The sequence below is a fragment of the Crassostrea angulata genome, chromosome 3 (genome assembly GCF_025612915.1).
Source record: "Crassostrea angulata isolate pt1a10 chromosome 3, ASM2561291v2, whole genome shotgun sequence".
NCBI classification, from domain to species: Eukaryota; Metazoa; Mollusca; class Bivalvia; order Ostreida; family Ostreidae; genus Magallana; species Magallana angulata.
In genome coordinates, this window is record NC_069113.1 from 29,429,650 (window position 1) to 29,654,741 (window position 225,092).

Below are 225,092 nucleotides of genomic sequence, written 5' to 3' on the forward strand. Positions count from 1 at the left end.
TTGTGTAGACATCTTTAGAATTAAATAATTAACATTTTATTGCCCTTGGGGGTTAATTTACACTATTATGAACTCCGTGTACAAGTCAACTTTAAACTTTTGGTTCGGAGGAAATTTCGACGAAGTTACCAATCAAAAAGTGAGTATTTCCCCCACTTCATCCTCTTGGTTAGTCCTTGGGTTGTACCTAAATAACGGTTTGTAGAATTTATGCTTGTTAGGAAAAAGTGCTTTTACTTCTATTAAAGAAAAATTATGTGCACACTTTTTTTTCCACACGACCAGTCGGGCTAGTACACAGACATTTTAACCCGACCGGACCTATCGTTTACTAGACAAAGTCGGTTGGACGTGCCTTAGTGTTAAACCCTGTATTATCACATGTTGAGCATTGCAGTTCTCAAAAAGATCCTAAACAAATGTTTAAATATAGAATATAAACAAACATCAAACTCTGAATCCCTTGTGAGGCCCAAGAATCGTCCAGAGGCCAAAGTCTTGGCAATCTTAAAGAAACACATGGCTGATTAGCTTCTGAGAAGAAGATTTTTTATGATTTACTCTATATATTCCTATGTAAAAATTTAACCCCCCCCCCTTGTGACTCCATCCTTCCCCTGGGGGTCATTATTATCACAACTTTGACTCTACAATACCTGAGTATTCATCCACACAAGTTTCAAATTTCCTGGCTTATTAGTTTTTGAGAAAAAAAATTTCAAAGATTTTCTCTATATTCTTATGTAAAATTTTAACCTCCCCCTATTGTGGCCTCACCCCACCATGAGGGGTCATGATTTTCACAACTTTCAATCTTCACTACCTGAGGATGCTTCCACACCAGTTACAGCTTTTCTGGCGGATTAGTTTCTGAGCAGAATATTTTAAAAGATTTTCTCTATATATTCCGATGTAAAATTTTAACCCCCCGTTGACCCAACTCCTGGGGTCATGATTTTCACAACTTTGAATCTAAACTACCCGAGGATGCACATTCTTGAGAAGAAGATTTTTGAATATTTTTAAAAGATGTTTAATAATTCCTAATTATTTCCCCTTTGAAAAGGGCATGCCCTAATTTTCACAACCTTGAATCCCCTTTGCCTAAAGGTGCTTTGTGCCAAGTTTGGTTAAAATTGGCCCAGTAGTTTTTAAGAAGATATTGAAAATGTGAAAAGTTTATCGACAGATAGACAGGCGGAGACAGACAGACAACAGACAAAATGTGATCAGAAAAGCTCACTTGAGCTTTCAGCTCAATTGAGCTAATAAAAAAGACATCAGTCCTGGCTATTTTGCTGAAAATATCCACCTGCTATTTTAGCAATAATGAATATTAAAAGTATTGTGAAAATTGAAGCAACTACCAGTAACTCAGTACATGTGCATCAAGTGATAATTTTTTTTACATAAATCTAAACCAATAGAACAGATGTGATAGAATTCAAATCCTTAACAATAAAGAACGAGATTCTCTGTGAGCAAACTCATACAAAGAAAACAAGAGGCCAGTAGGCCTTAACGGTCACCTGAATAGCATATAACCCATACACAAACTTGTCGAGGAGTCTCATATATATATATATATATATATATATATATATATATATATATATATATATATATATATATATATATATATATATATATATATCTGCAATTAAATAATTAGGTTTCATTCTGGAGTAGAAAAATTATAAATTTGTAGTGTCGACCACCCCCCTGCCTGAAATCTTTCAAAAAGAACAATGAAACCTATAATTTTGGCAAAAACCTTAAAGATCTGGTCTATAAAATCATGAATTCAGTTTTCCTGTCAGGTGTGTGGGAGTAAAGAAGATAATTTTTAACATGATATGCATTTACACCTATACATCCATTTTGGCTCTGCCCTAGAGTCAAACCCATACTCCAGGGGACATGAAATTTAAAATTTTAGTAGAGGACTTCCTGGTAAACATAATTATGAAGCCAATTTTTCATACAGATGTGTGAGAATAAAGAAGAAGATTTTAAAACAATATATGCATTAATACTATATTGCCATATTGCCCCCCCCCCCCATTGTCCTGAACCCCTGACCCAGGGGCCATGAATTTCACAATTTAGGTAGAGGAGTTAGTGGACATCATAACCATGTATTCAGTTTTTTGCCCACATGTTTGGGAGAAAAGAGGATTTTTAAATATTTAATACATTTTTACTATATGGCCACATTGGCCCCACCCTAGAGCCTGAACCATGAGTCATAAATTTCACAATTTTGGTTGAGGGCTTCATGGACATCATAACCATGCAACAAGTTTTTTCCTCACATGTGTGGGAGTAGAGAAGAAGATTTTTGACAATTTGGCTTTTTTTTTTGCATACTTGGCCCCACTTGTGGTGCCCCGGGGGTGGTAGAGTCACGAATTTCACAATTAAGATTCCTCTTACCATAGAGATGCCTAACACCAAAAATGGTAACAATTAGCCTTGTAGTTTTTAAGAAGAAGTTAAAAATATAAAATTGTTAATGCACGACGGACGATGCACGACGACAGATGAAAACGGATAGCAATTTTTTATAATAGAAAATGATGGATGCTATCTATCTAACTGTCCATGTTCTATCGATAACAACTGCACTTTTTAAAAAATTGTTAATGCTAACATGAGTACACAAACCATTTTCTATTCTTTAAATTCCATTTTATTTCAACTTAACTGTAAATGCATGAAGACATTTGCATTTCCATTTATACAAGACATGACACAGACTGGAATGAAACATTGCCCAAATTATCTTGGGTCAAAGTCATGACACACCTTTACTTCATAAACAATCTTTGTGTGAAATAAGGTGTAAATAAATGGTAATGTTTTTACATTAAAAGATATCAATCAGACACCAATTTTTTTACTTTTCCTGTCAGTGACCTTGATCTTGCCCAAATGACCATGGGTCAAGGTCACGATACAACCTCAGGTCATAAGCAATATTTGCGTGAAGTAAGAACGTTAAATGTTTGTCCATGAGGAAGATAAGGACTGGAAACGAATTTTGAACTTTTTCTGTCAGTGACCTTGACCTTGCCCAAATGACCTAAGGTCATGACACACCCTCAGGTCATAAGCAATTCCTGTGTGAAGTAAGAACTTCTAATGTTTCTCCATAAGAAAGATATGGACTGGACACAAATTTTGCACAGACAGATGGACAGACAAGGTGATTCCTATATTATACCCCCCAAACTTCGTTTGCGGGGGTTATAATTATCACATATGCTTTAACTTTTTAGTCTCTTTTAAAATTTTATGTAAAAAATATTTTGATATTTTCTTTTAATATGGCAAAAGAGATCATCTCTTTAAATGTTAAGGTAGATCTAATGGGTAGGTTGTTGACCTCGAAGCCTCCTTTAACAACATTAGGACACAATGAACACATATTTTGATTAAATAAAATGTACCGATCAAGATTAACAGAATTTCTTTAAATAAGTAAATAGAACCTGACCAATCAGACTCAGCAGATATCAATTAAATATACAGAGGTAACCAGTTAAGATGAATACACTGGAAATATGAACTTAAATGATTCATGAGTTAACTTTTTTGTTTTATATATTAATTTTGTTTTCATTGATTAAGAGATCAGGAGATCACCAAACAACACAGACCAATATCAAATCACACAGAAAAATGTGTTCAAGATCAAAGAAACATAATCAATGTACTGGTAAGTTTGATTTTAAAATTTTACTTACCCTTTTATCGAGGGATCCTTGAAAACCTTCCACTGTTTCTGATCTCTAAAAATACAATAAATAAATGAAAACAAAATGTAATCGTACATTACAAAGTTCACCTCTACCAAGTCGCAAACTGAATTTAAAGGCTTAAATTGCCCCCTTTTTTTCTTTCTAAAAGGAAGGATAAGCATAAAGTCTAGTGCATAATATGCCTTTTTTAAAGCCAAAATTTGATCAAAAGTGGGGAGTGTGTATTAGGCAAAGGAACAAAATTTTAACCTATTTTTGTCAGAGTGTGTTCCTGGATACCGCGGGAATATGACCACTGATATCACATGTTATGCAATTTGAATAGGTATGCAGTTGTCAAAAATACCCAATTCTTAATTTAATTTCCATGTATTAGAGCGTTTATTCCCTGTTCCTTGCATCAAAAAAGTTCTCATCAGTGAATTTGCAAATACTGGTGTCAAATAATATTTTCATACCGCGAAATATTGAACCCGGGTTCAATATATTATGCAATATAATGAACCCGGGTTCAAAATATCGCTGCGATTTATTGAACCCCCCCATAAAATATTGAACCCCGGGTTCAAAATATTATGGCCGCCATATTTTGAAACCCTCTTGAATTTTCATTGCTCTTGGAGAAGGGGTTCAAAATATTATGGCCGCGATATATTGAACCCCCTTCCTTTTTCCAATTTCCTTTGGAGAGGGGGTTCAAAATATTATGGCTGCGATATTTTGAACCCCCCTCCTTTTTTTATTGCTATTGGAGAGGGGGTTCAAAATATTATGGCTGCGATATATTGAACCCCCTTCCTTTTTCCAATTCCCATTGGAGAGGGGGTTCAAAATATTATGGCTGCAATATATTGAACCCCCTACTGTTTCCAATTCCCATTGGAAAGGGGGTTCAAAATATTATGGCTGCGATATTTTGAATCCCCTACCATTTCCAATTCCCATTGGAGAGGGGGTTCAAAATATTATGGCTGCAATATATTGAACCCCCTTCTGTTTCCAATTTCCTTTGGAGAGGGGGTTCAAAATATTATGGCTGCGATATTTTGAACCCCCTACCTATTTCCAATTCCCATTGGAGAGGGGGTTCAAAATATTATGGCTGCGATATATTGAACCCCCCTCCTTTTTTTATTGCTATTGGAGAGGGGGTTCAAAATATTATGGCTGGGATATATTGAACCCCTTACTGTTTCCAATTTCCTTTGGAGAGGGGGTTCAAAATTTTATGGCCGCAATATTTTGAATCCCCCTCTATTTTTTTTTGCTATTGGAGAGGGGGTTCAAAATATTATTGTTTCCAATTCCCATTGGAGAGGGGGTTCAAAATATTATGGCTGCGATATTTTGAACCCCCTACCTATTTCCAATTCCCATTGGAGAGGGAGTTCAAAATATTATGGCTGCGATATATTGAACCCCCTACTGTTTCCAATTTCCTTTGGAGAGGGGGTTCAAAATATTATGGCTGCGATATTTTGAATCCCCCTCTATTTTTTCTTTTGCTATTGGAGAAGGGGTTCAAAATATTATTGTTTCCAATTCCCATTGGAGAGGGGGTTCAAAATATTATGGCTGCGATATTTTGAACCCCCCCTCTATTTTTCATTGCTATTGGAGAGGGGGTTCAAAATATTATGGCCGCGATATTTTAAACCGCCTACCTTTTTCCAATTCCCATTGGAGAGGGGGTTCAAAATATTATGGCCGTGATATTTTGAATCCCCCTTTATTTTTTTTTTGCTATTGGAAAGGGGGTTCAAAATATTATTGTTTCCAATTCCCATTGGAGAGGGGGTTCAAAATATTATGGCTGCGATATATTGAACCCCTTACTATTTCCAATTCCCATTGAAGAGGGGGTTCAAAATATTATGGCTGCGATATTTTGAACCCCATACCTATTTCCAATTCCCATTGGAGAGGGGGTTCATAATATTATGGCTGCGATATATTGAAAACCCTTCTTATCACTGGCTATTGGAGATCTAGGGGTTTCAAAATTTAATGGCTGTGAAATTTAATTATAAATAATAATGCCCCCCCCCTTCTTTTATTGCTTTTGCCCCCCCCCCCCCCCAAATCTTTACTTCATGCATATACAGAATTCAATTTTTTTTGGGGGGGGGGGGGTATAATTGTGCTTTTATTGTCAGTCTGTAATAAAAAATATTATGAATGAAAATCATATTGTTTTTGGTGATTCTTTTTGTTACCAAGAAAATAGGGTATCCTTGGAGGTTACTCTAAATGGTAGTCCTCAGGTGGGAGAAAAGGGGGCTTACACCTGTGTACTGCGTATACACACTGGTGGTAGCTAGGTAAACATTAATTGGCTCCCTTCATAGCTGACATCAGCCTGTATGGTATCCCTGTTATGTAATACAATTTGGGAATTGCAAATGGACTGGCCCAATCTAAAGGTTGCGTACCTTAATAATAATAATATTTTGAACCCCCTTTCTAATGGGAATTGGAAAAAGGTAGGAGGTTCAATATATAGCAGCCATAATATTTTGAACCCCCTCTCCAATGGGAATAAGAAATAGGTAGGTGGATCAATATATCGCAGCCATAATATTTTAAACCCCCTTTCCAATTGGAATTGGAAAAAGGTAGGGGATTCAATATATCGCAGCCATAATATTTTGAACCCCCTCTCCAATACCAATGAAAAAAGAGGGGGGTTCAAAATATCGCAGCCATAATATTTTGAACCCCCTCTCCAATGGGAATTGGAAAAAGGTAGGGGGTTCAATATATCGCAGCCATAATATTTTGAACCCCCTCTCCAATACCAATGAAAAATAGAGGGGGGTTCAAAATATCGCAGCCATAATATTTTGAACTCCCTCTCCAATGGGAATTGGAAAAAGGTAGGGGGTTTAAAATATCGCAGCCATAATATTTTGAACCCCCTCTCCAATAGCAATGAAAAATAGAGGGGGGGTTCAAAATATTGCAGCCATAATATTTTGAACCCCCTCTCCAATGGGAATTGGAAAAAGGAAGGGGGTTCAATATATTGCAGCCATAATATTTTGAACCCCCTCTCCAATGGGAATTGGAAAAAGGTAGGGGGTTCAAAATATTGCAGCCATAATATTTTGAACCCCCTCTCCAATAGCAATGAAAAATAGAGGGGGGGTTCAAAATATCGCAGCCATAATATTTTGAACCCCCTTTCCAATGGGAATTGGAAAAAGGTAGGGGGTTCAATATATCGCAGCCATAATATTTTGAACCCCCTCTCCAATACCAATGAAAAATAGAGGGGGGTTCAAAATATCGCGGCCATAATATTTTGAACCCCCTCTTCTATAGCGATGAAAAATAGAGGGGGGTTCAAAATATCGCAGCCATAATATTTTGAACCCCCTATCCAATGGGAATTGGAAAAGGTAGGGGGTTCAAAATATCGCAGCCATAATATTTTGAACCCCCTCTCCAATACCAATGAAAAATAGAGGGGGGTTTAAAATATCGCGGCCATAAAATATTGAACCTGGGTTCAATATTTTATGGGGGGGTTCAATATATCGCAGCGATATTTTGAACCCGGGTTCAATATATCGCGGGGTTCAAAATATTATATGACACCGGTATGTAATCAGCCACCTGTTGACTACTAGTAATCACGTGATCAATGTCTGTTTCTGGTGAAGCATGCACTTGACTTTTGCAAGATTTCACACTTTAATCCAGTGCAGGAAGACTTATCAATTAAGATGTTTTGATTGAAAACATTTTGATTTTTTTCTTGTGTCTCGTTCTGTGGTGAATTCGTCACAGTTGTTATTTCAAGGTTTTATGTTAGCATATTTATGTTTGGCAGTCATTGCCACTTGAGCTTGCATGAGTAGTGAATGGGTGAAGGTATATGAATGAGTTTTGCATAGTCACATGAAGATTTTCTTTACATGCAAGTGTGTTTTGCATGACCACATGTTTATTTGTTTATATTATTTAATTTCAGACTTTATTAGAGTTGACCTATAGAAAATTAGAAATCATAGTTAATATGCATAGGCATTTAATATCTTTAATTTTTGCAATTTATATTTGCCTTTCCATAAAGATGCTTTGTGCCAAATTTGGTTGAAATTGGCCAGGCAGTTTTAGAGAAGAAGTTCAAAATGTAAAAAGTTTACAGACAGACGGATGGACGATGGATAAAATGTGATCAGAATAGCTCACTTGAGCTTTCAGCTCAGGTGAGCTAAAATCCATGTAACTTATCACAACATTTACACATTAATGCACTAATTCATACATACAGCATTACGTTCTATCAGCAATGCGCACTGATGAACATCAAATAAAGAAATAAATATGACCTGTGACACTATATCTATCTATCTATCTATCTATCTATCTTTATCGTATATTACTGTTAGTATATTTCTTTCAAATACTCCATGTAATGTTGTGTATGAATTGTACAACCATTCGTGAGGATGATTGTTTTTATGTAGAGGTTTTTGTTTATACAACCATCCTTAAAATATAGAACCACTGAGAACTAGCATGCAGCTACAAAGGATCATATTGAAAATGCCTGACGTTTGCAGAAAAGCTATATTGGAGACTAAATTGCATATCTAGAGTGCAAAATACCTCTTTGATTTACATTATTGATGCATGCACATCAGTGCATATCAAAGAATTTTGATTGAAAATCTCCTCTTTTTGGGTGCATAGGAACCGCAGTTTTTTCCAGCATTTTACATCCAACTATGGGGAATGCGTTCACTAGTATAAATTAGTTCGTACTAAACAAGAGACTTTATGGTACTTTCTGGTGTCAGAAATAGTGAGTGCAAAAACCAAAGGGTTGCTACTTGATTATACATATACTTAGTTACTTACTTTTCTAAAATCTGCAGCAGATCATCCTCTATAGAATGTGGAAGGTTGAAGTTGTCTACTGAACTGAAGAGTTCAAAAATGCGGTCAACTGAAAGCGTGTCTGAATGTTTGAGAAGACCTTTCCAAAGTTTAAATAAAAAATGATTTGCAATGTCTTTATGTTCTCTAATGATTTCTGCAGCAAATTTGAAGTCATCTTTTCTAATGGCAGCATCAACAACATCTGGAAGACGATATGCTAAGTTTTTTGGCAGCAAGTACACATCTTTCGTAAAATTTTTTGTGTATTCCTTCATCAATTCCATGCAGGATTTGTATCCACTTGTCATACACAAAGGTGGGATTACCTTGGCAAATGTGATATTGTCAGTATTCATTATATCAGTTTTGATTTCCCTTACTGAATTTATAATTTTTTGTTCATCAATCTCTTCAGGTCTCAAACCAGTAAAAGAGTTTATGTAATCAAGAACTAAGGATACTTTTACAGCTCTTGAACACTCTTTTTGCAATCGAAAGTTCAACCATCTCTCAGCAAGTTCAGGACGTTTTGTATTAAAAGCCCAATTACTGACAAGGCTGTCAAATTGCAGGAGTTGAGGAGTTTTGTTTTCGCTTTCAATTTCTAAAAACATGCCCACAAGTTTTTCATATCCTCTCTCATCAAGCTCTTTATTCCACTGAATAGTGAAGTTTTTCTTGTTTGTTTGTGAAAAAGTCATCAGTCCATTATTAATGAACATTTGATGAACTTTACTGAGGTATCTCTCCGAATTCTTTGTTAGCATGTGAAGCTTTAATAAGCTGATGCTCCATGGCCTGAGGTGAAGGCCTAGTCGATTCATGCCTATAGATACTGTTGGTTTAATGAAGGCCTAGTTGTATTATGCCTAAGCAGTGATAGAATGTCTTGGGATAATCATTCCAACCTTCTTGACTTTTGCCTACAAAGTGCAATACATGTCATTACATATTAATAATATATACATTAAGAATGCAACCTGTGCTGCAAACATGGTTCTAAGCTTTTTGAGTTCACAACAAAGTATACTGGTACCTGTTTGCAGTATCATTATGTGGTTTGATTCGACAAAAATCATAAACACTTTGAATACCCCTCCACCTAAAATTTATCACATATTGATTCTTTTTACAGTTTATGACAGAGATATTCAGGATGATAAAAACTTGGATTTTAATTGAATAAGGTTAAAAATATTACAAGTAAGACAGAAAAAATAAGATATACAGTGAAGTCTCCAATTTCGGGTCATGTTAGACTGTTTCTTTGATATTTTACAAAGCTATTCTATTTCAAGAAACAATATTTACAGAGGCATTTCAACAAGGCATGACTCCCCCACATTTGAATCATTTTCTCCACTTTCGGGTCATGTGACTTCAAATTGTAAGTAATGTCGAGTAATCATCTCAGAACACAATTTTTATTAATTTGACAGCATAGAAATTTTATCACTAATGAGATTTAAGTTACATGTAATGTCACATTCAGATACTGAGAAAGAATGATTTATACTTTTTATTCTGGAATTTGATTGCCATAGGAGTTTCTGCAGAGAGAGAAAGAGAGAGAGAGAGAGAGAGAGAGAGATCATATTTCATATAAATAAACGTGCCCTAATTTTAATTTTATGTGTTGCATTTAATACATATTTTTTCTAAACCATTTTTTTTCTACAACATTTACCGTGAAAAAGTTTACATTTAGTAATAACTTTATCTTTTAAAAATCTTTCATTCAAATTTTTTCCCAAGAAAATAGCTAATATTTTTTTTGTAATTTATATATGAACAGTATATTTTTATAACCTACGATGTATGTACATGCAGATGCTTTATTATTGAATGCAAACAATACTGAAAACCGAATCCGATTAAACTCACTGATACTTACGCACAATCTTAAAATTAATTTGTGATTCTCTTTTTAGAGTGAAGATATTTTATTGATACATAGTTTTTAACTACAAGTATGATGACACATTAGAGTTTAGAGAAGGCTGCAATTCAAACTGATTTGATAAATAAAAATTGTTATTTCTGAATACTGGATATACAGAAAGCGTAACTTATCATAATACATGTATACGTATGTATAAAATACAAAACATCGCGAAATGATTGAAAACAAAAATGCATTAATTTTGTTTTATAATCCCTAAAATTTCTTTTCAATTTTTTTCTGGAATAACAGCTCAAGAAGTATTATTTAGTGTCAAAATGCATTGAAATCTCGTATAATTAAAAATGTATCATGTTTAATTTAAAACGGGTCCTTTAACTCAGCATTGTATTGGTTGAAGTATATGACTTGTGTAATGTGCCCAATAGAATTATCAATATATCATTTTAAATAATTAGGTAGTCCAAAATATATTTGTGTTATTTTATTACTTTTATCATATTGAAAATTTTGAATTTACTGGGTCGGTGTAAATTTACAAGTTGTCTTATTGATGTTTACATCCAATTTTCGGACCTTTTTCACTCTATGTCATCGCACATTTCAATTGAAATTCCTCTAAAATTGATCATATTTTCACATGCTACATACACCTATACATAACAGAGTAATAGAAACAATTTTATGCATGTGCAGTGCTGCGTTGTCAAGGACTTATGCTAAAGCTATAGTCTAAAGTTTATGCCTCTAGTTACGCCGGTTTATGCAATGCAAAATACGCCGGACTAAGTTTCGGTGTAAGTCCTCGGTCTAACCTTAAGTTAGGCCCAACTTTTAGGCCTCTTTATGAAACGAGCCCCTTGACTGGCTTGAGAGAGAAAAATAGTATGAATGATTGAATGTTTCAATCCTTAATCGCTTTCAGCATAAACATATTCAGAGTTTAATGGCATGTAAATTCACATTTAAATATTAGCTTGATGACCTTTTGTAAATGTCATACCATAAATCCTTTCTTTCATTCTGCTGTGTCTCGTTTACTTTAATTTTTTAGTTTAGAGCATGCTTTCAATTCGGTCGAGTTCGAGGTTTCGAAGCCTTACAACACGATCCCGATTAAAAACAATCACATGACAGTCATATTACGATTACCAAATCATGTCAGTCATGTTCCAATATATTGTAGGATTAGTGCTTTTTCATTTTGTATATTCTGATAATGTTGTTCCAGAACAAATACATCTATCATATGGAAGTAAGTATAAAGCATTTAATATTCATTAAACTAACGTTATATTGTACTAAGTTCTTTTTTTTTTACCTGAAAAGTAAACCGTTCTCTTGCAGGAGATTCAACTCAAATGTTTGTTACATGGAGTACTATGAATGTAACTCAAAACGCGACTTGTCTATATGGAACAAGTAGTCTTTCTCAACAAGCCAAAGGATATACAACAAAGTTTGTTGACGGTGGAACAGAACAACATACTCAGTACATCCATAGAGTGGTGCTATCTCAACTACAACCCGGAAAAAAACACAGTAAGTCCATATCATTATCATTGTAAAGATGTCATGAACTATTGGTACATTAACACAACATTAATACACCATGTCTCTATCGATGTCTCTATCGCTACCAAGTCATTTTATATCGCCTATATAGACAGCACAGCTCACCGGGCCCTGCATGCAGCCCGTTGAATGAATTAAGCAAGCTAGCTATTAAGAACGGAATCAAGTCAAGTCGTACCCAACCCGACTCGCACCCAAACCAACTCGTACCCAAATATTTGAGTACGACTTCACTAGTCAACTCGTACCCATGGGGAAAAATATATTTATACTAAGAAAATAAAATACAATAGTTTTCATTCATATGTTATGTTTTTTATTTATGTTTTATTTAACTTTAAATTAACTTTGCCTGTTGCCTAATCCATTTGATTACTCAAAAAATATGATTTAATTATAAAACAATATCTAATATAGTGATTTAGGCCTACTTACCGTTTTCTTGCAGGAAACACACCTCTCTTGAACCATGTTGATCTTCCAAAAGTGATGAAAATATGTGGTCTTCTTAATTATGAGCAGAATGTTTATTTTGTGCTGACAAACTCATTGGTTGATCGTTTGAACGGAATCACATTAAGCAATTAATTTTATTTTTAATTGTCAGATGATAGTTAACCTGCTCATAATCATTCTTTGATCCGTCCGCATTCAAGAACAGAACTATAGTATACTAGATTTTTATCCTAACCCCTGGGCCTCTTGTTTCTTGTTTTAATTGTTTCCAATTTTCTATAATTTACTGACTTATCTAAGAGTCAAGTTTCGAGTTATAAGCAAGATAAAAAGCTTTGTGCGCAATACTATGTTTGTACTATAAGAGCTGAGGTCATGCTTTAATTAGTTTATTAGCTCACCTGAGCTGAAAGCTCAAGTGAGCTATTCTGATCACATTTTGTCTGTCGTCCGTCTGTCTGTCTGTCTGTCTGTCCGTAAACTTTTCACATTTTCAACATCTTCTCAAGAACTACTGGGCCAATTTCAACCAAACTTGGCACAAATCATCCTTAGGCAAAGGGGATTCAAAGTTGTGAAAATTAAGGGCCACACTCGTTTTCAAGGGGAGATAATTAGAAATTAATGAAAAATTTCGAGAAATTTTCAAAAATCTTCTTCTCAAGAACCAGAAAATCAGGAAAGCTGAAACTTGTGTGGAAGCATCCTCAGGTAGTGTAGATTCAAAGTTGTGAAATTCATGACCCCCGGGGGTAGGGTGGGGCCACAATGGGGGGTCGAAGTTTTACATAGGAATATATAGAGTAAATCTTTTAAAATCTTCTTCTCAGAAACTAATCAGCCAGGAAAGCTGAAACTCGTGTGGAAGCATCCTCAGGTAGTGTAGATTCAAAGTTGTGAAACTCATGACCCCCCAGGGGTAGGGCGGGGCACAATGGGGGGTCGAAGTTTTACATAGGAATATATAGAGTAAATCTTTAAAAATCTTCTTCTCAGAAAATAATCAGCCAGGAAAGCTGAAACTTACGTGGAAGCATCCTCAGGTAGTGTAGATTCAAAGTTGTGAAATTCATGATCCCTGGATGTAGGGTGGGGCCACAATGTGGGGTCGAAGTTTTACATAGGAATATATAGAGTAAATCTTTAAAAATCTTCTTCTCAGAAACTAATCAGCCCGTAAAGTTGAAACTTGTGTGGAAGCATCCTGAGGTAGTGCAGATTCAAAGTTGTGAAAATCATGACCCCCAGGGGTAGGGTGGGGCCACATGGGGGGTCGAAGTTTTACATAGGAATATATAGAGTAAATCTTTGAAAATCTTCTTCTCAGAAATTAATCAGCCAGGAAAGCTGAAAATTGTGTGGAAGCATCCTCAGGCAGTGTAGATTCAAAGTTGTGAAATTCATGATCCCTTGGGGTAGGGTGGGGCACAATGGGGGGTCGAAGTTGTACATAGGAATATATAGAGTAAATCTTTAAAAATCTTCTTCTCAGAAACAAAACAGCCAGGAAAGCTGAAACTTGTGTGGAAGCATCCTCAGGTAGTGTAGATTCAAAGTTGTGAAAATCATGACCCCCAGGGGTAGGGTGAGGCCACATTGGGGGGGATGTTAAAGTTTTACAAAGGAATATATAGAGTAAATCTTTGAAAATCCTCTTCTCAAAAACTAATCAGCCAGGAAAGCTGAAACTTGTGTGGAAGTATCCTCAGGTAGTGTAGATTCAAAGTTGTGAAAATCATGACCCCCGGGGGTAGGGTGGGGCCACAATGGGGTGGTCGAAGTTTTACATATAAATATATAGAGTAAATTTTTAAAAATCTTCTTCTCAGAAACTAATCAGCCAGGAAAGCTGAAACTTATGTGGAAGCATCCTCAGGTAGTGCAGATTCAAAGTTGTGAAAATCATGATCCCTGGGGGTAGGGTGGGGCACAATGGAGGGTCGAAGTTTTACATAGGAATATATAGAGTAAATCTTTAAAATTCTTCTTCTCAGAAAATAATCAGCCAGGAAAGCTGAAACTTGTGTGGAAGCATCCTCAGGCAGTGTAGATTCAAAGTTGTGAAAATCATGATCCCTGGGGGTAAGGTGAGGCCACATTGTGGGGGGGGGGGGTGTTAAAGTTTTACATAGAAATATAGAGTAAATCTTTAAAAATCTTCTTCTCAGAAACTAATCAGCCAGGAAAGCTGAAACTTGTGTGGAAGCACCCTCAGGTAGTGTAGATTCAAAGTTGTGAAAATCATGACCCCCAGGGGTAGGGTGGGGCCACAATGGGGTGGTCGAAGTTTTACATAGGAATATATAGAGTAAATCTTTAAAAATCTTCTTCTCAGAAACTAATCAGCCAGGAAAGCTGAAACTTATGTGGAAGCATCCTCAGGTAGTGCAGATTCAAAGTTGTGAAAATCATGATCCCTTGGGGTAGGGTGAGGCCACATGGGGGGGGGTGTTAAAGTTTTACAAAGGAATATATAGAGTAAATATTTCAAAATCTTCTTCTCAGAAACTAATCAGCCAGATGATTCTTTATAATTGTTAAGACTTGGGCTCCAGGACAATTCTTCGGCCTCACAAGAAGGTTAAGAGTTTGATGTAGCTTAATATCCCATATATAAACAATTGTAAAGGATCTTTTTGAGGACTGCAATACTCAACATGTGATATGACTATAAAATCATCCTGTTAGAAAAGGGACTTATGATTATAAACATAAGAATATCCAGGGGGGAAAATGGATTTTATTTTTACAGGATCTACATGTATTATTGTACATTGTCCAGATTGTTTGTATTCTGACTTCATTAAGCTGATTTTATCATACCCATTGTTCCTCAGGTGAGAGATGTGGCCCATGGGCCTCTTGTATTTTTTGAATGCTGAATAGGAAATACCAAGTTTAAAAAATCTGAAGTTGAATGTAATAAATTCATGGAAACAAAAACATGACTCAAACCAAGGTCTCTATCTTCCTTATAATTCTACGATTGATGCTGAAATTTTGATTAATCATTAGAAATGTCTTGCTAAAAGGATGATATGCAGTAACTACTTTCTGGTGCCCCTTCTTATATGAGTTATATATATAAAATCTACACCAATTTTGATAGTTTTTTAAACACAAGTAAATAAAAACGAAGTCTTTCAAACAGTTGACATAGTTCTGACACATTATTATTATGAGAATAAAAGCATTATCGTTGTTTTTAAAAAAAATTTGCACAAAAAGCATCTTTGTTTGTAACCATTTGTTTTTTTCTAATGAGGATAAAAATAATGGATGGGCCCAAGTACAGTAGAGCAATATGCCTGTCAATACATTGATTAGTATTATCATGTGACAACATTGTTCAGTTTTATAGTTTATTCATCAGTTGAGTTAGTAAGGTTATGAAACGTCATACAAAATGAATTCACACCAGGTAAACTACAATCATTTATAATGGAAAACCATTATATTTTTGAATGTTTTTAATTCAAGATGCAATATGCAATATGCCTGTCAATACATTGATTAGAATTATCATGTGACAACATTGTTCAGTTTTATAGTTTATTCATCAGTTGAGTTAGTAAGGTTATGAAACGTCATACAAAATGAATTCACACCAGGTAAACTACAATCATTTGTAATGGAAAACCATTATATTTTTGAATGTTTTTAATTCAAGAATTGAGCGCATTGAGGTACAATTTTCTTCTTTCACATATGGGAATTTAAAAAAAAAAAATAAAATAACTAGTAAGTAACTGAGGGAGAAGATGTACCTATATGCTCTCATATATTTTGATCTCTTTATAAGGTGGTTGGGGGGATGTACTAAAAAAAAAATAACCAGAGGTTATTATCGTGAACTCCTACCAAAAAAGTTAGTTAAATATCTTGCATAAGATCTCATTTTCAGTAAAAATGGTATTTCATAAAGGTACAATGTCAAAGATTAAAGGCCCTGTCACACCAAGCTGCGTCCCCACGGCGTGTTCACAGCATTGTAAAATTCATAGAATCGCCGTAGGATCGCAAGGAAAATTCAGAAAAAATGTACACTTTTATTTGAAAATTTTACAAGTGGAAATGTCATGGCGTTCTGACGGTGACCGAGGCGTTCTTACAGAGCTCCCACGGCGTGTAACTGCAATTCCACGGAGTTCTACTCGGCGATTAATGCGCTCTTGCTGAGTCTGTAATACTGTAATAAAGAAATTATTTTGATTGCTGTCTTTTTTTTTTTAATTCTAGTGTATCAATGTGGAAATGGGAAGACCTTCAGCAAAATCTTCACCTTCAAAGCTCTTCCAAGTGGCTCTGATTTTGGTGTGCGTGTTGCTCTCTTTGGAGACATGGGAAGTGTCAATGCACAGTCTTTACCCAGACTTCTGAAGGATGTCCAGAATGACATGTATGATGCCATATTTCATGTGGGTAAGGAACTTTGTGTCAAAAGACAGACACACTTAAGGGTATTTTGATGAATAGACAGTGTACATATATAGTAAAATTATATTTGAATAGAGATACTTATTTCTTATATCCTACCATGTAAAGTTAATTAGTGGTTCTTGAAGTTTAACTAACATTGAAAACTTTAGGAACGTACTGGTATTAGTTATAGAGAAAGCATTTATAACAAGTCTCTCAGAACATAATTTTGTTGATAAATTTTAAATATCATAATGGTACAATGGTTTTGTAATCAAATATACCTTAACAAAACCTTTGAAATGTCCGGTATTTAAAATATTAAATACCTTTGAAATGTCCGGTATTTAAAATATTAGAATTAAAAAAAAAAATTTTTTGCACTTTTTATCTCTTATAATATTTGAATTTATAAGACTCACACACCCTTGTTTTAAGAATGGCGGACCCAATTCACTTCTACAATAGTAATTTTTATGAAAAGGACTATGTGCGGTATTAAGCATTTTTTGCAAAATGTCTGCACGAAGAAATATTTGTTACCATTACAGCGATTCAAAGTCATAAATTGTGGGTCACATCAGGCCCGTAAAGCCTAACGAGGAAAGCATGTGAGAACGGTGTAAAACATTTCATCAGGTTAATGAGAATTCATTCGGAACATTTGACTCTTAACGGAAAATAACAAGATGTTTAATCACAATGATTGCCATAATTTTGTCCAAGCAATTAAGCTAGAAAATATACGCTGTTATACAGCTAGATGTTGGGTCTGAAATCTAATTAAAAGCATTTATTCATTAAATACAACGTTTAGAATTTTAAAAAAAGGAAATCATAAACAGTGATATACTGCGGAAACTTCATTTTTATTTGGTTATGCGTATCTTCTAGTAGTTTTGATTTTTTTTGTTGGTTTTATGTACAGAAAATATTCTTCTACGTGGTTAGTATGATCAAAGAAAAAAAATAATAATCATTTGATTGCATAGCATCCCCCATCATGTTGTTAATTTTGAATTCTATTCTCATTGGGTGCAAATAAAAAATTAACAACGTATTAACACCACCAAGCAAATTTACAACATTGCACCCCTAAAAAAATCTATGATTAGGTAATTAAATTTTAAATTTAAAGCGGTTTGCACAAAAATATTTTACCCTAATCGCAAAATATCGCTTCATCAGCTTTACCCTATTTTGGAGGAAATCTTCGGCTCGCGTTATCTCTATAAATCTGAGCAATTTAAGACAGAGTGGACATTGAAAACTAACACCGCCCAACATATTCGGTGCAATAGTTTTTAGAATCAACCATGGAAAAGGTGAAAACTTGTGCGAAAAAATTTGAAGCGTGCTTTCCTTTTACCTTATTAGACTAGGGTAAAGTGCGTTACTCTAGTCCGTTTCTACACAGTGTATATATTGGGTCATAAGCAATTTTTCATTGAGTTTTAGTAATTGTGACGTAATATTGAGAATTTGATGTTTGTAACAATTACTCCCTTTAGGTGCACGAAATTTCTGCACAAATCGAATTAGGTCTGTCTTCCTTAAGTGCCTGTTTCATTTTTATTGAAATCATTTTACAAAATTCATTTAAAACTATTCCCATTACTGAGGAATGAAATAGATTCATCAAAAACATGAATTTTTACTGGGAATAAAGAGAGTTTAAAACTTGTTGTGAGTTTGTTTGATATTTTTATAAAAATGGTGTCAAAAAGTTGCCATTATTTACGCAATATAGGTTATATTAATGTTACTTGATATATAAGAGTAGACCTAATATATATATACATATATATACATATATATATACACACATGTAATTATAGCTTATGTATGCCACTTTATACATGTAATTAAATTTTAATTCAATTTTAATTTTTTTGTTTTTCTTTCTTTTAGGAGATTTTGCATATGATATGGATTCGGTAAATTAGTTTTTCTGTTTAGTAATTTAAACTGTACGTTCTTTTACTTACCTAAAAAATAAAATTTAATTATTGATAAAAAATGATTATATAATTTTGATTTACATAACCAAATTTATAAATCAAAGTAAAACAGAAAATATCTTCTTGTTTAAAACTACAATGTTTTTTCACTTACTGTTCTTTTTAACGGTTCTTATTTGAAAAAAAGATATTTAATGTGTTATGTATCCATTAAATCACTGTGCTTCTTTCATTGTAGGATAATGGTAAAAATGGTGATAAATTCATGAAAGCAATAGAACCAATAGCAGCAACTGTTCCATACATGACATGCCCTGGCAACCATGAAAACAAATAGTCAGTACCTGAACATGTGCAACCCATATTATTGCTAGCGCTCTCGAGCGCTAGCAACTACGTTAGTCTTTTTCCTATGGAATACGCATGCTCAACTCCATAGTAGGGGATTCTGGGAATACTGTACTACTGTAGATAAACTGTACCATTTGAATTTCGTTTTATATCATCATCACATGAAGTTTTGTGTTTTATTGAAAATGTCAAAAAAGTAACAATAGCTTAGGTCTTATAATGCAAATTTATTTTAAATATTATAATAAATGGCTAGCTTTATCTTAAATTCATTTAAGCTCGGAAAACAACCTCGGATATGTTTTCCGAGCTTGCCGGAAAGGCCCGAGAAGGTACGATTGCTACACAACAGTACCAATGCATGGTTCTTGAAAATTTTCATCTCGAAATTGAAACATAATGATTAAGACACAGTCAATGAGCTATGCCATTGCCGATGTGAAGCCCACTCTAGATTCACAATTCTAAATTGAGACCCCACTCCAGCACAATTCCAGTACACCACTGTGCCTTCTTATTGTTAATTAATTGATTCAGGAATTTAAACCAATGTTTTAGAAATCTGCTTCTGTGTTTTAGGATGGCTACAGCGCTAGCTCACCAATCTTTTTAAAAGATAAGCTTGTATCCATATTAACTTAATTAATTTTAGAATGGTAAAATGAGACACATGCAGACTTTTTTCTGATCACATTTTGTCTAGCATTCAATATGCCTGTCCTTCCATCTATCTGTAAAGTTTTTACATTTTCAAATTATGCTTCAAATTTCAACCAAAGGACTATATTTGGTATGCTTAAATATCTGCCTACAATGTTAACCAATTTTTAGCTCACCTGAGCTGAAAGCTCAAGTGAGCTATTCTGATCACATTTTGTCTGTCGTCCGTCTGTCTGTCTGTCCGTCTGTCTGTAAACTTTTCACATTTTCAACATCTTCTCTAGAACCACTGGGCCAATTTCAACCAAACTTGGCACAAAGCATTCTTAGCCTAAGGGAATTCAAAGTTGTGAAAATTAAGGACCACGCCCTTTTGCAAAGGGAGATAATTAGGAATTTATGAAAATTTTCGAGAAATTTTCAAAAATCTTTTTCTCATGAACCATAAGACCAGGAAAGCTGAAACTTGTGTGGAAGCATCCTCAGGTAGTGTAGATACAAAATTGTGAAATTCATGACCCCCGGGGGTAGGGTGGGGCCACAATGGGAGGGGTCGAAGTTTAACATATGAATATTTAGAGTATATCTTTAAAAATCTTCTTCTCAGAAACTAATTGGCCAGGAAAGCTGACGCTTGTGTGGAAGCATCCTCAGGTAATGTAGATTAAAAGTTGTGAAAATCATGACCCCCGGGGGTAGGGTGGGGCCACAATGAGGGGTCGAAGTTTAACATGTGAATATATAGAGTAAATCTTTAAAAATCTTCTTCTCAGAAACTAATCAGCCAGGAAAGCTAACACTTGTATGGAAGCATCCTCAGGTAGTGTAGATTCAGAATTGTGAAAATCATAGCCCCTGGGGGTAGGGTGGGGCCACAATGGGGTGTCAAAGTTTAACATAGGAATATATAGAGTAAATCTTTAAAAATCTTCTTCTCAGAAACTAATCAGCCGGCAAAGCTGAAACTTGTGTGGAAGCATCCTCAGGTGGTGTAAATTCAAAGTTGTGAAAATCATGACCCCTGGGGGTAGGGTAGGGCCACAATGGGGGGTCGAAGTTTTACATAGGAATATATAGAGTAAATCTTTAAAAATCTTCTTCTCAGAAACTAATCAGCCAGGAAAGCTGAAACTTGTGTGAAAGCATCCTAAGGTAGTGTAGATACAAAGTATGTATTATGTATAATTTATAAAATTTTACATTATCCAGATACCGGTAGTTTGTATTATGACTCCATTAAGCTGATTTTATCATACCTCATGTTTCTCAGGTGAGCGATGTTGCCCATGGGCCTCTTGTTTAAAAAGTGTTGTATAAAAATCAAATTACTCATTCACTGTTTATCTATAATGTCACCTGAATGATCCAATTTTTGCAATTTTGCAAAACAATGAAAATATTGTCATTTTTTTCTTTATATTTTGCATTCGGAAGTACAGAGCGCAGGTCTGCTCAAGTACGATTTTAACATATGTTTTTAGTCCTATAATTATACACATCATACTAAAAAATGGTACTTGAGCAAGCCTGCGCTCGATATTTCTGGCATTTTTGGCAGAAACTCGATTCTACTATTAAATAAATAATTCAAATCCAGTCTAACTTGTTGAAAAATTGTTTTCCGCCAAATATCGTACATGCTAAATATAATATCAGTACCTTAAACATGTTCAATTTTTAATTAAAGTATGACAGGTTATATTAGAAAAATTCTCAAAAATTTAATTGATATATTAGAATTACTGTACTTCTGAGCAAGGTGGAGACTAACCTTTTTCTTACTTTTCAGCAACTTTTCAAACTATAAGAACAGATTTACCATGCCAGGGGATGAAGATGGTAAACTAATGTACTACAGGTAACTGACTTACAGGAATCAAATCACACAGACAACACATGCATGCATTGTTCCAGTCTCCCTGTATAGGATCACCACAATATCCTTCTGAATGCTCTGCAGTATTACATAATATCTAATAGTTCATTTGAAAAAAACCCAGATAACTAAAGCATTCATATACATGTAAGGCTGATGGATTAAAATGGATTGGCTACTTATATTTATTGTTATTATGTACTTGTTTTATGTGTGTATATATAAATTATTTACATACTGGTAAATATCTTTTAGCTTTAACATGGGACCTGTGCATGTCATTTCCATCAGCACAGAATATTTTTTTTACATCAACTATGGAATCCTGCAGCCCATTCACATGTATGAATGGTTGGAGAAAGATCTACAGGTTTGATTTTTTATATCATGTATTAGTTATTATTATTAATATTACATAAATAATATTGTTTAATTTAGTTATAAGCAAGCATGTCTACCTTTATTTATGTATACAGTCAAACCAACTCCATGTGACCAGAGTAAAAAACTTCGACATTTATTAATATAAAGCTAAATCATGTAAAGGTTTTGTGCCTGAAACATCTCACTTAACAAACATGTATCCATTTGTTGATAATTAGCGGTACATGTATGTTGCTTGTTGACATAAATTTTAGAAAATAACTTGCACACATTATGTTAAGCAGAAATATGCCACCTTGTGCTTGTCCATGTAGACAAGTTAGAATCTTGCTTCTGATTTCCATGATGTTCATTGTTGCCTACATTGCCACACCACAGACAATGAAGCCCATAAGTGTACTCTATATCAAAATTTAAGAGAACTACCTTTTACCTTTACTACTGTGGAATCATTAAAATTCGTCAGGGCCAATTTTCGTGGATTGCTTAAATTTTACAGGTTTGTGGGGATATAGTTTTCTTATACCTACAAAGGGAAATATGACTCTATAACCCATTATTTGTTTTGGCATGCCATATATTGTAGGATATATTTTTGTATCAATCGGACGTCAACTTCCTTTTAAATAATGACTTTGTTTATTTTTAGCCAACATTTTCAAACAAAATTTTGTCAAAGATTTCTCAGCAGCTATTTATCGCAGATGCTTGAAATTTTTACAGTGTTTGTTAAGGCATGCCATATCGTGGGATGTATTTTTGTACCAATCGGACGTCAACTTCCTGTTAAATGAGTACTTTGTTTATTTTAGCCAAAATTTTCAAACAAAATTTCCTCAAAGATTTCTCAGCAGCTATTTATCGCAGCTGCTTGAAATTTTAACACACTATTTGTTTAGGCATGCCATATTGTGGGATATATTTCTGTACCAATAGGATGCCAGCTTTCTGTTAAATGTTGACTTTGCTTATTTTGCATATTCACATTAGAGCGGGGGTATCACTAGTGAACATTGGCTCACAGATATCTTGTTGGTTGACACATGTTGATTGTGAAATGTGAATAAAATAGAAAGTTGAAACAAATTTACAAGTTAATCAACATGCATATAGTAGACTATAGTTGTTTTAAAATATCATTGTTTTCATTGAAAAGGAGGCAAGTAAACCAGAGAACCGTGCTAAGCAGCCATGGATTATTGCCATGGGACACCGGCCGATGTACTGCTCCAATAACGACCATGATGACTGTACCCATCATGAATCCTTGGTATGCTTCTCATTAATGTACTAAATTTATTGTCACTAATTTATTCATCAGCAAAAATAAGTTATAAATATTTTGAATGTAGATCAGAACAATTCATCTGAAATGTGATTCTTCACTCATTACAGAATATTATATATACTATCGAAAGAAAAAATAATTTTCAAAAGCGTGTTTTAACTCTAGCAAGGTCAGTCACTGCTTTAGATAGTCTGTATTGATTCACAGTGCAGCTATATAATGAGTCGCAATTAAAAATTGAACCTTGCTTTACTGATGGCTTCAAATGCCAAAACATAATATGAACACAACAGCCGATGTTAAGATGGTTACAAAATTTTGGAGTAGTCAAATTATAACGCTAATAAAAAAGTATGAGTAATGCCATCTTTTCAAAACTTTGCATTCAAATAGATATACATTAATTGTCTTACGTAAAAGTAAAAAATGTAGGGGTCACATCTCAAAAAAATGAGATGTGGCTTGAAATAAGGTAATTTTAGGCAAATACTGGAGTTAGTTGAAAATAAAACTGTAAAGGAAAAATGAAAATTCACACTTACTATCAATCCATTGAAAGTTATGTATATGACGAATTTTAATGAAATTTGCAATTAATAAGAGAATATATTCGCCTTGGTGATAACTGTGATAAAATTCAGAGCAAATTTCTAGTGTGTATCCACAGCTCTCTTTTGACCATTTTGTATACCAGTACATTTATTTTGTATACCAGTACTATAGCATTGAATGACTTATTTTTTACGTCGTCGTGTCAGTAACTGCTGTCAGGTGAGCAGACAAATTGAATAACGCGCGTTAGCGCGTTATGATAATTTGTCTGCTCACCTGACGACAGTTATTGACACGACGACAGCAAAAATAAATCATTTAATGCTTATATTTACATTCCCTTACTGAAGAAATCAATTGTTTACTTAAATAAATCGATATAAAGTGCAGATCACGGAGGGAGTGAATAAGTAACAGCAAGAACAGCTGTTTTGAAAAACCGGTTTAAACTGGTTTTCACATAGACTGTTGAGATAAGATCGACGAGCATGAAAATATAATCCATGATAAATAACTCTTGAAATGTTGCTTTTAACAATAAAGTCAACTTTTTTGTTGAATAATTATAAAACATGGTGTTTTGACAACATTCATGAAATACATTTTTTAACTGATAACATAGAAATCACTGTTTGAGAACTACTTATGTAAATTACTTGTAAATTCATACGCAGTGAATAGGTGTTGCATTTAGAGGCATTTAAACATCACGGAATTTAATGGCAAAACACAGTAGAATGTAAATATATTTATTTGTATACCAGTACATTTATTTTGTATACCAGTACATTTATTTTGGGTCACTGCAGGTTCGTATAGGAATTCCTTTCATACATATCCTTGGCATGGAAAAAGTCATGTACAAGTATGGGGTGGATCTGATGTTCTGGGCCCACGAACACTCGTATGAACGCCTGTGGCCAGTGTATGATAGGAAGGTAAGAACAATATTGGGCTATACTTTTCTGCTGAATCGGTCACATGGAATATGTCATGTCAGAAAGTTTTTAAATCAGACACTACTGATTTATCCATTGTATATAATTTTAATTGTTAATAGCAAACATGACTTGGTTTGGTAATTCTGTAACTGAGCACACCTGCTATAACTCAGCAAAATGAAAAATATAGAGGATGTATATCACTTTCTTATCAAAGAATCTAATTTAATAATTTTTGAAAAACTGTTTATCAAAGTATAATAAGAAGAAAAATCCCTCTTCTTTTAATTTTTCAAGACAACTTGCAAATTTTGTATATATTACTCATTCAAATAACAATAAAGTAAATTCTCATGCATGTATTTAATCTCATCATATAGTGCCATAGTTGCTCATGGGTCCAACGTGCCCAGTATATGAAAATGTGATTTTTAGTTCACGAGATCAAGTTACTGCTATAATAATATATATGTATCACATGATATTGTAATATGATACAATAATTGTATTATATATAATATTATCATAGTGATACAATACCATAATATTAAAATATGGTATTGTATGATAAAATATATTATTGCATCACGTAAATGGTATCATGTGATAGTGTAAAATATAATATTGTATCATATGATATGATATTGTTCAATATGATATTGTATTATATAATATGTAATTTTGTTACATGATATTGTATCATATGATATTGTATCACATTATTTTGTATGATATGATACAATATTATACAAAACAATAAGATATGATACAATATCATAATTTATAATATGGTTTTATATTATATCATATGACACTCTATAATATTATGTTATGATATTGTATTATGTGATTAAATACAATAATTTATAACATGATACAATACCATATTATATTTTATGATACAATAATATATTTTGATACAATATCATATTGTTTCATTATATATTACAGTGTTATATTGTATTATATGATATATCATATGACACAATATTGCATAGTATCAAAGGATGCAACATCAAATTTTTTATTAATCTATTGATTAAAATTGTATAAAACATTATCAATTCAATGTTTGATTATCAAACAATATTTTAATATATGATATATGATATTGTGTCAAACCACTTACAGTTTCCATGAATATCTAAGATCATTAATTATAATTTTCATATAATATGATAACGGTAGTCTCATAAAGGTATTCTGTGATTACCGATGTTTTTTTATTGTAAACAATATATACATGTGACTGTGATAAATACATGTAATGTACTTACTTTTATTTCCTAGGTGTATAATGGAAGTCTTACTGCTCCATACACAAACCCAAAGGCACCTGTCCACGTCATCACAGGATCAGCGGTAAGAAATCATTAACTGAATAAATCTTAAAACAGACAGATTGACAGACAAGACAGACCAGCAGACAGACAGACTAAACGGACAGACAAGACAGACCAGCAGACAGACAGACTAAACGGACAGACGGACAGACAAGACAGACCAGCAGACAGACAGACTAAACGGACAGACGGACAGATAAGACAGACCAAAAGACAGACAGACTAAACAGAGATTGACAGACAAGACAGACCAGCAGAAGGGCAGACAAAACTGGCAGAATGACAAACATTTCGTTCTGAATCAGTATATTGTTTTTATATATATTTCTACCCTAAACAGACAGACAGACAAGATAGACAGAGATGGACAGACCAACAGATGGACAGACTAAATTGACAGACAAGACATACCAACAGACAGACAGACTAAACAGACAGATTGACAGACCAGCAGACAGACAGACTAAATGGACAGACGGACAGACAAGACAGACCAGCAGACAGACAGACTAAACGGACAGACAGAGAGATAAGACAGACCAAAAGACAGACAGACTAAACAGAGATTGACAGACTAGACCGACCAGCAGAAGGGCAGACAAAACTGGCAGAATGACAAACATTTCGTTCTGAATCAGTATATTGTTTTTATATATATTTCTACCCACAAGCTACTTATAGAAAATTACAGAGTATATTCAATAAGAATATTTTTTTTAGTAGTATAATGTATACATGTACTAGTATAATGTTTTTACAAACCCTGCTTTTGCAGAAGTCCATTGCCTCTTAATTTTCTCTCTTCTGCCTACTACTTTCATTTCAAAATCTACTATTTTTTTTAAAAAAATCTCTATTTACTTCCAGTGTTTACTTTGGTTTCAAGATGTAGATATCCTAGTCAAAGGATTATATTCAATAAGTTCCAAAATCTGCTCCCCTCCCTTATTAATTTTTTTTAAAATCATCAAATCATACTAATATTTAATAGTGTATGAAACAAAATATGCAAGTTACAAACATCAAGAAGTTTTACAGCATCATTCATTAATCGTACCTCAATGATGTCACATAAATTAAATTGCATAAAGTGTTAAAAAATGGTGTTAAAGCAATCATGCACTCGATGTTTCTTGATAGGAATTAAGTACCAAATTTTTTGTAGAAACGTACTTTTGGGGATATTTGATCATCATCAGAATATTATATCTCTATTATGACATTGGTCAGACAATTCATCTTGTTAAACTAGAACTACGTATGTTTTAATCTTTCTTAATGCAGATTTGTTAGGCTCTATTCATATCTTTGAATTTTGGGGCATAAAAACACTGTCTCTTGCACAAAGTCCTTTATTACCAGGGGTAATTATTTTTAAATAATTAATTTATTCTGTGCATAGATTTCATAATGACTGGGTACAAAATCTTTAAACTTTGCATTATACGTACATGTAAAAAGGGCACGCTTTCATTCAAAGTAACATAAGCTACCCTTTATGTATATGACAATTTATATGACATAATAATTGACTTAGTTATTCATTGAGGCTGACCAAAGTTAACTCTACATTAATGTCACCTTCAAAAAACCAAACATTAATGAAGGAGGAAATTAAAATAAAGAAAACATTAGTACAAATACAGTTAGTATTCAAGTTACCGATACTTTTTGCAACACATGGTTCCTTGTGAGAGATAACTTCCAGCAATGGTGTGGGAAAAAACTTCAATTTCAAGTTGGTGCAAGTCTTAGTTTTAGTTTTAAAAAGCACTATTTACCTAAAGACACATTTGTGAGGAACTACAAAGGGTTTTTAGGTCACCTGAGTGACTCAGGTGACCTATTGCAATTGGTCTTTGTCCTTCGTCGCGTGTTGTTCGTTCAAGTTTGTTTAAATCATATGGTCCCCTGGGGGTAGGGTGAGGCCACAGTGGGGGGATGGATTTTTACGTGAGAATGTATAGAGAAAATCTTTAAAAATCTTCTTCTTAAAAACTGTAAGGCCAGGAAAGCTTAAACTTGTGTGGAAGCATCCTCGGATAGTGTAGATTCAAGTTTGTTTAAATCATGGTTCCCAGGGGTAAGATGGGGCCACAATGGGGGGGGGGGTGAATTTTTACATCATGGTCTCGGGGGGTAGGGTGGGGCCACAATGGGGGATGGATTTTACATAGGAATACTTAGAGAAAATCTTTAAAAATATTCTGGGAAAGTTTTTCGTCCAAAAAGCAGTAATTTGTGTGAAAGCATTAGTTGTGCAGATTAAAATTTGATTAAACCATGATTCCCTAGAAAAAAGTGATGGTATAAAGTGGGGGGAGGGGATTATTATGGAATAGAAAAAAAATCTTCTTACAGCTACAACAACAATAGAGGCTTAATATTTACCATAAAAATATGTGGATAGAAATTGGCGGATTTTATTTAAAAAATTGAGCAAGATCTACTGTACTTTGTTGTCAAGATATTTTGATTTTGATACTGTTATGCTAATTTGATAAAAGTTAAGGCAATTGTTGCTCAGGTGAGCGATGTGGCCCTTGAGCCTCTTGTTGAAAGATTTCAGGTAGGAAGGTGGTCGTCATTACAATATTATTTTTTTTTTTACTCAAGAATGAAACTCAATTAAATGCATATATTTGAGACTCCTCGACAAGTTTGTGTATGGGCTATGGTACTCAGGTGACTGTTAAGGCCTATTGTTTGTTTATTTCAATGTATAGGGCTGCAGCGAAAAGCATGATCCTTTCAAGAATAATACAGCAGCTTGGTCAGCCTTCAGGAGCATTGACTATGGGTACACCCGCATGAATGTGATAAATGCCACTCATCTTTACGTAGAGCAGGTTTCTGATGACAAGGTGAGTTTGTATCAAAAAATATTCTGATGAAATGCATTGTCTATTTTTTGGCATGATTAGATCAAAGAGTAAAAAGGTGATGAGAAGATAAAAAGATGAGTAGATAAAGAGGATTAATATAAGAGATAGATATTACATCTCCGATTTTTTCTTCTCATGAATAAATCATGACCTACTGGTGTTCGTTGTTTAAAAATATTTATCTAGAAAATGCCAACACTAGTATGTATTTAAGGAAGAAGTAATCGTTCTCTGAGTATTATGAGTTGATCACAATGGTTAGGGTGTGATCATTTTCACTGAAGCCCAAACTTGATTAATGATAGATTTGATCGCCCTGACCGTAATAATTACCTCAAAATATTCGGAAATAATTATAAAGTAATATTTATGAAATCGAGGAGTTGAATTATTTGGCCCACAGTCACTAAGCTTATGCAAGACTGACATTTTATTTTGAAACACGAAATGAACATGTATATATAATGACAACATCATTGTTGCAGAAAAAAAGGTATAAAAAGATTCTTCATCCTATTTTAACTAACTTAAGCCATTGACTTAAATGAGCCTTATTCTTTGGCGCTTATGGGTACTAGGCACATGATCAAATCCAGGAAAGCTCAAATGTACACATACCAATTATTCAAGAAAGGCAGACATTTTTAACTGCGTTTTCCAACGGAAAAATCCAGTTATTGAAATGGTGAAAATGGCGGGCGGGCGACTTCCAAAAGAGTACCCTTATTGTACAAGCAATTCCTCCTACAGTTTTCAAGATAGGAAGTTGTTGTTTTGCAGATCAATGGCACATATATCAGAGGTGTGCATATTGCAAGGATTTTGATTTCTGATAATTAATAAAAATAATTACCAGCTGTCGAACTTGGTCATTTTTTGGCAAAATATTTGCATATAGGGTACCCCTATTGTACGGGTAACTCCTACAGTTTTCAAGATAGAAAGTTGTTGTTTTGCAGATCAACGGTACATTTATCAGAGGTGTGCATATTGCTAGGATTTTGATTTCTTATAAATCATTAAAATAAATACCAGCTGTCGAACTTCATTTTCTCGCAGAATATTGCATTTAGGGTACTCCAATTTTCTGGATGCGATAGATAATGTTTATCAATTCAGGGTTGACATGGATTATGGATACAGTTCACATTTAAAAAAATGCTGGTTTGCTGTCAGATTGGAAGCTTTTCACTTGTTTACAATACACATTTTACAATGTATCATGCAGTGCAAAGCCACCATGTGATATTGTCCCTATAATGGTTATATAGAAAATGGAAATAAGATTTGATGTAGTTTATTAGGGACAAAGACATTGAAAAATAAATAATTTGTATGTTTAAAGAAATTTAAATGTGTTGTTGTACATGGCATACCAAAGCTAGTTTGCGGATGCAATCCTTATGATTATGGAATTGTTTTTCATTTGAGCAACTAGGTGTCCCATGGTCCATTTGTAATTTTTTGACTTTTGTATTCATTACTTATGTAAGCAGGGGATTTTGTTTTTTTAGTTGATTCAAACACTTCTCTATCATTATGTTTCAGGACGGCAAGATCATTGACAGTTTGATGCTGATCAAAAACAAACATGGACCTTATGTTTAAAGTCGCAACAAGGACAAGATGTCATCAAATTCAGAAATTTTTTTTATTGACTAACATATTCTTGAGCTGGACAAACTTGCAAATTGGTATAATTACAAATTATTGAAAATTATTATGTAATTTAAGTTATTTAGAAAATGATGATAACATTTTCTATCACACACTTTTATTGGCTCATCTGCATATTGACCCCATCTGTAGAAAATATAAAACTTCAATTTTTTTCATCTGATTTATGTACTTAAGTGAGAAATCAAATTGATATATAAAACATTATACATGTAATATTGTTTTTTTGTTGGTGAGATATTTATCATGCAGAAAATAAATTTTATTGCAGATTGTGGTTTCTGATAATTGATGCATAAAATTTAATATTTGCTTATGATATATTCTTTATGACAAAAAAGAAATGAACCACCAAGTACATTGATACTGATTTTGACTTCACATGATGTTAGAAAAATTATAGAATTTTAAATCATATTTTGAAAGAAACGTATTAACAGATTTGATATCATTAATTTTTAAAAATTATTCTTGTGTTCTTGAATTGTGATATTGATTGTTGTAAGACATGACTTATGTTATAGATAAGTAACAAATATACATGCAGGTTTATTGAGAAGCAGATGACAGAATCAAACCAGAAAGGTTTTATATATTATAAATTTTTAGTTATTATCTGGTAGCTGAAAAAGGGATTTTGGTAGCATGGAGATTTTGGTGGAAAATGAGGGCCAGCAAAATGTAATTGGATCACAGAGCTTTAATTATTTCATGTTGACAATGCTATGTATTACATGCATGTATCATTTTCTGGCGAGTTAATCGCATTGAAACATTGTACTGTACATACAGAAGGCGTCCTACAGACCCTCCTTCTTGTTTGAACACAGTGACTACAATTGCCCATTGTCTTTGTATCATATGTCTACTGCTGACTATTGCTTCCTTCTGGGGATACATTCCACCATTTGTTTTATTCATTAGACAATTGTCTATCAAAAATTTGAATTATGATATTAAATTGAATTATCTACTTACTGGTATTTTGTTTGCTTGTCCTTTTAAAAGGATCTCAGAATTTATTGATGGAGTTGGGGGGGGGGGGGGGGGGGGGGGTGGGTAAGTTGGTTCTGTCATGCCTTGGTGTATGGTGAATATTGGTAACATCCACTTTTTTATTCCATTAAGATGAAAATGCAACTGTTTTAAATGAAGCTGAAAGGGTAGTATGTATATCTTACTTTTTCAATACCCCTCTTGTACTTTTAGTACCTTCGGTTCAGGTGAGCTTTTCTGACCTGCTGTCCACTGTTTATCCGTCTGTCTACTGTTAAACCTTTTCTCTAAACCACTGGATCAAATTTAATCAAACTGGTACAAAGCATCCATTTGGAAAAGATATTTTGAATTGTAAAAAATAGAAGTGGAAACTCTTTTATAAATGTGAGATCATAAAAAAAAACCCAGTGAAAATGATGAAAAATCTTTTCAAGAACTACAATGCTATAATTTGTGAGATAATCATGTAAGCATTCTCAGATTGCTGTGCAAGCAATAACCCTCGGACCAACACTGCGACTCTAGGACGGATTGAAAAAGTTTATAAATCTCTTCTTTTATAAAGAACTACAATGCTATGACGTCGCATTCGCTACTGGTGTCATTTAACGTTAAAGTTAATTATTGCATGCTATTCTCATTATTTAGATTTGTCCTTGCTATTGGTTTATAATACTTCTAAATATCTTGTTTATTTTCTCATATAAACATTATGGATTTACCCCTACAGACCTACTCCTGTTTTAATATAGTAACACCGGTAGCGTGCGCGACGCCTATAACGTGTTGTATTAATATGCATGCATTCTCAGATATTGGAGATTGTCCATTATTAATTATTATAGAAACTGTGACCCACGGATAAATACTGCAACCCAAAGATGGGTTCAAAGTTAACCATGAAAATATATAGAAAAAATGTATAAAAACTCTTTTTCTGAAGAAACACTGTTTCATTTTGTGATATTACGTAAGCATCCCTATATCCATATCAAGATTACAGTACAGTGACATTTCCTCACATTTTGTAAAATCTATAACTTTGATATTACTATAGGCCTATGATCATTAAATTCTGTTAGTTGTTGATTTTTTGCAACACAACAATAACTTTATTCAGAAACAGTTTTCTTATGTATCTTGGCGTATAGAATTTTTTTTAGTTTTACAATACTTTTTAAAGATATGTAATTAAAGATATTCAAGAACTTTTGTTAAGATAGGTCAATGTAGCTCTATGTTTCCTCGGCTGTTAACTTTGCTATTAAAAGGGGAAAATATTTCTTACTATAATATTTTAACATTTCATTAAATGTTCTGATATTTTCAATTTGGATAAATCTGGTGAAAAAACTAAATGAATTGAAAAAATATTATAAATTAAGATTTTAATTTGTGATTTTATTGAAAGCAACTTAAAAAAAGTAACAGTCGGAGTTGAAGGCAGGGTGAAGCTGTGTGATTTTGCTAATGCAATTGACAATGGAGTGACGCGACTCCCATGAAATTCACGGTCCGAACACACGGCCAATAACCCTAGCTTATCAACGATTGAACTAGGTTGAGCTCACTTGTTTCATATATTTTTCCAATAGTAAGCAGGTTGTCACTCTTTTCGAATCAGTTGTCGCACTTTCCTTATGATAAGCACAGTTATGGATAAGAGCACATTTCATTGATCCTTTAACACACACAAAAATAATTGATACAATTTACTTGTATTTCGCTCACCAAATATCGATCTTTTCCCATACAATAAGCACAGTAACTACTGATATCCCCCACCCCCCCCCCCCCCTTTCATAAAATGCACACATGTTATTCTTCCACCATAGGCATACACATGTAGTTTAGGATCCTTAATTACTGTTTATATATATATATATATATATATATATATATATATATATATATATATATATATATAAAGAAAAGCGTGATTAGTGATTTTTTATATTGTTACCAATTATTTTCCCCATTGCATTCTAGACACTTTCTTATCAGTTTGTCACAATCTGTATGACCCAGATAGTATAGTTTAGGAGTTATCTAAATTGTAGCATGAAGTTCTTTGTTTTGTTAATTCTTACAGGTTTGTTTTATTTCATATATTTTTGTCATCAGATCAACTTTAATTAAAAACAATAAATAATATGACTTACATCTTTTTAAACTAAGTATACGAAAAACATTGTCTTTAAAACTAATTGTCGGAAAAATATTTAGAACAAAGAGGAAAAGAAAAAGAGACCACCATTCCATGAACGTTGAAAAAAAACGTATTATTTGTTTGATATACACTAGTAGATTGATATCGTGTATATGGGGTTTGATTTGTTGACAGTGTGCGCAGTAGAGAGTGCTCCCCAGTCCCGGGGTAGTTGCCTCAGCCTCTGCGGTCCGTACGGGGTGGACTGCCCTAGCGGCTACGAGTGTCGAGGCAATGGTTGTGGGCACGAGTGCTACAGGCCCGCCAACTACGTCGTCCCCGAAGGTAGGTCGGTCGACCACAGGTGCATATTGTGACCCATGACAAAGACAAACAACTGTATTATAGTTTTACTTCTTTAAGATTGTCTACTGATTTTATGCCTCTTGTCATTAATTTTCTGAGACTTGTCCTTAATTAATCATAAACTGAATTGCATTTTAAAACGAAACTTTAAAGCAAGTATGCAAAAGTATTACGTGGGAGGAAAAAAACAATCTATTGATTGTAAATGACCTGGTTAATTTTGATACATAGTTCGTGATACCAGTTCTGTAGAATACAAAATATGATTATAATATTTATATGTATAATACTGATTCAGGTCAATACCAAATGTTATTTACTGAAATCTCTCCCTCTCTCTCTCTCTCTCTCTCTCTCTCTCTCTCTCTCTCTCTCTCTCTCTCTCTTTAGTTAATTGATTAATTGTTGATGACCATATATCCAGGCTGTACCCCAGTGCGCTGTCGTATGCATTGTCCTCTTGGTTTCAAAGTGGACGAGTCCGGATGTGACATATGTGAGTGTGACTACTCCGCCCTGTCACCCAGTGGACCAAATTAGGTACATATCATATCAATCATTTATTTGTATTTGTTAACTCAACTTACAAATGCTAATAAGCGATACCATAATATCAATTATTAAAACCAGACTTTGGCTTTGTACTTTTTCTCGAAAATTAACATATTAATTCTTTACACGGATAAATATTTGATAGTGATAAGGTAAAGTCAACAAAAATGTCGTCATCAGGATAGAAATGTTTTATAATAGTTTACATATTTATTGAAACATTTTCATATTTTATTACAGTGTTTTGTTTCATGATGGTCTCCAGGGAAGTTTGTCCATCTGACAGAATGAGCTTGGCATTTAAATCAAATACAGATAATTTTAAGTTTTCTGCGTCTATTTCCTCCACGCCCGGTTGATCTATTTAGACATTATTTATAGCTGTAACTAATTTTGAGTAAATTATCAATAATTAATGTGTTGGATTTTAACTAATTACTTTGCAGTAACATGACGAGACTGCTGGAGAATACAGTACCTGGCTACTTGCAATAACGGTTTCAATTTTTTAGTCTTTCGACACCTGAGCGGTCCGATATAGGAAAAAATTCTTTTGTTTGTTAATTAATGACTGTAAAACCTGTCGGAAGTCGTAATCCACAACGCAGTTTGGTAAGCGGTGATCGGGGGCTCCTGAGACAGTAACTCAGCACCTCTGTCTGAAGCCACGAGTGATGTATAGAGACAGGCAGTTAACTAAATACTGAAGAGGCAATAAAGTCAACAATAAAGCCATCAAACGGAAAGTCGAACAAGTTTGTATACATCCGGTTCCGGTAGACAATAGATAAGCCCAAATGCTATCAGACACTGGACATTTTTGATGCGTGAACGTGTGGGTATTGTGTACAAGACTAGACAGAGAGGGGAAGACATGTTTCCTGTAAAAATGAAACTTCTGCCACAGAACCTACTCTCTTTAAAGAAGTGGACAGGCGTGCATATCCTTCGTTAATAAAGACATGTAAGTCTGCTTCTAGAAACCACACAACCAACTCTTTCCACGAATCACACCGGTAATTGACAAATTAAAATGAATTTGCACTTTCTTATATACTTCTGAGTTATTTGCCCTTGACTTACTAGACTATATATAAGTACACTCGTTTTACCGGTAACGAATATTTGCCAGTATCGAATAATTTTTAAAAAAAATTATTGGTGAAAAACAAAGTAAAGGTTTTAAAAAAATCTAAGCTAGGTACCTATAATACAGAAATAAATATTCTATCAGTGTGTGGAATTGTTTGACATTTGCACGATTATTTACCGTATTATTTACAAATTAAAAAGATATGAACTGCTGGAAGTGCAAGGCAGAAAAAACGAAAGTGTGAAAACACTTAAACCTTACTATAAAAATAAGTTTGTTATTGAACCCTTTTTAGTAGATAATAAGTAAATGTAATCCATTTAATGAAATTATGTATCATATTGATCAAATGATAATTGAGCTTTGAATGAAATTACGACTTCAGATAGAACCACGTGTAGTTTTCCTAGTGTCGGTTCATTGCGACAGAAGTATTATTTGGCTGGATATATTGCTAGATATACGGGCAAAACAAAGGCTAATGGCAACTTCTTATCATTAATTACTATTATAAAGTGTTTTCCTGAAAATTCAATTTCATAAAGTAACGCAAAATGAAAACTGTTCAAGTCCAGTTTCAATCTGACGGGAAAACGGTACCATAAAAATAACGATCATATTATTTGTTAAATAACATATTTCCACAATTCTTTTTCCTTTTTCATTAATAAGTATATTGACATTTACCTCTAGTGCATTTTTGAAATTAATCCGCCCCAAAATATTCGGTCAGAAGTGATAGAGGGCGCTTGATTCGATACTGGAAAACGTATTCTAAACTAGGAAAATGGAAGGGGTGTTGAAATTACTATCTCCGTAATTCATGCTTTATATTTTCGGAAGTTTGATACTACAGTTAAGAAGGACAAAGAAACGTGATTTAAACAAAAAATAAAAACATTTGGAATTCCGATAATAATAGCCGCATGCACGACGAAACCGCATACTGGTTTATTACCGGTAAAACGACTGTATATTTCACAAAGCATAAGTTGGTTATTACATGTATATATATTAGAAAACGGAACACATTCGCTGTCAACCACACGTTCGTTTTGTCTTTGAATAAAATTAAAGAGTGTTAATAATATGATGTGCATTCACTCAGCAACGAGAATGCTCATTGAACATGTGATAGTATGTGAGATTTGAACCTATTTCTGCACATGTGAACACGAACTGAAGTATCCCTGTTTACGGAGTTTGTCCTTATTACAAATTGCTCATTGTTTCTAGGTCCTCAGCATCAGACATTCATTCATAAACTAATATTTTGACGCAATCTTTGGGTGACCTCTCCAATGTATACGCTGTATAGATATAATGTATCTATTTTCCTGGTTATAAGTGCGCTCACATTACACACAACAGGATATAGGGATCTCCTCACTTCCTGATCGTAAACTTGCCCTTCTGAATTGAAACAAAAAATTGTACCTTGACATGGACACATGCACATTGAGATTGTCCCGATGATGTGAAGGGCGTGGAGATTATCATGAACGCTCGGGGCTCGTCCGCCAAGTACCAGGTCCTTGAATCCTCCAGTCTAAAATGCTGCATCGTAGGAGACACCAAGTCGGGCAAGACGGCTCTGGCATACCGCTTGCAAGCCCAAGAATTTAGGGGAGACTACTCGGCTACCTCTTTTGATAATTATTCCGGTAAGATAATTACATGTAGTTTTAATCATAAAGTGACCTGATTCCCTCCATATATTGCCTACCATACCAGTCGCTATTGCTTATCCAGCAAAAAAAAAATGAATGTTTGTTTCCGCATTGTACGGGTGTTATTAGACATAATGCGCCATTACTAGCAACTAGTGAACAAACACAACAGGAAAAATAAGCACTTTGCGAGTAAATGGTTATCTCGTGGCTTCTATATGTTTGGATACGTCAATACTCCTTTCTTGTACAAATCCACTGTCACAAACGAGTTTCTTTATCTTATCTTATCGAGATAAGTCTGATTAAATCCGGCCTTTTTGTTGATTTCAATATTTTATATTTAAAAAAAAAACATTAATGCGTTATGATAACATTTTAGACAAAAAATTATCAAAATGTAACTATTTCATGGTATATTCAGACAGATGGTGTAATACAAAGGCTTGGGACACAGTACTAATCAATGGTATACACAGCGATTGAACCGAATGACCCCCAACCCCATTCATTGTATGCACATGTAAATACTAATTGATTACACATGGATTTATCCGTGTTAGTGAAAAAAACTCGGTTTGGTTTTGCATTAAAAATTTAGAATTAAGAAGAGTATTGATATCTCTAGCTTTCAGAATAGCTATTTATCCCAAAGGACTCATCAAATGTTTGAATTATTTTATTGTTTTCAGAACGGTTGAAATTGTATAATGATTTATAAAGATGCTTTATGTCCTGTAACGTACATTACCCTTCTTGTAGGAGAAATATTCGTAAAGGGAATAGTTGCAAAAGCCATTCAATCAATCAAAGTCCACCATAACGCCTTAAATGTTGATAACAGATACTAAGCCTCGCTATCTGCATTCATTTTATTCTAATGCGTCGTCTAATGTGCATGCCTCTCCAACAGAGAAGCTGATTTTCGCCAGAAACAGCAGTAGCGCTTCCTTTGGGCAGTTTGATAAGGAAAAAAAATCAGTATCAAAATTTGTAGATTTTCATGGTTAGATGGTGTACTCAAGCAGATCAAATTAAACTTGTATTCAGATGCATTGTATGTTTAACATTGGCATTCAAAGTGCACCTTGTTTCAATGAAATTTAAAGCACTTAAATCATTGACTTAGTATGTCTTTTTTCTATTTTGGAAACTACTGTTGTTATATAATCCTGAATATGTAAATAAACCGTCCTAAAGAAAACAAGAGGTAAGTCACCCAGGGGTGGAGGGGGACAACCGGAAACATCGACATTCTACTGAATAATTAGATGCCCATGGGCCACATCGCTCGCTTGTCTGACAAAAAATATCTTGCTTCGATCCTATTTGTTGACAAGCTTAAATGAATTTGTACCATCAACAATACGTTTTAATACATCCATTGTTTTTACCACTTATGAAACTAGAGGTACTGTGAGCAAGCTCACAATTGATACCCCCCGCTAAAAAAAAAATCATAACGCGTGTATTTTTGCTATTATAGAAAATATTGGATGAATCTATTTCACTGTCCATTTTCTATAAATAACAACTCCTTTATTTTTGAAAACTGTTAATTTTTAGCTTCTAAAATTTCAATTAATACAAGACATGACACAGACAGAATTCAGCTTTTTTGAAACAATGACCTTGAACTATCTCAATTGACCTTGGGTCAAGGTCATGACACACCCTTTAATCATAAGCAATCTTTGTGTGAAGTAAGAACTTCCAATGTTTCCCCATAAGAAAGATATGGACCGGACACGGATTTTGCACTTTTTCTGCCAGTGACCTTGACCTTGCCCAAATGACCTTGGGTCAAGGTCATGACACTCCCTTAGGTCATAAGCAATCTTTGTGTGAAGTAAGAACTTCCAATGTTTCTCCATAAGAAAGATATGGACCGGACACAAATTTTGCACTTTCTCTGCCAGTGACCTTGACCTTGCCCAAATGACCTTGGGTCAAGGTCATGACACACCCTTAGGTCATAAGCAATCTTTGTGTGAAGTAAGAACTTCCAATGTTTCTCCATAAGAAAGATATGGACTGGACACGATTGCATAGACAGACGGACAGACGGACAGACAGACGGACGGACGGACAAGGTGATTCCTATATACCCCCCCTAACTTTGTTTGCGGGGGGTATAATGATAACTTTATATCTCGAATAAGTGAACGAAAAGTACTAGTAGTTTTTAGCATTCCAGCTGAAATACACAATATATCGGTATTATTTAAGGTGGTATGTGACATCTGTTGATAATAATGTGGATTAAAGTACATTATAATTGGAATACTTCCACCGGTTTAGAATTTTTAAATTTTACAATATTTCACAAACACAAAAAATAGCTTTTGAAAATATTTGGAGAGGTACAAAATGTAAAACCTTATAGGGATTCGAACTCATGACTTACAGGTTCATAGTAAAGCCTCTCACCCACTGTGCTACGCTGTTAGGTGGCGAAATTGGGAAAGAAACTAGTTATATGTATTGTTTATTTAGATAACAATAAAAACTTCAAAAGTAATTTTTGCGCATATCAATATAAAAATATAATGAAAAAAGCCTTACGGACTCCTTTTTAAGACTGGAGTCCTTGTGTGACCAAGAGATATATTCATGCCTTATTACATTAACACTATTTGCATTTTTCATTAAACTTCAGTGATAATTTATGAAATGTACAAGTTGAAGAAAATAGTGGTTTCCAATAATTTTTCTAATCCTGGCTTTAAATCACTACCACACACACCCACACACAGACGCTAAGAGTAATACTAGATGTATAGGTGTGTATTATACGTTGCAGGCTTTGGAATAAACGCCGTCGGAACACTGCTAAATAATGCGATTGAAGACACTTATAGGTATCTCACTCGTTTAGGTTCAATGCTGACATCGCCAAAGAAAGATTATTATTCCATAACTGTACATTCAATTTCAAAAATCAATTTCTATATCAAATGAGTAATTATTTACTATCCAGCTGAATGATATCTATAAAGGAAAATGATAAACATCATTAATATTTTTTAATCCAATATCCTGTACACTCGACTTAACTTTCAATACAGGAAAACAGTTAATTTGTAGTATCGGTAGATCAAGTTTGACCAAAGAAACCGAAGTAATTTACTCTGATCATAATCATCGTAAAGCCATACACATATTAAGAGAGAAACTCTGGAAACATTTTTGTATCAATTTCACATTTGAAGCATCTCTCTTAAATTGATATCATTGATCAACAATTTTATTACATATATGAGAGTGTGATTAAGACATAAGACAAACTTAATTAAATTTATAAACTAGATATTCCCAATACGGTACATTTCTATATTTTTGCAACAAAACAAAGACATGTGACTTATATTAGTTTCTTTTCTATCGTTACAAAATTTACATTAATTATACAACTATCAATTTTGATTTTAATTTGTGTTTAAGATTCGTTTACAGATAGTATTTTATAAAGGTTTTATACTGTTGTCTTTCACAAAACTTTCGATTTCGAAGAATCAAAATTATTGTCATGTACATACTGTAAACCACCTTTTATTCGCGTGCGAGCAATTTTCGCGAGGTTAGTGAGAGCCTTGTCGTCGCGAATACTTCTCACCGCGAACCAATTCTTTGTCTATAGTTTTCTAACAATACAGGTCTGGATAAGGCTTGGTCGCGAACATTACTCGACGCGAATCAGTTTATATGCAGTTGATCGCGAAATAAAGTCGCCGCGAATAAAAATTGGTTTACAGTATATTGTATCTCAGAAATGGGAAGATTTGTAAAGGCAATGTAACCATTGTTCTGGGGGAGTCAGACTTTCAAAAGGACCCATATATATTCTGGTTCCTTGGTGAAAAGATTGCTTGAAAATTCTTAGCTTGCTTTAATACATTTATCAGTTTCATGTATATAATTACAATCTTCAGGATAATATTGTTGTTCTTTACTTGGTCAGTCAGGCAACCCTTCATAAAACATCTCAAATTCTTTAAACTCGGAACTAATGACACACGCGGAAGAAGCCATGATGATTTCTTAATACAAATATTAAATTATAGAATTATTTATTGATTATTAAGGCCTCCCTATAGATTGACAAAATTATTACTACATTGATTTAAAACCAAAGGTGACCTCTGGTCTCCTTATGGATATTCCAATTAAGGTGACACCTCCCTATAGCGGCTGACTCTGCAGAAGAAAAAAGAAAGTAGATTCACATTCTTATCTTCCCTGGTAAAATAGTTCCAGAAGTGCTCATTGATACACATATTTTGGAGAACTATTTTCGGGTGAGCCCAGGTTCTAGTTGAGCGCACGATTTATACTTCTCCATCTTTAATCGTAATGTTGCAGAAAATTATGTAAATATAAGCAATATAAGGTATCATTCCGTGAATAATACGAGGTGATAATAATGGTCGGTCGGTGCGTGATCAAATCTATCATAAAGCTCTTAGTTGATTCTTTATTCCTTAAATATAAAAAGTACGATTTATATAGCCATGTTTCTGTAATTGATTGGATTATGATGCAGAATGATTAACCATCGACGTCATGGAGCCAAAAAAAGTCCAAATAAAGCAAATATCAGCTCTACTTCTCTTAATTCATTAAAAGGTCAACGTCTGTTATCTGACTTAAAATAAAGTATAACTTGATTAACTTCATATTCTTCCATACAACGTTAACTTAAATGTACACAAAGCATTACAGGGAGGGAGGGAAAAGCCCGATCCTCTTTTCACGCAATGTATAGAAGAAAGCATGAGAAGAGCGTGAATTTCAAGGTGTTTTGATTTCAGAATTTATTACATTGTCTTTATCGCTGTCTATGGAACCTAATGCACAACACCGAATCATTAATCCCTGCACGTAGATGGATTCCTTTTGCTTTATGTCCTTTTCACAGCTGATCACGCGTTATTCCGTAATGTCCTGGTCATCTATCGATTCTCTCAACCAATAGTGCTCCAAATAAGCTGTTAAGAAAAATTATTACTTTTGGAAACTAGTGTTGACAAACGACAATTTTACGACGGAACTCTGATAGAACTGTGTGTGGTACGATAGAAGGTGTTAAATTGATTCCAACCTCGCTCGCCACCAGTTCATTATTCTGACACTACTGCTTTCTGCTTTGCTCTTCCTTCTCAACTCCGTTATGCAACATACAAGTCTGAATTTTTCACCAACCTCCCTCCCCCTTCTCTCCGATTATTTTTTAATCTGTTACGAAAGTCTTATTAATAAGTGCTTATCCATGCGTGTTTAAAGTTTACCGTATAAATTTCTTCACTTTACATTTCCGAGGGGTGGGGAGTCAAACTCCAGTCTTTCGAACCCCATCTAGATCCGCGCATGGACGTATTTTATAAACGAGCGGTTGGAATTGCTGTATTATCCGAGCATTTCAATCTGACGCCTGTTTTTATCTTATGTTTTAGTCACTTCTCTTGTTGACGGTACACCATATCATCTGAGTTTATTTGACACAGCTGGAAACGTAAGTCAATAAGAACAAAACATAAATCAGTTATATGGTTCCACGGTGATAATACACTTAGTCGCCCTGCTAATTGATGTTTTGTTTCCGACTTTATGACAGCATGAGATGGTACAGCTACGCTCTCTGTCTTACGACAAGTCTGATGTTGTCTTAGTTTGCTTTTCTGTGGCGGATCCAGCGATGTTTGTGAATGTGGAGAAGTTCTGGGTCAATGAGATCCGCTCCTATCTTCCTCGTACACCGTTTCTTCTGGTTGGTACACATTTGGATGTAAAGGACCAACGGACAAGTGTAAGTCGATTAATTATCAACAACAACAAAGAGTTCTCATTAAATCCTTTCGAAAGCTGTTCTACTTCATCGCCAAAAAAATTTCAAAGATAAATTAGAAAAAAATGAGTCATTTTTATATTATACTCCTAATGGTGTAAGGTGACGCGTTGCAAAATAGTGTAGAGTCATGTATTGGATTTTCATGTTTTCACTCCAAGTTTTTCTCATTAAGTGTATTTTATTTGCTATCATTCATAATTTTTGAAATCTTTAAGTATAAAGTAAATTGTTGTAAACTGTTGGTTTGTTTTCAGATAGCAGAAGAAAGTGTAGTTGTGGCAGATATTGTGATTCCTAGCACAAGAGTGTCGGACATGGCGTCACGGATTGGCGCCACGGGCTATGTGGAGTGCTCGTCCAAAACGGGCGACGGGATAGAAGAACTAGTCAAAGAACTCGTGGTCGCTGCTCACTTCCGGCCAAAAGAAAATAAGTCTAGTGAATGCTGCTTTATAGTGTGAATACATTATTGCGACGTTAATCATTTACTGATGGCCAATTGTAAATAAAACTAATTTATGTGACAAACTTTCCTACTCTGTTTCCCTCATATGAGGATTATTTCAGAACATACAACTATACATACATGCAACACATAATTTTAAGTCAAAGCATAAATATTTACATATATACACAAAAGAAAAAAAAATTCCAAAAAAGCAAAACAAAAGAAAAGACAAAACAATAAAAAAGACAAAAAAGGGGCATACCGGGGGGGGGGGGGGGCACGAACAAACACAGGTTATGCCGCTAACACTTGCTTAGGTTGAGCTTTGAGGGTACGATTATAGCGTGTAGCAATGTCTCGGATGTATCTGAAGTTAAATATATATACGGAGTGCACGTAGAATGAAGTTATAAACCAAAGACATATATACATCTTTGATCCTCGCTTGCCTTAAGTCATTGGCAGTGTTGGATGCCACATGATAAGCCGAGTAACAGATATAAGCAAAAACCTGCGATGAATACACAGTTCGGCAGAAGAGCTTTGAGAGGTTTTGATTAGCGATAATGTGACCGTCAGTCCCTGAACGTAAAGTAATGAGTCCATTTAGAAATTTGCACTTCAAATTAGGCGACGCGATGAATGTTATAAAACATCTCGTCAAGATATTCACCACAGTGATGATTAGGTATAGATTAGTCTTCTGTTCAACTGTACATATTTATGTGTCGTTCTTCAATGGCTTCTACAGATGATTTGATCATATTGGATTTAAAAGACCTTTCTATGAAATATTAATTCTAAACCAGATACAACTAACATATTCTAGCCCATATTATTCTTTCTTTTAATCAATTTTTTATGACATTAACGAAAATATGTCAAAAAGTCAAACAGCTTATCGTCGCCTTTTACTTGGGAAAATTGAAATTCGGAAATTCTTGGAACCTTGTACAATTTTTCAATATTATTACCCGGTATCTTTTATGTCGGTTGAAATATTTTCAATATTTTGTTTCTAAATGCCAGCTGCTTATTTTAACCCAACAAGAAAGAGGGAACTTTTCAATGAGAAAATATTTTAAATTAAAAAAAATTCTATCCATTGAACATTTCAATGTAGGTATTTTTGAAAATCAGTTATAAGTAAGTGAAATATACTGCAAAAACATAGAATAGACATATCATTTTGTAAATTTAGAGTTTACTGGGTGAGCGTAAATACAAAATTCAAAACATTACACATATAAGTCAATACATATTACATTAAATCCCTCTTATTCACCCTGGATTGGAGTTGAACACTAGACCCTTACACGGAAGTCACTCTCCTGGCTGTGGTCTTGGTGCGTACCTTTCGGACATCTAGGGGAGCCAAAATCTTGCCGTTGATGACAAGCGGAAACTGTAGACAGGTGGTTACGGTCTTTGAGAGAGAAGTGAAATGTGAATATACTTCGTTGATTGGGAAGGATCATTGCTATACACATTGTATTCGAAATAAACATTCTAAAGCACTGCTTTTGCAGTAACTATCTAAGTAATAAATACTTGCCCAAATAGTTACAGTAAATACGTGACAAGGAAACTGTACTCTGGTGTATGTGTTTTTATTTTCATTTTTTTAGTATACTTTACACTGTACATTAACTTATGATAGTGTGCTGAATAAAATACATAAATTAATTAGTATGGATAAGATAACATTGTAGGTGAATATTAAGAACTGACTTCTCTTAAATTGCTTGCTGCTTTAGACATTCTACGAACTATGCAGACGTCAAATGTAAAGGGACAACTCGCTATATTAAAAATGTACATGTAAGTTTGGAGGTTTGTGTTTGTTAGCTGAAGAAATACCCGAGAGTTTCCTTACTTCTCAATAGAATAGCACCGTTCGAAACATTTATTAAGCACAAGAATATGCAATAAGTGTTATTCATTACCCCAAAATATCACCAATATAGTCATCAGTTAAAGAAACATTCATGAAGAAGTAACAGTTTAATAACAAGTTTAGAAATATGAGATAATGTAATCTTGAACATTTATTGACACAAAAAATGAAAAATCAGTGAGAAAACGATTTTATAGTGTAGACCCAGATGATGATGAAGAGAGAGATAAATCTTTGTGATCAGCATTTGTGTTAACAAAAGCTCTATCGCGTGCTCTGCTCATCAAATTGAGGGGTCTAATTATCTACATTGTCATTTATCTATAATAGAGCAACATTAAGTTTCTGACAATCAGAAAGTAGAAAAAGTGTCGTGAGAGGGTCGGAACAGTCGGCGGCACTGTGATAGAAATCTTATTGATGTAGCATAGAAGGGCAATTTTCTGAAGTTTGCACGAGATAGCGATTCATGTTTGTCTCCTTTGTATCAGGCATTTTAATTCTTGTTAAAATTGATTGGATCTATCGTGTCAATCATTGGAACTATAATTAAACAACCGCATTTACTATCATTTTATATTTTTTATCGGAAAAAATGGCTTTCCTCACTACCTTAAGAGACACTATATGATAACAAAGGCCACTCAAAACTTATCGTGTTTTGATGACGTGGAATTAATTTATAATTTGATATTACAGCGGCGGGGAAAGTTGTGAACCAATTTTCACCCGCCCGCAAAAATCCACCAAGTGATAATATTTAGAGGAATGTATTGAGGAAATACGATGGCAAAAAAAAGAGAAGTAAAGTGAATCAATAGAGTAAAAGCACGACAATTCCTAGCCTCACCGATACATATACCAGTAGTTATTCATAACAGTAAGTTAGTTAATAAGTTAGTTAGTAAATTGGTTAGTTAATTAGTTAATTAGTAAGTAATCGTTTCTTTACATATTTTTCTCATTTTTGGGGAATGCACGATGCATGCTTTGTGTATAACTGTAAATAAGGTTATTTTAAAACTTAATTTAAAAAAAAAAAACTAAAATGGAATTAATATTATTAAATATGAATATGATAAATGTGATCTGATGATTGGTGTTCAATTTGTAAATTTTGAAAGAGTTGTATCCCAAAAAGCAACCAATCAGAATCATCCAATAAAACCTCCACACACAAAAAACCCCAAAACAAAACAAAATAAAAACAGATACCAAGTGCACAAGAGTAAGAAGTAAAGTTGATAATGAGAGAAAATGATGTTATCCTTATGTAATGTTCTGGAGGGTAGAAAAACATCAGTGTTTTGTATTTGATTCGGAATGCAGTTTCATGTCCGGTTCGGAATGTAGTCAAGAAGAAACCCATTTATTGCCATCTTAATAAAATGCTTTTTTTATGGTTTGTGCGAGTATGATGGTAGCAAACAATGCAGAAAAATAGCGCATTAGCGAGTTATGTAAATTGGTTCTGCAATAGTTGCTACCTCGATACATATATGTCATATATCATATTGACGTCAGTCTGCAGTCACTGCTTCCTATCAAGTTTGGATCGATCTTGAAAATATCCAGTGACCAACGGAAGATCAGACAATGTACACATTATACATGTATATATGCATGTACACGTGGCTAATAAATTCTGTTACTAGATGAACTTTACTTTGTTGAATAATGCGCTTAAACACAGTTTTTCAAAGTTCAGTGATCACATTTATTCATACGCGGTCAAACTGGTTGAAACTGCAGCCAGGCAAATGTTGCAGCAACTTTTTTTTAAAGTGGAGAGACAAGACTATACATATACACACACATTTTTGGGAGTTGATTTTAATCAACTCTCCTATGCAGTTACTCTGGCAAACCGAAAGTGAAACAGTGTTTGGACCTAAGCACAAATCATCACCGCTGACAAGACTTAGTTCTTGAAAATAATAGAAAAATTCGATGTAATGTATGCTGAAGCATTGTTTTTCAAGAAAACTTATCTATAAACACTTTGAAAATAGCCAGATTTTATATAATACGAACAATTTAGACATTTTTGTAGTCTCATGTGTTCCTACGCCAGAGTTTAATATAGTCTCTTTCAACCAAACGCTCGGCTATCTCCGTAAATCTCCGACAAGCAGAGAGGCTTGTGGAAGATTAACGGAGACAGCCGAGCGTCTGGTTGATCGAGACTAGAGTTCGATATCAATAGTGCTTGGATCCATACAAGTTTTAGAATTGTTTCGATTACTAATACATAGCTTGAAATCTATCTTTAAATATTACACAACATGATTCATATGGGGACTTCTCGAAATTCCTGTCGGAAAAGTCTAAAAATTCATATTTAAAAAAGTGCATAATTCAAATACAGACTATAGAAACTAATTGCCATGCAAGATAAGTTGATTTTAAAATAAATGATAATTGATAAAATCAACTCCCGTCAGTACTCCAGTTCTTTGTTAATATACGCATTGCAAAACCCCACACCCCCTAAATCCATGGGGAGGGTTGGGGAAGGGAGTCCTCATTAGTTCTGATAGTTTATTCAGAATTAACAATATTCACGATTTCATATTTATAGACTCGTACTATCTCAAAAAAGAGAAGGGAACAGAACGCTTGAATACTTTAGGCGAATAATGCCAAATAGGTGGAAGGTCAGCCCCCCCCCCCCCCCTCCTCCCCCCTGCTTCTTGCCTGAAGTACATGAAGTTAGATCTGGCGTCGGGGTTTTTTGTATGAAGACGATCGAATTTATTAATAGGGAGAAAATATTTCTTTCCTTTCTATTCATTTTGCAGGCAACTGATGCGGTAACAGACACGAACGCCATATATTTCGAAATTTTTTAAAAACCATTTTAAAAATACATTCAAATTAGTAAAGCTATTCGTATATTATCATTTTTTAACCAACAAATTATTTTATTATTAATTATTACAAAATAAAGAAAACCTTGGAAAGGGTGGAAAATTTTGACAATTTTTTGAATAAACATTCAGAGGTCACTAGCATTAGAAGTGGGTCATTGACCTAGTTATTTGAAAGTGAAAAATAGCATTACAATAGTAGGGTTACAATGTACAAGTAGTTTTTCGTTCCTATCAGTGGAATTGTTTCGCCTCTGAGTAAACGTAATCTTTAAATCAAAACCAATTAATATCCCAAGAACAATAAAAACCATTACAACCCCCCCCCCCCCAAAAAAAAAAAAGAAAAGAAAAAAAAGAAAACATCGTGGATCTAAGATAAAATAATTCCAAAATATTAGAATTGAGAACAATTGCATTTATGATTAAGCCTGGGTTGGGTGACAATTTTTGCTTAAATGTCTAGGAAAATAACTTGATTTGAAGGGATACAACAATTAATAATATTTTTAAGGTATAGTGGGTCTTCTTTCCACGTTTTTGTGGATTGAAATCGGTTTGTTTTCCATTTGACCTTATTTAGACTATGAGAAAAATATAGAGCACAGACCCACTCTATAAAAGAAAAGACATCGAAGTTCTAAAAAATGATACTAGGTGGAGGTTTTGATATGCATACCCAGTTTGAATCAATACATTTCAAGTATTGAAAATATTTAAAGGTTACAAATCGATGATAATTATGTTAGACTTTGTTTTTCAATGGTTTGTTAAAAAATATCAGATCTGTTGATATTTCAATTTTTCAGTATCTCATCCGTTTGTGTATAGGCATTTCACACGCCTTATCCACCCATCCTTTTTAACCATGAAATCAACAATCTTTGTTTTTATTGATGTGCAAAAGGAAAAATTTCATTAATGCATATAGCACGTATATTTCTATATATGCAGTTACAATTTGTTTGCTTGTAATTTAAAAGTCAAATCTTTACATTCAATTCACTGTGTTCATTTTTGATATTTCTAAAATAAGGTCAAATCAAGATTGAGAAAGCAGATCTGTCTAAATTTGATTGATGCAGGTTTCAAAAGGCTGGTTAAAAAAGTGTAGTGTAGTGAACAGACACACAATCCTAGTATTTCAACATATTGGAATGATTTTGGACGAAAGAACTTGGAAGTTCTGCAGTAGGATACAAAAATTTTTAATAAAATACCCTGAAAATATTACTTGGCGCCTTCCCCACCTGCATGTTGTTGAAGTGTTTGGGCTTTTCCAATGATATCTGAACTCCCATGTTACTAGAGGTAGTTTCTCAAAATCACTGTCTTCCGTGCAATACTTTTGGTTATCAAAATTGATTTTAATTAAACGTAACAAGTCTTTGAATACACGATGACCTACTTTCACTGCTTCAAAAATTACGACCCCGCGCTACACCGATCACAGCCTCCTTATGTGCGATTCTACACGGTGAAGAAGAACGCATTTTACTTTTCAAAAACCAGAACCATCTAAAAGAACACGTCATTACTAAATGAATTTGAACTTAACATTGACAAAAAAAATTTCAGATATTAACCCCATGGATTCGAAAACATTGATTACATAATTAACAGCGTTGATTTTTTTTTTCAAAACTGATATTAAATAAAGAGCCGTATACTGACTTCTTTCAGACACCTTTTTTCTATTTTAATGCTTCTCCGTTCAGTTTCATTCGTTGACATTTAGTAAGAGAATAAAGAAGTGTTTGATTTGTAACACTGTGAGAAGTCAAAAACTCCAATTCTATATATAAACGCATTAATTGATCAAAAACATGTAAAATTAAATGTTGTTCAAATCTGTACTGCATTTAAGTTATTTAATATGATAACGCTGTGGTTTTCTACTGAGTATTAAAGTATAAGTCCCCGGATGTTTCGTGTAATTCTGATGCAGATAAATGAAGCAATGTTTCACCGTTTTATCATGTCATCAATGTGCAGCAAGACCCGTTTGTTGTATAAAGAAAATTGATTTTTCATCACAGTTCACCAGAGACACAAGTCAATTTCCGGCACCATCAACTAATTTAATTCTAACAGTAATTATTCGCTGTATTGCCGAGTTACATCAACGATTTTGGCAAGCCAAAATGCCAGGTTTTAGCAGACAGACATATTGTATGTCAACAGAAAATGTTTGTGAATACATTGCCCAGATACCGGGCCATGTAAAAAAGCACGTGATCTTTCTGAACCGACATTAGTAAAAGACAATTTAATCCGAATTCATACTCTTCCAGAATAGACCTTTTTATATTTCGAAGATTAGATGCTGCACTGTTACTAGGTCCCATAGTTCGTCAAAGATTTGTTACAGATATCGAGAGATGTCAATTCTTAAAGTTCATTTCAGTGCAGTAATATGTACTGCCATTATTTAAAGGACCACACAGCTATCTTTTCAACTTTCAGAGAAAGCAAATGCCAAACGCTTTGATATATTTAATAATTCTTTTGAACACCTCTCTCCACGAAGTACTTCCCACTGTTTCTAGAAGCAATGGGCTTTTTCTCTCAATGTCCAGGCCTGTATAGAAACTAATTAGACTGTTCGATACCTGTGGCGACTTTGTGATGAGTGGCAGCATGAAGCATGCCTCTCTACCTACAGAATGCTAGTGTCGACTCAATTACAACACCACACATGGCAAAATGATAAAACTTTCTTCTTAATTGAATTAATGTAAAGCTACGAAAATCGACATTCATTTCTTTATTTGATTACTTGTACTGAATATGTACATGTATATGCATCTAAATTAATAGTTTTTGTTAGTGTTTGATAGATCATTGTTTCTTCCAAAATATCGATAAATCGTTGTGACTTTTGTGTTGTTCAACCGTGATAAAATTCTGAGCAGACTGCATTTAAACTGAAGTTTTATTAATGTTCTTGTTTTTATTATTCTAAATCCAAAATCATGCACGAAAGCAGGACTGGCTTTCACAAAACTATCGTAAGATCTATCATAAGACATATTTTAAGACTGTCATCAGATCTGACTAATATATAAGTTTTTTTATCTCAGAAGGAGAGAAAATTTTGCGTTGTTACATAACTAATATGAAACCATTAACACATTATAACAGTTAAGCACACAGAAAAAGATTAGAAGATATTCATATACATGTTCTTTAGACTTTTCAAATCAGCTGCTTTAATTAGGTGATAAAATTGTCCTTTACAAAGTTTATTTGAAAAAATAAATATTAAGTAAACGACACAATTCATTAACTAAAAACAAACTTCTTAAACAATAATTTTATTCCAGTGATAAACACCTCTGAGAAAGAATACTAAAAAGATTCGTTATTATGAATTGTAAAACTAATTTTTACATGTAGCTTTTTTATTGCGAAAACATTTACATAACGTAAAGTTTCCTTCAGGGCCATTCTTATCCTCGTGCACTTCCCAAAATCGATACGATTAATGCTTTAACTTGAAATCCTCAAGAAAATGTCATCATAGATTCTTTTAAAATTGATGCATTTCATGAATAATAATTAATTCATATTGTTGAGTGATCACATCAGAAGAAATCCAGTGTATTCACAGAAAAAGTGTCATTTTATCTCATTTTACGTATCCATGCCCATGCCCCAAATGACTTTTAGAATGTTTTTGTTACATCAAGGTTGCTCACTGTTAAACAATTTTTAAAAATCAAACTGATGGATTAATCTGCAAGCCAGATACCTAGAAAACCATAAATAAAGAATTGCATTGGAAATAAATTGATTTTATGGTTTAATCAGGGATTCGTATATCTCCAAGGCCACAGACTGCAGCAATAAGTTGCCGAGTCGGACTAATTCAGTGATTAAACCTTGACTGCTATTAAGCATCAACGTCGGGATCTAAAATCACCATTGTCAAGATGAAGCCTACCATGGCCCCCTTGGAAATGGATGTTTCTACACCTTCTGAAAGAATTTTATGCAATAAACCAAATAACAAAAGAAAACAAAATAATAGTTTATTTCATGAACATGAAGAAATCTCGTATTACCTGAGACTACGCTACAAAAATTAATCAGATATTCGGAATAAAAAGTGATTAATCAAAAAATCATTGCTTTCTGTTAATAAACACAACAGACCAAACATACTTTGGGGAGAATTGCACTCAGGGCAACATATGTCGAACTCTATTCTGGGTACATAATTTGTCCAGACTGATAATACAGTAGAGTTCAGACACATTCTACTGTGAAATCTACAGTAACATGTCAAAATCACTGCATATAATTCTGTCAAAATTTAAAGATTCCTGTGATCATCAGTACATGTATAAGTTACTTTTATATCAATAAACTGCCCCACAACAATATTGATTTAAAAATTCGACTAATTTGTAAGCGCAAAGTATACTCCGTAATCAAAAAAGAAAAAATCGCAATTTCAATTTTTTTTTGGTGTTTTAGAAGAATTTTGCTGATCATTAAGAATATATCATTAACTAAAATGATATGTCAGTGTATAGATAATATTTGACAAAAGCGATTGTTTCATCACCTCAACCTGCTGTGGTCGATAGGACATCGAGTCGCATGACAACAATCCACGCTTCGTTCTTATTATCACAAGCAGAGGAAGACACACTCCTCATCTGCCGGGGCCAAATGAAGTTACATTGTAAAGTTATTAGATTATTGTCGAAGAATGCCTGGCCTTATTTGCTATTTTAGCTCCGAAACAAGTTTCCGGTTCTAATTTTACATAGAAAATTAATGATGATATGCTTAAAATAAAGATGACTTCGAACGGTCAAACAAAACCGGGAAAGAACCATGTAAGCATACTAGCATAAAGATAGTTTCATTATACATTACTTAAAAATCATTAGATAAAATATATAATATTATACATGTATATTTCTTTTTTACTCGAAATTTCATTCACGGTTTATGAAATTATGGAATAGATACAAATATTAATAATATTTCATTTCAATCACTTTAGAATCACGTATTAATCCAAAGCCAAATAAGTAGACAAAAGATCATTGAATTTTTGATTCCTAACATGTTGCAATAGAATGAGGAAAGTCTGATGTCAGTTCAATAATTTAGCAGGCTCCTGCGGTCTATGACACTTGGAGGCCGCCCTCTATGACCCTGTTAAGGTAGTCTTGTACGTCGTACCACTCCTCCTCAGGCATTCCTAGTTTTAGTAATGGCCGCTCGTCTCCTTCCGTTACAGCGAGCAAAGCGCTCCGGAGGTTTGCTTCTTTATTTCCTAAACCAACGATTTGACCCAATTCCTCAATGTTTGGAGATACTGCAATGTATACGAGAAATCACATTGAAATGAAATTAGTAAATAAAATGTATGTATGTAAAATAGGTCAAGTTAACCTTTTATATCGGTTTCAGTGGTTTTGCTGTACATACCGACTAAGGCATGCGCAACGATCTCGGCCGATGCTCCATTAAACAGCTTAGGTAGGATCCAATTTTGATTCCGCAGCAAAAAATCTTCAAGTTCTTCTACAGATGGCCTATTTCCTTTTATAAGAAAAAAAAAACCACTTTTAATTTTTTTCTGCATGTTAAAAGAATCCAGTGGGTTTGGCAATACATAAATACAAATTAACTTATGGCCTAAGAGAATCAGTGACAAGAATAGATGAAGTGAGACGCATTTCTCATTATACGTAATGAAGACAAATGCAAAGCCTCTGTTTATTTTAGGTTGTCCAGGAAAGAACCATCTATTTTCATTAGTTAAAGTGTACATATCAAATAAAAACAGACAAAACAAGCTCTTACTGGCGTTACACATCTGAGGATCCTCATCGAACCCGTCCGGACAATCCGGATGACGATCACATATATTTCCTAGAGCTATGCAAGATTTCTGGGGGGACCGACACAGGAACGGGGTTTCGGGAGGACACGGGTTTGCTGGAAAAGCAAGAAAAAATGCAGATTTATTAGCATTCCACATTTTTCTTTTATTTACTTCTGAATAAAATGTTAGGGTTATAATTAAATTAAAGAAAATCTGGATAGAAATTGTCATTTATAGATTTTTATAACTCTTTATCAATGTTTCCAGTACTCTGAAGACAGTTTTAAAGTTTCAAAACTACATTTTATATGGTCATTACCGTTGTTTACGGATTTGATTTTACAATAGTATCCCACTACAATCACATTTGTGTACAAGATATTGTTTTATATTAATTCAGGGATTTGTGATGATTACTTGAACTTTCTTTGATTGTTTAAAAACATGTTTTTGTAATTATTTTTGGATTAAATTTTCAAATGTAGACTAAAATTGTGAAAGAAATTTTGACCATTTGACTACTTCCTCAATACCATGTAATTCAAAACTGATCATTTAAAAAAAATGAAACAGAAGCAAATTGATCCTCACTGCTTTCTATCGCACAAATAAAAGTATTATTAATGTTTGGGTTTTTTAGTAAAATTTACAAGATGCAAAATTGAAAAAAATGTTTTACTGAACATTTTTTTTTTTGATAAGATGAAAATAGCTCTGATTACACGTAGTAATTTTCAGGAGAAGAGAAGAGAGAAAAAAGTAAATTTCGTTTAAAATGATATCTTCATGTTTAAGTTTTGTTAAATTAACCATGCGTTAAAACCATACAGACACTTACAGGAATCTACTCTTTTGGATAAAAGGTAAGGTTTCCTAAGTCTGGAGAAATCCACACTCATGCCATAGGTCACAGAAGCACACACTAAACACACCAGGATACAAGGGAGCTCTTGTCGCCAGCCTGTTTTCATCTGAAACATAATCACAATTCTATAGTCCCGTCCTTTGCACGTCCTGCTTGTCTTAAACCAAGGAAAAAATGTCGATTTCCATTGCGTTTCAAATGCTAATATTTTACCATTTTTATAAATATTTTACATGAAAAAAAGACCTGCGTATTCCTGGAATCGGTATGTGGCATTGAATGCTCATCAATAAAACATATCGAATACCACATGAATAGAAAGTGCAAACATTAAATACTCAAAGCTGTATTGGTGATAAGTGACAAAAACAGAGCGCTACTCTACAGCTCTAAAGAAAACGTGTAAAGGGGATCGTGCATGTTGTCCCACCCCTTCACACACGTAGCAAAGCCCTGAACAACACATTACTACATGTACTGAAGGTGCGGGTCACACACAAATCAGCTGATGTGTGTCCATACATATCAACATCGATACTGATAAGAGAGAAAAAAGACACATCACGACTTCATCTTACAAATATTCTAAACAGAAAAATGGATCATTGAATAAAAAAAAAAGGATCAACGTAGAACCATTTTAACAGGAGCTTGGACTTTTGGGTAATTGTGTCAAAATGCATTACGACGTAGGCCTGTGTATTTCATTTCTAGCCACTCAGCCATAGCTCTTTGAAATCAACAAGATTTGTCTGGCATTTGGGCTTAGACTACGCAATCTGTGTATATTTCACTGTTCGTCATTTTAACTTGTTTTGACGCAAGAAAAAGATTGTTACATCCTACCGAAAGTCCAAGGTCTTGTTAAAATGGTTCTTATATATGAAAAACAAGTTAAAATAGTTATTAGATCTATAAGTGCTGTAAATAAATGATAACAAGTACAGTACATTTCACTTTTTGCAATCTTTTTCTAGTCTCGCCATAAATTCTTGAAGCAGTTTTTTCAATATCATAAAAATTGAACTGAAGAACAGAATGATGAATTAAAGAGAGCCCCCAATAGGGATATTACTTACTAGCATTGTACAGAACTTTTGCGGATTAGAATATCGATTTTCTGTCAAAATAACAATGCTTTTAAAGTAGTTATTGATAAACTTTATAAACAATACAAAACAATGCAGAGAGAGAGAGAGAGAGAGAGAGAGAGAGAGAGAGAGAGAGAACCACAAATGTACTGACTAACCTATGATAAAAACGCGTCGGTGAATCATTTCATTTATAAATTTTTAATTTAGATGCTTTTATTTTTGTCATTATAACAATAATCTCAAAATTTACTGTGTTCCATTACAAAGTCTACTTATATAAACTCAGAACCAAATGTGTATTCATGTAATACTAGAATTTTGCTTATTTAATAAAAAAAAAAATATTTTTGCTTAAAATCACATATTCAGAAAGTGTAGCACTATAAATGAATACCTAGTTTCCGCACTCAGTCTGTACTAGCAGAGTGCGATCAATAAGTGCGATGCATGGATTTGACGAAATAAGAGATTTAAACTATAATCGCACAAAAATTTCTCCGAAATGGAATAATTCATTTGATATTTGTATAGAAGATACTATGTTAATTGTGAGTGGAGAGGTATAAAATTGCTTTTCAGTGTTAGATTTCGTTTAATCGATTGAATTTTTGATCAACTTGATAAATTAACAATTGTCTCATTGTGTGTGCAATTTCATGGACTTCTTCATTATACAGTTTTCCTGTTTTCTAACACAATGTTGCTTTTAAAAGGCTTTAGATAACATATTCTGTACTTATAATTGTCTGGAAACCACAAACACACATAGTCTTATGAGATTACTTGATACTCTAGATTTATGATAATATGATTTAAAGCAAGAGTTCTATATCAAAGTGTTAACCCCCCGAACTAAACGAATGATGGGAAGCTAGCCTCTGGCAATAAAACCGTCATTGTGAGTCTGCGCAAATGACGTTGATGTCGAGATCCCTCATCAATAAGCAGGCTCTTATTAGGATTCCAGCAGTCACCACATTAATCACTCGTACGTGACCATACACTAACAGGGACAGACACTTTCACAGAATATCCGCCGTCATTTTTGGCCATTCATTAGTAGCAACTTGATTATAAAATGAAACTTAGGATATGAATGGTTTGACGTCAAGCGCCAGCAAATTGGACTGCAAAATAATCAACAGCTGGGTTTTTTTTGTCTAAATAAATACTTATCATTAAAACTGAAGATAGTTCAAATTTAAAAGAGAGAGTAAGATGGCGAGGGACAGTCAGACGGAGGGAGATTCCCTTAATATATGTTCTTATGAGTGTATAATAAGAAGCTTATGTGTTATATGAAATCAATAGAACACAAATGAAAAAAGTAAATCTCCGTAAAAACTAATTATATGACATCGTTACAAGAGAGACAGAACATCCTTCATTGTATGCGTGCTCTCACCAATCTGTATCCTTGGATTTTTTAAACCTTAGTTAAGACCACGTAAACAAAATCTTGCTTGACATAACACTTACAAATGAATCCGTTAGTTCATTATTAAAATGTTAAAAAAAAAAGAAGTTTTGTAAGTGTAAGTTACAAGGCGTGACAAAAGATGGAATCCACGTTACTCACACTGACAGACTAAGGTTATACTGAAAATGAAAGTCCTTTATTATTTACAATAAATTTTGTTATGGGCCAGCTGTGGAAAAATGGAATGATTTACAAAACCCTCAACATTACTCTTTGAATGTTATCTGTTTGATTATGACTGATTGTAGTGTATAATGTGATAAATTGATACAATCCGTGACTTTTTTGTAAAAACTTTACATCATCAATAATGAAAAATCAATCACATTCCAAGGATTCCCAGCGGTAATAAAAGCGCAGACCCTCCCCATCCACACACACATATAATTATATATAACCCACAAAACGAGGCATAAAACAAGGCGTACCAAGTTCAAATTTACTCCTGTTCTCCCTTTAATATACAATATTTAGTAATATACAATAATTGATAGATTAGTAGATCTATACAAATGGCTTATCTGTTTTACTTTTTAAAACATAAATTCTGCAAAGGGAGAAAAATGATTACTTAAAAATGATTGTACAGTCTTATATATTTTTTGTCAAATATAATATATAACTTGTCTGCATCATTTGTTTGATTGTTGTTTTATATTGATCTTATTGATATATTTCTTTAAGGATTCCAATATCATTTCTTAACTCGAAACATGGAATCAAAACGTATCGACATGATATCATATTCTAATAAATAATAAAATCAAACATCCCTTTACATATCAGATAATTGCAGTTAATGTTTTGAAACGTAAACGTGAAATAAATTGATTTCAATATTCTAAAATTTCAAACTTCAAATTTCCATAAAAACTTGTAACATTGAAACGCATTTTCACATTGTAATTAAAGACCCCACCGAGAGATACAGAGAACTCATGTTTTCAACTTAACCTGCGCTAGCGACGACTCAATACACACCGGAAGTTAGCTTGGTACATACACTGCATATTGTTACCTGTATTTTAATTAACCCTTTGCTCATGTGACGTAATTCCTATCGAAATAAACAATAAAATAAAGTATACTTTAGTGTAATTGTTTATTTCCAAAATTCTTTCCTAACAATATTAATGTAGCGTAATGGATTTGAGCGTTAGCTACGGATCATTAAATCGTTGGTTCGAATTCTGCTAGACCTTTCACCTTTTCAAAATTTTATAAACACATTTTTGGTCAAATATTGTAAAATTTTAAAATTCTAAAACGGTCAACGTATTCTGATTATAATATACTATTATGCTCATCAATATCGACAGGTAATATTAGTTCTTGCAAGGCAATGTCATTTTATATAGCAAAGTAATGTATGTAAAACAAAAAATTAATTCCTGTCTTTACATGGGAAGTTGAAGGGAGATTAAAATAAAGATATGAACAAATGTCATCAAAACAGTAAAATGCTTTATTACGATGTCCATAGGTGATATTTTGCCTGTAATATACAGAAAATTTACATTACTCGATAACGCGAATGGTGCATATCTTTCCTACAATGCTCACTGCATAACCGTACGATCTACCAAAGACAGCACAGTGGCTACTCACTTTTACAAATTACGCAGTTCTTTCTTAATTAAAATGCGTTACATTTGGTACCAAATCAAAGCTTAAAAAAATGAAAGTTCGTGCAGTCAATGTATTTGTTCAATAACAATTTGTAAACGTACATTATAAGTGTATTTCGCCATTTTATCATCGAGACACTTGACGCACTTTGAAAATGAAAAACCTGTTTAAACAACACATTTCTGGACTTTGTTGTTAATGATCACTTGTAAACACTTATGAATATGATCTACCGTCCATGGGGACGGGAAGAATGCAACCAAAGACACAGTCAGCAAACTTGAGAAAACGTAAGACTAAACGAACTGAAAAAAGATAAGCCTTGCTGTAAAAAAAGGTACAATGTTATTGAAAAAAAAATGTTTCTTCCATAATATGATGCAATATCTTTTGTTGTCTAAAAATAAACCAACTCTAAAATTAGAAACAAATGAATCACTATATCATGAATGGTGAGAAAGGTACATTATACGCGTACATCTATTAAGCAGTATTAACAAAAGCTAAGCTTAATAGTATGATTTGTTTTCCTGCATTTCATGTCCTACAAATTTAATACAATATCATGAATGGTTTTTGACGTGTAAATTGTAGAACTACGTGAACTTAGGAAAAAAGTTTTCAATATTTCCACAAACCCTGCACAATTTTTGGTGCAAATGTCTAGTTCAAAGAGAGTGACGTGGAGTAAGGGGTTCTTTAACATGAATTTTACAAAGTATGAAACTAATTTTAAATGAAATTTATTCTCTGGTTTCATGCGGGCCAATTAAATGGAATAAGATAGGTACGAACCTTGTCGATTGCTTCATGTTACTCGGAATAATTTATTAAGTATTGTTTAAATTTTTAGATCTAGTGCAAGATATGTATTTGCCTCTTGGCATTGCTTTTATTAACAGAGAATTGAGTTTTTAAATACAATTGCAATCTTGATGTTCTATATGCCATCATAAGATATGTTATATTCAACAAATGTTTAACAGTTACATTTTATAGTTAAATGTCAGATCAGCAGCCAATACTGACCTTTCCGAGTCTTGATAAGAACCGCCATCATAGTATTGATAACAACTAAATATGACCACGCTAGAATCGGGTTTTTTTTTAATGGAAAGAACAGGCATTATAATTCAAAATATTTGTGGATGATGTCGAGTGCGTGTAAGCTAAGGTGAAGATCGCTGATTTCTAAAAGTACAAACTTTTCGATTATGTATGGTCCATTAAAATTTTAGTTTTTTATGTAAAACTGGCCTGTATGCAGAGTCAAAGTTAAGAAAGCGCTCTTGTCAAGTTTTTCATAAAAAATAATTTGGATTCATTTGTACTATCACTCTCATATTATTTCACACGTACAATTCACAATATTAATGAAGGCCTTCCATTAACTTTGCCTCGCCGTCGACGTCATCGGAAAACGCTGGCGTTATTAATGGTACAGTTAAACGTTGAAAAAGTCGCAACATAAACCACCACTGTGGCTACCATGACCCGGGGTTCATTTTTCAACGTTGAAAATTAAGAACAAAAGTCGTAAAATCTATACTCGATCGGGGTCAGTTTTCAACAGCTTGAAAAGATTTCTCTAAACACTGATGACCTCGACACGTTAAACATTGGCCCTGTTGAAAATTGACTCCAACTACATGTATTTGAACTGTCTTTAAACTGAACTGGAACATGCTTTACACGGTTTAAATGTTGAAAGTTTCAGTTTTAAAACTTTCATTCTGTCTGATATATATGCGGACGTTGCTGATTTATTTTAGATGGGTTTGTCCGATTACAATCAATTGATATTAAGACTGAAAACTCTGTACAAGTGCCATTAATTATACTACGTAAATAAAGCCAAAAAGATGATCCTGAATCGGAGGTCGAGTCGGGCTAGTAATTTTTTTTTTTATTTGCAATTTTTTGTAATTACATTTTTCACATTCATACATACACAAACACACCATAGATCATAAGTAATTATACTATAAAGTTGATACAATCAGAAAAAAACTATATGACTTCTGCTCTAGATCTTGTACATATTAAATATTACAGAAAAGATTTTTCCCTTCAGACCATATTGTAATGTGTTTGTAAAACGGCTGGCAATTTTTTGGTCATAGAATTGATTTTTCAGTTCCTCTTGGGACTGATATTAAAGGTCACAAAGGACAGATTATTTATTAGTCTTTACTGTCATTTTTTTTGTAGCTTAAAGAAAATGGGTGATTCGTTTTCAAGTGTTTTAGAACAGAATACAAATTAATGCCTCTATTTAAAATTTCAAAAACTGATATCAACCTCCACTTTTCCCTTTATCGGGATATAATGAGTGTCCCTTAATTGACGTTAACTTGTCATAATCTTTGATAAATGTGTCCAACAAATACTGACCGTTATTAGACAAATTGACATAGCTTAATTCCACGGGCACCTGACGTTGTATTTTTCTCATAATAAAAATAATATATACCTACTGTATTAATTATTATTAATAATGATTAATACTGTTATACTAGGTAGAAGTCATACCCTGAAAAATATTAAATGAACAGTTGTCATATTTTTATCTGACGAGTTGTCAACAGTTATTATTCAATTTATTCTACTTAACAATACTTTCTCGTAAGCTTGCCAAATAAACTTTTTTTAAGCACCAGCTTACTTTCTGCATATATATGCAGTCCTTTAAAATTTATTACAATTGATCTCTGTTCTCTTCAAGTTATCATTTTTTAACTACACGTAGATTAGAAACACATGCACATGACGTAATATATTTTTCTCACTATAAAAAACACATGCCCTTTTACATTTATAATATAGGTGCGTGTGACAGGAAGGTCCAACACCTCTTCTGACCCAACTGCACGATCCCCTACTTCATTTTCATATACGCTTTGTTTTATATTTAAAAAATGCAATTTACCATTTCATTGAAATAATCAATTAAAACTTCTGTTAAGTTTTTGTGATCAAAACTATTTAGAAACGATAGAAGCAAAATTACGTTATTGTCATCCTGTACAAAAATTTGGTTGCTGACTTGCTATACATTCCATTAAGCAGAATGGTTTATGCCTAGGAAAAAATACATTGCGTTACATCCTGTTTATCCTAACAGCAAAACAAAACACTGAAAAAGAGTATGTATGAAAATCCACATGTATTACATGTCTCAAATATCTAAAATTTCAGAATTACTAATATTACAAATGTAAGGGGAAATGAATTTAAAAACAAAAAATTGATTGCTATTTTTTCTCCTAAAAAAAACTTACATGAAGAGAATACTGTTAGCGTATTGTCATGTTGTAAATTTGTTATTGACTGGGTTGGGTTTATTACTGGGTTGGTATAAATTGAGATATCCACAGTTTTAACAAACTCAGTGTGTTCAAGAACAAAAAATTTGTATTTACACCTATTACGAAAACTTATAAAGAAAAATGTCAAAATTTCAATTTACATGGTACATGTTAGTGTAAAACCAGAATTAAACAATACGACTTATTGCAAATTTTTATATATTATTTATATCTTTATATTTGTACACCTATCCAGAAAATATCTAAATAAAAACCTGTTTCACTGAATTGAAAAGTTTATCATGTAACCACGTATACCAATATTCTTATTTAAAAACATAATATTTGAAATATAGATTTCACCCAAAACAGCAATCATAGGCGAACATTTCGGTATGAATGAGATAATGAATATATATCTGAAGGGTCAATATGTAAATTCGAAAAATAATCTTTGAAATGTTTCATTTTTTCGTCCGATCATTAAAATATGTAAACATGTAAATCTAAAGAACAAATATGAATAAAATTGTAAATTTGGGTAAAAAAAATCCAAGTTATTAATATAAATTCGTTAACTTGTGCTTATGTGGTGTTGAAATTTGAACCGGATTCATGATCAAAATTCCTCGACGCTTGTCAATTTTCAACACCTTTGGTCTCAATACTCAACGTTGAAAAAATACCCCTGGGTCAATTTCAACCCGGGTCAAAATTCTTTTTTACACCGACGGCGCGTGCTCCAGTTATTGGCGACAAAAGCAACACCGGCAATTCCAACGTTGACGATTTAATGGATAGCCCAATCATCAATATTTGTTCGTTACGCATTTTTCATTGGGCATTATATGAACAGTGCCTTTTGGGAGGGTAACATTTTAAATTGACACCCCCGAGAAAACCATTGTCAACCGACGCAAAGTGGATGTTGACGATTGGTTTTTGAGGCACTATTTATTTTATCTTATTTATCATTTTTGAAGCACTATTTATTTTATTGTACCGAATGTCTTCATTTTAAAATATTTACATTTGCAGATATGCTTCCTTATATGAACCTATAATATTTCAGTTGCAAATATCTGTCACTATAGAATAGCAAAAACGTTTTTTTGAACTTTTTCATGACGTCACAATGATCATAGCACGCGCTAATCGCTTGTCGGGAGAACATAAAATCTCGGTTACAATTCTGAACAATTTGTCTTTTTCAAACATTAATATAAGTAATAAACAGCAATGTTAAAAAGTTGACCGGGATATGAACTTGGTTAGTACGTGATCAAATCTTCTTAGAAGCCATTCGGGCTTCACAGGATTTGATCACGTGACCAGCTATACTGGTACTGTACCAGTTATCGGCGACAATCCGAGAATTCAGTCGTCTGTTTTCAATAAAGAAAAGTAAGTTTGCTTGAAAACTTTCTTGAATACTAAACGTTGACCCATGCGTGCACGGGCTGACATTGCATATGATATGGCTCCCATATACCCATAATGTAGCAAAAAATTGCAGAATCGCTCCGAAACGATTTTGGAGAAAATTAGTGAAGCTACATTGAAAATAACAGTCAAATTATTCATAACAAACCGTTTTGAGACTGTAAATACTTTTTATCTATAAATTTAATTCATATTGATGAAGAATTCAACACTTTTTCACCAACGTTTTTTACCATGTTTACTCGCTTCAAATTTACACTCCAAATTGACATTCGGAGCTCTCGGGATTTTTCATATTAAATGCACTGAGTCAGAGTTATCTCCCGTATTTCCTTTGATGAACAGAATATATATCAATTTTTCAAAGAAAATTACACGTATTTATATTATCGTTTCTGAGATAATCCATGCAAATGTGATATTGTGGAAACATAAACTAAAGAGCCTCCCGTGATTTAGCCTGAATGTAATGCACATGCGCAAGATTGTAAAATCCAAAAAATCCAGATGATTTCCGGATCTTTTAAAGAAATTTTCGTTGATTATTAATTAGCGAAGATTGATTAAGGAAAAATAAAAACAAATTGGTAATCTTCAAGTACCAATGATGTTTAAAAATTTATAAAACAAAAGACAGTACTCTTCCGATTTCTCGGTATTAAAGCCCAAAAATTCAAGTCTATTTTTTAATATAGTAGTATAGATGTTTTATACATGGGCTTAAACGATCATTGTTTATCGCTGATTTACATCTTTGCGCTTTCAGCTGTGGGGGAAGTGACGTAATAAGTTGAAAACAGAATATTACCTCTTTGTGATACGTTGTATAATGCAGAGTAATTCACTAATTTCCGAGAGGTTCGTAGCGCAGTTGAACGCCTAATTGCACAATTATGTATTGAATAGCCTACGATTTTGTGTATTACAGTATGATAATTATAAATAAAAGAATTTGAACAATGTTGTTTCCTGCCAGAAAAAGTGGGATGCTGAACCCTCCCTGATGCTATGTTCCTAATGGTTAGGTCTAACTTTGCCAAAAAAAAGGGGGGGGGGGGCTAAGCCCCTCTAGCCCCCCCCCCCCCCCCCCGTTTCGACGCCTATGTCTAGACTACAGCTGACAGGATTGAAATCGACATGCCCTGTTTATCGATTGGTCGTAACCTACAGCGATCTAAGAAAAATCACGACCTGCACGAAATAATCATGATGGTGTCAGACTCAAAGTTTCACAGGAGACGATTTGGCTGTTTCTTTTAGCTTACGCACTTACAATGTATGTACATTAACAGTCATTTGGTCAATTTTACTTAATTTTTATAATCAATTTATTGATTAGTTAAAAGAAATATGTAAATACAAACAATAGAATGCTTTCTTTGATGATTCTTGCGGGTTATAAAAGTACTAGTATATAACGATGATTGCATTCATTGTGTTACCCGTTGCAAGGTGTGATGCCAGCACTGAGGGTAATAGAACGGACTGGTAACTGCGTCTAAACCACTTTGATTTCAGTATTTAACATGAAAGTACAATAAATGAATCAAAGTACTGATAGTTCTGAAAAGCGCTAACCTAGCTTGTTTCTAAAGGAAATTAACTATGTTTCGTCATCACTGCTCCTGCAACGATGTATGCAAGCCCCCCCCCCCCCCCCCCCCCACTACAGGAGAGAACATAAATAGGCATTATGCCTGCTGTTCAATCCATTTCAATGTATCTATACACTTGAATAAAATACTTCTTAATTTAAACCCCCACATTAGATTCACAATAGACCGTACATTAGAATCACAACAGCCCGTGCAATAACATGCGTAAACCCCTGAAACTGATTCCTCTGCTCATAGGGGGCAGTTATTTGATGCACCGGAAGTAGAAGTCTAACGACAATAAAGCACTGAGCTATGCTTACCGCTTTTCAAAAAAAATTAAAGTTGTATATACACTTTTTTTGCTAACGTCATAATGGCTTGCGCCAAGAAAACAGTATTAATCCAAATTATGATTTCGTACAATTTACTGCCTTTAAGATGACAATTCGTCTTAATTTCTGTTCTTGATAACTTGACATTGAATTATAAATCATTAAATGTCCTACTTCTATAAACTTTGAAGCAGTAGAATTCAGTCCTATTCATTCCTAGAGTGCGATATTCTATAGTCACAAGCAAGCGTTATGACGGAGACACATTTCCTACCATGTAAATATTGTCACAATAATACAAAATTGTTTGCGAAGTCTATAAAAGAATTCTTGAATTTAATAAAAATTTGCCTTTCAAAGTATGTAAAGAAACCTAGAATAATAATTCACAGATTAAAGTAATTAACATGACACATGTACAATTGAATTCAAGCATCCCTGTAATTAATGCAAACTTTCTTCTTATAAAAATATTCTAGAGGAAGATCACTATTTAATTCCATTTTTTATATTAAAAACATGCTAATGAACACCCTGCTAAATTGTAAACTTCTACACTTTATTTTGCTGGATTGTGAATATATGGGATCAATCGAAGGCATTGTTCAGGTGTGATAGGCCCCTGGTAAAGGAGCCTAGCAGCAATTATAAAATGATAGAGATCCATACAACCATCATTACATATTCATGACTATTGCATTGTTGCCCTGGGTGTATATGGTCGAACATAGAGGAATGATAAGCGGCGAATCGCCTGATTCCCTGTTTCAACTGATTTGTATTGTTATAAATTCATTGATTTAGCCACGAGCTATATTGAACACAAAATTAATGAAAATGATTGAAATTCTGTATAATCTTCGTAAACCAGTATTATTTGATAAATGTCCCTGATCTACGCCGAAAATAAGCTTGATTTAATGACGTATATAACACGATAACGTAAATTCAAACGAGTGGCCTAGCTCTATCAAACGGTTTTTTTTGTAGGCGTGGGAATAATTTTCATAAAGTATTCCAGGTGAAATACATATGCTGCTTCAGAGACTATGTGTAAGACATGATACACTGAATATTGGTGACAACTTAGTACCCTATTACAGTAATCGCTGTGAAATGAAAAGGCAAACGAAGCAATTCAGCTCTTATCGCATCGGGTTACATTCACCGATGTTCCGTACTTAACAGATATTTACTGCACTATTTACCACAATTGAACACCTGATACTGCTGTTATATGCTCCACAAGTTGGCGACACACGCAGATCGTAGCTTCATATCAAAGCGCACTCAGCATAAAATCGCTCGAATGGTGCAATTTAAAAATAATGGCCAAAATAAAAATATCACTTGTTAGTCAAAATACCAAAACTACAACTTTAAAAAAAGATTTCTTTTAAAAATTTGAATATTTCATTTAATTTTGTTTTTATTGTTTTGTCATTTAAATGAATATAATCTCATTTTCTCGTTGACTTGGTAATACGGTATTGGTTTATTTTGTAAAGTAAAGGTTCATCCTTAAAAGTATGCGTATTGGGTTCCAAACCTCTATATAACTGAATACAAAATACAACAAATTTCTTCGGATTGGTATTTGCTTTCTTGGTTGAACAAATAAAAAGCAGCGGAGAAGACGTTTCAGAATACGGTCCCTCAATATTAACGCAAAATGTCAACATCCATGAAGGGAGAAAAGCGAAACTGGAATGAAATATTTATCTAATCTCGCACTGTATTGACAGGGGGAGACTTCGTTACAATGTTTCTAATTTATTTGCACAAAAAACGTCGGTTTTGGGTAATGTGTATCGATTCTAAACTGCTGGGGGAAAATATGCGTTTATTTCCAGATACATCTTGAATTTTGTAAATACAAACGCAATTCATATCAATTAAATCATGCTGTCAGTCCCTAGAAGTTCTACAAGAGCCTTGTTGCTGTTTTTCCTGCAGTGCTCCTCCCAAACTGTGATGTTTCTTAAACCACTCATTTAACCGATCGTATTGATTGCTAACTAGTATTGTAAAACAATTAAATATTAGGACGTCATTTATGAGTGTGTAATTACACCTACATAGGGCTTATATCATGTGATATATTAAAGCATTACGGATATCTAACACATGCGCAAAACAGATCGATGGTAATAGAAACGGAACGATATAGTGATACCGATTCAATTACTCGGGCCATCGCTCGCTTAGAGATTTCTTGTCCGAAATGGCATCAACATTGGTATGGCCCAAGAGAATCGTTCTACAGTCTGCTTCGAAACGACCAGCACATTATTGAATCAACAAATCCTAGTGATTGTATAATAGATCTGACAGCAATTCAGTTCATTACGTATCAATTAGTGGACATTGTTGCCAAATCGGGGGCTGTTATACTATATGGAATTTCTGTGACTAATCGCAGATTCCAAGACAATTGTTTGTTCCATCTTTGACTTTTGACAGTCTACCACGAATAGTATTGATGCTATCCCCCTTCCATTGTACATGTATTACTTATTTTCAATGGTGACAATATTGTATTTGTTACTCCGTGAATCGCACTAATTGCTCATGGGGTTAATATTAGGATACAATGTACCACAGAACTTATCTACCATAATAACGACTCGGAGTCCCCAATAAATTAAAAAACACCGTTCTTCGTCCTAGTAAATCCACGAAATTTCGTCCCCATGAACCAATGCTAGTTTATGAGAAGTTGACAATGTACGGAAATTGGCCCCACGAAATTTAATGATTCCACATTTTTTAAATCTTAGCTAACCTAGGGACTTCTTTTCATACTACGTTGACTGACGTCTGAGTATCAAATCAAGAAAAAATACATCATAATTTGAATTCCGACTGAGTAGTCGCTTATATAACATAGCATGTACAATAAGTGGAGTTTCTCTGGTCGTATTCGGTGTAAAAGTACAATTATCACACGCCATCCCAAAGTTGCCATAACTGTGTTGATGAATAATGTTTTCCGAGGGAAAAATAAACATTAATTCGGTGAAAGCTCCAGAAACTACTGAGCAAAGTAGATTAAAACGAATTGAAAATACGATTGCCTGAATGACAGTGAGCATGAATCTTAATTACCATGGTACAGAGAATATGCAATCATGGAGACAAGCCTATTATATCTGCAGTAAGATGGAAGGAAAGAAAATGCATGAAATATTTGACTGAATAATAGATACTGATTGAATAAATGTTGGATCATCCTTCACGCACTGACTACCAGAGTGATGCTACTACAGACTCCTGGACATAACCTAACCTTGTCTCTGAAACACGACACCGAATAAACCCGTCCATGTTCATGCCTTGTCACTACACTTCCAATCATAAAATGGAAATCAATTTTTATCTAATATTTTCTCTACAGTCTTTTTAAAACAAAAGTGAACATTTATCTTTTGCTTGTTTTATAGCCAGACATTGTTGTCGTGAGTTCTATTGGGGTTTTTCACTGCTTTTACGGGCAATATATAAATGGCTAATCCATTTAAAGATTGAACACTTTCAAACATATGAATTATTGATAAATGCAATGTGACTAAATTGAGGCTGCCCTTTAAATCTTGTAAAAACATTTCATTTGAAAAATAATTTATAAAAAAAATTGTCTGTCCCAAGTTATTGCTTCCATCAATTTTTGATGATTTTTAATAAAAATACACATACCTGTGAAAGAAATACAATTGAAATCGATGAAAGGGAACATATCCAAGATATTTTCATTGAACAATTATCCCTTTTCACTCATAAAATTTCTTACGGAGATGTATAATGGGAACTGTTTACATCTTTTCTCCATTCGGATATACTCGGGATACCTCGCGCAATTTTTTAACGTTATCATCCGGGCTTATTAATGACTGATGCAATGCAAAATCTCCGTAGACTTTCAATTTTGGGATGTGTATTGAAACCTGAAGCAGATAATCTGGACATTTTTCATATTAGTGGATGAACGTAGTTTGAGCACAAAGGTATTTACTATTATTGAAATATCAAGCAAAAAGTGGTGGAAGCAAAAACTCGGGACAGAGTTTTTTTTATAGGAACATAGTCCTACATGCATATTGTTTAAAACTTCTCAGTTCAAACAATAACTTTTGTGATTCAATCACTCTGAGGGCAATATTATTTCCGTAACTGAGGGTATGTTGCATTGACAATTATAATGATTGCACGGAAAAAAGAAAATTGAATCCCCATCTGCAAGTCAAATTCTTCATTTAAAAGTAAGATTACGTCGCAACATTGGGAGGTTTCAATAAATTGCTATTTTTTTTTATCATCAACTCCCTGATTTAAAACAAACGGGTGTGTTCACGGACATCGGCGGACAGGATGTATTGGTTTCCTGATTGTATTTATTTAGATCTGTTATCTTGTCCAGTGTGAATGCTTTACGTGAGCACATCAGTTGCCGGTTGTAGCAATATTATTCACATACCAGAACAAGTCCATTAATAGTCCTGGGAATGGCACTGGTCGTCTGTATCATAAGATTTTTTGTACGATGGATGATGGGATTTCACGTAATTATAAATTAATGACGAATGACAGACAGCATCAAGTAAACCAAAATGTAATAACATATCACATACGTCATCCATCTGTCCTTGCTTATTTGATAATGCGTCCTCCCAATAGAATAAACGCTGGAATCTCCAAATGCCTCGACATAAGTCAGAGTTCTGAGAGCTGCGTACTAAACTTCTGCACCACCAAGCGTACAGGGTATCAAGATTAAAAGAAACCAAATTATTCGTTGATTATTTTCATTTCTTGTTTTTATAAACTGCAAAGATATCTCTCAGTGGATTACAACGAACAATTTATATCTTAAGGCCAAACTGCATTAAAAAAAATAATATTTTCTGCATGTCGTATAAAATCATGTTTTCTCTGAGGTTTTCACGAACGCCACATTCTTCAACATGAGCTCTAAAATGGCACTTTCCTCTCTTTTCTCCATATCACGACGATCGTAGTCATTATTAACTTAGTCTGAATCTATATCCAGAAGCTAACCAAGACATCTTATTAATTATAATGTACAATATCCCCGATAACAGGGCTTCCCTGATACTACTATTTAACGTAAATCAGCTTTGTAGAAAATCGAGATGGTTCTAGATGTAAAGCCTTTATCAAAGTAACAACAGAAACGCGAAAAGCTGAAAGGTGGTTGGGGAGCTTCTCTCGCTAATCCCTTCTAGTGGCTGTATGCTCCACCTGAGGAGCTCTGGGGCCATTGCCGCCTTTCAATCCACTCTTTTAGAAAGAATATAGAGTTTTGATGGAAATGTACAAAGAAAATGGTTTTAATGGTTGTCTTTGCGATTTGCTCTCATGGGGAAAGGCCCATATCATTTCACTGTTTTCATTGTGATATTCTCGATGGAATTTATAAAAGCAACATACTTTGAACTCCTTTTCTACAAAAAGTAAATACTAACAGCGTGAGAATTATTAAATTGATCCATGAACTGTTGAACAAAAGATCAATCGGCACCGAAAGACTAGATGTATTAAAGACAATCATCTCGAATTGAATTATTAACTGTAAATAACTGTAACGTATATTTAAATATGGTCGAAATAGAACAAATGATATTTATTGTACTTGAAAGATTATCACATTCTGTTCATGTGATTCATAATGAACCAAATATATACCAGTAAAATTTCATGCGACCAGAATATGAATGGGAACCAAAAGTAACAAACACTGATTAGCACAACATCAAAATACTTACTATCTGAAATTCTTTTTGTCCTTTCATAGGTCATTCCAAAATCACTTTATATAACAAAACATTTAATCAATATCATTCCAAAATGTATTCACCATACCTTTTTGAAAATAATAAAATATTCCTCCTGATAAGTTTTTTTTTTTTTTTGCTTTTTCGATATGCTCTGTTGGCTGTGTTTCCCTCTCTTTTACTGAAATTTAAGTTCAGTTTCGAAAATGTACAAATTGAATCGCGTTTGAAAAGTTCCGAATGCCTGGTGAAGATTGTCACTGCGCATGCTATATAACGCCTAGGATCGACAGCGACATCTCTGAGAGTGAACAGAAATGTTGCCGCTCTCGCCTACACAAAGATTATGAATAATAGATATACCGCCTTCTGTAGATCTGGACTGAAGAGACGCAGGCGACCGCCAGTCAACGCGGGAAAATAAAGTCCGTAAAAATTCAATAGCTGAGATAATGCTCAACGGGCAAAGCGTTATTTTTCGAAGCAAAATTATTTGCATCCAATTTTCAAATAATTGACGAGTAGTTACCATTCTGAATAGTCTCGTGGGTATTTTTCTCTTTCTGCACGAAAGTCGTTATTTGTGGCAGGTATTGCAAATTATTAGATCTATATTCAATAATAATATAAAAAAAATGACAACGCCGAGTTTGGTCTGATTTGAGAAGGAAGGTTATATGTGCCTTATGCGACCTATTAGAAATTTGATTTCCAATGTACATATATTTATAGTATACACATGTACAACAGTGAATGGCACTCTTTTAAATACAAGATTAAAATTGATTTAAGAAAGAATTTATAAGGAACTTTCCATTCAAAGAAATATATCAAAATGCAATGTTCTTGCATTTTAAGGGGGAACTGGACGTTGCAGTGTAGAATTATTTGTCAATGATTTTTTTTAAACTTTTTTTTTTTACTTTTCTTTTTTACATTAGGATGTCCACTACAACATATATTATTTTCATGACTACTTTTTTACTTTGCAAGGGAGATATTTTGATAGCAATTATCCCTCTTTTCTGGCATTATGAATTTTTATTAACAATTTTGATTTTCTGCAATAGTTATTTTATTTGATGGAATTTATTTGCAAATTATATTAATGAATTTTAAGAATGGAAACAAATTTAAAAATTATTTACACTATTGGCTTTTTTAGATAGCAATATCATAATTTTATCAAAATATTGCTAAAATCAGCACTTCAAATTTTGAAGTTTTTGATTCCAAAATTTGAACAGAATGTGATGGCACATAAAAAAATTATCAATGAATTTTAAAAAAACCTTAGCATGTGCTTTATAACTTTCTTGGCATTCAAGAGAGATACTACAATAGGAATCACCCCTTCGGTCTTTACTCTGGGCCATCACACTGTCAGACATTTGAAGCCGTTTTTCAACCATTCTGCCAAACATCAGCGAGTGTCATCATCAGTGCACACCTAATCATTAAAGAGGGTAACGCATACAAATAGTCAATTGAAATTGCTGGTAAAATCTCTAGCCGACTGTAAGACGGCCGGTAGTGTTTGATGTTTGCAAACTGTACTACATCAGATGGGTTTGTTCAAACACATTTGGACGATGTTTTATCAACACACAAATGTCAATTAACATCACAATTACCACAATTGTAAATTCAGTCTATCAGTTATGACCGATGTCATTTTTTCGTTTCACTTTCACGGAAAACATTTACACATATTCTTTTAAACCATATAATTATGTTTTACCCTGTTGACAAATGATGGCAACATCAACAAATTTCTTGTTTATCAAATTTTGTTTTAATCTTATGTATTCCATGTTTGCACATCTGAGATAAGCATATTTATTATTTTGATATTAAAATCATAAGCATGAAGCATGAGGGGTGGGGAGGGAAGCGGGGACACTTTTTCTTGCAGCGAACACTTTTCTTATATTCACATGAAGAAAACTGAATTAAGATGGAGTCCCCACCCACTCACCCCCACACTTTTTTGGGAGCATATACAAAGTGGGAGTGATCTTAACGTAATTAACATTGAATTTTAAGGTACCTACGCACTGTGGCAACGCAATTTGAATAATTACGCACTTGGAAAAAATTTTCAAAGTGCGTTACGAAGGTATACAACACTTTTTATTATCGAGACACTTCACGCACTTTGAAAAATTATATGTAAATCACAGAGTCTTGGACTGAATTTCTAATTTGTTGATAGTATGATGATTTGTTAACACTAGTTTATCTAATTTACCGTTTTTTGAGAACGGGGGTGGGGTTGGGATTATCTAAAGGTACAGGTCGTTTAACTGAATACAGGAAGAAAGTCCCCTACCCCTCATCTTACCTTCCAAAATATATGATATTCAGCGACTAGGAGTAAGAACTGAAAAGGCATCTGTAAGTGTTTCAACATAAACCCTCTATTAAAATTCTAATCAAGTAAATCAAATTTTATATAAAAAAAAAGTTACATTGACAAACATCAATTTATTATAAACTGCAAAATAAGCATTAAGGTGTGGTTTTTTTCTCGCACCGATGTTTTAAAAGATCATATTGTTTTTTTTTTGTTTTTTTTTGGAAAAACATATCTACCGTTTCTTTTTATACACCATGTTTGTTTATAAACACATGCAATTGTAGTCAGTTGAAATACGTTATACACTGATCTCCATTATCAATATATATAAATCATTTTCGTTTCTGACATAGCCAAATGTGCCAGAAAAATAAGAAAAGGCAGTTGCTTAGCGATACAGTTTATGTCACATTTAGATAATTTAAATCTCCTGAGTTGTTTGTTATGGGTAAATTGTCAATATACATAAGCTTATGGGGAAATAAAAAAAATCTAATCGAGAAAAGGTTTAGCTGGGAATGCACTACGCTCTTTTTAAAATATATATCCAATCGAGCTAAACAAGGTTAACCCAATTATATATTGCACTATATAAAAGTATCAATTATTTCTACCAAACCCTAAAAAATTCATAATTTTTTTTCAAAGTACGTTAATATCGACGATATCAAAAGACTTTGAATTTGAATTTTTTATTTTCAAAGTGCGTTGACATGAACTTAAAATTAACGCAAAGTGCGTAATTTTTCAAAGTGCGTTGTAATAACACACCCTCCCATCCACTTTTTTGCGTGTAAAGATTGTTTGGATGGGTCCGCCCCCCCCCCCAACTTTTAAATACGATGCTACATGTACGTGCCTGAATCATGTGAATGATCATAAGGTTGACGATTGACTGTTTTTATTCGCTTCCATGTTAAATACTGTATTTTTTAATTAAGGTCTTCCGTTTCCAAGTTTTTTCTTTTCATCAAATCTGTCACATAAACCAAGAGATTAAAAACTTGGTGTACGGTTAGTTCACGAAACTCATACACTAGTTTAGTGCGTGGTTATATCATGTGTTTTTACTAAGCTGTTCTAGATCTGTTAATTGACTCTAATTTTATTCCAACAGTGCGAATAAGTCGGGTAAGCTTTTTTATGAAGCTTGTTTTTTTTTTAAGAGGCGTCGCGTGAGGATTGATAGCAGTTTTCTTTAGGCTTGCTTTACGATTGCGGAAGTGTTCATCGAGGTAGCATGATTGTGGTTTCATGTATCTTGTTATTGATATTGGGTTGTACGTAAATTTCGACGCAGTTTTGTGGCATTAATTTACTTAATTAACTCCAAATAAATTTCTTATCAATTTGCATGCAAATGAAGTTTAAAAATCTATATAATGTATCACAAGAATAATTTGCAAGTTCACCGGGATATGCACTTGGTTGATCACGAAAATTTAAACTCCAAATATCACTAATATTTCAATACAGCTATCATATATATGTTTTGTTTATCCTTCATCATAGTTTTGCCATAAACAAAATAGTTTCAATTTTATCATTCAAACAAACGAGTCAATTTCTCAATTTTTAGTGCATTTTTAAAGTTGAACCTATGTTCGCCATGACGTAAACAATGCAATCATATAAATAAGGTCAAATGATTTTAAAAACGTCAGATAAAAGAACGAGGCTGTATCGGGGCATTGACTGAGTGTTTTAGCTTTGGAATATTGGGTTCTAATATTCGATTGATGCAAAGGGCGGTTGCAGGTTTGTATACATAGGAAATGGAAATATGTAATTATGCTTCGCCTCCCTCCCCCTCCCTCTCTTGTGAATACCAATAATACTGCATAATACCGAAACTTGTTAGATACCGTGGTATTTTCTAAGAGAATAGTGTTATGATTCTGGGCGCCTCAAGAGAATGCCCTTTGACATTTGTTTGTTGTGTAACAGAGTTAATAATTGATTAGTGACTACTATAAGTCTCATTTTCAATGAACAATCATCTGTCTTTATACCTTGATACGGTCTAAAGATTGCACCTTTGTTTTTTATAACTAGAGAGCTACTTGTAAGCGCCAATCCCAACAGACTAGCGTGTTATGTAGTGCCCGTATTTGCTTCCAATTTCAGTCATTGTGACACTTAGCTGTCTGGTACCTGTCGATTGCAAAATAAAATCGAAGCAAAAGCGCTCAAAGCCTTAAAATCCAAATAAAGAGAAATGAATTCGAATAGCACTTTATAAGAATCTCAAGATACACACACATCAGTGTGCATCTATCTGCACTGTATTTACCGTTTTTAGAAAATTTAAGAAGTTTCTACTCCAAACAAAATAAATTATCTTTACTGTACATATGTTGTTGTCGATGTGATGAAAATCAAATTGCATTTTTATGTGTATCTAGCATCCATCAATATGATAGTACCCGAGTCAAACAATGACGTCCAAACATTAATGTTCGAAGGTCGCTTTTCATAGATTGTGCAAGAACAATAACGTTTAGAATATTATTAACTCTTAAGATTTGCAATTGGTCACGTGATTCTATTGTTAGACTATTATCACGATTCAAGACTAATTATAACAAATTTTATTGACTTTCATAAAAAAAGTCGTAGGGGCATGTTATAATAAGAAATACGAATTACATGCAAGTACATGTATCAATCGTTTAATTGTAGACCAATATATCGAATGTCGTCTTTAAACTCTCGTGAACACTACTGTCCTTCACAAAAATATAGATTATTGATTATCAAAATTTGTACATGACAACTAGTTGTCATGTACAAATTTTAACTATCAATAATCTATATTTTTGTAAAGGACACTACTCTTGAAACGTTGAATTCTTGTTTAAATATTCTGTGTTTGTGGGTTTTTATTTATACGATATTTCATATTATCATAACATGCTTTTTGCTTTGTAAGAGTTGAAAAACTAATAGAACCCAAAGTGTGACATATTATGGTATGTTGTTCGGTATGATTAACCTTCTATTGCACAAATGTTCTTGACTTATTTCCCCAGAAACGTCTCATTTCTTTGAACGATGCCCTCGAAAAAAATCCCTCCAACCATCATGTGTTAAATGTATAAAGGGCATACTTCATAAAGACTGAACAGCAACAGAATACAAATGTCGTTTGTTTACGAAGGCAGGATGGTTGAAGCCTTTTTAAAACTATATTGATCTCCTATATAAGAAGAGCTTGGCACAAAGATAATGGTAAACATTCAAATTTCGAAGCTAAAATATATATACGAGGGTTGTCCCAAAATAATGTAGACAGGACACATAATTTAAAATCTGTTCACTGTAATTTCATTAGACTTCTATGTTTTCTTCAATGACTCTTTGGCAAACAATACTGAAAAATTCAAATCTGTACTTTATTTATCTCTCGAGAAAATGAATAATTCGTAACAACAAGTTTTGTCAGGCGGCGCAATGTGCGACGTCGAAAATTTCCAATTTTACGTTGTTGCTAAACCCTCCACATCGTTTACGATAACATTAACGTTTTATTTCCGAAAATGTCTCAGAAAAAGATATTATCTTTGAACATGTACCCTGAGTGCACATTCAACATATATTTTAGTTTAGTTTTTAAAAAAATATTTTCTAAGTACAAACGATCTGTCAGCTCCAAACTTGCCCTGTATTACTTGTTGTCTAACGTCCATCTTGTCGAAATGTGTCGTTCAGCATTTTGACATCCATTGATATCGTTCGGGTTTTTTCTTTTTTCCACTTATTGTCATCATATTTGTTCAAATATTTTCAATGTTGTTTAAGTACATATTCACAAAACGCATTTCTAATTAATTTTGTTAATTTCATTTACCCAAAAGCCGCTTAGGATTTATTTCATGGTCCTTACAAAATTGTATCAGTTACTGCTGCGCCGCCTTAAACGCTGACATCGTCATTTTATTACGAGTTAACTTTTCAACTTGTCACAAAACGCGCTATAAAATATTTAAAAGTTTTGTTTTTGCCAAAACATTTTCTAAGTAAATAATAGAATTGTTATCAAATATCAATGTATGTTTTATTTGAATTTATTCATTCGAAAAGTACTTTTCATCGCAATTTTCATTTCATTGTCTTGATTTTACCTTTTTGTTTTTGACATTGCGCCGCATGTCGAATTTCTGATCTAACATGCTTTCATTTCACTAATTTAATCTCAAACAAAATTTGATTTTAAAACATTATTTGAATGCAAATTTCTTGAACCCTTTGTGGCACAAATTTCAACTTCCTTTGCCTTCAATTAACTGAATAACGCCACTTGTCTACGCTATTTTGGGACAACCCTCGAATATGGAATTTTTCTTTACTAAACTATAGTTTATTGCTAAAATAATTGTATGTAGATACCTGATGGTTAATTTGTAGACCACCACGCCTCCTTAAGTTCATACGATTCTAATTTTGAATAATTCAACATACGTTTGCTACAAAACCGTAGCCCTTTCCTGGTTGGTTGAAAGATAATGGACTAATGTTCTGTCCCAGAGTTCAAGCAAAAATACCTGCAATAAAGTGTATTAGTTTTGGACTTTTTAATATAATTTCTCACTTTTCTCGCTTTCTGGGGGATTAATTTATCATAATACATTCTTTTTTTTATATTTTGTTAGTTATATTGCCTCTGTACTTGCCTCTAGGTCGCTTTCAATTACCCTCTAATACTTTATAATTTTATATACAATTAAGCTCAAATGAGAATATTAAAAAGAGAACCCATTGGGATTCTCAGCTAACTTGATAAACACTTTTATTGATTAAAAAGTTTTCTCATCAGCTCACGTAGTTCAACAGTTTACACATTAAGAACAACTCTTGAGATTTGTATTATCCAAATAGGACATAAACGGCTTAGTAACTGTCCCTCCTTTGTTTCATTTTTTACCCTGTGGATATGTTTGCAGCAGACTTAAGTTTCCTCATTAAAATGATCGCTTATTAGATTCAAAACATTGGAATTTGCTAGAAACGAAAATGATTTATATTATGGAGATCAAAGTGCGTAAATTTTTCAAAGTGCGTTGTCACAAACCTGCCTTATTATTTGGAAAATCAAGATAAAACTCCGTTTCTGGATACTTTGATTAAATAGTTACATGTAAAATCAACCATGTGATTTTAAATAAAGTAGGACAATCATTTACCTAGCTACGTGACCTGCTCCCAGAACTTTAATCACATGTATAAAATGCATCATCCATCAAAGTTTGGTAAAGATAGAACCTGTAAAAATTTCTATATGGTTATCAAAGGGTACTTGCTCCAAAAACTTAAGCTCCTCCAGCATCAGAAACGTTTGGATCTAATTCAGCATTCAAGACTGTCTAGCGCATTATTATAATAAGGTGAAGATAGAACCTGTAACCAAGTAACATGATTTAAGTTTATAAATTAACTTGAACACGTAAACCAGCAGATCTATCTTAAATTTTCAGAAATGATCTTTGAAACTTTTATTTTGTCATTAAAAATTCCATATACATGTATTTTAGCTTTGAAAGCACACACTTTTTCAAAATACAAAGTTTGCGCAAGCCTGTTGAGATGTATTCGTTAAAAATGCCATGCATTCATGAAAAATAGACGCAGTAAGTATTGGTATCTAACCAGGCACCGCCGGTCATCAATTCAGGCAGCTGTATCTGCCATGTACGACAACCATTTTTTCTCAACAAAACAGATTCATTGTATAAAATAGATATAACAGGGTTAAAAGGAATGACAGTGTTGAAATTAGAGCTCAGTGCTTGTTCCATATTTTGGAATGAACTATTAATATATTAAATATAAACGTGAATGTTGTCGATCAAAATCGTAACATAACTTTTAATGAAAACATGATCGCAAGTTATATGCGAAAAAATTACGCAAAAGCTAGGTTGCGAATGTTTTGATCCATTATCTCCTAAACTCGCATGACGAAATTAGTCAATAATTAATCTAAATGAAATCGATCAAGTGGAAGTATATAGTAACGACCGCCAATGATCAGTGCAGATATGTAGGTAGAATGCCTATCTAATTGTACTTCGACCTACTGATAGAATAAAAAATTCTCTTTATAAAAGTGGAAAGATATGTCTTAATGAGTTTTTTTCATGTCCACTTCACTGGAAAATATAATGCACATGTATCGGCTGAAACCACATGTACGCACTTCACCGCAAGCAATAGCATTAATTATTGGTAGGTTGTCGGCGCGTAGCATAAAGGAGGGGGAGGCAGGGAGCCCCCGTCCCCCCTCTTTTTCTTGCAGCAGATAGTTTTCATAAGTTAAAATATATTAAAAAGTGAATAAACTTAAAGTCCCCCCAACCACTTTTTGGGGAGCACCATCCATGTAAAAAAATTGAAATGAATCTGTGAAAAGAAGGAAATGAATAGTGAAATCGAAGTTATGATTAAAGGCACGCAGTACGGTTCGCTCTACCCCCCCCCCCCTCCCCTTCCATCACAGAAGGATTAGGATTTTCATAGTTTGTCAAGATTTTTTGGACCCCCCCCCCCCCGCACTTTTAAAAACGATGCTACAATTAAACGCGTTCTTGAAAATAATTGATAAATTCGATGTAATGTATGCTAAAGCATTGTTTTTCAGGGAAACTTATTAAATACCTTGAAAATAGTCAGATTTTAAATGGTATGAACAATTTAAATATTTTTTGTAGTCGTATGTATTCCTAGGCCAGATTTTCAATATAGTGTAGTCTCGTTCAACTCGACGCTCGGCTGTCTCCGTAAATCCTTGTCGGAGATTTACGGTGTCAGTCGAGCGTTTGGTTGAACGAGACTAGAGTTCAATATTAATTGGATCCATACATTTTTCGAGAAATATTTCTATCACTGATACATAGTTTGGTTGAATTAATTTTATCTTTAAATATTATCTAACATGATTCATATGGGGATTTCTCGACATTCTTGTCGAAAAAGTTCAAAAATTCATATTATAATAATGTGCGTAATTCAAATTAGAAACTACATGTACTTGTCATGCAGAATAACATATCATTGATTTTAAAATAAACATCGACAAAATCAACTCCCGTCAGTTCGTCAGTACTTTGATTTTTATACTGGTGGAAAAGAGTATACCTGCTCTAATGGAGAGATAACTCGTGTTACGAACGATAACTCCGGGTTATGAAAATCCCGAAGCTGCAGGTCTAGATCTGTAGTTCCCTGTCTGAAACAAATGCGCTAGTTTTGAAATGATATTTCCACACACATTTTGTGGAGAAAAAAAATTGTATATGTGCCATTAAGTTCATTGGGCAATTCACTACTGATATCGTCACTTAACTTGCCTTAGACGTTCTCTTAAACACGCTAACCGACCTCGGAAAATGAAGTATGGTAAATTCACGTGGAGATCGTGAGTCGTCATTTTTGTAAACAAACTGCACCACCTCACTTTACGGGAATGGTGATGGTGTTTAAAAGAATATTAGAGGCAGGTAAAATGACGATTTCTGTAGTAAAATGTCCGAGGAAGTTTTTGTAAGAATGTGTTCGGAATAAGATTAATCAGTCCAAAACTAGCACAATTTCTTAACACGTATGGAACTGTAGATTTCAGGTCACCCATCCGCATATTAATCAGACTAGGGGCTACAGACCTACAGCTACCAGCTAGTGTTTGCAACATTGTTTGCAACCGTTGTTATTAAGTGCCTTTCCCCACATCTCACCCCCTCCCGGAAAGATGGCTATATAGCAGTCCCCCCCCCCACCCCCCCGGAAAAATTACTGTTCAGTAGATCTTCCCTCACAGAAAGCCGGCTAAATAGTGGGGTTTCTCCCTTTTTATAGGCAGATTACCCCTACGGAAAACCTACTATATAGTAGATTTCCCCCTGTTTTAAATTTCGGTCATGTTCACGGCGGACCATTCGTGGCAATAACTTGCAATATCTGAGATGATATTGATTACTCATGACATAGGGTAATAAATGCATTTATTAATACATAGTATAAAATACAGAGTTTTTTCATCACTGATATGAACGAAGACACGCGTTTATCACAATCCTGTTTTATTATCACCCTTTATTTCACCCTTTGTTACGAATTTTTTGAACACTTTTGCTCCTTTTATTCAGATTTCAAAATACCGTGGATAATTTTGTTTTAATCGATGCATATTTACGGTGTGGACTATGACGTTATATCTATATTTTACCGTGTTTTCCCATTAAATTCTGTGATCTTTAAATGCCTCTAAATGCAACAACTCACACTGCGTGTGAGTTTACATGTAATTTACATAAGTAGTTCCCAAGCATTGATTTCTATGTTATCGGTTAAAAATATTATTTCATACACGTTGTCAAAACACCATGTTTTACAATTATTCAACAAAAAAGTTGATTTTATTGTTTTATAATTTAATTCTGGTTGTAACGCGCTTTCTGATTGGCTAAAAAATTATTTTATATCGTATAAAGAATGTTGCCTACGTCATAGTAAGACTAACGTCAAAAACGTATCAATAGGCTTAACGTTATGTTTGATTTTTTTTTTTTTTACAATTTCACGTCATTTTAAAGGTCAACAGACCGTTTTTATCTAGAATGAAGAGTAAAAATATTAAATTATAAGCAATGAATTCAATATTTATTAGTTTTATACGAAATAAAATGGTTTGAAACAGTTTACGCTTTTTTATAAACCGCGCCTCGCGGTTTATAAAGCGTAAACTGCCCCAAACCATTTTATATCGTATAAAACAAATAAATATTGAATTCATTCCTTAAATAAAAAGCAATATTCAAGAGTTGTTTTTCATGGATTTAATGATTTTGTCAAAAATTGAAAGGTTTTGAAGAAATAATAAGGAATACTAGTTTGTTTATATAATTATGTTTATTCTTCGAAAATTGGATATCTGAAACTAAGGAATGGGCGGGTCAGTATATAAACTGGTAGAGTTTTAATTTAAGGAATCATTCTTTGAGCATTATGCTTGTTTTGTTTTGAGGTCCCGTAGATACTGTAACATTAATTCGAAAACTAGTCGATAAATTGACCAACCAAAACTAGCAATTTAAAAATGAATTTTATTACATACAAAACATATACTGATAAATTCAATTTATCTGAATTATATTTCGGTCTGTATGTTTATCTGTCAGTCTTGCCTAGTATGTTTGGTATGTTCGTTTCTTTTGTGTCTTTCTATACATCTAAAACGTTATGCTTATTTTGCCTCTTTACGTTGTTATTGCTTCTGCAATCTGACCCAAAACCCAGGGTGAAAAATGCCTAATATCACACGTAGTTCTTTCAACGTTGTTTTTATTTTTTGTATTCCTTTTGTTTTTGCGGGTTATAATCCATTTTAGCCTGACTTAATCAAGGGAATGAAATATCAAGTTGCTACAAAAGTTATGCAAAAGATCGCTGAGTTTGAGGAAATCGATATGTATTTACTGCTGAAAGTGTAAATACTTGATTACTTGGTTGTAAAACGCACAATGGATGACACCATATTTATAGATTTGAAATGCCAATGATAGAATTTAGATTACAGAGAATTACGCAGAGTGTATAAAGTTGTCGTGTTTTGTCATTCTAAATAAATAGAAAAAAGATCCTTTAGTTATTAATCTGAATTCCATCATACTTTTAGGAGGATGAGACAAGCTTTAAAGACTATTAACTAAATCACACACTCGTCTTCACAATAACATAGACTTTTTTAAAACTGTCGATAAATTTGAATAAGAGCTTTATGGTGTAAAAATGGTAGCTAATAATCAATAAGGGACAGGGGAAAAATCATTTAATGTACTCCCCCCCCCCCTTACACATAAAAAAACACTTAAGGAATCAACGATTCTCAGACATTTATACTTTCATTTATTATCAGTGCACTGGCTCTAACTGTACTACGCTCCCTATCTACGCGTGCGACCAAATAATCTAAAAAAAAAAATTGTAAACATTAATTGTCACTGAGCAAATAGTTATAGTGTAACTAATAAATGGATGTGTCATATGGCAATTACTTGAGTCTACATCAAAGAACTAAATAGAAAAAATGTTATAAGTATTTAATAGTTTCAGTATTAAAGTGAAAAAAAAAGTTTTAATGAAATAATAATAATGAAATAAGTATCGTTTATTAAACTTTAATATATTGCATATATTTTTTTCAATATAGCATAGTTTGTTATTAATCAAGATATCGATCTACCTACCTTAATAAAGATAAGAAATGATAAGGAAATTCATGAGGAATGACTGGAGTAGTAAAACGGGTAAGTAAATTATAATAAACCATAGGAAAAATAGATAAAACTTAGTCTAAGTATGCTTTCTGACACGGGTCATTGGTACCTTCAATAAACAGAATTATATTATCAGGTTACCATTTGTATCTCAGATACATTTAAATATAGATATCCGACAGAAACCAATACTATATAAAATCGTATTGAATGAGAACTTGTTATAAAACTGTTTTGATTTTATTACACCTTGCATGGTGTTATCAAATGGTTAAATATATCTGCAGAATTAATATCATACACAATACGAATGAATAATCCTAAAGTTGCATATAAAGTGTCAGATTCATCCCACAACTTCTGATTTATTTTCCATTTCTATTCAAATCCCCCTGTTCTCTGCAAGAAAATGCTGTATGATATGAAATAAATTGAGGCAGTGACCTCTTCGGGGGATTGTAAACGGGTTTTCCCATCAAATGGAAAATTGAATTGAGGGAAAGAGCTATTGATTTCGTCCACAAATAAGGAACAAAACCTACAAAAAGTGGATTCTATCGGTTATTTGTTTCCCCTAGGAACGTCAAACTCCATCATCAAATGGATACACGCACAATAATTGTCCTGGCTGAGTTTTTAAAACTGAATTTTAAGAAAAATCTGTTATTACCCTTTAAAACCATCGGTTTTTTTTTATCAATTCGACATTTTCTCACAGACGAACAGAGTATAGATCTAGTTATATAATTTAGAGCCCCTGTTGCCCTGTTCTCTAAATCTGTTATCTAGGGAACGGTTTATTTTCTTGTAATCGTTATTTTTATATAAGATGATTCATGAGTTCTCATGTCCCCGTATCTCACTCTAGATCATCATCCTTTATCTGTCTATTTTTATACCTTTTCTGAATAACTTTGAACATGTCTTTCCATTTAGATATTTACCTGTTTCGCTTAGATATTTATTAGGCCCTTATATATTATTGTTAAGAGTTCGGAGAGAGTGAGAGATCGAGATCGGAAAGAGAGAGAGAGAGATAGATAGAGAGAGAAAAAAAACTACTTGGTATTTGTTAGGCAATTTCACATATATGGTATTTTAGCTTTTATTATTTTACATCGATTTGAATCAATAATTTTAAAATAAAACAATGAACAAATAGATATTTTAAAATCATTACTATTTTCAACTTGAGTGATTTTTTTTATTCCAAAGTATTTTTTTTTAAGCATAAACGCAGCAGCACTTGCATTTTAGCCATCGGGCTAATATTTGGAAATCCTATTTGCAACGCGCTATTTGATTGGCTAAGGGAATTATTTAATTTGTCTGCCTCTAACATACATACTTCATCACAGGCCTACGATTCTTGTAGCTGTGGTGACTGTCGTTAGGGAAATCAAGACCGGTATACTGCAGGAGGTGACTTTGTTTAAACAAATCGGTAAAGTCTATACCTACGTCGTCAAAGTTTCAACTGGTATAATGAGATTTTCTACGGATAAATCAGACTCTCGATGGCAGACTAGTGGTATCGAGAATCGGGTATTTGTGCGAAGTTATAATACCATTGAACATGCTAGAATGAAAAAAAATATTTCCAAAAGCAAGAATTGAAGTTAACAAATTATAAATGAAAACTAAATTTGAAGTGTGGGATTGTTAGATTGTTCTTTGTTTTCAGTTTGTTTTTTTTTTTTGGGGGGGGGGGGGGGGGGAGGACAGACTTATCAAAGATTTTGGCAAGCCAAAAAAGGGGGGGGGGGGACAATTTTCGCCAAACTTCAAAATCCTAGTCCTTGAGGGATTGGGGTGTAATTTCAAAATTTATTCTAAGGTTAATTTTCTAAATTAACCTGCATATTCTTATACTAGTATGGGGCAACTACTCCAAAATTCAATTTTATATCGTTAACTTAAGAAAAATGTTTTTGCGATGATATGTGAGGAAGATATGGTTCTTTGAAAAAATGAGAAGATTGTTACTGTTCTTCGTTGAAAGCGTAGCATTCAATCAATTTTAATTGACACGGTTTAAAAAACAAAGCTTTAGAGTCGACACAACAGTAGTAATGACAAATGCATCAAATAGAAGTGTTACCCACTGCTAGAAATATTAAGCTCCTTTTCGGGAGGGGGTTGGGAAAGGAAAACATTTACCTTAAAAGGCCACTATTTTTTGTGGGTGACAGCAGTTTATTCCGACATATTAATTATTAGATATTCAAATCGGTGGTCAGTTACTCGGTTTTTCTATTCTATTTGTCTAAAGAGCAACAGGCTAAAATAGCGGATTAAAAAGCTTATGATACCTTTACAGAGAAAAATATTAGGAGGCTTTTACAGAGACATCCCCTTCAGATACCGTAATCAAAAAGGCTGCGAGTACAGAATTTACAACATGACAACAGCAGTATGACAAATAGGAAACAAAAAAATAGGAACATTTTAAACCCCATTTTTGGCGATGTATATTAAGCATAATATCGATTTCAAGCTACGAACCAAAATCTCAACAAGGTTGCATATGCATGATATGTTGGAGCTTCAATAGTTGTTATTTTACAGAGTAGGTTGGTTCTTCATATTTTGTTATGGTCGGATTAAAGAAAGCGAAAAAGAACCAATGTCAGAAACTATGTCTGGGAGGGCGACTTGCTTACTATACATTAGAAATATCATATTTTAGAAATATGTTTTAAAGTTTTTGGAAAATAATAAAGTTCGAACATTCGTTAGCTGTGTAAATGCCCTCAACTGCTTGGATTGACTGGTTCATTGCTTGGAGTACCAGACATAAAAAGCATAAAATAATTTACATGTTTTTATTTATTTATTTATTTAGAGTTCGATACCATCAAAACTTTAAACTTTGTATCTAGGCTTACTATAGTGTTTGTTAAAATAATCAAATAGACTTTTGTGCTGAGGTGTATCCATGAGGGTCACGAAACATTGGGACACCACGAATATGAATGGTTCCTCATGCAGTACACGTATAACAGAGCATAACTATATAGCAAGGCAAGGCCGGCTACTGGAGACAGCATGACATGACAATTCCACTGCCAACAACTTAAGGACGTTACTTACATCAGTTACAGTAGATTATGTGTTTTAGGAAATTCATTTTGCATCTATCCTTTTGTCTAAGTGCTATGATCGGCTGCCAAGGTACAAACAACTTTCTTCAATGAAAATCAAACAAATTGAATGGCTTTTTAAATATTGAATTTGAATTTTATGCTACACTTGCAAATGAAAATAATTAAGGCTCCAGTTGCAAACACGTTTAAAAAATAGCGATCACATTAGCCTTTCTTGGTATCATTTATATGTATTAATCCAAGTCAATTCAATTACTAACTGCTTTTGTTCTGGTATCATATTATACTTCATACATGTATATAACATAAATGACAACCACAGTGTACCGGTAGATAATAGAAAGCACTCGATACAATAACTAAGCACGCAAGATGTGTCTATATAGAAATAAATCGATTATTTATTACATGTATCAATTACCGGTAGTTCTTTTACGAATCTAAAATCTATACATTTTGGATTGTAGCAAATCATTTACTTCACCTCCACAATTAATCCTCGTCATTCACGGTCTGACGATGATTTCATCCCTGAACACGCACTTCCCTCTTTCATTTCTAGTTTTTACCTTTTTTGGAGGAGGATGGGGGGGGGGGGGGGGGGGGGCAAAAAATATATTTTGTTTTGTAGATCTTTTGTGGCATGGGACATCAATACATATTTATACAGTGTTAGTTCAATATTGTTCCTTCGATTGAACCGTTGCATTAAGTGCACCTGTAGTCATGCAATATGAATTTTGCGAAACATCTAACACACTTACTAACAAGCTTGCTATTATTATTATTAAATTAAGGACTTTATTACATCACTACACTACTGCAGTACAATTTATGATGAAAACAATACATGGATACTATACTAAATAATTGTGCCAGTGCCAAGGTGGAATTTATCACCCGCTTATGACGCAGTTATCCAAAAAAAAAAAATCAAAGTACTGAAGTACTGAAAGCCGGACTCTTTTGATTTGTCTTTATGCATGTAGTGTAGTAAAGACTGAAAATCTCTCTCTCTCTCTCTCTCTCTCTCTCTCTCTCTCTCTCTCTCTCTCTCTCTCTCTCTCTCTCTCTCTCATGCTTTTAATGTCGGCAAAGCGTCAGAGAGGGACCAAATTTTGTAAGCAGCTAGAAACAAAAATATGTCTATGTAGTAGAAAAAAGTCAACAGTTGCTGCCTTGAATTTTGCAACAAGCGTTATAAATTCAATCCCCGTTTCTTCAATGCACAGCAAAGTAGTTCATGAAAATCCATGCGCATTGTATGTGTCCAAAATGCATAGTCTTGTTTTTAAAACACGTAATTAATAAGAAAACTAAAAAGATAGACAATTTTCTCAAAATTAAAAATAAAACAAACAACCCCCCCCCCCTCCCACTTTTGACAAAACGTGGCTCTTTGTGTAACTATTTGGTAAAGCGGAAGCTTTTACTTTGACGCTGTTCGGTTTTTTGTTTACTTTTGAAGTAGTGCTATTTATAGTAACATTGGCGATTTGCCTGCCTACAGCCAGGACTCTGCTCTCAGCAGAGCCCGGCTAAAAAAACCAATTGATAATAATAAATAAAAATTTGATTCTATTCCATTTGATTAACCATTGCTTAAAAAGTTGAATTTTTTTCTTACCTGTCAGGTAATATATTTGTATATTTTTTGGAAAAATAATTATTCACACAAGTAAAACAATTTTCTGACAGGATAAAAAGAACTTCCTACGGGATTTTAAAAGGGCATGGTCACCATTCTGATAAAAAATTATTTGTCCGATTTTAATGTTTACTATGCTTTAATAAGGCATTTTTAATAGGCAACTAAAATTTGAGTATCATCCGTTGAGTTATGAGCGAGTTACAGAGCTTACAATTCTTTGCTATGTAAACAAAGCTTTTGTTTACATTTTGAAGTGAAAATTCCAGTTTTAGACCTGAAATGATTGTGTTTCACGTTAGAAATTGTTTATTTATGCTTAAAATGAAAAAGAAGATAGACAAATGAGCTTGAAGAAGATTTTTTACTGATATATTGAACCTACGTAAACAAAAACATGGCACGAGCCTTGTTTACATGACAAAGAATTGTGAGTCTTGGATCTGGCTCAAAACTCTACCTCTACGTCTAACTCTAAAATTTCACATGATTATTAGAAATACATTCCTAAAGCATTGTAAATAATAAAAACAGTAAAATTGAATTTGACCAAAATCGTGACCTTGCCCTTTTAAAGTACTTTTTATAGGGATTTGAATTACGATAGGATTTGAACAAAACTCAAATTTTAAAAGTAGGTTAGAAAACTAAATTTCTTTTACGAAAAACTGCCTGTCTAATTCAAGTTACTGTATGAAATAGTTTTATCGTATAGGAGATAATTCTTAGAGGATTTTTTTTGTTAGAAAATCCAACAGGAATACAGGATGCATACATTTTAAGTAACTTACATGGAAACGCCTTTGATAGTACACTGTGTATTTTAAGCAAGTCGGTATAATGATTTTATACTCGCTTTACAATTAAGTGATAATGAACATTACACAATACATGTGTACATATACAAATAAAAAAACATGATTAGGTAGACAGTCGCCTCAATGTTATTAATTGCTATTGATTCGTTAACAGATCAGAAAATATTCAAAATGTATACGCACAATACATTACTTCTATTGATGTTTTTTTGATGAAAATAATTACCATGTGATGCCTTGCAGGAATAAAACTCATCTGTACAATAATTCATAGGCTATACGAAGGTAAGTAAATAAAAATGACATATAGAGTCAGCTTAGAATAGTCTAGTTGCCGTGAACGAAACTATTTCCTTTTTATCGAGAATAAATTTATGGAATAAATGAATAGATTTGACATCTGATGTCATTCATTATGTTTGTTATCACAGTACCCTGAGACACCCACCAGGACATGGGGAGCCGTGCCTCTCCCAGCCAAGTAAATATTTATTAGTGTTTTTAGTAATTAATGTGTTTAGGGGAGAATGTATCACGTTGGGATGCCACAGTTTATTCCATCTTTTATCAACCGAGTCAAAAGTCATAAACGACTAGCAGTTATATTTTGTCATACAGTTCGAAATCAATATTAATATGTCTGATATGATTAGAAATATAATTGTTTCCAGGCCATTTAGTCACATAGACATCACGGTGATTTCCCAGTAGCGTGTTGGTGTGCGTTCGATTCACAGAAGATTAAACAACTTCGTCATCCTCGAAAACAAATAATAGGACAGCAGTGCAGCGCTGTTTAGTTGGGCCTGTATCAACTACATGTGTTTACAAGTTTATTCGCCAATCAAGCCATTTGTAAAATTAGATTACATCAAACAACAACCCCCTGATTGATTATCCGACGGTAAAAAAGTCGCCAGGAAGAAACCACAGCATTTAGTGTCTGTTATGTTTGCCTTCCATCAAAAATAAGTCATTACATTATTGTCTGAGAGAAATATTTACAGTAGTATTGCGACATTTCCATCGAAGATTGTGAAATATACCCGATACATGCAATTTAGAATGATTGCCTTAAAAACTTCAATAAAAAATATTCCTTTTATCACGCAAAACTGATTTTATCAAAACAATTACGACGTTTTCAAACCAATATAATAATGTTCTATCACGCCGACTCCCCCACGAGCCCAGTGATCGAGGGTTTAAAAATTGTGGCGTGTTTTATAAACCCAAATTCTGGTCAGATTGGTCAGTACAATTTATTAAAACTTAAGATGGAATAACACACCTGGAAAAAGTCCCTCAAATTAACAGGAAATTTTTTGATAATGATATAATAATATATAAACTGTAAAAATGTCAAATAAGCGAACAAATTGCAGGTTGGGGAAAAAAAATGAATATCTAAAATAATTGTTCAAGTAAGTAACAACAAAAGCCCCAGCGGGATTCGAACTCGGGATGTACGGATCACAAGTCCGACACTTTATCCACTCTGCTATGGATTTAGTTACATATTTCAGTCCAGTAAATCCTTTCAATAAAACGAAATGTCGTTTCAATCAGCGGTCAGCCATTTTGTGATGATGTATTATACCACCTTAAGAGACCGGCGTGCCACATTAATCACGAGCGATTCTTGCCCCCCCCCCCCCCCCCCCCCAAAATAGAAATAAATAAATAAATAAATATCAAACCGATTGAGCCATACAGTGCAACATAGCTTATGATTTAAGACAAAAGAACCCTTTGTTGAACTATAATCTATTATACCCAGATGTATTTTAGCTACCTCATATTGAACATTGAAAATTCAATTAATGGCTATAGGGTGAGTGCAAATGCAAAATTGATATTTTTTTATTTATACACCCATTAAATTCAAATTCAAATTTATAAGTAGAAAGAGATTTTAAAAATCGAACACGTGTAACTCATCGGTGAGAGGGAGGGCATTTTCAAAGCAAAGAAAGAGAACCGTTCCTGCGCAGTCCCAACCGCTGAAATTTTTTTCTTGATAAGTACGAATGTCTAGGAAGATGTGTCAAAAGGAACTTGTTAGATATTGAAATCAATTATGTAAAGACACCGGAAAAGGAAACGATTCTATTTTAAAATGGGAGAGGAAAAGAGATTCTATTTTAGAATTCTCAAATGTATTATTAGATTAAATAGCAAAAAAGAAAACAATCTATGATTTTAAGTCAAGACAATTTGCAAATAAACTAAAAAAAAATATACCTGCACCAGATTACACCTTTGGTATTTCAACACGAGAGATATGATGTCCGTAAACTACATTTGGATTTTACCTGGTAAGTATTTATTGTAAAATGAATTAAAAACCTACTTTTATTTACTTGCAATCAAATAATATAATAAATGATTTCGTAAAGAGCGAATATATTTCCTGGGAATTTACTTAGAATATACATAAAAATTAATATATGACAAATGCATGTTGAATAAATCAATCAGGCGATTCGTTTCTTGAATGCACGATTTTAGTTTTGATGGATAGAACTATTTCGCTTGCGAAACACGAACTCTGATGAGAGAATGGGATAGAAATATTTCTAGAACGGGACGGGGTAACCACCCTGGTTGACTAATTTTTAACGTCATGGCGAAAAAATTTGTTTCTGCTATACTACTATGTCTTTACTATACACCGACAAAATATCTACCGTCATGATTTGCTACATAGAATATCATTACAATACTGAATTCAATAAGATTTACAGACATTTTTGCAGTCCTAAATTTAAAATAATGCTTTAATATACAAGAATATAATAAATTTGTGGAACTCAGTGGATTAAAATCATTGCTAAATTATGTCTTAAGGTTTGTATACATGTCTGCTGTTTTATTTCAGTAATGGGTGTTAAATTCACAAATCAGGTAATTCGAACTGTACACTTCATGCATTTAGAAGTCCGTGCAACTTGGATCGAAAAGCAGTATCAACCGGTATATGTACCAAGCATAGGCGTCGGAACCGGGGGGGGGGGGGGGGGGGGGGGGGCTAGGAAGGGGGGGGGCTTAGCCCCCCCCCCCCCACTTTTTATGCAAAGTTAGACCTAACCATTAGGCACATAGCATCAGAGAGGGTTCAGCCCCCGCACTTTTTGTCGCAGGAAACATAATTGTTCCTAAATTTACCTTGAAAAGATTGAAATATTGAGAAGTTGGAGTCATAGGGATACCCCCCCCCCCTCCCCGGATTAGGAATTTCATGATTTGGAAAAAGAAAAAAATTTTGGTAGGTAAGACTTTTGTTTTAGCTCTTGTTTTTTTTTTTTAAAACCTGAATTGTCATTGAATGTTATCGTTACATTATGTTGATAGCATTTAATGGTTTGCATTCAGATGGAAAATGTCAAGTTTTAAAGCAGAGACATTCAAAATTGAAATAATCTCGGGTTTTCTGCGCTTTCTTTCAAATCAAACATTTCTAGATCACTACTAAAAAAGCTGGAGTTTTTATTCATTTTTTGACCTTTAAATGATAAACGTTTGTCTCCATTGATAAATGCGATTGTCATCAGTAAACGTCATTTCTTGGTAATTATTTCCAACTCTGACAACATGAGGCGTAATTGGGGAACAGTTTCTGTCTCATCAACAGTACAGCCACGTATCTGGGCCTACTAGTGATAAGTCTTGTTGGAAACCGGAGGCTAGTCTTGCATATGCTTACTAAAACTGGACAAACTTATCTCGTGTTCATAAATAATTTTCTTTTTTCAATTCAAAAATAAAATGCGGAACTGAAACTCTTTAGTTTTCGAAATACATGTAACGCGATTGACGAGATCACCTTTTCGAGATAAGTATGGTACTTCAACAATAGGTCACGATTCATAAATGAAAACAAGAAAACAAGAAATACAGGTTAACTTTAAAAAAAGAAAAAGCTTACCGTCTTTAGAGCAAATCCTAAATAGCAATGAGTTATCAAAGACAGCTTAATTCTTTTTTATATAAATGTCACCTTCCTCTACATAGCATGCCAAGTGGAACATTTTATGTCCTTATGTGTCTTTTAAGCCTGCGTGTCTAAAATTGAGAAATGCGTACCCTAGCTTGCAAGTTTAGATCGACTACAGTAGGGTAAAAGAGACCTTCTGAAGGGTCGTAGACTCGTATCATTTTGATAAAATCAAAGTTATACCACTGCATTCAACATCTTGTTTAAGTGATATCAGTTTTACCTATCTAAAGTGCAAATAACTTTACCAATATTAGCCATACCACATCTTTTTTTTTTTTTTTTTTTTTTTTTTTTTTACAGTTTTGTATTAATATTTGAATAAACAATACTAAAATAAAAACAAATAATTTCAATAGATATTATAGTATATTATTTTCAACTAGTTGGACCTGAAAACCAAAGGCTAAATTTCATTAAGGGAGAGGAAGTGCACAACCCTCTTCAACTCTTTATTTACACCGTCTTCCAACATCTGTCCAAGGAAGACGGTAACAATGAGACAGTACAGCTGAAACACATGTGTGAATAACTACAGAATTACCCATTTTATCGTTAGGAAACAAGAAATAACGTTGATAGTAACAGTTGAAATACATAAATATCCCTTTCACATACTAGTAACTAATTAATGTATTTATGAGTCCGGAAATTTAAGGGTAATAAAAACAGGAATAATCTTATATTGTTTATTTGTACCACGTGGATTTTGACTGCCAAGTAATTGACACTTGCTGAAAACTACAAGATCTTCGCCCGACTACGATCATAATGGTATACGAGGTAAAGGGGCTCTCTAAAGGGAACACATCATCATTTTTCTCAATAAATTATTAATGGTTTACCAATTTCGGTTGCGCCGTACTGTTTCTTTAATATGTCATTTTCATTTCGTTTAATCGCGCAAACCCAGCTTGCGCCTTACACTAAGTCATTTGCGTCACTGATGCATTGGAATTTAATTATAAGTGTTACCACGTGCACAGCTAAAGACACTGGACAATTTTAACATAAATGGATTAATAGATATGGATGAATAAGGCGTGCCAATAAAAACAACGATCTTTTAAATACAATTGCCCAAGTTTTCATTTAGGTTTTTTATATAAATAAAATGGCCAGGTGTTTACCGAGTCTCAATTTGACGAGATCATATAACTGAACATGTATAATTATGCTATAAAACAAATTTTGAGTATGCCAGTCTCTCTTCCTTCATGACATTGCAAACAAAACTTTTTTTAATACTATATTTTATTTCTTCTATCACCAGCATAAGAAATGGTTTTACAGTTTTTTTGAGCGTAGTTTTAACATAGTCCATTTTCATACTGCAGCCTGCCAAGCAGCGAGAATCTGCATCACCGTGTTTACTGATAAATGTGGGAGAGTGGAGCATAGGACTGGAAGGGTTGGACCACCTGAAGTAGAGTTCAGACAATTAAAAAAATATTAACAAAACAAGAGTGTATAAAACACTTTTCGGATGTGAGCAGCTTCAATTGACTTGATCAAAGCAACACATTAGAATTAATAAATTACAAATTAATATACAACAAATAACACATGTATTTATACCAATTCCAAAATTGTAGGCATATGGGCCACATTGCTAAAATAATTGTATAAATATGACCCACATGTTACTCTGGCCAAAGCAGCCAATTATGCCCCCTTTCTTATTTCACCAGAACTTCATTATTCACAGAAAATCTTGCATGTAAGTTCTGGGGACATGGTTTCTTGAGTTGTTTGTTTGAAGCTTTATGACATTTTTAATTATGCATACAATTCCAGGACAATATTAGCTCAGTGGTTTCAGAGGAAAAATAACAAATAATTTTTTAAAAATTAACAGTACACCTGAATGACTCCATAAAACCACTTTCAGACCCCATTAGGTTATGGTATAAATATGATTAAACTTTTTATAAAAGCTTTCTTGCATAAAAATTTAACAAATTTTTTTTACAAGCATATTTCTGAGAAGAAAAATAATTTTATAGCTGTATATTACTGTGTAAGAAAAATTAACATGATTTTGGCCACATTCTAAATCAAGGTGGTCATTGTTATATTGAAGCTTCCCCAATTTCCATCACACAAATTACTAGTAAACAAGAGGCCGACAAACCTTGACCGTCACTTAAGTACCATACATGTCAGGGAGTCTCATGTTTGCATCAGTAGTTTTGATTTACACTTATCTAAGACTTCTCTAATTGTTACTCCCTACTTTTATTATTTGATGTTTATCAATGGCAAAAAAGTTACCTGTGTGAAACAAGTGACCTAACAAAAATACATGTTCACTCTAAGGTCAGGTTTGTCATGCCGCACCCCCAATAAATAGCCTGAACCGTGGATTTCACAATTTAGGATGAAGATATTATGGACATTATCACATAATGACTATGCATTTTGTTTGTTTCCAACGACTGTGAAAGTACAGAATATTCTATGATATACCGCTACAATTCACTATGTGGCTAATGTGGTCCTTCCAAAGGACCTGAACAGCTGACCAAAGGATCATGAATTTCACAATTAAAGTAGAGAGTCTTATGGACATCACAACCATGCCTTAAGAGCAGAAGAGAAGAAGATTTTCTAAGATTAAATACATTTTCACTACATGGCCATATTGGCCCCACCCAAGTGCCCAAACCCATGACCATGCATTTTATAAGGTAAAGGATATGAATATAAAAAGCTAACACATAATTTTTCTTTTTACCTGGGCCATAAATTTGGTTTGAGAGAGAGATTGAGATTTTTTTTGGAGTAGTTGGCTTTTGTTTCATCAAGAATCTTGATGTCAACATGTCTGATATGTTCAAAAGTACTAATGACAGTAGCACCTACCTTCAACTATTATCTTTGAAATTTCCTCTGGTGTTGGAATGTCGTACCATGTGACATAAGCTGACAACAGGACCAGATCACAACTCTCAACAACATTTGTCTGCAGATACTTCACAATTCCCTCCATATTTGCTAATTTTAAAAAGAAAAGAGCATACATGTATCTTTTAAATGCTCTAATGTTCTCATACTGCATATCCAGTAACTTTTGCAATGATCTTATTTACACTTTTTTCACAATCTCTTTTAAATCTGGATTTATTGAGTATACAGAAATTATACGCTGTAATATTTTCGGTAAGAAAGTATTAAATCGCAAAAAATGACTGACACAAATTGAAAATTCTACACATTTTTCCCATTTTCTCTAATTTTATTACATTGGTCAAATGAACCTTCATCAGAACAAATTTTGTTTGTAAATCTTTCTCACAGGATTTCATTTAAGCCAGTCTCTAAAATTTACCTGCTTGCCATCTATCCAGCCTATCTTCTAGCTGTGACTTAAGAGCTAAAAGAAATTCCATTTGCAACAGCTGTGTGGAGGAAACATTCTCTAATTTTCCCAAGTTGAATGGGCTGTTATAATATGCTAGAATATTCTTAAGCTGTCTAATCCCCAGGTGAGTCAATGAAAAGTTGGATTGGTTTAGGACCTAGAAAAAAACCAATTTGTATCAAAACTACATATGCCATCCAATAGAATTTTATTTGGAATATTGGAATTGGAATATTGGAAAATTTTGTTAGCAAGATAAGCTACATAAAAAGAGAATCTTGTGAAATATAGGATGAAACAGAGATAAGCAATGATGGAGTCTGCACTATGCTTTTTAATGCAATTTATAAGAAATGGCAATTTTCTAATATTTATATGCCATTGATGATTTTAGTCAATCAGTGCTAAAGCATTTACCCATCAACAAGAAGATCTTGCATTTAACTACTAAAAATTAGCTTGCGTAATGCACATATACCACACTCCCCCTTTACTTGACAATGATACACATTGAATGGTAAGGTACTTATGAAAATCACAATTTGATGAAGTGCATAACTTGCAAAAAATCATCAGCAAAAAACTTCCTGCTTATATGCACGTCTATTCTTGTGTCTCTATCAACTTGAAAATTTTGAAAGGGTAGAAATACTATAAATTCCTAATTAACGTGAGGAATTTATATCTACGTAAAACCGCCAAAAGCACCCCTTGTGGATTTTAAAACCTTGCAATTATTTTCTGAGAGTTATTAACTATAGGAAATATGGATAAATGTTTCGCGTTCGCGATTTGACACTCTCGCAATTTGATACAAAACAGCGGGATCGTGGAATTAAGTATTTGTGTATTATAAGGAATATACAGTACCTGGAAAAATAATGGAATCGGAATATGGCTGGGAATCGGTTTTGTTTCGAAAACAAATATACTTGACAATAATGTTCAACACTATATTTGAAGAATTTTTGTGATGTCATATGTACTTCTTAATCAAATGACACACCTTTCCTACCATTGCAAGTGATATAATTGTACTGCACGGCAAAGGTGATTAATAATACTTCATATTATTTTTAAAACTCCTTTGACAGGTTATGTTCTTTGCAGTTCTTGCTTGGGCTTTCAACAGATATTTCATTTACTCCATATGTTGTTAAAACATTTTGCCTCATCCTCAAAATAAGGCATATTTTCATAAATCAAGAGCAATTTACATAAATAAATTTGAAGGTTTCCCAAGCATGATTCACATTAGTACACATTTTCTCCATCAAGTTTATGCAAAAAATACTAAGATTATATTGATCATTCAAATGCATTAAAATATCTTACTTTCAGTTATTTACACATACACATTTAAAAAAAAACTCTCTTGAGCCTTTGGCTCAGGTGAGCTAATAAAAAGTGTATGCACTAAAATTCATTAGCACTTGCATTTGCGCTTTAATACACATGTAACAAATTTTTTTTTTTGATGGTAGTTATGATAGTTTTCAAATTTAGCATGAAAACAATTGTATACTCCAAAATGAAGGAACAAGAAACAGTAGGGTTAAAGGTTGATACCTGATCAAGTCTAAGATGAGTAGAGATCACTTCTGGTTTTTCTTGGGTGACGCAGGAATACAATATAGATGACAGCTTCTGAAGAGTTCTATTTCTCTGGGAGAAAAAGAAAAAAATTGATTTGAAAAAAAAAATGTCTTTTTTTTATATAATGTCTTAGCTCTTATTCTAGCACATCCACTTTTAAACATAATAAACTAGAAAACTGACCAGTCAGGAAGGGCCCCGCTATGACAATTAATATAGAGAAGTGAAGAAAACTTTGAATTCCATCCTCTTTATATTAACAATGATGAAAAATAAATGCCCGGCATAAGATGTAAAGAACTGCAATATATATAAGGTGGTAAAAAAAAAAATATGAAAATTATAAGCAACAACTGTATTTTTTCAAGATAATTCTTGAATGTCCAAAAACTCTAAATAGTAACCTTGTATCTGCATGAAACAGGGATAACCTCATGTCTTATAAGAAAACTAAATTAAATATGCATTTAAAAAAGATTTAAACAGGTGTTTTATAAAATGCAAGCCTTCAGTGAATGCAAATACATTGTATCATCCAGGGTTGACCTCAACTTCAAAACAAACATCAGTTGCAGACAAAGGTGTTCATTAATCTTCATATGACAGATAGGGATAAGCCTCTAAATTTTCTGCAGCAGGCAAGATAATTAATCCCAGGGGATTAATTGTTCTGCTCTCTCATCCTTTTCTTCTAAATTTACAATAAGATTTTTTTTTCAGAAATGACAGAATGGGGTTATTATCTGATTACCTGTTAAAATTAACAGCATAAAGGCAGAAAGAAATAAAATTAATAATTAAAACATAGGTAATCACAGATTACAAAGCTCACCGAGACGAGGCATCAACTTTATGAGGCATCACCTTTAAAACCACCTTTATCATATGATATGAAAATCATAGTTAATGATCTTGGATATTCATGGATACTGTTTTGACACAATATCGTATATCATATGTAAAAAAATTGTATGATAATCCTATGTTCATTTCATACATTATTATAAGATACAATGTTTATCAATACAATAATATAAAATATGATATTGCATCCAATGATACTTACAATATATATCATTTAATACAATATAATACTGTAATAAATATTGATGCAATATGATTTTGTAACATATAATATGACATTGTATCGTGTTATACATTATTGTATTTAATCACATAATACAATATCATGATATCTAATATAAATACAATATAGCATTATTTGATACTATATCATATCACATAATACATCACAATATTGTAACATATGATATTATATTGTATAATATAGTATAATTTTGTATTGTATGATATTGTATCATATTTGATACACAATATTGTATCATATGATACAATATAATTTGATAAAACATTGTTTCATATCATATGATACAATATCATCTGATACAGTACGATATTATATAATACAATATCATTTTATACAATATCATATCATATGATACAATATCATATTATACAATATCATATTATATGATATCTTATAATATCATATAATACAATTTCATGTATTATATAACAATATATTATATAAACCAATATCATATTATACAATATTGTATCATACGATATGCTATAATTATAATATACAATATCGTATCATATGATACAATATCATATATTGCAATATAATATGAAACAATATCATTCGATAAAATAATATATTATACAATATCATATTCTACAATATTGTATAATAATATACAATACTATACATAACAATATCATAATACAATATCATATAATAATGTACAAAAAAATTGATACAATATCATATCATATCATATAACTTTTTACAATATAATGTATGATATTACATTGTATCATATAAAACAATAGTGTATCATATCATAGAATACTATATCATAGGAATCATGTTAAATCATTTAACAACAAACACATCTATCAAGCAGGTTTGAGTGAGGTAGGAGAATTTTTAGCATCCTTGATAATGGAGATTAGGCTCTGCATCTGAAGCTACCTCTGCAATTCATTTATATTATAGTTAAATCAATTATGCAAGCTATTATCTATAAAACATGTAACCTGTTCCAAAAAACTAAACCTCATCCAGCATCCGAAACCTATGGCTCAGATTCAGCATTCAAGCCTGTCAGATGCATCAGTATCATGAGATGCATCATCCCTGCAAGTTTGGTGATGTAAGGACCAGTGATAACTAAGATATAATCATCAGAGGGCACCTGCTCTAAAAACTTTAACCAGCTCTTAAAACCTTAACCTCATCCAGCATCCGAAACCTATGGCTCAGATTCAGCATTCATGCCTGTCAGGTGCATCAGTATCGTAAGACGCACCATCCTTGCAAGTTTGGTGAAGTTAGGACCAGAAATAACTAAGATATATTTTTTAGCATCCTTGATAATGGAGATCAGGCTCTGCATCTGAAGCTACCTCTGCCATTCATTTATATTATAGTTAGATCATATATGCAAGTTTGAAATAGTGCTATTACCTACATATATTAAACATGTGACCTGTTCCAAAAAAACTAAACCTCATCCAGCATCCGAAACCTATGGCTCAGATTCAGCATTCAAGCCTGCCAGGTGCATCAGTATCATAAGACACACCATCCATGTAAGTTTGGTAAAGTTAGGACCAGTAATAACTAAGATATGATCATCAGAGGGCACCTGCTCTAAAAACTTTAACCAGCTCTTAAAACCTTAACCTCATCCAGCATCCGAAACCTATGGCTCAGATTTAGCATTCAAGCCTGTCAGGTGCATCAGTATCATAAGACGCACCATCTATGCAAGTTTGGTGAAGTTGGGACCAGTAGTAACTTAGAAATGGCTATCAAAGGGCACCTGCAACAAAAACTTTAACCTGCTCGAAAAACCTAACTTCATCTAGCATCCGAAACTTTCGGCTCAGATTCAGCATTCAAGCCTGTCAGGTGCATCAGTATCATAAGACACACCATCTATGCAAGTTTGGTGAAGTTTGGACCAGTAGTAACTTAGAAATGGCTATCAAAGGGCACCTGCAACAAAAACTTTAACCTGCTCCAAACACCTTAACCTCCTCCAGCATCTGAAATTCATGGCCCAGATTCAGCATCCAAGTCTCTCAAGTCCATTAGTAGGTCCAGATGCATCATTCATGCAAGTTTGGTGAAGATAGGACAAGTAATAAGTTAGATACAGGACTTGCAACAAAAACTTTAACCAGGTCCGGACGCCGACGCCGACGCCGAGGGTATAGCATAAGCTCCCCCCGACTTCGTCTCGGTGAGCTAAAAATAAAATAGTGAAAAAGGATATCTTAATATATATCTTAATTTTAGAATTCAATAAAATTATCATAAATCATTGTGTACGGTATATTTTAACCAAAATAAAGTATGAATATTATATATTTTAAATCCATATTTCAAAGAATGTACACAATACTACACATCATTCAAAATTGACCTTAACTTCAAAACAAAGATCATTTGCAGACACATGCAGGCAGTGCAGTAATTAATCTCAATGTGACAGATAAAGGTAAAACTTAGGATTTTCTTCCTGTGGAAGGTTAATTAATCCCAAAGGACAAATATTGCACAGCCTTCCAAGTATACAATGGTAACATTCTCAGGAGTTATCTCTCTTTGCCCATTATTATTATGCATAGTTAAGGAATCTACCCCACCACCCCAGCTCCAAACCAGAAGACATAGAGAATCATACTTAGCATCAAAATATGTATTTCTGCCTACTGAACTACCATACCAAATTTGAAATTGATTGGGCAACCATGAAAAAAGTTATTAGAAAAAAACAGAAAATTTGTGGACGGAAGAGTGACAGACGGACGGACGGACAGAAGGACGGACGGACAGAGTGATTACTATAGGGCACCCGCAAATCCTTGCGGGGCCCTAATGACCATGAAGTTTTACCAGTCATTGACCTTTGATTATGACCAAACTGCAAAACCAAAAGTGATCATGGGGTTCTTGAGATATGGCCCAAATCTCCAAAACAAAATGCCAAAGCATTAGCTTTCTGAACAAACAATCACTGACAAAGTATAACATAGCAATCAAATACCCTACCATCTTTGTTGAGACTTGGTGACTAGAGAACCTGGCATAATCTATCTTAAGAGAATACATATTATTATATTGAATTTTGGTTTGGGTTTTCTTCATTTTCTTAAAATCTACGATCTACAATAACTGAAACTGTTGGAAATGTTGCTTTTGCCTGACTTCATTCAAGTAATGAGACATTTGGGCAAGGTATGTACTTGTCATGTTTCTGATTTTAATCGATCTTTGTATAGGATTTGTGTAGTGATTATATGCATTATCTTACTTTTTGACATTACTTTATACCAAATTCCCTTGTAAATTTTAACCACTTTGCCCTTAATCCATGCAGATTTTTATTCATTGAATAGCATGTCTTTTTGACATTATCAAGTGGCATATTTGTTTGTTCATGTAAAAGTTAACAATATGTGTAAACTATTTCCATATGTTAAATGTGATTTGACTAAAGTTTAATAAAATATTTTATTTCAAAATTTCATGTGCATATTTTTGTATGTTGCAATAACTCACCTATGTGTATAGAACTAAAGATCTATCAACATTTTTCTGAAGTGCTACAGTTCTGAAGCTACATGTAACTGACCTTTAAGGCACTTACAGTAAAATCATTCTCTTGTAAGAAATAAACATAGGTAATCACAGATTACAAAGCTCACTGGGACAGGGCATCACCTTTATGAGACCACCTTGATCATATTATATGAAAATCATAGTTAATGATCTTGGATATTCATGGATACTGTAGTGTGGTTTGACACAATGTCATACGTTAAAAATTGTTTGATAATCAAACGTTAATTTAATATAGTATTGTAACATACAATTTTAATCAATAAGTAATGTAGAATATAATATTGCATCTTATGATACTATGCATACATGTCTTGAGTAACTCAGAGTGAATGTTTCTTGTCCTCAAACAAATCATGCTTACGATAGGGTATAGTTCCGATAGATTGCTTTTACATTTAGTGAGGTACTAAAGTATATACTTTTTCCATCGATATCTTTAATTCAAAGAACAAATGTGCATTAACGGAAGAAGATTGAATACTTAAAATAGAAAAAGTATGCTCACAGATGGAATCGAACCAGGGTACAAAAACATCATGTGTGACATAGTCAGCGTTTAAACCTACTGAGCTATCAAGGACTTACTCTTATCCATGTAAAAATAGACCAGTATGATATAACCTGTTTCCGAAATTTTTGACGGTTTTTTTGCAGCAGCAATGTTATATATATAAGTTGCATGAGGGAATAACAATTGTTGAATCCTGGCATTGGTCATAGAGTAGGATCATATAAGAGGATCCATAAGAGAACCTTATCCTGATAATGGTTATGGAGTAGGATCATAGAAAGGATCGGCATGGGAACCTTTTCCTGACATTGGTAATAGAGTACCAGGTAGGATCATCAAGAGTATCCACAAGGAAACCTTTTCTCGACATTAGTATACAGTAGGATCATGGAGAGGATCCACATGGGAACCTTTTCTCGACATTAGTATACAGTAGGATCATGGAGAGGATCCACAAGGAAACCTTTTCTCGACATTAGTATACAGTAGGATCATGGAGAGGATCCACAAGGGAACCTTTTCTCGACATTAGTATACAGTAGGATCATGGAGAGGATCCACATGGGAACCTTTTCTCGACATTAGTATACAGTAGGATCATGGAGAGGATCCACATGGGAACCTTTTCGAGACATTGGTCATTGGCAGGATACATAATGGAACCCCTTTCTGACATTTGTTTTTGAGTAGGATCATAAAGAGGACCCACAAAAGAGCCTTATATTGACATTGGTAATATCATAGGATCATTAAGAGGATCCTCATTGGGAACCTATTCCTGACATTGGTCCTAGAGTAGGATCATAGATAGGTTTCATAAAAGAACCTTTTCATGTATCACCAGGTATTGTTAAGTTCAGGTCAACAGCCCCAGAACTATTCAAGGAGAACAATTAGGGAAACACTATGTGCATACTGTAGGAAGTAAACAGAGATATCACCTCTAGTGCTTACACATGGTCGATGCAAACCTTCAACTGCTTGAACTTGTGTACATAACATTATCATTAATGTGAACTTTCATTACAAAAATAAACTTTTTAAAATAATACTTTATCTGGGTGTCTGTTGGGTGGTTTTTGTTTGTCATTTCAACACAGATTATTTTTTGTTTTCTATGTTAAAAATTTTATAAGTTGAAACTATCAACCATATCACAGTTGTCACCTCACAATCAGGAGGAGACCATCTTTGTATATAAATACCTGACAATCATCCTTTCCCATCAGGAAATAATCTGCCATTGATGATATAACAGGATCAGTGGTAAAAGCTTTGATGACATCAGGCTACAAAAATATCATGACATAGATTATAAGTAGCAGAGATCATTACATGTATATGTCTTAACAAACAGAAACTGGTCAAAATATTAACATAAAATTATTCATCTAATTGCATCATCATCAATCAAGAAATACACACTTAAAAGTATGTAAATATTGATTCCCTTAAATTTCCTGATCTACAAATTTTTATGTCTCTACATGTTTATCTTAACAACTTTATTCTCAAACAGACAGATTACATTATATATGCGAGAGCATATGCCGTATTTAATTGGTAAACATTGACAAAATGTCTGGGCTGGTGATTAAAATGATTTATCTTACTGTATTAAGTTGGTTACCACAGTGACTGTCTTTCTAATCACCTGGTTTTTTGCTCCTATTATTGGTAGCTTAACCATAATTTTTTAACATATCTGTTATATCTGCGGGTTAACAATGTACCTTAACAGATGTATGGCTGGAGTGGTCACTTGTCAGTGATTTCGCTAATACACTTCTGTATCCCTACAACAAAATTGAACTGGATTTATTTGATCAGAATAAAAGTGGCACGTATTGTTGATTTTGTTGCCAATTTCATGCCCAAATTCTAGAAAAATCTTACCTTCATATAAGTTTTTGGCAACTTTGGCAAACAAATCTTTACCGAAAAATATATTTTTAAAATTAGGTAAATATCCTGTAGGTTTCTTTAATATTGGCATGTGATTGTAACAATCACATTGGAGTATCATCATACTTGTAAATATAACATAAGCCTTATGGGTGTAAGAGTTTGTATCAAATATAAAATATCTAAACAAACTAATAGAATTCATCTTGATTTTCAAATTTTTCACAACATATTCTGAAGTTATGAATTGAACATGATTTAACTCAATTTTTTGGCCAACTGGTTTCTGAGAACAAGATTTTTAAAGAGTTTTCTCTATTTATTCCTATATATGTAAAAATTCACCACCATTGAGGCTCCAACTTATCCACAGGGATCAAGTTTTGAACAAACTTGAATCTACACTACATGAGGATGCTTCAATACAAGTTTCAGTTTTTCTGACCAAATGGTTTTGAAAATTTCAATTTTTTTTTTTTTTTAAATCTGAATCTTAGTCTTATAACTGCTTAACTAGATTGACCTTTTTATAAACTTATTTCTTGCTGATTTTGATATGAGGTGAGGAGCAATCTTTCGACTTTGTGTAAATACTACTCATTTTTTGACTATGAAGCGAAAAAAACCCCTAGACAATATTGAGATGGTGACCATCTCAAAAGACCCCACTTAAATAATGGACAATAGGATGAAAGCATTTCAAAGAATTTTACTTTGACATTGACCTAAAACTTAGAAATTTTCCAGTTGGCATTAAACATTTAATTCCATCTCATTATCCCTTACATACACACATTTTTGTTCAACCTGAGCAAAATTAAGCAAAAGGAAATAATTTATGATCTAAAACTGATCATAAAGAGATCTGCAATGACCTTCACATTGACTTGGTTCAAATCATAAAGTCACTGCTCACAATTAACCAAAAAGCTCTGTTCATGTGAAGTAGGAGCCAAATAGGGCCAAGTAGAGAGTATGTACATGCTCTGAAAAAAGAATTTTGCATGATCCAATATGACCTTGACACTTGACCTAAAAACATCATTTAAGGTCACTGCACACACTTTGATCGTAAGCACTCTGTGAGTGAAGTATGATCCAGATTGGACAAAAGGGAGAAAAGATATGCCCTGGACAAGGTTTTTTCATACAATTCTGCTATGACTTTCACATTTGACCTTGAAACTTGGTTCAATGTCACTGTACACCCTTTTCTCAAAAGCTCTGTTTGTATGAAGTGTGAGCAAAATAGGGCTAAGTGGAGAGTATATATGCTCTGAAAAAATAATATTTGCGCAGTCCAATAAAACCTCGACCCTTGACCTACAAACTTCATTCAAGGTTAATGCACAACTTTGATCAATAAGCACTCTGTGAGTAAAGTTTGAGCCAAATCGGACCAAGGAGAGAGAAAAAATGCTCTGAACAAGGATTTTTCATATAATTCTTCTATGACCTTCAGCTTCAACTGAGAAACATGTCTCAAGATCACTGCATATCCTTTACTTAAAAGCACTCTGTGTGAAGTATGAGCCAGATTTGGCCAAGAGGAGAGAAGATATACTTCAGACAAGAGATCTTGGATGGACAAATGGACAGAAGGATGGATGAACGGAAGGACAGATGGATGGACAGACTGATCACTAGAGGGCGCCCATAGAGTGGGGCCCTAAAAAACAATATAAAACAAAATAGAATTCATGTTGAAAAAAACATACACAAAACATTGTTTTCTTCTGAAATATGGAGTTTGAATATTGATATTAGAAATATTGTAAAGTTAAGTGAGTGATTTAGCATATCAACTGGGCCTGTAAGTCTTAATGTTTCCCTTGTGTCTTGTATACAAAACAAAAAATCTGGCTTCCATTTCTCAGGGTGTGTAAATCTTTGGATAGGCTGACAATTTTGATAGCTGTCAGCCCTGGATGTCAGGCTAGGATTTATTTTGAAGAGATTCAAACACCGAGTATATACTAGATACAGCACTCAGTCTGATAACATATCATAAATACCTTTGGATCCAATACATATGACAAGTACCCAGCTCTCTGCTTCACAAACAAGATTCCATTTTTCTTCAGGAGCAGTCTAAAAAGATAGAAGTCTTTTACATAAAATGGTAATGAAAAACCCAGTCAATTGAATGACTGCTGTAATCTAACTCCTAAAAAGGAGTCAATGGAATTTTTACCATATGATATGTGAATTCATGTCAGCAGTTATGCTAGAAATCAATTCAATGTCCTTTACTATAGAATAGAAATGTCTAGAAATACATTCATGAAATTAAAAAAAAAATTTAAGTCATTTCATTCTAACTTTCTCATTTTTTCTGAGAATGAATTAACTTACTTTAAGGTACTCCAATTCTTGTCAATATGAAATGTTATAGGCCAATACCTTGGTCCCAATATTTTAACCTGCAAAAGATGATGTAGTCAGCATATATTTATTCAGCAACAGTAAAATGGGCCAAATTGCTTACCTGGGCAACATTATCCTGCTAAAAACAATGAATCCCCAAAGAAAGCATTTTATTGTTTAAATCTTGCTTCCAGTTTTTACATGCTCCGGCAAAAGTTGGGAAGCCTACCATGTTGCCTAGTACTTAATCCAAAAAATCTATCTTTGTTTATCATGATCAAAATTGGATGAAATTATCTGTAATCATTTTAAGTAGATATTTACCTGTATTTATCTATTCAATAGATTAATTTGTTAGGGTTGCACTGGTGGGGGTTGATATAGAATGTTTGAGGGGGATGTTTGTCCTTAGGTTTTACAAATGTGTTGTGCATGAAGATGTAGTAGTTTGTAGTCAGTCTGTCTGTCTGTCTCTCTCTGTGTCTCTCTCTGACTTTTAATTATATGGCTGCTTGTGACATGATATTGCAAATGTTGGGGGTGGTATTCACAGACTTAGTGGGTATTTTTTGTTCTTCTAGATTTTGAACTCTAGTTAACTGTAGACTCTTTTCTATAGGATATGTCTTTCTATAATTTTTTTGAAATTTGTTACCATGGTAACCATATACAAGAATAACTAGAACTGTCCTAATGGGACTAATACCCCCGCAAGGCTAATTTCAAATGGGACAAAAATAAAGGTTTGGAACACATACAAAAAAAAATTCTAGAATTGTAAAAAAAAAAATTAGTTAACAAAGAAAAATTAAAATCAGAATTGTCAGAATTTCACTGTAAATACATATCTATAACAGTAATACATTTACAAATGTATGTATCTGATGATATATTTTTTTTTTAAATTTAATTGATTTAAAGAAAAACCAACAAAATGACAATAACCCCTCCCTTTGCAGTAAATGAAAATACCGGTATCCAAGCAATGCTCATCTGTTGATAAAACTTTCAATATCTTTCTAATAAGAGTCTTGACACATGCAATTAGTTGTTTCAAATTTTCCCCACTTTCTCCTATGGCACAATGGAACTCCATATCAGAAAATTGATCCCATAGGACTATGATTTTCTTTGATGAGCTTGTTAAATTTAATAAACTCCCAAAACATTACCATAATTACCATACTATGTAAAAATATGTAAAAAAGAAAATTTAATATTACAAACAATTTTAAAATTGCCAAAACACTACAATCATATCAGTAATTTTGAATTTCATTTAAATTAATGCCCAATAGGGTCACTTCATCAACTTACTTGACAAATAAATTTAAACAACCTCAAATAGTTTAACTTCTTTATTAAAAATGATATAATTATTTATTTCCTTATAATGATAGAACTTTTTGTTTACATGAAACAGTTTTATAATAGCCCCAAAACCATCACCCATTTTACAGATTATCAATTTCCCCTAAACACATGCTCGATCTGAACCATGGCTCAGATAATGGCTCCCTTGGGACAAATGAATTCAGCCACACTTGTCTTTGATGTTCTTATTAGCTCCTAAGAATTTATCACTGACAAACAACAACTTTGCATTGTCAGTTGATAAAATACTTATAAAAAAATATTTTTTTTTTATTAATTAAGACATAAAGACAAAAAATCTCCATCTGGATGTATTTATATAAATATATTTTAGAGTGTTTTCTATTAATTAATTAATAAAATCTGTAAGGATTACCTCCCTTACTTTTCAACATTAGTATACAATATATAGAATAAGGAAAATGAAAACTGTCATAAAATCATTAAATCGTGTCTGATCTAAAAAAAAATTGCAGGTGCACATCTTCAGATAGTGTTCAACATATGTACAAATTTTCAAACTGTTCCATGCAGTAATAAAAAATTCTATAGGGGGGACAAAGTTGCGTCTACAGACAGACGGACAGACAGACAGACGGACAGGGTGAAACCAATATACCCCCCTAAACTTCGTTTGCGGGGGTATAAAAAAAACTATGACATATCTTTAATGGGTTAAGTTACGGTGCTTTTCTTCCAAATTTAGGCTTAAATAAAGGTTCAGCAAATAGTACACTAAAACAAGTGAAAACAACTCGTCATTATGACGTCATAGGTGAGGTAATCTCAAGCTAGCATCAAAATGAAGCAAACATAACATAACATTCGATTGCAACATTTCCATGATCAATACGCTTGAAGAGGCTTAAGCTACCTGCATAAGAACAGCTACAAAATACAGTATTGAAATCACAATTTTTAACTATCCCTGAAATCAAATTGAAAAAAAATCCTCCAGTCCGTTTGTTACATCTCTTTTGTTGTAAAACATTTAGATAGAAATACTGCTTGGTCTGCATTAAGTTTCGATTCCATATTTCATAACCCAGTCGCTGGATTTGCAATTTGTGTTGGTTATAGTGATTTCATGAAATATCAAAACAAAGAATTGAAGTCCTCTCACCTCTTCAATTTTATCTAACTCAGGAAGAAGTGTAGGAGCTGAAGTCCTGAAAACTTCCCCACAGTAATCTGCCGTGTCCTACAATAAAAAATTGTATTATTTACTCACATCCAAAACACATGGCTTTCGTTAGTGGCATATTGTAAAAGTGGTTAATGACATTGAAATCTAAGTATGCATTTTCTATAGCCTAACAATAAGCAGTTGCATCATTTACCAAAAATAGTTTTTGTGGTCATCATTATGGACATCAGTTTAGATTTTATTTCCGTATAAAAAATTACAAAGTTAGGAACACTAATTTATTAAAACAGAAATAAATGCTGGGTAATCATTTAACGTATCACTCCCTAAGAAGCACTTGTATTTATAATAGTGTCAATGGCATGCCCAAAGCTGGCATACCCCTACTCAAGGTGCTAATTATAGTGTTTTGTTTGTGTCCAAAGCTAAAATATTCACAAATTATTATAAGCTAAAACTTTTTAAAGAGACATGGTGATGCACAAACCCATAATTTACCATATCTCGCATTTTTACACAATTTCTACATATTTAAAATATCATATGAAAAGATAAACTTTTAATTTAAAAAAATTATGATGTTGAAAAGTAAATAAATCAAATTATAAAGATTAAAAAAATAGAATTAATTGCTGGACCAACACATAAATATTGAGTTTCCTTCCGTTTCATAGCCACGAAATTGATGGGGAATACTGCAGCGTAGCATATATCATAAGCCAGCGCCCTCGCATTGTAATCTTATGTCTGCTCAGAAGATGCACTAAAGACATCGAATAAAGTCAAATTAAAATTCTTTTTTTTCTGTGTGTCAGTCCCACTGTAACTATTTAAAGACAGCAATTGCAATCACATGGCACTCAAATCAATGTCCAAAGTTGTATAAACAAAACAACTTGATTTGTTTATATGTGTATTTTCGGATGAGTTTTAATGACTTGAAGAGGATAGGTGATGACTTATAATGCAAGAAACCTTTCGTATGATGAAATTTCGTATATTTCTTATTTCTCATCATCATCGAAGAGTAAAACATCCTTTTTGAGTCACCTTGTCACTTTAATGAAACGATCAATAAAAAAATATAGTAAAGAAGACTTTCAACAATGGCATAAAATTTTGAAACAACACCACCACAGCTTATCTAGTCAAATATATCTATCTATCCCTATATAAATATTAAACCCCATATTGTGACCATTTTTCTCCAAAAATCATTATCATGAACTTGAATCTACACTACACTGAGGATCCCACACAAATTTCAGATTTTCTAGGCAAAATAGTTTTTGAGAAGGTTTAATTTTTTTTTTTATTCATCCCTATGTAAAAATTTAGCCCCAATTGCGACCCTACCCTACCCATGGGAGTCATGATTTGAATCTACACTATCTGAGAATGCTTAAACACAAGGTTCAGCAGGCCAAATAGTTTGTCAGCAAAAGATTTTTAAAAATTGCCCAAAAGTTTTCAATGATTCTGTATTATTTCCCTTTGAGAGAGGACATGACCCTTTGTTAAAACAAACTTGAAACCCCTTTACCAAATGATGATTTATGCCAAATTTGGTTGAAATTGGCCCTGTGATTCTAGAGAAGTCAATAATGTAAAAAGTTTACAGATGGTCATGCAGACAAAAGGTGCTAACAGCTGTCAGATCAGGTGAGCTAAAATTTCAGATGTTGTGGGGTTGATAAACACCTACAATTAATAATTGTAGCTGAAACCCTTATTGATAACTATAAGATAAGCAAAATTCATTTCAAAATCATTTCAAAAACTCAAACTGTTTTGCAAATAATTTATGGCAGACAAATGTATAGCATAAGAGTGCCTAAAAAATGATGTCTCGATCACACTAAGACCATTTACAACATCTAAGTAATCACTCTGATCGACTTAACATCTAATCACTGGAGGTTAGCAGAGAAATCAAAATTTTCCCAAATCCTTTTCTTACTCAATTCAGCATGGAAGAAAAATGATACTCTTTAAAAAAAGAAAAATAACAATGTGTCTACTGGTAATTTAATTAAAAAATTTCCAAATTTCAATATGAAAAAACTCATTAATGACATGACAGTACTGATTTGGTAATTTAACTCATTTCATTGTACATTTGGCATTGTTGATACTGACAATACAAACAATAAGTGATAAAATCAGAAGTTTAATGTTTAGTTAAAAAAATACAAAAAGAGATATCATCAATGATACAAAAGCTAATTGAAATGATCACAAACTAAACAATTTTTATTTGATAAGAAATATTATATGTCTTACTTTGAATCTGATTTCCAGAGGAACGTAACAGGGTTCGCCCGAATCTACATCTCTTGGAAGCACCACCCTAGCTTCAGTGGCCAGTACATATAGATGACGAAAGGCTTGCAAATGATATCTGCATACATATACAAATAATAAATTAAATATTGCAAAATATTGCCACTGGTATTACTCTTAAACTTTGCATACTGCCTCTTTATTGTCAAAAGGATCATTGTTTAAACGATTTAGGATCAACACTGCATCAAGAATGTTTTGTGCCAACTTTAATAGAATATTGCCTCATGGTTCAAGAGAAGGTGTGAAAAGTTTTCATAAATAATATTATATAGTACCTGTTGTCATTGCTGTGGAAAGGAAACTTTGGGAAAAATGCACATAACATTATTCCAATAGCTTCTGGAGTTGTACTGAGGGAATATCTGTTAAATTGAAAACAGAGACAAATTTCAAGAGAGATCTATATAAAAGTTTCAAATACAGCAGGGCTTAAGAAGGTTGTAGGTTTTGGGACGAGGTTACAAAATGGATGTATCTTTTAGCTGTTTTTTTGATTCAGAAATGAAGTAGCTGGAAATACGAATGAATTCATGTTAGACTATCCTGCAGGAATGGTGAATTTGATGAATTTAAACTTTGAGGATTTTTAAAAAATACTTTCAATCTTTCTAACCATTGATCTCTTGAATTTTTATCAGTGTCCCCTGAAGCTCGAGTTATCGAGATTCACCTGTAATGTCCTGTATAACTTTATACATGTATATACATGTATCTTCATTTACATTAAAAACAATCTTGTTACTAGAACAGTTTCTTTCGAACTAAGGTAAATGTTTTCAAGAGTAGTCATTAGTAATGATGATGTCTTTGTACTGCATCTTTTTGATAAAGTGACATACTTAAAAGTATTTTTTTTTTTATTAAACTACAAGTAACAACTGCCAAAGTTGGCAGCCCTATTGCATTGGCAGTCATTAATAACTATACCTAGCTGAAACATGCAAAACATTTTTAATGTTGAATATGAACTTTTTGAGAATGTCAGATCTGTTCTCAATACCTTTAATAAAGAAAATATTCTTTGTTCTATTAATTTTTACCTGCCACCACCAAGGAAAAGTAATCCAACAGACATGCTGATTGCCATATGAGAACCGTAGGTCACAAAGATGTTGTGTGGTGGTCCGATTCGTGCACGCAACATACGACAAAGTCGCAGGACCTCGAGATTCCCAGAGCCTGCCATTACCTAAATTGTAAAAAAAACATACAGAGTATACCAGCAGTAAACTACATTTATATAAGATCCAACTTAATTTAACCATCTTTTCAGTAGAATGTACTTTATCTTTAGGATGTTGGATCCTGCGATCGAAAGCTTTTTTCTAGAGTATTTTTAAACACTCAATGCCCAACTAAAATTATAATTAAAATTTTGGGGTTTATGTTTCTTTTGGCACTACGGTGTATTTAATATGACCTTTCTGCACTGAAAGTGCAAATTGCACATAAATCACTTTTCCCTCTATAATTTTTCATTGGAATTCACAATGGCATCAAATACAAATTTATACTATTATGCTAGAACAGAAATATTTGGCAGTGCTCGGGACTTTATTTGTGGGGATAAGAGTATAATGAATGAGTAATACAGGTGAGTTGATGTAAACTTGTACAAACCATAGCTAGTGAGAGGAGAATAGTGACCATACAGTTCTCTAGCACACCTCTCCCTGTTTGCTCCACATGCGATTGACTGGACATTATTGTCAAAGCAAGCTTTATGCTCTTCATCTGTAATTACAGCACAGCAATGTAAAACAATCTTTACGAATACAAACATGGCCGCCAAAGGTGCTTATCAGCGGCTGCGAGAATACATTTAAATATAGCTGCATATATGTGAGTCTACGGTATCAACTGTTATATTTAGGGCGCATATCAGCGGTTGTGGCAGTTAAAGAGTTAATATTCATATGTAAATTTTTGCCCCCCCCCCCCCCCCCCCCACCAATGTTGTGACCCCATGCTACCTCACAGGATCATGATTTGAACAAAACTGAATCTACCCTACCTGAGGATGCTTCCATACAAGTTTCAGCTTTCCTGGCTAATTGATTTTTGAGAAGAAGATTTTAAAATATTTACACTATATATTCCTATGTAAAAGTTCGACCCCCAAATTGTGGCCTAACCTTACCCCCGGGGACCATGTTTTGAACAAACTTGAATCTACACCATGTTTTGGTTGAACTAACTTAAGAGATCTTAAACAGAACAAGGATATTTTATTGTCAAGTTTGGTGTTGAAATTGCTTGTTAGCAAATAAAAGAACATGAAAATGTGAAAACTTAGATACATTCTATGATGACTGTACTAGAAAAAAAACAGATTTTCTTGGGCCATCAGATCAGGCAAGCTAAAATACCCTATAAAATAACAACATGCATTTACCAGTGTTCCAAAAGCCATCTGATTGGCTGTTCCTGCAAATTTTAGTCCAATAACCAAACAGCCTCCAGCCACCACATTGCAATAACTTTGACTAAAAACAAAAAAAACAAAACTCAAATTTATTGACCTGGGTGCTTGTTTCAATTAGCATGATTAGTGTAATGCTTCACAAAAATTTGTATAATTTTATTGATCAATAAATTTTCTGAAATTTGATTTGAAAGTTCAAAGGTAGTTATCAATATAATTGTTATCTTTTTAAGAATAGGGAAAAATTGATTTTGTAACAAATAAGACACTTTACATACCTGTTAACCCTCCCGCATTACGCGGGAGACTCCCGCAAAACGGCCTAAAAATCTAAGATCTCCCGCATCCAACCTATCTCCCGCGCGGGAGACAAATTTCTCCCACAATCGTATTTTTCTTCCCAATACCCCCCCCCCCCCCCCCCCCCAATTCTGAATCTTTACATGCAAATTCCAACAACCACTGCGGGTTTTTCTCTGATTTTAAGCTCAAAAAGCTGCTGTAAAGCTTTAATATATCAAAATCCATCCAAGTACTGTCTACCGTGATCATAGTATGACATGTTATAGTCCAGTTTACTTTTTACGATTACTTCCGGTTTTGACTTAAATCAGTTACGTATTTAGCTACGCATAGGCCTTATAAAAAAATAAGAGAAAGCTTAAAACATCTTGATTTTACTCTGTTACACCAAAGAAAACAATAACAGCCAGTGGTGTCACTTAACAGGTGCACAGGTAAAGCACCCAAGCCACGTGCAGTGAGTCGTGACTAATTCTGTCTGGCCAGCACGGTCGGTAAAAATTAAAGTGAGTTTGGAAGACTGAGTGTTTATACAAGCTACCATTAAAAAAGCATTTCACAAGAGTTTTTAAAGTTTATAGTACCGGTACTATGAATTACAGGGATGCTATAGACATTACAACAGAGGTCATTTTTAAATGATACTGGAGAAATACATGTTAATATTGTTTTGTGAATTAAAAAACTATCCTATATATAATGCCAAAAATAATTTTAATGAATATTATTTTCTGGTATTTTCTTAACTGGGTTTCACTGCAAATTCAAAATAGGCAAGATAAATTTTCTGTGTTTACCCTAGATGTCAGCATGCAGTGATGGTTCAATACTGAACAATAAGAAGACTTAATATAAAAAGTGGCACTATTGACTTCTTGTATTGTACCATGCAAACAAAAAAAAATAGTTTTCTGAACATGTACAACAACACAAGTTGTAATTGCACACTGGTAGTCATAGAAATAATAAAATTTAAAATGATTGCAAATGCATTAATAACAATGGTAAAATAAGGTATCTAACAGTTTTTTTAATATATATTTGCATTTCACGTGAAAAAACGTCGTTTACGCAAAATCTCCCCCTTAGCCAAGTTGTTAAGGGGGAGTTTCTCCCTCATAGCAGCTTTGAAAGGTTAACAGGTATGACTTTATCATAATTTGCTATCAATTAATCATAAATTATACATATTCTACAAAACATGTCAAGAAAAGTCAGGCAAAATGTCCACAGAATAAAGAGAAGGTCAAGGAATAAAATGATGACATAAATGTATTGCTCTTGAGGATGATCTCATTACTAAATCTAAAAGCGTTTGAAAACAAAAATTGTAGAATGTGTTTTTTCACCTCTTACTTCTCAAGCCATTGTTCTGATATTGCATGTACATGTACCATGAGTACTGCAGCCACACAAAAGTAGTCAGAACGCGAGGGTGTTAAGGAAGCATATGGGCAATTTAGTGTCATATTTTAACTGTTATATTCAAAATCGTGAGATTAAATAACTGCTTTGAATCAGATCAAAAACTTAGTATTATCCTTTCAAACATATTACATTACATTACATTATCATATTACATTTACATTACATTATATTTTATTATTACAAATTTATAATAATTATAATTATACATGTAATACAAATTTCTGTAAACAGTCAGTAACAAACCTAATAAGTAATATAATATATAGAGCCACAATAATTAATTGTTATAGCAATCAAGATGAACAGTCTGACAATTCTAATAGTATTATATCTATAACTTTGGGATAACCATCAAGCTGTGAATTTAATAAAACCATGTGGGGTTTTTAATGAGATTGTAATCTAAGCACATGACAAGTGTTTTCCCTAAGCATAAACAACTATTTTTAAATAACCAATATGTCATAAGAACGTTTTAATGCTCTTTGCCTATATAAAGATGCTTTTTGCCAAGTTTGGTGAGTGATTCCAGAGAGAAAGTTTAAAATGTTGCAGATAACGATGGACACAATGTCACGTCAGGGCAACTTTTGATCAGAAGAACTAATATGACCTATTACAGCTTACCCCGGCCAGCTTTAATCAGAGTATATACAAACCTCATTGTTTCATAATCAATCATTACATCATCTTCCTCCCCTTGTTTTCTTTCAAAAGCCTTTTCTTGCAGTATCTGTATATAGACACAAAATAGAAATTGACTTCAATATAAAGTTAGTTACAGCTTGAAATACATCAATACTAAAAAGATATATTTTAAAAAGCATCACTTCTATATATTGCAAACACAATAGCACAAAAAAAAAATGTATATAAGAATGCATTTTCTTTGTACAACATTAATTTTGAGATGCTTGCAATATAAAACTATTGTATATACTATACATTATCTATAATTTAAGAGGTAGTGCTTGTTACCTGCGGAATCATAGATTTAATCCATTCAAAGCTTGGAACAACAAAATCCCATGAAACCAATCCTCTTGATATTGTCTGAAAACATTCAAATAATTATATTCATTAATAAAATACAGTAGATTTTTCAAGATAATCAAGTTAATTGCCATTTTTTTTAAATTACTTGTTTAGTAGGAAATAAACAAACCCTAAGCATGAGGAAATCCGGTCGAACTTGGTCCAACATAAACTGTGTATCTGGTACTCTCAACCAATCTATGACAGCACTATTAGAGAAAACAAAGACAAAAGAACATTAAATATTAGGCTTTTTTGTTTAAACATTGGCATTAGTAAACTAGTTTATACAATAATTTACAGATATTTTTAAGTACAAAGAGGTATAGCGCCTATTCCCATTATTTTGCCTATACACCTGTGTTTGGACGGAAAGTACTATAATTACTGAAAATAGCTTACTAAGGTACTTAGCTGTCGCAATATGATTGTCAAAACCTAGATACTGATTGTATAGTGGTGTCTGTAACTGCTGATTTGTCATAAATTCATGAAACACTGTGTAAAATATCAGTTGATAATCTGAACCGTGATAAGTTCATGCAAAATGCAGTGGATCTACATGTAAGTGTAAACAGAGTACATGTATAGTGTTAATTAAGAGATATTTTTATATTGGGTGTGCTCATACTCAATAAGATAAGATATTCCAACTAAGGCCAATTATGACTAATTATTTATTTCCTGTGTATTAATTTGCTCCCTGTGTATACAGATTAGCAGCGTACCCCAGGTAGACTGCAAGCCCTGGAGGCTTTCACACCTCTATAAAATAAGCCCCACCCTCACCTGAGATTTACTACCCAGTAAAGATGTTTGGCCTTAAAAGCATGAGGTACAGTACCCGCAATGTTATTTTTTACAAGATAAACGATAGGATAGGGTTCACGCACGATAGGATAGAATTAACGCACGATAGAATAGTATATACGCACGAAAGGTTAGGATTAACGCACGATAGAACAGTATACACGCACGATAGGATAGGATTGATACACGATAGGAAAGGATAAACGATGTTCATGATAAACATATAATCGCTTTAAACAATCTTCACGAACAAACTGATAATCAGAACTTGAGAAAGCACACGTACGAATAAAGATTTACGTGGCATTTCTTTTTAGTAACAATTGCAGAGTTGTTAATCATCGCTGCATCATTTAAAGAAGGTATAAAATTGACCAGTTAATTTTTTTTAAAACTAAAATTATTACCTTTAATGATCAATAAACTTTCTGTATTGTTAATATTGTTTACATTACCGAACACCTTAGCCGATCGCCGCGAATATTTCAGCCCGAGATCAAATCACACGGAAAATAGCGGGTTTAATTATATAAATCCAACTCTTGTTTAAAGTTATTTCAATATAAAATCTATCATAATTAATTTTTTTCTGTTTAAGAAAAATGATGCATTAAAAATGAATTATTACAGACTAATAAAATAAGTATTTATGCAGATACACATTCAGCGTACGATTTGTTAACATTGTTTTCATTAACACACACCCTAGCTGATTACCGAGAACATTTCAGCCTGAAATCAAATATCACACGGAAAATAACGGGTTCAATTAAAATACTACTCGTGTTTTAATTAAATATAATTATAATCATAAATACTTTTGTTTCCGTTAAATATGATGCAAAAAAATTATATTGCATAAAAGTTAATGTTTACACAGGTATACACTCCGCGTACGATTTAATATATTCGATATACAGGTAAATATGTTACCTTGTTCCTAAGAACTTCGTTTTTCATTTTCAAAGTTTACAGACATGACTTACATGTAATATTGGTTAATTTTGATTTAAAAAATTTATAAACTAGAATCATGAAAGAATGCTCGATAGAATTTTACAATTCTTGTTCGATAAATATTTGTATACGGCGCACTGAACGAGTTGCAACTTAGTAATAAATTGACTTGCTTATGAAAAGGCACGAAACGATTAACATGATAGGATAAACGGAAGAACTGTTGAACTTAAACGATAAACCTGATAGGATAAACGCACGATAGGATATGATTAACGCACGATAGAACAGTATACACGCACGATACAATAGGATTGATACACGATATGATAGGATAGGATTGTAAAAAATAACGTTGCGGGTACTGTATATGATATATTTCTCTACTACTTCAAATAAATTTATATACATTATAAAACTCACCTGTTGTTTGTTCTGAAGTAAAGCATGCCAAGAGCAAGAGTGGCTCCTGGTGAAGTCACATCAACATTTATATTGTCCCCCTCCTAATCAAAAGAATAAAAATTGAATTATGATAATTAATTTAACAACATGACCTAGGACCATAAATTACACAATTTTGCTGATGACTAGAAATTTCCAAGAACAACTAATACTAAAACATGTTGAACTCTTTTGAATAAATAAATGCCTCATTGATGATAATATGTTTTGACATAGCTTGGTTAACGGTCTAGTCAGACTCCAAAGAAGGTTTTTAACTGGAGCAAATTTCTGCAAGCATTTTTAGACTCCATTTTTCATTTACACATGTGCACTTACTAAAAAAATAAGCCAATTTTTCCATGTAAACAAGAAATCAACTTCCAAAGTACTGGATGTGTTGGCTGACTCTCATTTGTTTAAAAAGACTCTGAATGATATGTATGCCTGTTTGGGAGCCTGGGAGTCGCTTTGAGCCCCTGTAGGTTAAGAGTAAATTCCTTAACAGATTTTTATGTTTTGTAAATGGTTGTCTCACCTTAATTTGATAGCTGGGTGCTTTGTATCTCTCTTTATTGCTTCCTATCTACAAAATGAAAAACAAACAATCACTCACTTATTTTACGAATAACATATAAAACTAAGAAATGATTGTAAAATAGATTTGAAAAAAATATTCATCCGTAAACCAGCTGATAATCCTTGCCCCTTAGAACTGAATGTCAATAGGAGTCATTCTATTGACATTAAGATACAGTCTATGGATCAAAAGACATTTTCACAGCAATAATTATGCCTTTTCTTGGAATTTGGTACAAAAAGGCAAAGTTGATATTACCAACGGACGCTTGTGTCCCCCGGTCATGAAGTGACAAAGGGTGTCTGCCATTCCAAGGTCTGATGTTCCAATGACTTCATTTCCTTTCTGAAAAAAAACCCCAAAATTGACAGACATGCATTGGTTTTGTATTAGTCAGCACTCAGCAAACCTGATCAGATTCAGAACCAATTCATAGCTGCTTAACTGCGATTCATACAAATTTTGCAGCAGAAATTGTTTCTAAATATTTTTACTGGGAGATAATTGGGCCCAAATTGCTGCCATATCTATGCCATGACCAATTTGAACAAAATTTTTAATACTTTATCTATGATATAAGATTTAAAATTTAGGCTAAATTTAAAAAAAGTTGTTATTCAACAAGAAGTTGACGTTTGATTGGTACAAAAATGAATCCCACTATTTGGCATACCTAAAGAAAGAGAGTGTTAAAATTTCAAGCTTCTGCGATCACTAGTTGCTGAGAAAAACGTAACAGAAAATTATCATATACAGACAGACAGATGGACACAATAGGGTAAAATAGAACACATCCCTCTTTTTAAGATTGGGATAAAAAAATCTAAACACCACTCTTCTAATTCTTTACTTCTTTAGAGAAGAAAGACAGAAGAATATCTACCATTCTTGGAAAGATGTCTTATTTGAAAAAAAAGTGATTGTGATTTTCCAAACATCATGCATGTGAAAGGGAATGGATAGCATCTTGACTCTTTTTATATTCTATAGCTAATAACACTAACTGCTTTAAATATTAAATCAATCAAAGCTAGTACTCAAAAGTACAGGCATCAATTTAATCCAAGCTCATTTGATGTGTATTGAGAACGTTTTCATAAAATGGCATCATTACAGACTAATGAACACTTTGAGACATATTCATTAATTAATTGAGTTTAAAAGCGTATTAATACATATTTATATTGATATTGCAGATAAAATAAAGTATAGCAGAGTCAGATAATTGTTGAACATGCTCTTAAAGCAATTCCTGCAACAATTTTTACAAACAGGATCTCTAATTTTGTTGGTGTAATCAATGTATTCTGCCACTCAGCATTTTTTACATTGCAAATTCTAAGCATTTAGAATGTTACAAAAACAAGATTACACAGTGATGTTTAAACATATTAAATGTTTACTTACACTGACCACCTTACATGCTATTATAATAGTGTCTATGTTCCTTTTTAAGTTAGAACTACATTTTCATGCGAAGAATGATTTCAATGGTTGATCAGTGAACATCTGGTACACTATGAACCCTAGTTATAGCCTGGTCATTGCTTACACAATGATCCCAACTAACAACTGGGACAAGGAACTTTATTTTTGGATTTTGATGAAATGAAATTATAAACACAGGTTTGCATGGAATAAATTATCAGAATAGTTTTTAAATGAAAAAAATATTTTAAGGTCAGGTTTTGACATGTGAAGAATGCATGCATGTACATAAGTAGGAACAACTCAATTCTACACGTCAAGTACATGTACATGTAACTTTACAGTTTTATACAGGGATATCTAAGTCAAATCACATTTTCATTATCTAATTGCATGTAGGTTAATAAATATATAGAGCAAAGGACAAAAACAACTTTTTAAGAACCAGTCATAAAAATCTAAGCAAATTATATTTTGGACCCTCTGATTCCAAACCAAAAATGCCTTTTTCTAACTAATAAACCAATCCACACTTATGTCCCATGGCCACAACTTTGGGGGAAAACCCATAGATTTCTAACAGTGGCCTTTGTAGATTAGAGGTTTGTAACCTTGTCATTTCACATTAAAATCCATTTCCACTATTTATTTTGATTGCCCGTGGATGGGGTAACCCACACATCGAAGGAATAATTAAATTCAAAAAGATTTCAGGATGCACAAATATTTGGTTGTTTAAAGAAGGGGAAAGTTAATTTTTTTCGTTTTGACCTTTTGTCTGACCCTGCAAAGAAAAACAACTTTTGAAAAGTGTAGATTGGACTATTGAATGCTGCCCTAAAACCAGGTCAACAGCTGTTCCTACTGTGTAGCATATCTTACTCCAAACATAACCAGTCCCAATGCGAGGCCTGCAGCGAGGGAGTAGGATTCTCGATCCGTACAGTTGTCTAGCTCTGGTCCTGGGGGCCGGCCTGCAGTGAGAAAACAGACAATTATCAATACATCAATCAAAAATTGTTTCTGTGGTATTAATAAAATGCATTCAAAGATTTTAATAATTAAGAGGTTTAGAATAAAGAAAAAAGAAAGAAATGAAATATGCATCTTCAATGTTATACAGGTAGATATTGACAAAGTATAAGTTATTTAGAACTCATTTAGGATTCAATTATAGGTAAGTCTTGAGCTGCAGGTCTGTAGCTCCCGGTCTGAAAAAATTGGGATGGATGACCTAGGAGCTACAGTGCCTCCCATAGTAAAAAACTGAAACTGTTTTAGACAGGGAGCTACAGACCTGCAGATAGTAGGTCTAATACCAATCTAAAGAAGTATTGCTGCCTCTGAGTATGTTTGGCATGTCACTTAGAAGGTACAATAACATCAAGCATGCCTTATTTACTGTTATGTAAGTAGTACCCATTGGTCAGTTGGTGTGTTTTCCTATTATGCAAACATTTGATTTCTTTATATAGGTATAGAGCAATAGGTGTGAATTGTATTTTGATACCAATTATAGTCTGCTTTTTTCCCCGCCAAGATCTATCCGTATTTTTCAAATGCATTTCAAAGAAGAGTTTAGTTAGTCATGTAACCTGGGGGTGCACTAATGAAGATTAATAATTTAAAATATCGATCTTAAAGCTGACATTAATTCATAAATACGCATTATTTCCCTTTTCTCTCTGACTACCACCATATTAGTTGTCAATTGTTCTGCTCATCACTACCTACCCCCTATATAAGGCCGAAAGCACTATTCATGCTTCACCGCATTCATGTATTTCATACAACTGAACATGTTACATTGGACGAAAAGACATTTAGAAATGTGTTTTGAACAAAAATAATATGACAACCACTGCACTGACAAGGAATATCCAATGAACAACGAAACAAGACAGACTGAAATTTAGGCACAGATACTTCATAAATCCTCAATAGCTGACGTGTATATGTTATAACATTACACATGCGCAACCCCACACTGTGGCAGATCGATCAATGTCAATGATCATAGTAAGAGGAAATGAGTAAAAGATTTTTAAAGGTTATCTCTTCATACCCCTATGTAAAACTTCACCCCCCTCCCACTGTGGCCCCAACTTACCCCTGGTGACTATGATTTGAACAAACTTGATTCTACATCATCAGAGAATGCTTCCACACAAGTTTAGTTTTTCTGGCTAAATGGTTTTTGAGAAGAAGATTTTTAAAAAATATCAACAAATTTTCAATAAATCCTAATTATCTCCCCTTCAAAGAAGGAGTGCCCTTCATTAGAACACACTTAAATCCCCTTCACCTAATAATGCTTTGTGCCAAGTTTGATTGAAATTGGCCCTGTGGTTCCAGAGAAGAAGTAAAAAAATTCAAAAAGTTTACAGACAGAAGGATGGACGCCAGACAAAAAGTGATCAGAAAAGCTCACTTGAGTTTCAGCTCAGGTGTGCTAAAAAAGGAATGGTGTTAACTGTTACCTATTTCAGAAAGCAGGACCTCTGAGGTGTGTCTGTGAGCAGTGCCTTGATAAACTAATCCAACACCCAGAATGGCTGCCACCTGTACATTGTGGGGAACATTCAGCTCAGTGGAGGTTGGTGGTAGGAAGGCTGCCACGTGAATACTAAGAATCCTTGTGGTAGCAAAGTCCATTGTTCCTCTTCTGTCAACAGATAAAAAGAAATGGCTCTGAAATTTGGGTCTCCTGTTCGATGAGTTGAGTTATTGGTTGATGTTATAGTACTTTTATTTAATTTGAATAAGACAATTCCATTTTGCATTGAGACATTTTCTTTTCTAAACTAAATACAATTGATTCTCAATTAGTCAAACAATGAAATAATATAATGCAGAGTTCTTGAAATCTTTCGGTCCTGTCGGCAAGACCGATAAAAATAACCAAGGACCGATTACTTGAGGTTGCCTGTCAGTCCAAATGACCGGTAGATATGGACAGAGTAACTTGCGAAAATATAACTAATTGTCATACTCACTGAGGAGATCCGAACGCATACGATAAATCTAGAGGAGTTTTTCGCGGTTTTTTCGCTCTCTCTAGACTTATTATACATTTTCGGAACACATCAGTAATTATTACTTCCGTTGCTTTCGATAAGTTTGGCGAGTATTTCGTACATATTGATACGGTGTGTTTATAATCCAGCTAACAGATGTAGTCAGACAATAGGAATAAGTCTTTCAATCATTTTCCAACCTAGATGTCGTCAGAAATCATGGGAGAAATTGGAGAACTTGTTTTAAACATAGCGTGAACTGAGGGCCCCCTATAAATCCAAGATGGCGAGTGTTGTCTCGGTACGTTTTTTCAATGTACATTGCATACACCGAAACAGGGTTTTCAGTGAATGTTTTTATTGCAATACACAGAAATACACACAAAAATCCCAATGTAATCATTTATAAATTTTTTCGGGAAATAAGAACTCCGCTATCTGACAACCGAGCCCTATATAGTTACATATGAGATGTGCAGAAAGAGAACGAGAAAGAGAACAAGAAGAAAGTTGATAATGAGAGAGGGAAGGAAATAAAAATAATTAATGAAGTGATAAATAAGAATGTTATCAGGAGCCAGAATGTGAAAGTTAGGAGAAATCAGAATAATTAAGGTAAAAATGAGAGAAACTATAAGGCAAATATACTTGTAGTTTTTCATCTTTCTATTGAAAATGTTTGGACTGATAGAAATCAGTCTGGACTGACAAACTTCTGATGGTTGTCAGTCCAAATGACTGACAGTGGAAAAAAGATTTCAAGAACTCTGTAATGATTCCAAAAATTTCCTTTGAAAGATCAAGAGTAAATCTGCTTGGTTACATGAAGATAAAAATTGGGACTGTGATTTCACATCAAGAGATCAAGAACTTCAAAAGATCAAATTTGGAGCCATCGAGTGTCGCCTGCAAATCTTTCATCTCCTACACTGTTGTTGTAATAGTTACTGTACAGTAGCTTAGTAGTAGATTTATAATGTCATGAGTTTGAGTCTGTATGAATTTAGAACATTTTTAAAATAATTTATAAATATATAACTATTGAGTTTTTGATTTTTCACTATATTAACATGTTGATAAAGGGAAAACAAAGAATAACAAGGGCACCGCAAAGCGGAGCATCCCCTCGCGAAATAAAGTATTGTGTGTGTGTGTGTGTGTGTGTGTGTGTGTGTGTGTGGGGGGGGGGGGGGGGGGGGGGGGAGATGCATTATTTAGGATATACAAGTAATTGAAAAGACTAAATATTTATCTTCTTATAACCTCTTTGAATTACAATATTTTGTTATTCCTATATATGAAACATGAAACAAAGCTTACCATCTAGTGGTTTCTAGTCTGCCCAATGGAAAAATTCAAATTAATGTGTTGTAATTTCAAACCCAATTATCTAAATAGAGTAACATATCTTCAGTGATTAACATGAAATTCCTGGTTAATATTATTGACGAGACTTATCAAAGTCTCTTCTGAACTACAAACCTGTTCTTCTCTTAGTAATTCGGAATATTTACCCCGAAATTTATTTCAGAAAGCCGCTTGTTTTGATTAAATTGGGATGAACTTCTTAATCCTGTATACAGGGTTATTTTTGCCCCACGTTATTTTTGCCCTGTTACACTTGCGATTTCGCCCCGTCTTGAATTTGCCCAGGTGCAGTTTGTTAACAGAGATATTATATACAACATAGAATTTGCACAGTCTTAAATTCGCCCTCTGACGAGGGCAAAAGGGGCAAAAATAAAATGGGGGCGAATATTTTCATGCATACAGTAATTTCCTGCTCACTTCAATTTTACACTTTTGACATCCTTTTAACTCCCCATTTCTAAAAAATTGTTTGTTTCTTACCTTTAGAAGGTCTAAATCCAACAAAATATCAAGTTATAGATTTGAAACGTTTACTTTCGTGAACAGGAAATGTCTACAGTCAAGTGGTACATAAAATTTCTATTTTAAGTGGTGTAATTAACGATATTTTAATAAATATTTAACAGAATTACTTGAAAATGAATAGGGTTTTTCTTTAACCATGCTTATGAAGTGTTTGAAGTTACATAAACATGCATGCGAGGGTTTTCTTTGATTTAATTTTCTTAAGGGGCTGAAATGGACACGCATACATACACACACACAGGCACAGCAGCAATGCTATATCACTTTCGCAACAAGTTGCGCCAGGGGATAAAAGAATGACAACAGATTAGCTACAGAAGGGGCTTTGAAACAGAGTTGCAACATGTTAAAAATAAAAGATAAATTCAAAAGGTTGTGTCCTTACCTACAAAAAAGGTTTCTAATCAAACACCATCACACCCGTAACATCATTAGTTTTCAATTTAGGCTAGATGTCTGTACTTGAGTATATACATGTGTATATTGTAAAGCTAATACTTACTTCGCTGCGGCCAGACCAAGCAGTAATCCCACTGTAGTCATTTCACTACCCTGTAGAAAGATGAAAATCAGAAACATTAAAACCCAGATATTCTAGACATCAACAATATGAATGGATAGGTTGTTTGAATTTGTTTCATTTGTCAGTTTATACTTTCTGGGCACCCTTACTTTGCTGAGGTAATCATGGACATTCAAAGAATGTAAATGAATAAGGTGTTCATTCAAACCAAGCGCCATCAAAAACCCAGCATATTCATTAGTGAGCTCATTTCCTTTAGGCTTGTTGTACAAGATCCATGTGGAGTCAATCTGTGGTAAATAAGAGTCCATCACACAACTATATCCTTGTACCAATTTTGCAGAAAATACTGTAGTAACTGTATATGTATTGTATATCCAGAAGAAAATGGTATTGTTTAAGGATACACAGCAATCAGGGCAATTAAATAAAACATTAAAATGTAAATTCTTATATATACATTATATATATACATGAGAAAAGTCTGCCATTCTTAGTCCAGCAGCTACTCCATTGTGAAACTGTGGCCATGAACTCATGTTGGCAGGGGTATCTATGTGTGTTAAATCAACCGTAGCATTTCTGTAAAACAAAAAAGAAGCAACATCAGTTCCACAGCAATTTTTAAGTTATAACATGGGTAGCATTATGGTATATCAAGGAAAAATATGACAGAAATAAATCATGCATTGTTTAGATGTTTTGAGTAATGTTGCGTATAATCAGACTTATTGAGACAAATTGAAAACTAGCTGATCCAAGAAAGATAACTTTCAATTACCTCTATTGGATTCACATGACGTATAATTTAGAGTTATCGTTCCTAGTTCAATGCGCAATCGTTCATGCGCAACTGTCAACTTCCTTTTTGGATTTTGCCTTCAAGAGGCAGTTCGATCATTCCCAATCTCCAACAATTAGGATATCTTACCAAGTACCAACAAAGTTATTTTGTAGGAAACATAATGGTGAGTGTTTTCTCCCATTTATCCTCGCTACTAGCGGTGTTTAGGGTGCATTTATGCAAAATCATAAAATCATTACAAAAAACCATGTGTTGCCATGATTGTTCAATAACTCATATGATCAAATCTAAACACCAAACTATTTCTGAGTAGCTCATGTTAATCTTTCATAAACATAATTGTTAAACAGTAGTGTTTCACTCCATGTTCTATTATTGTTATTGAGGCCCCTTTAAGGTTTCTTAAAAATTTTTTCTTATTACTGCCTATAATCTTAAGGTTCTGTTCTGCCTTAAAATGTTGGTGCCTCACAATATTTCCATAAGGTTGTTTGGCAAGAAAGGTATGGTGTGGGAGGACGTTGAGCCAGGCTTTCGTGATCTAGTCCAACAGTTTGGTTATCCAGATGTACTAATGATTCATTGTGGGGGTAACGTTACAGTATTGGTACTATGTCTTTGTGCGCTTTTAAAAATACATGAAACTCACAGTTGCCAATATTCACTCGATGCGGCACAATTGTAGAATTATTTGGTGTCAGTCTTACAAAGAACATATTACATGTACCATCATATGTTCTCGCACATAGCAGCAGAAAAAGCATGTGTTAGGAACAACAGTTCCATGTCAAACTTCGTCATTGCTAGAAATGGGGGCTAAATCAATTACCCAGATTTAAAAAAATGCAACTCAAAATCATACCCTGATGGCATTCATCTCTCTGATTGTGCTCAAACTTTATTGGTATTCAATCTGGCTTGTACAAATTATTGCTTGAAAACCTTGATACTTATCCCCCTTTACATTCATAAAGCAGTTTAGTCATTGCATGGGCAAAATTTGCTCACTTGTGGCGGATGTCCATAAGCATCAAGTAAGTTGTTTGATGCTTTCGTACATATGGCCGAATTTCGCATGAAGCCCCATCGCAGATTCTGTTTATTTCCAGTGTCTCTGGCCAATAATATGGGCTTCTGTCATTTTGTCATTGTCATTGTTTTTCTACATCATATACTGTTGAAAAAGTCAACGTAGACCATTGTGTGCATAATCCATTGACTGACATTGAATTTGTGTCATTTAACCATATTGAACATTTATCAAACTTCATTGATCATCTTTTTTGTGACCGTTGTTTAATCATTAATACCTCAATTCATTGTTTCATTGAGGTCTTATTGTATATATTGTGTTCTTTGCCATTTATTATACCATTAAAGTACTGCCCACACACTTGTTTGTTATTCTATTCTGTTGAAATAAGAGCTTTGGATCACAATGGCTTCCAAATGGCTATTTATCAAAACAAGGAACATATTTTGAAGAAAAGCATGAGATTTTCTTGTCAAGGAGGTTGGCTGGAGACAGTAAGATTTCCGCGTAAACCGGTAGAATTAACATAATGCGAAAATGTTAGCCAAGATGACCTAAACTTTTCATATAAATGCCTACTGCATTAGCAATTTACCCATAAAAATTTGTGGGTCCTGACCAGTGGGATCTTACCTTGGTGGTGCCCTTCCCTGTAGACAGAGCTTGGGAATGGGCAGTGGCTCCGTGGGGAGAGGATGATAGGTACACAATGTAAACATTCCTCTACAAAGAAATCAAAATGACCTGTATTTATACTCAACAAACCACAGCAAAGAAGGACAGACAAGAAACAGCTGTTTTAAAGTTAAATACATGTATCCATTTTTTAACACATACAGGTAACTCTCGATAAATTGAAGTCCAAGGGACCAAGGAAAAACTTCGAAGGATCAAGAGTGCGAGCTTTCAAGAGTTTGGAATTTTCCGGGTTGACTGATAGGTTTAAAATTTAGTCTTATGGGATGTTATGATTCAGCCATTTACTTTAGTGCTAACCATACGCATGTGCTTTAATAAAGTTCTTTTTCCCTATACAGATCTGGCCCCGCTGTCACCAAGTTTCAGTATTCACTCAGTCTCAAGTCTGAGTTTTGACCTCATGTATGTGTACATTTCTTTTTTGAGAATTTGAGTGATGGTGGCACCTGAACATAATTATTATGAACTATAAATAGAAACAAACATTGAATAAATTATGATCAGATTCCTCAGTACCATGAGTACTACATACTGGACTGTGAGATGTCTTGTTGTAAATTAAATAACAAAAGAATCAACCACTGAATGGGTTATAAGAACTTTTCTACATGATATTGTATGCATAATTTCTGAAGTTTATTTATTAGTTGCTAAACCACTGTAAATTTTAACATAACTAGAAAATAGTTCTTACCTTCCAACTGGGAGGGCCATAGTTCTGATGCAAATGTTGTATAAATGGCGCTCTTGTTCTTCAATGAAATCATGATCACTACAAGAGAAAGACAGTAGAGCACATTTGGTTATATCAATGTCATTAATTCCACTTGTACAATGAGGTAAAGGAAATAAAAAGATCAAGATTTATTGACAATTTTATACTTTAACATCTATAGTACTTTGACCTTACCTGACCTCTGGCCTTTGAGTGAGAGCTATTCTGGCTGGACGGGAGGACTGAAGGAGACGCCGTGCTTCTGACACTCTCAGATCTTCAGAAAATCTCAATCTCAGCAGCTAAAAGCAATCATAATATCAACAAATTTAGTGGATTGTTTTCAGCCCTATGTGAATCTTTCTGATCTTGATCCTGTGTAATATCACAAATGATAATCTTTAATGGGGAATGTATCAAATAAACATTCAAAGTGATATTCTGAATTGTGATAACTTTCAGTTAAAATGCAATGAATGGAAGTGTACTTATACTCAGATTGGGTGCGCTTATACTCAGAATTAAACAAAAGAATTTGAAAAGAAAAATCCAGCAGATTAGATACATGCAATTTAACTTTATATTCTTATAATGCTTTATGTAAAAAAAAAAAAACGTGAAATAAAAGACCTATTATTAATTATATTAATTGGGAGTTGATTTTAATCAACTCACCTATGCAGTTACTCTGGCAAACTGGAAATGAAACAGTGTTTGGACCCAAGCACAATTCATCACCGCTGACAAAACTTTTAAATACTTGAAATTAATTGATATAAGTTAAATGTTATGTATTCAGAAGCATTGTTTTTCAAGGAAACTTGTTTATCAATACCTTAAAAATTGTCAGATTTTAATGGTACAAACAATTCAGATATTTTTGCAGCCATATGTATTCCTACGCCAGAGTTCAAAATTGTTTTGAGTTTGGTGGCAGTTACTTCTTGTCTTGAATATAACACAATATGATTCTCAATTGATGTTTTTCGTCTAAAGCTCGGAATTCTTGTCGTAAAAGCCTGATTATTCATATAAGAAACAAGAGGCCCATGGGCCACATCGCTCACCTGAGGAACAATCGGTATGATAAAATCAGCTTAATGGAGTCATAATACAAACTATCTGGACAATAATACATGTAGATCCTGTATAAATAAAATCCATTTTCCCCTGGATATTCCTATGTTTATATTAATCATTAGTCCCTTTTCTAACAGGATGATTTTATAGTCATATCATATGTTGAGTATTGCAGTTCTCAAAAAGATCCTTAACAATAATTTATATATGGGATATAAACGTACATCAAACTCTGAACCTTCTCGGGAGGCCAAAGAATTGTCCTGTGGCCTAAGTCTTAACAATTATAAAGAGCATCTGGCTGATTAGTTTCTGAGAAGATTTTTAAAGATTTACCCTATATATTCCTTTGTTAAACTTTGAGCCCCCATTGTGGCCCCACCCTACCCCTGGGGATCATGATTTTCACAACTATGAATCTACACTACCTGAGGATGCTTTCACACAAGTTTCAGCTTTCCTGGCTGATTAGTTTCTGAGAAGAAGATTTTTAAAGATTTACTCTGTTTATTCCTATGTAAAAACATCGACCTCCCATTGTGGCCCAAACCTACCCCCAGGGTTATGATTTTCAAAAATTTGAATCTACACTACCTGAGGATGCTTCCACACAAGTTTCAGCTTTCCTGGCTAATTAGTTTCTGAGAAGAAGATTTTTAAAGATTTACTATATAATCATATGTTAAACTTCGACCCCCAATTGTGGCCCCATTCTACCCCCAGGGGTTATTATTTTCAAAACGTTGAATCAACACTACCTGAGGATGCTTCCGAACAAGTTTCAGCATTGCCGGCTGATTAGTTTCTGAGAAGATTTTTAAAGATTTACTCTTTATATTCCTATGTTTAACTTCGATCCTTCATTGTGGCCCCACCCTACCCCCGGGGGTCATGATTTTCACAACTTTGAATTTACACTACCTCAGGATGCATCCACACAAGTGTCAGCTTTCCTGGCTGATAATTTTCTGAGAAGAAGATTTTTAAAGATTTACTCTATATATTCCTATGTTAAACTTCGATCCTCCATTGTGGCCCCACCCTACCCCCGGGGGTCATGATTTTCACAACTATGAATCTACACTACCTGAAGATGCTTTAACACAAGTTTCAGCTTTCCTGGCTGATTGGTTTCTGAGAAGAAGATTTTTAAAGATTTACTCTATATATTTCTATGTTAACCTTCGATCCCCCATTGTGGCCTCACCGTACCCCGGGGGTCATGGTTTTCACAACTTTGAATCTACACTACCTGAGGATCCTTCCACACAAGTGTCAGCTTTCCTGGCCGTTTAGTTTCTGAGAAGATTTTTTAAGATTTAATCTATATATTCCTATGTTAAACTTCGACTCCCCATTGTGGCCCCACCCTACCTTCGGGGATCATGATTTTCACAAATTTGTATCTACATTACCTGATGATGCTTTCACACAAGTTTTATCTTTCCTGGCTGATTAGTTTCTGAGAAGAAGATTTTTAAAGATTTACTCTATATATTCATTTGTTAAATTTCGACCCCCCCCCCCCCCCCCCCATTGTGGCCCCACCCTCAGGTGAGCTAAAAAGGTTAAGTTTACAATACAATAAGTTGTTATAGTTGGTTTCTGGAAGAAACGACTTTGATAATTTTCTTAATTAATATTGACAAATTTTTTACTTTTTTAAGCTTTAGTTTTTTAGATCTGTGTACAAACATAGAATTGTGAGCAAATTTCTGTATCTTGCTTATAATTCGAAGCTTAACACTCAAATATGGTTACTAAATAGAAATTGTAAACAATTAAACACAAGAAACATGCACTACATGTATAACAAATAAAGAACACAATTTATTTTTTCGAAATGAATCATATATATACATGTATATACCTACATATTTCCGTCAGCGATATCAAACTCTATTCAAACTGAATAAACTCGAGAAAATGCCGAGCATCTCAACAAAACCTATTGCATTAATCTACATGTACCATTACGCAAAAGATAATGCCGAATTACCGATAGAATGAATTGTATTTCAGTACCCCTACAACAGATTTTGCTTAATTTGCGCAGGTAAACAGTTAACTGTTTGATTTACCGGAGTCTCTGTTTGATTTGATACGTAAAAATCACGAAATACAGACGATAGTTTCCAGGTTACAAAGCATAATGAGAACGAAACGAATATCGGAACAAGCTAACACCAACGTCATGTGTGAAAACTGTCAACGCATTGAAATATTTAGCCTCAATTTACTTCACAAAATCGGCACCATTATATTTGGTATGTTTCAAAATTTCCCTTCATACGCGAACTGTTGCACAACAAGCAAATTCATCATAGTCAGATCGACCCTTTTTCGTATAATGTCATGGCTGCTTTAAACAAAGAACCTCGTTTTAGAAGTATGGAATCATTTTACCGGATGCCGAACCCGAAGCTATTAAACTGATTGAAACACGCCTTTCCTTTATTATTATTTTCGTAATAACTCAGATTTGAAACAGAATTACACTTTAATTTTTGCAATTTATATTTTCCTTCCCATAATGATAATTTATGCTAAACTAGGTTGAATTTGCCTCGGTAGTTCTTGAGAAGAAGATTTTTAAAAATGCAACCCCCCTTTTTCTACAGTTTCAAGGTTTTCTCCGCTTTGAATACAGATCAAACTTTTATTTCTGCAATTTATATTCGCCCTCCCATAAGGATGCTTTGTGCCAAATTTGGTTGAAATTGGATAAGCGGTTTTAGAGAAGAAGTTCAAAATGTAAAAAGTTTACAGACGGACAGACGGACAGACGGACGGACGGACAGACGGACGGACAGACGGACGACGGACAAAATGTGATCAGAATAGCTCACTTGAGCTTTCAGCTCAGGTGAGCTAAAAAATGTGCTTAATTTTTCAAATATAGCTAGGAAACTACTTAGCTTGCTAAATTACATATCTTTGATTCTAAAATAAATAATTATCAATAAAATCAACTCCCGTTAATACTTTAGTACTATGATTATTATTATATTATAATATTGCGTATTATTCCTTTCATACAGTGTTCTGCATATCAGAGTATCAACAGCACATTTCTTGACCTGCAATTACATGCGGGCCCGCTATTTAAAGGATTTAAAACCCATGTGACATCACTAGCATTAAAAACCACCGCCATGCTTAAATCGCTCATATTTTTCTTGGCGCAAATGTGCAGTCTATAAGTTTTTATCAAAGATTTTTTTATTAAAATTAGAGTTAAGACAATGTCTTCACTTGAGTGTTTTATACACGTCTTATTTTCAGAGTGTGTTATTGTTTCTCAGATGTGGTCAGGGGATTTTCATGTGGTACACATGAGATACATGCATGCAGATGCTACGCAGTCAAGTCATATACAGTTTATGTTTGAAGTAGGAACTTCAAATAATTATTAATTAAAAAGATATTGCCTGAACAAGATTGCACAGATTTATATTTAGACAGATTCTTATAGAGATGGAATAAAAATAATGCTGTACATATACTTGTATTTACCTCTTGATCTAGATGTTCCATGCCATCCTCCTCATACTGCGTGCCTTCCGTCCCTGTGTAGGGTTTGGAGGTATATATACCTGGAGGACAAACATTCTTTTTTTTGCCCATGGACAAAAGTTTTGCTAAATCCTGGCGTCCTGTAAAATTATCAACAATAATTTTTTAATATGAGTCTAGTTGTTTATGAGATACATAAACATTTCTTTTTAAATCAAATCTGTTTTACACACCTGTGTATATTATGCACCCTTAGGTTGAGTTTAAAACGATGAAAAAAATACTGTTTCTATGTATGTTCCTATGTACGCAACCAATAAACAAATTTTTTAAAAAAGATCCTGATGTGCATGCATTTATATTGAGAGTATTAAAAGCTCTTGAAAGTAATAATGTTTGCGGGTCTAACCCCAAAACAATAAAAGTAATTACTAAAATGAGAATTGGTCCACTTTGTTGATTATTGTTATGAATATTCACAAGAAAGTTTGTATGCCACATATCGTCATTGGCCATGCAGACAAATTGAATACCATGTGTAGCACCAGTATGATAATTTGTCTGTATCACCTGGTGTATTATAGGACCAAAATTAAGCATTCAGTGCTCATATTTATGTGGTATTTATGTTGGGATCGGTGCCATTTATTAATGCAGCTCAATTACAGCTGAGCACTGATCATCGCCTTTACACCCTTGTCCTGGAGCCGTACAGACGTGTTTCTATTCTCGGGCGGTCAGGCGGACAGTTATTTCAAACACTGTATGGCCATATTGGCTCCTTCCTAGAACCTGAACCCCTGACCCTGCATGGGGCCATGAATTTCACAATTTTTGGTAGAGGGCTTCATGGACATCATAACCATACATTCAGTTTTTTCCTACTGTGTGTGGAAGTGGAGAAGAAGACTTTTGAAAATTTGGCTTTTTTTTCTGTTGCATATTTGGCCCCGCCTGTGGCGCCACGGGGATGGTGGAGCCATGAATTTCACAACTTAGATTCTTCCTACCATAGAGATGCTTCATACCAAAAACAGTAACAATTGGCCTTGTAGTTTTCAAGAAGAAGTTAAAAAAAATGAAATTGCTAATGCGATGACTAACGAAGACCAATTTCATTAGGTCACCTGAGTGACTCTCCCTATAAAGTGAAGTGCCTCAGGTGACCGTAAAATTATTCACATATCTATCATCTGAAAAGTACTCATCTGTTATTATAAAGATATATTTTTTAGAAAAAAAACTTAATTTTTGTTCACCTATTAGAACATAGGGCTCTTCAGGCCAATCTGATGGTGGGTTATATCTGCAGTGAAAAATGGCTTCTCTAAAGGGTAATGATAAACCTACTGGTAAACATTCCAATTCTTCCAAAGTCATACCTGCAAAATAATTCAAATTCTTAATTATACAAAATTTACTGCCTTAGTTCTAAAAACATACATGTAGGTAATCACAGATTACAAAGCTCACTGAGACCATAGGGAACCATCTTTATCATATTATATGAAAATAATAATTATTGATCTTGGATATTCATGGATACTGTAGTGTGGTTTGACACAATATTATATATCATATGTTAAAAAACTGTTTGATAATCATGTTAATTTCATACAGTATTGCATATGATATCGCATCTTATGATACTATACAATATTGTGTCATATGAAATACCATATGATACAATATAATATTGTATTATATAATGAAGCAAAATGATATTGTTACATAAAACATTGTATCAAGATATGATATTGTATCATAAAATATGATACGGTATTGTTTTGTGTTATAAATTATTGTATTTGATCACATGATACATTACATAACATAATATAGTGTTAAATCTATAAAGCAAACTGGCGTGGCGCCATGCCCCATTTTATCAGCGCCATGCCCTTTTTTCTAAACCCTATGCCCTTTTAATAATTATAAATAAAAGTGATGCAATTTTTATTAAAAGTACATTTAATTCTAAACCACCATTGCCCTAGCCTCTGTTTTGATTGCAAAGTTAAACCAAAACTTGCTGGACTTCACGCATGAGTGACCTAGCTGAGACAATATTAGTTACATGGTTTGTAAATGACATAATATGGTTTATACATGGTCAGTAAATTCAATATGGAGCGAGAGCGAAGCTCGAGCCCCCATATGGAATTTACTGACCATGTATAAACCATATTAGGTCTACTACCAACCATGTAAAGATTATATCTTACCGACTGTCTTTTTTCAATGATATTAAAAAAGTAAATAAAACGATGGAAATCGAGCTTTTCATCATAATATTACAAGTTTCAATTTGACGTCATAATGCTCTAAAATGACGTCATAATGCTCGAAGGGGGTAATATTTTCTACTGACTATGTATGGAATATACATAGTCTCCACGTGACTGCTGTTAGCCAATGATTTTCTTACAATTTAGCAGGAGGTAAGATATTAGACGATACAGGTAAACTGGAGAGGCCCAAGCTGAGGGGGAATGCACAGCTGTCATGTATAAATGGGTGATTTGACACCTAATTACTGTACAATAATTTGATAAATAACAACTGAATTATCTCCTTGAAATTAGTGGACAAATTGTACAGCTAGCTTATCATTGAGACAACAAAAGGTTATCTATAAATAGAATTAACACAAAAGAAAACATTTTATGGAGATAATTTGAAATTCTAACACCGAGGCACCTAAAACCATGTTTTGACTAATGAAACATTTTAATAAAAATCTAGATGTTAAGTTTTCTTATTCTTTTTTAAGCTTTTAAACAATCGTCAGATTAACCAGAATATTCTCTGTTTAAAAAAAAACGTAGCTCTTCTTCTTGAAGAATGTAGAAACTTAATTCATAATAAAAGATTGTTATGCAGATTTTAATTAATGCAAATTGATTTTTAAAAAGTTTAAAACAACAATTTCAATATCAATATTTCTGTGGTAAAAAGGGTTTAATAATTAATTTTGCCATCAGTTGACTACATATTCTCTTTTGACTGAGAAGTGGACATGCATCGCCTACATCCATGCTATGCCTGTCCACTCATCAAAAGAGGATATTGTCTACATTATACATGTCCTATGATTCATTACTGGATACAGATATGTTTAAGTTCACATATTACATAAAGCCTAAATGAAATAAAGAATTCTTAATGCATTATACTTTAAAACTAGTCAGACCAATGCCATGACTGTTCTAAATGTAAATCAATTTAAGATACGCTTGTTTCAAGGATTAATGATTTATTATATTATCGCAGAAAAAGGTGCCCCTTTCAAGGCTTTATAATATTAACCGCGGAGAAAAGTGCCCTTTTCACCATAATTTAACATGCCCCTTTCAAATCCTAGATTTAACACTACATAATACAGTATCATATGATACACAATATCAAATAATACATCACAATACTGTAAAATAATATTATCATATTGTATGATATAGTATGATATCATGAAATTAATTATGATATTGTATCATATTACCGTATATCAGGTTTTTTCCGCGTGTATCCAATTTCCGCTTTGTTCGCGATGATTTCCGAATCGCCGAAAATATAACAGCATAAATTTGATACAAGTTTGTTCTTATAATACAGTTTTCTCTTTCCTTATGAAGTAAACAGGTATGTAAAAGTACAATGAACTGTGTTCACTAAGTTTAGAGTAGAAATTGCGGTATCGGAAGCAACCGCAAGATAATAGGTATGTAAGCCTCATAGTTTATTTAATAATCCATTGACAAGCTAATTAAAACGGTCGCTTTTCTTACGTAAACCGATGTCTAATTATACCTGAGCTACTGGGATATGTAACGGTACACAATCTATTTATCTATGACTGTTTGCGTCTCTGAAAATAATTATCGGTAATTATTTAACATTAAGGAAATCATGTAAATGGTTTGTCCAAATTTTTTATTATAATGAGCGACAATTTAGATACTTTTACCCTCTCACTTCACAGTGTTAAACAATCTTGAATTATATTTTCATTACGACTTTGAAATAGAGAAAATTTTATTTGCGTAAATTTTATATACCGTTCTAGGTTCTGAATCGCGGAAAAAACGTGACGCAGAAAAAACCTGATATACAGTATATGTAGCATTTTAGATACATTTAAGATAATGTATCATGCGATACAATATAATTGATACAACATTATATCACAAGATTCAATATGGAGTGCATCAGAATCCCAAGATGCATCTATTCAAATTTGATAAAGACTGAAACAATAATAAATAAGATTTGTCTATCAAAGGGCAACTGCTCTAAAATCTTTAACCAGCTCAAAATACCTTAACCTCATTCAACATTCAAAACCTATGGCTCAGATTCAGCATTTAAGCCTGTCAAATGCATAAGTATCATAAAATGCACCATCCATGCAAGTTTGGTGAAGTTGGGACCGGAAATAACTAAGATATAATCATTAGAGGGCACCTGCTCCAAAAACCTTAACGTCATCCAGCATACAAAACTTATAGCTCAGATTCAGCATTCGAGCCTGTCAAATGCATAAGTATCATAGAACGCACCATCCATGCAAGTTTGGTGAAGTTAGGACCAGTAAAAAATAAGATACATTGTATAACCATCAAAAGGCACCTGCTCCATAAACTTTAACCTGTTCCAAAAACCCCAAACCTTTGGCTCAGATTCTGCATTCTAGCCTGTCAAGTGCATCAATATGATAAGACTTGCCATCCATGCAAGTTTTGTGAAGTTAAAACCAGTAGTAACTTAGAGATGGTATCAAAGGGCACCTGCTTCAAAAACCTTAACCTCCTCCATCATCTGAAATTGATGGCCCAGATTTAGCATCCAAGTCTTTCAAGTCCATAAGTAGGTCCACATGCATCATCAATGCAAGTTTGGTGGAGATAGGACAAGTAATAACTTAGATACAGGACATGCTGCAACAAAAACCTTAACAGGTCAAGACGCCGCTGGTATAGCATAAGCTCCCCCCCCCCCCGACTTCGTCTCGATGAGCTAAAAATACAGGTTCCAATATATATTTATCTATAATCTAAGCTATCAGTATTTTCTTCAAATGCTCTTTCAGCTACTCAAAGAAGCCAATCATAGTATACTCACCCAAATCTGTCATGAATAAAACCATTCTTTCCTGTACACTGGTAGTTGGAACAGTCACAGAGAAGCTTCTGGACAGAGACAAATCTGTAATTGGACCCCTGTGACCTGTATACAAAAAGCATAAATGACAATAATGAAAATAATTCAAGAAAAAAATCACACGAATAATATAATACTAATAATTACATTCAATCAATACATGTAGCTTTCCATGTGTTTATAAATTATTGTCTATTTTATGTTGTTTAAGTGTTAGATGTTTTTTTTTCGGCAGAGCATCTTGCTGCCTAACCTCTGACATACATACAAAACCTAATAGTACACATAGTCCTATGACATGTCACAATTTGCTGGAATAAAAAAAATTAAATTTGCTCATAGCACTGACACAGACCTTTGAGACTAAAGAAGGTTCTGTAACATTAAATTCTCTGTCAATCTTATACAGGAGGCCAGTATCATTTTTTAACTAAAAATGCATATCTTTTCGCCTATTTGACATATATACTTCATATCCATCATGCTTTCTATCATAATCAAGTAATTTTCTGCCGATTTGAGAAACTATTTCAAGGTGTTGTGAGGCACCTTAAACATGCAAAGGAAAGCAAGAAATATTTTCAAGTTTGCACAATATAATTATCTAATAGTTAGAATGGAAATTCTAGCTCATTGGTCTGTCGTATTATGCATGTCAAAGTTGAAAACATATGTCTGTAAAGCATGCATTTGTATTTTGTGGTCAAATTAATTGATCATTAATGTATTTCTTGAAAGCATTCGCATGGAGAAAAAATCAACCTGCTTATTTGTTAAATTTTTTAAACAGAATATTTGTTATCCGTCATGTACCGGAAGTAAAATTCACATAAAACTAAATTTCTTGCACGGTTTTCATACAGTTCTTAAACGCCTTGTACGAATCAGTATGGTTCTCGTTTGATACGATGCGCTTCTTATACGGTACGATTTTGACACGATACATTGCACTTCTTACTCGTAACAGTACGTTTCTTGCACAATACAATATGCTTCTTATACAATACGAAAGTTGCACCCTCCTTATAGTCTTTTTACGTGTAGTAGTGCGTCATTGTCACACAAAAGAGTGGTAACAATGTTCTAGTTTAAGAACAATACCTGCAGGTGCCAATCTTCTTAAACAGCGATCCACAGCTTGCTCTGTTGTCATGTTCTGCTTGACTAGTACAGCATACAACTACAAAACAAGTGAAAAGCTGTCAATGTGACATCAAACCGGGTTTTCTTTAATGTGAACTGTATCCATAATCCATGTCAACCCGTATCCAGTGAAAAGGAGTACCCTATATGCAATATTTTGCCAAAAAATGACTAAGTTCAAAAGCTGGTATTTTTTTCATAAATTATCAGAAATAAAAATCCTAGCAATATGCATACCTCTGATATATGTACAATTGATCTGCAAAAGAACAACTTCCTATCTTGAAAACTGTAGGAGGAGTTATGTGACAATGAGGGTACCCTACATGCATTATTTTGCCAAAAAATGACTAAGTTCAAAAGCTGGTATTTTTTTCATAAATTATCAGAAATAAAAATCCTAGCAATATGCAAACCTCTGATATATGTACAATTGTTCTGCAAAAGAACAATTTCCTATCTTGAAAACTGTAGGAGGAGTTATCCGTACAATGAGGGTACCCTTTTGGCAGCCGCCCGCCCGCCATTTTCACCATTTTAATAACCGAATTTTTCCGTTGGAAAACCCGGTTAAAAAACACACATACATAAAATGATGGAAATTGTGTGTTAAAGTGAATCAATACATCGTCACAACATGTCTGACATCCATCGGTTTCAAACGCTTTTGTGTAAATATTGGCATTTCTGGTGCAGTGGTTCTTGAGAAGAAGATTTTGAAACATTTTTCCTACTTATTTCTATGTAAAACTTTGAAATGTCCCTGGAGCCCCAGTTTTGATCCAGGGTAACAATTTTTACAATTTGGAATTTTCACAACAGAATCTTCGAATTGGCATTTCTGGTGCAGTGGTTCTTGAGAAGAAGATTTTTAAAGACACATATCCTATACTCACTGTTTTGCAATTATCTCCCCTTTAAAAAGGGTTTAGCGATTTATTCTAACAAATAGAAATCCCTTGCCATAAGGATGCTTTGTACCAAGTTTGGTTAAATTTGGCCCAGTGGTTTTAGAGAAGAAGTAAAAAACGTGAAAAGTTTACAGAGGGATGGACGCATAGACGACCTTTGGTTCAGGTGAGCTAAAAACTTGGGATGAAATAATTCTGTATACAATATTTCAATAATTAAGTCAAAACATTATTACAAACACTACTTACCTTATATCTATATACACACTCATATGTTTCTGTTTCATATTTTGGAGGATTCAAATAAAAATAATGCAATATTCATCCATGATTTTTAAAAAGGTTTTCTTTTTAAAATTCTATAACATTTCACCTTCATTAGAATGTTAAGTCAGAAAATTTTAAAAATAAGGGTTTTTCTTGATCAAGACTTCAATACTTCAATTTCCTAAAAAATCCTAAAACTGCATAATATTCAACAAGACTATAACACATACTCTGCAACCTTATCTTGTTGAATATTAGGCCTTCCTTTTAGAAACAAATGCATGTGACAACAATTTCTTCCAATTAACTAGTGTAGAGAACCATTTACCATAATTCTTCACTTTTTTCAATTCAAGAGAAAAAATAATTACAGCAAGTAGATGTATATATACATAACATTAAAATAAAACCTGAATTAAGCTACAGAAAATTGGTTTAAACCTACTGAAATAATGCTCTTTGTGAGATTACAAACACCAGGAATGTATGGAAATGGGAAACATTCTTGTTCTTTTAAGGCTGCATTAACCCAGTGATCCACCGACACCACCTGGTCAAACACCATCCCTGGATACTGCAGCTTGATCAGATGCTCTACCAGAGGAAAATCAGCATGGTAAATGTTAACATGAATTCAAAAAAAATTATCTGATGTGTCTGCCATTGCAAGTGTTGAACTATAGTTATACCTTTTTGGTCAACAAACACAAGATCTACAATTGATATTATTATAGCATTGAATGATTTATTTTTGACGTCGTCGTGTCAATAACTGCCGTCAGGTGAGCAGACAAATTGAATAACGCGCGTTAGCGCGTTATGATAATTCGTCTGCTCACCTGACGGCAGTTATTGACACGACGACGTCAAAAATAAATCATTTAATGCTTATATTTACATTCCCTTACTGAAGAAATCAATTGTTTACTTATATAAATCGATATAAAGTGCAGATCACGGAGGGAGTGAATAAGTAACAGCAAGAACAGCTGTTTTGTAAAACCGGTTTAAACTGGTTTTCACATAGACTGTTGAGATGAGATCGACGAGCATGAAAATATAATCCATGATAAATAACTCTTGAAATGTTGCTTTTAACAGTAAAGTCAACTTTTTGTTGAATAATTATAAAACATGATGTTTTGACAACATTCATGAAATACATTTTTTAACCGATAACATAGAAATCACTGTTTGAGAACTACTTATGTAAATTACTCGTAAATTCATACGCAGTGAATAGGTGTTGCATTTAGAGGCATTTAAACATCACGGAATTTAATGAAAAAACACAGTCGAATGTAAATATAAATATATGGCTGAGAGAGAGATTTACTCAGAATAAAAATATCAATTGTTCAGATATCCACTGAAAATAGTTAATGTAATGAATAATTAGATCAATTATCAACAAGCTATCAATTACCAGTGAGGACCTTTAACATTCATACATCCCTACCTTCTGTGATTTGACTTGGCTCATCACTACAGCTATCATATAAAGATGGAAACTTTCTACTGTAGTAATCTGCATAATTTGTTTTCCTTAAATCTCTGAAAAAATATATTCCATTAATTATTACACTTGTAATACTCAAGGTGTAGTACCTTAATGGCTGCTATTGGGAAAAAAATGCATTTCATATTTTTGTTTGAAAATTATATGGCTACTTAAAGAAAAAAATAGGTAATCACAGATTATAAAGCTTACCGAGAAAAGGCGTCACCTTTTGTGAAGCCCACCTTTATCATATTATATATAAATCATATTTAATGATCTTTGTCTATTCTTGGGTATTCATGGATACTGTAGTTTGGTTTGACACAATATCATATATCATATGTTAAAAATTGTTTGATAATAAAACGTTAATTTCATACAGTATTGTAATTTATAATTTTAATTAATATAGTAACATAAAATATGATATTGTATCATATGATAAAATATTTTATTACAATATCATATCATACAATACTATATAATATAATGTAAAATCATATTATACAATATCACATATATAACACAATATCATGATACAATATCATAACATACAACAAGTTTGATACAATATTACATTGTATCATGTTATTTTTACATAATATATTGTTATACTTTCATGTTAAATACTGAAATCTGATTGGTAAAGACGCAGTTAATAATATTTTCTATTACCCTCAGCGTTAGTAACGCACTTAGCAACGGGTAACATTAAAAAATGTTACATGCGCGAAAATTATGCGCGTACGGTTCGCTGTAGAATTCGCGTTATTCCTATATAAAAGCAGTAAAATTTTCTTCAAGATTAAGACATTCAGTATAACAAAATAAATAGTGCCTGTTTGGGAGGATAACAGTTGAAATTGACACCCCTTGAAAACCATTGTCAACCGACGCGAAGCGGAGGTTGACAATGGTTTTCGAGGGGTGTCAATTTCAACTGTTACCCTCCCAAACAGGCACTATTTATATAATATTATATGATATAAAATTGTATCATATAATACAAAAGTGTGTCATATCCTATAATATTGTATTATAAAATTTAATTTTTTATATCATTTAATAACAAACAAATGTATCAAGCAGGTTTGAGTGAGATAGGAGTTTTTTTTATTAGCATCCTTGATGACGGAGATCAGGCTCTGTATCTGAAGCAACCTCTGTAATTCATTTATATTATAGGTAAATCAACTATGCAAGTTTGAAATAGTACTAATATCTATTAAACATGTGATATGTTCCAAAAAAATAAACCTCCTCGAGCATCTAAAACCTAAGGCTCAGACTCAGCATCCTTGCCTGAGTGCATAAAATTCATTAGACTCACCATTCATGCAAGTTTGGTGGTTAGGACCAGTAATAACTAAGATATAATCATCAGAGGGCACCTGCTCCAAAAACTTAAACCAGGTCAAAACCTTAACCTTATCCAGCATTCAAACCTATCAAGTGCATTAGCATCATCAGGTGCACCATCCTTGTAAGTTAAATGAAGTTAGGACCAGTAGTTACAGTAACATAGAAATGACGATCAAAGGGCACCTGCTCCAAAAACCTTAACCTTGTCCAGCATCTGAAATTCATGGCCCAGATTCAGCATCCAAGTATTTCAAGTCCATTGGTAGGTCCAGATGCATCATCCATGCAAGTTTGGTGTAGATAGGACAAGTAATAGGTTAGATACAGGACACCAGGGGTATAGCATAAGCTCTCTCCGACGTTGTCTCGGTGAGCTAAAAACTTGTAACTAAATTTTCAAATAAGCGATTGTTTTGACTTGACGGCCGCCATTTTACGAACTCATTTATAGCACAAGACTGTAGTTTCCTGACTAGAAATGCAAATTACATTTGATAATTTTTCAGTTTAATACATGATTGTATAGCAAAAATTATTTATAGAAAAAATTCACCTCAGATAACTTTATGAACATGTTATAGCCATATGTACTACAAAGGAGAATCGGAACTTCCATTTCAATTATGAAGTCCTTTTGATAGCTTATTAATAAGTGTACCCGTGGCTGATTTTTCAATTCATGTTTTTTTTTGCTTTAAGATATATTTTAATGCTTCTTTAATAAATGATTACAGGTGATTTGGTAAATCTAATATGTTAACAAAATAAGTATATTTATGATTTGAAGCAAGAAAAGTCTAATGATATATGTTTGTATTCTTTGAGTTGCAGGTAATGCACACCATGTGTTCTGATTTCTGTTACCATGTCAATTTTACCACATTATTTTGCATGGATTTGACTTTCGTCATTTAATCTCACTACTAATAAATCCAAAAACTCTAGGTTATTTTATCAATACTCACACTGCTAGTTGATAAAGGCTAGGCACCAGATTTTCAACCTCTTCTACTAGAGTTGTACTTAACAGCAACTCCTGAAGGAAAGAATAAACAAATCATCACCCGACACTAAAAGGCCAATATTCTTTAACCTGATAAAGAACATTTAATTTAGTTAAAAATTCAGCCCTGTGCATCCCTAGAGTTTTAAGGTAATGGAGATCTTTATTCACACAATATAAGAGTTCCTATATATCCTGTAGTTCAGAAAGAGATGCATGGTGACGTTACAATTTCTTAAGAAACCTGACTATTTTCCTACAGCAACTGACAAAAAAGAATCACCATATACCAAGTACTAGTTTTAATCAATTTGTCTACTTATGAATATTTTCATACATTATGCTTTTAAAAACTTACTTCAAATGCATTATTTAGCAGTGTTCAGTTAATAAGGTGACAATGCTTATTAAACAAGAGGCCCATGGGCCACATCGCTCACCTGGACAATAGTTCTTGTATCTTTGTATTTCGAAATGTTTAAATATAAAACATAAGTTTTAGCTTTCCTGGCTGATTGGTTTCCAAGTGGAAGATTTTTAAAGTTTTACCATATATATTCCTATGTAAAAATTTGACCCCCCCCCCTTTGTGGCCCCGCCCTACCCCCTGAGGGTCATGATTTTCACAACTTTGTGGTTCTTGAGAAGAGTTTATAGACTGACAGGTGGAGAGACAGACAGACAGATGTACAGACGGACGACAGACAAAATGTGATCTGAATAGCTCACTTGAGCTTTCAGTTCAGGTGAGCTAAAAACTGTAGAATTGTAGTTATGGTGAAGAAGATTATTAAACATTTTCACTATGAATTTCTGAGTTTGAATCCCTCTTGGGGCACCAGTATTGGTTCAGGGGTCACAGTTTTAATAATAAAGAATCAACATTATTTAAAGATGCTTGTTTAGTAATCTCACAAATTTAAGCATTATAGTTCTAGCTTTTTTAAGACACATCCCCTATTTTCACTGTTTCATAATTAATATCTGTTCACACTGGGTTATGCCCTTTATTTTAACAATTTAGAATCCCCTTTACATACGAATGCTTTGTACCAAAATGTTAAAGAATTAAATTCATTACCTCAAATGTGAGATGTAATGCTGCAAACACGGCTGGTATGTGTACAAACAGCAGAGAACTGGTGTTGAGTGATGATGGGAAGGAGTGCTTGGAGGACGGCACAGACGTGCTGGAGCAGTCTAATCCAAAACAGCACTCAATAGACGATTTGATGAACTTGTGATGGTCGGAACCAATCAGTGCTTCCCAATCCTTAAAGCATCATATTAACAATTCGTTTATTAAGTATCTATGATAAGAAATAAATTGATGTCCAGATAGACAATTACTTACAACTTCTGACCCCTGGTCCGACTGCTTTGGTTTCTTGGCAACAATAGCAGGCGAGGCTGAGATGTCTAGATCCTCCTACAAAACGTATTTTTGCATATCATAGTCTAACCCTCAGCTCTACAATGTTGGATAACAATTTAGGAAAGAAACTATTCATAAAATTACACTTGATTTTATTGTTTATTTTTAATATGTCACAACATGGACTTGTCCCTTACCACCTGAGACAATAAAATTCAAGTCATTTACAGTCAGGGGTATGGTATGCAAAAGGACTTTTCCAATCAGTGAGCACTGTTTGGATGCTGTTTATTCAGAGACAGGAGAAAATAAAAGCAAGCATGCCATAGTCTAGACTGCCATAGCGACTCTCTGTATTAAGCAACACTCTGTCTGGGGCTACATAAAATTAATCTTTAGATTCTCATCCCCGCCTGCCCCGAAGTATTTATTTTATTTTGAAACAAGAGGCCCATGGGACACATTGCTCACCTGAACTATAGCCATCATAAAATCAGCTTTACGGAATATACAAAATAATATTGACAATGTAGTCTAACAGATCCTGTATTTTAAAAAAATCAATTTTTTCCATTGATATTCCGTTTATTATTGATCCCTTTTTGTCACAGTATAATCATTTCACATATTGAGCATTACAGTTCTCAAGAAGATCGAAATCAAATGGGATATAAACCTACATCAAACTTGTGAAGCCCAAGAATTGTCCAAAGGCCAAAGTCTTAACAATTTTAAAGATTTAAAAATATGTCAAAATGCTTGCATATAAGTAAAACCATACATTATAACATTTGAGTTTTGGTGAATTTAAAATGTTTTTCTTTGTAAAATTGGACGCCCACCCTCACCTTACCCTCCAGGACCATGATTTGAACAAACTTGAATCTACACTATCTGAGGTTGCTTCCACACAAGTTTCAGCTTTTCTGGCCAAAAATATCACCAAGTTTCAATAAATTCTAATTATTTCCCTTTAAAACAGGGCGTGGCCCTTTATTTTAACAAACTTGAATTCCCTTTACCCAATGATGCTTTGTGCCAAGATAGGTTTAAATTGGCAAAGTGGTTCAGGAAAAGAAGTCGAAAATGTAAAAAGTGTACAGACAGACAGACAGACAGATTGACACCAGACAAAAAGTTATCAGAAAAGCTTACTTGAGCTTTCAGCTCAGGTAAGCTAAAAATAAAAGTGTGGCCTTATGTGACCATATTTAAACTGGCCCTTCATTTAGATAAGTTGAAAGCCTTTCCCTACGGCTACTTTGTACCAAGTTTTGTTGAAATTGGCATATTGGCCCTCAGATCAGGTTAGCTAAAAACTGTTTTTTCAATATATTTCTTCCCTAACTTTGAATCTCTCCCAAAGATTAAAACATTTTAAAATTTACTTCATGTGCGGATATTTGCATAGTAAATTTGAAAAAGGGCACCACTAAGTGGAGCATCCCCTTGCGACATGAATTATTGTGGGGGGATTCATTATTTAGGAATATACAATCATGTAAATGTAATTGAGACCAAATTGTAATAACCCTCCATTACTACAAAAAGTTTTTTAACCTGTACTAGATCTAAATCCATAAAAATATCAAGTTGCTGATTTGAACTGCTTACTTTCGCTTTAGTTTCACAGTAGTAAAGCAGAAGTAGTTATTGTCAAGTCATACCAGGGGCTGACAAATCGGATTGCCCGACGCCCGGGGCAAGTGATTTTTCCGATCGGGCAAGTAAAAAATCGGTAGGGACTTGCCCATGGGCAAGTGACTTTTTAAACTTTCGCATATGTACTGGAAATAAAAATACCGTATTTCGCCGAATATAATACACACTTTTTTCATAGAAAACTCTTAACGATCCAAGGGTGCTTAAATTATACATCACAATAGAATTTTATTGATTATAATCTGTTAATAGATAAATACTTATAAAATGGCAATTTAATATCAATCTGAGCTGTTTATACTATGATTAACTTCTTTGAGCTGTGTTCACTGTCTCCATGTACGCCGCCATAACTGATGATAAAAATAGATGTGTACGCCGCCATAACTGATGTTAAAAATAGATGTGTGCCTTCGTGATCGTAATAATCATAATCATAGCCTAGAACTTTTTAAAATTGAAATATTAGACCTAAATTTTTAAATATAATTAATTTGAATTAAACAACTCACTGAAGATTTATTTCATCTTTATTTTTAACACCTCTTTGGCCGTGAACACGTGTTCGCGCTTGTCACCTATTATCTCGGACATTCACCTAAGGTAAAAGAAATTATAAAGACACCCAAAACTGTTAATAATTTTTTTTTTTTACCTTTACAACTTAATATCAATACGTAATGTGTTGATTTTTTAACAAATTCTTGAGAAAACCAAGAGGAAGAGATGTTGAATCAAAACTATATATATTATGAAAAGTATTAGAAGAGGAAAAAATTAAAGTAAAAACATCGTACGGAATGTGTATTGTTTTTTTTTATCTAATCACAATAAAGAATTTGGTCGGGCTAGTAGATATTGAGGTAGGGCAAGTAAATTTTGCCTAGCCACTTGCCCGAGGACAAGTGCTTAAAAAATGTATTTGTCAGCCCCTGCATACATAAAATTACTGTGTAAAACTGTGTTACTTTAAGGATATATTAAAAAGTACTCAACTAATTGACTTGAAAATTAACAGAGTTTGTCCTTTACCATGCCAAATACGTGTACGAAGTTTGATAAATATCCGTGCAAGGGTTTTCTTTCATTCTTGCTTCCAAGCTGAAGAATACATACATACACACACGCACAGCAGCGATGCTATATCCCCTTCACAACAAGTTGTGTGAGGGGATAATAATTAAGTCAATATTTCTAAGTTAACAGATTGATGGAGATCAGGATGGAAAGAAGGACAGACATTGGACAACAGGTGCTCAGAAAACTCAATGGTTAACAAAAGTTACAAACAATACAGCAAATTTTTTTTCATGTTAAAAATTGTTCTGAAAATGATTTTATTTCCAATTTAAAGTTGAATTACCTCTACCAATTTGTAATTATACCTGACTGGTCAAAGCTAGTCTAGAGGTGTCATATCCCATTAGTCCAAACAAAGTTTTTGTGAACAGAGTCCACTCTGACTGGTTTCCTAGTCCTCCTGGGGCATTCCTGGTGGTGTACCATTTACCAAGCACACTAATGGCGATATCTTTTGGCAACATATGTCTTAGGGATTGTAAACTCTTTTCAACTAAATAAAATGCAATAATTCTTGTTTATTCAAAACAATGAAAGACAAAAGGCCCACAGGCTTTAATGGTCACCCGAGTACTTTAGCCCTTAGATCGCCCTGTTAGGGAGTCTCATGTTTGCATTTTAAGCTTTATTTTTTTGGTCTAGAACTCTAATCCAAGGCTCCTTTGATTGTTACTTGCATTTTTCTAATTAATTGTTTCACTTTTCCAACATCAATTCATAATCAGATAGTTCTACATGTATAATAAGTCAAAGTTTCATGTGGTTGGTATAAGCAATCATGAAAAGCAATTCCTACATATTTTTTAATAAGCAAGAGAGCAACAAATATTGCACTACGTCAGAGTGGTGTTACCTCTGTTTATATACACAGGGGCCAATTGGTCATTAACAGGCTGATTCTTATGGACTAACAATTTTGAAATAAAATCTAGTATTAAAGTGTTAGTATGCAATGTGTAAGAGTAAAAAAGACTAAGATTTCCTAAACTTGGTTTTCCTCTCAAACATTGTAACAAGTCAACCCCCAGCTACCCTTTTCCAAAGTTATCAGTGAATTTGTTATTGAGATATTTGATATTATAGAGAATTGATATAAATAAGTCAATTTCTATGTAAAAGTTAGCAAAAGAACACAATAAAGTAAAGAAAAATGAGCTTAGTTGATTTATGACTCATTTAAAAATGTTTTACTTTCCTTTTTCAAAGTAAAAATCTGTCTGGCATTTGTTTTGTCAAAACAAAGTTCCTTTAAATGTTGTACTTATAGCCTAATTGGTACAACATTTATTATTATTTTTCTAAATAAATTGTGTTTTGCCTATAAGAATGCTTTAACAAATCTTATTATAACCAAATAAAATGTATTCTAGCTTTTAGTATATACTTACTGCCAGGTGATAGTGAAGCTTTTGGCATCACTGCCCGAACCATACTGCCATTAATGAGTTCCTACAATATTCAGTTGCTACAATGACATGATGATCTCCATATCTTGTTCACATAATGCATGTGTGTACACACACATTAGTAAGTAAAAAAAAAACAAGTGACTATAACAATCGAACTGTTGGAAGCATGCAATATAAAGCAACAAGTCAAAATAAATTATCTATGGGACAGGAATTTCAAATCAAATATGATTTATCAACAGTGAGCAATTCAAGGTGGCTCAACACACCAATTAATGCATTACTGTAGATTCCTAATTAACCGCGAGGAATTAATATCTGCCTAAAATCGCGAGAAGCACCCTTCGCGGATTTTAAAACCTCGCTATTATTTTCTAAGAGTTCAAAACTATAAGAAATAAGGATGCAAATTCCGTATTCGCGACTTTATATTCTCGCGATTTGATCCGAAACCGCCAGATCGCGGAATTAAGTACTCGCGTAATATAAGGAATTTACAGTATTTGATGGATCAATTAGGAATCACTTTTTGAGAAATGATTATACAAAAATATAATCGATATCGGCTTCCAATTATTTCATATAATTTTTTGGGGATATATTTTCCTATAGAAAACCCGAAACATTGTTTTAGCTGTGAACAGGATACCTTAGCGCTAAAACTTTGGTATCAATTAATGCACAATACAATAATCTATAAATACATATCAAAGAAGGCCAAATTAACTTTATAGTATTTTTGTTAAAAAAAATATTTATGAAAAATAAGAATTGCAGATATTTTTTAGATCTATGGATAAAAACTGCAAATAAACTGTTACTTGCATTAAACAATTGCTGTGCAATTATATTTAACAAGAAATTGAAATGAAATTGTGAAATTAAAGAAAAATTGGAAAATCCTTAAAATCGAACCATTCCCGATTCTAATTACTGATCCAATTAATTCTAATTACAGATCACATAGTTAGAATATATCACAATTTTGCACAAATTTCAGGTTATTTCGCTGTAAAATGATTTGTTAATTGACTGACTTTATGATTAATATATTACTCAGATAAACTGCAGTATTTTTGTAAAATTTCAATGTTAAATTATCCTAATCAGGATTATTTTCAATCGGAATCGGTTCAAATTTTATAAATAGCAATTTTCTTAAAATTTCGCATTTTCGTTTCAATTTCTTTGTAGAATATCAATTAATAATTTATGAGACTATACTTTATATTTCAAATTATATCTATAGATTAAAAAGATATAAAGTAATTACAATTTTTATTTTCAGGAATAATCTTTTAATTAAGAAATTAAATACTTGACCAAATGATCCTTGACATATATTTATTCATAATTATATTGCACATTAAATAACACTAAGTTTTAAGCTCTAAAATACCATTTTGTCCTCAAACAGTTTTTCCTATTTCACCGAAAAAATAATTCATATAAAATAACTGAAAGCAGATATTGATATCCGTTTTGTGGAATCATATTTCAAACATAGGTAATCACAGATTACAAAGCTCACTGAGATGAGGAATCACCTTTATGAGGCATCACCTGTATGAGACCACCTTTATTATATTATATGAAAATCAAAGATAATGATCTTGGATATTCATTGATACTGTTTTGACACAACACCATATATCATATGTTAAAAATTGTATGATAATCATATGTTCATTTCAAACGGTATCATAAGATACAATGTTTATCAATGCAATAATATGAAATACGATATTGCATCCTATAATACTTACAATATGTCTCATATAAGGCAATATAATACTGTAATAAATAATGATGCAATATGATATCGTTACATATGAAATGACATTGTATCGGGAGAGCATCCGGCACCCCTACCTAAATTCTGGCAGGTGGTAACCAAATTTGGCTTGAAAAGAAGATATTCTACGATGTATCCTTTAACTTAATAAATTATATTGTCACTTATTTGATAGCATTATAAGAAACAAAGCAAAATTGTCATCAAAGGGCACCTGCTCCAAATACTTTAACCAGCTCCAAAAACCTTAACCTCCTCCAGCATCTGAAACTTGTGGCTCAAATTCAGCATTCATGCCTGTCAGGTGCATCAGTATCATAAGACACATCATCCATGCAAGTTTGGTGAAGCTAGGACCAGTAGTAACTTAGAAATTGCTTTCAAAGGACACCTGCAACAAAAACGTTAACCTGCTCCAAAAACCTTAACCTTATCCAGTATCTGAAATTCATATCCCAGATTCAGCATCCGATTCTTTCAAGTCCATAAGTAGGCCCAGATGCATCTTCCATGCAAGTTTGGTGAAGATACGACAAGTAATAGCTTAGATACAGGACCTGTAACAAAAACTTAAACGTGTAAAGACGCCGACGTCGGGGTTGTAGCCTAATACGGAAGACTTCGTATCGGTGAGCTAAAAAAGATTTTCTATCAACACATCAAATAAAATGTTGGTGTGTCGAGGAACCTACAGAAATATATCCTTTCATTAATTTAAACATTGTCAATCAAAATCTTGCTTTACTTCATTAAAGCCAATGGAATCACTTACAATTATACCAATGTCTGTCAAACTTACGATAGTGAATCTTTTACCAACATTGTCTCTTAGACCTTGTATGTAGCTAGAATGAGCTTGAAACTCGTCAAAGTGTGAGGAATCTTCTAAATCGGTTTGAACAGGGGAAAGTCTAGTAATCTGCAAGAAACAGAAGCATTATGCACTAAAGGTTTGTATACATAAATCTGATAACGAACTCAGCTGATTGATCTACTGATTTTGGAATTCTTTAACTTAAAAAGAAAGTCGGAATTCCATCAAACACATTGATTATTTTAAAAAGCAATATATTTGGCATGTAATAATTTCAATCCAGTCCAAACAAGATACATGTATCTGTAAGCCATTGCTCACTAGTGATATTCCCGCCCTAAAGTTAATATATAAAATAAGTTGAAAGGAAAACTTATATCTAACAATAGACTTGACCTATAGGGACGATATTGGTTTCTGTCTTTACAAAAAGTGTATTGTGTATTAAAATTTCAAGCATCTGCCATTATTATTGCTGAGAAATCTTTGATGAAAATTTGTTTCAGACTGACAGACAGACCGAAACACAAAAGTAAAACAGTATACCCCCTTTCCCGGGGGTTTAAATATAAAAGAAACTGTATCATAGAGATAAGATTCATTCTCACTTCCTCATCAAAGCCAGCTTGATCCATGGCACTAGGAGGTCTACTGGATGTAAAGATGCCTCCCCTCTGAGGGCTACTCATGGGTGTCACAGGCTTCAGCATACTCAAAGAGCCAGACCCAAGGGGGAGTGTTGAAACATGTAGTCGGTTTAACTAATCAACATAAAATATCAAAAATTCTACTGGGTTTTCATTTTTACATCTATGCAGTAGAATGCAGCAAATAAAAATCAGATTATTAATGTGTTCATAATGAGAACTCTATAATTTCTACTTCTAAATTAAATATATACATCTGAAAATTTTATGTCTCAGAAATCAAATATAATGAAAATTTAATGATTTTCTATACAGATCCATTCATGATTTTCTTTGTTTGCCTTGTACATTTCATGATAGACTTTGAGGTTTTCATTTTTCAGATCAATATTTTATGGTAAGACATACATGCATGTATAAACTCCTACCTTAGTTACTCCACTGTAAATAAACAACACTCCATTGGGATCAAGTACCACCAGCAGATTCAAACTCTGTGGGAAAAAATGAACCATCAATTAACAATTCTTACCAATCTGAATAATCTCAGCTATTCAAATACATGTATGCCCTTAAACATCTGAACATTAACTAATCAACATAAAATATCAAAAATAATTGCATTAAAATTACACTTCTGAACATTAGAAAACCTAAATATTTAACAAGATGCCCAGGGGCCACATTGCTTACCTCAGCAACAATACCAAACTGACATAACTCTGATCCAAACCTTATGTGTCCCCTTGTAAAAATTGACCCCCATTGTGGCCCCATCCTACCCCTGGGGACCATGATGTGAACAAATTTGAATCTTCATTGAGATGAATTTTAAGAATTAAGTTTTTAAAGATGTTTACTTACATATTCCAGAGTAAAATTCTGACCATTTAAAGATGTTTACTTACATATTCCAAAGTAAAATTATGATCCCTATTGTTGCCCCACCCTATCCTACCGGACCTTAGTTTAAAAGAATCTTAATCTACACCATCTGAGGATGCTTTACCATGAAATTTTAATTTCAGTCTTTCAAAAACTAGTTTATAGCTAAAAGATATATGAATAAACTACATATGTATTTGGTACCAATTATTATGGATAGCTAAAAGGTAGCTCAAAAGATTGTGAAGTTAGTCTTGGACTTTGTTATGTGACTCCCTGTCTTATGTGACTTTTTTTATAGGTCCCTTGGATGGTCACATAAGACAGTCTAGACTGTACTTCAATGTTAAACTTCAAACCCTTGCTATGGTTCAAAGTATTTTTCCAGGGGTCACTATTTTAAAAATATTGAATCCACATTATCCAAAGATGCATGCACAGTAATCCCACAAATTGTTACATTGTAGTTCTCGGGAGGAAGATTTTCAAACATTTCTCTATATATTTTTATGTTAAACTTTGTTACAGTTTCTATAAATATATATATATCTGTAACTGTGAGGGAATTACATATACCTCTATTGGCAAGGCATCTTTGGCTGGAATGATTGATACAGATCCAAATATTAACTGACTCAAATCGTTGCTCTCCTCAAATTTTACACACCTGGAAAAAACAAGATGCAATAATAATCCGGGTGATTATATAGTTTCTTAAACGAAGTGAAGCCATCACTTGGGGAGAGGATGACCCACACGGGTAAAACATTACATTTGAAAAAGATTAAATACTTGACAATTTCCATTTCTGGAAATTCATAATGTTTCACAAGGGGTCATATCCTACATATTACACATATTATATTACATGGCTTCGAGGGCGACATACCAGAATATTTGCCCCTCGATGACAGGAAAACCCTGGAGTGTTATGTAGCCCGATGCCGAAGCCACTCCAGGGCTTTTCTGTCACCGAGGGACAAATATTCTGGTGTTGTCATCCGAGAAGACATGTAATATATGTTATATAACATTTTTTTTTTTTTTAAATCTTTTTAAGAATATATTTACCTCATTAACAGGTGTATTTAATGCATCTTCATACCTTACAAATCAATTCCCTTGTAAAATATCGATCGATGCTTTCAAAAAGAATATAATTATTCAAATTAAACAATTTAAGTAAGTTTCTCTGAATAGCAGACACTGTCATTACATTTTTATTTTTGAGGGACTGTTTACGTTTGCTTAGTTAAATTTCGAACCCGACGTAATTAATATGCAGAATGATTGCACATGAGGGTGATATAACAGTTTCGGGAGGGCAATATAACCATTTCCTGTTAGATATAACTTTTTCCGGGAGGGCAATATAACTATTACTGGTGTGATTCAGCAACTCTCAGGGCATAGTAATAAAATTATCTCATTCGTGACATAACAAGAAAACTTATTCAACAAGAGGCCCATGGGCCTCATCGCTCACCTGAGGAACAATAGGTATGATAAAATCAGCTTAATGGAGTCATAATACAAACAATCTGGACAATGTACAATAATACATGTAGATCCTGTATAAATAAAAACCATTTTCCCCCCTGGATATTCTTATGTTTATAATCATTAGTCCCTTTTCTAACAGGATGATTTTATAGTCATCTCACATGTTGAGCATTGCAGTCCTCAAAAAGATCCCTTACAATTGTTTATATATGGGATATTTAGCTACATCAAACTCTGAACCTTCTTGTGAGGCCAAAGAATTGTCCTGAGCCAAAGTCTTAACAATTATAAAGAATCATCTGGCTGATTAGTTTCTGAGAAGAAGATTTTAAAAGATTTACTCTATATATTCCTATGTAAAACTTAAACACCCCCCCCCCCCCCCAAATGTGGGCTCACCCTACCCCCAGGGATCATGTTTTCACAACTTTGAATCTACACTACCTGAGGATACTTCCACACAAGTTTCAGCTTTCCTGGCTGATTAGTTTCTGAGAAGAAGATTTTCAAAGATTTACTCTATATATTCCTTTGTAAAACTTTGACCCCCCCCCATTGTGGCCTCACCCTACCCCTGGGGGTCATGATTTTCACAACTTTGAATCTACACTACCTGAGAATGCTTCCACACAAGTGTCAGCTTTCCTGGCTGATTAGTTTCTGAGAAGAAGATTTTTAAAGATTTACTCTATATATTCCTATGTAAAACTTTGACCCCCCATTGTGGCCCCACCCTACCCCCAGGGATCATGAATTTCACAACTTTGAATCTACACTACCTGAGGATGCTTCCACACAAGTTTCAGCTTTCCTGGCTGATTAGTTTCTGGGAAGAAGATTTTTAAAGATTTACTCTATATATTCCTATGTAAAACTTTGACCCCCATTGTGGCCCCACCCTTCCCCCGGCGGTCATGAATTTCACAACTTTGAATCTACACTACCAGAGGATGCTTCCACACAAGTTTCAGCTTTCCTGGCTGATTAGTTTCTGAGAAGAAGATTTTTAAAGATTTACTCTATATATTCCTATGTAAAACTTTGACCCCCCATTGTGGCCCCACCCTTCCCCCGGCGGTCATAAATTTCACAACTTTGAATCTACACTACCAGAGGATGCTTCCACACAAGTTTCAGCTTTCCTGGCTGATTAGTTTCTGAGAAGAAGATTTTTAAAGATTTACTCTATATATTCCTATGTAAAACTTTGACCCCCCATTGTGGCCCCATCCTACCCCCGGGGGTCATGAATTTCACAACTTTGAATCTACACTACCTGAGGATGCTTCCACGCAAGTTTCAGCTTTCCTGGCTTTCGGGTTCTTGAGAAGAAGATTTTTGAAAACGAGTGTGGCCCTTAATTTTCACAACTTTGAATCCCCTATGCCTTAGGATGATTTGTGCCAAGTTTGGTTAAAATTGGCCCAGTGGTTCTTGAGAAGATGTTGAAAATGTGAAAAGTTTACGGACAGACGGACGACAGACAAAATGTGATCAGAATAGCTCACTTGAGCTTTCAGCTCAGATGAGCTAAAAATGTTATATCGTGTGATGCCACATGACACAAGTAACACAAATATAGTTTAGATGTGGGGATCTCAATGATTTTAAAGATGTTTGGTCACTCTTGTATAGTCATGACCTACATATCCATTCTTGGGGAGTCAGGACTACCCTCAGAGCTCATGACCCTCATACCATTTGATGCCCCTTGACACAATGTGGAGGTGTTAAGGAAGCATATGGGGAATTAAGCGTCTTATTTTGAAAAAAAATCAAACCAGGGTGCACAACTAGATATGCAGGCCTATCATTTAATAATACAAATTTAATAATGTCAAGACGCCAGGTTACGTTAACAGCGGCACAATCAAATTTGCCCATTGGTGTTTTTAATGTTTATGTTCGTTTTGATGTTTTTTAATTGTTGTGACCAACTTACATGATTAAATAGTTTATTTCAAGATATGATGACATATGGAAGATGATAAACTTCTCTCTGACTCAGGAGCTATTGAATATTGTTGTCAGGTATACTGTCTGCACTTTAAGGAGCCAAGTACCTAAATATGCCCTTAATCCAATTATTTGTATAAATATCACTTATTTATATCATTTAAAATTATAGCTTGCTTTATTGATAATACATTTAAAAATATGGCAGCTAATCTTTAATTTTCAGTTTTTCTAAACTTTTCTTTAATTAAAAAAAAATATTTAACCCAAAAATGTACACAAAAGTCAAGATTATCATCGTATTGCGATGTAGTATGCTGTCTAAAAAGTTTAACAAAATCGATAAACATTTTTAAAAACATACAGTATTACAGAAGCTTATGTAATAATTCCTGACTGAAGATCAATAATGTTTTATTTCCATTTTCGATCAATTTTTCACAAACATGCAGTTTTTAACCAAACATTTCCCAGTTATAAAATAGATTTTTTTAAATACTAGCTGAGATAATAATAAATCTGCATAAATATTTTGTCATAAGACTAAAATTTAAAATTAAAAAAAAAAAATCCAGTTTTCAGCGGTTATTTTGACCCAAAAATTCGCAGTTTTAATTTTAAATAATTTTTTATATCAATAGATCAAGTTAAACCAAGAAAACTTTTGCTTCAATTACTTTGAGGCTGAACATTTTTTTTAGCTAGATTGACTGAACTAATACAGCCCCCAAAAAAGTATTTCCATAATTTATAGAATTTAGAAATAGGGCAGATAAGATGACTTTTAATTTTTTCAGCATTTAAGAAAAATATAATATATAGTAGCAAACTAGATAATGACAAAAGAATTTCGATATGAATTTTAACTCTGTCTCCGCCTATAATACCGCTAATATCATACTGATAAAACTTGCCTTAGTTGTTGTCTATATGTTATCAGGTAACATAAGTACTGTTGTCCACACAAGTCCCTCATCTGGAAAACTTTTGCCGATTTTCCCAGAGATCCATCTCTAAAATGATACATACAATACACTGATACCAACTTTAACATCAGGTCAAACTATTTCAATAATATGTTTGAAAGTCAGGGGAGAATGAAATAAGTTGTTTCATTCATTCAATATAATACCTGATTGCTGGCGCAGGTTCTGTCCACAGGTGCTCCAAGCATACTTCAGGCCTTAAAGGTTCTACCCATTCTGTGAAGCTCTCGTTGATGAGGGACACGTTACTGGAGCAGACAGGTGGAGTTCTAAAGTAGTTTCCCGAGTGTCTACCGAGGTTTGGAGATGGTGTATGGAAACGGTGAAGAGAACCACTTGTTACTGCGGGGGACTGAGATCTAAAACAACCAGAAAGCCAACAACATTATCTAGAAAATCTTATCAAGTTCCCTATCTATGTAATGCATAGTATTGTGAAATAGTTCTCTTGCAAAAATTGGATAAAATAGAGGCCATATGATACATAAACATATTTTGCATATTTTCTGTGAACATTATTGCTTTAAAAAAATATTAAGGATTAACTCAGTAGCACTAAAATTTCTCTGAAGAAAATCTACCAAATGTACATTGTAGCTCTACAATTATTATACAATTATTCACTTTCAAATAACTAGCAAGATCAATAAAATATTCTGTATGCAAGTGACTTCTGAGATTTATTGAAAAATCCCATAAAATACACCCTTAACAAGGTTTTCTTTATTTTGAAAATATTACAAATTAAAAACAAAAAGGCCACGGGCAACACTGCTCATCTGAATAACTGTTCATTGTATTATTTAAGTTTTTAAATATTTTCCCAATATATTTTTAATGATTTTAACAACATGTCTTTGATGTTGTTATAAGCTCCTATGAATTAATGATTTAGAAACAAACATTTATCATTGTGAAATGATAGAATATCTAAAACAAAAAAAGGACAAAAAAACCATCTGGATGTAGTTGTATGTATATTTCATTGTGTTTGCTGTTTATCTTTAAACATTGTAAGGTTCATCTTTCTTACTTTTCAACATCAGTCTACAATATGTAGAATAACAGAGTTCTTGAAATCTTTCAGTCCTGCCAGCAAGACTGAAAAAGGACCATTTGTTTCAGGTTCTGTGTCAGTCCAAGTGACCGGTAGATGTTGACAAAGCAACTTCCGAAAACCCAACTAAATTTCCTACGCATTAACTACAACTGCATGACCAATCGTAATCTATCAAACGCTTTTCTCTATCTCACAATAGATTCTTCGATAAAAGCAAATACCAAACAATGATCAATGTTTAAACATGTGGCCGATAAAATTTGTTGATGGCGTTAAGCCAGATAAGATCAGAGTAGAGAAAGAATACATCGTAAAAAAAGGATGAAGAAAATTGCTCCCCATGTGAGTTTAATAAGGAAAATTGGAAGGAGGGAAGAGAGTGTTTCATGTACCATGATCAAATCAGTATGAGATGTGCGGTATGTTTTGACGCAGCTAGGTGACAATATCAGGGCCCCTAAAAACCATTTCATAACTGGATCCAAAAATTTTAAGTTTAGCACTGTCACATAACATATAAAATCGATATCACATGTCCACACTTCAAAAGTTGTTGCATCCTGGGCTAAAGCGACCAAAAAAATGTCAACTGCTAACAAGACAGTCATATCATTGAACGAAGCTGTGCGAAAACAAATTGAACTTAAATTCCGCAACATCCATGCACTGATAAAGAGCAATCGACCAATAAGTGACTTAACTTGGTTAAATGAACTTGATATTGCGAAAGACTGTGATCACGGAATCCCCTACAACAACCCAACTGCAGCTACAGCTCTTTTTTAGGGTGTATTTCTGATGTAGAAAAGGCAAGGATGAGTGAATGGCTGACAGGTACCTGCATGGTATCAAATTCTTTTCTCTTACTATAGATGGTAGTACAGACAGTGCAGTTGTGGAGCAAGAAGCATTATATAAATATGTTTTTCTATTTATCTGAATATGGAAAAATTGTTAAACAATTTGTTTGCATTGGTGAGCCAAATTCGACCTCTTCAGCAGACTTGTATACTTAAACTTTGTTTGCTGGGGTATATGAAAATATATTGATCTATTCAGAATTTCAAATTTCAAATTTCTAAATTCTGCACATTTTTATTGACTATTACGCCATATGTGTATAATTTCAAGAAAAATGGAGCTTCTTTTAAAGAGTCAGTGTGGCAATACAAACCTAGATGCTGCAATGCTGGAAATCATTGGACTGATAGGTTGGGGAAGATAAAGACAACCTGGTGAGCTTATCCTTCCTGAGAAGTTTCGAAGTGGAGATACACTAGGAGATTGAGATGACAGGTTTCCAAAGTAGCGAGAACTACAACTGGACTGGTTGTTGAGGGGTGTTCCAGGAGCAGGGTGATACAGACTGTTATCCATAGTCCCACAAACCAAGCTACAGTCCTGTTCAAAATTTTACCCACTTTTTGATTTTATGTTTCATACATATTTCATTTTAATGAAAACAACAACATTCTTCATTTCCAGATCAATGTTAAGAATTGCACACATTAATGAATCTTAAATAAATATTTTTTTAATTTACAAACATAGTCCAACTAAAATATAATAGATTAATACCTGCCTGTTGATATTGCTATTATTAATTTTTTTAACTAAATGATTCAACACAACTAAATTTTATGGTAAATATTCTAGAAAGGATGATGTGCAATAAGACCCCAGTAGATTTATGGGGAAAATATGAATTCTCAATTCATACCTCTTTTACTGCGAAATACCTCTTTTACAGAGAATGAAAACATAGGTAATCATAGATTACTAAGCTCACCGAGACGGAGCATCACCCTTATGAGACATCACCTTCATAAGACCACCTTTATCATTTTATATGAAAATCATACTTTATGATCTTGGATATTCATGGATTCTGTTTTGACAAAATATCGTATATCATCTGATAAATTTTTTTATGATAATCATATGTTCATATGTTAATCAATTCAATGATATAAAATTAAATATTGCATCATGTCATATTTATAATATATATCATATAATACAATAAAATACCGTTATAAACAATAATGAGATATGATATTGTAACGTATGATATGACATTGTATTGTGTTATACCTAATTGTATTTGATCACATAATACAATATCATAAAATATAATACAATATAGTATTATATTACAATATCATATTACATAATACATCATAACATTGAAACATGATATTATATTGTATAATATAGTATGATATTGTATTGAGTGACACTGAAACATATTTGATACATTATATGATATCATATCATATAATACAATATAATTTGATTCCAACATTGTATCTTATCAAATGATACAATATTATGTGATAAAGTAAAATATTATAAAATACATTATTATATTATACATATAGTATCATATGACACAATAATATATATGAAAATATCATATAATACAATTTCATGTGATATCATAATATATTATATAAACCAATATCATATCATACATTATCATATGATACAATATTATATAATATTACAATATAATATAATACAATTTCATGTGATGTAATTCTATATTACTGAAACCAATATCATATTATACAATATTGTATGATACAATATTATAGAATATACAATATTGTATCATAGGATACAATATAATATTTTGCAATATCTTATGTAATTGTACCATGTGATAAAATAATAAATTAAAAATACAATATAATATTATACAATATTGTATCATAATATACAATACTATACATAACAATATCATGATACAATATCATATCATAAAATATCAAAAAAATTGATACAATATCATATCATATCGTATAACTTATTATAATATAACATATGATATCATATTGTATCATATCAAACAATATTGTTTCATATCATACAATATCATAGGAATCATGTTATATCATTTATCAACAAACACATTTATCTATCAAGCTGGTTTGAGTGAGGTAGGAGATTTCTTTAGCATCCTTGATAAAGGAGATCAGGCTCTGCATCTGAAGCAACCTCTGCGTTTAATTTATAATAAAGTTAAATCAACTATGCAGGCTTTCATCTATAAAACATGTGACCTGTTCCAAAAAACTAAACCTCATCCAGCATCCGAAACCTATGGCTGAGATTAAGCATTCAAGCCCATCAGGTGCATTGGTATCATAAGACGCATCATCCATGCAAGTTTGGTGAAGTTTGGACCAGTAATAACTAAGATATCATCATCAGAGGGCACTAGCAATTAAAACCTTTACTTCCTCCACCATCCGCAACCTATAGCTCAGATTCAGCATCCATGCCTGTCAGGTGCATCTGTATCATAAGACACACCATACATTCAAGTTTGGTGAAGTTAGGACCTGTAATAACTAAGATTTATTTTTTAGCATCCTTGATAATGGAGATCAAGCTCTGCATCTGAAGTTACCTCTGCGATTCATTCATATTACAGTTAAATCAACTATGCAAGTTTGAAATAGTACTATCATCTATTAAACTTGTGACCTGTTCCAAAAAACTTAACTTTATCCAGCATCCGAAACCTATGGCTCACACTCAGCATTCAAGCCTGTCAGGTGCATCAGTATCATAAGACACACCATCCATGGAAGTCTGGTGAAGTAAGGACAAGTAATAACTAAGATATCATCATCAGAGGGCACCTGTTTCAAAAACTTTATTTAACCAGCTTTTAAAACCTTAACCTCCTCCAGCATCCGAAACCTATTGCTCAGATTCAGCATTCAAGCTTGTCAGGTGCATCAGTATCATAAGACGCACCATCCATACAAGTTTGGTGAAGTTAGGACCAGTAGTAACTAAGATATAATCATCAGAGGGCAACTGCAACAAAAACTTTAACCAGCTCTAAAAACCTTAACCTCTTCCAGCATCTGAAACCTATTGCTCATATTCAGCATTCAAGCTTGTCAGGTGCATTAGTATCATAAGACGCATCATTCATACAAGTTTGGTGAAGTTAGGACCAGTAGTAACTTAGATATTGCTATCAATGGGCACCTGCAACAAAAACTTTAACCTGCTCCAAAAACCTTAACCTCCTCCAGCATCCGCAACCTATAGCTCAGATTCAGCACTCAAACCTGTCTGGTGCATCAGTATCATAAGACACACCATCCATGCAAGTTTGGTGAAGTACGGACCAGCAGTAACTAAGATATTGCTATCAAAGGGCACCTGCAACAAAAACTTTAACCTGGTCCAACAACCTTAACCTCCTCCAGCATCTGAAATTTAGGACCCAGATTCAGCATCCAAGTCTTTCAAGTCCATAAGTAGGTCCAGATGCATAATCCATGCAAGTTTGGTGAAGACAGGACAAGTAATAGCTTAGATACAGGACCTGCAACAAAAACTTTAACCAGGTCCGGACGCCGACGCCGACGCCGACGCCACCGCCGACGCCGACGCCGAGGGTATAGCATAAGCTCTCCTTGACTTCGTCTCGGTGAGCTAAAAATATAATTGAAGATATATACAGTCTAGACTGCCTTAGCGACTCTCTGTATTGAGCGATTCTCTGTCTTATGCGACCATATTAAACTGACCAATGTAATTTTTTTCATGAAAACCCTCCATTAAGCGCCCACATGTCTTACCTGACAAGCAACCATCATTTTTAATCCCAAAACACTGAGTAGACTGTTTTAAGTGACTTTTAGCAAATTAAAATGGTGTCCCAAGCTTTAACAAGAGATGTTTGTAAAACACTTATGCCCCCCTCCCTTCGAAACATGTACTGAATAATTGTTCTCCTCTGATCCGCTATGCCACGCATGTAGTTGTGTGACTGATGGTATTAACTTAAGTATACTAATTAAAATATTCTGTATAAAAGTCAGGTTTATGGTACAAATAAAAGAAATCCAGATAATTTAGAGTTATCAAACATTGCTGAGGATCGGAGATCGTTAATATTGCCAATTTACCTTCTGGTTTTCAAGATGAATTAAAAAACATAAAATTTTCAAAAGTCATAAATTTCAAAATTTATATTCCTCTCATTCTAGAGATGCTTCAAACCAATTGGGAACAACTGGCCTTGTTGTTTTCAAGAAGGTGTTAATGTATAATTGTTAACGAACGACAAAAAATTCTGAGCTACTGGCCCTACTTTTTTCAGGAAGAAAGCAGAAACAAACGATTGGGTTTTTGTTAGGCTTTTCCTTAAATGTTAACTTGCATGATTTTTTATAAGTTGTATTTTCAACAATTCATGTTCTTATATTGGCTTAGTTTTTTCCATCCTTGGTGTGATATTTTGAAATGAAAATTTCAAAATGAAATATAAACAATTTGAGGCCGATATGTTTCTTTTCTTGATATGCATGCATATCATCTTTTGTACTGAAACAACAATTGATCTACAAAAGCTTGGCATCCAAGATTAAATGAAGGTTAAAACATACTATCATAGACAAGCCAAGTGATCACAATATACTTACATCTATCTTTGCTCTCTGAATTCTCCAAGCTGAATGTACTCCTAGTTGTGAGTCATATATCAGAGCTAAAGATGGCTCGACACTTGTATATACAATATGTTGTGAGGTATCTGTCATATATGAGACTTTCAATCCACTGCTTGTGTCTGTGAAGAGAAAAGAATATAAAAAATGTACATACATAAAACTTACCTAATGTTTTTATAGAAACTGACTAAATTATTAGTATTTTTTATCATTTAATCAATCACAGAAACAATTGTCTTTGATCAATTATAGAAACAATTGTCTATGAGTACCATCGTTAAGGACACTAGCAATGCTCCTCAGTTTTAGATAATTTTCCTTGATAGACCATTTCTCTTTTTTTTTTTGCATTCAAACCTATTAAAGCCCAAAAATTCTAGGTGCATTACCAGGCTATTTTTCGATTAGAATATTTTAAAATTTTCTTTTAATACAGGGTTGGCCGGGAAATACCAGTGCTCGGAATTACCGGTGGTAAATACCGGTGTCATATAATATTTTGAACCCCGCGATATAATTCACCAGATCACCTAATCCCAAAGACTTCTATAGTTGCTAAAGTTTAGTCTAGCTTTTTGAACCCCAAGTTTAGTGTTTTACAAATTTATAATTCAAAGCACAAAAGAAAGTAATAATTACTGAATGTTTTCATGCAAAAAAATCTTTCATGGTTGGGGAAGAAATGATGGTATTTTAAGTGAAAGAAGTTAGTTAATATCTGTTGTCACACAGGCTAATGGTTCTTGATTTTTGGAACTTAACCGAGGATGCAATAGAGTGCGTGGAAAATACAGGATCCACATTGCCTGCAAAAAATTATATCCAAATAAAACAAGGGATGTTTGTGAAACACTTATGCCCTCTTCCCTTGGAAATATCCACGAAAAAAATAAACAGAAACTGCAAATAGTTAAAAAATTTCTAAGTCCAAGGGGCATAATTCTGTCAAAAATTGCACGATTGTGCCTCAAATCGAACTTGACCTAGATATCATATTATGATAAATTTGTATACTTAATTTCTTTCAATACATGCAACCTCTGCGAAAATGAACGGAAACTATGGTGGACCGACCGACCAACAGACAGAAAGACGGACAGCAGCAAAGCAATACGCCTTCCCTTCTTCAAAGGGGGCATAAAAATATAATTTAACATGAAAATATAATTTTGGAATTATTTAGTGGAAATCTTCACATTGTTGAGATAGGAAAAAAAACAGAAAATAATAGAAGATAGATTAAATTTTACCCTACTTATTACAATACCTCATCTGTCATGGATTATCAATACTTACTTGTTCTCGTTATCACTGGTGAAACTTCATCCAAACAGTGTAACATACTAAATACTGTGGTTTGATTTGGGAAATTTCTGAAAAAAAATATTATAGAGGCAAAATGCCTTTCATGAACGTCTAATGTTACCATGGCAACATGCACTCTTTAAATTCTTATTTCTCAAATTAAATTACACTTTTTGAATATCACAATGCTAAATGTTGCTAAAGCATGAATTTTCACATGACAAAAGTAAGCAATTTTGGATGCATCTTTTACATTAAGTATTTTAAATATAAATTGTTTTCCTATACAACGGTAAACTTTGAACCCCTCCTCACACAAAAATAGCTGATCTCAGATCAGTTGAATACAAGAATAAATGTCTCATTTTTCAATAGTATTTTGCCTACTTTCTAACCTGTCATTTTGTGTTAATAAAACAATATGGCTACAAACATTTAGCAAAAGTGGGAAATCATTTAGTTTGTAGAAAACAAAGATTTGAGAGAAAACATAATTTAGTTTTAAAACACAAGCCCCGACATTCACCCGAGAATCAAAACTTTTAAATGGACCTGTCAGGGTGTCTCATGTTTGCATTTTAAGCTTTATTTTGATATCTAAACCTTAATCAGATACTCCTCTAACGATTAACCCTGCTTTTATTTATTTGATGTTAGAAAATATAAATTCATAACTAGAACCGTCTTTATTGGACTAATACCCCCCACAAGGCTAATTACAAATGGCACAAATATTAATTTGATCAAATTTTAAGTCTGGGCAAATTCAAGACAGGGCAAAACTGTTTGCAAAGTAGAAGGGCAAAAATTACACAGGGCAAAAATTACACAGGGCAAAAATTACACGGGGTGAAATTACCCTGTATACAGTAATTTATTGACCACTCAGCCTCCTTAATATATGTTTTCACTATATGTCCATATTGGCCCCACTCTACGGTCTGAACCCCTGACCTAGTGTCAATGAATTTCATTATTTTGGTATAGGGCTTTAAGGTATCACACTAGTAATTGACCATTCAAAATGAACTTAGTCAACTGTAGTTCCATATACACTTCAGAATTATTTTTTCCCTGACTGCATTTTTACATTTTCCTTTACTTAGTTTTCAAATATTTTGTGTCACTGAGGAGGATGTATTTGTTAGACGATTTTTTTTTCACAGGGACTACTTCCTTCAGGGCACATGCAGCAGCTTCCTGGGGAGTGTGCAGTCTGTTTACATACAAACGGAAAACACATTGTTTTTCACAGGGACTACTTCCTTCAGGGCACATGCAGCAGCTTCCTGGGGAGTGTGCAGTCTGTTTACATACAAACGGAAAACACATTGTTTTGAGGGTAAACTTGTTTGGAGCTAGATATTTTGAGAAATGCCATATCGTGTGCCCTTTTAAAGGTGTTCGCTGATGAGATAACATACAAACTGATTTTCAAGAATTTGTTTCCCTCTATAGTGCTTTATAGTGAAAACAAATACTGATGTGATACCTTCATCATGCATGTAGTTTTAATTCACATGTGTGGGAGTAGAGAAGAAAGTTTTTGAAATTTTGGTATTTTTTTTTTTTTTTACATTTTTGGCCCAACAGAGACCCAGGGGGTCATTAATTTCACAATTTTGATTCTTTTTATTCTAGAGAGGCTTCAAACAAAAAAGTAAATAATAATGGGCCTTGTAGTTTTCATAAAGTTAAATATTTAATCTAAAATTGCTAGCAGACGACCTATGACCACTTTTTAAAAGTATTTTACCCTTCATATCTCGAATACTCTGATATCTCAAAGTCTTTAACCATTCCAATTTATAGTTTGAGATAATGAGGTTTGACAAAAGTTGTAATCAAATGTGCTTGGTAATGACATTTTTGGAAATCAACTTGCAAGAACAAATGGATATAAGAACATAAAGCATATAAATTTCAAGTTGTTTTACTTAATATCCATTGGTGATTCAAAGCCTTTGGTCTCTGCAAATCTTCCAGCTTTTACTTACCTTTTACTGTTACTTGATTCTGCCATGGATACTGCTCTCTCAAATAGAAGACCATTCTTCATTTTCCAAACACTTGCAATCTAAATATCATATAAATATTACAGGCTTTTTGTATCCATTGGTGTTTTCTTCACAAATTTATTTAAAAATACTGACACAGGCTGAGCTTATTTCAAAAGAAAATAAGAACACTTTAAGACTAAATGTTTCAGTTTCTTTTTCAAAATAAATTTTATAAAATGACAATTAATCCCTATTATTTGAACCCTGGTCATATGTTTATGTACTAATTGCCCTTCCTAGTAATTGACTATTTTTGCTGCTAAATACCTTTTAGAAAAAAAAATTCCAAATGAATTTAATATACATGTCTCATGACCTAAACTCCACACCTATACCAAAAACCCTGAGCAAGGGATCATGTTTTTTCTCAATTTTGATAAATCCATCCTACACTACGCTCAATGCAGTTTGCATATTTATTGTAAGTCCCGGTATCAGACACCTCATCGAAAAAAAATCATCAAAGTCACCTAATCGAAAGTAAAAATCGTTGACACAACATGTCAACGAAAGACAACTCGTGGATGATGACAACTAATTGATAAAAATTGAAATAAGATTAAAAATGCTTGAACATTTTTCAGATTATTTTCTCCATTTTATACTCAGTCACAACATGGCTTCGCGTCGGGCAATATTTCGTCCCTAATGGCCTAATATAATCAATGTTGCCCTCAACCCCAGTCAATATTTGTATAATATTATACAATATTGTAGCATATGATAGAATATTATATATTGCAATATCATTTGAAACAATATCATGGGATAAAATAATATATACAATATCATATTATACAATACTATACATAACAATATCATGATACAATATCATATCCTAATGTACAAAGAAATTGAAACAATATCATATCATGGCAGGGACATGAAAAAGCTTTTCCTCTTATTTTAACATTTAAGAATCCCCCTTCCCATAAGGATGCTTTGTATCAAGTTTGGTTAAATTTGGCCAAGTGGTTCTAGAGTAAAAAATGTGGAAAGTTTACAGACCAACGGACAGACAGACAAACAGACGACGAACAACAAGTGATCAGAAAAGCTCATTTCAACCTTCAGTTCAGGTGAGCTTAAAAATGAAGTACTTGATTATTTCCAATTCTTGAAAGTCATGATGTCTCTTGAGGGGTCAAATCCTATATGTCATGTCATGACTCAAGGATCAAGTATATATATAGTTTCAGGTGGGGATCTCAAATATTTTTAAGATATCTGGCCACTTTCTGTTAAGGGGCATCAAGACAAGCCCATATTGTCATTACTTTCATACCATTTGATGACCCTTGACACAAAGATAAAGAATATATTATGGTTTAGGGGTGGGGATCCCAACTTTTTTCAAAGATATCTAAGCACTTCCTGTTTTAAGGAAGTCTTGATAACTATATTCTAATTTTGCTATTTATAAATTTGTAAAATATGCCCCATGGGAAATCATGAATTTTCAATTAATGTCCCCTTTCCCTACAAATGATACACAAGAAAATTGGTCCAAGTTCTGCCTATTATTAAAAATCAGATAAATTTTTAAAATGTTCAAAATTAATGAAGAATGTCAGAAAAATAGGGAAAGCAATATGTCATCTGAATGACTCAAATTATATAAAAGAACACACCTGAAATGGTAATGCCATGGAATATTCTTTTCCAGACTGGCAGTAACAACTAACACAGCCTAATTCTACCACACAGATTCCTGTCTGAAGATCGCCTGAAATAAAAAACCAATGGATATACGTAAAAAATATATAGCGGCCATAATAATTTGAACCCCCACTCCTATAGCATTTAAAATTTCAAGCCCTTACCCCCTCCCCTGAGAATGAATTGCTACCTTAACCTTGATAGAAAGCTCTATTCTCATTGGAGTTAATTTAAGTAAAAAGACACACCCAGCAAAATTAAATATACTCTGAATCTCTTAGAAGCTTACCCTCAATGTCCAGTGAACTAGGTGGGTCTGGAACAATCTCTGTGTTAGGCAAAATAAAATCAAACCATAAGGCCTGCAAAACACAAAAACAAATTAACTGTTGAAAAGACAGTGTGACACACAAACCCATGGTTTACCAAAGAAAACAAGAGGCCCAGGGGCCACATCGATCACCTGAGCATCAATATCCTTGACTCTGATCAAATTAGCATTAAAGTATCAAAATCAAAACCCACTTTGAGGCCCCACTTTTCTGGCCTAATAGTTTTTGAGATGAAGACTTTTAAAGATTTTCTCCACTTTTCTATAGAACAAACTTGAATCTATACTACCTGAGGATGCCTCCACACAAGCTGAAGCTTTTCTGGCCAAACAGTTTTTGAGAAGAAGATTTTTAAAGATTTTCTCTATATATTCCTATGTAAAAATTCATCCCCCATTGCGGCCCCATCCTACCCCCAGGGACCATAATTTGAACAAACTTGAATCGTCACTATCTGAGAATGCTTCCACTCCAGTTTGAGCTTTTCTGGCTAAATAGTTTTTGAGAAGAAGAGTTTTAAAGATTTTCTCTATATATTCCTATGTAAAAATTCATCCCCCATTGTGGCCCCACCCTACCCCCAGGGAACATAATTTGAACAAACTTGAATCATCACTATTTGAGAATGCCTCCACTCCAGTTTGAGATTTTCTGGCTTAATAGTTTTTGAGAGAAAGATTTTTAAAGATTTTCTCTATATATTCTTATGTTAAAATTCATCCCCCATTGTGGCCTCACCCTACCCCTAGGGACCATAATTTGAACAAACTAGAATTGTCACTATCTGAGAATGTTACCATTCCAATTTGAGCTTTTCTGGCCAAATACTTTTTGAGAAGAAGATTTTTAAAGATATTCTCTATATGTTCCTCTGTAAAAACTAATCCCCCATTATGGCCCCATCCTACCCCCAGGGACCATGTTTTGAACAAACTTGAATCGTCACTATTTGAGGATGCCTCCACACAAGTTACAGCTTTTCTGGCTTAATAGTTTTTGAGAAGAAAATTTTTAAAGATTTTCTTTATATATTCTTTTGTAAAAATCCATCCCCCCATTGTGGCACCACCCTACCCCCGGGGACCATGATTTAAACAAACTTGAATCTAGACTTCCTGAGGATGACTCCAAACAAGTTTAAGCTTTTCTGGCCAAACTACCTGAGGATGCCTCAATACAAGTTACAGCTTTTCTGGTCAAATAGTTATCGAGAAGAAGATTTTTTAAAAATACTGACAAATTTTTAATAATTCTAAATTATCTCTCATTCAATGAAAGTGTGGCCCTTCAATTGAACAAACTTGAATCCCCTTCACACAGTAATACTTTGTGCCAAGTGTGGTTGAAATCTGCCCCGTGGTTCTTGAGAAGAAGATGAAAATGTGAAAAGTTTACAACAACGACAATGCCAACGACAACGACGACAGACAACGGACAAATTTTGATAAGAAAAGCTCACTTGAGCTTTTAGCTCAGGTGAGCTAAATAGCAAACAGCTTGGGCAAGTCGCAATTTGTAAATAATTAATGCACTTGGGAATTTTTTAATTTGGGAAATCTGTGGCTTTTTGCCATTGGGAATGGGTCTGATATTCGGTTCAAATTTGAGGGGAGTGATGGCCCTGATTTTCATGTTTTAATTCTTAATTCAGTGGATTCTGATGTTAATTATGTTACAATGAATCAAAATGTTGTGTATTATGTTTTGCAAAAGAAATCCAATTAAATAAATGGTCTATTTTAATAATTAATCTTTGTTTTTCACTCTCAATGTTGCTTTCTATTGAAGCACTTCAAGAACAAATCAAACTGTTATCATATATGACACTGTAAACTGGTATGTCTGCTGCTAGCAATGCCTTCTAAGTGTTCAGCGCGATGAAAGTGCCCTATCAGATATAATTGTAACACACCCTTTTCAAATTCTAGATTTAAAACCATCTTAATATCATTTTTTTTCTAAATTCTTTGACAATCTATTTATCTTCAGTTAATCTTTATCCCAACAGCAAGTCAAGTATAAATCCTAATAACTGACTCCTACCTGTAAAACGGGTGTATCCATGGTAAAGGTTTTGAGAACCTGCTGTATTCCACTTTGTCCTCCATGACTCCAAATAACAGTGTTTCCACTTACATACAGTTCTTCATCACAATGTTCATTCTCCTTGGAGAAATCTTTACACTGCTTTTTGAACATCCAATGTTCTTTTGGCTGAAATTTTAGTACATTTGATGAGAAGGATTTGTTGACCAAATCTAGCCGTAATTCATGATCATGGTTATAATAAACAAGAGATGTTTGTGAAACACTTATGCCCCCCTCCCTTGGAAACACCCACAAAGAAAATGAACATAAACTGTAAATATTTGGAATTTTTATAAGTCCAAGGGCCATAATTCTGTCGAAAATTGCTCTATCATAATCAAAATCAAATTCGAACTAGATATTATTTAGATTAACCTGTATACCAAATTTCATTTCAATATGTGCATCCTCTGCGAGGAAAATGAGTGGAAACTGCAAATAAGTGGAATTTGTCTATGTCCAAGAGCCATAACTCTGTCGAAAATTGCTCGATCGTACCCCATATCCAAATTGACCTAGATATTATCCCGATAAATCTGTATACCAAATTTCATTTCAATATGTGCATCCTCCGCGAGGAAAATGAGTGGAAACTGCAAATAACTGGAATTTTTCTACGTCCAAGAGCCATAACTCTGTCGAAAATTGCTCGATCGTACCCCATATCCAATTGCTCGATCATACCCCATATCCAACTTGACCTAGATATTATCCCAATAAATCTGTATACCAAATTTCATTTCAATATGTGCACCCTCTGCGAAGAAAATGAGTGGAAACTGCATATAACTGGAATTTGTCTATGTCCAAGAGCCATAACTCTGTCGAAAATTGCTTGATCGTACCCCATATCCATCTTGACCTAGATATTATCCTGATAAACCTGTATACCAAATTTCATTTCAATATGTGCATCCTCTGCGAAGAAAATGAGCGGAAACTGCTAAAAAACTGGAATTTTTCTCTAAGTCCAAGGGCCATAACTCTGTCGAAAATTGCTTGATCGTACCCAATATCAAACTTTACCTAGACATTATCCCGATAAATCTGTATAACAAATTTCAATTCAATATGTTCATCCTCTGTGAAGAAAATGAAAATGTTGGTTGACCGACCAACAGACAGCAGCAAAGCAATATGCCCTCCCTTCTTCGAAGGGGGGCATAATAATCCTTACACAACATGTACAACAACTTACTTTTTTAGGATCTGTGATGGATATATCTCTAAAGGATTTGACCAAAGGTATCCCTTGCTCTGTGCTAACATGGTTCTGTACTTGTATTTGAAATATTCCTGGATGATTTTCAATGTATCTCCTCCCAAAAGGTACAAACTCCTGTGTTTCACAGGCTGATATCATATCCTCAATATCCAGCGTGCTGGTTTTAATTATTCCTTGAAAATAAACATAAAAATGTATACATGTACAGCTACTTGAAACAAGATGCCAATGAGATATGCTCTTTGATCCCTATGCTTTTTTAAAGGGTACCTGCAGCCCAGTTGATATGAAACTTATGTCATAGAATTCATTTACCAGAATTTAATGCAAAAAACCACATTGAAATCGATGCAAAAATAACGGAGTTACGCCGCTTCAAAGTGGCTATTTTTACCTGTTTTGAGAAATCTAATCAAAAGAAAATAGAATTAGGCGATAACAGGGCTTCAGCAGAAGTGACATCACAAGGTCAACAGGAGGGAATTTCGTTACAAAGCTATACAAAATAAATTCGATTTTACAGCCAAAATGATTAATATAGGTCTGATTTTTTGACGTATCTAGTTATTTTAAGTATTGTAGATTTAGAAATTTGTGTCCATAAGTATTTTGTTACAGTCAGATTTCTTTTTAAAGGATTTTTAAAATTTGCTACTCTCATCACCTTTTTACCACTGATTACGAAATCTTAAAACTCTTGCATGGGCAGATTTTTGTTCATTATTCATTTTTGATTACATAATATCCCTTCACACACAACTAATCCGAGACAATGACACGGGTAAACAGTTAAATTAACTAACGAAGCCACTGCTCCAGACATGTGTGTATCTGGGGTATGTATACACATGGTACAAGAGTCTGGTGAACAAAGAGGGGTTTTGACACCTTAGACTGGTAATTGATTTGTATAATTAGCTACTCAACTGTAATCAAATAAAACAGAAAAATAAATTAGACTGTGTAAAATCAAGCATTCATAAGCTAATACATATAGTTCGTCAATCGGTGGTTAAAGAATCATGCATGAGACTATCAAAAAGTAACAAATGTTCAAAACAAATACCTTTATTGTTACTTATCTAATCACTTAAATATTGACAAAATATACAATTCAGCAATTTAAATTTTTTTTTTTAAATGTAATCAAGTAATTATTTCGGAGTTATTACGTTGATCTTAATTTCTTTTTTAATAAAGTGCAATTTTCTTTTGAGCGCTATGGTCAGCGATTTAACTCTTTAACTCTATTTAGCTTAAATTGTCATACTGACAATGAATCATTATAAAATCTGGACAAAATTTAACATTTTGACAAAGGATGTTAATAAAGTGTAAAAATTTTAAAGAATACGAGATATCATGCAGCCATCTTGAACTTTCAGTTTCTGTTTATAATCCCGTGTTAATGCTATTTTGATTGTCATTGGTCCGAAATCAATATTAATGAATAATAGGGCGACATTTGATGTAATTTTATGCCTTGATTATACGAGGAATAGACCCAGCGTTACCTTTTACAAAATATGTATTATCAATATTATTAATAATGTCATGGAAAAATCATCCGAAAGAATATCAAAATATGTTTCTTATAACAAAAGTGCTTTGATTGACTGTCATTTTGCTACATAGGATGTACATTCATCTGTTAAATGTTTTACACATTTGACTAAATTCATGAAAAAAATTTCATAATTCAGCATTTTTGTTCGATAAAATACGGGTTTAAACTCAAACAACAATATATTTAGTCATCCAGGGTTGATAAGGAAATAAAACAACAGAAAACAATGTTCACATTGATAAAACAATGCAAGAAAACAAACAGTTTTCATATGATAGCGAGCGCAGCGAGGCGGCGCGAAGCGAGCTCCATAGACAATGTGTACGAACGGAGAAAATTCGAGTTAAAATCTGCACATTGTTCAAAGAAATTTTTATGAGGCCACTTGAAAAAGTTCTACATATCCCAATAATCCTTTGCGGTGCATAGCAACATGGTGGAACAGGAAGCGTTTCTACGGAAAATTCTTACCTGTAAATCGCATACATAATTTTCATTTAACATAAAAAATCCTTTTAAAAACATTAAAGTAAACAACACATATGCTTACGTAAAAAACTGTACCTATCTGAACTTTTGCTGACATATGACGTCATTTCCTTCCCCGAATTTGTCCGACAATTTACGAAAACTGTCGAGTGAAAAGTTAAGTATGACGTCACAGTGATCTCGGGCTATATAATTTCCAGCAATAGATTTAGAGGTGGATCAGGCATCTGTACTGGATGTAACGTGTAGAAAGTACTCAGTATCAGTGTTAACTGTGACTCTTTGGCTGATTAGTTTTGTTTTGATAATTTTTTTGCTTAGTTCCATGCTAAATTTACTGTCATATTGATCCAATCATATATGGATACGTTAGGTAGGTGACAAAAAATTATTAAAAAAGAAAAGAAAAAAGAAAAGTCCAATCATTATTAGATCTACGTGCAGCCACGTCATTTTGTAATGAATAAATAAAAGAAAACTAGAACTGTCCTAATGGGACTAATACCCCCGCAAGGCTAATTTCAAATGGGACAAAAATAAAGGTTTGGAACATATACAAAAAAAAAATTCTAGAATTGTAAAAAAAAAAAATTAGTTAACAAAGAAAAATTAAAATCAAAATTGTCAGAATCTCACTGTAAATACATATCTATAACAGTAATACATTTACAAATGTATGTATCTGATGATATATTTTTTTTAAAAATTTAATTGATTTAAAGAAAAACCAACAAAATGACAATAACCCCTCCCTTTGCAGTAAATGGAAATACCGGTAGCCAAGCAATGCTCATCTGTTGATAAAACTTTCAATATCTTTCTAATAAGAGTCTTGACACATGCAATTAGTTGCTTCAAATTTTCCTCACTTTCTCCTATGGCACAATGGAACTCCATATCAGAAAATTGATCCCATAGGACTATGATTTTCTTTGATGAGCTTGTTAAATTTAATAAACTCCCAAAACATTACCATAATTACCATACTATGTAAAAATATGTAAAAAAAAAAAATTTTAATATTACAAACAATTTTAAAATTACCAAAACACTACAATCATATCAGTAATTTTGAATTTCATTTAAATTAATGCCCAATAGGGTCACTTCATCAACTTACTTGACAAATAAATTTAAACAACCTCTAAAAATAGTTTAACTTCTTTATTAAAAATGATATAATTATTTATTTCCTTATAATGATAGAACTTTTTGTTTACATGAAACAGTTTTATAATAGCCCCAAAACCATCACCCATTTTACAGATTATCAATTTCCCCTAAACACATGCTCCATCTGAGCCATGGCTCAGATAATGGCTCCCTTGGGACAAATGAATTCAGCCACACTTGTCTTTGATGTTCTTATTAGCTCCTAAGAATTTATCACTGACAAACAACAACTTTGCATTGTCAGTTGATAGAATACTTATAAAAGAATATTTTTTTTTTTATTAATTAAGACATAAAGACAAAAAATCTCCATCTGGATGTATTCATATAAATATATTTTAGAGTGTTTTCTATTAATTAATTAATAAAATCTGTAAGGATTACCTCCCTTACTTTTCAACATTAGTGTACAATATATAGAATAAGGAAAATGAAAAGTGTCATAAAATCATTAAATCTTGTCTGATCTAAAAAAAAATTGCAGGTGCACATCTTCAGATGGTGTTTAACATATGTACAAATTTTCAAACTGTTCCATGCAGTAATAAAAAATTCTATAGGGGGGACAAAGTTGCGTCTACAGACAGACGGACAGACGGACAGGGTGAAACCAATATACCCCCCTAAACTTCGTTTGCGGGGGTATAAAAATTAAACTGTTAAAATATCTACATGTATTTGTTATACAAATTGAGTTGCATATGTGGTCAAACCTTTATATAATATTGGATAACACACTAAAAAGGGTGAGGACACATGTCTACAACGCTTATATAGCGTACAAAAATTAAAAAGATTAAAAACAAAATTGATGTCACAGAGGAAATAATTAAAACACAGATAACAACAAGGAACAAAATGAGAAATAACACAGACACACAATTTATTGTTTACTGATTTTAATGATCACAATTAAAAGGTAAAGGAATGATAAAACATAATTGTATTTACAACTAGATCGTTCTCGTTGCGAGCAACGAGTGGGTCTTCCGTCCGATTTTTGAATAAATGAGATAAAATCCTTCACTTTTAAGACTAAATTGTTAATCAACGCAAAAAAAAATTAGGAAAAAATTTTCGGCACCAGAAGCTTGAACCCGGGTCACCTGGGCACATGTCCGCGACTCTAACGACCGAGCTACTCAGACTATCGCTTCAGGACTTTGATGCTTAATATCTCAGGAACACATCAAACGATTTCAAAACATTTTACAAATTCTGATTCAGTAAAAGAGTCTCTATCAACCCATTAGAAAAATATATTAAAAGCAAAAAGTTGAAAAAATCGATTTTTTATATTTCCTTCCGGTGACGACCGGAAGTGACGGCGGACGTTTTTATGACCATGTTGCAACAGGTAAAAGTGATGTCTATCTTCACTGAAAATTTCAGCCCTATATCTTTATTCGTTTTTTAGATCTCTAGCCGACAAAATTGACTTTTAAAAATCGTAAACGGACGATAACTTCCGACCGGAAGTGATTATCAAGAAATTGAAACGGCGGTACAAACTTCAGATGCCGACACATCATCCCTGAAAATTTGAAGAAAATCGAATGAGCCATCTTTGAGAAATCGCCTGCACAAAATTTGTAAGACAAAAAAAGAATAAAAAGAATAATAAGAAAAGTGAAAAAGAAACAATAGAATAATAGTAGGGTCTTCCGCTGAAGACGGAAGACCCTAATAAAAAAATTGGGGGGGGCTAAGCTAAAGTTATACCTAACCATTAGAAACATAGCATGATAGAGGGTTCAGCCCCCCACTTTTTTTTCGCAGGAAAGATTATCGTTCCTAATTTACCTTGAAAGATTGAGAAGTTAGATCCAGAAGCAAACTAGTTAGGTTAGATTCAGAAGCATACTAGCCCCCCCCCCCCCCCCCCCCCCACGGATTAGGAATTTCATGATTTTGGAAAAAAAAAATTTTGGGTAAGTAATTGTTTTTTGGAAGTATAGGCATACTCCCCCCCCCCCACGGAGTAGGATTTCCATGATTTTGGGAATTACTTTTTTTCTCAATATTTCTGAGGATTAGTCTAGCCCCCCCACTTTCATTTTGCTTCCGACGCCTATGCAAAGTACGACATGGCCTCATTCCTTGAACTCTTTACTTTCAATTTCTATCATCCGGGCAAATGGAAAACAATTCCAGCCAATGAAATCGGTGATCTTAGTTGATATACGATGAAAGCTCAATTTAGGTATGGAGGCCCAATCGTACATGACTTCAGTAAAATTCCGGGACAAAAGTAAAGTCAGATTATGAAAATGATATCGAAAGTACATGATAATAAGTCATTATTTATGTTATAAGAAAACAAATTTCGTTAGTTAAAATTTTAAGTAAGTTTTACTGAGAAATTTAATATAGCACGATTGGGCTTCCATACCTAAATTAGCTTCTGACACGCACGTAAAGATCATTGTTTTGATTGGCTGCAATTGTTTTTCACATGCCCGGATGATAGAAATTGAAAGTAAAGAATTCAAGGAATGAGGCCATGTCGTACTTTGATTAAAATCGATCTATTAGAAGACATAAACACTATGTTTATACGCGACTTCCGGGGAGCATTTCATTTCGGCCTTTTTTTAAACACATGTGCGGAAAAATCGACACATAAAATTTTTTAAACGAATGTTTAATTATAAAGCAAACATGTCAGAGTACTTGCCCCGGTAATAAACGTGATGCGCCTTTCCTCCAGAAAAACGTAATCCAAGTTGAACGAAAAATGAGTCCCATTTGGTATGTAAAATAGGTATACCGTTCAGGCATTTAACTACCAAATGGGACTCCAACCACCAAACGGGGGTTGGTGCCCAACCTGTTAAATACATAACAATTCTCTCTCTCTCTCTCTCTCTCTCTCTCTCTCTCTCTCTCTCTCTCTCTATATATATATATATATATATATATATATATATTCCAAAAACATATAGTATAAATCCACACACGTAGTAGTATATGAAAAAAATCCCAAGACCGAAATAAACTCAACTAGATTCATTATCAATCATCGGAAGTTTGACAATATGTTGCTAAGTATTACAAATACTCATACATACAAATTCTAAACGTTTTTTCACTTACATTATACAAAATCACCAGACACTCTTCTTTTTAATGAGTAAATTTTTTACTCATGCTTCCCGCTGCTACCATTTTTTAAAATTTTATTTTTGGGACATCAAACCCGATGTATTTTCTTGAAATTAATGCCGGAACGATTCGTCGATTTACCCAAATGGAACATCAAATAACCCAAATAACAAATGGACCCATTTTAACTTTATCTAAACAATAAAACGCCCTCTTTAGTGATTCATGTCGGAAATGGAGGTGGCGACATTGCAGATAAAATGCATAACCCGCGTTAAATAGCGGGTTATGTAAATTTTTACTGCAATGATCATAACTCGCATGAATGATCGAAGAAAGCATTTTATTTATTATATTTACATCTTTCTCTTGACTTATTAATAAATTGGTTGTAAAAAAATAAGTAAAATTCACTAAATCACTGTTACGGTACATGTATCAGTGCGTTGGCTAAAAGAAACAGCTATAAATGGTCTCCCATTGGAATTTGAGTCTGACATTCTCATGATTATTTGATGCAGTCCGTGATTTTTCTTCAGTATTTCAATTAATTCAAGTGATTAGGCCCAAAGAAAAATTATTTAGAGCTAAAAAATTATTTCAATGTTTATTTCAGTAAAACTTTACATATTTGTGGCGCGAGGTTTTCAAGAAGGAAATGAACAATTTTCATAACTAGCTAGTTTTAGAGTACTGTTACTTAGCTTCCTAATTTTCAGCGCAAACCAAACTTCTAGATAGTTTGTGTATTATGATATCGATATATTCATGATGTTCTAAAAAACATATTAAAACAATATTTAAATATTCCTATCGATATATTTTGGCATATAATTTAGCTTATATTTCATAGAAGATAAGAAAAAATTAACTCCAATGTTGGCCTAAAATTAGCTTTAACAGTTATTTCATGCTTTATCTCAAATTTTTGAGATGTGGCCCCTACTTGTTTGATCTTTAAATGAGATATTAAATTAATGTATAAAATTTTATATGCGTTATAATTTGATAACTCCAAAATTTTGTAACGTCTGTTGTTGTGTTCATTATGTACTGGCCTTTGAAGCCACCAGTAAAGCAAGAATTTTTAAACTTAAATGATATTTCAAACTATAAATATTTGTTTGATTTCTTCAAATTATCAATTTCTATGTCAAATTATAGCAAAAATTAAAGGAAAATAATCATTTCTGTTTGGGGCCCTATATTTCCGAAAAATGGAATGTGACATGGGTCACCGTGAAATAAAAAAAAAATGAACATTATGGGTCCCCATCTTTATATCCAAGTAGATTACAGTTACATTGATAATAATTGTCTCTTTCATATTGTTCATGAAAAGAAAAGTCCTTATCATAATAATTAAAATTATTAAATAAAATCTTACATTAATATGCTATTCATTTTTCATTTGTTTCCATTTGGGTCCATTTGGGTCATTTACCGTTCCCTTCCGGAACATAAAACACGTTCACAATTTGAAGTTTATATGCAATTAAAGCTATAAGCATGGTTTCGTACAAAAATGACTAGATATAATTACTGAATTGTTTACAGTTTAGTATATTCACTAATTGATTTCCTGCATAGAAGCTGCAGTACTTGACTGCCAGTAATAAAAGGTAATATTCATTTATATTAATATGTATTGAAAAAATGGTGAACATCGGCCTGGGTATCTCAAAAGTTGAGGTCAGTTGTAAGGGTCCTGGGTTTGAATCCCGGTCCAACCATATGTTTCAATATATTTATATGCTCATTCCTCCTTTCCTACTATACCCAGGGACGTATATAATAATACACTGTTATATACAGATTCAGTACAACCACTAGATTTAGCTATATGTGTAGCTTGAATTACTGACAAAGCTTTATTTACCTAACTGAAGAAGGATTTTTTAGGTACTCAATCATACTTTTTTTGATGGGAAAAGTCGCATTTACTGTAGTTACAGCAATAATTTTCAACTTTGAACTGATCTGAATTCATGAAAATAATCACTCAGAAAATGTTGCTCTTTCAGCGCAATTCCAATCAAAGTTCTAAAGATTTTGAGGCTATATATAACTGTTTATATGTGTTACCAAACGGCTACTTTTTAAAATGGAATAACAAAGAAGAGCAGTTCTGGTAACATTATAATTGATTGGTAATAATTCAACACAATGTGAAGTTATCACACTAATTGCACACAAGGTGCAATTCAGTTACTCAAACAATAGAAATGCATGTTTTGCTTAAAACTGCACAAAAGCAGCAATGTTTTAACTATTTCTGCTCTGGGTTGCTTTTCTAAAACTACACAGTACAAAATTTAATATCGCCTGACAGTTCCTTGTAAATTTTTGTCTGTTTTACATAAAATGCAAACTGTCATTAAGGTAGCTAAATAAACCTACTTTAGGTAGGTAAATAAAGTTATGTAGGTAAATCAAGCTACCTAGCTTAATATAGTGATAAGTAATGGACCTATGTCACAAATCAAATATGTTTGTTACCTATTTATGAAAGTTTTTTAGCTCACCTGAGCTGAAAGCTCAAGTGAGCTTTACTTATTACTTTTTGTCCAATGTCCGTCTGTCTGTGTGCCCGTAAACTTTTCCATTTTTAGACTCTGGCCCATGGACAATTCTTTGGCCTCACAAGGGGTTTGTAGTTTGATGTAGGTTTACAATCCATATACAATCAGTTATTTAAAGAGGTTCATTCCCCTGTTTTGGGGTAGCCATTTTGGGTCACCTCTAGTCTGGAAATTATGCTGCATGTATTAATTCTACTTGTAAATTCATATTTTACAATGTGAAATAAACTATTTTGAATGAGATAGTAATGGGAAAATTACATATTTATAGACTTTAGAAAGGTACTATATTTTGTGACGGAAGGTTTTTTAGAAGAAAATGAATATTTTTCATAACTTTGTTGTTTTAAAGTACCGTAAATTAAGCTTCCTTTTTTTCTGTGCAGACCAAATTTCCAAATAGTTTGTGCGTTGATATATCTTTGAGTTGTTCCGAAATACATATTTTAACAAATTTTCAATATTTCTATCGATATATTTTGGCATATTAATCGGAATTTTGTTAAAAGTCAAGAAAAAAGGAACCAAGTTTTTTGTCAAATCATATTATAATCAAATGGAGTGAAAAATTTCAATGTTTATGTGACGGTCAGACCGGTTTGATTGTGGGCATCAAATAGCTCAGTTGGTAAAGCACCTGACTATAAGAAATTCTGGGACCCAGGTTTGAATCTTTGTCTTGTCCATCACTATTTTTACCATTCCTTTTTAGTTAACTTCACCCAAATGCTCTATGTTTATGTATATCCAATATCATATATTAGTACACAATGTCATGAACAATCTACCATTTGATTCATTGTAATGTGTTTGACCTTTTATAGTGGCATCACCAAAATCTTCATAATGATTGAAGTCACTGGAGTTTTGCCTCGAGGGAGTGTTTATTTAGCTGGAGAAACTGTGAAATGCATTGTTACCATCAAGAATTTATCTAAACTATCACAGTAAGTGGCACGCATTTAAAGTTGATTCAGAACATGATTCATAAATAGGCATACTACCAAAGGTATGTCATTCTTTATTTTCAATTTCATCCAAACTTGGCAGAAATATTATTAGGTGAAGGGGGTACAAATTTGTTCAAATGGGACCACTTTCCCTCTCAAGGGGTGATAATAAAGAATTACTGAAGAATTGTTTTAAAAAAATTTCTTCTCAAAAACCAATTGGCCAGCGAAGCTATCTTAAAAGTCTTTCCTCACAAAAACTAATTGGCCAGACAAGCTGTAACTTAAGAGAAAGCATCCTCATGAAGTGTAGATTCAAGTTTGTTCAAATCATGACCCCAAGGGGGAAAGTGGGGCTACAATGTGGGGGAGGGGCAAATTTTTCCATAGGAATATATAGATAAAAATCTTGAAAAATCTTCTGAAAACCCATATGACCAGACAATCTGTAACTTATGAAAAACCTCCTCAGGTAGTAGAGATTCAAGTTTGTTCAAATCATGATGTCTTTTGGTAGGATGGAGCTAAAATGGAGGGGGAGGGCAATTATTTACGTAAGAGTTTGTAGAGAAAAATCTTAGAAATAAAAACCTATAACTTGACAATGTGTGGAAGCATTCTCAGATAGTGTAGATTAAAGTTTGCTTAAATCATGATCCCCAGGGGTAGGGTGGGGCCACAATGGGTGGGGTGGAATTTTGATATTGTAATAAATAGAGAAAAACTTTTGGTAAAAATGGTATTCCATAAAGATACAATGTCAAAGATTAAGTGTATGCAAAAATAAGTGTAAGTTTTGAATACTTCACAATGTTTTTTTTTGTTATTCTACCAAGGGGCCATATGGCACATTATCCTTTGAACACCCTTATAAAGTTATTGTTGCTCAGGTGAGCGACATGGCCCCATGGGCCTCTTGTTGTGTTCCCATACAGAAATTATTTTTATTTACTTCGAATATTTCTATCCTTGGGGAGGAGACCAATCCTGCTGTTGTAAATAGGTGAAAGTCTATAACTTTTTAAGATAATTGGTTTGTAAGCAAAGCAATTGATACTGAAATAGTTAAAAAAAATCAAACCATGCAGCTTTAAAAGAAATATGCCTATATATAAAATTTATTTTTGTCACAATTTGTAGATGTCCTTAAGTGCAGTCATCCATTAATAACATCATGGCAGGCAATGCTTTTTAGCTCACCGAGACGAAGTCAGGGGGAGCTTATGCTATACCCTCGGCGTCGGTGTCGGCGTCGGCGTCCGGACCTGGTTAAAGTTTTTGTTGCAGGTCATTTATCTAAGCTATTACTTGTCCTATCTTCACCAAACTTGCATGGATGATGCATCTGGACCTACTAATGGACTTGAAAGACTTTGATGCTGAATCTGAGTTCTAAATTTCAGATGCTGGAGGAGGTTAAGGTTGTTGGACCAGGTTAAAGTTTTTGTTGCAGCTGCCCTTTGATAGCAATATCTAAGTTACTGCAGGTCCGTACTTCACCAAACTTGCATGGATGATGTGTCTTATGATACTGATGCACCAGACAGGCTTGAGTGCTGAATCTGAGCTATAGGTTTCGGATGCTGGAGGAGGTTAAGGTTTTTGGAGCAGGTTAAAGTTTTTGTTGCAGGTGCCCTTTGATAGCAATATCTAAGTTACTGCTGGTCCGTACTTAACCTAACTGGCATTGATGGTGTGTCTTATGATACTGATGCACCAGGCAGGCTTGGATGCTGAATCTGAGCTATAGGTTACAGATGCTGAAGGAGGTTAAGGTTTTTAGAGCTGGTTAAAGTTTTTGTTGCAGGTGCCCTTTGATGATTATATCTTAGTTACTACTTGTCCTAACTTCACTAGACTTCCATGGATGGTGCATCTAATGATACTGATGCACCAGACAGGCTTGAATGCTGAATCTGAGCCAAAGTTTTCGGATTGCTGGAGGAGGTTAAGGCTTTTAGAGCTGGTTAAAGTTTTTGAAACAGGTGCCCTCTGATGATTATATCTTAGTTATTACTTGTCCTAACTACACCAGACTTCCATGGATGGTGTGTCTTACGATACTGATGCACCTGACGGGCTTGAATGCTGAGTCTGAGCCATAGGTTTCAGATGCTGGATATGGTTTTTTTTTTTGGAACAGGTCACATGTTAAATAGATAATAGTACTATTTCAAACTTGCATAGTTGATTAAACTGTAATATGAATGAATCACAGAGGAAACTTCAGATGCAGAGCTTGATCTCCATTATCAAGGATGCTAAAAAATATATCTTAGTTATTACAGGTCCTTACTTCACTAAACTTGAATGGATGGTGTGTCTTATGATACAGATGCACCTGACAGGCATGGATGTTGAATCTGAGCCATAGGTTGCGGATGCTGGAGCAGGTTAAGGTTTTAATTGCTAGTGCCCTCTGATGATGATATCTTATTTATTACTGGTCTGAACTTCACCAAACTTGCATGGAGATGCGTCTTATGTATACTGATGCACCTGACAGGCTTGAATGCTGAATCTAAGCCATAGGTTTCGGATGCTGGATGAGGTTTAGTTTTTTTGGAACAGGTCACATGTTTTATAGATGATATCTTGCATAGTTGATTTAACTATATTATAAATGAAACGCAGGGGTTGCTTCAGATGCAGAGCCTGATCTCCATTATCAAGGATGCTAAAGAAATCTCCTACCTCATTCAAACCTCGATAGATAGATGTGTTTGTTGGTAAATGATATAACATGATTCCTATGATATAGTATTGTATGGTATGAAACAATATTGTTTAATATGATACAATATAATATCATATGTAATATTATAAAAAGTTATATGATGCGATATGATATTGTATCAATTTTTTTGATATTTTATGTTATGATATTGTAACATGATATCGTTATGTATAGTATTGTATATTATGATACAATATTGTAAATTATTATATTGTATTATTAATTAATTATTTTATCACATGATACTATTACATAGGATATTGCAAAATATATAATAGTGTATCCTATGATACAATATTGTATATTCTATAATATTGTATCATACGATATTGTATAATATGATATTGGTTTCTGTAAAATAGAATTATATCACATGAAATTGTATAATATGGTACTGTAATATTATATAATATCGTATCATATGATATTGTATAATATGATATTGGTTTATAATATGATATATTATCACATCACATGAAATTGTATTGTATGATATAGTAAAATATATTATTATATCATATGATACAATATGTATAATATAATGTTGTATTATATATTTGACTTTATCACATAATATTGTATCATTTGATATGATACAATTTTGTATCAAATTATATTGTATCATATGAAACAATATCATATTATGTTTCAAAAATGATACAGTATCATACAATATCATACTTTATTTTACAATATAATATCATATGTTTCAATGTTATGTTGTATTATGTAATATGATATTGTAATATAATACTATATTGTTTTTTATATTATGATATTGTATTATGTGATCAAATACAATAACGTATAACACAATACAATGTCATATCATACGTTACAATATCATATCTCATCATTGTTTATTATGGTATTTTATTGTATTATATGATATATGTTGTAAATATGATAGGATGCAATTTTTAATTTTATATAAGTGTATTGATAAACATATGAACATATGATTATCATACAATTTTTTAACAGATGATATACGATATTGTGTCAAAACAGAATCCATGAATATCCAAGATCATAAAGTATGATTTTCATTTAATATGATAAAGGTGGTCTCATAAAGGTGAAATCTCATAAGGGTGATGTCTCGTCTTGGTGAGCTTTGTAATCTGTGATTACCTATGTTTACAAGTTGTGTACAGCTTTAAGATGTTAAGCTTACACATTTTTTCCCCACAGGAATAATGTTGATTGTTTGGCATGGGCCAGTGTTCAGATCAATTGCCAATGCTCTGTTAGTGATACAAGAATTAATCTTCCCAACACAAGGAAGTTGTCCTCCGAGGAAATTTCACCATCTTCATCAGATACATCTTTTGTTCCTAACAGAGGTAAGTGCTTTGTAAATAAGTCATTTTCTTTTTCCTAAATTAGCGGTACCCATTTATACAGTATTATATTTCATCATATGTATACAATATTGTATAGTTCTCAGTGGCGTAGCTAGAGCTAGAATGAAGTATAGGCACCAAATACGGCGAGGGGTCTGGGGGCCGCTCAAGGCCCCCAGCGGGTCCAGGGCAGCGCCCTGGTAGGGGGTTCAGGGGGGGGGGGGGGCAAAGCCCCCCGACGGAAAACGGATTTCATGTTTTATAGAACACATAGGAACAAATTTTAGGCACTTTTCGTACATAAAATTTTGAGTTTTTTAAAAAGATTTTTTTCGTAGTAAAAAGGCAAAAAACATTTTTTAATACAATCCAATTAACATTGTTTTCACCAGGAGTCTTTTTTTAAGCGTTATCAAAGTGAATGGCGGGAAGAAACGGGGAAATAAGATAGGGCAAATGCCCATTCGGTTTCATCGCAAAATACAATTTTGAATTTATTTTATCAATTAAATCAATTCAAATTTATCATTATACAAGTTTGCAAAAGCACAATTTCTAAATAAATTCAGTTTTTATTATGTTAACAAACGATAGAGAAAATATATTACCTTAAATTTTGGTGGAATCGAACCCACAACATAAAAACCCTACTTATAGAAGGTTAGCTAATGTCTGGTGCTCTAGCTTCTGAGCCATTTCATACACAACAAAGTAGATTGTTTAAATATTACGCGTGCCTTGAACTTTGGCCACGAATTTACGGACTTGAATTATTTTTTTTAAAACGTTCAGTTGTTGAGATACAAAATGGTATTTTTATTGTATAGTGGGTCATCTCTCCACGTCTTTGTTGATTGAAATCGGTTTGTTTTTCATAAAACTTTAATTAGTCTATGAGAAAAATATGGAGCAGAGACTCACTATATTAAAAAAGACCTTGAAGTTGTAAAAAAAAAAATGACACTATTGGAAGTTTTGATATACGTATACGCCTGTTTGAGTCAACATATTCCAAGTATTGAACATATTTAAAGGTTAAAAACCGATGATATGTTAAATATTTAATGTTTTAAATATTTTTTTTAAAATATCAGATTTATTGATATTTAAATTTTTCGGTATCTTTTACGTCCGTGCATAGATATTTTATACGCCTAATCCACCCATCTTCTTACACTAAAGCTATTATCTGTCTCTATAAATTAGTTTACTATTAAAGGGAAAACATTAAGACTTTGAAATTGAATGTCATGATTCAAAAACAGTTGTAATGGTTACTTTAAATTTTGATAATAATAAGAAAACAGATATATTGCTTCTATCTATGAATATGATTTTAAACATTTCATCCAGTGTTCTTACTTTTGGTTTATTGCCCGACATGTTTTTCACTGCCGGATTGACTGCGCAATAATTAGCATCATCGATGTCACATATTTGTGACCTCAAACAATCAGAGTTTTGAAATAGGAAAAAGAAAGATATTTGCTGTGAGCTTTTTTTTAAATTTTTTTTAAATGTGACATTTTAACATTTTTAATTTTTGGTCTTAAAATCATGTGTAGGCACGTGCCTTAAGTGCCTAACGGCAGCTACGCCACTGGTTCTATAGGATGCAATATCATTAACTATGATTTTCATACAATATGTTAAAGGTAGTCTCATAAAGGTGATAGCTCATAAAGGTGATGCCCCGTCTCGATGAGCTTTCATTGTTATCTGTGATTACCTATGTGTTTTTTCAGGGGAGCAAGGAATGACGGTACTGTCCACTAAACCTAGAATACTGTTCTGTGATTTAAAACTAAGGCCTGGAGAAAGCAAATCATGTAAGTGCAATTAATAAAGCAAATGATTTTAAAAATAATTCTTAAAGATTTTATCATGACAATAGAAAAAAGTCCATTAAAGAGGTTCGATCCTCTGATTTTGGGTAGCCGTTTTGTGTCACCTCTAGTCTGGAAATTCTGTGTCATATATGAATTCTACTTGTAAATTTCTGTTTTACAATGCCAAATAAACTATATTGAATAAAATAGTGAAGGAAAAATTCCATATTTAAGAGAGTGTAGTAAGGAACTATATTTTTTGGCGGAATGTTTTTAAGAAGAAAATGAACATTTTTCATAACTCAGTTGTTTTAGAGTACCGTCATTTTGGCTTTCTTATTTTCCATGCAGACCAAATTTTCAGATAGTTTATGCATTGGGATATCTTCGTGTTGTTTCAAAAAACATATTTCAACAATATTTCAATATTTCTATCGACATATGTTGGCATGTTTTCCCCTAAAATTAGCTTATTTCATGCCATATCTCAAAATTTACATTATAGACCCATACTTTTGGTTTTATTTTCTGAATATTTAAGTTTCTTTTGACAAGTCTGTCAGAATTTGAGACTTTTTAATTATTTAATTGCATGTTGAATCGTTTATGAATAAAAATAGTATTTTTTCAGTGCAAAAAGGTCAAAATATCCATAAGGTGAAGTAATTGCAAACTTTTTCATTATGATAATTTTAATTTTATTAATTCTAAATAATGTAAATTTGTATTTGATACCATGGTTCATTTCGATAAAGAGTTATAGAGGGAAAAGCAATTTATGTGCAATTCGCACTTTCAGTGCAGAAAGGTCATATTAAATACACCGTAGCACCGAAAGGAGCATATAGACCCCAAGATTTTGTTTTGAATTTTGGTTTAGATATATGTGTAGATGTTAAAAAAATACTTTAGAAAAAAACTTAGAGACTTTTGATCGCAGGATCCAACATCCTTAAAATGATGTCCTAGGTTAATACATCTGAATATGGATATGTAAGTTCTTTCTCTTCTTTATTTTAGTAAATAGCATAAATATAATTTCTGCATAATTTATTTCGTATGATATTGAAATGAACATGGAGAAAGTGTCCCTTAAAATATACTAAACAACAATATTTTGATATGGAAGCAAGTTAGTGTAAAGAAAATTTAAGTTTATAAATAATATTTATACTCACCATTCAGAAAAGGGTCACAATTTGAAGAGAAAGAGTCCAATTTTATGCACAGAAATTAGTAAAATTGATTTTTAAATGATATTAAGCAAGCTTATATGAAGATTTTTACAAAAGGACTGCATGCAAACTTAAAACATTTTGCGGTATCAAAATACTATATGACACTGGCCCTATAGGTCAATTCTTTTGTAAGATACAAGTGATCCTTTACGATTAAATAGAAGATAAATGATTTGAAAAAACTGTGACTGATAAATAACACTTTATAATGTACACTATAGAAATGTAAAAAAAAAATTAGCTATGATATTTAATAAATTAAACATCCAAAAATCACACTGTTAATGAATATTTATCCATTGCACCCAGCATCAGAGTTTCTACAAGTTTATTCCCTTTTACAACAATAACAAATACTTGTCAATGATCAATATGATACATAAAATTGACTTAAGATTGTGTCAAGTACACCATGTACATGTGATACCAGTAGCTGTGTTGATGCCAGATGTTTGGTATTTGTTCTATGTACAGTTGCCTTTGAGGATGTGATTCCTGCTGATGCTCCTCCTTCATACAGAGGACAGGCAATAAAATACTCTTACAAACTCATCATTGGAGCACAGATGCTTGAGCATCCTACCAAACTGCTAAGGATACCATTCAGGGTGCTTGTCCTTCATGGTAAGTTATATATTACCGCACTACAAACCAAATTTTAGATTCAAATGAAATGTCATTTGGCACATAAGAAATGTATTCCATAGGCATATATGCAAACATACAAACATGTAATAAAGTTGGATGCACAGACAACTTATCTTTCAGGTGGTATGGGACACCTCCGTGTTGTGACATATTTATCGAAATAAACAATAAAAACATATGTAATTTTATAAACTGTTTCTTCCCCAAAATTAATATCTGACATTGTAGTGCATCTATTATACTACCTTGTCCATATAGTTTGTATTATGACTCTATTAAGCTGTTTTATCATACTTATGTTCTTCAGGTGAGGGATGTGGCCCATGGGCCTCTCGTTTCACTTTCATTTGAAAATTATCATTATCATGGTAGATTTTTTATGCATATGCATTAGCAATTCTAAATAGCAGCCGCAAATGCAACCTTTCATAAATTTCTGCACTTAAAACTTCAAACCATACCTTTTACTGTACACAGGGATATATTCACCCCGTTTTATTTTAACTTGCATCTTTATTGTCAGTGGGCGAATTTAAGACTGGGCGAACTTCAATGTCTCAAATTATCTCAAATTAACTCTTTCTAAGTACAACCGTGTTTGGGTGAATTCAAGATGGGGAAACTGTTTCCAAGTGTGGAAGGGTAAAAATTACACGGGTGAAAATAACCCTGTATACAGTATTTCAGTGAAATAAATAAGTTTATTCATAAGCGTATATATTACATGTATAAGTATATTATGATAGAGAGAGCTTGGTCAGATTCATATATATCTCTAAAATTGGCTTAATATATTCTATTGTTAATAACCACTTATCATTGACTTAACAGTTATAATTAGATACCCCTAAAAAAACAAAGCTACCTAAAGGGGTATCTTGATATTTTATTTATAGCAAGACAATTATCCCAAATGACAATTCACACCCTCACACATGATGGTTTGTATACACTACACATGTATCGGAAGGTCACATGTTTTCCAGTGTCTCACTTATGAGAATTAAAGGGAAATGGAAGCAAATAATGAAAAATTCAAAATACTGTACAAATTTTCATTTTCCTTGAATTTTGGTGTCCCATCATGATTCCCTTAATAGGGTCGGAAAAAAAAGATGCATTTTGTGTACTCACGGTACATATCGCATTTATGTTCTGCATTTACTGTTTGGTAACTGTATGATTATATTTTTACAGTCTTCACTTGCTCCCTTTTCCTTTGTAGTGTAGTTATATCAATTTGATTTGGAACCCTGTTGTTTCCACAGGAATGAATGATGTCAGTGTGTACATGGATACAGAGGAGGTGCAACCCAGTAACCCATTTCTTAAGCAGGAACAAAATGAGAACAACTTGTTAGACATAGCCATGCAGGTGCTGGCCACCATTACTGCCAGAAAAGCTCCACGTAAGATGCATTTATTTGTCTTTCTAGATAAATTATTATGCCCCCTTCGAAGAAGGGAGGGCATATTGCTTGGCTGCTGTCTGTCGGTTTGGTCAGTCTGTCCATCAACAGTTTCCGTTCATTTTCTTTGCAAAGGATGCACATATTGAAATGAAAGTTGGTATACAGGTTTATCATAATAATATCTAGGTCAAGTTTGATTTTGGGTGCGATCAATCAATATTCGACAGAGTTGTGCCCCTTGGACATAGAAAAATTCCAATTATTAGTAGTTTCTGTTCATTTTGTTTCGCAGTTCTTTCCAAGGGAGGGGGGCATAAGTATTTTACAAACATTTCTTGTTTTTCATTGTTCTCATTTTTGAAATTCGTATGTAGCAAGTGTGGATATTATTTGCAATGTTGCTTACTTTTTACATTATAAATCATCTTCTGAAGAATCACATTAGGCAAATACAACCATATTTTTACTTTGACATTACTTTTTTAGTGTAAAACGTGATTTTTATTTCACGAAAATGAAGTCGGTGGGAGCTTATGATATACCCCTGGTGTCGGTGTCCAGACCTGGTAAAAAGTTTTTTGAGCAGGTCCTATATCTATGTTATGACTTGCCCTACCCTCACCAAACTTGCATGGGTTGTGTGTCTTATGAAACCGATGCACTTGACAGGCGGGATGCTGAGTCAGAGCAGTAGGTTTTAGATGGAAGAGGTTTTAAATTAGTTTTTTGGAACAGGTCACATGCTTAATAGATAATAGTACTACATGTATTTCAAAATTGCATAGTTGATTTAACTATAATATGAAAGAATCGCAGAGATCGCTTCAGATACAGAGCCTAATCGGCCTTATCAAAGATGCTAAAAAAACTCATACCATACTCAAACTTGTTTGATAGCTATGTTTCTTGTGAAATGATATTAAAAGATTGTTTTTCAACGTAAATGCAATTGTTTAATTAATCTTATTATTAATTAATAAGATTAATGATTTTCGAAAATTTAAGGAGATGTGCGCATGAAATTTTATGAATCTTCAAGAAATTTGAGAAACGCTTGTCTATGAAATTGATACAAACTCTGCATTTTTAAATATTTTTTTAACAAATTAAAATGGATTGTACCTACAGACCCTGAAACGTGCTACTACACCTCTAAAACGTACTGTATTATTCCATGCAAGAAACGAACTTAACCATTCACAAAATGAAACGTTCCATTCACAAAGTGTACCATACCGTTCACAAAACGAACTGTACCATGCAAAAAGCGTGCACAATAGTTTATGCAAGACCCACCTCAAAACAGCTAAAAAAGCATACAGTACTGTGCAATAAGCATGCAACTTTCATATATGGCTTATTGACCTAATGTCTTTCGATGAATACAGACAGAGATGATCGCTGACCAGATAAGTCAAATTATTTCAAGAAAAATCGAAGTGTTCAGGCCACACCTATCTCATTAATAAAGTGCGCAAACCATTCACAAAGTGTGCAGCTATTTTCAGCAAAGCTTACCCTGCAGGAAGCCAACCATTCCATTCACAAAATGAACTGTATTATTCACAAAGCAATCGTACCGTTCACAAAACAAAGCGTAACGTTTACAAAGCGAACCGTTGTCCCGACTAAGTCTCCGTCTTCATCGTGAATCATATAAGAAAATAATTACTGCTGTTTTTTCAATCAGTACAATGATTTAGCGCCCTTGAAGTACAATATTCACCTTGCCCTCAGACTCAGTTATTCACCTTGCCTCTGGCTCAGTGAATATTATATTTCTCGGGTAGATATATCAACGTATTGACCTCAAAAAACAGGAAAAATTGTATTTTGTAATTCATTAATAAAATCTTTTGCAGACTTCTATAACATTACAAATGCCAAAGGAAAAGTAGCAAAGTTTATATTGTTCAAGCAAGCCTACAAACTTGGAGAGGATATAGTTGGTGTGTTTGATTTTTCAGAAGGCACAGTTCCATGTGTTCAGGTAATATTCTTTTCACAATTGATAAGGGTAAATAAAATGTCGACTTTGTTTTCGGGCAATATTTCATCTTGCGGGGGCTAATTTCAATGTTGTCCTCAACCTCAGTTAATATTTGTATAATATTTCCTTTTCTATTAATTAAGTGTATTTTTTCATTATGATAGACTTCTACAGAAAATAAGACAGAATGACACAGGTTAACTTTACCAAATGCTTGTTCAGATAATTAAATCACACCTCTACCAGTTTTAATGAATGAAATTGTTTTATTGTAATGATCATAGAGAAGTGTTTTATGTAGATTCAGGGCTCTACATTAACTTTTTTTCCTACTTGTCCATTCGGACAAGTGATCGAGACATTTACTTGTCCGAACTTCAATTTCACCTGCCCGAAAATTTTTCAATATTAAAGATCAAATATTGTCAACTTGAAAACTACAGTTCTGTATTACTAAAATAGAGTCATTAATTGATTATTCTAGCTATAATTAATAACCTGACTTTTTAAAGGGAAACTTAAAGTGTCATTCCTAAATGTAACATTAAACATGATTTGTCAGCTGTAGCTTTGTTATGGCAAATTACAAGACAATTTAAATTTAGCATCAGGTTTAAAAATACATGTAACTGTTATATTGATTTCTCAGCTAAACATGGAAAGTCATCATAGTCTATTAATGATGAATGAAACCTAGAATAAATTACATTTCTTTCCATAATCCTTTGTCTTTGCCACCTTTTCTTCCTTAAGGTACCTCACTACACCCAGACTTATACTTTTTAAGACACTACGTCACAAGATGGCAATTTAAGTATTTTGTTAAACAGTTTTTATCATTCGATTCGGTTGTATATCGTCGTAGCTCAGTGGCTAAAGTAATGGACTTCTGAACTACAGATCATGTGTTCGATTCCGCCTGGAGCTTTTGTTCATGTTTACTGAATTAAATTTTTGAAAATGCAATTTTTCATCAAAAATTGCACATTTTTTGCCTGTTTGACTTAAATACTTCATATCCATTATGATATCTATCATAATCAAGTAATTTTCTGCTGGTTTGAGAAAATATTCAGGGTGTAGTGAGCCACCTTAACATGTGTGTTTGGTATTTTGTGAGATCAATATTGATCAAAGTTGTTTGAAATAAGTGAATTTCAATCCCGATCAAGAGTTACTCAATTGCATTGCATTTTGATGTCGGGATCGAAATTCAAAGTAACTAACCGATAAACTTATAACGAGACTATGGATAAACTTATCACAAAACTTTCTTTTCTTTTTTAAATGTTGCAGACTTTTTAAAATCAAAAATGCACTTGTCCAGTCGGACAAGTGGCCAGCAATATTCACTTGTCGGTATATTTTTTTAACTGGTACCGGACAAGCGGACAAGCGTTAATGTCGAGCCCTGAGATTTAAAAAAAATCATCTATGCATTCAAATAAAAGTAACACCTGTGTCATCTCTTCTTCATCAACCAAGACTATTATATCCAAACGAAAACACATCTAGTGGAAACCATTTCATGTTCAGATAACATTAGATATTCAGTGTATTTTTATTAAACTTTGAAGTTTATATTCACTAACTGATAAATTCACACGTTTCTTTATATGTAGTGAAAATTACTCCATGTATAAACTTCGGGCTATACAGTTTCTGCCAAACTACACTTAGAGATTACTCAGTAAGGAATGTTGTTATAAGATCTTGTATAGTGTATGAAAGAGGAGCAGTTTTACACATTTAGTTACTGTAAATTCCTTATATTTCGCGAGTACTTAATTCCGCTGTTTTGTATCAAATTGTGAGAATATAAAATCGCGAACGCGGAACTTTTATTCTTATTTCTTATATTTCTCAACTCTAAGAAAAATAATGGCGAGATTTTTCAATCCGCGAAGGGTGCTTCTCGCGATTTTACGCGGATATTAGTTCCTCGCGTTTAATTAGGAATCTACAGTAGTTAGATTGGCAAAAGCTGATGTATGAAGAAATATATTTCTTGCATAACTGATGATATCAACAAGAACATTAAATGTTTGTAATCGGTAGTTCTTGGAACAAATTTAAGATAAAATCATTTTAATCTTCATTAAAAACACTGCAATACATGTACATATGGTAATACATGAACATGTAAATTTTAATATCAATCTCCAGCCAATTCATAGCCCTAACTTTGACATGGATTTTTTACTATACATGTATTTGGTGTTTTAATGTACTTGTATATTGTCTTGTAATATGATATTACTGTGGCATATTAAACAAATGTTTTACACTTGGTGCAAAATTCTTGTTCTTGATCATTGCACTCTTCCATCAATTTAAAAATCAAACTTTCTAATTTCAACCAAAAAAACATTCATAATTTAAGTTCAGCCTTTTTTTTAATTTGTAGTTTTCTGTTACATTGCAAAGTGAAGAACAAATAGCTGAAGAGTGTCGTCGTAAAGTCGGACATGGTTCATCATATACATCGTATGTCAAACATCAAGATATGTGTCTACACACAGAAAAGACACACGTCAATATACCTGTTCCTCTCTCAGCAACTCCAGGATTTATGACAGACATTGGTAACTAGTTTTGATATTCCACTTATCCAACTCATATCTAAGTTTACAAGAATATGTGAAATCTCTCTCTCTCTCTCTCTCTCTCTTTCTCTCTCTCTCTCTCTCTCTCTCTCTCTCTCTCTCTCTCTCTCTCTCTCTCTATATATATATGAGCTCCACCTCTGCCCCGGCCAGGGCTTGAACTCATGACCTCTGGAACCCACTCTCCTAGCAGTGAGCGGCCACCGTGCTAACCACTTAGTTGTTTAGATGGCCAAGTGGTTAGCGCTTTTCAGTACGAGAGAGTTGAGCTGAAAGCTCAAGTTAGCTTTTCTGATCACTTTTTGTCCGGTGTCTGTCTGTCTGTACATCCGTCTGCATTCATATAATAAATTGCTATATTTCATATATCAAACACCTTTAATGTTTTAGTTTTACAGCAACATGTATTTTATTTAATACTTTACATAAACTCTTAGTTATGTGTATCTGAAACAAGTGAGAAAGAGAAAGAGTTAGGAGATAAAGATTAAAGACAGAGAAAACCAGGAAAAGTTGTTAATGAATTAAAATAAGCTTCAGATTGATAAAAAAAAAAGAATAAAGAAGTTGAATTGATTACTACCATAACAATATTATTATCAGTATTACACTAATATTTGACTTCTTCTTAAATCTGTAGTTATCTAGCATATTTTCAACTTATCAGAGGTCAAATATGGAAAGAACAAATTATTAATTTTCAAGTACATGTACGCAATTTCAATAAAAAGGTGCTATGCTTAGGGCCTTAAAATACTGTAAATTCCTTATTTTATGCGAGTATTTAATTCAACAATTCCGCTATTTTGCATCAATTCGCGAGAATATAAAATTGCGAGCACCAATTTTTGTAATGGTGTCATATAGCTAAAAAATGTCTGAAAAATAAGAGAAAGATTTTAAAATCAGCGATACCTGCTTCTCGCGATTTTACCTGGAAATTAATTTCTCGCATTTAATTAGGAATTTACAGTATAACAAAATAGCAATAGTTTTCTTGAAAGTTTTGCCAAATATAATTTTTAAAAAATAATGTCTTTTCCCTCTAATAAAATATTCATTTGCTTTTTAATCTCAATTCTAACAAAAATTTAAACCGAAAACAAATCATGTTTATTTCTTCTCAGTTCTGCTATCTTGTAGAATGAACACAAACTGTTATAGTGTCTTAATCACACCATCATCGGGAACTCGTGGTCCCATGAGCACCATGATGACAATACCATGGCGGTGTATCGCGGATCGGATTAAAACACCATCACTGGGTAACAGTAAAATATGGGACCCGTGTTGGCCATAGTGTACAAAGTCAGCCGTGAAGTATAGTAAAGGTGGGATGGGACACCTCCATGTTATGACGGTTTATCTATTGAAATAAACAATAAAATCAAGTGTAATTTCATAAATAGTTTCTTTTTCATAATTAGCACCTTATCAGCAAAGCGCAGTAGGTTATAAGTCATAAGGTCGAATCCCACTGGGAATTTTAAAATGTTTACCTTTACAAAAATTTTTAGAATGTATTTTTTGGTGAAATACATGTATTGTAAAATTAGAAAATTCTGAACCAGTTAAAGTATTTTAATTATAATGTTTTTTAATTCATATTAATTTTGACAAATGTCCCATACCACCTTAAAATTGTTATGTGATTTGTAGTTGACCTAATATGGTTTATACATAGTCAGTGTTAATATTACACTAAGCCATTCCATATGGAATTCACTGACCATGTATAAACCATATAAGGTTAAATACAAACCATGTAACTAATAGTACCTCATGATTCAATAGTCATTTGATACAATATCGTGTAATATCATTTGATACTATATCATATAGTACATTATGGTACAGTATTGCATATAATTTCATGTCATTTGTATCATATGATAGAATATGTATATTGTATCATAAGATACAAATTGTCTCTTATGATATAACATTTTATTGTGTCATACCATGCGATACAATATTTTGATAAAGATCATGAACTATAATTTTCATATGATACGGTTAATTCGGTTAAAGATGACATGAATTCATAAAAGCATTTGGTCGGCATATTAATTTCAATCGCTCCTCTACTGCCACTTGGGTATATATGTATACTTATAACTGGTATATACCGTGGAATCATTAAATTTCGTGGGGGCCAATTTTCGTGGATTGCTTAAATTTTACAGGTTCGTAGGGATGTAATTTCGTGTATTCTCTTAAACCTACAAAGATACATGACTTTATTACCTTATTAATTCGTGGAGGATGTTAATTTGTGGATGCGAGGTACCCACGAATTCCATTTTCAATCAAGGCATTCAGGTTGCATGTGTTCATTGAAATTGCTTGATTTGCCACAGTGTATGATTTGCGCATGTGCAATGTTATAACATACACAGGAAAATGGTCTACAATTATCAAAGATTTTTGAAGAATGTGTGCCTGGATTTCAGTCTGTCTTGTTTCGTTGTTTATTGGATATTCCTTGCCAGTGCGATGATTGTCTTATTATTTTTGTTCAAAACGTGTTTCTACAAGTCTTTTCGTCCAGTGTAAAATGTTCGGGTGTATGATATACCTGAATGCAATAAGCATGAATAATGCTCTCCGCCTTTTATAGTGTAGCAATGAGCAGAACAATAGAAATTGACAAATTATGGAGGTAGTTGGAGATAAAAGGGAAATAATGTGTACATATGAATTCATGTCAGCTTTAAGGTGGTCTTACAGAATTGATGCCTTGTCTTGGTAACCTGTGTAATCTTTGAATACCTATGTTTTAATTTCCTGAGACAGTCAAATTTTTGAAGGATACAAATCTGCAATTTTTTAGTCCAAAATATAAATGAATTAGTTTCTTATCAGAACATTCTATGTTTTCTCTAATTGCTTTCTTCTGATCAGAAAGACTTTTGTTTTTATTGAATTTTTCATGCTATTCATTTGATATTAATATAGAAACAATTTAAAATTAATGTTTTATGTTGCATTTTTAGCCGGGCTCTGCTGAAAGTAGGCAGGCAAATCGCCAATGTTACTATAAATAGCACAACTTCAAAAGTAAACAAAAAACCAAACAGCATCAAAGTAAAAGCTTCCGCGATACTAAATAGTTACACAAATAGCCACGTTTTGTCAAAAGTGTTGGCATTTTGTTTCTTTTTTTTTATTTTGAGAGAATTGCCTATCTTTTTTAGTTTTCTATCAATAACATGTTTTAAAACAAGACTATGCATTTTGGACACATACAATGCGCATGAGTTTCCATGAACTACTTTGCTGCGCATTGAAGAAATGGGGATTGGATATATAATGCTTGTTGCAAAATTCAAGGCAGCAATTGTTGAACTTTTTTCTACTAGACAGACATATTTTTGTTTATAGCTGCAAGATTACAAAATTTGGTCGCTCTCCGACACTTTGCCGACATTAAAAGCATGAGAGAGAGAGAGAGAGAGAGAGAGGGAGAGAGAGAGAGAGAGAGAGAGAGAGATTTTCAGTCTTAACTACACAATATGCATAAAGACACACCAAAAGAACCTGGCTTTCAGTACTTCAGTACTTTGATTAAAGTTGTTTCTCTGGGACTTGATCTGTAAAAAGCTGATGAAGGATAAGAATTTGATAGGCTTTGAAATTTTGTGTTTGCTTTGAGTAAATTTAAGAAGTACTTCATGTTTACTTTTTTTCAGTTTGTCTGAGATGGCGCTTGCATTTTGAGTTTGTGACCTCTTGTGACCCAATTCCAGAATTAGAGAGGCCTGAAAGGCCAGACATGAGTGCCATATGGTGTGGACCAGCCAATCTTAATGTGGAGACCATGATATGGGACCTGCCAATAAAGATATACCCAACAAACCCTTTACATGCCTGCAGTTCAACACAACTGAAAACTAATGCATCAATCACACTTTAATGATGCTGGATCTAGAAAAAACAACAGACTTGTTCATTCATACAAGAATCATAAATGGTCATTATTTCAAGATTTGAACCACTTTTGAAGGATAATTTGATTATTTTAAGTAAAGATGTTCATAAGTTAAATATCTCTTGGTGCTATCTAAATACTCTTCTTCTTGAATTGCCTTAGGCATGTTTTGATTATTTGAAACATGAATTTATTCCAATTTTTAGCTCACCTGAACTGAAAGCTCAAGTGAGCTTTTCTGGTCACATTTTGTCAGTCGTCTATCTGTCTGTCCTTCTGTCTCAAGAACTCAAGAACTACTGGGCCAATTTCAACCAAACTTGGCACAAAGCACCCTAAGGCAAAGGGAATTCAAAGTTGTGAAAATTAAGGACCACTCCCTTTTTCAAGGGAAGTTAATTAGGAATTATTGAACATTTTTGAGAAATTTTCAAAATTCTTCTTTTTAAGAACCATTTGACTAGGAAAGTTAAAACTTGTGTGAAAGCATCCTCAGGTAGTGTAGATTCAAAGTTGCAAAAATCATGACCCGCGGGGGTAGGGTGAGTCACAATGAGGTGTCGAATTTTTACATAGGAATATGTAGAGTAAAACTTAAAAAATCTTCTCAGAAACTAATCAGCCAGGTGATTCTTTAAAATTGGTTAGACTTTGGCCCTTGGACAATTCTGTGGCATCACAAGGGGTTCAGAGTTTGATGTAGGATAATTTCCCATGCATAAACAAATGTTAAGGATCTTTTTGAGAACAGGAATGCTCAACATTTGATATGACTATAAACTCGTCCTGTTAGAAAAGGGACTAATGATAATTAAGATAAGAATATCCGGGGGGAAATGGATTTTGTATTTACACAGGATCTACATGTATTATACTACATTGTTCAGATATTTTGTATTATGACTTGTATTATGTATTATGATTTTATTGTTCCTATTGTTCTTCAGGTGAGTGATGTGGCCCATGGGCTTCTTGTTTTTGTTGCAAATCATATAAGTTCAATCAGTAAGATTGAAGTCTTGTATTGTTATAAGAAAAACTTTAATGTGTTCGTGAAGTTTTTTAAATTATAATGTTAGAAACACTAAAAGAACAAATGTTTGTATATATATATATATATATATATATATATATATATATATATATATATATATATATATATATATATATATATATGATCATATGATGCAAGTCCACAGGATCATAAGATGTTTTAGGGGCACCAAATTGTGCCATTTTTAATTAAAGTACCGATAGAATGAAAGGGAAAAATACATTTGTAAGCTCAATTGTTGTTTGTAAAATATAATGTACAATTAATATCAATGAAAAATTGAATATGAATCAGAAATTATTTTTTGATTATGTGTATAAATGATGCTTTTATTAATCTTATAATCTTGGATTGATGGTTGAATTATTAAGGTCTTCCGTTGGAAACGGAAGACCTTATTGTTTTTGCTTTGTTTCTTTTCCTCTATTATTAAGGTCTTCCGTTGGAAACGGAAGACCTTATTGTTTTTGCTTTGTTTCTTTTCCTCTATTATTAAGGTCTTCCGTTGGAAACGGAAGACCTTATTGTTTTTGCTTTGTTTCTTTTCCTCTATTATTATTATTATTTTTTTTTTCTCCCACGTTTTCTCGAAAACGCTTCAGTCGATTTTGATAAAACTTTCAGATCTTGTTTATGACAACATTTGTAAGAAAAGTACATGGGATTTTTTTGATCGTCTCTTCCGGTCCCGAGATATTAAAGATTTTATGTTTTTGCTTGTTCACGAGTTTTCTCCAAAAGTATTTAAGATAGAACTTTCAAATTTTCAGAGATCGTAGAGAGTGAACGGCCGCAGTGTACTACGCATATCCGAACGTCTGCCGTCACTTCCGGTCGTCAGCGGAAGGAAATGAAAAACCTTAATTTTTCAATTTTTTGAACTTGAATTTTTTTTATGTTACTATTCGATAGAGACACTCTAAAAACCTCTGAATATGAAATCTGTTTTTAAATCGATCCATGCATTCTCGAGATTTTGGGCTCCAAAGTTCTGAAGCGAGAGTCCGCGTAGCTCAGTCGTTAGAGTGGTGGACTTGTGTCCAGGCGACCCGGGTTCAGTCCCCGAGTGCCGATTATTTGTTCTTGCTTAACTGTGTTTTGTTTAACGATTTTATCTTTATAATGATGGATTTGAATGTTTTCCGTTTTCTTTTTGTCATAAATAAAAATAATAGCGGTTTTTTTTTCAGTACAAATATAGAGCTCTTTTCTGTCAACTGCTCGCTAAATTCGGACGATTGTCGCATTGCCGGCATCAAAGACATGCCGCCGAAGCACCACTGCAGTTCGACCGCATTAGAGTTCACTGGATCGCTTTGCCGACATCAAAGAAATGCCGCCATTTCAATGATTGTATACACACAACATTTAGCAATACACCAACGTTTTTAGTATTTCACATGGCTTAAAAAGAAAGGTTGTTTTGTATTTATTCAAACATTTAGATATGTACATGTATGCATGTATACATGCGTTTATTGACAAATGTTGCGTTTATATTGAATTCCTGAACACTAAAATCTCTCTCTCTCTCTCTCTCTCTCTCTCTCTCTCTCTCTCTCTAAAAGATCTACTACAGGTAACATGGAGTAATGAGGCTAGAGGCTAATGTACATTTGACGTCAAAAAAAGTAAATACGTATTCTTTTCTAGTTACGGGATAATGTCTACGGATGGTTTTTTTTTGAAATTCACTGTTCAATGATTTAAAAAAAAATCTATTGACTGTCTGGGATTAAAAAAAAACCCGATTTCTAATATCAACTGAATGCTTAACATTGGTCATTTAGACATAACACTTGGGTATCGTTTGGATTCGGGAAAATGGGGAATAAATAATCATACTATATTTCTAATGATGTAGGTTATTTTATTTGCTGACTTACCAGAATTTTTATTATGCAGTTATTGTCGGCAAAGAAAAACTTGAGACAAAAAGAAATATAATACATATGAAAAAGCAGATAAAACAATTATAAATTTCTTTATCAAATCAGAGACGTAAATGTTATCTATGTCTCTGATCAAATCGATTTCTGATTAATCTCTCTCTCTCTCTCTCTCTCTCTCTCTCTCTCTCTCTCTCTCTCATCATACATATGTAGTGTTTAGCATGTAAATGTTATGGCATTTTATATATGTTACTTCTGAAAACTTTAAAAGTAAAAAGTAAATCCATAAATTGCGTTTGATGTAAGATTTTAAAAGATTATTGCAAATGTTTCTCGACTTGTTGCAATACTGCTGTTGTCATAGGCAAAATCCCATCGTGAGCTCTGGACCGGTAAATGTCCGAGTAAAAATAAACTGGCGACTTCGAGAGAATAATGCGTATATCTCCCCTATTGTAAGACCCATCAACTTAAAATTCGGCAGGAGTGTATCTCAGACATTACTTTTATGAAAAATACATGCACGTTGCGAGTGTTTTAAAGATTAATTGATTTTTTTTAGGATTTTGAAGCGAGCTGGTAGTTTTCTATCTGGGTCAGAGTTCGACCTCTTTCTTTATGTATGGTTTCATTGAAATTAATGTTGAAATGGGCTTGGCCCCTGTGCAGCCACGTAATATTTCTGTTGCATGTATATTTCTTTTTTTCCGTTTAGTCTGGATCTACGATAGCGTGTGAACTACTTATGAATGTTAGAACTGTGGAAATTACTGCATCAAATTTTTACCGAATAAATTTACGTGTTACTGATTTCGTTATTTCTACATTTATAAAGATTCTATCAATCCTGCTGAAATAAAACAGTCAAACATAATAGTAAACGACACGAACAAAAATTCTCAACACTAAAATACATGGGTAAACTGCATCAGTCATTGTTTTAGGACTTCCCCTAATAGTTGTTACACGAATCCGAGATCCACACCTCAAAATTCTATTTTCGATTTATTTACGACGAAAATCAAGCTCGGGTCTTTTCACCCCCCTCCAGACAAAAACACGCGTCAATATTTCAAATGACCTCGCACTGTTACCAAACCTAAATAGTCAGACATCTTACACGTTGTTTTTCATCTCATACAAAAACTCAGCTCTTCTCCCGGGCGAAAACGCCCCAAATTCAAACACAAATTCGGAAATTATTTCGCGTCAGCCATGTTTTGAGACACCTGCAAAGGCTGTGTGTTCTAATCTCGCCGGAGCCAAGATTTGTTCTTTCTCTCTATTTCTTTCTCTGCTTTTTATTTAATTTTCTAACTAAAATAATCAACATAAAAGGGTTGTTGGACTGTAGTACAAGTTGAAAAACACTCTTCAATTAAGATTTAGACAAATACAGTCTTTTATTATTAGGGTCTTCCGTCTTCAGCGGAAGACCCTTCTATTCTTATTGTTATTAGGGTCTTCCGTTTACAAAGGAAGGCCCTCTTTTTTTCTTCGGTTTCTTTTTATTACAGGTTATTAGACCTGGTATTAAGTCAATAGACCTCTTATTTAATATGAAATAAAATGGGACTGGTCCTTAAAACTAAGGATCCTACAGGTGTATAATCCTTCATCCATCGCTCTTTTAGATCACATCTGCATTTCCTGATATGTTTCGTTGATGAAGATAAAAGGCAAGGTCATTTCCTGTTCTAAAAATCGGACGGAAGACCTCCTCGTTGCTCGCAACGAGATCGTGTCTAGTTATTAAGGTCTTCCGTTGGAAACGGAAGACCTTATTGTTTTTGCTTTGTTTCTTTTCCTCTATTATTATTATTAAGGTCTTCCGTTGGAAACGGAAGACCTTATTGTTTTTGCTTTGTTTCTTTTCCTCTATTATTATTATTATTATTATTTTTTTTTTCTGTCACGTTTACTCAAAAACGCTTCAGCCGATTTTCATGAAACTTTCAGATCTTATTCATGACAAAATTTGTAAGAAAATTACACGAGATTTTTTTAGTCGTCACTTCCGGTACCGAGATATTAAAATTTTTATGTTTTTGCTTGTTCACGATTTTTCTCAAAAAGTATTCAAGATAGGACTTTGAAATTTTCAGAGAAGGTAGAAAGTAAACGGCCGCAGTGCCCTTCGCATATCCGAACGTCCGCCGTCACTTCCGGTTGTCACCGGAAGGAAATGAAAAACCTTAATTTTTTAATTTTTTGGATTTGAATTTTTTTTATTTTTTCATTCGATAGAGACGCTCTCAAAACTTCTGAATATGAAATTCGTTTAAAAATCAATCCACGCATTCTTGAGATTTTGGACTCCAAAGTTCTGAAGCGAGGGTCCGCGTAGCTCAGTCGTTAGAGTGGTGGACTTGTGCCAAGGCGACCCGGGTTCAGTCCCTGAGTGCCGAATCTTTTTTCTCTCTTATTTGAGTTTTGATTAATGGTTTTATCTTTAAAATGATGAATTTGAATGTTTTCCGTTTTATTTTTGTCATAAATAAAAAAAAAAACAGCGGCATTGTTATCAGGACAAATATCTAGCTCTTTTCTGTCAGCAGCTCTCTAAATGCCGACGCTCTTTGCATCGCCGACATCAAAGACATGCCGCCGAAGTGCCCATGCAGTTCGACCGCATTAGAGTTCGCTGGGTCGCTTTGCAGGCATTAAAGAAATGCCGCCATCTCAATGACTGTATGCTCACAACATTTAGCAATGCACCCACGTTATTCTACTCGGCTTAAAAAGGAGGACTGCTTAGTATTTAATCCCATATATAGATACACACATGCATGTATACATGCGTTTATTGACCTAGGTTGCTTATATATTGATTTCCTGAACATTATAAAATACTGTAATCTCTCTCTCTCTCTCTCTCTCTCTCTCTCTCTCTCTCTCTCCTCTCTCTCTCTAAAGTACAAATGTTTTAGCATTTGAATAAGAACTAGTACAGGTAACACGGAGTAAAGTGGATAGAAGCTAAATGTACATTGGCGTCCAAAAAAATGACATATTTTATATCAAGTTACGGGATAATGTCTATGGATTCAAATAATTTTGAATGCATTGTTTAATGATAGTCTTCTTACTGATTGGAAGTCAACGCTAAAAAGTCATTGTTATGAAAGATGGTATACTTTTTTTCTTATTTTTGTGCATGTCTATATACTGATACAAATCTGTTGCCTGTCGGGATTAAGAAAAACCTCCGAAGTTTATACACGTAATACATGGGTAAAATGCATCACTCATTGTTTTAGGACTTCCCCTAATTGTTGTTAACCGAATCTGAGATCCACACCTCAAAATTTTATTTTCGAATTTATTGAAGACGAAAATCAAGCTTGGGTCTTTTCACCCCCCTCCAGACACAAACACGCATCAATATTTTAAATGACCTCACACGGTTACCAAACCTGAATAGTCGGACATCTTACACGTTGTTTTTCATCTTATACAAAAATTCAGCCCCTCTCCCGGGCGGAAACGTCCCAAATTCAAAGACAAATACGGGAATAATTTTGCGTCAGCCATGTTTTGAGACACCTGCAAAGGTTGTGTGTTCTAATCTCGCCGGATCCCAGATTTGTTCTTTCTCTCTATTTCTTTCTTTCCTTTTTATTTATTTTTCTAACTAAAATATTCAATATAAAAGGATTGTTGGACTGTAGCACAAGTTGAAAAACACTCTTCAATTAAGATTTAGACAAAAACAGTCTTTTATTATTAGGGTCTTCCGTCTTCAGCGGAAGACCCTTCTATTCTTATTGTTATTAGGGTCTTCCGTTTACAAAGAAAGACCCTCTTTTTTTTTCTTCGGTTTCTTTTTATTACAGGTTATTAGACCTGTTATTAGGTCAAAAGACCTTTTATTTGATATGAAATAAAATTGGGCTGGTCCTTCAAATTAGGGATCCAATGGGGTGTATAACCCTTCATCCATCTCTCTTTTAGATCACATCTGCTTTCCCTTATTTTGTTGATGAAGATAAAAGGCAAGGTCATTTCCTCTTCTAAAAATCGGACGGAAGACCTCCTCGTTGCTCGCAACGAGATCGTGTCTAGTTAAGGTCTTCCGTTTCCAACGGAAGACCTTATTGTTATTGCTTTGTTTCTTTTTCACTATTATTTTTATTGTTTTTTTTTTTCTGTCACGTTTTCTCAAAAAAGCTTCAGCCAATTTTCATGAAATTTTCAGATCTTATTCATGACAAAATTTGTAAGAAAAGTACACGGGCTTTTTTTGATCGTCACTTCCGGTACCGAGATATTAAAGATTTTACGTTTTTGCTTGTTCACGATTTTTCTCAAAAAGTATTTACGATAGAAACTTCAAATTTTCAGAGAAGGTAGAGAGTGAACGGCCGCAGTGCCCTTCGCATATCCGAACGTCCGCCGTCACTTCCGGTCGTCACCGGAAGGAAATGAAAAACCTTAATTTTTCAATTTTTTAAATTTGAATTTTATTTATGTTTTTATTCGATAGAGACGCTTAAAACACTTCAGAATACGAAATTCGTGTTAAAATCGATCCAGGCATTCCCGAGATTTTGAGTTCAAAAGTTCTGAAGCGAGAGTCTGCGTACAATGTAGCTCAGTCGTTAGAGTGTTGGACTTGTGCCCAGGCGACCCGGGTTCCATCCCCGAGTGCCGATTATTTGTTCTTCCCTAATTTTGTTTTGTTTAACGATTTTACCTTTAAAATGATGGTTTTCATTGTTTTCCGTTTTATTTTTATCATAAATAAAAATAATAACAGCTTTTTTAGTACAAATATAGAGCTCATTTTTGTCAGCAGTTCGCATCGCCGCCATCAAAGACATGCCGCCGAAGCGCCCCTGCAGTACGACCGCATTAGAGTTCACTGGGTCGCTTTGCCGGCATCAAAGAAATGCCGCCATCTCAATGACTGTATGCACACAACATTTAGCAATGCACCAACGTTATTCTACATGGCTTTAAAAGGAGGACTGATTAGTATTTGTTCACATATATAGATACACGCTTGCATGGATGCATGCGTTTATTGACATACGTTGCTGATATACTGATTCCCTAAACACTATAAAAAACTAGAAAAAATCTCTCTCTCTCTCTCTCTCTCTCTCTCTCTCTCTCTCTCTCTCTCTCTCTCTCTCTCTCTCTCTCTAAAGTACATAAGAACTAAGTACAGGTAACATGCAGTAAATTGGATAGAGGCTAAATGTACATTGGCGTCAAAAAATTATACATGTATTTATTTCAAGTTACGGGATAATGTCTATGGATTCAAATAATTTGAAATTCATTGTTTAATGATAGTCTTCCTACTGATTGGAAATCAACACTAAAAAGTCATTTCTATTAATGATGGTGTACTTTTTCCTTTTTTTGTGCATGTCTATATACTGATACAAATCTGTTGCCTGTCTGGGATTAAGAAAAACCTCCGAAGTTTATACTCGTAACTATACAAACGAACGGGTGACTGCGACAAGATTTGAAAACTGACCACCCGTTTATGAGTGTTTGAGCCTAAAAATAAACAGATGTAAAAAAAAAAATCAATAGTTACATCTTTCAAACAACGCTTATACATTGTTTTTAACATGTGTATTTTATTTCATACCACATATTGCAATATGTGATATTTAGAATTTAATTTTCTACGTTTAATATAGAAGTCACCGACCTCCCCCCTCCCCCTCCAAATTCATAAAATCATTTAGTTTTTAGGGCCCGATTTTACTTGATCTTTGATCTTCGACCTTTAATTTCAACTAATTACCATTCTAGATTACTGTACTAATTACCAGACCAATTCGTTCATTATTAACAGAGTTATGAAGCTTTTGGCATTTGAGTTTTAGTTGTTGTGTTTGACATGTACTGTAAAAAAAAAATTCTGACACCCAAGCCCTTCACTCAATCCTAATGAAAATTCGTGAAAATGAACCTCTGACCCCATTCTTATTGTCTGTCAAATATGCAGCGGATTGAACAATTAAGACGAAATTCCTGAGATTAAACGGCGCTTGTTGCCTATACGTGGAAATTTAATTTACACACTGTACACGCACCGACCCCCCCTCCCCTTCCTATTCACAAATCATTTAGTTTTTCTGGCCTTATTTTACTGGATCTTTCATCTTGAGCCTTTATTTTCAACCTAATTCAATTCTAGATTACTGTACTAATGACCAGACATATTCGTTCATTTTTAAGAATGTTATAAATTTTTGGGCATTTGAGTTTCGATTGGCGTGCTTGACATGACTGTAGAAAAAAACCTTGGACCCCATTCTTATTGTCTGCCAAATATGCAGCGGATTGAACAATTAAGAAGAAATTCCTGAGATCAAACGGCGAGTATAGCCTGTACGGAGACTTAAAATTTACACAGTACAAGGGATGTAAGCAGCCGCGTTATATTTCTGTTGCATGTATATTTCTTGTTTTCTATTTTGTCTGTATCTACGATAGCGTGTGAACTACTTATGAATGTTAGAACTGTTGAAATTACTGTCATCAAATTTTTACCGAATAAATTTACGTGTTACTGATTTCGTTATTTCTACATTTATAAATATTTTATCAATCAAATCAAACAGTCAAACATAATAGAAAACGACACGAAAAAAAATCTCAACACTGAAATACATGGGTAAAATGCATCAGTCATTGTTTTAGGACTTCCCCTAATTGTTGTTAACCGCATCCGAGATCCACACCTCAAAATTCTATTTTCGATTTATTTAAGACGAAAATCAAGCTCGGGTCTTTTCAACCCCCTCCAGACACAAACACGCATCAATATTTCAAATGACCTCGCACTGTTACCAAACCTGAATAGTCAGACATCTTACACGTTGTTTTTCATTTCATACAAAAACTCAGCTCCTCTTCCGGGCGAAAACGCCCCAAATTCAAAGACAAATTCGGGAATTATTTCGCGTCAGCCATGTTATGAGATAACTGCAAAGGTTGTGTATTCGAATCTCGCCGGAGCCAAGATTTGCTCTTTCTCTCTATTACTTTCTCTCCTTTTTGTTTCTTTTTCTAACTAAAATATTCAACATAAAAGGGTTGTTAGACTGTAGTACAAGTCGAAAAACACTCTTCAATTAAGATTTAGACAAAAACAGTTTTTTATTATTAGGGTCTTCCGTCTTCAGCGGAACACCCTTCTATTCTTATTGTTATTAGGGTCTTCCGTTTACAAAGGAAGACCCTCTTTTTTTCTTTGGTTTCTTTTTATAACAGGTCATTAGACCTGTTATCAGGTCAAAAGATCTCTTATTTAATATGATATAAAATGGGGCTGGTCCTTCAAATTAGGAATCCAACGGGGTGTATAATCCTTCATCCATCGCTCTTTAAGATCACATCTGCATTTCTTGATATGTTTCGTTGATGAAGATAAAAGGCAAGGTCATTTCCTCTTCTAAAAATCGGACGGAAGACCTCCTCGTTGCTCGCAACGAGATCGTGTCTAGTTATTATTATTATTTTTTTCTGTCACGTTTTCTCAAAAACGCTTCAGCCGATTTTCGTGAAACTTTCAGATCTTATTCATGACAAAATTTGTAAGAAAATTACACGAGATTTTTTTGGTCGTCACTTCCGGTACCGAGATATTAAAGATTTTATGTTTTTGCTTGTTCACAATTTTTCTCAAAAAGTATTCAAGATAGGACTTTTAAATTTTCAGAGAAGGTAGAGAGTGAACGGCCGCAGTGCCCTTCGCATATCCGAATGTCCGCCGTCACTTCCGGTTGTCACCGGAAGGAAATGAAAAACCTTAATTTTTTAATTTTTTGGATTTGAATTTTTTTTAGTTTTTCATTCGATAGAGACGCTCTCAAAACTTCAGAATATGAAATTCGTTTTAAAATCAATCCATGCATTCTTGAGATTTTGGACTCCAAAGTTCTGAAGCGAGGGTCCGCGTAGCTCAGTCGTTAGAGTGGTGGACTTGTGCCCAGGCGACCCGGGTTCAGTCCCTGAGTGCCGAATCTTTTCTCTCTCTCATTTGTGTTTTGATTAATGGGTTTATCTTTAAAATGATGGATTTGAATGTTTTCCGTTATATTTTTGTCATAAATAAAAAAAAGATAGCGGCTTTTTTTAGTACAAATATAGAGCTCTTTTCTGTCAGCAGCTCTCTAAATTACGACGCTCGTCGCATCGCCGACATCAAAGACATGCCGCCGAAGTGCCCCTGCAGTTCGACAGCATTAGAGTTCGCTGGGTCGCTTTGCCGGCATCAAAGAAAAGCCGCCATCTCAATGACTGTATGCACACAACATTTAGCAATGCACCCACGTTATTCTACTTGGCTTAAAAAGGAGGACTATTTAGTATTTAATCCCATATATAGATACACACATGCATGTATACATGCGTTTATTGACAAAGGTTGCTTATATATTGATTTCCTGAACATTATAAAACGCTATGTAATCAATCTCTCTCTCTCTCTCTCTCTCTCTCTCTCTCTCTCTCTCTCTCAAGTACAAATGTTTTAGCATTTGAATAAGAACTAGTACAGGTAACGTGGAGTAAATTGGAAAGAAGCTAAATGTACATTGGCGTCCAAAAATTATACATATTTTATATCAAGTTCGGGATAATGTCTATGGATTCAAATAATTTGAAATTCATTATTAAATAATTGTCTTCTTACTGATTGGAAGTCAACGCTAAAAAGTCATTTTTATTAAAGATGGTGTACTTTTTCCTTTTTTGTGCATGTCTATATACTGATACAAATCTGTTGCCTGTCGGGATTAAGAAAAGCCTCCGAAGTTTATACACGTAACTATACAAACGAACGGGTGACTGCGACAACCCGTTTATGAGTGTTTGAGCCTAAGAATAAATAGATGTAAAAAAATCAAAAGTTACATCTTTCAAACAACGCTTATATATTGTTCTAACATATGTATTTTTTTTAGAAATTGTGTAATATGTGATATTTAGAATTTAATATTCTACGTTTAATAAAGCAGTCAACGAACGACCCCCCCCCCCCCTCCCAATTCATAAAATTATTTAGTTTTTCTGGCCAGATTTTACTTGATCTTTGATCTTGGTCCTTTAATTTTAACTATTTACCATTCTAGATAACTGTACTAATTACCAGACCAATTCGTTCATTAATAACAGAGTTATGAAGTTTTTGGCATTTGAGTTTCAATTGTCGTGTTTGACATGTACCATAAAAAAAATTCTAACTTCCAAGCCCTTCACTCAATCCTGATGAAAATTTGTGAAAATGAACCTCGGACCCCATTCTTATTCTCTGTGAAATATGCAGCGGATTGAACAATTAAGACAAAATTCCTTAAATTAAACGATGCTTATTGCCTATACCTGGAAATTAAATTTACACAGTACACGCACCGACACCCCCCCCCCCCCCCCCGCCCCTTCCTATTCACAAAATCATTTAGTTTTCCAGGCCTGATTTTACTGGATCTGTCATTTTGAACCTTTATTTTCAACCTAGTTCAAGTCTAGATTACTGTACTAATGACCTGACCTATTCGTTCATTTTTAAGAGAGATATGAATTTTTGGGCATTCGAGTTTCGATTGGCGCGCTTGACATGTACTGTAGAAAAAAATTCTAACTCCCGAGCCCCTTACTCAATCCTAATGAAATTTTGTGTAAATGTGCCTCGGACCCCATTCTTATTGTCTGTGAAATATGCAGCGGATTGAACAATTAACAAGAAATTCCTGAGATCAAACGGCGAGTATAGTCTGTACGGGGACTTAAAATTTACACAGTACATGTAAGCTGCCGCGTAATATTTCTGTTGCATGTATATTTCTTGTTTTCCGTTTAGTCTGTATCTACGATAGCGTGTGAACTACTTATGAATGTTAAAACTGTGGAAATTACTGTCATCAAATTTTTACCGAATAAATTTACGTGTTACTGATTTCGTTATTTCTACATTTATAAAGATTTTATCAATCCTGCTGAAATAAAACAGTCAAACATAATAGTAAGCGACACGAAAAAACATTCTCAACACTGAAATACATGGGTAAAATGCATCAGTCATTGTTTTAGGACTTCCCCTAATTGTTGTTAACCGAATCCGAGATTCACACCTCAAAATTCTATTTTCGATTTATTTAAGACGAAAATCAAGCTCGGGTCTTTTCACCCCCCCCCCCTTCCAGACACAAACACACATCAATATTTCAAATGACCTCGCACTGTTACCAAACCTGAATAGTCAGACATCTTACACGTTGTTTTTCATCTCATACAAAAACTCAGCTCCTCTCCCGGGCGGAAACTCCCAAAATTCAAAGACAAATTCGGGAATTATTTCGCGTCAGCCATGTTTTGAGACACCTGCAAAGGCTGTGTGTTCTAATCTCGCCGGAGCTTTCTCTCTATTTCTTTCTCTCCTTTTTGTCTAATTTTCTAACTAAAATATTCAACATAAAAGGGTGTTTGGCTGTAGTACAAGTTGAAAAACACTCTTTAATTAAGATTTAGACAAAAACAGTGTTTTATTATTAGGGTCTTCCGTCTTCAGCGGACGGAAGACCTCCTCGTTGCTCGCAACGAGATCGTGTCTAGTTATTATTATTATTTTTTTTTTCTGTCACGTTTTCTCAAAAACGCTTCAGCCGAATTTCGTGAAACTTTCAGATCTTATTCATGAAAAAATTTGTAAGAAAATTACACGAGATTTTTTTGGTCGTCACTTCCGGTACCGAGATATTAAAGATTTTATGTTTTTGCTTGTTCACAATTTTTCTCAAAAAGTATACAAGATAGGACTTTTAAATTTTCAGAGAAGGTAGAGAGTGAACGGCCGCAGTGCCCTTCGCATATCCGAACGTCCGCCGTCACTTCCGGTCGTCACCGGAAGGAAATAAAAAACCTTAATTTTTTAATTTTTTGGATTTGAATTTTTTTTAGTTTTTCATTCGATAGAGACGCTCTCAAAACTTCAGAATATGAAATTCGTTTTAAAATCAATCCATGCATTCTTGAGATTTTGGACTCCAAAGTTCTGAAGCGAGGGTCCGCGTAGCTCAGTCGTTAGAGTGGTGGACTTGTGCCCAGGCGACCCGGGTTCAGTCCCTGAGTGCCGAATCTTTTTTCTCTCTCATTTGTGTTTTGATTAATGGGTTTATCTTTAAAATGATGGATTTGAATGTTTGCCGTTATATTTTTGTCATAAATAAAAAAAGATAGCGGCTTTTTTTAGTACAAATATAGAGCTCTTTTCTGTCAGCAGCTCTCTAAATTACGACGCTCGTCGCATCGCCGACATAAAAGACATGCCGCCGAAGTGCCCCTGCAGTTCGACAGCATTAGAGTTCGCTGGGTCGCTTTGCCGGCATCAAAGAAATGCCGCCATCTCAATGACTGTATGCACACAACATTTAGCAATGCGCCCACGTTATTCTACTCGGCTTAAAAAGGAGGACTCTTTAGTATTTAATCCCATATATAGATACACACATGCATGTATACATGCGTTTATTGACAAAGGTTGCTTATATATTGATTTCCTGAACATTATAAAACGCTATGAAATCTCTCTCTCTCTCTCTCTCTCTCTCTCTCTCTCTCTCTCTCTCTCTCTCTCTCTCTCTCCCTTAAGTACAAATGTTTTAGCATTTGAATAAGAACTAGTACAGGTAACGTGGAGTAAATTGGATAGAAGCTAAATGTACATTGGCGTCCAAAAATTATACATATTTTATATCAAGTTAGGGGATAATGTCTATGGATTCATATAATTTGAAATTCATTGTTAAATAATTGTCTTCTTACTGATTGGAAGTCAACGCTAAAAAGTCATTTTTATTAAAGATGGTGTACTTTTTCCTTTTTTGTGCATGTCTATATACTGATACAAATCTGTTGCCTGTCGGGATTAAGAAAAGCCTCCGAAGTTTATACAACCAACTATACAAACGAACGGGTGACTGCGACAACCCGTTTATGAGTGTTTGAGCCTACGAATAAATAGATGTAAAAAAATCAATAGTTACATCTTTCAAACAACGCTTATATATTGTTCTAACATATGTATTTTATTTAGAAATTGTGTAATATGTGATATTTAGAATTTAATATTCTACGTTTAATAAAGCAGTCAACGAACGACCCCCCCCCCCTCCCAATTCATAAAATTATTTAGTTTTTCTGGCCCGATTTTACTTGATCTTTGATCTTGGTCCTTTAATTTTAACTATTTACCATTCTAGATAACTGTACTAATTGCCAGACCAATTCGTTCATTAATAACAGAGTTATGAAGTTTTTGGCATTCGAGTTTCAATTGTCGTGTTTGACATGTACTATAAAAAAAATTCTAACTTCCAAGCCCTTCACTCAATCCTAATGAAAATTTGTGAAAATGAACCTCGGACCCTATTCTTATTGTCTGTGAAATATGCAGCGGATTGAACAATTAAGACAAAATTCCTTAAATTAAACGATGCTTATTGCCTATACCTGGAAATTAAATTTACACAGTACACGCACCGACCCCCCCCCCCCGCCCCTTCCTATTCACAAAATCGTTTAGTTTTCATGGCCTGATTTTACTGGATCTGTCATTTTGATCCTTTATTTTCAACCTAGTTCAAGTCTAGATTACTGTACTAATGACCTGACCTATTCGTTCATTTTTAAGAGAGATATGAATTTTTGGGCATTCGAGTTTCTATTGGCGCGCTTGACATGTACTGTAGAAAAAAATTCTAACTCCCGAGCCCCTTACTCAATCCTAATGAAATTTTGTGTAAATGTACCTCGGACCCCATTCTTATTGTCTGTGAAATATGCAGCGGATTGAACAATTAAGAAGAAATTCCTGAGATCAAACGGCGAGTATAGCCTGTACGGGGACTTAAAATTTACACAGTACAAGGGATGTAAGCAGCCGCGTAATATTTCTGTTGCATGTATATTTCTTGTTTTCCGTTTAGTCTGTATCTACGATAGCGTGTGAACTACTTATGAATGTTAGAACTGTGGAAATTACTGTCATCAAATTTTTACCGAATAAATTTACGTGTTACTGATTTCGTTATTTCTACATTTATAAAGATTTTATCAATCCTGCTGAAATAAAACAGTCAAACATAATAGTAAGCGACACGAAAAAACATTCTCAACACTGAAATACATGGGTAAAATGCATCAGTCATTGTTTTAGGACTTCCCCTAATTGTAGTTAACCGAATCCGAGATCCACACCTCAAAATTTTATTTTCAATTTATTTAAGACGAAAATCAAGCTCGGGTCTTTTCACCATTCCCCCCCTTCCAGACACAAACACCAATCAATATTTCAAATGACCTCGCACTGTTACCAAACCTGAATAGTCAGACATCATACACGTTGTTTTTCATCTCATACAAAAACTAAGCTCCTCTCCCGGGCGGAAACTCCCAAAATTCAAAGACAAATTCGGAAATTATTTCGCGTCAGCCATGTTTTGAGACACCTGCAAAGGCTGTGTGTTCTAATCTCGCCGGAGCCAAGATTTGTTCTTTCTCTCTATTTCTTTCTCTCCTTTTTGTCTAATTTTCTAACTAAAATATTCAACATAAAAGGGTGTTTGACTGTAGTACAAGTTGAAAAACACTCTTTAATTAAGATTTAGACAAAAACAGTGTTTTATTATTAGGGTCTTCCGTCTTCAGCGGACGGAAGACCTCCTCGTTGCTCGCAACGAGATCGTGTCTAGTTATTATTCTTTTTTTTTTCTCCCACGTTTTCTCAAAAACGCTTCAGCCGAATTTCGTGAAACTTTCAGATCTTATTCATGAAAAAATTTGTAAGAAAATTACACGAGATTTTTTTGGTCGTCACTTCCGGTCCCGAGATATTAAAGATTTTATGTTTTTGCTTGTTCACGAGTTTTCTCCAAAAGTATTTAAGATAGAACTTTAAAATTTTCAGGGATGGTAGAAAGTGTCCAGCCGCAATGTACTACGCATATCCGAACGTCCGCCGTTACTTCCGGTTGTCACCGGAAGGAAACAAAAAAAGTCATTTTTTAACTTTTTTGTTTTGAAATTTCTTTTTGTTGCTATTCGATAGAGACACATTAATAACTTCAGAATATGAAATCCGTTTTAAAATCGATCCACGCATTCTCGAGATTTTAGGCTTCAAAGTCTTGAAGCGAGAGTCCGCGTAGCTCAGTCGCTAAAGTGGTGGACTTGTGCCCAGGCGACCCGGGTTCAGTCCCCGAATGTCGAACGTTTTTTTCTTTCTTAATTGAGGTTTGTTTAACGATTTTATCTTTAAAATGATAGATTTTAATGTTTTCCGTTTTATATTTATTTATTAGCAGCTTTTTTTTCCATTACAAATAAGCTTGTTTCTGTCAGCAGTTCGTTAAATTCAAACACTCGTCGCATCGCAGGCATCAAAGACATGCCGCCGACGTACCCCTGCAGTACGCTGGGTTATTTGTCGGCATCAAAGAAATGCCGCCATCTCAATGACACACTCAATATTTAGCAATGCACCCACGTTTAAGTTAGTATTCTACATGCCCTTAAAAGAAGGACTGATTAGTATTTATTCACATATATAGATACACGCATGCATGTTTATAAATGTGTTTATTGACATACGTTGCTGATATACTGATTCCCTAAACACTATAAAAAACTAGAAACTCTCTCTCTCTCTCTCTCTCTCTCTCTCTCTCTCTCTCTCTCTCTCTCTCTCTCTCTCTCTCTCGTACAAATGTTTTAGCATTTAATTAAGAACTAGTACAGGTAACATGCAGTAAATTGGATAGAGGCTAAATGTACATTGGCGTCCAAGTATACAAATATTTATTTTAAGTTACGGGATACTAGTAATGTCTATGAAATTCATTGTTTATTGATTGTCTTCTTACTGATTGGAAGTCAACGCTAAAAAGTCATTTTTATTAAAGATGGTGTACTTTTTCCTTTTTTGTGCATGTCTATATACTGATACAAATCTGTTGCCTGTCTGGGATAAGGAAAAACCTTCGATGTTTATACACGTTACTATACAAACGAACGGGTGGCTGCGACAAGGTTTAAAAACTGACCACCCGTTTATGAGTGTTTGAGCCTAAGAATAAATAAATGTAAAAAAAATCAATAGTTACATCTTTCAAACAACGCTTCTATATTGTTCTAACATATGTATTTTATTTAGAAATTGTGTAATATGTGATATTTAGAATTTAATATTCTACGTTTAATATAGAAGTCACCGACCGACCCCCCCCCTCCCAATTCATAAAATCATTTAGTTTTTGTGGCCCGTTTTTACTTGATCTTTGATCTTGGGCCTTTAATTTCAATTAAGTACCATTCTAGATTACTGTACTAATTACCAGACCAATTTGTTCATTATTAACAGAGTTATGAAGTTTTTGGCATTTGAATTTCAATTGTCGTGTTTGACATGTACTGTAAAAAAAATTCTAACTCCCAAGCCCTTCACTCAATCCTAATGAAAATTCGTGAAAATGAACTTCGAACCCCATTCTTATTGTCTGTCAAATATGCAGCGGAACAATTAAGACGAAATTCCTGAGATTAAACGGCACTTATTGCCTATACGTGGAAATTAAATTTATACAGTACACGCAACGACTCCCCCCCCCCCCCCCCTTCCTATTCACAAAATCATTTAGTTTTTCTGGCCTGGTTTTACTGGATCTTTCATCTTGAACCTTTATTTTCAACCTAGTTCAAGTCTAGATTACTGTACTAATGACCAGACCTTTTCGTTCATTTTTAAAAGAGATATGAATTTTTGGGCATTCGAGTTTCGATTGGCGTGCTTGACATGTACTGTAGAAAAAAAATTCTAACTCCCGAGCCCCTTACTCAATCTTAATGAAATTTTATGTGAATGTACCTCGGACCCCATTCGTATTGTCTGCCAAATATGCAGCGGATTGAACAATTAAGAAGAAATTCCTGAGATCAAACGTCGAGTATAGCCTGTACGTGGACTTAAAATCTACACAGTACAAGGGATGTAAGCAGCCGCGTAATATTTCTGTTGCATGTATATTTCTTGTTTTCCGTTTAGTCTGTATCTACGATAGCGTGTGAACTACTTATGAATGTTAGAACTGTGGAAATTACCGTCATCAAATTTTTACCGAATAAATTTACGTGTTACTGATTTCGTTATTTCTACATTTATAAAGATTTTATCAATCCTGCTGAAATAAAACAGTCAAACATAATAGTAAACGACACGAACAAATATTCTCAACACTGAAATACATGGGTAAAATGTATCAGTCATTGTTTTAGGACTTCCCCTAATTGTTGTTAACCGAATCCAAGATCCAGACCTCAAAATTCTAATTTCGATTTATTTAAGACGAAAATCAAGCTCGGGTCTTTTCACCCCCCTCCAGACACAAACACGCATCACTATTTCAAATGACCTCGCACTGTTACCAAACCTGAATAGTCAGACATCTTACACGTTGTTTTTCATCTCATACAAAAACTCAGCTCCTCTCCTGGGCGGAAACGCCCCAAATTCAAAGACAAATTAGGGAATTATTTCGCGTCAGCCAGGTTTTGAGACACCTGCAAAGGATGTGTGTTCTAATCTCGCCGGAGCCAAGATTTGTTCTTTCTCTCTATTTCTTTCTCTCCTTTTTATTTAATTTCTAACTAAAATATTCAACATAAAAGGGTTATTGGACTGTAGTGCAAGTTGAAAAACACTCTTCAATTAAGATTTAGACAAATACAGTCTTTTATTATTAGGGTCTTCCGTCTTCAGCGGAAGACCCTTCTATTCTTATTGTTATTAGGGTCTTCCGTTTACAAAGGCAGACCCTCTTTTTTTCTTTTTATTACAGGTCATTAGACCCGTTATTACGTCAAAAGACCTCTTATTTAATATGAAATAAAATGGGGCTGGTCCTTTAAATAAGGGATCAGACGGGGTGTATAATCCTTCATCCATCGCTCTTTTAGATCACATCTGCATTTCCTGATATGTTTCGTTGATGAAGATAAAAGGCAAGGTCATTTCCTCTTCTAAAAATCGGACGGAAGACCTCCTCGTTGCTCGCAACGAGATCGTGTCTAGTTTTTTATTATTATTCATGTAATAATATTTTTGATTTTTGTAGTGAAAGGGAGTTATAAAATAGAATTTTCCCTTGCCACATTCAGCAAAATGTTTACAACATGAAGTATTACGAACACTGGGGTCTTTAATCTGTTTCTTGTGGCCACAAACGTGTGTTTAGTTTCACCATTTGTTCAATATCAAATTGTTTGTATGTTGGGCAAAATACACAATAAATAACATAATACAATTTACAGATCATTGATGAACTGTCACCAATTGCCATCCCTGATTTTAGTTGAATGTTATTTAATGTACCACATCTTGGATTGCCGCATTTTTAGTTCACCTGAGCTGAAAGCTTGAGTGAGATTTTGTGATTACATTTTGTCTGTTGTCAGTCAGTCTGTCCTTCTTCTCCAGAATCA

The 225,092-nt window shown here is 33.5% G+C and overlaps 6 protein-coding genes across 9 annotated transcripts in view; 3 read left to right on the forward strand and 3 right to left on the reverse strand.

The window, feature by feature from the left end:
• Positions 1-11,650, reverse strand: part of LOC128175470 (uncharacterized) — an 18,622-nt gene extending 6,972 nt beyond the window's left edge. Inside the window, exons 1-3 of the mRNA XM_052841099.1 lie at positions 11,561-11,650; positions 8,634-9,577; positions 3,750-3,794 (exon numbers count right to left, since the gene is read on the reverse strand). Coding sequence (XP_052697059.1) covers positions 3,750-3,794; positions 8,634-9,478 — 890 coding nt within the window. The 5' untranslated portion in view covers positions 9,479-9,577; positions 11,561-11,650. The remainder of the gene's footprint in view (positions 1-3,749; positions 3,795-8,633; positions 9,578-11,560) is intronic.
• A 24-nt stretch (positions 11,651-11,674) lies between these two features.
• On the forward strand, positions 11,675-35,407 carry LOC128175472 (acid phosphatase type 7-like). Its single transcript, XM_052841102.1, has 16 exons — positions 11,675-11,812; positions 11,905-12,099; positions 16,828-17,010; positions 18,919-18,944; positions 19,207-19,304; positions 21,769-21,837; positions 22,111-22,225; positions 23,396-23,509; positions 24,889-25,017; positions 26,311-26,382; positions 29,090-29,227; positions 30,797-30,850; positions 31,718-31,835; positions 34,269-34,418; positions 34,864-34,979; positions 35,232-35,407. Exons 1-15 carry the CDS (start codon positions 11,716-11,718, stop codon positions 34,977-34,979), a joined length of 1,674 nt encoding a protein of 557 aa, XP_052697062.1. The 5' UTR covers positions 11,675-11,715; the 3' UTR covers positions 35,232-35,407.
• A 2,036-nt stretch (positions 35,408-37,443) lies between these two features.
• Positions 37,444-45,643, forward strand: LOC128175471 (cell division control protein 42 homolog). The gene is made up of 4 exons (XM_052841100.1): positions 37,444-37,748; positions 43,208-43,266; positions 43,369-43,560; positions 43,857-45,643. The coding sequence occupies exons 1-4, from the start codon at positions 37,583-37,585 to the stop codon at positions 44,061-44,063; spliced, it is 624 nt and encodes a 207-aa protein (XP_052697060.1). The 5' UTR covers positions 37,444-37,582; the 3' UTR covers positions 44,064-45,643.
• Positions 45,644-52,837: 7,194 nt separating this feature from the next.
• Positions 52,838-72,556, reverse strand: LOC128178579 (neuropeptide prohormone-4-like). 3 transcript variants are annotated; one of them, XM_052845823.1, is made up of 5 exons: positions 72,201-72,556; positions 55,507-55,639; positions 54,647-54,781; positions 54,269-54,382; positions 52,838-54,155 (listed from the first exon to the last, which is right to left on the reverse strand). In XM_052845823.1, exons 1-5 carry the CDS (start codon positions 72,225-72,227, stop codon positions 53,962-53,964), a joined length of 603 nt encoding a protein of 200 aa, XP_052701783.1. In that variant the 5' UTR covers positions 72,228-72,556; the 3' UTR covers positions 52,838-53,961. The 3 variants fall into 3 exon arrangements, with proteins under 3 accessions (XP_052701783.1, XP_052701785.1, XP_052701782.1); XM_052845825.1 differs by having other exon boundaries at positions 72,298-72,555; XM_052845822.1 differs by lacking the exon at positions 72,201-72,556 and adding an exon at positions 55,780-55,916.
• Positions 72,557-95,652: 23,096 nt separating this feature from the next.
• LOC128175546 (anaphase-promoting complex subunit 1-like) lies at positions 95,653-183,476 on the reverse strand. The gene is made up of 55 exons (XM_052841294.1): positions 183,364-183,476; positions 177,012-177,211; positions 175,769-175,939; positions 173,683-173,755; positions 173,366-173,460; positions 171,672-171,751; positions 169,666-169,742; positions 168,343-168,488; positions 164,064-164,290; positions 161,976-162,188; positions 161,758-161,856; positions 157,961-158,051; positions 156,928-156,993; positions 156,461-156,613; positions 155,838-155,957; positions 153,223-153,283; positions 152,140-152,327; positions 149,072-149,146; positions 148,799-148,990; positions 147,680-147,750; positions 145,311-145,405; positions 144,297-144,445; positions 142,632-142,710; positions 141,492-141,596; positions 137,633-137,755; positions 136,374-136,513; positions 131,973-132,079; positions 131,757-131,834; positions 130,997-131,086; positions 128,999-129,107; positions 128,675-128,815; positions 128,505-128,554; positions 125,570-125,754; positions 123,972-124,063; positions 121,920-122,006; positions 121,620-121,667; positions 121,061-121,143; positions 119,001-119,079; positions 118,814-118,888; positions 118,495-118,568; positions 116,075-116,165; positions 115,300-115,413; positions 114,720-114,868; positions 113,955-114,041; positions 113,617-113,734; positions 111,310-111,387; positions 108,801-108,868; positions 108,461-108,536; positions 106,437-106,472; positions 106,274-106,336; positions 105,746-105,829; positions 99,343-99,438; positions 97,741-97,930; positions 97,275-97,406; positions 95,653-95,830 (listed from the first exon to the last, which is right to left on the reverse strand). The coding sequence occupies exons 2-55, from the start codon at positions 177,174-177,176 to the stop codon at positions 95,736-95,738; spliced, it is 5,829 nt and encodes a 1,942-aa protein (XP_052697254.1). The 5' UTR covers positions 177,177-177,211; positions 183,364-183,476; the 3' UTR covers positions 95,653-95,735.
• Positions 183,477-184,861: 1,385 nt separating this feature from the next.
• LOC128178735 (RAB6A-GEF complex partner protein 2-like) lies at positions 184,862-205,745 on the forward strand. 2 transcript variants are annotated; one of them, XM_052846041.1, is made up of 9 exons: positions 184,862-184,994; positions 186,779-186,901; positions 190,836-190,987; positions 192,733-192,816; positions 194,529-194,678; positions 195,971-196,111; positions 197,977-198,104; positions 200,512-200,689; positions 204,403-205,745. In XM_052846041.1, the coding sequence occupies exons 2-9, from the start codon at positions 186,801-186,803 to the stop codon at positions 204,624-204,626; spliced, it is 1,158 nt and encodes a 385-aa protein (XP_052702001.1). In that variant the 5' UTR covers positions 184,862-184,994; positions 186,779-186,800; the 3' UTR covers positions 204,627-205,745. The 2 variants fall into 2 exon arrangements, with proteins under 2 accessions (XP_052702001.1, XP_052702000.1); XM_052846040.1 differs by lacking the exon at positions 184,862-184,994 and adding an exon at positions 185,043-185,064.
• The last annotated feature ends 19,347 nt before the right edge of the window (positions 205,746-225,092 follow it).

Excerpts from the sequence above, each read along its gene's own strand:
- LOC128175546 (XM_052841294.1), bottom strand. The coding sequence starts at position 177,176 with ATGATATCAGCCTGTGAAACACAGGAGTTTGTACCTTTTGGGAGGAGA. Across the intron at positions 128,555-128,674 it reads TCCATGATTACCTCAGCAAA|GGTAGTGAAATGACTACAGT; the intron begins GTAAGGGTGCCC and ends ATCTTTCTACAG. Across the intron at positions 95,831-97,274 it reads TTCAAAGATAATAGTTGAAG|GTGGTCCAACCCTTCCAGTC; the intron begins GTAGGTGCTACT and ends ACTCTACTTCAG.
- LOC128178579 (XM_052845822.1), bottom strand. The coding sequence starts at position 55,845 with ATGTGGTATTCGATATGTTTTATTGATGAGCATTCAATGCCACATACC. Across the intron at positions 54,782-55,506 it reads ATCCAAAAGAGTAGATTCCT|CAAACCCGTGTCCTCCCGAA; the intron begins GTAAGTGTCTGT and ends TTGCTTTTCCAG. Across the intron at positions 54,383-54,646 it reads TCCTCAGATGTGTAACGCCA|GAAATAGGCCATCTGTAGAA; the intron begins GTAAGAGCTTGT and ends TTCTTATAAAAG.
- LOC128175471 (XM_052841100.1), top strand. The coding sequence starts at position 37,583 with ATGAACGCTCGGGGCTCGTCCGCCAAGTACCAGGTCCTTGAATCCTCC. Across the intron at positions 43,267-43,368 it reads TATTTGACACAGCTGGAAAC|CATGAGATGGTACAGCTACG; the intron begins GTAAGTCAATAA and ends ACTTTATGACAG. Across the intron at positions 43,561-43,856 it reads TAAAGGACCAACGGACAAGT|ATAGCAGAAGAAAGTGTAGT; the intron begins GTAAGTCGATTA and ends GTTTGTTTTCAG.
- LOC128178735 (XM_052846041.1), top strand. The coding sequence starts at position 186,801 with ATGATTGAAGTCACTGGAGTTTTGCCTCGAGGGAGTGTTTATTTAGCT. Across the intron at positions 198,105-200,511 it reads GCACAGTTCCATGTGTTCAG|TTTTCTGTTACATTGCAAAG; the intron begins GTAATATTCTTT and ends TTTAATTTGTAG. Across the intron at positions 200,690-204,402 it reads AGGATTTATGACAGACATTG|TTTGTCTGAGATGGCGCTTG; the intron begins GTAACTAGTTTT and ends ACTTTTTTTCAG.
- LOC128175472 (XM_052841102.1), top strand. The coding sequence starts at position 11,716 with ATGTCAGTCATGTTCCAATATATTGTAGGATTAGTGCTTTTTCATTTT. Across the intron at positions 18,945-19,206 it reads TTGCATATGATATGGATTCG|GATAATGGTAAAAATGGTGA; the intron begins GTAAATTAGTTT and ends CTTTCATTGTAG. Across the intron at positions 23,510-24,888 it reads GTACCCATCATGAATCCTTG|GTTCGTATAGGAATTCCTTT; the intron begins GTATGCTTCTCA and ends GGGTCACTGCAG.